This window comes from Cervus elaphus, chromosome X (genome assembly GCF_910594005.1).
Source record: "Cervus elaphus chromosome X, mCerEla1.1, whole genome shotgun sequence".
In the NCBI taxonomy this organism is placed as follows: domain Eukaryota; kingdom Metazoa; phylum Chordata; class Mammalia; order Artiodactyla; family Cervidae; genus Cervus; species Cervus elaphus.
In genome coordinates, this window is record NC_057848.1 from 83,150,649 (window position 1) to 83,439,006 (window position 288,358).

The following is a 288,358-nucleotide window of genomic DNA, read 5'->3' on the forward strand; positions in this document are numbered from 1 at the left end:
ACATTAAAAATTCTCTTTATGAGCTTAGAATGACAAACATCAGGCTTGCCTTTCCTCAGAGTTACAAACTGGGCTGCAGGCTGGTCGCCTCTTTTTCCCCTTCAAATCTCTGATGTGAGCTGAAGCCAAGGGCAAGGATCCTTGGCCCACCAGCCGTCTTGCATCTGGTCTATCCATGGGGCTCTTCCAGAAATGTCTCTACAAAAGTTATAACCACAGCACAGCAGCAGCAGCTTGCTTGCCTCAGCAGGTTGCCTGCATGGCAAATGTGATTGAAAGGAACTGTTTAAATAATTGCTAGAACTTTGCTTGGGAAACTGATTTCATTGGGAGTGCATCCTTTGTGGAGTTTTAAATTTTCTTTATGTTTATTCTGCTTCCACCTCTCTTTGCTTCACCGGCTCTAGTGGTTTTAATTGAGCAGCAGTCCCCTCCCTTGAGACCGTGGTTTTCTCTCTGGCTGTCTCCCTGTCCTCCTTGGCCACCTTCCCAGCGGCCAGGCACCTGGACAGAGACCAGTGTGCAGAGAGTATGCTTCTTCATGTCCTGCCTTTATCCATCCTGGCTTATCCAGAGCTCCTGCTGCTTCTGCTGCTCTCTTCAGTCTCATTTCATACATCTTTGGGATCCTGGAAGCATCACTAAAGTCACATGATATATGTGAAAGCCACTTTAGCTTAAAGAAAGAACAGGGTTCACAGTGTCAGGTTTCTGAAAAAATTGGACTGATGAACCTGAAATAGGCTGGCAGGAAAACAGCCTTGGAATGTTTTTCTCTACCTGGAATGTCATTCCTCTGCCAGAATGTCAACTTTCTAAACCTAACGGACCACTGTTTCTGCTATTCCTTCAAAGCTCAGCTCAGATATCTTTCCTTCTTCTGGGAAGCTATCAATGGACCCTTCTCTACTGGTCTTGTCTCTACTCTTAAGCACCTCTAACAACAGCTAATATTTTATTGCATACTTCTTATGTGTCAGGCATTTTACGTGTATTAACTCATTGCATCCTCACAATCATTCTGTAATATTGACACTCTATCCATTATAATTCCCATTTTACAGATAAAGAAACAGAAGCATTGGTTAAGGCATAGCTTAAGCAACTTGCCAAAAATTACAAAGTTAGGAAGTGCCAAAGCTGGAATTCAAAACCCAGGAACTCAGACACTCTACTGCCTCCCCTAGGATAGCTAATGTAGTGTTTATAGCCACTAGTGTAATTATCCAGTTGCTTATCTGTATCCACAACTAGAGTGAAAACTCTGCAGAGCAGAGGTTGTGTTTCATTCATTTCTCTATCCCCAGGGCCTGGAACAGAGGTGCAAAATAGATGTTCAGTAACTGTTTAATGAATGAATGAATTTTGCTGAAACAGAAAGTGTAAGACTTTTAGAATCAGAAGACTTGGAGTTGTAGGCTGACTCTGCCTAGCTGTGTTATCCTGGTAAATTATACAATTTTTTGAACCAGTTTCTTCCTTTGTGCAGTGAAAAATATTTTTCAGGGTCTTATTCTGAGAATTACATAAGCTGTTGTTCATGAAGCACCTAGAACAGTAAAGGTATTCAGTACATATTTGCATTCATTCATCAGTCTATCCATTCATTCATTCAACAAATAGTTCCTGAGCATCTGATTGTGCCAGGCATTACAATATTTGTGGGGTAATTACAGTGGACAAACAGAGTTCCCATCTTGTGGAGTTACATTCTGGTAGAGGAGGGGAACGAAATGAATGAGTAAGCAAGTTAAAAATAAATATAAAACATTTATAAAGTAAATAAATAGAGAATAACTAGAGGGCTACTTAATGGCAACTCACTCCAGTATTCTTGCCTGGAGAATCCTGTGGACAGAGGAGCCTGGTGCGCTGCTGTCCATGGGGGTCGCACAGAGTCGGACATGACTGAAGTGACTTAGCATGCATGCATGCATTGGAGAAGGAAATGGCAATCCACTCCAGTATTCTTGCCTGCAGAATGCCAGGGACAGAGGAGCCTGGTGGGCTGCCGTCTATGGGGTCACACAGAGTTGGACACGACTGAAGAGACTTCACAGCAGCAGCAGCAGAGGGCTATTTTATTTAGAAAGGATGGTTAGGAAAGGTCCCTTAGGAGTGACGTTGACATTGAGGCTTGGAGGATGAGGAGGCTAGCTACATGAAGAGCCTGGGAATGACCATTTCATGAAGAAGGAATAGTCAATACAAGAACCTTGAATTTTGAAAGAGATAAAAGTGTTCAGAGAAGAGAAGGAGGCCAAGATTGTTGGCACCTAGTAAGTGAGGAGCAGAGAGTTAGGAAATGAGTTTGGAGAGACAGGCAGAGACCAGATCATTAGGGCTCCTGCAGTCCCTGTTATGGATTTTTGGTTAATATAAATGCAATAAAAAGCTATAAGTGAAGGAGTGGCATAATGTGATTTATATTAATATTTTTTAACAGCTCACTTTGGCTGTTGTGTGATGTGTGGATTTTAAGGGATGGGGGCAAGAAGAATGAAAACCCATTAATAGCATATTGAAATAGTTATATTCAATAACTAAATTCAATTGAAAATTGTGCAGGTGAGAAGTTCCAACAGCTGGAACTAGAGTGGAAACAATGAAAATGGAGATTAATGGTCATATTTGAAATATCTTTTAGAGGTAGGACAATTATAACTGAAGAATGGATTAGATATTGGGGATGACAAGAATGGAGGAATTAAGGATAATTCCTAGCTTTGGGTTTGAACAACTAAGTGGATAGTGGTAGGTTTATTGAAATAAACATATCCCCAGGGATGTCTGGGGAAAGAGCAGGCTTGGGAGGAAAAGCAGAAGTTACATTTGAGACATGTTATTATGGACTGAATGTTTGTATCTACCCCACCCCCACCTATCATATTTATATCTTAAAACCCTAACATCTAGTGTGGTAGTCTTTGAAGGTGGGGCCTTTGGGATGTGGTTAATTTAGCTGAGGTCATGAGAATGGGGCCTAAGAAAGAGAGTACAGAGCTCTCCTTCTCTGCCACCCTCTCTCTCTCTCTGTGTCATATGAGAACACAGTGAGAAGGCAGCCATCTACAAGCTAGGAAGACGGTGCTTGTCAACAGCTGAATCTGGTGGAAACTGGAGGTTGGATTTCCCAGCCTGTGGATTTCTCTGGAACTGTGAGAAATAAATGTCTGCTGTTTAAGACACCCAGTCTATGGTATTTTGCTATAGCAGCCTGACCTGAATAAGATATTAAATTTGAAATGCCAATTAGATGTCAGAGAATATGTCAAACAAACAATTAGGTTTATGATTTTGGATGTCATAGGAGAGGTCATAATTGGGTGATATAAATGAGTCATTTGACTATGGATGGTATTTAATTTTTATGAAAGTGGATAAGACTACTGAAGAAGTATATAGCTAGAAAAGGAAATAATAATGATAATAGTAATGGCAATAATAATAGTAATGATAATAACAGTAAATGTGTATGTAGTGTTTATTATATGCTGGGTACTGTTCAAAGTGCTTTATATATATTAAATCATTTTTAATAATGATATATATATAAATATATATATTTAATATATAATATATTTATATTATAAATATATATACATATATAATAAATCTATTCTTTATATATATTAAATCATTTAATCTCTACAATCTCTACAACAAAACTGTATGGTAGGTGCTATTATTATCCCTATTTTACAGATGAAGAATCTAAGGCACCTATAGACTAAGCAAATTGCCCAATTTCACACTGAGTTAGTTAGTAGTAGATAAGATTCAAAAATGGAAAGTTTGGCTTCTGAGTCCATTCTCTTACCTGCTATGCTCTTATTTCTTCTTAAGAGAACAGAGTCAGAATTCAGCCCTCAGGGCTCTTTCACATTCAGCTGGTAGGAAGAGGAAGATCCAGAAAAGGAGACTGATGAAGAGTAAGTAGAAGAGTGTGGTGTCATGGAAGCAAGGGGAGTAAGGATCATCAATAAGAAGGAAACATTTAGCCATATTGAATATTTTTGAGCAGTTAAGAAGAGGATAGAGACTTTTCCATTGGATTCATCAATATGGAGGTCAGTGGCAAGAGCAGTTGCTTCCTTAATAGTATTTATATTTACCATTTCCTGAAAGAGTCCACTTTTCACTCACTACCTTCTTTTCTCAACCTTGACGATACCCTTTCAGTTCACTTCAGTCACTCAGTCATGTCCGACTGTGACCCCATCGACTGCAGTACTGCAGGCTTCCCTGTCCATCACCAACTCCCAGAGCCTACTCACACTCATGTCCATTGAGTCGGTGATGCCATCCAACCATCTCATCTCCTGTCATCCCCTTCTCCTCCTGCCTTCAATCTTTCCCAGTATCAGGGTATTTTCCAATGAGTCAGTTCTTCACATCAGGTGGCCAAAAAGTGGAGTTTCAGCTTCAGCATCAGTCCTTCTAGTGAACATTCAGAATGATTTCCTTTAGGATTGACTGATTTGATCTCCTTGCAGTCCAAGGGCCTCTCAAGAGTCTTCTCCAACACCACAGTTCAAAAGCATCAATTCTTTGGCACTCAGCCTTCTTTATGGTCCAACTCTCACATCCATACATGACCACTGGGAAAACGGTAGCTTTGACTAGATGGACCTTCATTGGCAAAGTAATGTCTCTGCTTTTTAGTATGCTGTCTAGGTTGGTCATAGCTTTCTTTCCAAGGAGTAAGCGTCTTTTAATTTCATGGCTGCAGTCGTCATCTGCAGTGAAAATAAACTCTGTCACTCTTTCCATTGTTTCCACAATTATTTGCTATGAAGTGATGGGACTGGATGCCATGATTCATACTACTTCAGTATTATTGCCTTGAGAACCCCGTGAAGAGTATGAAAAGGCAAAAAGATGGTACACTTTAATACCATCAATTGCTGCTTTGGCCATGAATTTCATCTGCCAGTAGGTATGTGCAGCTTTATTTCCTGTGGGATGTATCCTGAGTAGCACTTTATATTTGGACTTTTATCCTGCTGTCTTATTTTTGGGTGCCACAGTCTAGTTTCCTTGATTTTTGTTTTCGGTTTTATTTCTTCTGGAGATATTTTCCTATGTCATCAAAGAAGTATATAAGATGCTCTTTCTTTAGTCCTACTGTTCCCACTTGCTCAGCTGGTGGCTCAGAGTGCAAAGGGGACAAGATTACGGACTGTTTTGAATGCAAACTCAAGAGCTACATCAGGAGGCAATTCTAATGTACAGAACTCCCTTCCTGCACTTGAGTAATCCAGGGACAGTATCTGAAGGCTGAATGTCCCTCCAGCAAGGATAGTGATTCCTGCTAGATGGTTTAGAGTAAGAACAGGTCGCATGACTAGTGCCTCTAATTAGCCTCTTGGCAAGCTTCAGTCTAGATTCCTTATTTAGGGCACAGCAGTCCTTAGATAGGCTGTGATTCATTTCTACCAGTGTGCGAACACATTTAAGTACATCAAAAGGAAACTGAGTTCCAGATGGCGTCTTCTTGAACAGTGCTGCCTGGGGTGGGTGAGCAATGCCACACCTCAGCCTCCATAGGACTAGACATGTAGAGAGGGAGCTTCCCATTGCTCTCTGATGAGGAAAAGCAACGCCCTGGATAAGATGTCATAAGCCTGTGATTTTTCCCTTAAGCTCCGGAGAGCAGATGGCAGGAGCACAGCAGGGGATTGACAAATGCTTATCACTACTTCATATTAACTTTCTCAAGAGATCTCAAAAAATGCATTGCTTTAAAGGAGAGCATACACGGAGCTGAGTCCTTGGCTTCCATCTGCCATTCCACATGGATTTGGAGCTCTTACGGGTCAAGAAATCAAGGTCCTTGGCTTCTCCTCACAAAAGTGTCTTCTTCCTATAGAATTGGTTCAGGCTAAATAGCTACCCCAACACATTGGGGTATTTCATTTGCTTTGTATTTTGACTATTTGAATTTCCTTGTACTTCTTCAATCCTTCAGGATTGTGAGAGCCACAGAGCATAGATAGAGGAAGGTAAACACTGGTGTTAAAGAAACTAGAGAAAAAGAATGAGTTATAAGAGAGAATGTGATCCTTGAATAGTATAACTGATCCACAGACTAGTGGGAGGCTAAAGAAGCTGAGGAGGGAGAGATCTCAAAGGCAATCAGAGAACGGGAAATTAAAATCATAAGAAAAGATGTGGGGCACAATACCCACTAAGAAAAGACTTGAGGCAAGATATAGCCCCTGAGATGATGAAGAGTTATATGAGTAAGAGCACAAGAATATGTAAGATAACCACTCTCCACTCCTATCCTTCGTATGGATCTACTTTTATTCCACCCCAAGGTAAAAGCAGAGGAGTGCATTAAGGGAACAGAAAGTAAGGCAGAGGGGCCTTGCCATTAGATCAGAAACAGAAACATCTGAAACTTTCCACTTGAAAAACTTGGCAAGATCAGACCCTCATGGGACCCAAGAGGAATCTCAATTTAACTCTTATTGGCCTGCATAGTGCAAGGGTGTGGTGTGGTTGGAAGAGGTTGCAGTCCCGGGAGAGAAACGTGACCATGAAAAGTTTCTTTAATATGTGGGAGTTGAGGATGGAATAATCCTTTTTTTTTTTTTTTTTTTTGTAAGCTACTTCAGACTTGCTGGAAATTTGTGATCACAGTGAAACCTGTCTCCAGGTCTGCTCTTCACCTCTACCAAGTCCCACCCTTCCAATGATGACTTTACCTTCTTTTGAGTTTCCAAGGAGAGTATCTTTTTAATGCCAAGCAATCAATTTTTATGGGTCTCTGCCTGGAATTTAAGTTTAGAGTTAGATTCTTTACAATAAGGACAGTTTATTGGCCAAAGTTAGACCCAACTCATAACCAACAGATTAGTAACAGTTTCAGACTGATGAACACGAGGGGTAATCAACCATAATTTTCCAGAACTTCATCAGCGAGTTGAGCCTCACCCAAAAGGAAGTAGAAGATGAAATACTGCTGGAACAATTCATCTGGGCCCCAGGGGTTTTATGCCTGAAGAATTAGCTTGAACCTCAAAATTAGCTGTAGACAGAAGAGTAGAAGCCCGAGGGGTAGGATTTCAGGGGTCGTATTCCTAAAAATATATCACTTCTCCCACCTACTGGCAGATGGCTTAAATTATTTTAAAAAGTGCCAGAGCCTTGCATTTAATAATCCTTCTTTGACTCTTTCAATCTTCCTAACAGGGGCCTTGACCACAGTTACACAGAGGTGTTAGATCCTTTTTTGAGAGTGGAATTTCTTAGTGGAAATGAAGGATAGAGCACAAGAGTATTGCCTGCTTGAAACTAGGACTGGTGGGCACTGGGAAGGTAAGAAAAGAAAGACTGGAAAAGTGAAGGCCAAATTACTGACTTTACAGTTTTGTGAAGGATGACTAGCCTTTTTTAAAGTAGGAACTTTAGGAAAACTCACCCCAAGGATATGATAAGATTCTTCTTCAGTCAGTGAATAGTCTCCGTTATTTGCCGTGTCAACACTGTGCCTTTGGAAAGGACTAGAAGTGCTGCAGATATTTTGCCTGAAAGTAAGAGTGTTTCTGACTTAGCAGTTCTTTTGACCTTCCCTGCAAGCTTGATGAACCCGAGAATATTTTTCTTCTTTTGAAAATGTCAATTTCTCATCAGTCTGCTTTGATCAGATATTCCTTTTTCCCCCCAGTTATTGGGTCTCTTCAAATAATCCATAGATTATTCTAAGAAAACAATCTTGTGTGGGGGGTAAATTCTCTTGTGCAGAGTGGAGGCAGTCCTAGGGATGTACACACAAAAACAGTTTCCAATTAAGCAGACACCTTTGCTTTTTCTTTGAGGGGGAAAGGATTGCAACAAAGGACAAGTGATCTTAAGCTCCAGGCTGGAACTCTTTGGGTGCCATTCATCTGAGCTCTTCTACCTCAGTAGAGAGGATTTATTGTGCCAGCTGGGTAGTGTCCTTGCTCTGCAGCAGAACAGAAGTCACACAATGAAGATGCAGGCAAGAAAGATGTCTGAAGTTTCTCCTTGTTCTAGTAGACACCACAGACACCTTCATTATTATCTTTCCAGCTTGTTTCACATAAAAAAGGTTTTGTCGATTTTCATTTCAGCTTAGCTGGGATGGACCAGAAACCAGAGGCAAAGGGGCAGCAGATGGCTGGTCAGAGTTCAATTGGGTACTGGAGAAATCAGTATGTGTTTGCAGCATTTTTACACTATATCTAGTGCTTGTGTGGAAGAGCAAGAAAAGAAAGAGTGAGACTCCTTTCCAAGCAAAACAGTCTCAGTCTACGGGGCATCCCACTAATAGGCTGTAAGCCACCAGGATCGCAGGAAGGTATGGCAAAGTCAAAAGCCCATCACTAGCCCCCAGAGGACATCTAACAATTCAGTGTCATCTCTTTTATTAACTTGCAAACAGCCCTGGAACGTTAGCTATACTCTAGTAGAAATGAGAAAAAGACATGGAGGCAAATAGCCAGGAGAATATTAGGTTAAATACACACACATCACCAGCGATGCCTCTTCCTGTCCTTTGAGTAACTCTTCCTTTAATCTGGTGGAATGATTGGTTCAAGGATAAATTGAGTTGAGGAATGAACTTTAAAAATTCTAGATTGAAGCCCATGAGGTAGCTGATCCAGAAAAACCTCACACACAGCTGAGGCTCAAATCACAGCAATTAGTTTAATATACACTAGGGAGTGTAAATATTTGGGGCTAAATAAGTAGGTTTAAAACTATGTCATGTTTTTATTGGAATGAAATGATGTTATGATAATATTGAAGGAAAAGCTTTAAACAAATCATCTAACACAACAGCTAGTTTCACTTTTGCATTTTCCTTTATAGTCTGCATCCAAATGCATAGGCATCTTAACTTTGTTTTTTAATTTTATTTTTAAGAAAAATTATATATATTGAAGGTGCACAACATGATGATTTACTGTACATGTACATGGTGAAATGATTACTACAGTCAGACTTAATATATCATCTCCTCACATAGTTACCACTTTTTTTGTGATGAGAACAACTGAACTGTACACTTCCATCTAATTTCCAATATTCAATACAGTATTATTAACCATAGTCATCATGCTGCATTTTAGATCTCAATAGACTTATTCATCCTCTGTAACTGCAACTTGCAAACACATTTTTTAACATGGTTGCAAATGAAATGAACATAGATTCTCTGTTCTGCTCTTTTCTCATAGCATCATGTCTTAAACATTTTCAATGTTCTCCACCTAATCTTTACAGTCTTAATCAAATTTTCATTTTATTTTTTGTGATTATAAGAATGATGCATGATGACTGCAGAAAATTTGGAGAGTACGACAAAGAGTGAACCAGGAAAAGAGCACCCACAATTTCACTATCAAAAGGCAATTGGTAAAAACATATTGGCCTATTTCCTTCTAGTTTTTTTTTTTTACAATCAATGTACTTTGCATAACTTAAATTATACTGTGTATGTATATGTATATTGCTTTGTTTTATTAATGTTATGTAATAAGCTTTTCCCTAGGTCTTATGAGGTCTTATAAACAAACTTTGTGAGGACTGCATCATTTTCCATTGTTTGGAAGTTTCCTCATATTACATTATTTTGATAGTTTTAAATATCAGTGTTGCTACAATGAGCATTGCATTAATTAGGATAATGCCAACTGCTGTAATGAATAGACTGCCTAACATGAAATGGCTCAAATCAGAGAAGTTCATTTCAAGTAATGGAATGAATTTTGAGTCAGGTCATGGTACTACTTAATGCTATCATTCAGAAATGAAGATTTCTTCTCTCTTTTTCATTAACTGTCACTTGAACATCATCTTCAGAGTGACAGAGGAAATAGAGCAGAGAAGAGGTATGCCTACTTCTTAAAAATGTTGGCATACACATTTGCTTGTGTTTGTTGGTCATACAACCACACACAATCAAGTGAAGCTTGAATGAAGCATAGCTGAGCAGTCATATGCCTGGCACTTCTATAACTATGGAGGAAAAAGAAAGATTTAGAGATTCAGAGAGATAGCAGTCTGCCACAAACATATTTGTGTAGAGATATTTATTTGCATTTCAGAATTTTTTCATTAAGATACATTCTTAGAAAGAGAGACTAAATACTATTCCTTTTAAACCCTACTTCACTCTTGCTCTCTTATTTTAATGCATCTCCTGGACAACCTGAATGTCCTAGTTTCTTTCAAGAAGGATCCATGAATGATGTATTTCCTGACTCCCTGCATATCTGAGAATTTTTTTTGCTTTTACATATGAGAGGTAACTTCTCTAAGCATAGAATTCTTGGGTTATATAAAATTCCCCTTAATACTTCATAGCTATATTTCCATTGTTTTCAGCATTCATTCATTCAAAATATTTTTTAAAAATTTTCCAGTTTTATTGATATATAATTGACATGCAACATTGTATAAGTTTAGAATGTACAACATAATGATTTGATATATGTATATACTGTGAAATGATCAGCACAAGTTTAACACCTAGAGCCTTATATAACTACAAAGTCCCCCACTCCACACTGTGGTGAGAACTTTTAAGATCTACTCTTAGCAACTTTCAAATATACAATCCAATATTGTTAAATATAACCACCATGCTGTAAATTGCATCCCAGAACTTATTTATCTTATAGCTGGAAGATTGTATCTTTTGATCACTTTCACCTATTCCCCACCCTCAACCCTTACCTCGGGCAACCACAAATCTGATCTCTGTTTCTAGGAAATTTTTTTAATCCCATATGTAAATGAGATTATACAGTATTTGTCTTTCTCTTCCTGACTTATTTCACTTAGCATAATTCCCTCAAGATCCACCCACATTATCCCAAATGGCAGAATTTCCTTCTTTTTTTGTTTTTGGCTGAATAGCATTCCATTGTATAATTCAAAAATCTTCTTTGAGCATCTGCATATGCCAAAGATTGCTGCAGATATCGAGAATATAGCTGTGGACAAAACAGACTAATTCCTTGCTCTTATAAAGGGACAAGTGGGTTGTACTAGGTTTTACCTATTTGCTCCCAACCCTGAGCCATTATCATCCTGCTCTGGGCCTTGAAGGACTGACCCCCTTGTGGACTGCTTTCCCCAGGCTCCTTTGTTGGCTAGTTTCCATTTTTTATTCAATGGGAGGCACTGGGAGGGGAATAGAGGGCAGGAGGATAGAGGAGCTGGGGCATTTCTTATTTGTTCTCTTTCTGCTTCTGTATTTCATCTCTGAAAATAGCTGCATCCTTTTAGAAATATAGCTCCTTCCAAGATGCCTGTCTTCCACAGTTCCACTTTTCTCATTAAAATAATCTGAAGCCATTTCTGTTCTTTTCCCTGATCTTGCCATGAGTGTAATGATCAGGGGGTACAGCAGGAAAGAGATGGAATACTCAAGAGGTTTAACTAAGGATAGTTTAATGATGAGACTATTTACAGAGTTATGGACAGGGTTAAGGAACTCACGAAGGATAGTGAGATGACCAAGTGTAGCAACAGCAGGCAGCTGTTACTAATGATAGGCCTGAATGCATGAGAGTTACTAGGAGCAGGTAAGACAGAAAACTATGAAAGAGGGACTGCCAAATAGGTGCTGTCATCATAGATAGAAAAGCACAAATATTACCAAAGTGATAGACTGGCTGGGGAGAGGGGAGACTTATGGGGGAGTAAGTGCCCTTATTTCACTCTCCTGCTACTTTTAGATGTCCTGCCATTTCTTCCCATTTTCCAAACTCAGCTAGAAACTAGAAACCATGGAAGCTCTGTAATACAGTCTGTATAGGTCATCTTCCCAGGGCAGTGAAGGAAAGGCAGGAGATGGATCTGGAGACTTACAAGCAAATCGGTTTATGCTGCTGCTGCTGCTTAGTCACTTCAGTCATGTCTGACTTTGTGCGACTCTGTGGACTGTAGCCCACCAGGATCCTCTGTACATGGGATTCTCCAGGCAAGAATACTGGAGGGAGTTGCCATGCCCTTCTCCAGGGGATCTTCTCAACCCAGGAATCCAACTTTTTTCTCTTATGTCTCCTGCATTGGCAGGCAAGTTCTCTACAGCTGAGCCACCAGTGAAGCCCAAAATGGGTTTATACTAGCATTTAATTTTTTTTTCCTGCTTTGATACTTATGCGATTTCATTTTTCTTGAAATTGAAAAAAAAAAAAACTTTGCCAAGGCTTTGGTAAAATTTGAAGTGAGTTTCCTTCAAATGCAGCAAACATTTTTAAAAATGATTTTTCCATTTTTTTCTTGTTTTTAGTTCAGCTTGTTGGACAGTTAGATAGGTGTATTCAGATGTGGAGAGTTTTAAGGAATACTTTTAAGGATTAGAGCATGAACTGGAGGCAGTGGCCAGAGATCAGGAAGCTGGATAGTCTGTGGTAGCAGAATGGCCCTTTGATGTCTGGTATAATGATATTATTGTGAACATTTTTGAACACTTAAGAGCCAAGGGTTTTGGTAACTTCCTTATATGTATTGGCTTATGCAAAGATCACAAAATCCGAATGAATTAGGCACTACTATTTTTTTTAATTTCTTATTGAGAAATTGGTTTTCCAGGGAATTTAAATAATTCACTCAAGGTCCCACAGCTGGAAAGTGATCATTGAGTTGCTGATCTTCTCAATGTAGTACTTCTTCCACTGAAAGCTGGGTTCAATCTATAGCAGTTCCCATTCCCTGGCAAGATAGTTGAATTTGACTGGATCCAGCTTTGAGAAGAAGCTGCACCAATGGAGGTAAACTCTGTCGTGGATCTTTCTAGGTCAGGATGGCTCTAATGCTGTTGGAAGAAGGTATACTGGTTAACAGCAGAAGTTTTTTAATCATACTGATAGAAATTAAAAATCTGACTTTGCTACTTACTAGCTCTATAATCATTTTTTAACTTTCTATTTTATATTAGAGTATAGCTGATTAACAATGTTGTGATAGTTTCAAGTGGACAGCAAAGGGACTCAGTCATACATATACATGTATCCATTCTCCCCCAAACTCCCCTCTCATCCTGGCTGTCACATAACATTGAGCAGAGTTCACTATGCTACACAGTAGGTCCTTGTTGGTTAACCATTTTAAATATAGCAGCGTGTACATGTTGGTTAACCATTTTAAATATAGCAGCATGTACATGTCGATCCCAAACTTCTTAACTATCCCTCGCCCTGATCTTTCTGCCCTGGAAACCATAAGTTCATTCTCTAAGTCTGTGAACCTGTTTCTGTTCTGTAAATGATATTTGCTTGTACCATTTCTTTATAGATTCCCCATATAAGGGATGCCATGTGATATTTCTTCTTGGTCTGACTTACTTCACTCAATATGACAATCTCTAAGTCCATCCACATTGTTGTAAATGGCACTTTTCATTCTTTTTAATGACTGAGTAATGTTACATTGTATGTATATACCACAACTTCTTTATCTATTCCTCTGTCTATGGACATTTAGGTTGCTTCCATGACTTGGCTTTGTTCTATAATCTTGGGAAAGTTATTCAATCTCTTTGCTTCTAAGTTTTCTTATCTGTAAAATTGGGGTTTGCTTTGAGGAATAAAGGAGTACCTGACATATTAAGCATTCAAAATTGCTGTTATTAATGCTGAATGACTGAGATGGGTCAAGATAACCCGTGTGGGAGTGGAATTGAAGTCTTTAACATTTGGAATGTTGCTGCAACAGTAGGTAACCAGATATATCTTTTTTCCCCCTAAGGATATTGACTACTATAATTGCCTGGAAGGAAAAACTGGGCATAATTTACAGAGATCCTTCTGTGGTGGTGGTTTCGTTGCTAAGTCATGTCCGACTCTTGCGACTGCATGGACTGTAGCCTGCCAGGCTCCTCTGTTCATGGGATTCTCCAGACAAGAATACTGGAGCGGGTTGCCATTTCCTTCTCCACGGAATCTTCCCGACCCAAGAATCAAACCCAGGTCTCCTGCATTGTACGCAGATTCTTTACTGACTGAGCTATGAGGGAAGCCCGAGATCCTTCTAGTTCAGAACAACTGTTCCCTTCTCTAATGTCACAGGGATCACTTGGATGGACAAAATATAACTTGGGTATTTCATCTCTGGGCTCAGAAAACACAGTGCTCAAGGCTGGTCCAAAGAACTACTTGGACCAGGGACTTATTCAAAGAAAGAATTTGATATGAAGAAGTTATTCATGTAAAGAGTGATGTCATAGGTCCATTTTACCATACATGCAAATATACTTTTTCTTGCATGGAGCTTTAAGTATTTGGGGAAAATGTTAATAGCCTTAGTTGGACACTATTGCCTTATTCCTTAGTGTCTTACACCTGGTGACCGTTACACAATCACATTACCTTCCTAGACCTTGTTACTGTTTGAGTTTGAGACTGGAAAAATATTTACAACATATACAAACACAAATTATAACATCCATAACATACCAACTGCTCTACAAACCATTGAGAAAGTGACAAACAACCCATTAGCAATACGAGCAAAGCATGTGGCAGCCTGGTTGGGAGGGGAGTTTGGGGGAGAATGGATACGTATATGTGTATGGCTGAATCCCTTTGCTGTCTGCCTGAAACTATCAAAACATTGTTAATTGGCTTATACTCCAATATAAATAAAATAAAAAGTTTTTAAAAAAGAAATATGAGCAAAGGTATGAATAGGCAATTCATTGAGTAAATACTAATGATCAATAAGCATATGAAAAGATGCTCTTTCACACTACTAATCAGGAGAATTAAAAAATGAAACAATAGTTAGATTTTTTTGACCATTTTGTTGGCAAAAAATTATAAAGGATTGATAATATGTTATGTTGACTAGGATGAGGGAAACGTATTCTCACACACTACTGGTGGGAATGTAAATTGATATGGCTATTCTGTTGGGTAATTTGGCACTATTATACTAAATTTAAAATGCAAATATACTTTGATGCAGCATATTTGCTTATAAAAATGTTTGCACATCTGCACAAGGAGACTTATACAAGGATGTTTATAGTTCTAAAAGATTGTAAACAACCTAATGGTCCATCTGTATTGGAAAGACTAAATAAATTATTGTACCTCCTTGCTATGAAATACTATTCTGCAACTGTAAATAAAATGAAATAGATTTATCCATACTGACATAGAGAGATCTCCAAGACATATTTTTAGATGAAAATAGTAGGTAGCATAAAATCATATGAAGTATGATCCAATTTTGTGCAGGAAAAAAACAAATTCTGTGATTATGTTTGCACATGCATAGGAAAAATCTGTACACAAAATTTTCAGCATTGAGGTTATCTCTGGAGTGTGGTATAGTATGGAGAATGATGAGGAGAGGCTTTCATGTTTACTTTATATATTATGCATCTGTACGTTGACATTCTGAACTTTTTAACTATGGTATACTCTCATACTTTCTGATGAGAATGCATTCGTGTATTACTTGAGTAATTTTTTTTTTTTAAATAAAAAGAGTAAAGGTAAGAATGGATTTGAAAGCTTTTCCTGTTCCTTCCCATTGGGAGATGAGAAAGTGCGGATGGATGAGACAGGAAATAGAGGAAGTGAGAGTAAGGCAAAGTGAGATATTTCTAAGTACTCTGGCACCATATATATTTTTAAAAGTCAATGATACCTCAAGTCAGAAGATTATTTAAGATCCTGTACCAGTCTATGGTAAGAATTAGACTTCTTACAACTGTAAGAGGAACATATTGCAGGAAGGAAATTAAAGTATGAAAAGGAGAATTCAAAAATCACCAGAAAGTTCACTAATAGCTCTGGAGCAGATGCACGTGTTGAAAGTTGTGGGGAAATCTGAAAGGTAGGCATGTCAGGCTACCAGAGCTGGGTTGTGAACGGGAATGATGTAGATGACTGTAGAAGATTGCTGGCTTTGTATGGTTATAATATTGCCTCTGTGAGGTCGCAGTGGTGATCCTGGTGTAGGAAAGAAAAGCTGGAGATGGAGCAGAAAAATGTGAGGACAAACTGGAACCTACCGATACCTCTGTCTTTTACTTGTCAACTGAAAAAAGAATGCACAATATGAAAGCTATGAGTTTTAAGTTTATTTGGGGACTTACTGAGGACTACAGCCTAGGAAATAGCCTATCAGAGAGCTCTGGGTAACTGTTTCAAAGAGGTAAGGGGGAAGATCAGTATATAAGTGGTTTTGGAGAAGGAATACATACAACCAAGCACACATCTTGGTAGAAGGTTACTGTTATTCACAAGGAATAGGTATCTTAGCTAATGATTCTGGTGCTTTTCTAAGTATGGGAAGATGTAAGAATCTGGATTCATAAAGATTTCTCCTGAAAATATCTATCTGAGGGCCATTTCTGCCAGTTTTCCCAGAGCACAGGATGCCTCAATCTTGGTTTCCACCCTGAATTCATTTTAGGTCAGTGTCTGCAGTGGCTGATGACTCAATTCTTGTAGATGTAGGTGGCAAGTGACATTCCTTTTTTGCACGCTGCATCTAACCAAATTTGACATTTTTGGTGTAATGGCTACTGGTTCAGACTTTTGCCATTGAAATCTCATACAGACTCACTTTTGGCCAACTCTGAGCAAACATCATTCAGAGAATAGGATTTGGGGAAATGTAGTTCACAGTGTACCCAAGTTGACACGAGAACAAACTAGCACAGATCCTATTCAATAATCACCAAAAACATAATAGGGACATTTTATAAACTGACAGATATGATTGTGTATTCATACTGAGGTTGGATTGGAAAGAATTCTATCTTCATTTTGTAGCCCTTTTTGAATTGGACTCAGTTGTAAGCCCTTTTGGTTTTACTTTGTGACTAAATAGTCACAATAGGGCTACAGAGTTGTTTTCAGAGGTCAGGGATTAGCAGGAAGTGATCCGTGCTGGTAATCCATTCATGTCATTCACTCAGTGAATATTTATCAGAGTCCCTACTTTGTGATTACTGCTGTGCTAGTGATGTGGATATAGAGTGAGGAAAACTAGACATGGTCTCTGCCCTTGTATAGTTTCCATTCATGTGGTTGCATCACAAATGTATGGGTATTCAATTATAAGCAGATATAAAAAATTATAAATTTAATAAATACTATGAGTGAATATGTTTTGATAGGTTGGGGGGAGATTTGAGAGGCCACAGAAGATTTGAGCTATGACTGAAAGACAAGTAGGTCTTAACTAGGTGATAGACAATCCTGATGATCATAGTGGGAAATAAAGTACAGAGTATATGTAATTTTTCATACAAGAGTAAAAACATGAATTTTCACTGAACAGAGGCTGAGAATGAGAAGAAACTGGGAGTTTGTGATGGCTCTTAACTGCATCTCAGTGAGAGTTTATATTCAGTCAGTCTCTAGGCTGCCCCTTAGTTGGGAAACTAGTTTTGGTTGGGTTGGTGATTGGACTTGCTGGACCAGCTGAAAACGAAAGCCTTTTACCTACAGTTCCCAAAATTCAGAATATCATTTTCTACTATGATTGGGAATTGAGATGTAGGTCAATGCCCAACCAACTCTACTATTTAAAGGAAACCAAGTATTTATTGGGGATATGGCTTGTAGCTGTTTCCCAGGTGGAGCAGATCCCCAGTTGTATATTTAACTTCACACACAAATCTGTGAGTTCGTGACTCTGTGTGGTTGACTGGGGGTCATAGAAACTATGGGCTCTAAGTAAGATACTCTCATCTCTGATGGAAAGTCTGATGAAGTATAGATTGGGATCCATGGAACCAGGGCAAGAGTGGAGTTACCAAAGCAAAAATGAGAGCAGAGCTAACAATTGTACAGGAAAGCCAAGTTTCCAAAGTTAGGAGGGGAGTAATCTGGAGGGTCACACAATGCTGGGAGTCAGATATGGAGATCTGTGCACAGATATAGGAACTTGGGACCTGTGTGATGATAATATGTATCAGAAAAAGTGGTTAAGTATAGTAGTAGCAGTGGTGGTGATGAGCATGTCTGTCATACTTGTCTAGAAACAGGCTGTCTGCTAGCTGATTCTTCTTCCTTGGTGGCAGGTCAAGCATTTATGGAAAACATCCAGTTAGAAATGTCTTTCCTACTCCATGTATGTTTGCAAACTCTTAGTTGCTGGTGTGTGACAAGTTAAAGAAATTGAAAGAAAGAAAGAAAGATAGTGCTAAGTCATGTCTGACTCTTGTGATCCCATGAACTCTAGTCTGCCAGAATTCTCTGTCCATGGGATTCTCCAGGCAAGAATACTGGAGTAGGTTGCCATTTCCTTCTCCAGGGGATCTTCCCGACCCTAGAATTGAACCCAGGTCTTTCACATTGCAGGCAGATGCTTTACCGACTGAGCTACTAGACTGTAAATCAATTATTTCACTGTGCCTACTGTTTAGTTCAGCTGATTTTTTAATAAAAAGACCTTCTCAAGGAAGGAAGTGATGGTATGTTGATATGCATCATTCTGGCCAAACTCTTTATCTCATAGCTGGTCAACACGTTGAATAGCTCTAGAGACAGCTAAGCCCTGTTAAACTCTTTTTGACCCCATGGACTGTAGCCCTCCAGGCTCCTCAGTTCATGGGATTGTCCAAGCAAGAACACTGGAGTGTGTTGCCATTTCCTTCTCCAGGGGATCTTTCCAACCCAGGGATCAACCCGTGCCTCCTGCATTGGCAGGCAGATTTTTTTTTCCCACTGAGCCACAAGGGAAGCCCAGAGTGAAATTTGGGAGTCATCAATATATTTGCAGTATTCGAAACTATGAAGCAGATAAAAATTTCTCAGGGAGCACATAAAGAATGAGAAAAGAAGACAGCCAAGAATAAGAAGGACATCAGCCTTTTTTGGTAGTTCATTAACTGAGCCTTTACTGTGCTAAGCACTCTACATGCATTATCTCATTCAGTCTTCACAATAACCTCAGGAGGTAGTAAGTATAATTATTCCCATTTTACAAAAGAGCAAACCAAGGTTTATGGTTACTAATATTTTGAACCCAATTTAACGTGTGTGGGTTTTTCCACACCACTAATCAATTACACGAACCTCCGTCCATAGTTCATCAGGCTCTCTGTCTATCAGATCTAGTCCCTTATATCTGTTTCTCACTTCCACTGTATAATCGTTAGGGATTTGATTTAGGTCATACTTGAATGGTCTAGTGGTTATCCCTACTCTCTTCAGTTTAAGTCTGAATTTGCCAATAAGGAGTTCATGATCTGAGCTACAGTCAGCTCCTGGTCTTGTTTTTGCTGACTGTATAGAGCTTCTCCATCTTTGGCTGCAAAGAATATAATTAATCTGATTTCAGTGTTGGCCATCTGGTGATGTCCATGTGTAGAGTCTTCTCTTGTGTTGTTGGAAGAGGGTGTTTGCTATGACCAGTGCATTCTCTTGGCAAAATTCTATTAGCCTTTGCCCTGCTTCATTCCATACTCCAAGGCCAAATTTGCCTGTTACTCCAGGTGTTTCTTGACTTCCTACTTTTGCATTCCAGTCCCCTATAATGAAAAGAATTCATGGGGTTGCAAAGAGTCGGACATGACTGAGCGACTGAACTGAACTGAACTGAAGTGAATCAATTACACCACTAATCAATTCTGCAACACAAGCTGTGTGTCCTACAATTCAACTAAATTCTGACACCTACCTGGAGAGAGAGCTAGATCCCACAGGTTAAGTACTCAGTCCCACAGTATTGTCCTTCTCCCACTCAGACTCCTGTCATAAGTGAGGTTTTCACCTGTGTTTCTGACTTACTGGCTGTAGATTAGAGATTCCAACGGCCCCTTCAATTAATTTGCTAAAGCAGATCACAGAACTAAAAGAAACATTTTCCATACTAGATTATTACTAGTTTGTTATAAAAGGATATAACTCAGGAGCAGCTAGATGGAAGACAGATGCATAGGGCAAGGTATGAATGTTGCAGGAAAGAAAGTGGAGCATTAGAGGATGGTCACATCCCAGGTCTCAGACAAGTCCTTGGGAGAGCTGCCAAATGTGGGTCCTTGGCCTCACACAGGAAAGAACTCAAAAGTTAGCCATAGTAAGGTGAAAGAAGGTTTATTCTGGGAGATACACACACCGTAGAGTCTGGATCATCTCAGAAGGTGAGAAGTACCAGGGTATGGAGTTGTCAGTTTTTATAAGAATGGGTAATTTCATAGGCTAATAAGTGGGAGAATTATTCCAACTATTTGGGGGAAGGAACAGGGATTTCCAGGAAGTAGGTCACTGCCCACTTTTTGGCCTTTTATGGTCAGCCTCAGAACTGTCTTGGCACCTGTGGAAGTATCATTTAGCTTGCTGATGTATTACAGTGAGTTTATACTGAGGCTCAAGATCTAGGGAAGTCAACTCTTCTGCCATTTAGGACCTAGTTAGTTCTAACCAGTTTATATTGTATCCTCAACAGCTATGTCATTCTTTTGAAGGCTGTCTTATGAGGAAAGGGCACATAGCTTCCATGACCTCTCCAAGCATACCACTGTCCCCTAATTACCACATATTCAACAACCCAGAAGCACTGTGAATCTTGTTCTTTTTTTTTTTTTTTCTTGGAGCCTTCATTACAGAGGCAGGATTGATTAAATCATCAGCCACTGGTGATTGATTAAATTTCCAGGCCATCCCCTCCACAGAGGTCAGGTGATTGGAACTGAATGTTCCAACTTTTTAATCACTTGGTTGGTTCTCCTGGCAAAGAGCCCCCATCTTTAGGTATGGTCCAAAAGTCACCTTATTAACATAACAAAAGACACATTTATCACACTTATCACTTAGGAAATTCCAAGAGTTTTAGGAGTTCTGTGCCAAAAACAGGATGAACACCAAATTTATACTTTTTATTACAAATCATAATATCACAATTACAAAGCCAGTAAGTGGCAGAGCTGGGAATCTAACCCAAGTTCTCTGACTCCAGAACTTACACTCTTAATTGCTAAGACCTACCCAGTTGCTGGCTAGAAGCGGGGACCCTAGGGTCTCTTGCCAGCAGCTCCTTCTGAGAAAGAAGGTCCTTAGGGGCAGAATCAGATACGGGTTGAAAATGGCCACTTGAATCAAGGAGTTCTGACAACAACAACAAAAAAGGGATTTGGAATGGGCTTACAGCAGGCTGCGTCTATTCACACACCAGAGATAGTTGCTAATACCCAATGTGGGCTTTTTTGCTTGTTTGATAGAGTGGGTTTGTTGCATGAATTATCTTGATTTGCTTTTATGGGTATGGGCCATTTTTAATGGCAGAGCAATCTTTAAAGGTACAGAGTAGGCTTCCCAGGTGGTGCTTATGGTAAAGAACGCACCTGTCAAAACAGGGTTTTGATCCTCGAGTCGAGAAGATCCCCTGGAGGAGAGCATGGCAATCCACTCCAGTATTCTTGCCTGGAGAATCCCATAAACAGAAGAGACTGGCAGGCTACAGTCCTCCATAGGGTCTCAAAGAGTCAGATACAACTGGAGCGACTTAGCACGCAACCACGGCTTCTCTTAAAATGTTGAATGTAGAACGGATGGTTCCTGGATGTTGGAACTATTTTGATCATGTCAAACTGGCTTGGTTCCAACATTGTGAGATCATCAGGACCCAGAAAAGAGCTTCTTGGGATGTGGGAAGAGCTGAGAACTTGAGCTGGGAGAGACCTGAGCATTCTCAGCCTCAGGAAATATTGTAATCTTTGCTCTGCAAATACACAGAGAAGGATTTGGCGCCTATGAAACAGGAACAAGGTGGGCAGGCCCCTTGGGGCCTTGGGCCTCTGAAAGAGAACAAGCTGCAGCTTTCTGCTATTTCAGCAAGCAAGAGGGCATGAGATGAGGAAGAAACTGACATAGAAGCCACATGCCTTCCCATGAGCTCAGAACAACTGGCAGCAAACCTGACTTTCTCCAAGAGGAGAAATTGTCTTAATTAGCAGCTAGTTCATAGAGATGAACTATGTTCAGACAGAGTGAATAAGACTCATATTTATGTTATTTTCTTCAAATATATACAACTACATGCTTTAGCTTTCTTTGTTGTCTCTCACCATTTCTTACCTCCTGTATCCTACTAGACACTTAATGGTGGCAGGGACTTGATCTCATTCATTGCTATAGGACTATGCCTAGAACAGTGCCTGGAACATTGTAGGTCTTCAATAAGTATTTGTTGAATGATTAAAGAAAAAGAGATATGGGTCTTGGAGGAGGAAGGACAGGAGCCTGTAACCATAGAGACACTTGAAATAAAAGAATAGTTGTTAAGAACACAGACTCTGGCATTAGGCTGTCTGGCTTCAAAACCTGTCTCTGCCACTTACTAACTGGGCAGTTAATGACTTTGGGCAAATTGTTTAACTTGTGCATCAACTTCCTCATCTGGAAATGGGAACAATAGTATCTGTTTTATAGGGTTGTTTACAAGATTGAAGAAACCAATAGTTGTAAAACACTTAGAATGGCACCTGGCATGTAGTAAAAGCAATAGAAGTGTTTACTAAAATAGATAGTATTATTTTGGAAAGTTTAGTGCAGGAAAGCATAAAGCATGTGGAAGGAGATAGGTTTTCATTCTCTGAGCAGTTGCTATCTATCTTCCAGGTGCTCTGCTCCGTGGGTTACTTGCACTACTTCATTGAATCTTCATGACAACTTTGTGAATTAGGTGACATTATTATCTCATGTTACAGATGAGGACACTGCATCCAAGCCATGCAGAGCTGAAACTGAAACCCAGTGCTTCATCTGAGCAGTACTGACTTTAACCTGCAGATCATAAGGAAGGGCTGTCTGTTTTTTAATTGATACTTATGTCGACTTAAAGTCACTCAGTAATGCGGGAGACCTGAGTTCGATCCCTAGATTGGGAAGATCCCCCAGAGAAGGGAATGGCTACCCACTCCAGTATTCTGGCCTGGAGAATTCCATGGACTATATAGTTCATAGGGTCACAAAGAGTCAGACATGACTGAGCGACTTTCACACAATATGTCGACTTAAAGGGCTTCCCAGGTGGAGCTAGTAGTAAAGAACCTGCCTGCCAGTGAAGGAGACATAAGAGATGTGGGTTCGATCCATGGGTCAGGAAGATTCCCTGGAGGAGGGTATAGCAACCCACTCCAGTATTCTTGCCTGGAGAATGCCATGGACAGAGGAGCCTGGTGGGTTACAGTCCATGCGGTCACAGAGTTGGACATGACTGAAGTGACATAGCACGGATGCATGTTGACTTAAACATACATACACACACAATCTGAGAGCTTTGAGTTTCAGTTTTATTCAGGGACTCATTGAGGACTATAGCCCAGGAAAAAAGCCTCTCAGATGGCCCTGAGGAACTACTCCCAAGTGGTAAGGAGGAAGATCAGTATGTATGTGATTTTGGCAAAGGGGGTACAATGCAACCAAGCACACATTTTGGCAGAAGGTTGCTAGCAACTAGCCATGAGGAACAGCATCTTAGCTAATGGTTTTAATGTTTTTCTAAGTATGAGAAGATGCAAGAATGCACATTCATCAAAAATTTTTCCTGAGAATATCTCACTGTATTAAAGCCCTGTTCTGCCAGTTTCTCCAGATGACAGAGTCTCTTATTTCTTATCTTTGCCCTGAATTCCTTTCAGGGTGTATTATAGGTAGAACTGACTGATGGGACAACATTTTTTGTTTTACACTGAAATTTTTATTTTCAGTCTTTAGCAGAGAGTGGGCACTCAAGAAGAACTGATGAATTTGAATGAATTATGAATAAATAAATGCTTTTAAGAGCTGCAGAAAGAGAAATTCCAACCAAAGATTAGAGAAGAAACTAAGAAGACTGTGGAGACAGCCAATCTGAAGTAGGACTGGAGCAAGCCATCTGAGCCTGCTCTCACTGCAATGAGGATGGCCCTGGGTTGCTCCAGTACCCATAGGAAGCCACTTGGAGGTCCTGGTATGTGGCTGGAGGTTACAATTATATTTTCTAATTAAAAGGAAAAATATGAGTATATGGGATACATTCTCATTTTAAAAATGCACACAACAAAGACAAAGCAAAAATTCTCTTTGGCCTACCCTGACCATCAGTTTGATGTGCATCCTTAGAAATTTTTCTATGAATTTAACTATATATGTATAAATAGAAATATATTGTTTTTTTTTTCACATGAATATGTTGCTATATGCATTGTTCTATAGCTTGCTTTTTTGCATTCAATAACAGGTGTTACAACTCTGTTTCTGTGTTAGTATAGACAGATCTATTTCCTTTTAAATGGTTGCCCAGTGTGGAATATGATACTGACTGTATAAACTATAGCTGATGTAAATACTCTCTTTATTTCCTCCTTCTCTCTGCGTGTGTCTCTTTCTCCCTCTCCTCTCTCTCTTTCTCCTCTCTCTCTCCTTCTCTCCTCTCCTTCCTCCCTTTCTCCCCCCACTTTTTTTCTTTCTTCATTTCAAACAGTACTGAGCATCCTTGCAAATGCCTGTTTCTGCTCAGCTACAAGAATTTCTCTGGATAGAGAATTGGAGGTGGAAGTGTTTGGCTGGAGAATAAGCTCATTTAAAATTTAGTGGGAAACTGCCAAGGAATGTAATTAGAGTTTATAAAAGGAGAGACAAGAAATTAGTGATCTCTGAACTCATTGGTCTCTCTGGTCCTGAATTGTTTCTTTTCCTATTTCTACATTGTTTTTCTTTAGCTTCTCTGTGATGCCAGTCTTCAAAAAATTTTACTCTATCTCAACATAGCTAAGCAATAAAAATTTTCTGATTATACTAATCTCTAGGAAATCGTGCGGGAGGGAAGGGGTTGAGGGGAGGGGTGGGGGAGGGGCAGAGAGTGCCCTAGTGGCCACATGGCAGCAATGCAGTCCTGACAGCCTGGGCTCAGCTGGGGAAAGGGATCCAGAGACCTAAAAATGGAATTTGTTGGGGAGAGGGTCAGGACGGCTGCAGTGTTTGTCCTTTATATCTTAGAATGTATCTTCATACACTTTTCTTTTCTGTGGGGTCTTGGAGAACCCTTCACTCTGGGTAATCCTTTATCCTTCCCTTGACCCCAAATCAAGAAAAAAGGAAGCCATACATTTTACTGAGAATGAGACATTCAGAAGAACTAGGGCCATCTACAGTCTTAAAAGTTGCCCACATATTTTCTTTGGAATTTCCCCACAGATCTCTATTTACTCCTTTTGCCTCAAATTATGGCTGTGTTTGCTAAAACTTTGGCAGTCAAAATAATAGTAATAATAAATGAGTAACAGATGATTTATAACTCAGTGATAGTGTTTTCTATTAGAGTTTTTAAACCACTTCTGCAGTGGTTTTGATTTTTAGTAATTTTCTTTGAATGTTTGACTATATTATCATACCCACCAGTTATATAGTGTTTAGTCCCTTAGTGTTTGCAAGCACTTTGAAGTCCAACATTTCATCTACCAGTTGTAGCAACCACTGCTGTCCTTGTCCTTGATTTTATAGAAAACAAGACTCAAGAAAGGTAAGTTGCTTGTCTAAGATCACACAGCCTATGACAGAGTCATGTTTAAATGCAGATCTGCTCGTGTGTATTTTCCTTGGGCATTCTGTTACAATCTATGGTCTTTTGGCTTTATGATTAAATTTGATTTTTTTTCAGTCTGAAAATATAAACATGATTTTGGTTATCTCCTTTTGATCCACTGAAGATGAGGAAACTAAGATTTGCATTTTGAGTTTCCCAAGCTTGAAAAACAAACTTCTTGTGAATAAGAGAAACAAACTGGAGGTGAAGACTGTATGATAGCTTTGTACTTGGATATTGAAGGGAAGACTACTCAGGGGTGACTGAGAAGACTGAATTACTGAGCAAGAGAAGGCTTTATCTGGAATGGTGATGCCCTTGCTGGAGCTAGTGCCTGTGTATTTTTCTTGCCCTTCATAATTATTTTAACCTGAGGCTAAACTCTAGAGTGTCCCTAAAGTCTTCTTCTCTAGCTTTATAATATGTATAAGCTAAATTCATTGAGCACTTGCTAGGTCCTAGGTACTGCTGTAAGCTTTTTACAAATATTAACTCATGTGATCTTCACAACAACCCTAGAAAGTAGAGATTATGATTATCAAATCAGTTACCGATGAAGAAATTGACACTCAGCAATGTTAACTAACACTGAAATTCACCATGCTAGGGTGTGGCAGAATTTAGACATGATTCTAAGTCTGTCTGATTTTAAAGCTTGTGCTCCCACTCATTGTAAACTTCTCAAAAAGTTTCCCCCATTTAAATAACTCCTAAAAGAACACCCAAAATATAATGTGAAAGCTTAAATGGAATAGTGACAATACTTTTTGGCATGAATGCTATCTTTCTGGCCATGGAAAAATTGCTTCCAAACATGGATTGAAATATAAACTTTAGTGTCTCCAAATTTGGGTCAAATCTCAGTTCTGTCTCTTCTTTATCAGTTCCCTTATGTGTCAAACGAAGATAATAATAGCAGTGACCTTGATAATGTGGTTCCGAAATATAAATGAGATAATACATATTAAGCATTTTGAACTGTCCCTAGTCTATAGATAGAATTATGTGACAAAGCTCTGTTATGAAGATATAAAAGAGATCTAGAAACCTTGGGATATGACCAAAAAAGAAAATTACAGGCCAATATTTTTTGATGATTATAGATGCAAAAATCCTCAATAAAGTATTAGCAAATCCAGCAACACTTAAAAAGGCCCACATACTACAATCAAGTTGGATTCATCTCAGGGTCACAAGGACAGTTCAACATACTCAAATCAATCAATGTGATACACCACAGGAATGAAAGACAAAAGCCACATGATCACTCATAGATGTAAATACTTTATTGTTTCCTTAGGTGAAAATGAGTCATATCTAGATCAAAGGAAGCACTAGAAATGGCAAAATCATTGTGTACTAGAAAAGAACTGTCATTCACTTGCACCTGTTGGAGCAATGGTATTTGCAGCTGTCCTTTGTCAATTATGGCCTTGTGCAGATTCATGGACCACTCTTGTTTGCCTCCTTAGGCACTCTGCACATCATACTATCTTCCTCCCCATAATGCCTCATTCATACTTGTGCCTTGCTGTTGTTCAATCACTAAGTCATGTCTGTCTCTTTGTGACCCCATAGACTGCAGCACTCCAGGTTCATCTGACCTTCACTGTCTCCTGGAGCTTGCTCAAACTCATGTCCATTGACTTGGTGATACCATCCAACCATCTCATCCTCTGTCACCCCCTTCTCTCCTGCTTTCAATCTTTCCCAGCATCAGAGTCTTTTCAAATGAGTTGGCTCTTCCCATCAGGTGGCAAAGTATTGGAGCTTCAGCTTCATCATCAGTCCTTCCAATGAATATTCAGGACTAATTTTCTTTAGGATTGACTGGTTTGATCTCCTTGCTGTCCAGGTGACTCTCAAGAGTCTTCTCCAGCACCAGTTTGAAAGCATTGGTTCTTTGGTCCTCAGCCTTCTTTACTTGAGCCTTGGAGGGAGCCAGATAGCTCTCTTTCACTGAGGTGTCTCTGCCTAGTAAAACTGTTGAAGTCAGCACTAGATGTTTAGTCTAAACTCATGGTGGTATTTCAGACATTAATTTGTGGGCACAAAATGATTATTTGACCCTCAGGGCCTTCAAATGATAACAAATTATCAGAAAGTCAAGTCCTTCCCTACCCCAGCCTGTATATGGTTCAGACAGAGTGTATTCTATGAGGCTCCCAAGGGCCCTTTTTTCTTGGATAGTAAGAAGGAGAGATTTTCCCTCTTGCTCATAGATGTAGTTCAGGAGTCAGATTTTGGAAATACAGCCCAATCCACATTATCAGTCTGTCAAGAGAATGGGATCTCAATTGACTTAGTAATTGTTTCTTTTTATTAACCTTTCAGTAAAAATTTTCCCTTCTTTGTAATTAGACCTAGTGATTAGAATCTCTAGACTTTGCTCTTTAAGTACTAGCAAGTGTTACAATGCCTGGGACTGTGAGGAAAGCTGCAGTTTGAGTTGCTGAGGTAAAGAGAAGGTTGGGCAGGCCCTCAGTCTCCAGGGATGTTGATTTAGAACAGGCATTAGGTGCCCAGAGAGACTTGGGAGAAAGGGTGCTTATAGGGGCCATTAATGAATCTGTAAGGAAGATTGAATTATTTCTCTAATGACGTGGTCCATTTCTTTTTAGATCATTTGTGAGTTTCTTATATCTTCTAGGTTGTGGGAGAAAGAAAGGAAAAGAGATATTTCTCTCCTTTTTCATCTTTGGATTTTGGAAAACTGCCCTGATGAAGACATAAAGACTCTAAAGAATTAAAATAGTACTGTAGGCATGGAAATGCCCTTTAATGGGTAAGTGTATATGATGGATAAATACTTGATGTTATTAATATATAAGGCACTCTTATAGGTTAATAAGAAAAATGCAAACATCACAATAGACAAAAAGACAAATGAGATGAATAGACCGTTCGCACACCCATGCATACACACAAAAATAGAAAAGAAATAAAAATGGGCAATAGGCATTATATAAAGGACAATGATCTCACATGCCCTATTAATATCTAACACATTGATAACAAGCAAAAAATTAAAAGTCATATTGTCTCAGCCAGTGTTAGACACCTTAACGGAGAAACAGTGCTAGTGGAGGTATAAACTAGTCTGACCTTTCTGAAGGGCAGTTTGAGAATACGTGACCAAAACTTTAATATGTGCATATCTTTTGACTTAGCATTTTCACTGTTAGATATTTATCATAAAGGAATAGTTGAAAATGTTTAAAAAAAAGGTTTAGCTACAAAAACTGTAGCAGCAAAAATCAGAAACAATGAAATATTTAAAAATTGGAAACTAGTTAAAAGGTTATGGTATAGGCATAGAATAGAAAGTTATTCAGCCATTAAAAATCATGATTTTGAAATGATAAAATGCTCATGATATCATAATATTAAAATAAGAAAATTAGATACGAAGTTGTGTATGCAGTGTGTGATGCCAATTTCATAAGCAAAAGTATATTAAAAGACTAGAAAAATACACTTAAGTGCTAACAATAATTATCTCTGGGTGTTGAGATGACAGATACTCTTTACTTTCTTTTTTTTAGGCTTTTTTATGACTTTTCCAAATTTCATACAGTGAATATGTGCTACTTTTATAATTAGAAAAAGACAACAGCACAGAAATGGTATTTAAAAAGACATTTAAACTGGTCTCTGAAAGCTAATCTTTGATTTAATTTTTTCTCTTGTAATTTAAACACAGTCATTTCCTTTGGGAAATGAGAAACATTAAAATGTCTGGTGGGAGAAATAGTTGAAAATTAAAAAAAAAATAGATTATGGTATAGGCATAGAATTGAAAGTTATACAGCCATTAAAATCATGATTTTGAAATGAGAAAATGTTCATGATATCATAATATTAAAATAAGAAAATTATATATGAAGCTATTAGATATTAAAATTAGATATTAAACTGTTTGGTGAGAGAAAATATATAAAGGCAGTTTTTTTTTTTTTTCTGGGGTATGAAGGACATATCCCAAGATAAAGGTATTTCATTGGAGAATATATATTCCAGACTGACCTTTCTTTGAAAGGCTTTATGTTACTTTTAAAACTGCCTTATCAAGATATAATTAATATACCATAAAGTTCAACTATTTAAAGTGTACAATTCAATGTTTTTTAGTATATTGACAAGATTTTGTAGCCATCACTATCTAACTCCAAAACATTTTTATCACTCTAAAAAGAAAATTCATACTTTAGTAGTCATTCCCCATCCTTCCTTCTCCCCACCATCTGGTAACCAGTAATCTACTTTCTATCTATATGGATTTGCCTATTTTGGAAATTTTGTAAAAGTGAAATCACACAAGATATGAACTTTTGTGAGCTCTCACTTAGTATCATATTAATATTTCCAAGGTCCAGCTAGGTTTTAGCATGAATTAGTACTTTATTCTTGTTATGACTGAATAACATAATTGTATGGGTATACCACATTTTGTTAATTCAGTCATCAGTTGATAGACATTTGAGTTGTTTCCAGTTTTTTGCTATTATCAATAATGCTACTGTGAACACTTGAGTACAAAGTTTTACATAAAAATATGTTTCCATTTCTCCTTAGTATGTAACTGGGAGTAAAGTTGCTAAGGACATGACTGAGCGACTGAACTGAACTGAACTGAACTGAACTGAACTGATGGTGACACCGTGATTAATATTTTGAGGAATGACCAAACTATTTTCCAAAGAAATTTCACCATTTTATATTCCCATATGTTACCTTTCATCCAACAACTCTTACATGTGCCTGCCCTAAGAAATATGTACAAAGATGATCATCAGTTCAGTTCAGTCACTCAGTCGTGTCCGACTCTTTGCGACCCCATGGACTGCAGCATGCCAGGCTTCCCTGTCCATCACCAACTCCCAGAGCATACTCAAACTCATGTCCATTGTGTCAGTGATGGCATCCAACCATCTCATCCTCTGTCATCCCCTTCTCCTCCCACATTCAATCTTTCCCAGCATCAGGGTCTTTTCCAATGAGTTGGTTCTTTGCATCAGGTGGCCCATATGGGTTTCAACTTCAGCATCAGTCCTTCCAATGAATATTCAGGACTGATTTCTTTTAGGATGGACTGGTTGGATCTCCTTGCAGTCCAAGGGACTCTCAAGAGTCTTCTCCAACACTACAGTTCAAAAGCATCAATTCTTTGACGCTCAGCTTTCTTTATAGTCCAACTCTCACATCCATACATGACTATTGGAAAAACCATAGCTTTGACTAGACAGACCTTTGTTGGTAAAGTAATGTCTATGCTTTTAATATGCTGTCTAGGTTGGTCATAGCTTTTCTTCCAAAGGAGCAAGCATCTTTTACTTTCATGGCTGTAGTCACCATCAGGTGGTCTGGTATTCCCATCTCTTTAAGAATTGTCCATAGTTTGTTGTGATCCACACAGTCAAAGGATTTGGTGTGGTCAATAAAGCAAAAGTAGGTGTTTTTCTGGAAATCTCTTGCTTTTTCAATGATCCAATGGATGTTGGCAATTTGATCTCTGGTTCCTCTGCCTTTTCTAAAACCAGCTTGAACATCTGGAAATTCTTGGTTCATGTACTGTTGAAGCCTGGCTTGGAGAATTTTGAGCATTAATTTTCTAGCGTGTGAGATGAGTGCAATGGTGCAGTAGTTTGAGCATTCTTTGGCATTGCCTTTCTTTGGGATTGGAATGGACACTGACCTTTTCCAGTTCTGTGGCCACTGCTGAGTTTCCAGATTTGCTGGCATATTGAGTGCAGCACTTTCACAGCATCATCTTTTAGGATCTGAAATTGCTCAGGTGGAATTCCATCACTTCCACTAGCTTTGTTCATAGTGATGCTTCCTAAAGCCCACTTGACTTTACATTCCAGGATGTCTGTCTCTGGGTGAGTGATCACACCATCATGGTTATCTGGGTCATGATCTTTTTTATATAGTTCTTCTGTGTATTCTTGCCACTTCTTCTTAACATCTTCTGCTTCTGTTAGGTCCATACCATTTCTGTCCTTTATTGTGCTCATCTTTGCATGAAATGTTCCCTTATTATCTCTAATTTTCTTGAAGAGATCTCTAGTCTTTCCCATTCTATTGTTTTCCTCTATTTTGTTGCATTGTTCACTTAGGAAGGCTTTGTTATATCTCCTTGCTATTCTTTGGAACTCTGCATTCAAATGGGTAATAGTAAATGGGTAATAGTAAAAACTAGAAACAACCAGATATCCATAAAATAACCAGATATCCATAAATGTGGTATATTTTAGCTATGAAATATTATGTCACTGCTAAAATAGATGTGATACTCTATTTGTTCTTGCTGGGGGAGATACCCAAGACATATAAAGTTTAAAAGCAAGTTCTAAGTCAATGTGTATGGTATTATTTGCATAAAAATCAGTTATTACACATATGCTTGTATATGCATAGAAAATTTCTGGAAGTATGCCTGGGAAAATGTTAATCATGGTTAACATTGTTAAACATATTGATAGTAATCTTAAATGCGGTGGGGGGAGGGAACTGACTTTTTAATTTAAAGCCTAGTGTACATTAAATTTTTAAGTAATGTACATTATTTTGTAATAATAAAACCTTTAAGGAAGCCCGTATTAGTAAAGCTTAGCTTTTTCATTGGTTTAGACAGCTTGACTTTCATTATTCATGCAAGTTTGGCAGAAATGAAGTGCATTTTTGGTGGTCTCAATAGTACCCAGTTTTACATAGACCCTCCTCTACATTAGAATTCTTTACTCTCATAAGGTTCTGGGCCACCTTTTAGGAACTAACTCCTTTTGTTTCTTTTTTTTTTCCCTATTGCATCCAGATGGACAAATTTATGTTATCGTGAAACATGTTTCAAAGTAAAATTTATGGCCTATGAACATTTCAGTAAATGCAGAAGCTTCAGGATTTAAGTAAGAAAAGATTAGAGAGACAACACTGTTGGTATTTGTTGGTAACCAATTCATGATAAATTGCATTTTCTTAAAAAAAAAGAGTTTGGCAGAACAGTTTGTTGTATGACAGAAATTTCTAAAGCAATTTCTGGGTTAGAAAAAATTTCTTGAACAGTATCAAACCATGTGACTACACACAGAATTTGATCATTTAAAATGAGTCAGTTGTTGATGGAAAACAGATTTCTGCTTTCTAAAAAATCTTGCATTAAGAGCTCTTTGATATATGTATATATATGGCTGATTCATGTTGATGTATGCCAAAAACCAACACAATAATATATATAAAGTAATTATCCTTCAATTAAAAAAAATAGCCCTTTAATATCAGTCCCTGTGATAAAGAAAGGATAGGCTTAGAGTAGTTGCTCTTTCCATTAATGCAAAAAAATGGGAAGTCTTAGTTCTCAAGTTAGGAGAGCCATGTGAGATCAATAATTTGGTGCCCTAGGTATAGTCAGGATGCAACTTGCTTAGCTAAATACCTTTACAATGGATTGTCTCCACTAGTTCCTTTCACCTTGATTTACATCCCCTTTTTAATTCAATTTTAAGAAACTCAAGTCCCTACTATGTGCCAGGCGCTATGTTAATCTCTATGGTAGATACAGTTATGAATCAGAATAGGTTCCTGTTCCAAGGAAACTCATTTGGGGGCTCCTTGCAATTAATTTATTAAAGTTTGCCTTTTTAATTTTAATGCATATCTCATATGTACAATGCTGATTATGTTGTTGTTAGGCTTTTAAAGCCTTAAGATGTAACTGGAACACTAGTTAAGTGGTCTAATTCATCTCAGAGAAATTGTGGAAGTCACTTGGGGGATGGTCCCATGTGGAGTTGAGCATGTTCTGTGACGCTGTAGGCAAGAAAATTCCAGGCTGTGTTCCTCTGCCTCTAGTTTTCCTTTCATATGACCTGGAATTCTCCACATCTTAGTAGAGCTTTGTTTCAGCAAGATTTTCTTAAAGTTTTATGAAAGAAATCCTATGTTCCATTGATCTCTTAGAGCAAAAAAGTGAAATACATGCATTTGACAGAAAAAAAGGGCCCTCGTTCCTAAAATAGTAAGAGTAAAGTAAACCTATGCCAAGAACTACTACTCCTCCCAAACCATGTTAATGCTTCTTCTAGCCATACCTAAAATCAATTTCATTTTATAAACAACCACAACAAACCCACGGGTAGAGGTAATTCACAACCAAGGACAACTTTTGTGCTCTTCTAGCCTCCTTTGCTTCACACACTGCTCTTACTGTAGGACTGTGCTGTGCTTAGTCTCTCAGTCGTGTCCGATTCTTTGTGACCCCATGGATTGACTGTAGCCCTCCAGGCTCCTCTGTCCATGGGGATTCTCCAGGCAAGAATACTTGAGTGGGTTGCCATGCCCTCTTCCAGGGGATCTTTTCAATCCAGGGATCGAATCCAGGCTTCCCACATTGCAGGCGGATTATTTACAGTCTGAGCCACTAAGGAAGCCCAAGAATACCGGAGTGGGTAGCCTATCCCTTCTCCAGGGGAACTTTCCAACCCAGGAATTGAATCGGGATCTTCTGCATTGCAGGTGGAGTCTTTACCAGCTGAGGTACCAGAGAAGCCCTGCTGTAGGACTATCAATCCCTAAAAACTTTAACACATATGCTGTTTGTCACCAGCCTTGAACATCCTCAGCATTTCTAAATATGTATCCAAGATGTTTCTTATTATTTCTGGCACCTTTCACATCACTTGCGTTTATAGGCCTCTCTCCAGACATTTTCTGGTGACACCTGTAGTTAATTATGTTGAGAGAAACAAACAGTGTCCACTGGGAGCGACTGCAATGTCTCTTCCTCATTTGGCAGTGGTAGTTCAGCTGCAGCTTCTGCTGGTAGAGACGTCCACATCCTGCAGCTGGTAATGTTAATTAGCTGTCTTATGAGGAGCTGCACATGCAGTACCTCCAGGTCAGGGTCTGTTAAATAGCATAGTTCAAGGAACTTAAAGATGGATTTCATCATTGCACTAGGAACTTGGTTTGCTGGGAGATGTATTCAGCCTGGGGCTTCCCAGGTGGTGCTAGTGGTAAAGAACCTGCCTGCCAATGCAGGAGACTCAGGAGACGGGGGTTCTACCCTTGAGTTGGGAAGATCGCCTGGAGGAGGGCATGGCAACCCACTCCAGTATTCTTGCCTGGAGAATCCCCATGGATAGAGGAGCCTGGCAGGCTACAATCCATAGCGCTGCAAAATGTCAGACACAACTGAAGTGAAGCAGGCACACACACACATGTAGTCAGCCTAAATCAAAATGGGAAAACTACATAAGATGAATGTGTTTGACTGGTAACTCTGAGAGAGGAACAGTGGTAACAATTCTCTGGCTCTTGTGAATCTTACAGAGGTAACTTTGAGTTAGAAGTCTTGACCAATGGCAACATGGGTTTTGGTAATCAAATGCATGAAGATAGGCTATGGTTGGGAATGGTAAATGGGGAACAGTTTCCCTGCCAAGAATTGCTTTCTCTAGACATGGCTTTTCCTAAGTGTGTAATGAGATTAATTTAGCTATCCTCCCCAAGCCTCAGTTTCCTCTGTTGTGCAGTGCAATTGATAAACGTCCTTATCTTGTAAGGTCATTTTTGAGGAAAGCACATGAAGGAGTCTGTTATACAGTAAAGCAACTGGAGACAGAGTTGTTTATTAGGGATCAACAAGAAAGGATCCCTAATGTGAATCCTTAATGTGAAAGGGAGGGAGAGGGAACAGAATTAGGCAGGGCAGAAATTATAGCAACTGGAAATATCAAATTACAGCAGGGCAGACAAAGCTTTGGTCAACTCTTCAGGGAAATAAGGAAAGACCATTGCCCACATGAGGGCCCCAGAGACCCCTGTTGGTTCAAAATGGTTGGGTCTTGTTACCCTGCTTTGACCAAATGCCCTGTAGCTGGTCAGCAAGGCCTTGGAGCAGGATTCAGTCGGCAAACCTCTGTGTCCACCACAGAAAAGTAGCTGTCATTATAAATGCTCATCTATGCAAGTGTTATGATTTATAGTAGTCCTTTCACTGATACCTGGCCAGCCTTATCTGTGAATTCTTCCTCTTAAACACTTCATAATGGACACCATATACTAACCAAGAAAAGAAGACTTGAGGCTTTAATGTTTGTTCTTCATTGTGCTCTTTTCATACAGCCTCCCATGCCTGTGACAATAACCAGGAAGAAAATAAAACCAGAATGTGTTTCCCTTCTAATCCCCATTTCACTTTCTTTATTATTATTAATATCATTATCATTTTCACTGCTTTTCCAAGGAAAAGTCTCCTTAAATGCCAAGCTTCTTAACCTGCCACTGAGGATCTCTATGACCTGCCCACAACTTACCTATGTACATTTCTAATTTCTGTACTCCACCAAACTTCAGAAGACAGACTTCACCACTACTCCTGGAGTGTATGCTGTCATTTCAGTTGTGTCCAACTCTGCAACCCTATGGACTGTGGCCTGCCAGACTCCTCTGTCCATGGGATATCCAGGCAAGAATACTGAAGTGGGTTGCCATTTCCTCCTCCAGGGGTTCTTCCCAACCCAGAGATCAAACCCACCAAGCCTCTTACATCTCTAGCAGTGGCAGGCAGGTTCTTTACCACTAGTGCCACCTTGGAAGCCTGGGACAAGGTATGTGAAAGTGAAGTTTCTCAGTCGTGTCCGACTCTTTGCGACCCCATGGACTATAGACCACCAGGCTCCTCTGTCCATGGGATTGTCTAAGCAAGAATACTGAAGTAGGTTGCCATTTCCTCCTCCAAGGAAGCCTTGGAAGCCTGGGACAAGGTATATTCAGTCCTATATTCACCCTTTCCTGATGCCATCCATCCTGCCCTCCTGGCTGTCCTTCGTGCATTCAAATGCTCCCCATTCCTCAAGGAGCAACTCAAGTGCATGTCCATTTGATCTTGTACTGGTCCATTCCAGCTCAAAGTAATTGCTCCTTCTTTTGAATTTCTAGTTCATACGATCATACCTACATGTTTATAAAGCCTTCTCATGCTTCTTTTTTTCATTGCCATTTATTGTTGTTCCATTTATGATGCAATATTTATTGAGCATCTTCTATGTTCCTCTTTAAGGAACTGAGGATGTAGGAGTGAACATAGACAGGCAAGCTGCTGCTTTCAAGGGGAATGTATTTCAGTAGGTGGAGAGTGACAGATAATAAACAAAGCAATAAGTGAGATAATTTCAGGTAGTGATAAGTACCATGAAAAATAGAACACTGAATGAAGGGGTTTCTTTGGTTATTATTACAAGCATGGAAGGCTCTAGGGAAAGGACATTTCAGGCAGAGGAAAAGCAAATGTCAAGGTCCCAAGTCTCCTGTTTTCTCTTAGAGTATTGGGTCTTACTACTGAAGGGTTTATAAAGAAAAACATGAAGAGTAGGCCACCAAGGCAGCTGGCTGTTGGAATAGCTGAACCTTACAGTGATTACTATACACATTCCTTCTTTTGTTTTACTTTATAAATCTCAGGTGGCACTAGTGGTAAAGAATCTGCCTGCCAATGCAGGAGACACCAGAGATGCAGGTTCGATCCCTGGGTCAGGAAGATCCCCTGCAGTAGGAAATGTCAACCTACTCCAGTATTCTTGCCTGGGAAATCCCATGAACAGAGAAACCTGGCAGGCTACAGTCCATGGAGTCACAAAGAGTCATACATGACTAAGCATGCACACAAACACACACACCTAAATTGCAAAATGTTATACAAACAGATTTCCAAAACATTTCACTTCATTATCACAATCACCCTTCAAGTTTGGTAAGCTGAGTATTATTATCCCCATCTTTTATGAGGAAACTGAGTGGTCAGATGACTTGACCACAATCCTACATTTAACTGTTTATTGGGTGTGTCTCATTTTTTCCCCCACACACTGGGAACTATTCAGGGACCTTGAAGTGAAGATAGTGGAAAGAAGTTGGGAGGCAGCTAGATGAGAGTACCAATCCTGACTCTGCCTCTTATTGTGGAGTCCTGGGCAAATTATTTTCCCCCTTGTGCCTCAGTTCCTTCTTTGTAAAATAGGGATAATAATACCTCATGAGCTGGTTGTGCTCAATGAAAGCGATAATGCATGGAAACACACTGGTAGAGTATTTGGCACATTAATAAATGGTTCCACCTGTTGCTATCATTACAATGAATATAAGAACACAATTATAACAAACAATGGTAAAATAATAATGTTTCTTAAGATAATACTTCTCAAGGACTGTTTATTCACTTATGCTACATATATGGCACTATTAGCTATTGAATGGTATTTTTCCTTGTACCTAAAATGATCTCTGTGTATGACAGAAATCAACACATTGTAATCTTCTTCCAATTAAAAAATTAAAAAATAAAACAACTTCTATACATTATTACACAGCAGATCATTTGAATTGCAGCGATTTTGTGAGAAGAAACCCGTAAATTGATCATGGGGTCTGGTAGCTCTTTAATTAGGGTTTGCTGTTATTATATAAGCCATTATTTCTACATTCTTTGGTTGCCTAGCATTATGCTGAGTGCACAGGTGTTCAAATAATGTCAAGTGAGTGAATGAATAAATGAATTTAAAACACAAAGTGGCCTTGTTCAGTTGCAGCTGAAACAGAGCCAAATGAGTTAATACTGGACTTTGTTTCTTATTGTTTTCTTGCATCCGCACTGTTATTTGAATCAACCTGAGAGGAGAAAACATGCTTTCCTTTTCCTTTGTGTCCCACTCCCACCACATTCCCATTGGTCACTGTGCTTAGTTCAATTCTTTGTGCAAAGTCAACAGTCAATAAATTTATGTTGAATAAATTACCAGTTCACATTATCTAGAGGCTCATTTCTGATAGATCAAATTCCATGATACCTCAGTGACTCATACCTGCATTACTGTAATTGTTCCAGGGAGAAACTGAGTCTGAGGGTTCTGGAAATTTAAAGATGGGACTGAATGATGCTGGTTTAAATTTGATATCTGGCATATAGCAGGACCTCAAAACAGGATTGTTGGAAAAATGAATACTGAGTTAATGCATCCTTCACTCTTGCCACTAGATGCTTCTCTTTGTTATTGTATGTCTTAGCAGAGAAGTCCACAATATTCATTTCTTTGTTTTTCAAATGCTCAGGGCAAAGGCATAGCTTGGAGGCTCCCTTGGGCAAAGACATCCTAGTTGAATGCCATTAGGCAAGTTCCTCAACAGAAACTATTTGGCCTGTGGATCCTCTGATGTTTCATTTTCCCATGACTTCTCTGCCCAAGGCAGCAAGAAACACAATCTTCTCAGTCTTGGCTAAGTGGGTTTTTGTGCCTGTGGGTGCAGCCCCCTAGAGATTCAGGAGGGTGGGGCTCCACTTCCACTTCCAGGGACAGTAGGCCCTGAAAGTGAGCTGTGATTGAAATTAAGATCTTCCTTGAGCTAACAGTGGAACCTAATTAGCCCCATTAGACCTGCGACTTGAGAACTATAAATAGAATTTGGGTCCCTCCAAGTAAAAAAAAAAAAAAAGAAAGAAAGCCATTTGTTGGCAGGATAACTATGTGTTAGTGGCCTGGGTGAGGAGGAGGCAATTCTGTTTAAGGATGTTAGGCATGATTTAAAGGGTTTTCTATTGCTTATAATAGGTTTTCATTTTTTGCTGATTGAATTTATTTACATCTGTGGCTGGTGTGCAAGCTCCTGGTTGGGAGGGGATATATGTGTATGACCTTTTTAACTTTGTAGCACTTTAATGCAAATGAAATTTCAGGGGTGGAGGAGCAAGCAAAACCAACCTAACAACAATGAAATCATCTTCTAAATATGTTTACAATCAAATATCTCTCTCAATAATTTGATTTGTAGGAAATGGCAGAGTGCAGCATTTTATACAGAAGCTTTTCAATAATTCATCCTCATCTCATTGATGTATAAGCAAGCCTTTGGCTAGGTTGGTGAGTACAATAGGTGCTCTGGCATGAGGGAAACATTCATTTGAGCCCTGAAATCAATGTACCCACTGTCTGACCCACCCATCTAATGCTGCTTGTCCCAGTAACCAGAGCCTTTTCAACCTTAGTAGGCCCCTGGTGCATGCGTGCGTGCGAGCTCTAGGTAAGTTTCCCTTTCACTGGGGGCATATGGAGATTGTGCTCTTTCCTCATTTAATTTTTTGGGCGATTTATATTTTTACAGTCCCTATTAAGCTAGTCAAACGATTATACTCCTCTGCAGAAATATCTGGAAAATTGACACTCCCCAAAGCTAGCTTTTGGAGCTATGAAGAAGTGGAAAAGGACAGGAAGTGGCAATTCAGGGAGGGTCTTCTGCTAATTGAAAAGATAAGCCTCTCACAGGTTCTCATGGTCAAATGAACTCGAATGTACAGGGGGTAAATTGACCAGGAGGCATTTGAAACCCTCCAAGATAGAGAAAGCTTCAAAAGTAGTCTTTTTTTTTTTTTTTCTAGGAACTTACACTCTTGTAGTGGCTCCTCGTGTCTGCATGCATGCTAAGTTGCTTTAGTCATGGGTAAGAAGAAAATGGCATGGTGTGCCCAGTCATCTCAATTAGAGTCTCAGAGTCTTTGCTTTGGCACTGAGAGAAGCCAGACAGTGATCACCTCCTCTGTAATAATAGACAGGAGACATGAAGTTTGCTATTCTGCTGCTGCTGCTTGAAACTTTGTGAAGCCATTGATCTGACTTCAATGAACCGTAATACTATTGATTTGATGTCAGATCGCTGGTAGGCACTTGAGTGACAGCCTGAGTGGATGTGATGTTACATTTAAATTGTCCTTTTGTTTGCTTTCTAGTTGTTAAAATCTTTTGATAGAATGAGTAATGCCAAGTGCCCCTACAGTCCTTATTAGAGTTCAAGTGCCAAGAGCGTGTGCTGCATCATTAAACAAAATGGCTGGCTCTTGGCCAAATTCTGCATCATTAAACAAAATGGCTGGCTCTTGGCCAAATTCTATTGGTCAAAAATGTATATTGGGTTAGCCTGATTGTCTCTGCCTAGTTCTGAGGGGCACAGGGCTGTGCCCTCTTAGCTGGAAAGCGTAGAGGCAAGTCAGCCTTCACGCCTCCCACCCCATTCCTGCCATCTCAGCCACATTCTTGGCTATGCTAGGAATGAGAAAAGGTTTTACTAGGCATAAAAACCCAACAGGTTGAAAAGTACCTTGGGCCATCATAAGGAAAGTGGGGGAAGAATCAATGAAATTAGTCTGATGCATTGTCCCAGGTTATAACTCCAAACCAGGCCTCATGTGGGCACGATATGTGAAGTGGTGCCCTAGTGAGGATGTGAAGTGAGAAAAAAAAATTGAGATGTGTGAATTGGTGGAGAACATTCCTTAGTGGATTTCAATCATTCTTTATTGTTATTCAGTGATTATATATTGAACACCTGCTAGATGCCAGACATGTTGCTTAGTACTAGAGATATTTTAGCAAACCAGAATGACATGATGCTAAAACATAGTTTGGTAGGGAGAGGAGAACTGAATGAGTCTTATGAAAAAACCTAGATGTAAGGAATAAAAAATGGACACAGTGTTGTGCAGTGGGAAAGACATAGACTTTGGAGTCTGACAGATCTTCAATTGAACTTAAATAAGCTGTTGTTTATTCTTGAATAAGTTACCTTTCTCTGAGCCTTAGTTTCCCCCTCCGTAAAATGGTGACAGTAATAATGTATATGGAAAAGGCTTGTTGTCAGAATGAAATGGGAATATGCATATAGAGGTCTGACTCAGTTCATGACACTAGTGGGTATTTGGTGGCAGTGGGAAACAGGAGTGGAATAGTGGTAGAGGAAAGCACGGTGACCAGTACATAGAAGACTGTGAACAAAGGTGAGCTTTTATGGCCAGTTAGGAGACTGTGGCAGTAATACAAGTGAGAAATAATGACGTCCAAGACTACAGTGATGGCAATGGGGATGGAGAGGAAGGGACATATGCTTATGTTACAGAGGTAGAATGGATGGATGTGGTAGTGAGGGAGATGCTAACCTTCATGGTTTTGACTATGATAATTGGATGGATAATGGTTCTTTATGAATTAGGGAATAAGGGAAGGGGGGACTTAGAGTAAATTAAATATGAAATGTCAGTTAGATATCCAAGTGTGTATGAGATGTTCAGTAAGTATGTGATTGGGTACGTAAGTGCAGAGCTCAGTGGAGAGGTCAGTCTCACAGATCCTGATTTGGAAATCATCAGCACATAGATTGATATTTTAGCTATGACATATTTCATGACGAGAGAATGGAGTGAGAAAAGAAGAGAGTCAAAGACAGATTTATGGGCCACAATTTGGCAGCCTCATCCCCCAGTGTTCAATACACTTTCTACTTTTCCAGAGAGGGATTTATGGAGTTCTTTCAGCCTTTTGTAAAATTTTTCTTTTGTGCAACTGAATTATGAGTTTTCCATGAAATGTACAGGTGACTAGCATTTCTATTATGTCTGTAATTTTTTTTTAGCAGATGGGAAGACAAAGGTGTAGGGAACTATCATGAAATTGTGAAGGTCATCCAACAAGCACCAAACTCAGGCCTCCTCCTAGCCCACTGCTCATGGCTATTCCTTCTTATGGTCCTTTTTGAAATGGAGCTGTCTAGTCCTTTGAGTCTGGATATGGCATTGTGAATCACTCATGCCCTGATCTCCTCGTCTATGATGACATGGGTTGTTATTTAGGGTTGCTTATATTGGGAGGGGAGGACAAAAGTTGGGAGTGGGAGAGCTCTATTTTTGAGCATGAATTGTCACTGTAGACAGAGAAAACAAAAATAATTCTGTGGAAGCTGATGACACTGTACAGTTGGGAAGCAAAGAAAGAGGAGTTGAAGAGAGTAGAGCTGAAAGAAGGAAATGTGTTGTTGGAGTAAAAAGACACTAAGGAAAATACTGTTGAAAGAACCCATCGTAAGGTGAGGATCCCAGGAGGCAAGAAATGAAAGTAGAAGAGGTTGTGAGTACATGTGTGCATGGCAAGAGGCTTGTTTATTTCCCCTTCAGTTTATTCAGACTTTGTTAATGAAGGCCCAGCAGCAGGAGATATGCAGTCCATTTAGGAATGACAAGGACTGCTTGTCTAGGATTTACCCATGCTTCCCAGAGGTGAGAGTCCCCACTACTAAATTATTTCAAGTGAATGCACTGGTTCAAGCAGAGATCTAGTTGTCTGGTTGGGCCAAGTCTCTGAGTTAATACTTCAGTCCGTGACAGTGGAAGTAAAATCCTGAACTGGATTTCCATACTTGTCTAATATAGACTCGGGCAAGAGCCCAGGATGAAGACTGAAATCTCTCTTTGTTTAAAAAGGCATGTGGTATTTCAAGGAGCTTCATTTCCATGACTGAGCAGCTGAAATGTGACCCTTAATCACACTGTGAGGCTGAGTGTGCTCTGTACTGGTTGGTTTCCAAGGGGGAACTTTAACCTCTTTGGCACTAGCCTATATAAAACTCATGCCTTACTGCTCCAGTACTTTTGTCCATTATCCCCAGTGAATCAAGAAATCTCAACTCCCAGCAACAGGAGGTTAAATACTGTTTGATGGGACTGTTTGTTTGCTTGATTTCTGTCCAATCTCAATGCTGGGAGCAGGTGCCTGCTTGGCAGCTCTGGAGCTCTGGACCATCTCAGAACAACTACAGCCATGAGTCTCCAACCCCAGTCTCTCCACAGGGTCTTTCTGCTTGGCAGGCCTGCTATGGCCTGGTAAACAGGGCTCACTAGCTAGCATCTGCTATCTGGAAACTAGTCTGAAAGTCTCCCTTCAGGCCCCCCAGTAACCTGCTGCAGACAAACAGGAGGCTTCTCCTAGGAACTATGTATGGGTAAGGGCCTTTGTTTGTAGAAAAAATCATTCAACTGCAGACCCCCAGATTCTGGAGCTCATATCCTATTCCTCAAATATCTTTTAACAATGCTTCTGTTGTTCACATGCTAAGCAATTTCTTTACCATGGCTTAGATGCTGATCAGATTAACACTTAGTGGCTCTAAGAGCTAAAAATCTTATGATTCTCCCCATATGTAATTCAAAAGTGAAAATAGATTATATTTTGTAAACTCTACATTTATGTAAAATAAATGTAGAAAGTCCAAAAATCTTTTGATTTTAACATAATGATCACCTTGCTTTCTGAATAGCAAATATAATATTATTCAAAATTTTTGTGGTAAATTTGAATAATCTGGCCTTGGCCCCAGGATGACTCTAAGAGACTCAGAGGAGAGGCGCTGCTCCTGCAGAGACCACTTGAATGCTACATGCAGACAATTCATATTTCAAACCTCACAACCTCCTTCCCCAGCTCATTTTAGAGGGTGTTTCAAACAAATATCTCCTTGCAAGGTGCTGCAGACAGATCCTGGCGAGCCTATGGTGGTAGTCGTGGTTTAGTCGCTCAGTTGTGTCCGACTCTTGTGAGCCCATGGACTGCAGCCTGCCAGGCTCCTCTGTCCATGGAATTCTCCAGACAAGAATACTGGAGTGGATTGTCATGCTCTCCTCCAGGGGCTCTTTCTGACCTAGGGATTGAACACACTCATGCACACTCATGCATTTCAGGCGGATTCCTGCATTGCATGTGAGTCTATGCTCTCACTCAAATTGGCTGTGTTTCTCTTCTGAAAGTACCAAGGAAATCTCTTTTGCATAGACCAGTCTGAGTCATCTGAGCTACCTGGTTCTCTCTGAATGCTTGATTAGAAAAATCAATCTGGTTAATCAAAGAAGAGGAGAATTCTGGCATTCTTAAATCTTCAAATTTACACTTTTCTTTGAAGGTGTGGCTTGACACCTAGCTGTTGTTTGGGGGAACTTCTACTAGAATTTTTACTTGGGTGCTTAATTTTCATGTAAAACAATTCTCTATTTCCTTTGTGTAAAGCTATTACTGAAGTGTAGGTGGTTTGGGCTGAAAGAAAGGATGGATTTTCTCAGTCCTATAGTGTGGCAGAACAATCCATCATTAAATACAAAGATGGCCCAAGGGAGCCTACTAAAGGATTAGCCCAAGGGGTATTCCTTGATTTGTTTTCTGTGTTGCTTTTTTTTTTTTAATTTTAGTGGAGGTAGAAAGTATTGTTAATGGGAGGTACACCTTTTCCCACAGGAGCACATGGAATACCAACAGCTGACTTCACTGAACCGAGTAGAGAGATATAAAAGCCTCCAGCAGAAGGAAGCTATAACTAAGAGCATTCTATTTATTGAACTTAACCTTAAAGCTTATTGTTGATTAGCTGTAAATAATGATAAACTTATTGGTATGCTTTCATCTCTGTAGGATTCAGAGAAACTGAACAGGGCTCACTGTACTGTGTATTCAGTTTCTAAATTCTTTTAAATACCTAGGGAGCTACTTGAAGTAGCCAGAGACTGATCTCATTACCCTGGCCTTGGGTTTATGTTTATGCAATGGGAACCTAGGGGGAATGTTTGGATGAATTCTTATTCTGGAAAAATACTTCAAACTATTTCACTGATTATGGCTCAGTAGGGTTATTTCTATTTAAAGGACAGACATTTTATTTTTCAAAAGTGATCATCTCTGAAATATCTACTATTTATATTAAATAATGCAATGTATATGTTGGATTGGTTTATAGAAACCCAAACTGTAGTTTTGTAGCATGCAACTGTATGCTTATTGTCATTCTTGCAGCAAGCATCCATAGACATTATTAGTGAATTTGATTTGTATTTTGGAAGGGGAAACAAATTACTTCTCCATCTTCCAAACTGGTTCTGGAATCACAAATGTGGATGCATACTTCCACGAGTGCACACTATTTCCCTAAAAAAAAAATATCTTGTCATTGTGTGATAGACATGATGGGAGAAATGATCACTAACTTACTGATAGGGCATGGGAAGATTAAGTGAAAGTCCCAGGTGTAACCCCCCCTTTCCAACTAATTTCCACCTGGAAACCATGAATGTGACCTTATGGGAAATAGGTTATTTTCAGATATAATCAAGTTAAGACAAAGTGATACAGGAATAAGCTGGTTCCTAAATCCATTAGCTGACATCCTTATAAGGAGAGGGAGGTTTGGAGACATAGAGACCAAAGGGAAGAAGACCATGATCTGGTAGAGGCAGAGATTGGAGTGATGCAACTATAAGACAACTGGAAGGATGGCCGCCAACCACCAGAATGTAGAAAAGAATCATGCGATAGATTCTTTCGTAGACGTTCAGAGGGAGTGTGATTCAACAGACACCTTGATCTGAAACTTCTAGCCTCCTGAACTGTGAGAGAATAAATTTCTTGTGTTTTAAGGCCCAGCCTGTGGTAATCTGTAACAGCATCACTGTTGTCATTGTTTAGTCAATAAAGTGAAAGTGAAGATCGCTCAGTCGTATCTGACTCTTTGCGACCCCATGGGCTATACAGTCCATGGAATTCTCCAGGCCAGAATACTGGAGTGGGTAGCCTTTCCCTTCTCCAGGAGATCTTCCCAACCCAGGGATCAAACCCAGGTCTCCCGCATTGCAGGCGGATTATTTACCAGCTGAGCTACCAGGGAAGCCCAAGAATATCCCTTCTCCAGTGGATCTTCCCTACCCAGGAATTGAACTGGGGTCTCTTGCATTACAGGCAGATTCTTTACCAACTGAGCTATGAGGGAAGCCCCTAAGTCGTGTCCAACTCTTTTAAGACCCCATGAACTATAACCCGCCAGGCTTCTCTGTTCTTGGGATTTCCCAGGCAAGAATACTGGAGTGGGTTGCCATTCTCTCCTCCAGGGGGATCTTCCCAATCCTGCATTGGCAGGTGGGTTTTTTACCCACTGGGTCATCAGGGAAGCCCGCATCCCTAGGAAGCTTAACAATCCAGGGTTACATAGATAGTGAACAGTAGGTACTTGGATGCAGTTAGGCTTTTCTGAACTCTAGACACCTCAGTGCCTCCCTATGAGTGCCTCTTCTCCCAGTTACTCTCACTATCTTCAGTAAAAATAAGTTATGGAAATCATTACCTTTGGGATTTATGGCATTTTATGTTTTGCATGCTAAGTCGCTTCAGTCATGTCCGACTCTGTACGACCCTATGGACTGTAGCCTGCCAGGCTCCTCTGTCCATGGGATTCTCCAGGCAAGAATACTGAAGTGGGTTGCTGTGCCCTCTTCCAGGGGATTGTCCCTCATTTTGTTTTAGGGTGTTGTAATTGTGGGAGGTAGGTAACAGACTAGAATTTTAAGAGGACTGCAGTATAAAAATTCCACAGATGTTGTCCAGAGGCAAAACTTGCTCTATTGGGTAATCCACATCGTGTAGAGAACATGTTCCTCCTCTCTAGTTTCCCCAACTGAGACTATCTCAAAACAGAGCTGTAATGAGCACTTTCTAATCTCTGCTGGTAGCCTATGATACGATTATGATAATGATGATGATAAACACTTATTAAGCACTCACAGAGTGAGGTTTTACTTGTTCAAAACTCATAAAAGACCAGGTCCCCACTGTCATAGTGTTTATCATAGTATCGGCACAGTGTGGGAGTTGGCACTTTATGGTCAGTTAATGCTTTGTGCTGATCTGCTTGGACAATGGACCACAATCCTTCACACTTCCAAATTTCTTTCGTGCATTCTTCTGCTGTCTCAGTGCCTGCCTCCACCACCTGCCCCCCACTGCCAAAATAAGCTCAGTGTGCTTGGAGACCATAAAACAAGATAGATTCTGTGTCCTCTGCCTTCTTCAGCAGACAGGTGACAGGCTGTCTGGGGAAGCACCTCTCGTGGTTGGACTGGGCGCTGCAGCACAGCAGACCAGGATGAGAGCAGCCTGGCCTGGACAGAGGGTGCTGCTCACTGAAGCAGCGGGAAAGTGCCTTGCATCCATCAACAGGCTCACAGATCAGAGACTCGGGGCCCAAAGAGCTTCAGAGCTTATAAAAAGTGCACGTTGCTTTTAAAAAATGTTTTTGTATAAAATCAAGAAACCCAGATGTTATGGACTGCATGTTTGTTTCCCCCCCGACCACAAAAAAAAAAAAAAAATCCATCATGTTGAAATATTAAAAAAAAAAAGATTCTGGAAAATTTGGAATCACCATAATCATCAAAATACTTCAAGCCCACTTTTGTCACCAACTTACTGATCACCAATTTATTGATGAGAAAACTGAGGAGTGGGCATATTAAGTGACATTCCCAGGAGCAGTGGGCTGAATTGTGCCCCTTCCTTCAAATTCATGTCTACCTGGAACCTGTGAATGTGACCTTATTTGGAAATAGAGTGTTTACAGATGTAATAAAGTCTAGATAAAGTCATACTGGATTAGGTGTGTTGCTTTGGTTGTTCTGAATTATTGGGGTTTTATAGGCTTCATTGTTTCTAGATTTCCTTGTTATGGTTCATTTAAGCTAGAAGCTAAATTAGTCCTGTTATGAGGACCAGCTGGTGATAGCCTCAGAACCACATAACTTAGAGTTGGAAAGGACCACAAGAGCATGGTGAGCCATTTGCTTTAGGGTCTCTAAGCTATCATTGTTTCCATTTTACAGATGAAATAATTGAAGACAGTTTCAGTGATCTAATAAAGTTAATATATTTAATTAGTAGCAGATAATATCCAACATTTTTGAGTATTTTGTATGTGTCAGGCTTTGTGCTAATTATTTTATGTGCACAACCTCATTTAATTTACACAATAATCTTCTGAAGTATCTAATTTTAAAGAAGAGAAAACCAAGACACAGAAAGATTAAGTATTTTGACCAGGGCAGTACTGCTAGTAAGTATCGGAATCAAGTATCTGCATATACATGGTGTGGGTACTGCTGTGACTCCAGAAAGTCTGATACCAGACCCTATGCATTTAATCATCAAGTTATATTCTTTAAAGGTCAGAGTGAGAATCAGGTCCTCTTGCCTTGGTGGTTTAGAGAAGTGGTTCCCAACAATTATATAGGATCTATGACTCTGTATATGTGTCAAGTATTATCTGTAGACTTAAAAATGTGATCATCTAATATTTTAAGTTAATATTGGTTTTGCTTGGATATACTGTACGGTCATTTAAAAGCATTATTGAATTAAGAGTGGCTTCTTGTCATGATTCATTTTATTAAATCAGTGACTACTAAAAAAGAACAATCCTCTTTTGGTGGAGTCTGAAATATTTTGATCTGAGAAGGCATCCTTATATTCATAAAGAAGATTGTGAACCATGGTAGAATAAAAAGAAAGCTCAATTTGGAGTCAGGTGGACCTGGGTTTGAGTCTTGCTTCTGTTTACTTCCTGATTGAGTGACCTTGGGCAAGTCCCTTAACTATTAACTTCAGTTTCCTCATCTGTAAAATGATATTCTATAATTTATCTCAGGATGTTGTTGGGAGCCTCAGGTGCAACAGTGTACGTGAAAGTCTTTTATAAAAAACTAGAGTTCTATAGGTATCTAAGGCAGCCATTATTATTCCTCTGTGACACTCAAGGGATCAAATTTGGTCCTGGATACTTCCTTACATTCACTTTTCCTGTGGTCTTTTGGTATACTTTTTAATTATATATATATATAAAAAGCTTCTGTCAATATTGCAATGCTAAGGAACAGGTCAATTTCCAAGAAAATAACATCTACTCCTGCTATGAGCTTACTCCACTTTCTAGTCATGCCTGGAATAGCATCCTTTGTGAGATGAAAATTTTAGGTGGCAGAGAGGAAAAGAAGATGGCATTCCAGCTCTACTGTGGGGTTGACTTCATCCTTCCTCTTTGAGTAGGTCAAAGTTATTACATCATTTTTTTTTTCTAGGCTGGGAACTAGGGTTGGAAGGGTGGAGTTCAGCTAAAGAGAAGGGGAATGATTTCTGTCTCTTCCGCCCATGTCTCTCCTTTCCTAGCTTTCTAATCTATTGGGGGGGGGGCAGTATTTATTCAAGCATAATTCCAAAAGAACGGACCAGATGCATATCTGGCCTTTCTGAGTGACATGAAAACTTTTCTCAGGTCTACTCAGTACAGATATCATTGTGAAGTGGCTAGCCAAGGGACATTGGTGAATCCAAGGGCCCTGGTGAAGTTATGTCTGGATGAGAGCAGAGACCTCAGTTACCGCCATGAATCTGTTTTAGTGTGACTTTGTCACTGCTGTGACTTTCCATTTCCCCTTTGAGCCTAGTCATTTGTAACAGCTGAGATGCTCCAAGGCGTAGCATGAAAGTTTGCCTCAGCTTCTGGAGCTAGAACTGTGCTGCCACCACCTGGAGTTGAAGGGGATTTCAACAGCAATTCTTAGCTCACTCCCAGGAGCCAGTCAACTACAGACAGAATGTTCAATCTGCTCTCATGTCTGAGAAAAAAAAAATCCTTTTCTCTGGAAGCTTCTTGATTCTTTAGGAGTTGCTTGATTGTGGAATGGGGTTTGGTTTCTAAACTACAGAATGCAATTTACAAGGTTGGAAGTAATGAATCTTTAAACAGGCTTCTTATACTCTTCACCAGCCACAGCTATCCATTATGATTCATGAAACAGTACATTAGTAACCTAGGTCTGACCAGTGCTAGGGCATAATTAATTTTGTGGCCCAATTGCACTTCCACTCTTTTTGCTAACCTCTTCTCTGAGGACATACAGGTATCAAGGGAGCCTGAGCACCTCCTTATTAATTACACGAGGAACCCACAGTCAGTGCTTTACAAGACCTGGGAAGTATGGAAAGTTGATTGGCTATCTTATCATCAACCTTTATTGAGAACCTTGTCACTTATCTCCTTGGTTCCATCTATACCGCAATTTGGGTGCCACCATAGTCCATCCTCGTGACAGGCTTCAGTTGTGAGTTTTGGTAGAAGATGAACTTACGTACTTGATCTGCTACATTCTTTGTTGTCAAGGAGAGAGGAGTGGTTACCTCATTACTGATAAGTGAAACCCAGTGCAAGATGGGGAGGTCTTATAGAAAGGTCTTATAGAACTCCTTTGGAGTTCAGAGGACTTCTTTCAGTCCTTTGAACTTTGCAGTTGGTCCACATGTCAGGCCTAAAGCAATTGTGTAGGTAGTAGCAAGAGAGCTATCATTTGCTGGATCCACTCTCAAAGTCAGACTTGCTTTATGTTCACATGAAAGAGGTTGTATTGGTCATCTGGCTGCTTTTAGACACATTTGATTTTCATTATGTCAAGGAAGGGCTTAAAGAAAAATGTCATAGGCTTAGAACACATCATACTTTTGGTGCAGTCATGAGATCTGAAAGTGGTGGAAATTATGGGAGTACACAGGAGAGTTCCAGGATCTTCTGTCCCCAAGAGTGTGCAAAACATAGCAATATGTGGTTTTACAGATATACTGTCAGGATTCCCAGAATTAATCATTTTCATTTTTACCAGTAGGTCTTATATTAGCCTCTGGCTCCTGGTCTTTTCCTTAGACTGTGTAACCTTTTGACAAAGTTCTTAACTGCTTTTGCTGAAACTTTCCTGGTCTAATCGCTAGCAAATATCTTGAAGAAAATCAAGTTTGCTCAACAGGCCATCTCTTGGCATTTAGTGAATTCTTATCAATGTAGACTGCCTTAGTTGGTTTTTAGATCTCATATTAAATGTTACTTTTACAGAGAGGCCTTTCCTGACCTTCTGTTTTAAAATTAGTTTCTCCAACCTCCCATTTGGTACAGTAAGAAAACATTCTCTAGAGTCAGGCATCCATTCCTTGGCTCCGTGGCTCTGTCCACCACTAGCTATGTTACCTAAGACAAGTTACTTGGCTTCTCTGCATCTCAGTTTCCTAGTAAAATAGGCATAATAATAGTACATACTTCATAGGGTTGTTGTGAAGATTAGTTATAAAGCATAAAGCAGGTAGAACAGTGCCTGGCTATCATCATCATCATCCTCACTATAATTTCAGACCACGTTTGTGTCTTTCATATCACTTATTATAACTTAAAGTTGTTGTAGGTGTTAGTCCTTTTTTTAGTCTCTCTGTTCCACTATTCTGAAAGTTATATGAGGGCAGAAACCACATTTGCACTTGCTTTTTCATTCTCCTTTTCTCAGTGCCCAGCACAAAGTAGGAGCTCAATAAATACTGGACTAGTAAATTAATGATAATTTAAGGAATATTTTAAAATAATTCAAGTATCCCTTTCCTCCAAGCTCTTATTATCATAAAATCTTTCTGTAATAAGAAGATTCCCAGATCTCAATCAATGGAACACTCCATCTCAAGGAACATTTGCTACAAACAAACATGTCAGGGCAACACGTTCCAGTCTTCTTTGTCAATCTCTTTCTTTTTATTATTGCCTTTGCCTTTCCAGATATTTACAACTAGATCTACTATTGAGACCCATTTCTAGGTCTAGACCCAGAGCCTATGTCAATCATCCGAACTATAACTAAGGCTAAGTGGTTGAAGGTATGGGGATTTTGAAGGTACACACAATGAAATAATTTAAATGTACTGTGAAAATTGTAAAGACTCCTTTACCCTAGCATGATGTGTATTAGCAATGTACCCTAGATGACTATGTAGCCTCCAAGTCATAGATCCTACTCACCATACCCTCTGTCACAGTCAGATCTCTTGGAACCAACTAAAGACTCCACCTGTGCTTTTCACCTGGAATCATCTGCTGATGGATGTATCCTGTCCTTTTCTTCCCTGAAATATTTTGGGCCTTCATGAATTCCTTGGAAACAATGCCTTGGACATCCATCTACCATTGCTGATACTAGCCTCCTCTGACTTGCAATACCTCTGGTCTCAGTGTTGCCACCCATTCTCAGCCTGGATCCTGAACTCACTGTAGTTATACTGCCTTGGCATGTGTTGTATTGGAATTTGGCTTGTGTAAGAACCATGGAGTGCATGTGTGCTGAGTCGGTTCAGTCATGTCAAGACTCTTTGTGACCCTATGGACTGTAGCCCACCAGGCTCCTCTGTCCACGGGATTCTCCAGGCAGGAATACCGGATTGAGTTGCCATGCCCTCCTCAGGGGATCTTCCTGACCCATGGATCAAACCCATGTCTCTTGTGTCTCCTGCATTGGCAGACTGATTATCACTAGCACCACCTGGGAAGCCCAAATGTGGGTAAACTAGAGGAAGGAAGACAAAGCCAACCTGATTTATTTTCAAGTGAATCATGTAAATGATACTTAGTTGCTACCTCTTTCAAAAGCCTTTGATGACTCCACTGGCCTCCATTATAAGGTTTCTAATTCTTCATGCTAGTAATTAAAGCCCTGCACAGTAGCCTCTACCTAACTTTCTAACCTCAACTCCCATTACTCCACTATATAAAATTTCAAGATCCTTGAGGGCAGAGGCTTTCTCTTCTTTACTAGTAGCCTGGCACTCTATATCTGGCACACTGTGGTGCTCAGTAGGTATAACAGCTAAGAATTATTGAGTTATTTACTCTGGGCTATGCATGTAAAACATGAACTATTTTACAGCTGTCACCTCACTTTACAAGCATCATCTCATGTGATCCTGCCAACTAATGAAATAGATACTATACTAATTTGACAAATGTCACCCAGCTAGGGAAATGGTACAACAAGGATTTGATTCCAGATCTGTTTATCCCCAGAGCTTGTGACATTAATAACTACACCTTTTTGCTTCAATGGTGTCTGTATAATAAATATTTGAGCCAAACTATACTCTTGTTTGGGCTTCCCTGGTGGCTCAGAGGTTAAAGCGTCTGCCTGGAACGTGGGAGACCCCGGTTCGATCCCTGAGTTGGGAAGATCCCCTGGAGAAGGAAATGGCAACCCACTCCAGTACTCTTGCCTGGAGAATCCCATGGAGGGAGGAGCCTGGTAGGCTACAGTCCATGGGGTCGCAAAGAGTCGGACACGACTGAACGACTTCACTTTCTTTTTTTCTTTTCATACTCTTGTTTGGGTTTCCCTGGTGGCTCAGACATTAAAGAATCTGCCTGCTAATGCAGAAGACCCAGGTTTGAGCCCTGGGTTGGGAAGATCCCCTGGAAAAGGGAATGGCAACCCACTTCAGTATTCTTGCCTGGAGAATTCCATGGACAGAGGAGCCTGGAAGGCACATAGTGTCTCAAAGAGTTGGATATGGCTCAGCAACTAACACTTTCATTACTTTTCATACTCTTGTTTGCCAAACACGACAAACTAACTGCAGCTTATGTGCCTTTACAAGCAACTTTTCCCTCAACTGAAAGACTTCCCCCACAGTTTCTAGGTCTTTAGCCACTCCTTGGGACTTAGGTTATTTCAATGCTAAGTACTTATGTTTGGATACCTGATAAATGCTTCCTTGTATATGTAGTTCTACTTTATGATACTCATAGCTAGACCCTAAGCCCTTGGAGGGGAGGATTCACATCTTACACTGTTAAGTATTCTCAGCCTTAAGCATCAAGTATAGGAACTTAGATCAACTAAGTAATATTTCCTATTGGTGACTGCTTAAATGGGGATGAAAAAACAAATTGAAGTAAGGTTAATTATAATTGATTAATTATAGTTGGCAAGAGATCTATATTACATAAGGATGTATCAAAACATTAAAGTCCTTTCATGTGCAAATATTAGTTACTGGGATGAGAAAGTGAAGGGACAGGGAAGAAACAGTTAGTCATCATCATAACCATCGTCCTTACAAGTAAATCTGTTTCACAGGTTGAATTATCCTGTTATGACTTTCTTAGACCAATTTATATCTATTTTAGACCAATCTATGGCAACTTCCAGAAATCAGAAATTAGTTGCTTAGGTTGGACATAATTATTTTTGCATTTGTGGAGTAATTTACATTTAGAAAACTGTTTTAAAATAATTGTAATGTTCACAGCAGATCAAACAAGCCTGAACAGGAAACCTGGGAGGGCCTTCAAAGACTTCCTGATGACCAGGGACTGCCTATGGTAGGAAATCTTTGGTTAAACTCTATGTAGATTTCTTTTTCTCAAGAGAGGATCAGATTTCATTGATCTCCATGTTCCAAAGCTGTTCATGAACCCTGCTGTTCTGGATGTGTGACAGCTATTTATTTCTCAGGGAAAAGGGAGCTAAATTAAGCATCTTTATTTTACTCTCCTTGGCTAGAAAAATGTAATACTATATTGGAACAGGTTAATGGTTCATTAAGTAATATTCAGAACCATGAGTTATAAAAGAAGAGAGGCCCGTGTATGAATCTTCTCTGATGTATAAGAAAATACGTGAAATTCAAAGTTGGGAATTTTCTTCTGATTTTGGTAGGTCAGAGGTTAAAACCTCTGCTGGGGTTTTAACCTGTTGATTTCACAAACTGAGATCAAGTATGTCACTCCATTAAAAAATACATACATATATATATGCATACATATACATATTTTAAATATATATATAAATACATGTAAAGTCATGTCATTATATATAATTCTCTTTACATTCTATTCTCTTTACATTAGGAGAAAAGGTCCATGGAAGATGTCTACATATACATTAACACCAAAGAGAGAGACTATCTAAAATTTTCTTCCCCCAGATAGCCCTGATCTCTGCTATGGAGCATGGAATTTGATTACCTTGCTAGTGTTCACTTACATTGCATGACTAACAAAATTATTAATAGCTATAAAAGTATTCAAGTCTTTAAAGATGCAGTTGCTAGGCTTCTCTCAATGGTCTCTCGCAGCAGCAAATTCTAAGCTGATAAGTTGCATGCAGATATTAATTTTAAATGTATTTTCCATTAATTTAATTGAATCCATTCTTGCTTTTCTGCAATGGCACCAAGAATCAGAAGGGCATTCCTGTCTCTCCCACCACACCTCCATGGATGGAAGAAATCAGACCTGGATTTTCTCACTTGTCATCGTCAGGCTGAGCCTGTCTTTTTCACTTTAAGGTTTCTTTTTGAATGACCCTGCTCTTGACCCAGGGCATGCAATCTGAGAGCTGTATGGGGGTGGAGTGTGGGGAGGATGTTCTGGAGCTCAGCAGAGATGGATCCCAGGGGTACAATGACTTCCAGCCCCCTTGTGATTGTTGCCAAAATGCCTTCCTGTTTTCAAAAGTGTTTTGCCCCCTGCTCTTTTGTTTTGCTGTGCTAGGAGACTGCAGTTCTGGTTTTGCTAGGGACCAAAATCTACTGTTTAAAGGAAGTGCATCTGTTTGCTTTGGTGGGTGACTTGAAAGAGGGAATGTTTCCACCCTCCCTCCTTAACCTCCTTGTTACCCCACCCCAACTTGAACTCCAATGGCTGGCTCATCATCTTACAAAGCATTGATTTTAGAAACTCACTATTTGCTTTTGATTGTTTGGCTGGGGTTGCAACGAAGTCATTGATAGATCTCATTTTGAGCTATCATCCTGTCCACTCTTTCTGGTCAGCCTTCCAGAACTGATTGCCTCTTTCCCCAAATGAAACTGCACAGCCAGACGGCGAGGCTTTCTCAAGTTCCACTGTTTGCTAGGACAGAGAACACGCAGAGCTGCCTGGGCCTCAAGCTAGGCCAGCTCCCCTCCAAGACTGTTAGTTCTCTTATCAGCCTGTCATTAGGTGCAAGACTTAACTTGATCACTGCTGCTTAGGCAGCTATTCCTGAGTGGATAATTCCTGGTACTGATGTCACTGCATTTTGTGATCTTTGCTGAAAGGGACCAGCCCAGCTCAGTCCAGCTGATGTCTTCTGTGATACAGGACATCATCTTTCTCTACCCTTCCCAGCTTTTGGAAGAAAGGTCATTGGTTCTCTCTCACCATCCTGGACCCAGCTGCAGGCAATAGACACAAATTAACACGCGTTCCCTCCTCAAGTCCAGCGCACCAATATGCAAACTCTTGGACCCCATATGGGAATGCTTTCCAGGCTGGTAAGCCATTGTTTTCTTCTCATTCAAAAAAGGTGAATAATTTCTCTGTTGCTAAAATGATTTTTCTGTCACTTCTGCTCTATCTGTCCCCTTTGTATTGCTGTCTCTGCTTCCTACTTGGATCTCCATCTTTCAGTTTACTCTCCACTGCCCCAGGGCTTGTCAACCTGAACAGATATTGTGCATTGTGTTGTTAGTGGAATACATGACATGCCTTTGGTACTTACATTGCTAGCCCAGGTAATGTAACTGCAGTTGTCAAACCAGTAGTTCTTCATGTTTATTAGTTGTCTTTCTTTCCTTCTTAAGTTGACATTAAACCAACTAATAAGTTTCCTAGTTCAGTGACAAATTAGTCAGTGGAGCAGCTAGAACTCTCAGGGAGCTACACAAGGCTTCTTCTGATTTCTGGGAGAAGTTTTGGAGGAACCAAGAACAACCCCAGGCTCAGCCTGGTGATCTAGGACTAAAGAATGTAGAAGAGGTCAGGGGTCTTCGTTGAAATAATCTTTTGCCCAAGATAACTAGAGAAACCCAGGAAGCTGGCTCATCAGATTTTTTGTACTCCTATTTTTACCAGCTCTTTGCCTATTACTGTTTATTTGAACTTAAGGCAAAAGGGTTTTCCTAGCATGGAGTTCACACATCTATCCCAGCTCCATCACCATCTATATCCAAGTCTTGAAAGATGTGATTTGCTTTTTTCCAGTCCTGTGGACATCTCCAAAAAGAACCCAGCTTTCTATAAAACCAGGCAACCAGATAGATTATTGTTTTTTTTTTTTTTTTGGTTTTTTTTAATTTTGTTTTTTTTAGTTTGGAAAGCTTGTCTTTAAAACCTATCCTGTAAGGCTGATAGTTTTGTCAGGGGTCCTTCAGCACTCATCAACCATTCTTTTCAATTATATTTCTGCTTCTTTTCATGATCTACTTGACACACTCGAGAAATAGTAGAAGAGCTTTTGAGAGACGTCTAGGCTGTGAGTCAAAAGCCAAGCCTGCATCTGGAGCTTTAATCTAGGGAGTTACACATGGTATAGGGGTTCCTAGGATCTATCTACTGGGTTGCAGAACTAAAATGTGGGAGTAGCAGTGAAAAAAAATGGTTTGGCCTAACAGAAAGCATCCCCAGTTTGTACATTCTCAATTATCTCCTTTGTTTTTAGCATTTAGTTCATATTTCAGTTGGTTTTTGAGGTCTCTTACTTAGTGATTTTTCCCCCCAAGTTGTCAAGAAAGCACTTTCTCTGGTGGTAGTAGGGGTGTGGAATATTACTCTCACCCTCCTCCTTGGGATGAGAGAATCAGTGGTGGGAAGGCTGGGCATGATCTGACCAGAATGCCTTTGAAGGGAGACCTCTCTGTTTTCAAAAATGCTAGTGGTGGGGAACAATAACAGTTGGTATGAGTTTGCACCTAGGAAAATAGTGTTTGGGACCCACTTGGAGAGAATTCATATGAAAAGGTTCAGGCAATAATGCTGTGAGCACAAATGGTGCTGTCAAAACATTACAGGTAGTCACTGCAGAATAGTACAGAAGGTGTTAGAGAGTAGTGTCATTTATTGAAATGTATCTGCTGATCTAGCTTTTGCTAATTAAATGGTCCCCACAATGTGTGCTTATGTAGGGACCAGTTGTGAGTTTTCTAGCAGCAGGAGTTTGACCCTGTAGGAAGTGCCATTCCTAATGAGAGGGGATAAGCATGGAAGGGACTTGGGCATAATCTGTTCAGTTATGCTGGCCTCATCAAAATGGGAAGACTTGGAGTGATTAATAGATTTCTGTCTCTTTTTCAATACTGTCCCCTACCTCTCTTGTGTTTCTTGGAAAAGGCAAGCATCAGGGTCATGATGAACAATTTTAGCACTTAAAGAACACTTTCTCTCTCTGCTGTTTGTTTTTCCTGCTACAACTCCCTGGCTGTCACTATTATCCTTTGTCACAAAAAAAGTGGGGATTGGGAGGAAGAGAGAGGAAAAAGTACAGGGGATTCAAAGACTTTTCTTGGCCCCCTTCTCTTGTCTTCCTGGTATTTCAGAAGGGTCATAAACAGCATCCTGGATGGTGGAAATGCACCCCATCCATGCCCAGTAGGCATACATCCCTTGCTGCTCCTCTTAAGGCCTTTCCTTATGACGCCTGGGAGTGTGTGTGTCTGTTTACGTGTGTGTGTGTGTGTGTGTGTGTGTGTGTGTGTGTGTTGGGTGGTGGTTCACTAGAAGTTGGCAATCACTTTGGGCAGAAGGGACAGAATTTCAGGAAGCTGTAGCTAGCTGTATGTAATTCTATAGCTCATAGAATTACACACTGCTCTTAAATTAATCAACTGCAGTTAAAACATCACAAGGGCAAGACCATCTTAAGAAAAAAAAGTTCTCAGTCCCTAACACAATGCTGGGCACACAGCCAACACTAGTTGATTTCACAAGGGAAGTGGTTGAGTTTTGTGTAATGAGGTCATCTTAGAAAATCGTTGAACTGCTCTGCAAGTCTACTTCCACATCTGCAAAGTCATTTTACCTCCCAGGGCTATTGTAAAGATGAAATAAGACAATGACTTTATCAAGGACACTTTGCAGTTTTGTGCTGTTATTTCCATTTTCATTCTTTCATTCTCTCTATTCTAGGCATTGTAACCTGAGTAAGAAGATTATATGTGTAGGCTGGAAAAGTTTGACTTTGGCAATTTTTTTTTAAATCAAGTTTTTCTTTCTAAGAGAACCTCATCAGGTCAAATTGGTTGAGTAGAATGGGATGCCCATGAGATGCAACAAAAGCCAAGCTAGAAGATGATCCAGTTTTCTGCAGCAGGGGCATTGGGGGCTAGAGGGAAGAGAGTGAGAATGAAGTTATTTGAAGGCTGATCTCTTTGGAGCTTGAAGCAAACATTTAAAAAACCACATCTCAGAAAGATCCTTCAAACTTGTCAGTGCTACAGTCCTCATATGCTAGTATTTTTGTTTGCACCATCAACTTTAACCTTTTTGAATAAAACCTTTTTACCTTATCCTTGTCAATGTTGGAACACCAATTGCCCTCATCTATCAGATTAATTTAAATATAAGGCTTTCCCCACTTTATTATTCCATTGCCATTCAGCATTATTTCAGTAGCATGACTGAAATCTTAAAGATTAATAAAAAGTTCCTTACCACTTTCATTCTTGCCTCAGTGACTCAAAGAGCTACCATGGCCCAGAGAGCTGGCTTCCTCCACATAGCAATGGCCCAGAGAGCTTGCCCTGGGCTGCACAGCAATGTAGTTGATACCCAGGGGCTGCTGCTGCTGCTGCTGCTAAGTCACATCAGTCGTGTCCAACTCTGTGTGACCCCATAAACGGCAGCCCACCAGGCTCCCGTCCCTGGGATTCTACAGGCAAGAACACTGGAGTGAGCTGCCATTTCCTTCTCCAGTGCATGAAAGTGAAAAGTGAAAGTGAAGTCGCTCAGTCGTGTCCGACTCTTCGCGACCCCATGGACTACCATGGAGCCTACCAGGCTCCTCTGTCCATGGGATTTTCCAGGCAAGAGTACTGGAGTGGGGTGCCATTGCCTTCTCTGATACCCAGGGGAGCCTAGTGTTTTTCAGCAAAGGTTGGATCAAAAATACTGAGGACGGTCGCTAGATGTCCCTCTTGTGTCTCTAAAGAGGCTGAAGAGGCGGGGCTCACTTCAGGATTGAAGTAAAGGGAACCTAAGACAGAGAACTTTCTTTTTGTTTTCATTATCTACACCCAGAACTGTTTTTATTCAATTAATAAATTCCTGATCGTGAAGTTTTTGGCTACTCACTTAGTAGCATTGTTGGAGTACGATGATCAAGTGTGTTTATTAGCAAAAATTGTTGGAGTGTAATGATAACGTGCGTCTATTAGCAAAAAATACATTCTGAGAGCAAACGGCGGCGGCGGCATTACGGTTATCTGTAGAAGTAGACTAGGGGGATGGAAGAACTATTTTTTGGAGGGGAGGTGTCACTATCACTTTGAGCTTGCGGGTGATGAGAAGGAAGGAAAGCAGAGGTACACGCCCCAGCCTCCCTTGGCACCTGGTTTTCATAAAAGCGGTTTAGTATAGCTGGGAGTACTTCGGTTGCTCGACTTGGAAAGGCGGGGAGCATTGAGTGTGAACAGCGAGCAAGACCCAGGGAACCCCGTGCGATCTCCGTAGCAAAGCGAGCGCATTTGTCTTTGCAAATGCAGAACATGTCTTTATAATGTGGTTTCAATTACAAAGGTAATGACATTGTACATGGATTGAATTCTCTTATTTATCTTTTAAAGACAACAGACTATAAACATTCTATTAGCATTCCCCAAGGTAAGAGGTCCTCAGCCCTCTTATCTTGTTGTGTGCATCTTTCAGATGCCACGGCAATGATAATCATTTTACCTGAGTAATTCTTCCATTTCTTGTTACCTGGGGGATTGTTAATGGCCGAGACCACTTCTCAGACTCTTTGCTCCCGCTCAGTCAAGCCGGGGAGGCGCCAGTTTACTTTTATTGATCAGTGGGTTCCTGACAGCCTTCACCACAAGGAAGCAGCATCATCCTTTTTTAACTTAAAGGAGAACAGATCGCTTTAAAGTTTACAGCTAAAGCTTCTAAGCATAGCATGCAAACATTTTAGCATGCTGCTAATTGTTCTGTTTAAATAGTCCAAGCAATATTTTAGAATGCTACCAAACGCCGAACTCATATCCCGTGATCAAATAGCAACCCATTTCAAATGCCTTTTTAGGCCGTTTTAATTAGACCAAGATGCACTTCATTCCCACTCGCTGACATCAAAGGTAAATAACTGTGATAAATCAAATGGAGCCCTTCTTTGCGGAGCCTGTGAGGTGCGTCCGCGTTGCCTGCCATGTTGTCGCTCTCCTCCGGCAGGGTCTGCGGAAAAGCAGGCGGGCCACGCGGCTCCCTCGAGTCACAACTCTGTTGTTCACCTGCACCTCTAAATGACCAAATTAAATGATACTCATTGCAGATGCTTCGATTTTCTCCTAGATGTTTTGGGCTGAATTGCATCCTGAGAGAGTGAAACGACCCCCACGCGGAAAGCAGATCAAGCTCTCTGAGCCCTCCCCTTGGTCTCAGATGTACATTGGGGCGGGGGGGGGGGGGTCTCAACCTCAATCCCAGAATAATTCTTTTCTGAGGAAGAAAGCTGTCTTCTTCTTCCTCCTGCCAAAGTAAAGGCCGCTAAACTAGCTCCTCTTGGAAAGAGAAATATTTTTTAAAAGCAGCTAGGCTGTTCTCTGCAAAAACATGGCAGTTTTGAAAAAAACCTATGATGTGTTCAAATGCCTTTTCCCCTTGTTTAATGTTTTTAAAAGGACAAAAGTGAGTCTCATTTTAAGAACACAGGCTCGGGCCAGTGTCTCTGGGTTAATTATGAATTTGCTCACCCAAGACTCCCAAATATCCAAGACGATTCACTCAGAAGGGAGATGCACTCTTTCAAGAATTGTGAATTCAGAAGCCAGTCCCCCTCCACCCCCAATCTATGATGAAAAAAACAAAACATCCCAACTTGTTCAGAGAAGTACTTTTGATTCTTCCAGCCCGTGACCTTAATTAAGAGATTCAGGACGGGGCAGGGAGGAGTCCCCCTCTGTCCCCAGGGCGCCTTCAGTCCAGAAGGGAAGCCGAGTTTGATATCAATCCCGGCCACGCCGGCCTCCCGCTTCTAGCACCGCCGCACGCCAGCCACCGTCGCCACCACCGCCAGAGAGAGGCTGGCAGCCCCCTGGGACTGAGGCCTTGCAGGAAAGCTGGGGCGCCCCGCACATCGGCGCCGGCTCCAGCTGCCGGCGACCAACGTAGACTGCGCATCAGCTCCGCAGCTCCCGCTGGGCTCGCGGCTCTCCTAGCTTAGCTCGGTGCGGCGGCTTCCGCCCACCTGCTCTTCTCAAACATACAGTTTATTTATAGGGAGCTAAATTCTCCGATGGGGTTGGGTGAGGGGCAGCGAAATGTGTCCAGCCCTCTGGGTGGCTCAGTCCCTCCGCCACAGATCCCATTTGATTAACAGACAACAGACAAGAGCGAACCGAACCCGGTCAGGGACCCTGCTTGGGCCGGAGGTGGGGGCTCGCAGGTCTGCTCGGGATGGAGGGATGGGGGTGACGGTCCGGGAGGATGGCTGCCGCGGCTGTTAGCTGAAGAGTCACTGGCCAAGAGCCGGATGAATGACCACGTCTGGGGCGCTTTCTCCTTCCCTTTCTTCCTTCCACTACCCGAGAAGAAGAAAGAGAAACTGACAGACAAACCTAGGGCGAAGAGACAAAGAGGGCGGGAGGAGGGGAGAGAAAGAATATGAATATGAATATTATATTCAAAATATGAAGATCTGTGAGGGAGATAAACAAGAGAATCAAATCCTCATCTCTCCTGCAATCTCTACAAACACGAAAGGCGTGCAGTTCCTGGGGAGGCTCAGCTGCAGCTCCAGCACATCCCTCGACTTGCTCCACCCTGCCTTCTAGCCCCTGCTGGGCCTGCCTGGCCTCCCAGACTGCTGCCTCGGCTCGGCGGGCCGGGGTACCACTTGGTCCCGCCAATGTGTAAGTTTCCGGCTGGCCCCGCCCCCTCCCGCGCATTGGCCCCGCCCCAAGGCCGGGCCCGCTTGGCTGAGCGCTGATTGGCCAGTGCCTGGCGTAGCCTGTCTCAGCAGCTCCGGCTCTCTCCTGCTCTCTCCAGACTCCACGGCCAGTAGTTTGCGGCATCGGCAGGAGCAGCAGCAGCAGTAGCGGCGGCAGCGGCAGGCTCAGAGGGGAGACTGACAAGCGGGCACAGACGGCAGCACGGCTCCCACGCACCATCCCTTGCTTGCCTGGGGGTCACTGGCACCTGCGTCCCTAGCCCGGCGCGGGCCCTTGGAGCGTTGCGCTCCGTGGCATTCAGGCTGAGCGGATTCATCGGAGATCCGAAACCTCCCATCCCTGCTCTCTCACACTCCCCACTCACACTCCTCGCACCATACACTCACTCTTCCTTTCTCTCACACATTCACCCACAGCCAAAGACAGAAAGAGAAAGCGTGATAGACCTCCCATGTCCGCGAGCGCCGGGGAAGGTGTGAGCCCAACGCAGCGCGGCCAGCGCCTCTCAGGGAGGATGGAATCAAGAAGCTCCCGCAAGTAAACTTTGGCGGCGACATAACCGTCGACCGTGGCAGCTGCTGAGGCGGACCCCAGCGACATGCGATTGAGCTAGGAGGGCTTCCTCCCCTGGCAGCGGCGGCACTCGGAGCGACACCCCAGTCCAGACCGAGGGAGGAGGAGAAGCCCCTGGTACCAGCGGCGGCGGCCCCGCCTCTCCTGGCCGGTACTGTTGTTGCTTTCCCTACCCTCCTCCCCACTCCCCCACCCCGCCCCCCCGGCCATTGGAAAGACCGGACTTTTATTTTCTTGGACAAATTTCCATCGGCCCGTTTTCACAAACTTGACGTGGAGCCTCGGGCTGCATTGGTAACTTTAATTTCCGAGACGCAGAAGTCCGCAGTCCAGCTGCTCAGTGGGGGTGACTCCGCGTCCACCTCCGATCCTGGACTCACGCTCCCCTCAAGCCTTCTGAAGCCAACCACAGTGCACGGGAGCAAGCTCTCGTCTTGGCAGCCTCTATCCCCTCCCCCGTCTTCTGCGGGCTGGAGGACTGCCATCCCGCTCAGCCGGATACTCTGACGGCTGCGGCGCTTGACAGCAACTCAAACTCCCTCCTGCAACCCCCCCTCTTTCTCCCCAACAGGCCTCGAAAAGGCCAGCGTGGCCCCCCAGGATCCCAGAGGGCGCGTTCCAGGAGGATCCTGTCTCTGCAGTGAGCCGGGATCACTGGGGGTAGATCCTTGCGCATGCCAGGTGCACAGACAGCGTGCTCACCAGCCCCAGTGCCGGTGCGCCGCGGCGGGTCGGGCACTGCCTGAGAGGCTGTACCCGCACTGCACTCCCCGCCTTCGCCTCCAGTGCGGTCCGGACTCAGCAGCGCGTCGATCCGGCTTCTCAGACGCGGTTCCACCCGCAACCCTGCGCCGCTTCGGCCAGTCGCGCCGGGCTAACTTTGAAGGGGGAAAACTGAATAGCCGGGCTGGAGGGAGGGGGCTCGGGGCCGCACGGCTCTCCCTCGGCCCCTCGGAGCCCCCGGGCCCCGCGAGAGCCCCCGCCGGGTCCGCCGCAACTTCAGCATTGGAGCCGGCGCGGGTTTCCCCCGCGCGCCGCCGAGCCGCCCTGGGCGGGACTCCTCCCGCGGCCACTGGGGCCCCGGGGTGCGCGCAACAGGCGGCCCGAGTCGGCGGGAAGCTGGAGCGCCGGCGGCGTCGGTCTCGGAGGGGTGTGGAGAGGCGAGGCCAGGCAGAGCCCCGCGCAGCCATGGAGTCACTCCTGCTGCCGGTGCTACTGCTGTTGGCTGTGTTATGGACACAGGCGGCCGCCCTCATTAACCTTAAGTACTCGGTAGAAGAGGAGCAGCGCGCCGGGACGGTGATCGCCAACGTGGCCAAGGACGCGCGCGAGGCGGGCTTCGCCCTGGACCCACGGCAGGCCTCTGCCTTCCGTGTGGTGTCCAACTCGGCTCCACACCTGGTGGACATCAACCCCAGCTCGGGCTTGTTGGTCACCAAGCAGAAGATCGACCGTGACCTGCTGTGCCGCCAGAGCCCCAAGTGCATCATCTCACTCGAGGTCATGTCCAGCTCAATGGAGATTTGCGTGATTAAGGTGGAGATCAAGGACCTTAATGACAACGCTCCCAGCTTCCCGGCGGCACAGATTGAGTTGGAGATCTCGGAGGCGGCCAGCCCTGGCACGCGCATCCCGCTGGACAGCGCTTATGATCCGGACTCGGGCAGTTTCGGCGTGCAGACCTATGAGCTGACTCCGAATGAGCTATTTGGCCTGGAGATCAAGACTCGCGGTGACGGCTCACGCTTCGCCGAACTCGTGGTGGAGAAGAGTCTGGATCGCGAGACGCAGTCGCACTACAGCTTTCGCATCACTGCGCTCGACGGCGGCGACCCGCCGCACCTGGGCACTGTTGGCCTCAGCATCAAAGTGACCGACTCCAATGACAACAACCCGGTGTTTGGCGAGTCCACCTATTCAGTGAGCGTGCCAGAGAACTCACCTCCCAACACTCCCGTCATCCGTCTCAACGCTACCGACCCAGACGAAGGCACCAATGGCCAGGTGGTCTACTCATTTTACGGCTACGTCAATGACCGCACTAGAGAGCTCTTCCAGATCGACCCGCACAGCGGCCTGGTCACCGTCACCGGTGCCCTAGACTATGAAGAAGGCCACGTTTATGAACTGGACGTGCAGGCCAAGGACCTGGGGCCCAACTCCATCCCGGCACACTGCAAGGTCACCGTCAGCGTTCTGGACACCAACGACAACCCGCCGGTCATCAACCTGCTGTCGGTTAACAGCGAGTTGGTGGAGGTGAGCGAGAGCGCCCCCCCGGGCTACGTGATTGCACTAGTGCGGGTGTCTGATCGAGACTCTGGCCTCAATGGGCGCGTGCAGTGCCGTTTGCTGGGCAACGTGCCTTTTCGGCTGCAGGAGTACGAGAGCTTCTCCACTATCCTGGTGGACGGACGCCTGGACCGCGAGCAGCATGACCAGTACAACCTTACCATCCAGGCGCGCGACGGCGGCGTGCCCATGCTGCAGAGTGCCAAGTCCTTTACCGTGCGCATCACGGACGAGAACGACAACCACCCGCATTTCTCCAAGCCCTACTACCAGGTCATTGTGCAGGAAAACAACACACCCGGTGCCTATCTGCTTTCGGTGTCGGCCCGAGACCCCGACCTGGGTCTCAATGGCAGCGTTTCCTATCAGATCGTGCCGTCACAGGTGCGAGACATGCCTGTCTTCACCTATGTCTCCATCAACCCCAACTCGGGTGATATCTATGCGCTGCGATCCTTCAACCATGAGCAGACCAAGGCATTTGAATTCAAGGTGCTGGCCAAGGACGGCGGCCTGCCCTCGCTGCAGAGCAATGCCACTGTTCGGGTTATCATCCTCGACGTCAATGACAATACCCCAGTCATCACCGCCCCACCGCTGATCAACGGCACTGCGGAAGTCTACATCCCCCGCAACTCGGGCATAGGCTACCTGGTGACAGTTGTCAAAGCAGATGACTACGACGAGGGCGAGAACGGCCGGGTCACCTATGACATGACAGAGGGCGACCGCGGTTTCTTTGAAATAGACCAGATCAATGGTGAGGTCAGAACCACTCGCACCTTCAGCGAGAGCTCCAAGGCTTCCTACGAGCTTATTGTGGTGGCCCACGACCACGGCAAGACGTCTCTTTCCGCCTCTGCGCTCGTCCTAATCTACTTGTCCCCTGCTCTCGACGCCCAAGAGTCGATGGGCTCGGTGAACTTGTCCCTGATTTTCATTATCGCCCTGGGCTCCATTGCTGGCATCCTCTTTGTCACTATGATCTTCGTGGCGATCAAGTGCAAGAGAGACAACAAAGAGATCCGGACCTACAACTGCAGGTAGAGCCAACTTTTTCTTTTCCCTCTTTGTCTTGGGTGAATAAGGTGTATCTGTGTCTCTGTGCGAAAATCCCAATGCTTTTGTTTCCTATTTAAATGCATGCATCCTACTTACAGCAGCTTCTTTTGGGAGGTAGGGGGAGTTTGTGTTAGCCGGAGATGATCAATTCTTTTGATCTGACAATTTGCTGGAAGACAACCATTTACTGTTTGAATGGATTCTGTCACATAATGATGATGAGCAGAAAAGCAATTATCATTTTAAAATTTGCACAGCTGTCTCCATGAAGTTATGGCAGGAAAAAAATTAATGAGAAAGAGAGATTTTGAGAGAGAGAGACTTGAGAGAAAGAGCGGTTGATTTTTGGCAAAACCTTGAAGTACCACAACTTGATTTGGGGGCTGTAGAGTTTTGGAGACCAGTACTGAAAGGAAAGGGAGTGCTGGCAGCTGCCCTGTCCTGTGTAGAGAGAAACTCTGAAGAGAGCCTGTGAGTGGTTTCTTAGAAAGCCTTAGAGTGGGGGGGAGAGAGAACAGGAGTATGTGGGGAAGCAGGTGATTAGAGTTTTTTTTTTTTTTTTTTTAGTGTGTTCTTGGCTTGTTTTGTATCCAGTCCTCAAACATCTTGCTATGTGAAGTGAAATTCTACCAGTCATCTATATGTTTTCAAATATCTGGTTGTTGGGTAGACACCAAACATCCCATTGAGGGACAGGACTTTTGCATCCAGATGTTTCACTAAAAATAGCAATCTTCTGGAGTTGATGGTTCTTTCCTCTAATATGGAACTCTGTTGTGGTACTAAGAGCTGGTCCCTACCAGTGGATGTCACTATGGGCTATTTTGTTAGTTTCCCTTGCAATGTGTGCAGGGTATGTGTGTGGTATGAGTGAGAGAGAGAGTGGTGGGGGAAGGAGGATGAGGGGAGGGGAAGGTGGAGAGAGAGAGGGAGAAGAAATTTGGAAACCGGAATAACACATAGTAATTAAAAAAAAAAAAAAGATTTCCTGATCAACACTTTGGAGGGTCTTGCTGACCCTCCTTATAATATCCAATTTAGGGTAGTACATGGACTTTTTTTCCAGCAGTGTCTCATCGAAACAGTTGAAAAAAAAGTTGTTTCTTTAGTTTGCTGATAATGAATGATGCTGCTATTTCCAATGAAGGTGTGTGTGTGTGTGTGTGCTTTCAACACACCTACACATCCAGTGTGTCTTTTGTGCCATCTGTGCTTGCATGTTAATCAGTCAAAATATGTTCCTGTGGGTCTGATTTGTATTTGACACCAACTGAAATTCACACTTCTGTGAATCAGAGCTCCCTGAATATGTAACAGTCATGCAATTATTGTTTCCCTTTTACTATTCTCTGCGTTACACAAGTTAGTAGACAAATGCTAACCACACATGAATATCAATCAGGTACCATAAAAGAGCAGCTGCAATGCCTCATAAATGCTTTAATCCTGTTACTAGTGAAATAGCCATGACTTTTCTTTCCTTCAGCTCCGAGTCATTTCAGATGAGAGAAATGGAAATTAATATTGCTCTTACCTTTGCAACCTGTGACTGCCAGTGGCAATTTTTATAGGAGAAAAATGTGGGGGTCTATAAAATTTTATTTATATGGAGATAATGATAGAGGGGACTCTTTTAAAGCCATTTCCTCAGCATAAAGTAAACGCATAAGACCCTTACTTGATGAAAAAGAAATCAGCTTGAAATAAAGATATTGAAGGCTATGCCACCTCTTGGTGATGTATGACTTGAAGTGAGAGCTCTTTCTGAGAGCTTGCCAGGGAGATCATTAAACAGGGAGGAGAGCGTTTGAATTGGTGGGGGGGGGGCAAGCAAATCTCAGTGCTCTCCAACTTCACTCATATGTGTATTTTATAAAGAGCTCTGTTTCCTGCACTGGTTTGGGATTAATGAAGTAGTTTAATTAAATAATTGATCAATACAGAAAGGGGTCGCAATGAATGCTTCAGCTGAATAATTGGACCGGGCATTGCCAAACTTACCCATCTTGGGTAAATGAAATGATTAGAACTATCCATTGATTTTAAACAGATTAGAAAAGAAAATCAACCCCACTCCTGGGTCTTTGGGATTCTATCTGCTCCCAAGCCCTGGTAGCATCAGCTTGCCCTCACTGCAAGTCTGCCTGAGCACAGAGTGTAAGCGTGAGGGTGACACAACTGCCCAGGTGTAGGAAGATCCTGGGGACAGAGCAAGAAGGGGCCTCTGGAGATATGCAATCTTCCCATCTGCTCAGACTTTTTAGAAACGTAAAGTTCAAGAGCTTCTCTTTCTAAGTATTAAGCAGAGGTTTCTTGTTCTCAGCCTCTGCAGAGCCTCTTCCTGAAATGAATTCATTTATGAGACTTGCGAGATGATCTGCACTTGCTGCTTGAATTGGGCTCCCTTTTTGTACTCAGACAATTAGCTTTGTCGAGAGAGAATACAGGCACAGTCTTTTCCCTTGTAAAGATAAACCTGTATTATTTATTAACCCAATTGTTTTGCTGATTATTGCTCAGAAATGGAATTTACAGATAATAAGCTGAATCATTATATGCAAAGTAATAAATGATTTTGAGAATCTGGCTACATTTAAATGTATTTTTTGGGACAACTCTCTTAATGCTTGGTGTCTTTGGTGCACATTGCTGGGTCTCTGTCAGTGTTAATTAAATTGAGCCCTTTATGTTCCAGTTGCAGCACAGCTGCTTATAGGTACACCTGAATCGAGAAGGATGCTGAATGCACTAACCTTTAAATTCCTTTGCAGTAATTGTTTAACCATCACTTGTCTCCTCGGCTGTTTTATAAAAGGACAAAACAGCAAGTGTCTGCATTGCATCTCGGTTTCTCCCATTAGCGAGGAGCAAGACAAAAAGGCTGAGGAGAAAGTGAGCCTAAGGGGAAAGAGGTAAAAAGGCTTTTCCCCCTCATTCAAACGGGTTTGGCTCTCAGATTTCCTGAGGAGACGCGGGGAGTGGGGTGGGGAGTTGAAGGGAGCAGGGCTACGGCAGGGGGAAGGAGGGTATGGAGGAAAGGAGCTGAGGATTTGTCAAAGGAAAGTGTCTGACGTGCTCCAGTCGACAACTGATCAGGTCAGTTATCAAGGAACCTGACTTGAGGTTGTTTGTCACATGGCAGTTGCCTGGAGGACTGGAAAGGGGATTAGGTTTTGTTTCCTTCCTGTCATCTTCTGATAAACTAGGACTTGCTGCTAATTTCACCCAGGAGTTCCTTTGGGTTCCAGGAAAGCTCCAGACTTGAGCACTTTCATGCTTTCTCTCCCATAGGCTCAACTTCCCCTGTCCCCACACCCTTTTTAAATGGCCACTCACAAGGAGAAATTCCAAATCCAAAGTATAGAAACTTTTGGGGAGGAAGGGGTAGCGAGAGGTTACTATGCTTAAATAAAAACTTTATGGCCCTCAGCTTGTTTTCGCATGTAAAAAGCACAGGGAGAAACCCGATGATGCGATGCGCCAGAAAAAGAAGCTGGAGCAGAGATGGGGTGCAACCCTCTGGGGTACTTGATGTTTATTAACTGATGCATGGTTTGGGAGGGCGTTAGCGATACATGCTGCCTTTTCTATCACATAGAATCGCTGAGTACTCCTATGGTCATCAAAAGAAATCAAGCAAGAAGAAAAAAATCAGTAAGAATGACATCCGCCTGGTACCCCGGGATGTGGAGGAGACAGACAAGATGAATGTTGTCAGTTGCTCCTCCCTGACTTCCTCCCTCAACTATTTCGACTACCACCAGCAGACCCTTCCTCTGGGCTGCCGCCGCTCTGAGAGCACTTTCCTGAACGTGGAGAACCAGAATACCCGCAATACCAGCGCCAACCACATCTACCATCACTCTTTCAACAGCCAGGGCCCCCAGCAACCAGACCTGATCATCAATGGCATGCCTCTGCCTGAGGTGAGTGTAGCTAAGCGGCTCTGTGAGGTCCTCCCAGGCCTCTATCCCCTGCTGCTCGCCTGATTCCATTATCCTCTATGGTGACACATTCCCTGGCAGGGGTGGGGAGAACTTCTCTGCCTATGCCCATTTCTGAAGTCAAGGTTTGCTACCTGTGCTTCTCGGGGCAAAGTGTAACCCAATATATATTATTATTATTATTAATTTATTTATTTTAATTGGAGGCTAATTACTTTACAATACTGTAGTTTTTTTCTTTTTTGCCATGTACATGTGTCCCCCATCCTGAACCCCCCTCCCACCTCCCTCCCCATCCCATCCCTCAGGGTCATCCCAGTGCACCAGCCCTGAGCACCTTGTCTGATGCATCAAACCTGGACTGGTGATCTATTTCACATATGATAATATACATGTTTCAATGCTATTCTCTCAAATCATCCCACCCTCGCCTTCTCCCACAGAGTCCAAAAGTCTGTTCTTTACATCTGTGTCTCTTTTGCTGTCTCGAATATAGGGTCATTGTTACCATCTTTCTAAATTCCATATATATACATTAATATACTGTATTGGTGTTTTTCTTTCTGACTTATTTCACTCTGTATAATAGGCTGCAGTTTCATCCACCTCATTAGAACTGATTCAAATGTATTCTTTTTAATGTCTGAGTAAGATTCCATGTGTATATGTACCACAGCTTTCTTATCCATTCGTCTGCTGATGGACATCCAGGTTGTTTCCATGTCCTGGCTATTGTAAACAGTGCTGTGATGAACATTGGGGTACACATGTTTCTTTCAATTCTCCTTTCCTCAGTGTGTATGCCCAGTAGTGGGATTGCTGGGTCATATGGCAGTTCTATTTCCAGTTTTTTAAGGAATCTCCACACTGTTCTCCATAGTGGCTGTACTACTTTGCATTCCCACCAACACTGTAAGAGGGTTCCCTTTTCTCCACACCCTCTCCAGCATTTATTGTTTGTAGACTTTTTGATAGCAGCCATTCTGACCGGTGTGAGGTGGTACCTCATTGTGGTTTTGATTTGCATTTCTCTGATAATGAGTGATGTTGAGCATCTTTTCATGTGTTTGTTAGCCATCTGTATGTCTTCTTTGGAGAAATGTCTGTTTAGTTCTTTTGCCCATTTTTTTTGATTGGGCCTTTGTAGGGATGGATGTTGGAAGTGGGAGCTTAAGGTCTGAGCCTTTGGAATACCTGTGTGGCAGTCTAGCAAGATATGAATTCCACCACCTGTTGCAAATACAGCATGCTTGCCAGCCTGTGGTACCTGAATGCCAGTTAAAGTGGCTGAGTAATAATCAGCAAGTAGTCTTAAAGGTAGATGAACCCTAGAATGCTTGAGGGTCAGTTTCCCACTGTGAGAGTGATTCAGCCTCCTAAATCCCCCTTTTGCTTTTTGTTTGGTCATATACATCCTTAGCTGTGGATATGGATGGGCTGGTTAAAGGGAGGCAAACAAAAAGAAAGTAAAAAAGCCACTTTGCTATTGCTTAATAGTTCTTAATGGTGACATTTGACAAATGAGGATGTTGAAATTTTCACTAATAATTAAAATTTCAGGAATTAACTAAGCATTTGTGTTAGCTCTGTTTCTCTTTATCAGGAATGAATGTTTTCAAATGGAAGTATTTTTTTACATAGGATGTGGTCTGATGTTTGCTGGCTCTTGAAATATTTCAGGGTAGTAGGGTAGTAATGTGGATGATGGTGAGTTGGTGCCTGGGTGGAAGGCTATAAATAACAGTTTTTAAGTTAATTTCATTTTTCCTTGAATTGCTTAAGTCCCTCTTTGGTTGGAAACTTGATGCACTTGGAGGCATATGCCCTCTTCCAGGCCACAAATGAAAGGAATACTATATACTCGGAGAGCACTTCACAACCATTGTCTTCTGTGATTCTTACAATCAGGTATTTTGATTGTCCTTCAGTAGATGATGAAATGGAGCTCCAGAGATGATAAGGGACTTATTCAGACTCATAGAGCAGAGATACTGATAGAGAGAGAAAGAGAGAGAGAGAGAGACACCACCAGATTTCAGAACTCTATAACTCTGGTGAGTGCAATGCTATTTCGGTGACACCTTCCATACTTTCCTGCCTCAGAAATAATTTAGCCTGACATACCTGGGCTGGGATGCATATAAAATGGCCTCACAGTATTTATATCAATTTCATAGGGCAAAGGGATTTAGGACCACTTTCATCGACTGTTCTTCCTACTTCCTGAAAAATATTTCTTATCAATAATGAGGCCAAAAAGCAGTGCTTTTAATGAAAAACTGATCTTCTAGCAATAGAAACTCCAATATTGTCAGTCCATACATCTGTAAATAAGGATTTACTGAAAATCCAGTATTATGCTAGGTAGGCTTGGTTATAATTATGAATGTCAGTGAATACTTACTGGAGACTAGACCACAGAGTTTGTAGAAAACTACTTGTGGACCACCAAGAGTTCAGCAATAGAGAGGGAGAGGTAGTGCTATGTAGTGGAATCAGATAGACCATGATTTTGAATCTGAGAGACATGTCCTGCTATGGAATACCTCTGAGTATCTGTTTCCTCATCTACAAATTGGATACATCTGTCATGCAAGGTTGATCCTAGGAATAATATGACATTATATAATGTAAGGGGTCTGAGACAGAGGTGCCCCCTGAATCATAGATCTGTTCACCAGATGATAATTGAAGAGTGACTACTGTAATGGCTTATATACCTGAGTGTGACTCCATAGACACTTACAACCAAAGAGGAATCTAGGCTGATGTCTGTGTAAAGAAGGCCTACAATGTGGTGTGGTTAGAGTATTCATATTGGACTTTTAAACAATGGAGGTGAAAGATGCCAAGATTATGGGTTCAGGTGCTGACTGATGTTGCTTGTGGAGATGGACAGAAGAATTGAATCCTGAGGGCTTTGTGATTATGCAGTCAATTCAAGGTACTAGAGAAGTGTAAGCCTGGGTAACGTAAGCCTGGGATGCTTCGAGGGGGCAGGAGATATTTGACTATGTCTGAATGGTTGACCTAAGATCTTGGTGTTCTTTCTGAGGTTCTCCTGTGGGTAAAATGAAACCAAATATTGCTTCAGTTGTTTAGAAAAGCCATTGAAAATTTGAATTCTAATCCCATCTCTTACTCACAAAACCAGATGTTTTCCTAGTTAACAAAATCATACAGATCTAGTATCTAGGGCTAGTCAGGGCCAACACAGCATATATTAGGCGCAGTGAGGTTAAGTGTGTGTTTCTAATATGTAGTCCCGGAAAGTTCATTCGACAAACCCATTCAGAAAGGGGAGAGACCCACTCACAGCATAGCATGAATCAGGCCATTTAACCTTTGTCTATCACAAAGTCCTACATGGGGAAATTGCCACTTCTTCTTTTCTCCCCATACCAGAGACTGTTGAACATGGACTCAGTAGAATACTTAGATACAATGAAATCTATAGACGACAAGGATGACTGATTCATACAGTCAACTAATATTTGTTGTCTAGTCTTTGTAAGGTTCTGCTATAGGCATCCACTGTTAGGGAAATGAAAAAGATGTTCTCTGATCTCAAAGAATGCACACTGTAATGGAAAAGATGAGAAAATAGGTGACTTGTGGTATGGAGTGATAAATGCTACTATCAGATACAATAGGATATTACTAGGACAATAATATCCTAATGTATTTCCTACATTATATTTTCCTAGTTAATTAATTATTAATTAATCCACCCAAGAAACCAACAGTTATTAAGTTATTATAGAACAGAATGATGAGTGCTATGATGTGGTATTTAAAAGATTCATTAGAAATTTCTGTACTAAATCTTATTATTTCATATCCATTTTTCTGTATATTATTTCATTAAATCATTTTTTATTTGTTCATTAACAACCCAGAAGCATTTATTGCACACTTAGAACATGTCAGACCCTGTACAGCTTGCCAAGGATACAAAAATAAAAACACTCGATCCTTGACCCCAGGGAGTTTACAGGGAGACAGGCAAGTAAACAGCTGGTTTCAATTCAGGAGAACATCTCTTTCCTGAGCATATGTTATATTCTTACTTGCCAGACTGGAACCAAAGGTCACTACACATTAGCTTCCTCTGCTGAGCAACTTTGTAAACTCACTCACTTCATTAGCCTCAGAGTCAGTTACAAACCTTACTGGCAATGGCATTATAGAGGAGTGAGAACAGCTTTTCTCACAGCTCTCCATCATACTTTGAAGTTTATCATCATGGAATAGACCAAATCAGTAAGCATAGTTTGAGTGTCCACCGTGTGCTCAGCTGTGTGGTAGGTATGCTGCTGCTGCTGCTGCTGTCGCGTCAGTCGTGTCTGACTCTGTGCAACCCCATAGACGGCAGCCCACCAGGCTCCCCCATCCCTGGGATTCTCCAGGCAAGAACACTGGAGTGGGTTGCCATTTCCTTCTCCAGTGCATGAAAGTGAAAAGTGAAAGTGAAGTTGCTCAGTCCTGTTGGACTCTTAGCGACCCCATGGACTGCAGACTACCAGGCTCCTCCGTCCATGGGTTTTCCCAGGCAAGAGTACTGGAGTGGGGTGCCATTGCCTTCTCCGGTGTGGTAGGTATAGGGATCCTAAATAAATATAAGATGTAGCATCTGCCCTCAGAGGTCATAGTCTAATTGGGGAGCTATTTAAGATCACCTACATGAGTTCCTTATAAGCAAAAGAAAAGGGTTTGTAACCTGCAGAAACTTTGCCAGCCTCCTTAGTACTCTCCTGCTCCTCCTCCCCTGGCAGCCCTGCCATCATTTAGATTTAGATTTACTGTTGAATTCTTAAGGTTTGGTGCTGATGTGAGGGTAACTTTGGCATCAGTGTGCAGACCTAGCCACATCTGAACATTGTTGACTCTAGAAACTGAAGGGAATGTGACTTTAAATGAAGTTAGGTAGGTAAAAGCAAAGGGAATGGAGCATCAAAACATTCAATATTAAAAAGTCAAATTTAAAAAATGCCTCACCAAAAAGAATGGATGTTTGACTGTTTCACCCCTCCGGAAGGCAGGAAAAAGTCCACCCAAGTCTGGGTTACCAGCAGAAGGAATGAGTTGCATTGGAACTCAGCCTTTAGAATTACAGAGACCATCTCGCCTATCGTCATTTCCCTGTCCTCTGATGTTGGTCAGGAAATCACTTGTGTGGACTTTGTGGTTATGTATGCAAATTTGAGGAGGGAACGTGGAAGATGCTTTTGCTGTTTACAGAAGACTTTTGTAGAATTAGTGATGTCAAGTATCTCTTGAATATTTTAAATTGAAGGTGAGATTTGCATTATTTGGCATTTTGGTTTATTTAGTCCATACTTAGTGTATATATAAGAGAGTTTGTGTGTGTGTGTGTGTGGGGGGGGTGGTGTTTGGAGTTTGGGGAGAGTAAAGAGAGGGGGAAGGAGGTTGAAAACATAGAGAATCGAGAAGAGAGAAGGTAGTTTTGTCAGATTGCTATGCTTTTTCTAAAATTATTCCAATTTTTTGGCACTTTGGTATGGCAAATAACTTTTCTTCCACTCTTATGGAATGGGGGCATGCCTCCCGGATACCTCTGTATGCTACAAAGTATTACTCCTTTGTACATCTGCATTCCTGCATTACTTTTCATCACCCAGCCCATGGTCACTTTTGGAGGAAGAAAATGAAACTCATTTCTTCTGCTGGTTTGACATCTCCCTGCCTTCAGGAGGGGTGAAGTAGCCAAACATCCAGTCTCTTTGGTGAGACATTTTTTAACTTGATTTTTTTTTCAATATTGAATGTTTCAGAGCTTAAAATTCTAAGCCAGTGATAGTGGGCAAGAGCTTCCAGAATTCTACTCATAGAGTACATAGGGATATAGATTTTGGTTTCAAACTCAATCTTGAGCCCTCTTTTCATTTTTCCTCTTTTAACTAGCCTACTGTAGCATCTTTGATATGAGACATTCTCAGGGTGTGTGTGTGGTCTGCTGTGGTCACTCACAGAGAATTTTCATAAGTAGCAGTGTAGTATTAAGAGCAGTGGACGAGTTTGCAGGACAAGGATGTATGTAACAGACCAAATTGAATGCTTCTAATTATCCTACTGAAAGCCTCAGCGCATGGTAACTTAGCTCAAATAATGAAACTAAAACATCCGTTAGGCTTTGGAGAAAAATAAGAAGGAAATAGCTCAGCATGCTTTGGTTCCTCAAAAGAGTTTTAAAGTTAGGGATCTGCAGTGCTTTGAGTGGAACTCTGAGCTAAGGTGTTAGAAAAGCAGCCCCAAACTTATCAGATGTCAGATTCAGAAGTCTTTAGAAAATTAATAGGTATGATGAGACTGGTTTGGATCGCAAGGTAATGACACAAATCACCACCTCCAATTAAAACAAACCAAAAAACCCTTCAGTGAGCAATTTTATTGTATTTTCTTCATTTTGAACCATCTGAGTCTTATCCCTAAGAGTTGAAAGTACCCCCTCAGGCTGCAGAAGGAAGCAATGGAAAACAGTGCAGCCCACATCTTCTCAAGGCTCACTCCAGTTTTCTTAAAAAAAATCAAAGGCTCCACTCTGAACTGAGAGACACTCTAGGGCCACCCATTGCCTACATTGCATCTCATTGGTCTGTTTCACATCTAGCCCAGGCAGTGCATTTCCCAGAGGGGATCCGCTTGCAAGATGTGTTCCAGAATAAACTGTTCCTCTGTTGTCTCCATGCAACTGCCACAGAACTGAGTTAGTTTACACTAGTATTTGCTAATTTATTATTATCATTCCTTATTGGCAATTAACTGGTTACCTTAGAGATCACCTCTCTCCCCATACACCTTCACTAAAGTTGAGCTCAGCCAGAGCACTTGCTAATGATCCTGAGATTTCTCTCCCTAGGAGACTGGAGGCAGGACATTTTCCATAGTGGTCTCTGAGACTTTGGAATTCCTCTTATCAGAGGACCACTTGTTTTGGGTCCCAGTAGACCCACCTGGGTTTTTCTCTCAGTCAGATTTCTAAGGCGAGAGGAGCTGCAGACCTCTCCCTCCTTAACTTTGCCCTAGTCTTTGTGGTGGCTTTAGTATATCATGCTCTGAGGCTGAAGCTATGGGGTGGGGGGATTGCTTATTAGGAATTGGAAGACTGCGAGAGGATGAAGTCACCTGCTGGCAAAGCTGGAGTCTTTCAATTATCATCCTGCAGTGGATCTAAGGCATCTGCTTAAAGTTTGAGATGTTTACCCCTCTGTATGTGTATCTCAGCTTCCAGGGCTTAGGGGAGGTCAAGCTTGGCTGGATCAAATGTCTCAGATGTGAGTAAATGAAGCCGTTTGTACAAGAGGCATGTGTATGAGAGGCAGGAGGTTGATTCTGGAGAGGCCATTTTCCCCCACTGAGAGGAGGCTTGATTTCTTGATGTGTGACTGGCTGGCCTTTAATGTGAGCCTCATTTACTTTGAACAATTGGGAAACTTGAAGTGAAAGTCCCAGAGGATCAGTTGTTTGTAGAGGAAAATGCTCTTCAAGTTACATTTCCTGTTTGGCTGTTGTGTAGTTATGAGTAGTCTTTGGGTGGGCTGCATGGTGAGGGTCAGTCTGCTTCCAGTGGGTATACACTGGTGGCCAGTGCCTCCCTGTGTTTCCCCCCCCACCCCCTCGCCACCAGGGAACCAAGAGGAAAGTACTGCATCCTGAAGCTGGAGAACAGCTCTGCCAGTTCTAGGAACTTAGGCTTCCATGAGGAAATCTCATTTGCTATTATTCAGCATCATTCAGGATTTTGCTTCAGGATATTGGTTAGGACACACAGCTCCACATCACTCCTGGAAGAAGTATCAGAAGGGATCAGTGTTTCTACACTATAATCATGAAAATGGAGTTCCAGAGAAGGCAAATGACTTACCCGGACACACGTCATTTAGGGCCAAACTGGACTCCATTTTGCTTGATAGCAGTTCCTCTGTTGCAGTTTCCAAGTACTTTCTGTCACAAAACAGAAAACTTGATTGGACTCCACAGCAAGACCTGTGGCTACACCTTTGGCTGGTAGTTGTATTCCTGAAAAGTTGTGCAGCAGCAAAGTATTTGTTTTGTAAATTAGACCCCATGTTAACCATAGTGGTGGCATTCCTATCAAAACCCTGTGGTGAAGTCTTTCATAAAGGAAAGAGCCCTTGCATAATGTGAATAATCAACTTCTTACTGATTTCCTTTGTAAGTCTGGATTTTTCACATCTTGTTTGCTTAATGTGCAATTCCTCACACTGGCAAGATTTACAAAGCCTTTGAAAAATGTAATTATGTAATATCTAAAATATATGGTGTCCAGAGGAAACAGATAATATCGCTCAGACTTAACAAATGTTAACATTTATATTTGCTCCAGATTTTTAAAAAAATTAAATAAAGTTTAGAGCTGTCCTCTTCCCATCGTATTCCTCTCCCTCCATTCATTCTTTGTAACTCTGTAGATGGAAGAAGAGAAACCCACCAGGAATATTTTTGGTGCTCTTTTGCCTTGGCCTCCTGAGCTCGCTTCTGAAAGGGAGGGCTCTCATTTTTTTTTGCTCCAGGTCCTGAAAGCTTCCAAAGTCAATATTGGTTTCCTGATTGAGTAGAGCCTGGGAATTACTTTGGAAAATGAAAAGGTGATCTTAAACTTTCTTTAAATTCAGCTTTGGGGAGGGAGAAAATTACTTTTTGAAAAGAAAAAAAAATGAGAGTAAGATTGACAGACAGATGTCACAAGCAGATATCTTGAGTTTTGAGCAGACCACTTGGTATTGAAGCAGGCAAGAAGTTTGGTGTGAAGTCTGCATTCTCCTTGAGCTCAGTGTTCATGGACTAGCACCGGGGCTTCTTCATGTCAGATGCTTAAGCACTGCGGTGATGTGCATGGTCTTTGGATGCTCCATTAAGTCTCTAAGTGCCAGGGTGGCCAGATTTTAGCTTCTCCCACTGGGGCCCATCTGGTCACTGTTCTGTGGCAAGCTGCTTTCCCTCACTGCCACCAGCCCTGGTCTTGGCATTCTCTGCTTTCTGGATTATTTTTGCTCCTAAATTTGATTTTCAGAGCATGAAGGGCACTTCGTCTCAGATTGTGTAGTTTGCTCTTCTGAACAAAATGGATTCCCTGTGTAAGCTGGTGGGAAGATATGTTCGTTCAATCAAAAGGTCAGACTCTTCCTTTAGGGGAGTGTGTGTGTGTGTGTGTGTGTGTGTGTGTGTGAGAGAGAGAGAGAGAGAGAGAGAGAGAGAGAGAGAGAAATTGAGAAAGAGAGAGAGAGAGGGAACATATCTGCTGTCTCACCCACTTATTCTTCCTCTGAGGTGATAGAGCCTTTGTGAGCTGGCCTGATTGTACACGTCTATGATCTTAGGTTCTCAGAGGCCCCCTCCCCAATCTTTGATACTCTACTGGTTATCTCCCTGAGGAAATGCTTATAAGCCTCATCACAGTGGGGTGTGATTCCCTCAAATGTGAGATCAGAGCACCCAAATTCGATATAGCCCAGGGACAGATCTCCTGGACACTATTTTTAATTGAGAGCTCTGAGTAGGAAGCAGCCAAATAATCATTGCTGTGCATACAGTGAAGTTTAAGAAAACCTTATAGGGAATCTCAATTCTTTGGAAATTATTTTCTGAGGCTCAGTTTCTTTTTGTCTTTTTGGGCATAATTCTGTTTAAAGTCTTTCTCTTTAATTCACTTGGTTCAGGAAAATCTGAGCTGGCTATGTGTACAGGTACTTTGCTGCAAAACTGTATCTTTTCTAAGTGAGACATATGAGTAGGGAGAGTAGATCAGACTGCATTCCTAGTGGTTGACTTAACCTTTAAGCAACTTTAAAAAAAAATTGGTGGCAGTGAAAAAGATAATCTTCCTGCAGTGTAGGAGACTTGGGTTTGAACCCTGGGTAAGGATGATCCCCTGGAGAAGGAAATGGCAACCCACTCCAGTATTCTTGTCTGGGAAATCCCATGAACAGAGGAGCTTGGCTATAGTTCATGGGGTCGCAGAGTCGGACACAACTGAGCTACTAACACACACACGCACATGCACACATGCACACACACAAAGATGCCTGTAATCTAGCATCCATGTTTGAAACTTGACATGCTTTAGGGTTGCAGGGCTCTGGAAACGCAGGGACAAACAGAAGCATCTGGCTATAGGTAATGTTGAATGACTTGCTGGAAGACTGATTCCCTTCTTTGTGCTGCCAGGCACAGAGGCCATAGTGAGGACACAGGTTCGCCGTACTCAGAACACTGGCATTGACTCTGATCTCACCATCCTGGTCATTTCTTTAATTAGTGCATTTCCATTTTCTCAAGTATAGACTTTTGAGTGGTAGAGTATGCTAATTGTAACATTTGTTCCTAAGAGCTTAGGGGAGAGAACATGATGGCCTTAGTATTAAATAATGGCTTTTTATAGGAAGATTTTGCCTAATTTTTTAATTGCAAAACAATTGATGATAGTTATGGCTCCTTAGAAACAAATCTCAAATACTACATAAGAAACACCAATTTTCTTGTGGTTTGTGAGCCTGCTAATGGAATGTGTGTTCTTACACCTCTAGGTCACTCTTTCTAATTTTGTCTTTACTAGTAATTCTTTAGAAATGGAAAAAAAGGTGTGTGTTTTGTTGCAGCAAGACATACAATAAGGAAATGCCTCAAATGGAAAGATAATTAAACTGCTTTTGTACAAACTCTATGTTGTGTAATGGCATGATAGAGCAAAATCTTATAAAACTGATACACATCTGATTATCTAGCTTCCTCAAGAAGCGACCTTGGAAGGTGGAGAAAAAATCCGGAACTGCAAAGGTTTGTCGCTGTGCATGGTGTCATATTTAGAGACATGGCATCAAAAAATATGTGTGACACATGCAATACCTTGCTTTCCTCACCTTCTGAGCCTAGCAAACTCTATTGGGACAGTTATCCTTAATGTGCATGTCATTCCCTAGTCACTGTTTTCCCAAAGATAATCTAGAAATCCGCAATTCTGTAATAGGAGAGGAGGTCACTAGCAAAATAGATGAAACAATTAAAAACCTCATAAAAGAGGAGCTTTAGTTTATTGACAATCTATTATTACTAAAGAAATCAGACTCCAAGACCCTGAAAATTCTGAAAAATCCAAACAGATACCAAATGACACCAACCCTGAAATAAATATCCGAGGGGACTGTGTCAGGAGAGCTCCAAGTTCTCTTGTAGCTCTGAGTATGATTTTGAATTTTGCAGCATTAGTTTGCAGGGCTTCATTAAGGGTTTGAGTCTTTGTGATGACCGTGGCTGCTCTGTAGGTGGTATTGAGACTGAGGGACTTAACTATGACAGGTGACACAATACATATGGCCCTTTAGCTTTTACATGAGGGCAAGATATTCTGTGTCTGATGTGAGTCATATGTATATCAAAACTTCATAGCCTCCCTATTCAGATGGATCTCCTTGTTCAATGTGAGTTCTGTCATAAAGGAAGCAGTGAGTACACTAACTTTGCTTCAGTTGGTCTGTATTTGTTCTAAGGATGAGTAGAAGATACATTTCTCCTGCCTGGCAAGCTAGACCTTTGAGAAGAACACAAATTCACTTAAGTATAAATTACGTTGCTTATCACACTACCAAAAAATTCACAGAGCTGTAAGTCACCAAGACCTCCTTTTTAAGTTTGGTATTCTTGAGAACTGTTTTGTATATCATGATAAATTAGCTAACCTTTCATACTGTCAAAGGCCAATGTTATGGAAATAAGCAGCTTTTTATTCCATTCTAAGGTTAGTCTAACTGAATTATGCAACTTCTAATGCAATTGCTTGAAGCTTCTACTTTGAAAGTTTTCTCATTTTAATACCTTGCAAGAGACATAAATATTTTTTAGCTACTGTTTATGCTTAACAATATATTTTCCTGATCGTCATTCTTTTTGTGGGATTTGTTGGCACAAGAGGCAGTTCACCATGGCTTTGCTCACTTTGCTGTTTGATATAGATAATCAGCAAAGAGCTGAAATTCAATAAAAGCATGTATTTTTGCTGTTGTTGTTATTTTTAATTTCAGGCCATAGCCGGATAACTGAGCCCTATAGAATCAATACACATGGGGGCACTTGAGGTTTTGCTTGAGAGCCAAAAATGAGGTAGATTTTCTTTTAAAGCAGATTTGATTTCAGAATTATTAAACTCAATGCATGTTGGAGGCTGGTGGATTGCATTCAGTAGGATTTGGGGCACTATCTGTAACAAAGCAATCTATTTCTTTCAGGATGTAAACTGCTATTTCAGGGGAAGGAGAGGTCAGTAGGGAAGCTATTGGAAAGCTCTGTTTTACTTTTAAGCTCCCTGAAGAATATTTTTCAGGGGCTTCTTGAAGGCAGGGCCAGTTCCATGCAATTCCTTCTGTACAGTGTCAAGTGTTATTATATTTTGTTACTCATGAGTTTATACAGTTTCTATGGTGGTTATTGTGCCCTGATCTTAAAGGGTATTCATTCTAGGTAAAGCTTGGCCCTCTGTGTGGATTGCTTCCAGACTTTAGTGAATGGACTTACTGTTTAGTTAGTTAGACTTTTTTCAAGAGAATATGTTGGCTTAAAAATATTCACCCATTCATCCATCCACCAAATATTTGTGTATCATCCTTTATTGACCAGCGTGTACTCAGCTTTGTTGGATAGAGGAAGTATAAGCAGTACTTACCCTCATAGCTTATACTGTCATTGAGGAGACAAAATGCGAAGTTAAACACATTTAAAAAATTAATGGGGAAAGTAAGGATTATTCACTAAGTGGTGCCATGTAATTGATTAATAATTTAAAAAGCTTTTATTTCTCACTATATGACAAATTCCACATGGGTTAGAGAGTCAAAACTTAAAGATGAAAATTCAAATAAAATTGTTAGAAGAAAACATAAATATTCACCTAGTCTTGAAATTGTGAAGAACTTCAGAAGCATAAAAAAGTAGTGGAAATGAACACAAAGAAAAATACCAGCAGCTCTGACTACATAAAATTTTAAAATATCTGTATGCCCCCAAATGTCAAAAGGTAAACAAAAAATAAAACATAAACCATAAAAATATTTTCAATTTACATTCCAAAGAACCTATATTTATTACTCCTACAAAAACTTATAAAGTTCTTACTGTGTTCTTGTCACTATTCAAAGTTCTGGAGATACAACAGTGAACAAAACAAAGTCCCTTTCCCCACTAAGTTTATATTTTTATGGGTACAGACAAACAATAAACAAATAAATATATAATCTGTTAGGCTGTGATATGGAAAAAAATAAGGAAGGGTAAAGTGCACATGTTCTACCAGGAATGAGTGTTCTCTAGGAAGGTCAGGGAAGACATTTTGGATAAGAGGACATTTAAACAATGCCCTTAAAATATAAAGAGCTCTTACAAATCAATAAGATAAATACTATAATGTAAAAATTATAAAAAGAATACAAATAGGTTATTCATAAAGAAGTTGTACAAATTTCCAGTAGATATGAAGATATTTCAATCTTAATAACCAAATAATTGCAATGGAATGCCATTATCAACTTTTAATTATAAACACTATATATACTTATTAAAAAGTCAAGCAATACAAGAGTGTATGAAATAGAATTGAAGTTTTCACAACTCTCTTCTCACCAGTCCATTACCTCAGGGAAACCATAGACAACAATTTGATGTACAAGGTGTCATTTTTTACTTATCAAATTAGGAAAGATATTAAAAAATTATATTCAGCATTGGCAAGTTTGTGGTTATCATACATGGAGTATAATTGATAGAATTAAAATTAATATAATCTTTCTTGGAGAAGGAAATGGCAACCCACCTCAGTGTTCTTACCTGGGAAATCCCGCGGGCAGAGGAGCCTGGCAGGCCACAGTTCATGAAGTCACAAGAGTCAGATATGACTTAGCGAGTAAACCACCACCAAATATGTACTGTTTCTTCTTCTGGAAGTTATCCTAAGGAAGTAATTTTAGATTTACTTAGAAATTTATGTTCATGGGTATTAATTTCAACATAGTTTGCAGAAATAAAATATAGGAAATATCCCAAATATCATCAACGTGTGAATGACTAAATATATCATGGTACATATATTGCTAGAATAATATGAAGCCTTTAAAATAATATTCTGAGGAATATTTAGTGACACAGGAAAATGCTTATTTTATACATTAATTGAAAAAGATCAGTAAGCAAAACAGCATGTATAGATTGATTCCAATCATTTAAAGAGATGTTTGCAGAGAAAAAAATCCCTGGAAGGTAAATTACCAAAGTGTTAATAGCTACCTAAGATAGAGAAAATCAGTAATTAGCCTCCAACTAATAAAAATAAATGGAAAAAAATACTTTTCTAATTTTCCAGTTTTTGTACATTGAATGTGTATTATCTTTGACATTAGAGAAGAATTACTTTAATAAGTTAATTACTATACTACACTGGAGAAGCAAATGGCAACCCACTCCAGTATTCTTGCCTGGAGAATCCCATGGACAGAGGAGCCTGGCAGGCTATAGTCCATGGGGTCACAAGAGTTAGACATGACTTAGCGAGCAAACCACCACCACCACTATACTACCCAGTAAATATTAAAGAATAAAGAGGTGGCGTAAACAGAACTGTAAGTTATTATGAGGAGGGGCAGATCAATTATGCTCTTCATTTTCATTTTTCAGTCAGATTATACCTTCTAAATATTTCTTCTTTTTCCTTTTTTTGAGATCTCTCTAAGATGATAGCAGGTATAAAGGTTTACATTTAAAAATAACCCTTTTCTTTACAGTTTACCTTTTAAATGTGAGAAATTATATTATGAAAAATATTTTTTCCTCCTTCATTCTTCTTGCTCATATGTATACACTTACAAAAGTAAATTTATTTCACCAGTGTTAGACATCTGGTTCACAAATTTTATTTTTAGAATGAGAGGTTTTGAAGTAGTAACATTTAACTTTAATCTGTACAGATTTTTAATACTATAAAAATTATATAGGCCTTTTCTAAGGGCCAGTTTTGGCAAAATATATTTTTCCAGTGCCCTTTCCAGGACCAAATAGCCAATTTGAGGGAGAACATTTTTATACTCCTCAGTATTTGGTTTCATGTTTGGGCTTCTTGGCTCTGAGGCATAAGATAGCCTTTACAATTTGGAACAATAAAAAGGAGGGAGTTAATGAGTTGGCGGTCATGCAGATACTCAAAGTTTAAAATTCAATCTTGACTAAATGTGCTGTTTTTTTTTTTTTCCCAAATGGAATAAGTTCAATCCTTTTAAAAATAGGCACATTTATTTGATTGCCTCTTCATCTAGTAGCCTAACTTTAAACAGCATATATACAACAAAACCCAGTATCCACTTTTTAAATGATGACTTGTAAACTTCTCACATACTGAGTACTGTCTTAGATGTAAAATGACTATTCAGTGGCCCTGGGTAGATATCCGAACTAGATATTGCAAAAGAAATTCTCATTACAAACAAACAAACAAACAGATGTTTCACATCCACCACCCCCGCTCCCATCCCAGACCATAGCTAATAGATGAGAATGTCATCTGTACAATGTCATCCTGATTGTAGATGAAGTGTTTGCCTTTTACGGGAAAACATCTGTGACCTAATTCTATAGTTTGTCCCTTGGATAAATGGAGACTATGGACTTCAGTAGGACTGCATTTCTTATATGTGCAGTCATTTGACTAGATGAGTTTTGATTCAAATTACATGTTATAATTTTATGTTATAATATGGAGTATTTGATAGAAATAAATAACTTTCTTTTTTTTTTTTAGTGTGGTCACAGGAAGAAGGGACTAAATATTAAGAGCAATTAAAGGAAACACCATTACCTTCCTTCTGACCCTTCTCTTTTCTTAGATCTTTAATGAAAATGTCCTCATTTAAAGGAATACTGAGAAGGCTTGAAACTTGATTATGAAAAGATCCACATTTTCCTTCATATGGCTTAAAGATGAGATTGTTTGGATCAGAAAAGTCTTCCCACGAAATTAAAATATTTAATTAATTTTAAGCCAGGATTTGAAAGAAGTTAATGTGATAAAGCAGAGTGTTCTAGATGAAAAAATTAAATGTAATATTATGTAAATTCATATCACCACTAAAGTGAGTACAAATCTCCAGAAGGTGTTAAGAAGATTGAAAGCAAGAAATTTTGTTTACTGAATTCTGATCCTATAGGCACTTGCCAATCAGTGGGGGTTTGGTACTATATGTAAAGAAGCTAAACACATGCTGCTGTCAAGTGTGTGTGTGCGTAAGGTCTGATTCTGATCTTACCTACAGGCCATGGATAGCTCTAAAGACCTTGAAGTCCTCCCTGCCCTCCACTTTCCATAGTTGTTTTTTGCCCAGGACTCAAGAACATAATTGATTAGACTTTGTGGCTGAAAAGTTCTTGTTTACCAGTGCTATTATGAGAGAGACTGAGCCATCTAGGGAGTTATAGACACACAAAAGCCCCCTTCAATAAATGGTAATCTCTAATGTGTTAGTATCTTTAAAGACACATCTGCAATTGTTCTGAGTGAATGTAGTATACTGACTTTCACTTACCAATTATTAAGAAACCTACTCCTCTCAGGTGAAAAGTAGGCTGAGTTCTAATGTTTTTTTTTTTTTTGTCTGCACCATAGGACTTGCAGGATCTTAGTTCTCCAATCAGGGATCCAACCCATGTCCCTTGCAGTGCAAGTTCAGAGTCCTAACCACTGGACTACCAGGGAATTCCCCTTAGTGTCTTCTTTATTGTTGTTCTTATTGGTTACTCATTATAAAATCCATTTTCATTGTGAAGACTATGGAGAAGAACAGAAATATTTGAGGAAGTTGGAATATCATCCATAATTCCACTACTCAGGAGCAACCACCACTAACTTTCTGTTCAGTGTCCAATACAAAATAAATGCTTAATAAAAATTAGTGAATTAATGAAAAAACTTCCACATTTTTACTATTTGGAGATTAGAATCACTTTAGTTGAGATCATTCTATTTCTTTTCACATCTTTACATTATATCATAAGAGTTTTTTCTATGTCATTAGAAAACATAAGCAAGATATTTTTTGGTTGTTGAATTGTATTCTGTTCTGTAGATAGGATTAGTTAACAACCTTCAATGTAGTCTTTTAAGTTATTTAAATTTTTGTTGTATTATAAAGAACACTGTGATAGATATCCTTAAATATAAATCTCATTGTAATCTCTGATTATTTCCTTAGAATAAATTCCCTAAAGTGAAGTTGTTTTATCTGAAGGCCTATATTTTTTAAGACTTTTGGTATATATTTCTCCTAGAAAAGTGCCAATGTACGGTCCCACCAACAGTGTATAAGAACCCATTTCACTGTACTCACAAAGCATCATTATAAAATATCATCACCAATTTGATGAAGCCATGGGGAAACAGGAAGTCTCACATTGTTGTTAGGTGTATAAATTGTTACCAGTCCTTGGAGGACAATTTGACAACATTCTTCAAAATTGCAAAGGATATATTTTGACCTAGCAATTATGTTTTTATGATATTCATTCCATAGATACACTTGACAATGTTCAAACTTATGTAAATACAAGATTATTCATTAATATCTCGTTTGATATAGCAAAAATTAAAACAATACATGTCGAGCAATATAACCTTTTCAAAAATGAGTGTTTTATATAGTGTTATTAAAAGACATATAACATATATTGTTAATTAAATGAAAGGAAGATTCAGGAAGATGTATAAGCACACTATCATTTGTAAAAAAGGAGAAAGAAAGAAAATATACATTTTATTGTTTTATATATGCACAAATTGTATGAAATGAAAAACAAAGTTAATTAGAATGGGTGCTTGTTGGGAAAATGGCAAATGAGAAGATAGGGCACAAGAATGGGAGGGAAAATGACTAATTCTGTAGATGAAAATTTGTATCTATTTTTAGTTTAAATTTGTATTTCTTCGGTTTTTTTGAAAAGACTTTCATATCATTTATTGCAAAGGTTTTTTTTTTTCAGTGCATTGTATGACTTTTAATTCTGTTTATGCTTCTTTTTTATTTACAGTGTTTTGGAATCATTATATATAAAAAATACATCAGTCTTTTATTCTGTGATATCATTTGTTACTTTAAGCTATGAAACTTTCTCCCAACCCCAATATTATATATATATATGTGTGTGTGTGTGTGTGTGTGTGTGTGTGTGTATTAATATATACAATCATCTCTTGGTATCTGTGGAGATTGTTTCTGTGGATGCTCAAGTCTCTTATATAAAATGTCATAGTATTTGCATATAACCTACACATCTACACATATACTTTAAATAACCTCTGGATTACTTAAAATACCTAATACAAGTAAATGCTATGTAGATAGTTGCCAACATGTGACAAATTCAAGGTTTGCTTTTTGGAACTTTCTGGAATTTTTTTGAATATTTTTTATTTGTGGTTGGTCGAGTTTGCATGCATATATGCATGTATATATCACATTTTCCCAGTAGTCTTCTGAATTCACTTTTCTTTACATTTTAAATTCATTAGAAATTTATTGTGGCATATGGTTGGAGGTGACTGTAAACATTTTTCTAAATGGTTGGTTGGTTGACTTTATATCATTTATTGTTTATTTCTCCTCCTTCCCCACTGCTTTCTCGTACTTCTCAAAAACATTATATATTAAGTTTTTATATATACTAGGTACTTTCCTGAGTTGTTAATTTTTTCCTATTGATCTTTGTCTACTTTTCTACTAATATCACACTGATTTAATCACTGATACTTTATAGTGATTTTAATAAATAATAGCATTTGTTTCTCCTTATTTATCTTTTTAAATAAAAATTTTGTTTTTCTGTATTTTTTCAGATACACTTTGGAATCTTGTTAAGTGTAAAAATAGTTATGTTGAGATTTTTATTGGAAAATGCCAATTGATAAATCCATTTAGGAAGAATTGACATGTGTATGTTGTTTAGTATCTTTTTAATGAACAGAATATCTTTCCATTTAGTCATGCTTCTTTCATTCTGTTATCATCATTAAATGTATATAATTCTCCTTGTTAACCTTATTTTCAACTGTTTTATCATTTTTGTTTTGTTATTTTGAGTGGGCTCTTTACCCCATTACATTTTTTTCTGGTAGAGTGTGTAAGAGAGGTCTTGACATTTGCAGCTATATTTTGTATGTAGCTTTTTTTTTTCTTAGACATTGTTTTCATTTGGGTGGTTGGGAAACAAAAAGGCAGGATTTGGACTTATACATCTAGGCATAGAATAGTCAGGATAGTGGTAAGTGCTTGATTCTGGATGCAGACTACTAGAATTCTAATGAGGCTAGTCTTTAGCAGGTGACTTTAAGTGAAGTTATTAATAATCTCTGAGCCTCAACTTTCTTATTTGAAAATGAAAATAATACAACCCACTCCATAGATTCTTGTGAACATTTAATGTGAGTATTCAAGTACCTGGCACATAGTAAGCCTTCCACAAATACTAAGTAGCTGTTATTATCATCTCTTTATGCCTAAGAAGACATCTAATTTGTACTTCTACATCTGAGAAGAGGCAATGATTCTCATGTCCCCTAACCATGTACTGTAGAGGGCAACACAATCCAATTTTGAAATGAAGGAAAATTTCCCTCTGCCTTTATTTAATTATTACAAATGAATTCCACCCTATCATATGCTTTTGCTTTTAGTTACATGAAGTCCCTTTTACATGACAATATTTGGTTTTTTCATTAGCGGCTCCTTCAAGGTTTCTCATTGCTCTTTACTATGATACTCATATCTAGTTCAACTGCAAAGTTGGAGGAGGTCCTAACATGAATCAGAGTTAGCTAGATGTGCTGGCAGGAGAGCAAAAAGCCCCTCTCTGAAGTTATCTCCTTGTATTTTCTTTCCAGAGTCAGTAGATATCAATTTAGGCCTTACTTGGCGTTTTTCAACCTTTCTCCTGTGTGACTCTGTGCTGGGCATCTCCATTAGCTAGGAAGCTCCAGTTCCATGGACCACTGGCTTGGGGTTGTGACCTGCACTTCAATAAATACTGCCTCAAGCCTTTCTTCTCCTGTGACCTGCTGCTTTTGCAGACCTGGGCTCTGTTTCGGGGCCACTGCTTTTTCTTCTCTCTTTCATACAGTGACTTACAAATGAATTTTAAATAGTCAGTTCATAGTGAGGAACTTTTGAGCTCATGTTCTCAGGGCTGTGCTCTGTGTCAGACATGCCTGCCTTCCACCCAGGAAACCAGTTCCTGCGTCTCTTATTGAGGGGTATTTTATACTCTTTTCTCAATTTTAAGGAAGGACTATAAGGGCCAGGACAGGGGCTTCAGTTCCACTTTGGCCACTCGGGGACCATTTTACACTTTTGGGAGCTTTAGAGAAATGCCAGGGGTGGGAAGGGAGAACAAAACTTGATTCTCTATTTTAATAGTTAATGTGAATGAAAAGTGTGAACCCTGGCAAGTGCAACTTTACTCCGAGTGAATATATTTAACCTGAATAGAAAGTGTGAACCCTGGCAAACATGGTCTCACTTACCCTTTGGCACCAACAAAACAGTAGATAGCTGGGTGCCATGATTTCCTAATCAGGTTGTGCGTAGCCCTGATACACTAATTTGCTTTTTTAAATGACTAGATATTGTCCCTATAGAGTCAGCAGTTGAATACCAAACACTTTCTGTTTATTAAAGGATAGGCTGACAGGATTTTCTTTTTTAAAAATTTCCTATCTAGCTTATAAAGTTGTAATCCATGTGTGTACAATTAAAATGATATCCACATACAGCTCAGAGTTTCCTTTGAATTCTTACTGGCTTTGGTGCATAAGGAAGGTTGTTGCTTTGCTGTAAACCACAGACCCAGAGTAAACCTCAGCTGTGCTGTAGCTATTTTGGACGACAAGTTTCTAGTTGCTTGTGTGTAATTGCCCATATTACATCATCCTAACTATTGTGAAATGTGCAAAATACAAAGCTTATCTAACGATTCATTTCAGGTGGACAGTTCTTTTTAATGTCATTTTAGAAGTAGTTCCCTGAACAAAACAGATTCCCCCCCTTTGCTCTTGCTTTCTTGTTCAGTCCAGCGGTAATTTAGTGATTGATAACAATGCAGCAGAGCAAAGAGTATCATATACATTGTGCACCATAACCTTGACAGCCTATTTAAAACATTGTATGAGATGTAGTTTCTCTTGGTGCAAATAAAGAACCAAGGGGAGAAAAATCCCCTCCACATCAAATCAAGTAAGAATTAACCCCAAATGAAATTTAATTTCCCTATTGCTGAGCGGCAGAGGAAAAAAAAAAATCTACTTTCAATGATCACAAGAAGCTTGGATACAAATCACTCACTGGTTTCAGTGTTTCAGTTTGTCAGATTATGCTGTCTTTTGTGATAGTAAATATATGCCAATACAGAAAACTTTAAAATGTCTCTGTTGGTGGGTTGCATTAACCCATTTTTATGTCAAGTAGGTGACATTGCACTAAGCTAAGACCTTCTGGTATTTTCTTACCAATGCTAAACATATGCAGGTTAGGTAATAGTTTATGTTTATTCATCTATTAGTGGGGGGGGGTTAAAATAATAACATTTATTTTTGGTCATGAACTTTGTGTACCACGTAGACAGCATAGTTTAGTAAAAAGCCTTATAGATAATATTTCAAAATGGGGAAAAAAAAGATTTCTTAGAACCTAAAGGTCAGAAATCAAATAATTCTAGGCCTGTTTATTGCTGAATAATGGACTTTGTAAATACCATATGTGACTATTAGATCAAATGAGAGTACATAGAGTTCAATATTAATTGGGTGAGCATCAGCTGATGGCCTGTTTGCAGGATACAATGAAATTATGTTTATCAATATAATGTTTTATTGATTCCTTGGTTTGAAAATTAAATAAACATAGCATAAGCACTTGGAGTGGTAAGTTGTAGCAGAGAACAAGACTTTCATTTGAAATTCGAAAACAGAAGTGAAGGTGATTGAAGCAGAAAGCAGTCTGTGGCATGAGATATCTGCCAGCGTTTCTCGATGTAACTAAGTATATCTGGGTGTTTGGGAGGAATAAGAACCAAAGAACAGAGATGTTCCAAAATGTTTTTCAAGCCTTATGTCAATATTAGAAAAGCCTTTTCTTGAATAGTTTAGCTTGTTTTACTATGGATATATTCATTTTATACTTATTTTATACTTTTATAAAATATAAATATATATATAAACATATACATAAAATATGTATATACATAAACTTTTCCTCCAGTGTTTTCTTAGTATTGTAGATACTGGTTAATGTGTGGTTAGCAAAACTGACATGGTCCCTGCCTTTGTGAAGTGAGGAGACAAAAACTCCATGGTAAAATTATAGTGCTATGAAAGAAAGATCATGTTATCATGAAGGGAAATGGGAGAACCTGAGCTAGTCTGGGGGATTAGGAAAGTCATCTTTGAGTTGACACTTAAAAGGTGAACAAGACTTGGTGATGCAAAAAGGTATGGAGATGGTGTGATGGTTGAAAGCAGAGAAAAGGAGTAGTATGTGTGAAGACCCAGGTGGGAAAGAGCTTGGTGGAGCTGGAGTGAGAGGACCAGGAGAATCTAAATAGGTGGGTGAGTGGGAAAACATCACAGGCTGTGGCTGGTGAGGTGTGGATCTGGAATGAAACCCTCTGCTTAATTTCAGGGGACTGTTCTTCCCACCCCAGGTGGCTTGAATTTGTTGATGTCTTGAATCCCACACACAGCCTTTGGTTCAAAAAGTGGAAACAGGCTAAGGCAGGAGAGTAGTACACAGAGACTACTGTGAATTCTGCAGAAAACAAATTCATCTCAGAAAAGCAGCCATGGAAAGGATCAATTTTAAAGTAAAGAAAGAAGCAGCCTGCAGGCAGCTTCAGATGGATGGTTTGTGGTTCAAGCCCATTCTGCTCGATAGCCTTTTGTATTCCTGCTGCATCCAAACATATTAGTGAGTAGTGTACCGGTGGACTCTGTGAGATGGTGTTTGTGGCACACACCAGGCTTAGCTAGTTACATTTATGATGTGGAATCGGAACTGTTAAGGCATTATTAATAGAGAAGAAGGCAAGGAATTTCTCCTTTTTATCTCCCCTCTGGATAAATAGACAGCAGACCCCAGAGAAGAAAGAACTCTTTCTTTCCCTATGTCTTGGCTTCTTTCTCACTCCTTTCGTCTCCAACTTTTATTTTTTTCTATGAAGTTCTGCTTGATAGTCAGCAGAGGGCGCACAAATGCACTAAAATGCAGCCTTTATTCCTCTGGCCACAGTAATTGCATTGTCTTTATCTCTTCATCTTTATATTCCTTAGAGACAGGGATGCGTCTTGGCCTTTTCTTTTTGTAATATTTCCATCAAGGGCAATCACTCCCCACAGATTTTGGAAAGGTGGGAAAAAATTACTGTCTAGATAAAAAGAGAAAGAGAGAGAACAGGATTGTATTCCTGATGTGTGTGGGTTAGTAGCTCTGTCGTATCCGACTCTTTGAGACCCCATGGACTGCAGCCCACCAGGCTCCTCGGTCCATGAGATTTTTCAGGCAAGGATACTGGAGTGGGTTGCCATTTCCTTCTCCAGGGAGTCTTCCCAACCCAGGGATCGAACCCAGGTCTCCTGCACTGCAGGCAGATCGTTTACCGACCGAGCTACAAGGGAAGCCCCTGAGATATGGGAACAAATTGTGTGTGTGTGTGGTGTGTGTGTGTGTGAGACAGATCTCAAAGTTGCTGGTACCCTGTATGACTCATTTCGAAAGGACTCATTTTGCCAATAGCAAGGCAGAAAGTCTGGGCTCTTCTTTGCTTTCCCTGGACTGTTGTCCTCATAGCAGCTGCCCTGCTTGCTGACATGTCCTAATAATGAGGATGATGTGGCCAGGGGGAGATTCATCTTCTTCCCCAATATGACTTCTTCATTGAATTTGTTCCTTGCTGAAGTCCAAAGTGGATTGTCTCCTCTTAACTATGTGCTCTGTTCACTCTGCCTAAGGTCAGAGAATCCAGCTGGAGCCTGTCTGCCTCCAACATCACTGGCTGTAGAAAGCGATCCACATAAGTCTGTGACAGTTCTGTGCATGATGTGTGAGAGGCAGATGAGAGCTAGTTTAAGTTCTTCCAAAGATGTCTTGGTGTGGCATTGCTGACGAAGGTGGAGAGTTGTTTGTGTCAATGACATAATAGGAGAAGACATTCAGAGTCCAGCTGCAGGGAGTGAGGTGTGTGGCTTAATACAGGTTTCTGACAAAAGCCCACGCACTTCACATTCTTCTGCCCCTAGTGCCAATCTCCTTCTGATGTCTTAACCTGACTTTTGTTCTGCTTTGCTCAAAGGTTTCTGGTGCCACAAAGAATTGCTTGGCTGGGTAGTAGTGATAGTGGCTAACACACTGATACTAGTGCAGGGCACTTTATAACTAACTAGTCTTGTAATAACTCCGCATGAGAAATGAATAAGGCTTAGTTTAGCATATTCTCCTTATTGTTAAAGTATCAGGCACAGTTATAGCTTTCTCATATATAATAGTGATAGCACTGAAAGGCCATTTTTCATGTAAATTTCCTGACAGTGAGTTTGGAAAAGAACTGTTGAAGAACAGGTTATTTAAAAAGCAGAATGATTTCCCAATAAAATGCCTTTCAGCTTTTCCCTTTGGGGCTCTGGGCTGCCCTCCTTGTCTCCAAGATCCACGTGGGCAGGTTTCATGTTAGCTTGTGAGCCCAGTAGAAGTATTCTTTCTTTCTACGCCAGCAAAACACTAATACTCTAAACACAAAGGACATTTAACACAGTAACTGTTTCTGATGGAGTGAGTGGTGCTGCCAGCTTACTGTCTCTTATCCAAGAACGGCTTCTGTTTGATGGGAGCAAGGTTGGGAGTCAGGCCCAGGCTACTCCTTGGTTTGTGCGGTATACATAACCAACTTAAAAAAAAAAAGTTTGTATAGTCAGCGTCATTCCTGCCCTTTCTCAATAGACTTGCAATCCTAGGCTGAATATTTATCGGGCTTGGTTTTGTGTCTTTGGAACAAAGGAAACTTCCAGTGACCAGTTTGGTTAATCACTGATGCTTATTCCCTCTTCCCTACTATTCCTTATTGGGTTTCCTTCTACTCCAGTAAATTGGATTTCCAATCACATCAAACCCTATTAGGCTGCCTTCCATTGATAGCAGATTAGATTCCCTTACACCTCACTGCCTAGCAGGATTTTCTTCTCCACAATGTGGAGAGTATTAGATTCCCTTACATGGGTTGCTGCTTGTTAAATTGTGTTTGGTGCTGCATAGTATTGAATTCTCTTTCCCATCAGCAGTCTCTGGGTTGTTAATTACACACTTGCAGATTCACTTCTCTTGCATATTCTCTAATGCATAGCTCTCCATGAGCTCTGACCGTACACTTCAGTGCCTCAGGCAGCTCTGTCTGCTCACAGGTTTTGATCAGTTCAGCTATGTGGTTATTGAACATCTGTGTGTCAAGAGCCTGCAGGATTTATAAACATGAGTGGGGAATGATCTTTGCCTTCAAGGAGTTTACAGTCTAGTGGTCAGGGAGAGGACAGGGCAGTGCGTAAGATGTGTGTGCATGAAGGGCAAGCATTGATTTTACCACTTTGCTAGTAACAGTTTCTTGGCATAATTAAAGAACCTTAGAAGGCAACTTATTCCTTATAATGGCATGTTTGCCAGCACTCTGTTCTATAATGAAAAAAGAAAACATTTGGAAGCATAATTGAGTGAAAGCGGACATTTTATTGGGTTCTACTGCAGGTATTGGCAGAATTGCAAAAAAGAACTCTGGGGTCTCTTAACACACTCAATCGTGCTTTTGTCATATTAGAACTCATATGCTTCTAAGAGGTACCCATCAGGCATGGAGTAATAAAAATTCATATATAGTCTACTCTCTAATAGACCTTGACATTACATACAGACTAGGGTCTATGTCTTTTTCTTTTGACACCAAAATATGTACAGTTTTATTCATCCTTGGAAGGGAGGAGACCAATGGTAATGGGAAATGGAGTCAGTCATGGTTTCCTACAAGGAACAGCAAGGAGACAGGTGTTACCAATTGTTTTCTTAATGCTCAAGAGTCTCAACCTGGTGGCAAAATCATCGTCTATGTCCCACATTAGTGTATTATCTAATTCCTTCTTTGTATATCTCCTCATTCCTTGAACACTCACCACATGTCAGGCACAGTTCCAGGTGCTTCATTGTAGCATCTTAGTAATTGCTTACCAAACAAATGAACCTTCTCCATATTTGCTGTCAATAAAAAATCCAAGTTTACTGGCAACAAAAGGATATGTTTTATATCTCTCTCTTCCAACTCAACCAGAGTGCTTCATTAATGCCAAATTTCTAATTTGATGTGAACAGTACTTATAGCACAGTCTGAAGCTTGAAATGACAAATTATGATCTCAAAAGTGTAGTTTAGAAAAAGACTTAGCTAATAAATACAATTATTTGATGTAGGAATGAAATAAAACCCAAAACTTTGGTCTAATTTTTTTCCCTTGACACCAAAATATTGTGCCATTTAAAAGAATCCCTGGAAGAGAGGGAACCAAAAGTAAGGCAAAGTAGAAAAGAGGTGGCAGGACCAATGTTTTTGCAATTGACTCAGTCTTTTCTAACAAGTCAAATTTAAAGTGCATCTAAAACCCAGAGTATGATATCTGTATTTCCTATTCTAATTGTGTAGTGTAAAGATGTTTTACTAGTATGGAAAGGTGATAGTGACATTCAAAACTCGTTTTTCAAAGATGTATTACTCTTCAAACATGTGTTTCAAACACTGTTTCATTAGAATAATAAAATATTGATCTTTCAACTGAAATGCCCTACTCCCTTACTTGATCAAGGTCATCACCACTTGTTAGGAGACATTTTCTTTTCTGAGGTTTGTCTTTACTGCATAGAGCTTAGCATGCACATCTGAACGCAGACTTTGTTATCCTGAACTCTGTTCTTGAGCCTTTACTGAGCTTCTGCTATGTGTAATGCAGCATTTTCCTACCTTTTCAAACACTCCTACTGGAGTATGTACTTCTATAGCTCAACTATTTTGTATTTCATCCCCTTTTGAATCCAAGACTGTGACCGTCACTTATGGATTATGGCTTCAGAGAAACAGTCGGTTCCAATATACCCTGCTATTCCTTGGACAGGCCTTAATTGATAGTACAGTTACCACTTTCCCCCTGTTGCTCCTTTTTAGCCATAAAGACTATAGTCAGTCACTGTCTCAAAATTTGGCCACCCCCTTCCACATTAATAGCATAATAGTGCACATTCTGTGCATTGCCTGTGACTCATAATCACCATGCAAAATGCATCATTCATAAACTGTTTAGTGTGACCTTTTGCACAGTGGCACTAATTATTATTATCACAGAAGCCCAGTAAACTAGACTGGTAATTATCAGGGATTTATTTGAATAGACAGCTAAGCTATTCTTGGCAAGTTAGTCAAAGCAGTTGTCATGACAGTCTTACAAATATGTCTTATGAATTGGGTTAATTAGGGTAATTAATAACTGCTATTTGGCCCCCTTTTCCCAAGGTATTGCCTATGCATTATCAAAAGGGGAGAGGTAAAGTTAAATAAAAAATGAGAGTTTGTTCCCCTCTTCCAAAAAAGCTACTTTTAAAGTCAGTGAAAACCACCCAGCCTCCAAAGGTGGCTAGAGAAACCCTTATTTTATGGAATCTTCTCCTACTTTTGAAGATTTCAGAGCCAGCAAGCACAAGCCACCCTGAAGAAAATGTAGTTGAAAAGAGGAGCTAAGTTTTCAGTTCCCTGAAGTTGCTGCTTTCCTTTTAGTCACCCGTGAGAGCCCCCAAGGGACAGTCCCTCTTGCTTCCACTTTTGGCAGAGCCTTGCTTTGTTTTTTCTCTCATCTAGAACTTGCTTGCCTTGCTCTCCAGCCTGTTCATTGTATTGGTTTTCTTATTTTTTCCTCACAAGGAAGTTGTGAGTTTCCTTACCCAGGTTTCTGCCCCTTAGAGGTTTTCCAACTTTTAATTTTGTTGGAGACCTTTTTTTTTTAATTGAATACCTTGGGGACTATCTAACATTGCCTGGTGGTGGTTTTGCTCTTTTTTCAAAGAAAGGAAAAGGGACTAGCTCTGAAGAGCTTTTTCTTTCTCGCCCCTGAGAAAGTAGAGAGGAAAAGTCCAATTTTCTTTGTGCATCTCAGCGTATTGAGTTGTTTTCCTTATTACAGTGTAAAGAAAAGACAAAGGGAGAGGTTAAAAATGAAACCGGTTTTCCCCAATGAGATTATCCTTTCAGAGGATACCATTGTTCACAAAATGAATTCAAGACTTTTTGTAGTGCTTTTGAATAGTAAATTGATTTCTCCCCATTTCTTCCATAAAGCAAGGAAAAGGAATCCAAGGAGGGAAGGGGACTGAAGACATTAGTTGGATACCAAATCTGCATCATTTCCTGGGCTTGATCCTTTCTTAAATTAAGTAACACTTGTCACAACAGCCCCATGAAATGGGAAACAGTATTATTTTATTTCTACAGATGAAGAAAGTAAAGTATTTAAAGGTTAACTAATTTTCCTGAGGTCACACATAATCAAGTGTGACCAAGTCTCTCTGATCCAGAGTCCTTTCCACACCAGGTAGTGGAGTTTTCCAGAAAAGCAAGAGGCTTTTAGTAGTTCTAGTACAAATTCCAGATGTGTTATTCAAACTCCCTTTGACTCCCATACTTTCTTGCTTCTCTGCCTCCTTGGCAATTGAGATTTCTAGGTCAGAGGCCAGCATTCTGGCTGACCCATAAAATTTGAGTTTGGGGACAATTCTAGGAAAAACTTTTAGTAGAGGGGATTAGGCTAATACTTTAGAAATGACCACAGCTCTTGCTTCCCATGTCACACTGGAATCTCATGATCAGGAAAAGGCAGTTTCCTTCTCTGTTTTACATATAGTTGCCCTGATATGGGAGAAAGGCATTGTGTTGCCTGAAGTGACTTGATGATACTTGGAGACCACGCAGGACACATGGGAAATGGAGGTGGGTGTGGTCCCGTAGTAAAACAGGACCATATTCTGGCATCTTAGGAAGCTGAAAACTGACAAAGTGGAGCTAATGTAGGCCCATTTCTCTGGTGTTCCCTTACAAAATTTAGAATGAGTATCACATGTTTAGTAATAAGAATTCTTTTATGTATAGCCATTTGCCTAGCCCCTAAAGAACATTAATTCGTTCAACAAATAGCTACAGAATACATACTTCACACCTGACAGTGTTTTCAGGATTCTAGGAAGAACGGTGAACAAAACAGACAAAAATTACTAACATTATGGAGTTAACATTCTAGTAGGGGGAAAGAGATAATAAAACAAGTAAGCTAAATATATGGTAGTTTAGAAAATAGGTGCCATGGAGAACAATGGATTGTGAATATTGGATAAATTATGCAAATTTAAATAGGGCAGTTAGGTAAAGCTTCAGTGAAACTTGTTTTTTTTTTTTCCTTCGCACTTCACACACACACTTCTCCAGCCAGGCTGATGGTTCATTCATTCATTAGTACCTACCCTACCAACTGCCTTTGTATCTTACATGGGATATGCATTTAAGAACAAAACATATTTCTTCCAGCCTTATGGAGCCCAGACTGTAGCACAGGAGACAGACAGTAAAAAATGGTTACACAGATAATGACTTGCAATCATAAGTGTGGTGGAAAGCAGTAGAGGGTACTAACATGCACCACACATGGAGGCCAGGACATAGGTACCAACTCTATGAGGCTAAAGACCACAGATAGACCACTGAACATTTGGTAATTGGATTATAGTAGGGAGGACCATGATGACGTGATTACAAAACAGAAAGTCTCATTTGGTTTTGGTTGTGTCTAGGGACCCATGAATTTGTGATTTCAAATGTCTGATTGCCATAATTGCATATAGATACCTTCAGCCTCCAATTCAGCTATTTATTGGTATTTGATTTTAAATACTCATGTACGTATATATGGCTATATTTTTCTGGAAAACAAATTAATGACTGTTTGATGTGGTGAATTTGTGGGGCTGCTAGAAAACTGACTTAAACAGAGGGAAAGCTTTAATGAAATGATGGCTCATTTTCAGAGTGCCTATTTGATTTTCTTCTCCATTCATTGTTCCTGCAAAGATTCAAAATCCCCTAAAATGAAAGATTGTAGGATAAAATGCATCCTTTTTATTTTTAAACTGTGGAGAGCAAAGTATTTTAATGAGGAAATATATTATTTTTTCTCCTACAGACCAAGGGCTAATAGCCTGGAACTAGTACTTTGGCTCCCTAAAAAGTCCTGCAAGACAAGCCAATGATGGATTCTGAAATATTTTTTAGTTCCTTGTAATAGCGATTCATTCTCTGCTATGGTACACTAACTGGGAAACAAGTTGAAATGAAAGTTTGGGCACTTTTAGGATAATAGACTATATTTACCAAATCTTTAATAGTGCAGAGAGGCTAGTGGGTGGAGAATAGAAGAGCAAGAGGAAAGGTGAGATGAACGTGTGTCCAGGAGAGCATGACTTTTTATAAAGTTATGACTTTTGAATTGACATCTGTGGAATACACTTTAGCTAACTTTTTTCGTTCCATTTAGTCTTCAAGTAGACAGCAGTTAGGTTATTTATGCTGTATCTGCCTTTATGCTCTATGGTGTTACTTTTTTTTTATGTTCCCTGCATTGTTGGTATAATTCATTTTTAAAAAATTGAAGCATTGTTGATTTACAGTGTTGTGTTAGTTTCACATGTAGAGCAAAATGATTCATTTTTATATATGTATGTGTGTGTGTATGAGAAGGCAATGGCAACCCACTCCAGTACTCTTGCCTGGAAAATCTCATGGATGGAGGAGCCTTGTAGGCTCCATGGAGTCGCTAAGAGTCGGACACGACTGAGCAACTTCACTTTCACTTTTCACTTTCATGCATTGGAGAAGGAAATGGCAATCTACTCCAGCGTTCTTGCCTGGAGAATCCCAGGGGCGGGGGAGTGTGGTGGGCTGCCGTCTATGGGGTCTCACAGAGTCGGAGACGACTGAGCGACTTAGCAGCAGCAGCAGCAGCAGCAGTGTGTGTATATATGTGTGTGTGTGTGTATATATATATATATATATATATATATATATATATATATATGTATATACTTTTTCAGGTCCTTTTCCCTTATAAGTTATTACAAAATAGTGAGTGTAGTTCCCTGTGCTATACAGTAGGTCCTTGTTATCTATTTTATATATAGTAGTATGTATATATTCTGAATATTCATTGGAAGGACTGATGGTGAAGCTGAAACTCCAATACTTTGGCCACCTGATGTGAAGAGCTGACTCATTGGAAAAGACCCTGATGCTGGGAAAGAATGAAGGCGAGAGGAGAAGGGGATGTCAGAGGATGAGATGGTTGGATGGCATCACTGACTTGATGGACATGAGTTTGAGTAAGTTCCAGGAGTTGGTGATGGACAGGGAAGCCTGGGGTGCTGCAGTCCATGGAGTTGCAAAGAGTCGAACACGACTGAGTGACTGAACTGAACTGAACTGATGTATATGTTAATCTCAACCATCTCATTTATCCCTCCCCTCCCCCTTTTGTAACCATAAGTTTGTTTTCTATGTCTGTGAGTCTGTTTCTGCTTTGTAACTAAGTTGATTTGCACCACATTTTAGATTCTGCATATAATGGATATCAAATGGTATTTGTCTTTCTCTTTCTGGCTTACTTCACTTAGTATGATAATCTCTAGGTTGATGTCGTGTTACTTTGGTGAACAGGAGAAATTAGCTGTTTACAAGTGAAGAGTACAACAGGCACGGCTATGATATCCTTCTCCATGCAGTCTTCATCTCTGGCAGTCTCCAACTGTCCTTTTTATCTGGGCACTTTGGTAACACTATTAGCTGGCCTGTTCTCTTTTCTCTTGAGGAGAATTTCTTTTGTTTGGATGTTCTGTTACTTTCCCTTTTGGTCTATTCTTCTTTCAGTGGTTCTACTTGCCTATCTGGTGGTCTTTTCGAAAGTTCCAACCCAATGTCAATCTGGAGTGGGACTGGTAATGTCAAAATGGAAGGAGTCTTCAGGAATGATAGAAATGTTATGGGGGAAGCAAGTTGAGGGTAAGTGGATTTCTAAAACAAACAGGATCTTAGGCCTCATTAATGAAGAATAATTTCCTGATTATGCAAAGAATTAGCCCTCTGAATTCTTTGCTGCTCAGATTACATCTGGAGTATTATGTTCAACTTGGCATACTTTATTTTAAGTAGGACACTGACAGGCCACAGTAAGTTTCAAGAAAAGGTTAAGAAATTGATAAAAGGCCTGGAGACCACATCATTTATGGAACAAAGTTTCTATTGCTTTATTATAATAGAGGCAAAAACTCAGTTGCATGAAGTCAACATTATCATTGGTCTGCATTGGGAAAATGTACTGAAATGAAGGTACTGAAACCAAAGTGTCATAAAAGCGTAAAACATTCTTCTTCCTAATATTTGGACTTTGAATTAGTTGCTTTGAAAAATGTATACTGTTTGAACCCAGCACTAGCTAATTGTTTGATCAGAATAATAGCTTTTACATATTCAGCCTGAAGACTGGTTCTCAGGTATAAGGCCAAAATCTGATGGATAATTGGGGGATCATGAGGATTTCCCTCCCCCTTTTAGAGTGCTTTATTTATTTACTCTTCTCATCATTGAGGAATACCACTGCCAGAGGCAAAGTCTTAGAAAGTTTGGACTGATGGCTAGAATGCTATCTTTACATCGTCTTGACATCCTTTATGGCTTTGTAGTAGAGTGCTTTTAGTGGAGTTAGGAAAGAGTTAATATCTTGGCATAACCTTAGATGTAGCTTGTTTTTCTCTTAGGAATATTAAGAAGGTGAGCCTGTAGTGGGAAATTTTGAGATTTTCTGGTTTACAGACTTTCTAAAAGGCATTTCTAATCATCATCATCATCACTATCCCAAATGACAGAAGAAATATTAGCTTGTGAAAATAAATGTTCAAAAGGCAAATTTTATGAAATGGTTGGCCTCCGTTGGATCCCCATTATTTTTAGAGCATGTAGGGAGGGGTCACTCATACCTTTATTTACTAATTGTCTATCTTCTCATGCCTTATTCATTTATTTTTTAAAGCACAGGGGAAAAAACTTGTGAGGGAAGAGATCAGAGTAATCTTTGCACAAAAACACAATGTGTGCATTGTTGGCTTAAGGCCTGTAATAGACAGAAAGAGTCTGGCTTGAGAGCCATCCTGGCCCTGATTTCCAGGAAGGGAAGACACAGAAACATCATTCTCAGAGCAGAGAGAGAGTGTTTGTGAACAAGCCAAAATTTCCCTTGTTTCTTCCTGTGATCTTCCCTCATTTTGAAGTATTGGATGGGATCAGGCCTCCAGGGATGGCACTTCGTTAGGTGGTAATTGGGAGGGACTATGAACAAAGCTAGTGGAGGTGATGGAATTCCAGTTGAGCTATTTCAAATCCTGAAAGACGATGCTGTGAAAGCGATGCACTCAATATGCCAGCAAATTTGGAAAACGCAGCAGTGGCCATAGGACTGGAAAAAGTCAGTTTTCATTCCAATCCCCAAAAAAGGCAATCCCGAAGAATGCTCAAACTACCACACAATTGCACTCATCTCACACGCTAGTAAAGTAATGCTCAAAATTCCCCAAGCCAGGTGTCAGCAATACGTGAACCGTGAACTTCCAGTTGTTCAAGCTGGTTTTAGAAAGGGCAGAGGAACCAGAGATCAAATTGCCAACATCTGCTGGATCATCGAAAAAGCCAGACAGGTCCAGAAAAACATCTATTTCTGCTTTATTGACTATGCCAAATCCTTTGACTGTGTGGATCACAATAAACTGTGGAAATTTCTGAAAGAGATGGGCATACCAGACCACCTGACCTGCCTCTTGAGAAACCTGTATGCAGGTCAGGAAGCAACAGTTAGAACTGGACATGAAACAACAGACTGGTTCCAAATAAGAAAAGGTGTACGTCAAGGCTATATATTTTCACCCTGCTTATTTAACTTGTATGCAGAGTACATCATAAGAAACGCTGGGCTGGAAGAAGCACAAGCTGGAATCCAGATTGCCGGGAGAAAAATCAATAACCTCAGATATGCAGATGACTCCACCCTTATGGTAGAAAGTGAAGAGGAACTAAAAAGCCTCTTGATGAAAATGAAAGAGGAGAGTGAAAAAGTTGGCTTAAAGCTCAACATTCAGAAAACTAAGATCATAGCATCTGGTCCCACCACTTCATGGGAAATAGATAGGGAAACAGTGGAAACAGTGTCAGACTTTATTTTTTGGGACTCCAAAATCACTGCAGATGGTGATTGCAGCCATGAAATTAAAAGACACTTACTCCTTGGAAGGAAAGTTATGACCAACCTAGATAGCATATTAAAAAGCAGAGACATTACTTTGCCAACAAAGGTCCGTCTAGTCAAGACTGTGGTTTTTCCAGTGGTCATGTGTGGATGTGAGAGTTGGATTGTGAAGAAAGCTGAGTGCCGAAGAATTGATGCTTTTGAACTGTGGTGTTTTTTTTTTCTTTTTTTTTTCTCCTTTATTTATTTTTTTTTCAGTGGGTTTTGTCATACATTGATATGAATCAGTCATAGATTTACACGTATTCCCCATCCCGATCCCCCTTCCCACCTCCCTCTCCACCCGATTCCTCTGGGTCTTCCCAGTGTACCAGGCCCGAGCACTTGGCTCATGCATCCCACCTGGGCTGGTGATCTGTTTCACCATAGATAATATACATGCTGTTCTTTCAAAACATCCCACCCTCACCTTCTCCCACAGAGTTCAAAAGTCTGTTCTGTACTTCTGTGTCTCTTTTTCTGTTTTGCATATAGAGTTGTCGTTACCATCTTTCTAAATTCCATATATATGCGTTAGTATGCTGTAATGTTCTTTATCTTTCTGGCTTACTTCACTCTGTATAATGGGCTCCAGTTTCATCCATCTCATTAGAACTGGTTCAAATGAATTCTTTTTAATGGCTGAGTAATATTCCATGGTGTATATGTACCACAGCTTCCTTATCCATTCATCTGCTGATGGGCATCTAGGTTCCTTCCATGTCCTGGCTATTATAAACAGTGCTGCGATGAACATTGGGGTGCACGTGTCTCTTTCAGATCTGGTTTCCTCAGTGTGTATGCCCAGAAGTGGGATTGTTGGGTCATATGGCAGTTCTATTTCCAGGTTTTAAGAAATCTCCACACTGTTTTCCATAGCGGCTGTACTAGTTTGCATTCCCACCAACAGTGTAAGAGGGTTCCCTTTTCTCCACACCCTCTCCAGCATTTATTGCTTGTAGACTTTTGGATATCAGCCATCCTGACTGGCGTGTAATGGTACCTCATTGTGGTTTTGATTTGCATTTCTCTGATAATGAGTGATGTTGAGCATCTTTTCATGTGTTTGTTAGCCATCTGTATGTCTTCTTTGGAGAAATGTCTGTTTAGTTCTTTGGCCCATTTTTTGAACTGTGGTGTTGGAGAAGACTCTTGAGAGTACCTTGGACTGCAAGGAGATCCAACCAGTCCATCCTAAAGGAGATCAGTCCTGGGTGTTCATTGGAAGGACTGATGCTGAAGCTGAAATTCCACCTCATGCCACCTCATGCGAAGAGTTGACTCACTGGAAAAGACCCTGATGCTGGGAGGGGTTGGGGGCAGGAGGAGAAGGGGACGACAGAGGATGAGATGGGTGGATGGCATCACCGACTCGATTGACATGAGTTTGAGTAAACTCCAGGAGTTGGTGATGGACAGGGAGGCCTGGCGTGTTGCAATTCATGGGGTCGCAAAGAGTCGGACACGACTGAGCAACTGAACTGAACTGAACTGAACTGAGGGATCTAGCAGTACCTGGAAGGCAAGAGGGTGACCCAAACACTTTCAGGTTCTTCTCCGAAAAAGGCACAGCATCAGGCCATCATAAGAGGAAGGGAGCAAGCATAATATTCACATCCTTAGACTCCATAAAAGAAGAAAGGAGAGTGCTCACTCTGTTTCCCATGAAATGTGCAATTTTATGGCACTCTCTTCTTCTACTGTGTATGTTTAGTGTTGTGTGTATTAAGTCCCGTCAGGGTTCTTTACCAGTAGTGCCACCTGGGAAGCCCCTCTTGTAGAGCTGAGAGCAGGTGGGTTGGCCATGTGAAGAAAGTGAAGGTGTCCACCTACAGGCTACTGTAGGAAATACCTCCATCTTCTTTCCTACTTCTGAAAAGTAGACTAGGGTAATTTTTAAGAGAGTATCCAAACTATGGTCAGCTTGTCTCAGGACTCATCTTTATGCAAAGGCTACATGAACAATTTTAAAGTCATGAGCAACTGACCACTGGAGAAAACTTTTCCTAGCTCAAAAATGTCTCTGTGATTTAATTAGCTACCCTTTTGGACACTAATTTTTTGAGCACTGTACTGAATGTGGCTTGTCTTCCAAACTTTACAGAAGAGCCAACCCAAATTCAGTTTTGGATTTGTGGCTATAGGGAAGTTGTTTGAATTTATTCAGCATGCCTTATGATCTTTCTCACACCTGACACTCATACATAGCTTGCAAAATCAAGAATTAGAGCTAGAGAGAAGCAAACTCTTTCCCCCGAACAAATAATTTCTCTAGTTCCATCCCCTGCCTCAGGTCACATGTATCTGAAGGTAGTTCTGATTGCAAATGCCACTTAGGAGAACCTTCTATGTTGCTCTCTTTTCTATATACCCTTGTTATAGCACTAACAACATGTCATTATAATTCTCTCTTCACTTATCTGTCCCCAATACTAGAAATATGGACTCCTCGAGGGCAGGAGTAGAATCTATCTCAACTTCATACTCTTAGCATTTTCTATGGAGCCTGACACATAGTTTTAATAATATTTGTTAAATTAAATTATTTTGGGCCTAAGTTATGTATTACTTCCATTTGTTCCAAACTGGCAGTCAAGGACAGCTCTGAATGATCTCTTTTTGCTTTTCCTTCTATCCCCTCCCCCATTACTCTTATGTACCATTTTTTTAAGTGTTTGTTTCTTAGTTCGTGCAAAGAAGGGTCTTAAAAGTAGTATAGGATTTTCTGTGACTTATGTTTTTCAACCTGGGGCTGATGGCTTTGTCATTTTACTCAGCCTTTATATAGTACAGTCAAATTTGATTAATTGAGACTAACTTGGGGGAAGGCCAGTTGGAATTATAGAGAGAAAAGAAATGCAATTTTATTACTTTCAAGTTCATAGAGTAATAAGAAGTAAGCTAACAAAGCTCTTGCCAGGAAGTTTTGCCAAGTAGACGTCCTTGGATCTGCTTTAATGACTAAATAAGAATGATGTGCAATTAACATATTTATTGTTTGTAAATTGCTTCTAAAGTGCTTAAAAACAATTTATTCTCTTAAGTAGTTTAAACACTTCCCTTGTAATCTTGTTTACACCATAATTTGCTCTGCAAACCTTTTTAAAAATAGATACAGCAGCCTATCTCTATCAGAATGATCACCAAATATGAATTAGTGACGTCTGAACTACAAAGGTATTAGTACAACGTGGAGAAGAAACTAAGCCTGAGAATGATGCTTTGAGGAAGTGAGCAGAGCAAATCCCTCTTTTCCTGCTTAGTTTTTAGTCACAGAGGCAGGGCCTCAGTCTTATTTAGAGAGGAGAAAAGCTCCCTCACCAGGAAGCAACACTTGCCATCAGTCTAGCCCCCCTCAGTAGTCTAATTCCAGTTTCCACTGAGGCAGTAAAAATGAGCAAATTTACCTTTTCGATAATTTCACTATGATCAAACAATCCCCAGCGGGCACTAATAGAAGATACTGTATTTTGATTGCAGTTTATCTCTAGCAATTATAGATGAGCAATTTAAGTGGCAACAAAGCAAGTCATTTGCTAGAATGAGACTGTATTTCACTGAGCTTTATCATTTCACCTTTTTTTTTCAGATTACTCAGCTAAAGACAATCTGTTTCCTTGGGTGGATCATACATCCTCTTTTTGCAGTATCCTGAGGAACAATTACTTTTCTTAATGATAGGATATTGACAAATGATTTACAAACATCATTTGTACTAAATTTTACTTTTCCCTCCCTTGAGGAATTTTGTTGACAGAATTTATAGCATTAGGTTTTACTCTTTGAGGACTTCTTAGGAGAAATAACAGGAAGAAGTTGGGCAGGTGGAGAGGGATGAGTCCTGGCCTGGTGGCCAAAGAGCTGAGTTCTAAACTTATGTCTGGGTTTCTAAAACCCAACTGTGATACTTTGAGGGTGGTAGTGAGCTTCCCTGGGCCCATTTCCTTGTCTTCAAAATATTGAAAGTGTGTGTGTGAGAGAGAGAGAGGGACACAAAGAGAGATTAGATACTCTCTAAGATCTTTTTGAGCTTTAATACTCTCTGGGTAATTGATTCTGTGATGGTCATGAGGCCAAAAGGCAATTTTTCAAAGCCTAGGGCGTAGTATGGTCAGACCGCACTAATGACTTCAAGAACCTTTGCAAATGACCACATTTGGCAGAAAAGCAATTGAAGACTCTGTCACGATATAAGAAATAATTAATATTGCATAAAAGGATGGATTTTTTAATTTATGAAAGATAGAACTTAGCGGAGACCATAGACTGAAAATAAAAGCAGTGTCAGCTGACTGGGTTTCCATTTCCTACTGTCTAGAAAGTTAGACCGAGTGGAAGGCCCCCTAGTCTGTGAAACAGGGGCTTTAGGCTTTTGCTCTGACTCTGCCAATAATTGGCTATTGATCTTGAATTAAAAAAAACTCGCTGGGACTCAGTTTTTCCATCTGTTAAAAAGGGAAAATAATACCTTGCCTATGTACTTCTTAAGACTGCTATGGTTATTGGAAAAGATCATAGGGCAAGGCTATATGAAAAAACAGTTGCCATACTGAAACAAGGTGCCATTTAAGAAAATAATTTTTAAAATTGGACCATCGAGAGACACAGCCCAACAAATGTTTCTCACTGTATTAGATTGTAAAAACCGTCTTTAAAGGTGCAGATGATATCATGTTCTATATGATGTACATGTATACTGACATATTAGTAAACATGGCACTCAAATTTTTTAGGTTCTCAAATGATTCTTTGGATGAATGAAAGAGATGGGTTTACAGGGATGGGGAAACAGAAGGCTAGTTTTTACTTAAGCCAGTTCTCCCTACAATCTAAATTCCTGAGAAATGTTAAAACAAATACAAGTTGAGGAAGCACAATAGCCTTTCTTAAAAGAGCTTTGCAAGAATCCTTTCATTTCATCTATGAAAGAGGCAAATGAGTTCTTCCTATCTGATGGATGGGTCTACCATCAGCTAACATTAGCTAATGCTAACTAACAAGTAGTGGGTGAGTACCTGCTCTGTGCCAAAAATGGTAACAGCCACTGAAGCCCTTAAGTTTCCAGTCTCGTGTGGCTGACACATAGGTAATACAATGTGTTAAATGATGTGATAGAGGTAAATCTACTCTTTGTATTTCCTTAGGTCACCAAGAGCATCACATTTCAGGACTGGAGAGTCCTGAGTCACAGGTCAACAGTCTTCCTAAGGCAACCCTGTCCAAAAGAATTTTATGGGTTGATGGGAATATTCGATATCTGTGCTGTCTAATATACTAGCCACTAGCAACATTTGCCTCCTGAGCACTTGAAAGATGGCTACTGTCATTGAGGAACTAAAAATTTAACTCATTTTTTGCTAAATTTAAATAACTACCTACCTATGTCTGTGTTATTGGTTATAATATCTATGCCATTGGGCAGCACAGCTCTAAGGAATGGTAAAATGAGCCCACAGTCAGGCTCAGGGTGGTTATGAGTTGAACTCTCTCATTGCTTTGGATCTTAGAAGGCCCTGGTCAAGCTGCTGTAGCCCTTTAACCATGTTTTTCTATCCACACACTACACTAGTCTTTGAATGGCTCATTTCCAGATGAAGGTTCTGAATTATGCATGCTAATATGCTTTACTTAACCCTGGGATGAGGTTTTCTTTCTTTCTTTTCTTAAAAAGAGATACCGTGACAGTTCAATCATAATAGAGAAAGCAAATGGGGTGAAGAAAAACTAGTTTATAAAGGCTTTTAAAGTGTCTCAAATCTTGCTTTTCACATAATTTCAGATGGTGTGAGGTCATTTCAACTCTCTTTAATCTGAATATTCTCTCTCTCTGTCTACACACACACACACACACATACACAGAGGTACACATGCACTCCAGTTAAGGTGTTGAATCAGCAATTAGAGAAGTTGGGTCTATATATACATGGCTTCCCAGTAGTACTAGTGATAAAGAATCTGCCAGCGAATGCAGGAGATGTAAGAGACATGGGTGTTCGATCCCTAGGTCAGGAAGATCCTCTGGAGGAGGGCATGGCAACTTACTCCAGTATTCTTGTCTGGAGAATTTCATGGACAGAGGAGCCTGGCAGTCTACAGTCCATAGGGTTGCAAAGGGTCAGACAGGACTGTAGTGACTGAGCATGCACAAAGCAAGACTGTTCACTGCATTATTTCTTTTTCTGATAGTACAGATAGGGGGAGAATGAGATAAAATATCCTGTAAGAAACCTCAGAAAAAAAAACCAGAACTTTACATTGGAAATTTTGTTGGAAATAGAAATGAGTATTCAAGAGAAATCAAGTTTATAACCTGATAATCAGATGACTTGTTTGTCTGGCAGTTCACTTTTAGAAAGCATCTGTACAGTTATTATTTTATTTCATCTTAATAGCAACTCTATAAGATAGTCAGGACAGGTGCTATTTCCATTTTATAGATTAGGAAATTGCTGGTCAGAGAGGTTCAGTGATTTCTACAAGATCACACAGCCAGTAGGAACTTTATATTTACATTGAAGGCTGTATTTGGAAGGTTTCTTTGAATAGTCTGTGATCCTTTCTAAGCTTAAAACAACCTGAAGAAACAATCATCAGGCTGACTTATGGTCCTAGCTGAATCTGTGTCTACCAGGAACAAGCATTTTTTAATATGGAGATGCAAAAACACAAACACTTTTCCCTCATAAAAATTCTATGTAATATGTGTGTATCTCTGTGTATGTTATGAATGGAGATATGACTGCCCACACCTGTTTGTACTGGTTGAATCTCAAACAAAATCTCTCGTTATCAAGTAGACACAAGTATTGGGTAGATTAGGATGAAGCGTGAGGGTGCTAGTTTGTTTGAGAGAAGGGTGTGTGTATACAGAAAAGTGAATGGAGAAAGAACTAAGAAGAAAGCTGGGGAGGGAGAATGCTAAAAACTGTATGGGGAAAGGAATGTAGAAGTTACTTGTACAGGTTGAGGGGTAGGACTGCCAGGCACAGTGCAGTGTTATGTTTCTGACTTTCTTATTTTTTTTTTTTTTTTGATAGTTAAGTTTGGAATTATTCCTGGTTTTTGCTGCTGGGAGTCTGATGGGAGAGGGGGGGTGAGGTGTTTCCCCTAATTATTTCTTAATCTTCCTGCAAGAGGAAATTGCTCTAGTTGTGTTCACCACCCTTGAACCTGTCATGTTTAAGCAAGCTAGGGTATTTATTTTTTCTCCCAAATAGTACACCCAGTCATCCGGTCCTAATTACTTCTATTTCATTGCCTTTCCTAGAATCTTAATGAGGTGTGGCCTGTGAGTGCAGGACTTGCAATGAGAAATCTTGAAGTCTGGTTTTGGATGTGACACTGCTCCTCTCTAGCAGAGGGCAAGTCTTTTAACCTGTTTTGTCCTGCTGTTAATGCGGTTAATAATATTTATTTAGCTTATGATAGTAGCAGTGAGATTAAGTAGTTAATGTTGGTTAAGAGGGGAAAAAAAGAAAAATGGGGCAAAGTTTTCTGTATTGTGTCCATTTCCAAAAGCTAATTGTTTCAGGATGATATTGACAGGAGGCACCTGCTCCATTGCACTCATCAAGCACCTCCTGGAAGTCTCGCTGACTGGATGCATGAGACAAGTGATCAGGGCTGGTGCGCTGGGATGACCCAGAGGGATGGGATGGGGAGGGAGGTGGGAGGGGGGTTCAGGATGGGGAACACATGTAAATCCATGGCTGATTCATGTCAATGTATGGCAAAAACCACTACAATATTGTAATTAGCCTCCAACTAATAAAAATAAATGAAATAAATAAATAAAATAAATTAATTAATTAAAAAAAAGAAAAGCAAAATTCTTCAGTTCTGTACCATAAGCTTTGTAGAAAAATGTAACCACCTTCAGGCCCAGTTTCCACCTTGGCTGTCTTTTTTGCCGTCTAAGAATATTCCTCTGTCTTATGGTTGCTCTAAGGTTGAGTACATTTTCGCTGTCTCCTGAAACCTTTTTAAACATTCTGAAATTCTTTTTGATGAAAAATTCATATAAATGAAAAGCGTATTAGTAATTGTTGTTCTGTTGTTACACTGCATAAGTGCATTACAGATTTCTAATACTCTGACAATTTCAAGTTGCTGATAATATTAGCCACTTTTCCAAGTGTAGTTATGGCTTTACTGTGCATGGTTGCTGGAACTCTTATGTCGGATCTGTTTACAAAATCAGGTCAAATTCTAGCCTGCCCTCACCACCCCCTTCCCAGCATAAAATGAGAAAGTCTATTAGGATCTGGGTGGATAGGTAGGGGTTTTGAAAGAATGAGTATACATTTCCATTACTTCCTTGAATCAATCCTCTTTCGCTGCTGCTGCTGCTAAGTCGCTTCAGTCGTGTCCGACCCTCCGTGTCCTCATAGACGGCAGCCCACCAGGCTCCTCTGTCCCTGGGATTCTCCAGGCAAGAACACTGGAGTGGATTGCCATTTCCTTCTCCAATGCATGCATGCATTCTAAGTCGCTTCAGTAGTGTCCAACTCTGTGCGACTGTATGGACAGCAGCCCACCAGGCTCCTCTGTCTGCAGGATTTTCCAGGCAAGAATACTGGAGTGGGTTGCCATTTCCTTCTCCAAATCCTCTTTCTATTGCTCCTCATTTGTGTGTCATGAAGTGATGCTGAAGTGTAAGTTCTGTCTTGCTTCCAACACAGATTTTCTGCAGTGCTTGTGTAAGTCACTAGAAACTGGAGGCTACCACGGATTTCCTTCAGTGCCTAATAATTTCAACAGAACCGAATGCCCTTTATTTAAATTCTGGTCATAATTAGAGGGTTGCCAATGGTAAGCAACCATGGAGTCTGATTTTGAGAAATGTTTATTGTACCTCGTTAAATTTGAAATTAGTACTTAAAAGATCAGAAATAAATAATCTGTTTTCATTTTGGTGACAGTAAATATAAATGGATGCCATGTGTGCACATTATTGCCTATATGTCTCCCAGTAAACTGTGTTTGCCATGGTCATCAGAATAACTACACCAAAAGAGAACTATGGAAGATTTCATTGACTACAAACAAGAAAATGATCTATTGTGTTGCATCTAATTAGAAAATATAAATATCAGAAGCTAACACATTCACTATTTTTAAGATGGTGTAGACTTGGTTGTTTTTTGTCAGCATGATCACATATTACAGGCTTGAGCAACAAGCCGGTACAAGGGAAATGAATTTAGAATGATATGCCAAAGGCTGTTTCTGCTTCACTCTTAAATAAGCTTGTGGAGGCCACTGGGCTTTAAGTGATGTATAATATAAATAATGAGATTGGGTCTGGAACTGGATTTGGGGGTGTTGTTTGGGCCCACAGGCACAGGGTCACCCGCAGCTTTCCCTCCAAATATTTTGAAAGTTTTTCAGCTGACAAGGCTTGCTCAATAGAAATTTCACTCTGCAGGCAGTCAGGACTCTGTAGCTGCTAAGTAGTAGAGAATTGAGGCCAATAAAATAGAATTTAGCAGTGCTCACTTCGGCAGCACATATACTAAAATTGGAAAGAATTCAGCAGAAATGGACCAGAGTGCTGAACCTTCTCTAAGCTGTGTTGCTCAGTCATGTCTGACTCTTTGCAACTGCATGGACTGTAGCCTGCCAGGCTTTACTGTCCATGGGATTATCCTGGCAAGAATACTGGAGTGGGTTGCCAGAAGGACTCAAAGATAGGCTGGATTCAGGAGAGCTCATACTGTGGATCCCTGGGACATTGCTGTGGGAGGTCTTATACTGGTTTCTTATTGTCAGTTGGATCAATTTTATCAAATCATAGCTTCTGAAAATGAAGCTACCCCATAAGTCATCACTAGTCATCTTATGTCACCTTGTAAAAATGGTTGTCATTATCTCTAAAGGACAATTGAAATGGTCACCAAGGTTGCAGGGAAGAAAGTAGCTCATTCCTGGAGCCATCTCCGTCTGGAGAACTATCTGCAGTAGTATGTGCCAAGTTTTTCTTTTGTCTCTCTGCTATGCTATACTCTCTTGACCCATTCACAAAAAGTAGCCAAGAAAGTCATTCAGAGAAAAATAGGTATAAAGCAGGCTAAGTACTTCTCTGATGTTACCATCTTGTGTTTGCTTTCCATCTCAGTAGTAGGTCATGCCAAGAACAGTGTTCCTGGGGTTTTTTCTTGTTGTTCTTGTTTTTGTGACTTGTTCTAGCTGAGTCCAGAGAAGGCAATGGCAACCCACTCCAGTACTCTTGACTGGAAAATCCCATGGACAGAGGAGCCTGGTAGGCTGCAGACCATGGGATCACGAAGAGTCGGACACGACTGAGCGACTTCACTTTCACTTTTCACTTTCATGCATTGGAGAAGGAAATGGCAACCCACTCCAGTGTTCTTGCCTGGAGAATCCCAGGGACGGCGGAGCCTGGTGGGCTGCCGTCTATGGGGTCACACAGAGTCAGACACGACTGAAGCAACTTAGCAGCAGTAGCAGCAGCTAGCTGAGTCAGTATTTAATGTGGCTGTAGCACTTAACCTGTGTGTTTGTTTTCTTGGCTGTTTAAGTGGGGAAGTAACAGTTGGCACCTGCTTGTAAAGTACTTTAATATTTGGGGATGAAAGGCACTCAGCCTGCAAAATAGCTTTAATGTGTGGTAGTTACATATTTGGGGATGATGATTACCCTCCAGATTTTGTTCCACTGGCGAATGTGGTTGATAGCTATTTACTTCTCAGGTTGAATTTTGTTTATGTGGGATGAGATGGTTTGACTCATGTGATTGGGTTAGTCATTTTATTTACTCTAAAACTACTTGTATCCACACCAAAGTCTTGTTGTTTTTGCATTCCTGTATAGAATAAGCATTAACTGGTTCTTCAGAGCTTTTTATGAGCAGATATTATTTTCAAGTGCACTGTACCCCACAAAGGACTTAGAAAAGGGTCCCAGAGAAGAACAGAAAACTGTTCTTATCTATATAATGGGATGGTGTTTAGTCTGGTCATTCAGTAGGCTCTTTGTCTCTGAATTGCATGGATTCCTACAGAAAGTTCCTAGGTTTCTCGAGGAGGCCTTTGTAGTAAAATATGTACTGGGTTGCTCTTCCAAAGTCATAACTTTGACCCAATAAAAGATGAGGGTAGAAAAAAGTGCTTTCTCTAAGCTGCGTTTGTCACCTCTAGGTAGTCTTTTTTGATGGTGCCAGTGAAATTTTAACAGTGATGATAAAAGGCCACCAAGAGGGGAACTCTTTCAACTTGACTTGGATATTAACTAAATGGCCTATGTTTCCTACTGATAGCCCTGTCTGCAAGCCACTGGAATCCTAGAGTGTTCTTTCACATGAAGAAAAGTAGCTGCCACACTGTCAGTCTATGGCTCAGAGTTCTACAGATAAGACAAAGCTTTATCTTTTCACAGAAATTTTATCTACCCTGTTTTGGAAACACTATCATGTGTCATTACTGCCATTCCCAGAGATATGGCAGGACTGATGGATGATGGGCAGGAATCACCTAACCATGGCATCTTATCCTTGGCAGTTATATCTAGACTACTGTGTATTTATAAGGTCATTGTTGGGAGTAAGGACAGAGAACAAACTGTAACTACAGAAAACAGTGGGCAGAAGGGATGCTTTCTGAAGAAACAAACCACCTTGGCCTTACAGATTTGGTCATCTGCTTTAACAGTAATAAGAAGCTTTATTCTTAACCTCTTCCACCCCTTCTCTGGTCTTTCATTGATGGATTCATTACATGAGTACTTGCTAAGTGTCCAGGGTTGTGGCACTGAGACTTCAAAAGAAAACTTCCAGTCTAGTTGGAGGATATATTGACATACTACACATGAAATAATCATAGAACCTGTGGAAAAGAATAAGTACATCACGTAGTCTGTACACTAAGTGCTGAGAACATGTTAAGCTGTGTGGGATGGTCAGGGATGTAGGCATATTAGAAATGAGGGTTGAGATATGAGGGAAGTAGAGGACTTGGTATTGGATGACTGCTCAGCTAAAGATTCAATTTCAAGTTAACTTAGTTGGTAAAGAATCTGCCTGCAATGCAGAAGACCTGGGTTTGATTTCTAGGTCGGGAATATCCCCTGGAGAAGGAAATGGCAATCCACTCCAGTATTCTTGCCTGGAAAATCCCACGGACAGAGGAACCTGGCAGGCCACAGTCCATGGGGTCGCAAGAGTTGGACACGACTTAGCGACTAAACCACTAATGCTAAATGTAACAGGGAACCATTGAAAGGTTTCTTTGAAGCCTTGAAAAGAGAAATGTTGTGATGAAAATAGTGGGCAAGAAAGGTTATTCACATAGCATTTTGCAGAATGGGCAAAAGGCAGATAGAGATGAAGAAGTACTGGCACAAGGTGATGAAGGCTGTGGAAGTGGAGCCAAAGGGGCATGCTATTTGTAAGAATTTTATAAGCTTTATAACTCATTTGGTAGGAGAGGGAGGTTCCCTGTATTTGTGATGTGGGTTTGTATGTGTAGCAAATATAAAGGCCAAATTCTCCTATGTGTGTCACCTACTATCATCAAGCCATTAGGGTGCTAATTAATTCCATAGTGGAGAAGGAAATGGCAACCCAATCCAGTATTCTTGCCTGGGAAATCCTATGGACCTTGTGGGCTGTAGTCCATGGGGTTGCAAAAGAGTCGGACACCACTTAGTGACAGACTTTAGTTACATTGAGTTGTGGTACAGTTCTCAAAGGTGCACTCCATAGCATGTGCACAAGTATAACCCTCCCTAGCACAGGGTCTACCAGTTTGTTACCTCCTTGCTGGTTTAGTCTATATCTTTTTCTTTTTCTTTTTTTTCATTCTCAGGGTTTGGTGCATGTTTATTGAATGTAGGAATGAATACAAAAAAAAAAAAAAAACAACGAATGACTGAACAAGAGTCATTTTGTTTTAGAATCCTAGAATTTGGGGGGCTTGAAGGGAACACTGGCATCACTTGGGTTGTTCTCTTTATTTCCTAGATAGATAAATTAACACTTCGAGAGGGATCAAGTGCTTTATTCAAGGCCACTAATGAGTCAGTGACAGACATGAGGAGAGAATTCAGTTCACCCCCTCCCCTACATCACATTGCTTACTGTAGTCAGACTGTGTGTGTATGTGTATATGAGAATTAGTGCTAATGTGTACATAGGCATGGCTAGTGGAAGTTTACTTAGCTTGTTTTCCAGTTCAGGGTAATTCTAGTGATGGCAGCTCTGGGGATGGTGCCTTTTATTCTGTCTTCACTAATTTCTCATTCAGCTTCTGCTGTCTGGATGAATGAGTCTTTGAATATACATTCTAGCTGCAGGCATGTTAGCTTTATTTTTATATAGAATTTACATTTTCATTTTTATGTGCCAAAGATAGTAAGGAGGGAAAGGCCATTTGTCAATTCATTTCCTAAAAAAATTGCCTTTGTGAGAAGATGCTATTTGAACATCTAAAGCAGCAGTAACTTTCAGAAAAAGGTTATGAGTCTTATCATATGATCAATAGGTACAATTATCATTATTAGACATCAGCAGTTAAAAAAAGAACCAGCATTTAAAAATCGTTTTGCTGTGCATCTGATTTGGGATTCTAGTTTTCCTGTTTGTATTGATAAAATGACTGAGTGAAAAATTAAAAAGAAATTAGTTAGCAGATTGCAGCTATAATGTTTTTCAGTTTGATGGGACTTTTAAAGTATAATTTAAAATGGCTGTTCAGTTTCAAATGAAAACCTTAGGGTTTTCGTCTCAGCATCTGTAACCCTTTTTAACTTTATAGTGTGACCTGGGGATTTGCGCCTCTGGGCAAAGATTCTAGTCCTGGATATCTGCATTTACTGGGCTTCTTTCTCCTTAAGGTTGAAGTCTATCCTGGTGATAAAGACTGGTGACTGAGAGTCACAGTCACTCTTACAGAGACTAGGGCACAACTCAGTGAACTGTGAAAGTAATGCAAAATGACAATTAAAGTAGGGCATTCTGGTACCTTGGGGGCCTGACAAAGTGGAAGTATTTGACCTGTGATGTGCCAGACTCATTAACATAATAACATTCCACCTACCCCAAAGTCTATCTAGAAACCTCACACATCCAGAAAGAAGATGAGAATTGAAAGTAGTTAGCAAAGAAGGCTCCTTGCAGGTAAAACAAAAACAAAAACAAAAACAAAACAAAACAAAAACAACTAAACAACAACAAAACCCAAAACATTATAGAAAAGTCCTTGCAGTAAAGATCATGCCATTCCCCTCTTAGAAAAACATCTCATTTGTCTATCCAGAACTTAAGTCGCATTTTCTAGACTATTCTAACAAACATATAGTTTCCAAGAACACAGCAGAAAAGTATCAAAGTTGAAATGCAAGAGGAGCTGCTTTTGGTGTACTCATAGCACTGAGAAGTAACAATATTGAGTGTTTTATGGCAAGTTGCTGGGAGACATATGTTAAAAATTAAAGTTAAGAACTCAAAAAACACAGTGTTTTGGAGTCAGTGAGTATACAGGCAAAACCTGCATGGTACAGTGATTTATGTTTAGAAAGGTGCTTCAGAGGAACCATTAAGAAACCGCAATAACTTTCAAAAACAAGGCAGTTTGTTGCAACATTTTTTAAATAGCTAGAACATGGAAGCAGCCTAGGTGTCCATTGACAGATGAATTGATACAGAAATTGTGGTATATATATATGATGGAATATTACTCAGCTATTAAAAAGAACACATTTGAGTCAGTCCTAATGAGGTGGATGAACCTAGAGCCTATTGCACAGAGTGAAGTAAGTCAGAAAGAGAAAGACAAATATTGTATATTAATGCATGTGTATGGAATCTAGAAAGATGGTACTGATGAACCTATTTGCAGGGCAGCAATGGAGATGCAGACATAGAGAACAGACTCGTGGACACAGTGGGGGAAGGAGAGGGTGGGATGAATTGAGAGAGTAGTGAGGAAACATATACATTACCATATGTAAAACAGATAGACACTGGGAATTTGCTGTGTGACACAGGGAGCTTAATCTAGCGCTCTGTGACAACCTAGGGGGGTGGGATGTGGTGGGAGATGGGAGGGAGGTTCAAGAGACAGGGGACATATGTATACCTGTGGCTGATTCATGTTGATGTATGCCAGAAACCAGCACAATATTATAAAGCAATTACCCTCCAATTAAAAAAAAAAGGCATAATGGGTAGGATTTTAAACCAAAGTTTTAGTCCTTAGAGAAGAAAGTTCTAAGCTATCCAAAAAACTCTGCTATCCACAAATATTTATTCTTTATGTTTTCAGAAAATTCAGATTTGATTAAACCTAAACAAAGTGAGAAGTCTGTTCTTAGTGAATCCTAGGATAAAGAATTCTAATTAGAGAAAGGGTTTGGGAGGAATATGTTAAATGATAGGAAAGTGACACTGTTGAGACTGGGAATATAATTATTATTATAAAAATACTATATAATAAAAGTTTGCTCTAGACCCATTTTTTTAATGTCAAAATTTAGATTTTTTTCAGAAACAAATGTTCTTGTCTCTTTGCTGTGTTCTTGTGTTAACTTGGCTGTCTCATTGGAGATGGGGACATTTCCTAGTGAAATTAATGTGACATTTACAGAAAATTTCCCCTCTCAAATGTTTCATGTTATTTCCCATTTAGAATACTTAGAGAGGGGACTGGAATAATGTCAACCAAATTTTGGTTAAATAAGGCTAACTGGGAGCCAATACATTCATGCAAAAAAGAAAAGCTCTTTTATTATTTCCTAAAATGTGTATTTCTTTTGTCATTTTTTAAGCCTTTGTTGAGATGACCTTGGTAGATAATCTGGCAAAAGAGATGCCATCTTCTGGGCTTGCCTTAGAAAACACAGCACATCGGGTCAAAGCCAGTGTCTGGTCTTTTGCCCAAGACAGTTCTCCACTCTGGATGTCTGTTAGGATTACCTAGGAAGCTTTTAAAAAGTACTAATGCCTGGGCCCCACTCCAGACCAGTTGCCTCAGAATCTCTTGGAGTGGGATCTTCTCAACAGTATTAAAAAAAAAAAATTCCCTAGTTGACTCTAATGTGCAGTTAGGGCTGAGAACCACTGGCTTAAGACTTGCAAACTATTCATTAAGAAAAATTATTTCCTTCTTCGGGGTGGTCTGAGTCTCACTCTTTGGTCTACCTGAAGTGTGAAAAAAAATATACTTTTTCAGTGCATTTGGATTTGAGCACACACTTTGAATCAGTACAAGCAAGAATACTTGATATTAGTTTACCCTGACTCATCATAGGCCATCTATGGCCAGTTGGCTCAGTTGTTTGGATTGTAGTCCTAATGAGGCCAGAATAGTATATCTTCTCCAATTATTAATAGAATAATTCTGTTGCATAGGTTGTTTCCATAGTTCTCACCAAGCTGCCTCACAAAGAGACCTGAGACTGATTACAGAGGCAAAAGGCAATGGATGACTCAGCATAGCTCCATCTACTATGGGGAAATCGGTTCTAGGAACCTGCCTCATGACTAGTGCTTCTAATTGCATGAGGATGTAGCATGGGCCATCTGTCTATTATGGTTTGTGCTGGTTTGGGGGATAGAATATTTACATTTGAAGGTCAGGACAGATGAAAATGGGTGGTGGGGGTCGGGGGTTTACCCTTTTAGAGTAAAAAGAGAAAGATAGCAAGGTGATAAGCTTCAATGATGCTTTCCTACCTACAGTGGCAGATCATGCCTGGCATATCTGTCCAGGTTAACCCATCTGTATACCACAGCAAGGGAAAGAGAATTGCTAAGTTCCTATAAGTAAGTCTTCTAGACCTGTGCCCTCCAATAACTCAGTGCCTGTGAGTGGGAATCCTCAAAGGTGAGATATAGTATTCCATTAGGACCAAGAAGTAGTACAGTCACGAGGGATAAATGTGTATGGTTTAGCTTATTTGCCCAGAGTTCTGTCATGTCTCCACAGGGCTCTGTATTTGATGCACAGTGCACACAGATTGGACATCCATATATGCAAGGTGGTATGAAATATTTTACCTGAAAACTGATTTAATGTGGCAATATCTTGGAATGTTGCTCATCCTTTCTGTGCAAAGCTAGTATCCTCCTTTCTTTTACATCTGTGTCTCTGTTAACTTCCTTGAAAAAATGATTTAGGAAGTTTGGAGGCTGCGATGAAATGTGTGCTACATGGTACTCTTTTATTGCCCAAATGGGGCAAATCCCAGATCCTATTTGGGAATCCATGTTCTGAAGGAAGCAGAGGATAAGGATTTCTACCATTCCTACCATGAGTTATGACAAATGCACTTGAAATTCCCCTTAGGATTTATTTTCTGTTATGTCTATTTTAGGGCTTCCCAGGTGGCGCTAGTGGTAAAGAACCCGCCGGTCGATGCAGGAGACATAAGACATGGGTTCGATCCCTGGATCGGGAATATCCCCTGGGGGAGGGCATGGCAACCCACTCCAGTATTCTTGTCTGGAGAATCCCCTGGACAGAGGAGCCTGGCAGGCTACAGTCCATAGGGTCGCACAGCTGGACATGACTGAAGCAAATTAGCACACATGAATGCATGCCTATTTTATAGAGGAGGAAAGTGAGACACATAGAAATTAAGTAATTTGCCCAAGGTTGCATAAACTAATAATTAAACTCAGTGCTTAATCAGTTCCCTGTTTTATTTGGGCAGAATCCTTGTGTGTGTGGGGTGGGGGCAGTTATCATGTTTCGTGTACTAAGTCACTTTAGTTGAGTCTGACTCTTTGCAACCCTATGGACTGTAGCCCACCAGGCTCCTCTGTCCATGGGATTCTCCAGGCAAGAATACTAGAGTGGGTTGCCATGCCTGCCTTCAGGGGATCTTCCCAACCCAGGAATCAAACCTGCATCTCTTACGTCTACCTGCATTGGCAGTCGGATTCTTTACCACCAGCACTACCTGGGAAGCACTTAGCAGATTTCTGCTTATTAAATTATATATTGTACTGAATATCATAGAAGAACACATTTACCCAACACTATTTTTGCCTTTTATATGGTGTAAAAATTAATTCAAGAAGTGCTTGTTGGTTGACTCACTGATGGATAACCTCTTCCAGCACTGTATTCCCAATGCAGCTTCAAGTTTGCTTCCTCCTCTTGTATTTATGTTTGCAACAATTTCAGCCTCCATTTTCTTATGAACCAATTAGAAATGAACTAACCCTTTTGATTTTAACTCTCCCCACCCATTCCTTCCAACAACACCAAAACTTACTTGTGATTTTCATTAAAGGGGATTTTATCCTTTAGAAAAAGCCAGTGTGCTTGCATATGTGCATGCTCAGTCGCTTCAGTCATGTCTGACTCTTTTCTGACCCCATGGACTGTAACTGGCCAGGGTCCTCTGTCCATGGGATTCTCCAGGTAAGAATACTGTAGGGGGTTGCCATGCCCTCCTCTGGGGAATCTTCCCAACCCAGGGATTGAGCCTGTGTCTCTTCTGTTTCCTACACTGGCAGGCAAGTTCTTTACCACTAGTGCCACCTGGGAAGCCCAGATATAATTACACAGCTCATCTTCAAATAAGGGGCATGGGGAGAACATGGGCATGCACTTGTAAGTACAGGAGAGTGATGGGGATTTAGTTTTCTTCTCCTTACATTCTCTTTCTCTCACCTACTTGCCACCCCCATCCACACCTACTCTAGATACTTAGAGTCCCTATCCAGACTGTTGGCCATTTGGTACTCATGTGGTAGAAATACTATCACCTGTCCTGTTTTCTTGTTTTCAAGGAGTCTGAGCTCCCTGAAACCTAAAGCTGCATCTAAGAGCCTAGCATAGTTCATGTGTGCCATGTAGTCATCTGAAAGGAATCTGCTGTTTGTTAGCTCGACAGCTATTGTGTTTCCTTTCACAGGCACTTTTCAGTTGAAGTGATTTCAGAAGGCCCTAAGGAATGGTGAGAATGGTGAGAATTTCTGGTAGATTGGCAGGAGGGCAGAGGAGATGGGCATTTTTTCAGTTTATACAGTGATTAACGAGAGTAGTACTTTAGTTTTGGACATAAGATCAAAGTTTTTAGGACCTCCAGTTACTTCAGTGTTGACTTTTCGCTGTGTTTCCCCCTCCTAAGGCTGACCCGCCTTCAATCCGCCCCCAACCTCTGGATGCTTAGCAGCTATTTTCCCAACTTTTATCTGGCAGGTATTCTGCATTTGCTTTTGTAAAGCTGTTGTTCAGGCAGTCTACTGTAACCACATTAGACAGTGTGTTTTAATGATAGGAGCTGAGACAGGGCTTTACTTTCAAACTTCATGTTTCACATGAAAGGCTTTGGCACCCCCTGTGGACTGCTTTTCACCCCGTTTTAGGTGTAATACTTGTTTGCCTTTATATCTGTGATAAAATGAAGGCCTCCCTATATAACCAGTGCTGAGCAAAATGTCTTAAAACAAAGGGAAGTGCAGAGTTTAAATCCACAGTGGGGGATTACCTTGCCTGCATTTCCATATCTGTGGAATAAATATTTTAACATGTTAATTATCTACTACTAATAAAAATACCTTTGAACTTCCAGTCAATTTGATGGGCACAGAATTGTGTTCACTGGGGAATGGGAAGCAATTAGTTTCTGTAAAGAGTTTTGGTCATGCTGTATCTTCCCTAAGTGGTTGCGTGGTCAGTAGTCAGGGGTATTCTAGGAGATGTTTGTGTCAAGTTCATCTTCCTCTGGCCAGGGGACTGCCTCCACAGAGCCCCCAGGACCCCAAGGAGATGGCAGGTATTCGTCAGGGTGTTGCCCCACTATGGCCTTAGTTTCTGATTCATTCATTGCCTCTTGCCCAGTAGAAAAATTCCTCCTAAGTAGGACAGTTTGACTCTTTTCATGAATTACCTCCATAACATTTTTAATCTTTTCTTTCCCCATTGCAGACTGAAAATTATTCCTTTGACTCCAACTACGTGAACAGCCGAGCCCATTTAATCAAAAGGTATGTTGGTTTGCTTGCCTATTTCTACAATTAAGCTCAATTTAATACAAAAAGCAAGAAGATATTTTTTAATGATGCCTTTTCAGATTTTAAAGTGAAAATGCTTATCTGCTTATTGTAGGAAATTAGGAAAATTCAGAAAAGCATTAAAAAAAACTAAATAAAAGTCACTGGTAATTCCACCACCCAAAATCACTGTTGGCATTTTATCATGTTTCTTTATGTAACTGTATACAGAAATAATTAAATTAAAATTAGGGTCATATTAAAATAAAATGTGATGTGATGATTTAAAAATCTAATATTAAAATTTTCTCCTGTGTATCTTCTATTGAATTTTAAGATGGTTGATGGCTGTTATTTTGACAACTTTGAAATCATTTTAAGGCTATTTTAATGACAGATAAACTAACTTCTTATCTTTAAAAAACTTTATAGATGAGAGAGGGAAAGATAATATACTTGCTAATACAATAAATCTTAAAATAGGTATTTCAAACAAAGCATTCAAAGTTGAGATTTGTGTGAATGGTTGCTCATAACTCAGCTATTCATGGAGCCACAATGTATGTGGATACAGAGCTAATACTGCCTGGAAGATTCCAGGGCAGGAAGATTCCAGGAAGGAAGAGTCCATCTGGTGCGGTAGTCACCAAGGTGCCCAAGGCAGGCAAGATGAGGGATTTAGGGAGTTCTCTAAGCAGAGAATTTGTGCAAAAAAACTGGTACTGACCATTCAGATGATGCCTTTATTACTGTTTGATCCAATTGTCCTCTTAAATGGTCCAGTGGTTATTCTGTAGCTAAAATTGAACTCTGTGTGTGATTGTTAATAGAAACAAAATAGAGGAGCAAGCAGGGTGTGTTAGAGCTGCAGTAGACAAGATCTGAAAATTCTATTATTTTGCTGGCTCTAATCCCATAAATTTATATCACCAGAAGGGTAGGATTTGAGGAATAAACTAGTTTGTTGTAGAAACAACTTTAATTCAGATCTAATTTAATTCACGATGCTGCAGTAATGCCTACTAACATGCTAGGCTTATCTTTATCGGTCTGGAATCACTTGTGACCTTAAGTGATAATTGTTAATTATGTGAAAATGGATAGCCCAGTATTAACAGTCATAGCATTGTTTGGAATTTTTTGAGGGATTGGGAGGGATCCATTTTGAATATTTCTTGGCCCACAGAATAAATCAAAAGATGAGGAAATCAAAATTATTCAACTGATTTATTAGGAAGGATGAAAGCCCTCTTTTTGTACACTGATCAGAGTAACTGCAGCAGAAATTTGCTTTCTTTTTTGCTTCAGAACTGTTATTTCAAAGCTCCTTTTTTCAGACTTCTGATAAAAACAGTGAGTTACCTATCCTCACAGGCCCCTTGGGCTAGCTCTGGGTACCTGGGAATTCTAAGACCAGGTTAAACTCATAGCATGAACCTGATTTTCATAGCATGGCAGAAGGCTAAGACTCTTGGGAACCCTCACCATCTTAGGTCAGACCTGAATATCCAATTCACAAGGCAAACTGATGAGATGAAAACTTATGTTCAAACATTTAGCTTTTGAGACACATGTATTTCTTTAGCAGCTTTGGGACTCACTAGAGGTTCTGATTTTGATTAATTATATGTTTTTGTTTACACACATGGACACACAAAAGGTACAACGTGGACTTAATAGGCTCTCAGTGGAAAAATCGCCTGATGTTCCCTGAGATCAAAGATAGTGCTTTTTTTTTTTCCTTCAATCAGGGATCACTTTGGTTAAGAGGAAAGCTCAGGAACACAAGCATTTTTACCAGGTTCTGTTTTTGGAACCCTGAGAGCTTTGGAAAACTACAAAGGTCTTGGAATTTATGGGATCACTTGAATTGAGACAAAGCACAATACCTGGAAAGACACAGGGAATCTTGTGTGCTATGCTTTTTGAGGGGGACTAACTATTTTAAATGTAAAATGTGTGAAAGTGTTAAGAGAGTAGTAACTAACATCAGGTGATAAAACCACACAAACTGTGTTCACATAGCTCACAGTGATGTTTGAAAGGTGTTTCACTGTATGTGGTTTCTTGAGGATCCATTTACGTTCATGGGAAATCTCCTGGCCAGAAAATTCTGAATCTGATTATCAGTCTTAATTTTATTATCAAGTTCTTGTTTCTTCAAATGCCAATCCCATTTCAGGCCAACTTTGAGAACTTTTTTTCCTATCCATTTTTTTCTTCTTCTGTTTGCTTTCTACCCACCCAAGGATTCTTCTTAGACCCTTCTTTTTGGCATTCTCCAGGGCTTATTAACTGTCTTACATGCAGGCTTCCTTTTCTCTCTCTCATCTGTCTACCTGAGGTAAACCAACAGAAAGCCAGAAGGCAAGAGAGTTTCTCCTAGCACAAATTAAGGTTCAGAAGTGTGAGGAGTAGATCAGGAAGTATATATAGCAGAAGATATATAGCACATTGCCCCATAATCTTCAGCACTGAGTAATCTAGCCATTTATTTCTGTAGTAAATAAATACTACAAGTAAATAAATACTACAGGTTCAGGCCATCTGTAACCTCTAAGTATACCCAAGGTTTATGTCAGAGTCCCAGATTAACAAGCCAAGACAGTTTAGAATTTTTTTCTGGACTAATTTCCTTTCTGCTACGTTTGTTGCCTTGCTATCATCTCAGAGCAAGGAAAGCCAGCAGTGGGACATTGCCCCTGCTGCAACACTGTCTTTCCTCATGCCATTTTTCTGTACTGCTGTCTGATACCCACTCCTGCAGTGCTTTTGAGCAATATCAAGCAGGGCATGAGGCTATAGCTCAAAGAAAATAAAGCAGGAAATGAATATGGCTCTGAAGCAGTGTGGGAAAGAAAATGAGCATTGACTCCTAAACCATACAGAGTGCTTTCCTTTTCCACCTGAATTGTCCTGGGGTTTTGCAGCACCTGATATGGTGCCTTGTCTATAACAAATGCTGGTACATGTCTATTGAAGGAATGGATGAAAAAAAGTTTAAAAAAACTCAGCATTTTTCCATTGAAAACTAGCATTAAACGTTCCTTTATACTGGCAATTTCTGGCCTCTTATGTGCATTAGAATCACCTGGGAGGCTTGTTAAATGCACGCTCTACCACCATCCCTAGAGAATCTCCAGTTTTCACAGGTTCCCAAGGTGATTGTGATACAGGTGATCCAAGAACCACTCTAGGATCTTATGTTTCTTAATATACTTTTGACTTTTAGTCCATTTTAGTCTACTCTTTTGACTTTTAGTCCATTCTTATTCTCAGAAGCTATTTCCTGGGTATGTGGTGTTACCTACTAGAAAGATACGCTCTCCTTTCAGATTTTTCTGTCCTTTGGAAAGATTTCTAATATTTTTAAGTGTAAATATGGGTCAGAATGTTAGTAATGTTCATTCATCAAGTATTGTCTGAGTCTTATGTACAGAATCTTATTCCAAATTTTTTCAAACTTGTTCCTCTGTTAGTCACTGGAACAAGTAATAGAAATATCTGTATTTACATTACCATTGCAAAAAGAACCCTAATTTATTGTCCCAAAAGTTGGTTTACAAGTCTTTCATCTCCCAAGAGGTACACAGGTAATAAAGTAAGTGAAATCAGCATTTTTTTATGTCTGTCATAAATTGTTACTTGTTTTGGGTGAGTGGCCATTCACCAGGCTGTTTTACAATTTGCAGCATCTTGCTTACTGAGTCTTAAACTGCCTTACAGAAATCTATTCATTAAGCCACTAAATGTCCTTACAGGATGAGAGTAAGTGGCACTTAGTTTGTCAGATGGGCAAACTGATCTTTATACAAGTTAACTATTTTAAGGTTTGGCGGAGAGGGTTAATACACTTTGCTTTTTCTTTAGAGCACATATGACTTCTCATTCTCAAATTACCAGTCCCTTAAGTCCAAGTAGCCAATTCTTCACTATTTTGTTATTTATCTTCTTTCTATAAAAAGCCAAAAGCTCCAATGTGGTTAAAATTTTGATCATCATTTTTATATGTATCTAAGTAGGTACATATAAAAATGATGATCAAAATTTTAAAAGACAGAGCCAAAACCAATTAGGAAAAGCAAAATAGAGATCCCTGGCATCTAACTCACTGCAATTAAACATTATATTTTCCTTGAAGCTTTTGAGAAGCCAAGACAGAGTAAGTATACCAGAGCATGTCATTCTCATTTTTCAATAAAGGAAGGATACTCATTGGATAGGATAATTTTTTTCCTGTCCCTTAATTTTAGAAGAAATTAATGTAGTGGACAATGTCTGACTATAGTTTACAGAAGATATAGAAGCATTATTTATATGTACATTTCCTATATCAATCCTATAAAAAGACTATGTACATTTCTCCAAAGAAGACATACAGATGGCTAACAAACAAATGAAAAGATGCTCAACATCACTCATTATCAGAGAAATGCAAATCAAAACCACAATGAGGTACCATCTCATGTTGGTCAGAATGGCTGCTATCCAAAAGTCTACAAACAGCGAATGCTGGAGAGGGTGTGGAGAAAAGGGAACCCTCTTATACTGTTGGTGGGAATGCAAACTAGTACAGCCGCTATGGAGAACAGTGTGGAGATTCCTAAAAAAACTGGAAATAGAACTGCCATATGACACAGCAATCCTACTGCTGAGCATAAACACCGAGGAAAGGAGAATTGAAAGAGACACATGTACCCCAATGTTCATCACAGCACTGTTTATAATAGCCAGGACATGGAAGCAACCTAGATGTCCATTGGCAGATGAATGGATAAGAAAGCTGTGGTACCTATACACAATGGGATATTACTCAGCCATTAAAAAGAATACATTTGAATCAGTTCTAATGAGGTGGATGAAACTGGAGCCTATTATACAGAGTGAAGTAAGTCAGAAAGAAAAGCACCAATATAGCATACTAACACATATATCTGGGATTTAGAAAGACGGTAGCGATAAGCCCATATGCAAGACAGCAAAAGAGACACAGATGTATAGAACAGACTTTTGGACTCCATGGGACAAGGCGAGGGTGGGATGATCTGAGAGAATAGCATTGAAACATGTATACTATTATATGTGAAACAGATTGCCAGTCCAGGTTTGATGCATGAGACAGGGTGCTCAGGGCTGGTGCACTGGGATGACCCAGAATGATGGGATGGGGAGGGAGGTGGGTGGGGGGTTCAGGATGGGGAACACATGTAAATCCATGGCTGATTCATGTCAATGTATGGCAAACTACAATATTTTAAAGTAATTAGCCTCCAATTAAAAAAAAAGACTACATAATATTTAGTGGTAAGTCAATGAAATCATTACCATATATGGGGGTAATGATCATATTAGGCAATAACCATTTATTGAGCATTTGTGTATAACTGGTACTTCATGTGAAGTATTTCATGAAGTCCTCAAAATGGCTTTGTAAAGGAGGTTTTAGCAAATGCATTTTTCTAGGGTTTAATTTTTCATTATTTTTTTGTTGAAAATTGGAGTATAGTTGATTAATAATCATGTGGTTAGTTCTCCGACAAGGGATTGAACCCAGGCCCTTGGCAGTGAAAGCATGGAATCCTAACCACTGAACCACCAGGGAATTCCCAGCAGATGTATTTTACAGACAAGGAAATCAAGGCACAAAGACATTAGCTATCAGACCCAGGTTCCCATAGATGAAGTGGCAGACTAAGGATTATCACTTGTTCTGATGACTCCAAGTTCAATGCTCTTTGCACTACAATCAGGAAATATAACATGTTACAGGAATAGAGTTTAAAGAACCTAGAGCAGTGGTTCTCAACTGGGAGTGATTTGGCAATGTCTGGAGACATTTCTGGTTGTACCTTCTGGGAGAGGCATGACTGGCATCTAGCGCATTGTGGCCAGAGATGCTGCTAAACATCTTATAATAGAACACCTGCCTCCCCCCACCAACAGACATACAGTGTCAGTAGTGCCAAGGTTGGGAACCTTGCTCTAAAAGAATGGTTAATTACATTGTCCTTATTTTATACCCCTCACCATCATCTATCTCAAGCAAGTTTTAGCAACTGCTGAAATGCAGTCAAGTCAGGATTGAATTCTGTGGTTTAAGGTAACAATCATGCATTGTGAACTAAAGAAATTGGAAAAGGGAACCCTCTTACACTGTTGGTGGGAATGCAAACTAGTACAGCCACTATGGAGAACAGTGTGGAGATTCCTTAAAAAAACTGGAAATAGAACTGCCATATGACCCAGCAATCCCACTCCTGGGCATACACACCAAGGAAACTAGATCTGAAAGAGACACGTGCACCCCAGTGTTCATCGCAGCACTGTTTATAATTGTCAGGACATGGAAGCAACCTAGATGCTCATCAGCAGATGAATGGATAAGAAAGCTGTGGTACATATACACTATGGAATATTACTCAGCCATCAAAAAGAATTCATTTGAATCAGTTCTAATGAGATGGATGAAACTGGAGCCCATTATACAGAGTGAAGTAAGCCAGAAAGATAAAGACTGATACAGTATACTAACACATATATATGGAATTTAAAAAGATGGTAACAATAACCCTGTATGCAAAACAGAAAAAGAGACACAGATGTACAGAACAGACTTTGGGACTCTGTGGGAGAAGGTGGGGGGGGGGGGGAATGTTCTGAGAGAATAGCATTGAAACAAGTATACTATCAAGGGTGAAACAGATCACCAGCCCAGGTTGGGTGCATGAGACAAGTGGTCAGGGCTAGTGCACTGGGAAGACCCAGAAGGATCGGATGGGGAGGGAGGCAGGAGGGGGGATCCGAATGGGGAACACATGTAAATCCATGGCTGACTCATATCAATGTATGGCAAAAACCACTACAATATTGTAAAGTAATTAGCCTCCAACAATAAAAATGAATGAAAAATTTAAAAAAAAAGAAATTTTCACATGCTTCAGATAGCAGGAATGAATGTAGGTCAAAAATTATTTGTTATAAAAATGTAATAAGATAGTAATAAGTATCAATAAGAATGCAATAAGTAATAACGGAGCCAGTAAGACCATCCAGGCAGGCCATTTCCTTTCTCCTGAGGTGAGGGGTGCGTGTGGACAGGACCAGTTTTTTTTTTTTTTTTTTAAAGCAAACTTTGAATCTGTTCATTCTGTGGAATTAGTACTTACAGGAGTCCTCTAAATCTGTGCCACAAAGCTAGAGATGGTGACACACTTTAAAGCATGTGTTTCCAATTGGTCTTAATGACCATAAAAAACTCATAGGATGATTGGTTTTTGAATAGAACTGCATCCTGGTGGGTCCACAGGGCTGAGTAGCTACATGACATAATTTGAAGGAGCTGAGTGAGTTGGCCTATTGAGTGATTTTAGTTTTAATACAGTTGATGCTCAGTTATTCTTTCTGAAAATAATTAGCAAATAGGTCAGTGCTTCACCCCCTTTTGCCCTTCATTTTCTGATAATTATGGCTTTCCAGTTACTGCCCTTTTGATCTTTTCCTTTTCATATTCAGGGCAGCAGACATTCTACATCTAGGTTGGTCATATGTTAAAAATCTGCTGTCATTCCTTTTGACCAGTGTGGAGAATGACAATGTAGCCATTGTGTCCATGGCATAGCTCTTCATCATATGTACTTAGTGTTCTTATCAAAGCCTCAGAGAGCCAGGCCTGTGGATGTTCAAGGTTGAGCAGATCAAGTGAGTTTGCAGTGTCATCTCCACAGGGCTCCCTTTTCAGAAGTACAGTAGGTCTGTTGGGACTTGTCCTAATTCACAAGCATGCTGCTCTCCCTTGTTGAGACAACAACACATTTTCTTGAGTATGCCTTTGCTGCTTCCTTATTGACTGGGGAATGGATTCACCATTCACTAGGTATTTCAGATGCATAATTTATAGTCCATGGTGCATCACAGCTGCACATTCTGTCAGGACATACAAAGTATTAGAAAGAGCAGATGAGGCCTCTATGGATGTACCTGATATATTATTCTCTATTTTTTGAGAAATGGTGTGGGGTTCTTGGGTAGTATGGTTAGTGCACGGAATGGTGGATTGATTTACTAAGTGCAAGAAAAATTTACCCACAAAGTCTTGAGCTGCAGGTTGCCATGTTCTTAGCATAACTGCACTCACTGTTTCCTCTGGTTCTCACTTTCTTCTTACTTTCCATGCACCAAGACTCTCTTCTCAGCTCCTACCTCTCCTTTTTTTCTTTGACTCTGTCCCTCAGCCTCTCTCAGTTAAATCTGACCCAAGTTCTCTGATCCTGATAACCCTTTCTATTTGAATTGCATTACGTCAATTTCTGCCACTTTCATTTTCACAGTTGCTTAGTAGACATCTTTGGAGAGGCAGTATAAATAGGGGTTAAGGGGCCAGGCTCTGGAGTCAGACCACCTGTGTTTGGTCTTAAATCTGCTACATTTTAACCAGCTGTGTGAACTTGGACAAGTTATTCAACTTATGTGTGCCTTTTTCTCATGAAATGTGAATATTAATAGCACCTTTCTTTTATAGAGTTGTGATTATTTTAAAAAGTGAACTCATATCAAGCACTTAGAACAGTGCCTCATGCACAGTAATCCCTCAGTAAACTTTAGCTGTTATTATTTTACTTTGATTGCATAAGAGGAAAAAACCTTCTGAAATGATGATGATTTTTTGCAGGTGGTTGTTTCAGAATTGTAGTTCCTTCTGCCTCGCCTGTAGTGATGCCCTGAAGATAAGTGAATGAAAGTGATTAGCTTCATCAGCATCCAATAGTGGGAACCTCTCTACAGTGTTATGTTCCATGATTTTTAAACAGAAATTTTTCTTCCTCCTGCCCTGTTGGACCATATAGTCGCTGTTGGCCTCATCACAGAGCTGACATCATCCTGGCTCTGAAATATTTTTAAAAATCAGATCTGTCACAGTTATAAATTATCATTCTTTCTTCAACCCAGCAGCTCCACCTTCAAGGACTTAGAGGGCAACAGCCTAAAGGATAGCGGCCATGAGGAGAGTGACCAGACCGACAGTGAACATGATGTCCAGCGAAGCCTGTATTGTGACACTGCTGTCAATGATGTGCTGAACACCAGTGTGACCTCCATGGGATCTCAGATGCCTGACCATGGTAAGGGCTGATTGGCTATAAGTTGCAACCATAGATTCCAAAGAACTCAGGATGTTTAGAGGCTCACTGTACTCCTGTACTTTTCTTTACTGTAATGAGTGTATATTGAAGGTATGTATTATTCTAATGCCTCAGCAGCCCCTAAAGGGTTTTGAGATGTCCTGACACCTGTCCAGACTCTTCTTTGCCCTCTCTGAGTGGATTCACTATGATCATATAAACATTACGTTTAAGCACTTAAAAAGCTGACTACCTATGCATATTGCATACACACTTGTCAATCATAACTGCATCACACACATAGGAAATGAGCAGATGCCTTCTCACCAGGAATAAATGCTTCTTTTTGCTTTAGTACATAAATTCAACCGATCAGTTGAGCTGCAGAGAACACAGCACTTATGACATCAAAGGGGTGAGTTTTATTTCCACATCAGGCTAGTTAGTTTTACCCAGAAGGAGACTCTGACCACATATTGTATACTCTTTACTGAGGAGACAGAGTAAAAGACTTCCCATTTTGTCTATGAGGTGGTGATGCCACCAAATCCCTCTAGCTACCAGGCAAATGCAAGCCACTGGTCACAGGAGACACGAGAGTAAGAAAACATGGCTGACTTAATGTAACATTCTGTGCATGTCAAAAATGCCTCAAAGCACGTGTCAGGAACGACATCCTCATATATGAAGAAGAGTCTATTTTTGGGAATCTAGCACACATGCTTTAGCAAGAGGAGCTATTTAAAACTGTTCCAAGCATAAACCAGGGTATAAAAACATTAGCAGAGTTCAGCTAAGGCAGAATGTTCAGATGGACTTGGGCACAGATGTCATTTTCAATGTTTTACTGATGCAAACATGCTAGGCAAACAACCTGTCTTTTTCAATTAAGAACTATGAATTCAGCTTGGTGTTTAGGCTCAGTGAAGCTTCAGAATGCTTGGCTATGTCTTGAGAGTAGCTAGACACAAGCTCAGCTGGAAGCCCCGCTGCTAAAAGGCTTAAAGATGAGAAAACAAAATATGGTGATTATGTGCTGGTCTTCAACTATTTCATTTCACTGTATGCATCATTAAATGGCTTTGTTTTGGTTTTGTAAATGAATCCAAAGGAAAAAAAAAATGCATGATCCACAAAACAAAATGTTTTCTGTGGTGAAAAAGTTTGTCACTGTAGATTCTATTAGATTGTTTAATCCATCCCTTTCCCAGCAGATCCAAGTATCAAAGTCTATAATATATGTAAGTCACTACCAATTGTGAGCTGCTGCCTTCCCTAATTGGTGAGTGGTGACATCTGCAGAGATAATATACTTTCCAAGCAACCTAAGACTAAAGATGAAAAAATTAAACATTTATATAACTGAAACAGAGGCTATTTAATTCTCAGAGGATTAGCAGCATGTCACAGAATACAGACTGATGTGTATCATTTACTAGTCTTGTGTCTCAAAGAAATGCTTTTTCATTTATATCAGAAAGGGTTTTAGTTAGATGCTCTCTAAAATGAAATAACTCCAGGAAAAGAAATAGTCATAATTGATTCTCACTTTGTGCCTGGATAGAACAACATCTGTTTTTTTTTTTTTTTTTTTGGCCCGTGTCTCTAGGAAAACAGTACCAGTGGACTGGAGCTAGTTTTGCTGAGGGGGTGTTTCTTACAAAAGGGATGTATTGTATGTATATCCTGTATATTGTGTAATAATGAGATTCTAAAGCAAATGTATGGCATCATCCCAAGACTCTCCTACATTTAAGGTGGGGATCACACACACACATTTTTGCTGTTCTGTTTTGGCACACTTTTACATTTTGTTTCTCAGTATTCAGTTCTCATACATGTATCTTCATTTTTTTTTCCCATTGTTCTAGCAGTGGCTAAACCTTGAACCATCCTTCGTGTTTGTTCTTTACAATTTGGTTGAGTCATTAAAGTTTAGGTACGAAGGGAATTCAGTCTTGCTTACATCTCTGGCTCTACCTTATGATATCCCAGCACTACTGAGCTTCCTATAATGGTACTTAAGTGAAAGTGTTAGCCTCTCAGACGTGTCCAACTGTTTGCAACCCCATGGACTATAGCCTACCAGGCTCTTCTGTCCTTGGAATTTTCCAGGCAAGAATTCTGGAGTGTGTAGACATTCCCTTCTCCAGGAGATCTTCCCAACCCAGAGACAGAACCCAGGTCTCCTGCATTGTAGGCAGATTCTTTACCATCTGAGTCACCAGGGAAGCCCCTAATGGTACTTAATTGTATCCTAAATCAACTCTAGGCTAGCCTCCTAAATGATGTCACCAGTTCACTTGGGCTGAGTATTGCTACCTCACACAATAGCAATGATTGAAAAATTTATTTTTTTTAGAATTTTCTCAAACTTGGATTCATATAATAAATGTTTTTCATTTTATCCTAAGGCACAGTAGTTGAAAGACAAATATGAACAAATTTATCATGTATGCCTGCCTGATCTGGTAACCATTCTAATTACATAACTAGTAATCATAATTAGTGTGGTTCTAGTTAGATTCATTCCAGGGCAACATGGTATTTTTGCTCCTGAGGACTACTGATTTAGAAAGGTGAGGAGGGAAAATGGAATCTCCTCTGGACACAGACTGTGCTGAAAGTCTCAAAGATATTTTGAGGAAAAAAGGTCCCAGTTCTCTTTGGTTCACTGATACTGTGTTAGGCATCTCAAATCAAAGTACCCCGAAATCCAAAAGGTGCCAGAGCTGAACTATTTTTAAGATTTGAATGGATGTCTCTGGAGAAGAACAAGGGTTAAAATGATGCTGTCAGACTAACTCTGATCCTGATAATTATTTTTTCTGGTCCTATCAGAATTACTCCAAAGTTGGACCAAATATACCCAATACAGTTCACCTTACGCCTTTGTTTGGGGGAATTTAGCTCACCTTGGATTTCATGTCTGTAGATCTCTCTGTGATGTTTCCAATCTGGATATTAGTGCAGAATTTTTCTTTGCATATATATGGACATATGGATGATGAAGAACCTCAGGATTTTCCAAATAAAGATACTTTTATGCAACTGTTAATTTTTCCCTTGAACAGGAACAAGTTGTTCAATGAGCTCATATTGTGTTGCCAGTGTTTGAGGAAAATGTACAAACAGTATTTGCTTCTCATTTTCTTAGACACCAGGGCCCTGTGCTTCTTCACACTGCCAAAACTTTCTTTGGAGTTTATTCTTTTAACTATACTGTAGCTAAAGAATGCTCAGTGTGAATGTCAAGGGTGCTTTGAGATTCTCAGATCCCTTAATTTTCAGTTACTTTTCTCTGAGAACATTCCTAGACAAGGGAACCCAGGATCACTATATTTAACCAAAGGAGAATGGCTGGAAGAATTTTGTACTCAAAGGGCAAGAGTCTGGATTTAGACCCTTGACTTCAGATTGTGGGTTTTTTTTGTTTGTTTGGTTGTTTGTTTGTTTTACTTTTAATTTTAATGGAAACATACTGGTTATAGTCAATATGTTCTACATTTTACTAATTTGGGTAGATAAAGAATTCATTCAAATAATATTGAGTTGCCCAAGAGACGCAGAGCCAGAAACAGTGCTCCAAATGATAACATAGAACTATCACACTAATTACATAACTAGTAATCATAATTAGTGTGGTGAGATCACCGCTGCTGTTGCTGTATACAGAATCCCCAGCTTACACTATTGACTCCATGGATGCTGGGCTCTGGGTGTCCCTGCTACTGCCACCTGGATACCTTGGGTTACCCATCACCCAGATGGAATTTCCACAGCCCCCATTCCTTTGTCGAGGAAAGCAATAGCAACCCATTCCAGTACTCTTGCCTGGAAAATCGAATGGATGGAGGAGCCTGGTAGGCTGCAGTCCATGGGGTCACTAGGAGCCGGACATGACTGAGCGACTTCACTTTCACTTTTCACTGTCATTCATTGGAGAAGGAAATGGCAACCCACTCCAGTATTCTTGCCTGGAGAATCCCAGGGATGGGGGAGCCTGGTAGGCTGCAGTCCATGGGGTCGCTAGGAGTCGGACATGACTGAGTGACTTCACTTTCACTTTTCACTGTCATGCATTGGAGAAGGAAATGGCAACCCACTCCAGTATTCTTGCCTGGAGAATCCCAGGGATGGGGGAGCCTGGTGGGCTGCTGTCTATGGGGTTGCACAGAGTTGGACACGACTGAAGCGACTTAGCAGCAGCATTTCTTTATACCATCAGCTTGCTCGTTTTTTTTTATCTTTAAAAAAATTTAACTGGAAGGCAATTACAACATTTTTTATTTTAACTTTATTTATTTTTAATTGAAGGATAATTACTTTACAGAATTGTGTTGGTTTTGGTTTTTTCTGATTGCCCCAACCAACACATCTGTGAGCTGGGTCAGGGTGGAGATAAGATGGAATGGTAAGAATCTCTGCTTTCTGAATTATTATCAATCCTAGTATCACTCGCAACATGCCTAAAACCTGATCAGTGGGTTGATGAACTGACTGAGCCAAATTTCCTAGTTGCCAGGTGTCTGAATTACATTTATCATCTATAGTGCTTTTGAATTAATATGTCTCAGCTCGCCCCCAGTACTGTAGCTCTTGTCATGGCTTCCCAGAAAAGCAGCTGATGGAGCGTTCTTTATCCTATACTTTCTACTGGCATATGGCACTTTTTGCAATGCTATGTCTCTGTAGCTCTCAGAGTACCTTGAAAACAAGTCAGTGTTGTCACTCAGCATATTTTACCACCTGATTTGGTGCTGAGTTGGGGAGTCACACTCAAATCTTTTAACCAATGTTTTCCCTCCCTGAATTTGAGTTATTTGGTAAAATTACACCTTCTGGCAAGGACAAAAATTTTGCCCTATGCAATTTCTGCAGACAATCTCTAAGAAGAGTAACCAAAAAGTAGAGTGCTCAGAGATGCCAGAGGCTCGTGGGTTTGTTGCACATTTGGGAGTTTCACAGGACTGCAACCCCTTCCTGTTGAGGTTATTTCTGGGTTGAATAGTGCTGGGTTTAATAGGCTTTTGTCTCCTTGCTTCTTTGCATTCTCATTTGTGATGACTTGTATATCCCATTATGAATACTCAAATGTGTAATTCTGATGAAATTAGAGTTTATGGGTTCATGTCTTAGAACTGTACATACTCATCCCAAGCCCAGCTAATTTGTTTCAAATCACACTCGATCTCTCTTACCTTATGCTTTAATTATTGATTATAAATTCATCAGCTGAAAAGATGAATTTAATTGCTATAATATGCACCTAATTTGGAGCTCACTACAACACTGAATTGGTTTTCCTCCCATGCTCATTGATACCAAATGGAAGCAATGTACAGAAATTTGTGAGAACATCTATCTGATTTTCACATTCAAAAGCACCCAAATGCAATATAATGATTGCTTTATTTCTGAAAGTGTAGGTTCTTTGCATTTTCCTAAACTTATTCATTTGCTGTTTTCATCACCTGTATATCATTTAACATGTTTGTTGTGTAAAACATGGATTTAAAGAACTTGAGCTGTGCCTAAGGCAACTGCTGTTGTAAATTAGCCATGAAACTATTCTGGAGGCTGCACACTATGCATATTCTAGTTCCAAGCACAGGTGTATTAGGACATTTACACTTTCAACACTTTATCAATAATATGTAATTTCGTTTCCTATAGCCTTTTAATGAAATTATGATTCCATGACTGAACATCCCTTCCTTATCCTCTTACCTATCCCCTGACTCACCTCTCACCTCACTAAATTGCCAAATATTCATTTCAATTAGTCTCTTAGCAAAATAGGGAGTTCTCAATGGAGAATATTTTGTGACATTGCAAGACAGGGTGCTGCTGGGCTCCAGAAATGGTAGCATGAACCAGATGTTCATAGAGTAATTGAAAATTCCATTTTATCAGATAGCATTTGCTGTCAAAAAGGTTTATCTTTACTTCAGCAAAGAGGTTGATTAGCTCCCCCTGGACTCAAATTAGCATCTTTGAGGCTTGATATACTGTTTTGTAATTCATGTGGTTATTTCTCCCCTGGTTTTGCACATATAGAATTGTTTAAAGATGTCTTTAGCCTCTTGAAAACATACCAGGTAAAATGTTTAATTACTTGAACACAGTAATGTATATGTATACAGAGTTTCTATATATATGGCTTTCAGGTTTTCTTATCTTGCCTCAGGTATACAGCATTCTAATACCAGGTAGGAATAATCCATGTGTAAATATTGTTATTCATTCATTCAGCAATATGTCCAGCTCTGGGAAAGTGTCAGCTACTTCTGTTATTGACTGTGAAAATTACCACCTTTTTTTTTGTTTGTTTGTTTGTTTTTAATTATTTTCATTAGTTGGAGGCTAACCACTTTACAACATTGCAGTGGGTCTTGTCATACACTGACATGAATCAGCCATGGAATTACATGTATTCCCCATCCTGATCCCCCCTCCTTTTTAGATTTGCTTATCTGGGTCTTACTGGGGTGACCAAGTTCAGCTCAATGATGAAATGAAGAACTCTTTCTTATTTTAGAAATATTTCTAAGAATAGAGCCTGGGACTAATATGGACCTTATTAATATTGTGCCAATAAAGCAGAAGAAACTATAAAAGAAGATGGTTACAGTCAAGATCATATTTTTAATAAGAGTATCATGAAAGAGTCTTCCTTGATGTTCTAATTTGAACAGTCACAATGTTAAGAATTTTCTTTTTAAATTCGTCTGCTCTGAGATTGAACTTCCTGCTTAATTTTAGTTAATGTCATTGTAAAATGGTAAGTTTAATCTCTGACATGTCTATTTACCTTTCTGGTTAGGAAGTACTCAGTGATATTCAATACCCAGTCTCTCTTTCCTTTTGAGGTCCAGGACCTTTATCCATTCTCAGTTTTAGCAATGGCTGGGTAGGTGGGAAGAGAGGTGACAGGTGGATGCTTTTGTTTATTTCAACTACATTGTTGCACTAGATAAATGGACTCCTACCATTTTATTGGTAAGGTGGCCACTAAAATAAAATGTTGTCCTTAACTAATGGAAGGTCTCCCCAAGTAGCTCAGCTGGTAAATCATCTACCTGCAATGCAGGAGAGCCCAGTTTAATTCCTGGGTTGGGAAGATTCCCAAGAGAAGGGATGGGCTACCCACTCCAGTAATCTTGGCCTTCCCTGGTGGCTCAGATGGTAAAGAATCCGCCTGCAATGTGGGAGACCTGGGTTCAATCCCTGGGTTGGGAAGATCCTGTGGAGGAGGGCATGGCAACCCACTCCAGTATTCTTGCCTGGAGAACCCTTGTGGACAGAGGAGCCTGGTGGGCTATAGTTTATGGGGTTACAAAGGGGGTACATGACTGAACTACTGTTTCCAGCCGAACTACTGGAAACATCCATGCTCTTAGTGGTTGTTTGCTAGCATTATTTTGGCTTAGGCTTTTTGGTCAGAATTCTCTTAGGACAGTGCAAGTTTATCTGCTTTGAAATAAAAGCATTCTTCCTCTTTTTTATATAATAATGTTTTCTTGATCCACTTGGAACTTTTAGTTGTCTCAAAGTCATTGTCTATTTTAAATTTTATTATTATTAATAATTACTTATAGTAAAGGATTCATTATTCATCAAGAGAATAAATACCAAGGGCTTTCCTGACTGGTTGACACTGAGAATTTCCATATTTCTGAGCACTTGGAAAGAATTGGAGGATGGAGGCTATATAAAGGGAGCACACTGAGCAGTTAAGAATTTCATTCTCTAGGAGTTTATGGCCCAGTAGCACAAATGGTCTAGTATGGAATAGATTGCATGGGATCAGTGAAGGAATTAATTAAGACAACTTCAGCTGGAAAGCAAAATCCTTTTCAAAAGACACTTTGGTGTAATGGGATTCCTTTGGAGGAATACTGGAAGCCAGGCCCCGAGATAGCATGTGAGATAAAATTAAGCTCTATTTGGGTGATTTGCTAGGTGAATTTTTTCCAATTGCTTCATGATAAAGCAAGTTCTGTAGGCCATGGTAAGCAGGGATGCTGGCAATAGGACAACAGATGAGAAGCAAATCAAATTGTTTTATAGGGATAAATCATATGATTGATTCACATACTGAAACAGTCCATTGAAATATCAAGATCATTATCTTCTTTGGGTTTTTCAATCTATTTAACATTATTTCTGTCCCATCATTAAGATGGTTAAGCACCATAAATAAACTCCATCAGGATGGGAAAACAAACTGAACTTTCCATTTAAATATTTATGAAATATTTTTTTTTCTGTTCATCTTCCCTTTAAATCTTTTCTCATGAAATAAATATGAAGAATTGAGTCCTGATTTAAAAAGCAATTTCAAGAATACCAAAATCATGTATTACTTCCTTATTGTATAGACAAAATATCTGTGAGATGGCTTTCCTCTCTTACTGTAGGTGCTTTTTTATCATCCAGGATCAGGTCTTTGCCCCAGGTATTTTTGATATTTGTCCTTACCAGGTGGCTCATTATCTGTTTATTTTGGGCCAATGAAAGCTAATTTGACACATCCACTTTGGAAATGTGGCTTGACAAGGAAGTCTTTTCAATTTCTCTTCCTATAAGGCTTACCCCCAATAAAACTTTAGCCATGGAAAAATCACCAAGGACCAAATTGGAAAAGGTTTGAACTGACCTTTGGAGCCATCAGAAGAGTTGTTGTTTAGAGACTTATGCACAGCCTAAGGTGGGTAGACAAAACAGATGCTTTTGCAATTAGGAAGGATGGAGCCCTTAAACCAGTTATTTTGCCATGCAGAGAGACTGCAAGGCAGTTACCCATGGTGGCCTAAAGAGATTATCAGTGGACTGTCGGTATCTAGAGTCATTTTAGAGCAAATCCTTCAGTACTAAGCATTTGTGTGCAGGTGAAAAATCAGAAGAATATTGTGGGATTTTAGGTATCATGATAAAATACTGGATGTGGTAAATACCGGTTATTGCCCCAAAATGTGCACCCCAAAGATCTACTGTTGTAGTTGGAGGAATAGGTGAGATAGGTAGGTACCAGAGGTGATTTGAAAGGTACTAAATTCAGAAGGGGCCAAAGGAGGTTATCAGAAAATGAATTCTGGGTGAATTCATTTAAAGTTCTGTTTCATTGAAGTGGCCTCATGAGAGAGAGACATTTTATCTTTTGAAGGTTTCTGGCTATTAGAAATAATAACTCTATTCCATTATTCTTCACAACAGCATAGGCAACAAACTTGTAAGCTATTAAATATGAAACAATAGGCAACATCATATCTTTAGTTCTTTCAAATCTTGACTTTCATGGCAAATGAGACTCTTTAGGTTCCTGTCTTATTTGAACAGGAAGATTTTTGGCAGAAGTTAAAACCTTGAAAACACATTCATCTCCCCCTACTCCAGTTGGCTAAGTCTTCAGTTCAGTTCAGTCATGCAGTCATGTCCGACTCTTTGTGACTCCATGGACTGCAGCATGCCAGGCTTCCCTGTCCATCACCAACTCCTGGAGCTTGCTCGAACTCATGTTCATTGAGTCTGTGATGCTATCCAATCATCTCATCCTCTGCCATCCCCTTCTCCTCCCACCTTCAATCTTTCCCAGCATCAGGGTCTTTTCCAATGAGTTAGTTCTTTGCATCAGGGGGCCAAAGTATTGGAGTTTCAGCTTCAACATCAGTCCTTCCAATGAATATTCAGGACTAATTTCCTTTAGGATTGACTGGTTGGATCTCCTTGCAGTCCAAGGGACTCTCAAGAGTCTTCTCCAACACCACAGTTCAAAAGTATCAATTCTTAGGTGCTCAACTTTCTTTATAGTCCAACTCTCACATCCATGCATGACTACTGGAAAACCCTTGGCTTTGACTAGATGGACCTTTGTTGGCAAAGTAATGTCTCTGCTTTTTAATGTGCTGTCTAGGTTGGTCATAGCTTTTCTTCCAAGGAGCAAGCGTCTTTTAATTTCATGGCTGAAGTCACCATCTGCAGTGATTATTGAACCCCCCAAAAATAAAGTCTCTCACTGTTTCCATTGTTTCCCCATCTGTTTGCCATGAAGTGATGGGACTGGATGCCATGATCTTTGTTTTTTGAATGTTGAGCTTTAAGCCAACTTTTTCACTCTCCTCTTTCACTTTCATCAAGAGGATCGTTAGTTTTTTGCTTTCTGCCATAAGGTTGGCGTCATACCTAATCCTCACTGGTAAACCTGAGAATTCTAATTGTCATTAGAATCATCTAGACACTGTCCCATCAATTCAGGTTCCAACTAATATAAGCAAGTCCCATTGAGTCACTAAAACAGCTTCTACCCTATTCCTTTTCTTTAAGATCAACATCACTAGTGTGTCTATAAATCTGAAGACAAGCACAGCATCATAGTGACTAAGAATACAGATTTTGGAATAAGACAAAGTGCTATGCTTATCTTTGCTTCTTAATAGCTATTAACCTTACTCAAATAACTTATTTTTTGAGCCCTAAATATTATCATCTACAAAATATGAGTAAACACAGAAATTACTTATCAGGGTTGTTGTGAGATAATCCAGGTAAAGCACTTAGTGTTATTTCCTGACACATAGTGAGTGCTCAAAAATAGAAAGTGCTATTATTACTATGGAGATTTCAGTTTTCAAAATATCTGCTTTGCATGATTTCAGAGCCTCTCATCTGCTTGCTGCTATCTATAACACCTTTAACAGAGGGTCAGGCACTTCATTTTACAATTATAGTTCAAATTTCAGGTAGCCTTTGGGAAGAGGGAATGCATTTATTCTGTTTCACACTAAGTTGTAAATGAGTGCTATTAGATTGTTTCTAACTTTGGGATTTGGTGTGTATGTGGGGGAGAGATGGTTTCTAGAATATTGAAGAATATAAGAGTCTCAGCAGGTGGGGGAAAGCACTGAAAAGGGGTGTCAAAGAAGACAACCTCATGGGTTTGCCCAGAGCTATCAATGTCCAAATGAATGCTGAATAATTATTTGATTTACTCACTGTGAAATATCTGAATGCTGAAAAGCTGCCTTCACTATCAAATCATGTTTCTGAATTAGCCCAGTCTTTGGTTTGAGATATTAAAGAGTGTCCACTAAAGGTTATTACTGATGCTGGAAATATGGCCTCTGTGCACCAGTGACCAATAGAAATTTGGAGACAGAGTTTTGGGTGAAGTAGAAAGAAGAGCTTTATTGCTTTGCCAGGCAAAGGGGATACAGCAGGCTAATGCCTCAAAATCTGTCCCAAGTCAGGAGGATTTGGTGAGTTTTATAGCAAGGGTTCAACAGTGGTAATACTAAGGATCAGAGTGTGTGTAGGGCCTTCACTTCTTTAATCTGGCTTCAGATAGTCTCCTGATGAACTTCTCTGGTTCCTTTAAACTGGCCTCAGGTAGTCTCCTGATGAGTTTCTCTCTTGATGTTATTAAACTGTGATCTTTTCTGGAATTAAGGATGCTAACATCTTCCATTTGTTGGGGGAGTTCCAAAGAAGAGCAAGGAGAGATAAAAAGCCTTCCTCAGTGATCAATGCAAATAAATAGAGGAAAACAACAGAATGGGAAAGACTAGAGATCTCTTCAAGAAAATTAGAGATCCCAAGGGAACATTTCATGCAAAGATGGGCACAATAAAGGACAGAAATGGTAGGGACCTAACAGAAGCAGAAGATATTAAGAAGAGGTAGCAAGAATACACAGAAGAACTGTACAAAAAAGATCTTCATGACCCAGAAAATCATGATGGTGTGATCACTCACCTAGAGCCAGACATCCTGGAATGTGAAGTCAAGTGGGCCTTAGGAAACATCGCTATGAACAAAGCTATTGGAGGTGATGGAATTCCAGTTGAGCTATTTCAAATCCAGAAAGATGATGCTGTGAAAGTGCTACAGTCAATATGCCAGCAAATTTGGAAAACTCAGCAGTGGCCACAGGACTGTAAAAGGTCAGTTTTCATTCCAATCCCACAGAAAGGCAATCCCAAAGAATGCTCAAACTACCATACAGTTGCACTCATCTCACACACTAGTAAAGTAATGCTTAAAATTCTCCAAGCCAGGCCTCCAAGCCAGCAATATGTGAACTGTGAACTTCCAGATGTTCAAGCTGGTTTTAGAAAAGGCAGAGGAGCTAGAGATCAAATTGCCAATATCCATTGGATCATTGAAAAAGTAAGAGAGTTTCAGAAAAGCCTCTGCTTCTGCTTTATTGACTGTGTCAAAGACTTTGACTGTGTTGATCAAAACAAACTGTGGAAAATTCTGAAAGAGAGGGGAATACCAGACCCCCTGACCTGCCTCCTGAGAAATTTGTATGCATGTCAGGAAGCAACAGTTAGAACTGGACATGAAACAACAGACTGGTTCCCAAAAGGACAAGGAATATGTCAAGGCTGTATATTGTCACCCTATTATATGCAGAGTACATCATGAGAAACACTGGGCTGGAAGAAGCACAAGTTGGAATCAAGGTTGCCGGGAGAAATATCAATAACTTCAGATATGCAGATGACACCACCCTTATGGCAGAAAGTGAAGAGGAACTAAAAAGCCTCTTGATGAAAGTGAAAGAGTAGAGTGAAAATGTTGGCTTAAAGCTCAACATTCAGAAAACTAAGATCATGGCATCTGGTCCCATCACTTGGCAAATAGGTGGGGAAACAGTGGAAACAGTGACAGACTTTATTTTTCTGGGCTCCAAGATCATTGCAGATGGTGACTGCAGCCATGGAATTAAAAGACGCTTACTCCTTGGAAGGAAAGTTAGAACCAACCTAGATAGCATATTAAAAAGCAGAGACATTACTTTGCCAACAAAGGTCCATCTAGTCAAGGCTATGGTTTTTCCAGTAGTCCTGTATGGATGTGAGAGTTGGACTATAAAGAAAGCTGAGCACCGAAGAATTGAAGCTTTTGAACTGTGGTGTTGGAGAAGACTCTTGAGAGTCCCTTGGACTTTGAGGAGATCCAACCAGTCCATTGCAAAGGAGGTCTGTCCTGGGTGTTCATTGGAAGGACTGATGTTGAAGCTGAAACTCCGGTACTTTGGCCACCTGATGCCAAGAACTGAGTCACTGGAAAAGATCCTGATGCTGGGAAAGATTGAGGGCAGGAGGAGAAGGGGACGACAGAGGATTAGATGGTTGGATGGCATCATCGACTCAATGGACATGGTTTGGATGGACTCTGGGAGTTGGTGATGGACAGGGAGGCCTGGCATGCTGAGGTTCATGGGGTTGCAAAGAGTTGCACAAGACTGAGAAGAGTTCAAAGATATTGTTGTGTGTATCCCTTAAGGCAAAATCAGAGTCCTGCCCCAAGGCTACACTATTGTTTCTTGACTGCTCTCCTTCCCTGTCTCTGCTTCCCCTCCCTTCCCTAATTAGCAACTGTTTAAATCTGTCCTTTAGAACTCAGAGAAGGTCACAGAGGCTGGAGTCTATTTCCTACAAATAAGAAATCGGGAACATGGAAAGATTTCTGTGCCCAGGAGCCCCACAGGATCCTCCTTGGTTTCATTGTGGAACTGCAAAGAGAGGTCCGTGTTAATTTACATTACAAAATGCACATATTCTTGAGCACCTGTGGTAAGGCAAGCAAAGTTCTAGTTCTTTTCTGTTGGCATTGACTCTGCTTTGCTTTCCCTCTGCAAAAATGTGCATATCCCAACTCCCAGGGGCTCTATCCTTCCCTGCTCTCCTTCTTGCCTCACTGCTCTTAAATGGCTAATGGGACATCATTTTGATTCCCTTTTTTGTTGTTATTTCTACCTCATGCCCAGACTTTCATTAAAAAATAAATGAGGAGATACATTTTTCATTTATAGTTTTTCTCTAAAAAAAGTCACACTGCAAAGAACCCTTTCTATTCTTCTTTTCTGCCAGTGGATTGAAAAATACCTAGCTAGTACCTGAAAGGTCATATCTCCTTGTCATATGAATGAGCTCACAGCAGGTCCATTGGGACAGTGTCATCTGAGCAATGGTGGGAATTTATGTGTCTTTGGATTTCTGCCTCTTTTGTAGTGAAAAAATGAATTTGTTCATGATAGAAAAAAAAAAATTCAAGCAAAGCCCCTTAATAAAATTCTCTCTATATAAATGCCAAGGGAGAGCCACTTAAGTACTCAGTTGATAAATGAATTTTCTTTCTTTCTTTTAACTCTTGCTTGTTTAGAGCTGTTTATCATATATTAATGTAAGTCAGGTGACTCATCTTCACTGGTTATAGTGCAATGAATTTAGTTGGCAGGCTGTGGTTTTGTGTCATAAAATGCTTTGGCTTATAATGGACCTTATGGCATGTTTGTGTTTGCCAACAGATTGAGTTGGAGAGAGAGAAGGACAGAGAATGAGAGAGGGAGTGAGGACACACACACAGACTAGCATGGAATTGTTGTTGTTTAATCACTAAGTCATGTCTGACTCTTTTGCGACCCATGGACTGTAGCCCACCAAGTTCCTCTGTCCATGGGGTTTCCCAGGCAAGAATACTGGAGTGCATTGCCATTTCCTTCTCCAGGAGATCTTTCCAACTCAGGGATAGAATCCACATCTCCTGGATTGGCAGGCAGATTCTTTACCACTAAGCCATCAGGGAAGCCCAGAGTGGAATTCAGTTCAGTTCAGTTCAGTTCAGTTCAGGCACTCAGTAATGTCCGACTCTTTGTGACCCCATGAATTGCAGCATGCCAGGCCTCCCTGTCCATCACCAACTCCCGGAGTTTACTCAAACTTATGCCCATTGAGTCGGTGACGCCATCCAGCCATCTCATCCTCTCATTCCCTTCTCCTCCTGCCCCCAATCCCTTCCAGCATCAGGGTCTTTTCCAATGAGTCAACTCTTCGCATGAGGTGGCCAAAGTATTGGAGTTTCAGCTTCAGCATCAGTCCTTCCAATGAACACCCAGGACTGATCTCCTTTAGGATGGACTGGTTGGATCTCCTTGCAGTCCAAGGGACTCTCAAGAGTCTTCTCCAACACCATAGTTCAAAAGCATCAATTTTTCAGTGCTCAGCTTTCTTCACAGTCCAACTCTCACATCCATACATAACTACTGGAAAAACCATAGCCTTGACTAGATGGACCTTTGTTGGCAAAGTAATGTCTCTGCTTTTTAATATGCTATCTAGGTTGGTCATAATTTTCCTTCCGAGGAGTAAGTGTCTTTTAATTTCATGGCTGCAATCACCATCTCCAATGGTTTTGGAGCCCCCAAAAATAAAGTCTGACACTGTTTCCACTGTCTCCCCATCTATTTCCCATGAAGTGATGGGACCAGATGCCATGATCTTAGTTTTCTGAATGTTAAGCTTTAAGCCAACTTTTTCACTCTCCTCTTTCACTTTCTTCAAGAGGCTTTCTAGTTTCTCTTCACTTTCTGCCATAAGGGTGGTGTCATCTGCATATCTGAGGTTATTGATATTTCTCCCGGCAATCTGGATTCCAACTTGTGCTTCTTCCAGCCCAGTGTTTCTCATGATGTACTCTGCATATAAGGGAGATGGAAAAAGGACTTATAACACAGGAACACACAGTGTTTTTTGAAAAAGGGCAGATTCTGAAAATCAAAAACAAACTTTCCTAGCTTGAACATAACATCTGATGATCAATGTAAATGGAAGGGCATAGTTTTTGCCTTCCTAAAACTTGCAATCCACATAATCAACTCAGAATCCAGTAATCTGTGTCACAGTCAATATGCAAAATGCTAAAAAGATCATTATAGTCCTAAAATGATTTAAATGCCATTTCCCAGGGGAAAGAGAAGTGTAGTTTTCACTCTGTTATTTATTTATCACAGAGCCCTGGATAAGTCACTAACCTCTCAAAATTTTAATTCATATATTTATAGAGGGGCTGATGAGCAATATTGCAATAATTTTGCTAGGATCAATAACCAAAGTGCTTTTTATATGTGTATAATACCTTTTCTTGGTACAATATTGTGAGTCAGATATCTGTTTTTTTCTCTGCCCTTCTTCTCCTTGCCTTTGGACCTGAGCACTTTACTATCAGCACAATCTAGTTTAGCAGATAATCACTGACCTGAGAGTCAGGGGCTTTTGGTTCTCATTATGTTGCACAAATTCATAGCTGTACGGCTGTATGCAAGTTACTTGTCCTGTCCAGGCTTTGGGTTTCTCATCTGTAGAACAGAGGTTATTGGTAGTACCTGCCTAGTAAGGTGATTGTAAGGATTAAATGAGATAATGTATGTAAAACACTTGTATGTATGTAAATGTATGTAAAAGTACCTGTTTTACAGTAGAAATTCAAAGAATGATGCTGGTAAGATGATGCTGATGAAGTCATTCTCCTTGTTGGCTTATTTTCCCTCTTCAATTATCTATATCTCTTTCTTACTTTAAAATCTTGGGGAAAGTTTAAGTCCTATAAACAGCCTTGCTTGACTGATATCTCCTTTACTTGGCACCTCTGCAACAACTATATACACAGTTTATATCACATTAATTTGCATTTTGCCTTTTTTTAATATAAAATGAAGGGGTTGATGGTTATTAGGACCTTTCAACTTCCAAGCTCTTTTTATTATACAGTTTGGGTTCTGGGCACAATCTTTTTAGGTTCCTGAGCACAGAGCCATTTGCCAATGAATCTGTAATGAGTACAACACTCAGGTTAACAGATGATATGGTGTGTTTGCTTTGAGGGGTAGTTGTTCTTTTCTTAATGTCCTCCCTTTGGTGTTCCTTTCTTGGAAACTGCTCAATGGCAATGTCATGAAGCATGGGGTGAAAATACAACTGAAGTAGCAGGTCACTTGTCTATTTCAGAAAAAAATTATGGTTAAAAACTAGGGATCAGTGAAGTTCTACCAAGAAGGGACTTTTTACCCTATTGTTAGAGGCCAAACAAGGGAACAGTGAACTTAGATTGTCAGTTCATTCTTCTTTCCCTAAGCAAGTTGACCATACCTGGTTAGTACCTGTCTCCATTTTCCTTAAACATCATTTAGGACTCCTCCTTGGCTACCATGTCACCCCTCTCACAGTCAACCTCTTCTTAAATCTAACACGCTAAGCCAGATCTGTTGTCATTTCTTCTATGGGGTCAGTTGTTAGCTGCTAACTTTACTATAGACTCTCCCCTCCCCCCTCCCCCACACTTTTCCCCTTGATGTTTTTTTTTAGTTCTTTCTCCAAATCTCCCTCTTTTAAGCTCAGCTTAATTCTGTCCTCTTTTCTTCTAGGGACAACTTCTTAATCATCATTATATTTTTATGAAAAATAGAGATATTTTTAATGACATTAAGTAAGAATTTCTTGGGTTACAGTGTTCCCTTATGGAAGATTTTTATGACTTCTTTTCATTTGGTAGAGTTGACTTCTTTATTACTTTTCCCCTCCTTCCACACAGCTCATAACACACTCCTATGAATAGAGAAGACCCTTAGTGGACAAATGTTGATCAGTTCATTGCTTTGAACACTACCAAACAGCAGATGCCAACCACCAATGTTTGATCTCCAGGGCAGTTCTCATCTACCTCATTCTATAGATGCCAGAGGTAAAATGATTAAGACAGAGCGAGAATCAGAAGAGAGTTTACATTTCCTGGATTTGTTATGTGACTCCAGAGCATTGTTCTTTTTCCATTTGAAACCTCAAAGGATACTGGACTGGCAGAAAGTTTTCATTCCTGTTACGAAAGGACTATGTCCTCCAATTTAGAAGAGATGTTGCTTAGGGGAACTGCAGCAGAATATAACAGTAGAGCCAGAAAGATCAGGGAGGCAGAAGTATTACTATGAGATGGAAGGAAAGGAATGGCATGCCTAATTTGGTTCTTCTCTCTTTGCTTCTTAATGAGTCTTGCTAATGGTTTGTCAATTTTGTTTATTTTTTCAAAAAACAAGCTTTTAGCTTTGTTGATTTTTGCTATGGTCTCTTTAGTTTCTTTTGCATTTATTTCTGCCCTAATTTTTAAGATTTCTTTCCTTCTGCTAACTCTGGGGTTCTTCATTTCTTCCTTCTCTAATTGCTTTAGGTGTAGAGTTAGGTTATTTATTTGGTTTTTTTTCTTGTTTCTTGATATAAGCCTGTAATGCTATGAACCTTCCCCTAAGCACTGCTTTTACAGTGTCCCATGAAATGAAAATGGAGAGATCACAACAGACAACACTGAAATCCAAAGGATCATAAGAGACTACTACCAGCAGCTCTATGCCAATAAAATGGACAACTTGGATGAAATGGACAAATTCTTAGAAAAGTATAACCTTCCAAAACTGAACCAGGAAGAAATAGAAGATCTTAACAGACCCATCACAAGCAAGGAAATCGAAACTGTAATCAAAAATCTTCCAGCAAACAAAAGCCCAGGACCAGATGGCTTCACAGCTGAATTCTACCAAAAATTTAGAGAAGAGCTAACATCTATCTTACTCAAACTCTTCCAGAAAATTGCAGATGAAGGTAAGCTTCCAAACTCATTATATGAGGCCACCATCACCCTTATTCCAAAACCAGACAAAGATGCCACAAAAAAAGAAAACTACAGACCAATATCACTGATGAACATAGATGCAAAAATCCTTAACAAAATTCTAGCAAACAGAATCCAACAACATGTTAAAAAAATCATACACCACGACCAAGTGGGCTTTATCCCAGGAATGCAAGGATTCTTTAATATCCGCAAATCAATCAATGTAATACACCACATTAACAAATTGAAAGATAAAAACCATATGATTATCTCAATAGATGCAGAGAAAGCCTTTGACAAAATTCAACACTCATTTATGATTAAAACTCTCCAAAAAGCAGGAATAGAAGGAACATACCTCAACATAATAAAAGCTATATATGACAAACCCACAGCAAGCATCACCCTCAATGGTGAAAAATTGAAAGCATTTCCCCTGAAATCAGGAACAAGACAAGGGTGCCCACTCTCACCACTACTATTCAACATAGTGTTGGAAGTTTTGGCCACAGCAATCAGAGCAGAAAAAGAAGTAAAAGGAATCCAGATAGGAAAAGAAGAAGTGAAACTCTCACTGTTTGCAGATGACATGATCCTCTACATGGAATGGCATGCCTAACTAGCCCAGGAGGCATGTTTGATAGTACGTGGGTGTGTCTACAGTGCTGGGATCTGTATAGACTTTTTATTTTGTTTCTTAACATTTTACTCTTTGAGTTGACCTGCTGTGTAATCTGTGTCACTGGCAATTTCCTTGACCACAACACTTTAGTTGAATCACAACTTGAGTCTTCTTGAAGTTTCCTTCCCTCTAACCTTGATAATTTCTTGCTCATGTTGGGGCTTAAAACTTTTTCTTTCAAAAATGCCTGATGAAATTAAAATCTTTACCTTCTGTTCCCCTCATCATTTCCTCTGATCTGGACTATTTTGGGTCAAATATTTTCATTAAGATAAATGTCTTATTTTATCAGATGGCTTCATTCTTTTTCACTTTAGGGACTGCAAGTTTGCTGAGCCCCAATCATTCTAGATTGGTTTGTTCTTTGTGGTACTGTATGGGGATTTTGGTGATAGTCATTTCTCAAAGATGATCTAAAAAAGTATTTTTCACATGGTTAAACACCCTGTGCTTACTCTTCACTTCCTAATATTTATTAGGGTGTTTCCTATTGTTTTTTCTTTTTATTGGGATTTTTGTTGTTTGGGGGGAAAAGTCCTGATTCAGGCATCTGGGTTCAAGTCCTGGATCTGTTACTGACTTCATTTGTGATCTTAAATGACTTACTTCCTTATCATATTGGGCCCCAGTTCCCTCGTCTATAGACGAAGACTTCAGGCTGGAATGATTTATAGGGACTTATTATTGCTGATTCTTTATGAATGTTCAATTTTCATTAGTATGAAAATATGAAGTAGACATAGAAAGGGAAGTAGAAGGCATGCTAGTTAGATTTTCCTTTGTATTTCTAAAGACCAAGGCAGAATAGGAAATGTGACTCATCCATGCAGCTTTGGGTTGTAAAAATCCTTCTGTTGTGGCAAATGAAATTAGGGTGAAACATTGGTGAAGATAGCGTGAATTAAACATTCTGAGTTTCTTCCTCCTCTTTGATTTGTTTACATGTGTTTAGGTTAACTCTGCTTTCAAGTGTGTGTATTTTTGTGGAAATGGTCCTCCTTTCCTTTTACAACTGATTCATGTTCTCATCTTCCTTTTCCCTTACTGAATCATCAATTTCTGAATAGTTTGCAATTTTCAACTTAATTAGGTCTTTCCCCTAAGTGAAGAACACAGATGTTGCCCCTCTGTTGCTTTGGCTGCTGCCTCTGCCTTTCCCCAAATGGAATGGTTAACTCTTTCTTTCAATTTCTTAGGTATTCATTTGTTCAGGACTCCTAGCCCATCTCCTGGTGATGCAAGTCCCAAATCCGATGACCAAAGTTGTTCCTTTTGGTGCCTTTCAATCTTTGGGAGAAATTAATTCACATAAAATGGAGGATTTAGGAATCTTTCAGAGCTCAATTTGCCTCATTATCTCCATTTGCCTCATTATAGGAGACATTTTTAATAATGTGGAAAATATTTGTTAGATAATTTTTTAATAATCTCCAGTGATTCTGTTATTCAGCCTTTTGAGATGCTAATAGTCTGTGAGAAGAACCTAAGCCAATGTCCCTGATGTGGTTTGGATGGAGAAATAGAGGATAAGAAAGATCCTAAACAAGAGAGTCTGAAATGCAATACTTGGATGCAATCTCAAAAATGACAGATTGATCTCTGTTTCCAAGGCAAACCATTCAATATCATGGTAACCCAAGCCTATGCCCCAACCAGCAACGCTGAAGAAGCTGAAGTTGAATGGTTCTATGAAGATCTACAAGACCTTTTAGAACTAACACCCAATAAAGATGTCCTTTTCATTATAGGGGACTGGAATGCAAAAGTAGGAAGTCAAGAAACACCTGGAGTAACAGGCAAATTTGGCCTTGGAGTATGAAATGAAGCAGGGCAAAGGCTAATAGAGTTTTGCCAAGAGAATGCACTGGTCGTAGCAAACACCCTCTTCCAACAACACAAGAGAAGACTCTACACATGGACATCACTAGATGGTCAACACTGAAATCAGATTGATTATATTCTTTGCAGGCAAAGATGGAGAAGCTCTATACAGTCAACAAAAACAAGACTGGGAGCTCACTGTGGCTCAGATCGTGAGCTCCTTATTGCCAAATTCAGACTTAAATTTAAGAAAGTAGGGAAAATCACTAGACCATTCAGGTATGACCTAAATCAAATCCCTTATGACTATACAGTGGAAGTGAGAAATAGATTTAAGGGACTAGATCTGATAGACAGAGTGCCTGATGAACTACGGACAGAGGTTCGTGACATGTACAGGAGACAGGGATCAAGACCATCCCTATGGAAAAGAAATGCAAAAAAGCAAAATGGCTGTCTGAGGAGGCCTTACAAATAGCTGTGAAAATAAGGGAATTGAAAAGCAAAGGAGAAAAGGAAAGATATTCCCATTTGAATGCAGAGTTCCAAAGAATAGCAAGGAGAGATAAAAAGCCTTCCTCAGTGATCAGTGCAAAGAAATAGAGGAAAATGACAGAATGGGAAAGACTAGAGATCTCTTCAAGAAAATTAGAGATCCCAAGGGAACATTTCATGCAAAGATGGGCTCTTTGCAAAAAAAGGACGGAAATGGTAGGGACCTAACAGAAGCAGAAGATATTAAGAAGAGGTAGAAAGATTACACAGAACTGTACAAAAAAGATCTTCATGACCCAGAAAATCACGATGGTGTGATCACTCACCTAGAGCCAGACATCCTGGAATGTGAAGTCAAGTGGGCCTTAGAAAGCATCACTACGAACAAAGCTAGTGGATGTGATGGAATTCCAGTTGAGCTATTTCAAATCCAGAAAGACGATGCTGTGAAAGTGCTACAGTCAATATGCCAGCAAATTTGGAAAACTCAGCAGTGGCCACAGGACTGTAAAAGGTCAGTTTTCATTCCACTCCCACAGAAAGGCAATCCCAAAGAATGCTCAAACTACCACACAATTACACTCATTTCACATGCTAGTAAAGTAATGCTCAAAATTCTCCAAGCCAGGCTTCAGCAATACATGAACTGTGAACTTCCAGATGTTCAAGCTGGTTTTAGAAAAGGCAGAGGAGCTAGAGATCAAATTGCCAATATCCATTGGATCATTGAAAAAGTAAGAGAGTTTCAGAAAAGCCTCTGCTTCTGCTTTATTGACTGTGTCAAAGCCTTTGACTGTGTGGATCACAATAACCTGTGGAAAATTCTGAAAGAGATGGGAATACCAGACCACCTGACCTGCCTCTTGAGAAATCTATATGCAGGTCAGGAAGCAACAGTTAGAACTGGACATGGAACAACAGACTGGTTCCCAATAGGACAAGGAGTATGTCAAGGCTGTATATTGTCACCATGCTTATTTAACTTCTATTCAGAGTACATCATGATACACGCTTGGCTGGAAGAAGCACAAGCTGGAATCAAGATTGCCAGGAGAAATGTCAATAACCTCAGACATGCAGATGACACCACGCTTATGGCAGAAAGTGAAGAGGAACTAAAAAGCCTCTTGATGAAAGTGAAGGAGGAGAGTGAAAAAGTTGGCTTAACTGTTTATAATTGCCAGGACATAGAAGCAACCTAGATGCCCATCAGCAGATGAATGGATAAGGAAGCTATGGTACATATACACAATGGAATATTACTCAGCCACTAAAAAGAATTCATTTGAATCAGTTCTAATGAGATGGATGAAACTGGAGCCCATCATACAGAGTGAAGTAAGCCAGAAAGATAAAGACTGATACAGTATACTAATGCATATATATGGAATTTAAAAAGATGGTAATGATAACCCTATATGCAAAACAGAAAAAGAGACACAGATGTACAGAACAGACTTTTGGACTCTGTGGGAGAAGGTGAGGGTGGGATGTTCTGAGAGAATAGCATTGAAACAAGTATACTATCAAGGGTGAAACAGATCACCAGCCCAGGTTGGATGCATGAGACAAGTGCTCAGGGCTGGTGCCCTGGGAAGACCCAGAGGGATCGGATGGGGAAGGAGGCAGGAGGGGGGATCCGAATGGGGAACACATGTAAATCCATGGCTGATTCATGTCAATATGGCAAAAACCACTAAAATATTGTAAAGTAATTAGCCTCCAACTAATAAAAATAAATGAAAAAAAAAAAGAAAAACAAGTTGGCTTAAAGCTCAACATTCAGAAAACTAAGATCATGGTATCTGGTCCCATCACTTCATGGGAAATAGATGGGGAGACAGTTGAAACAGTGTCAGACTTTATTTTTGGGGGGGCTCCAAGATCACTGTAGATGGTGACTGCAGCCATGAAATTAAAAGACACTTACTCCTTGGAAGGAAAGTTATGACCAACCTAGATAGCATATTAAAAAGCAGAGACATTACTTTGCCAACAAAGGTCTGTCTAGTCAAGACTGTGGTTTTTCCAGTGGTCATGTATGGATGTGAGAGTTGGACTGTAAAGAAGGCTGAGCGCTGAAGAATTGATGCTTTTGAACTGTGGTGTTGGAGAAGACTCTTGAGAGTCCCTTGGACTGCAAGGAGATCCAACCAGTCCATCCTAAAGGAGATCAGTCCTGGGTGTTCATTGGAAGGACTGATGCTGAAGCTGAAACTCCAATACTTTGGCCACCTCATGTGAAGAGTTGACTCATTGGAAAAGACCCTGATGCTGGTAGGGATTGGGGGCAGGAGGAGAAGGGAATGACAGATGATGAGATGGCTGGATGACATCACCGACTCGATGGACATGAATTTGGGTAAACTCTGGGTGATGGACAGGGAGGCCTGGCATGCTGTGATTCATGGGATCGCAAAGAGTTGGACAGAACTGAGTGACTGAACTGAACTGAAATATACTTTGTCCCTGAGTTATCTGGTCGCTCAGGTGGTAAAGAATCTGCCTGCAATGAGGAGATTCGGGTTTAATCCTTGAGTTGGGAAGATCCTGTGGAGAAGGAAATAGGAACCCACTCCAGTATTCTTGCTTGGAGAATTCCATGAACAGAGGAGCCTGTTGAGCTGCAGCCCATGGGATTGCAAAGATTTGGCACAACTGAGCGATTAACACTTTCACTTTCACTGAATTAAGTGGCTCTCCTTTGTCTGTTTCACAGATTCTCCACTTCAGTTCCTAAGAAATCTTCTTGCCCATTGATCTTTTTGTTTTACTTTATGTACCTGTATTTTAGAAACCAATTGCTGTTTTTTCTTTGGGTGCTTTGATGTCATCTGCACCCCCCCCGGCCTCTAATTTTAAAACAGATGACTGACTTCCATTGTTAATTCGTGTGCTTTGCGCTTATTATAGCTTGCCCTTACATATAAGATATCAAGTCAGCTTCTCCTCTCCACTCCATCTTCCCGCTCACATTATGCTCCCTGTTAAGCAACCAAAAGCATTTTGTATGATCAGTTTATTACTGTCATTCCAAATGTGTGTGGTGCAGCCTGTTTTTGCTTCCCCGCCCCAAGTGCCTCTTTCAATTTAATTCCTCATACTTAGCTCAATAAAGGACAGAAATGGTGTGGACCTAACAGAAGCAGAAGACATTAAGAAGAGGTAGCAAGAATACACAGAAGAACTGTACAAAAAAGATCTTCATGACTCAGATAATCACGATGGTGTGATCACTCACCTAGAGCCAGACATCCTGGAATGCAAAGTCAAGTGAGCCTTAGGAAGCATCACTATGAACAAAGCTGGTGGAGGTGATGGAATTCCAGTTGAGCTATTTCAAATCCAGAAAGATGATGCTGTGAAAGTGCTGCAGTCAATATGCCAGCAAATTTGGAAAACTCAGCAGTGGCCACAGGACTGTAAAAGGTCAGTTTTCATTCCAATTCCAAAGAAAGGCAATGCCAAAGAATGATCAAACTACCACAATGTACCCATCTCACACGCTAGTAAAGTAATGCTCAAAATTCTCCAAGTCAGGCTTCAGCAATATGTGAACCATAAACTTACAGATGTTCAAGCTGATTTTAGAAAAGGCAGACGAACCAGAGATCAAATTGCCAACATCTGCTGGATCATCGAAAAAGCAAGAGAGTTCCAGAAAAACATCTATTTTTGCTTTATTGGCTATGCCAAAATCTTTTACTCTGTGGATCACAATAAACTGGAAAATTCTGAAAGAGATGGGAATACCAGACCACCTGACCTGCCTCCTGAGAAATCTGTGTGCAGGTCAGGAAACAACAGTTAGAACTGGACATAGAACAACAGACTGGTTCCAAATCGGGAAAAGAGTACGTCAAGGCTGTATATTGTCACCCTGCTTATTTAACTTATATGCAGGGTACATCATGAGAAATGCTGGTCTGCATGAAGCACAGGCTGGAATCAAGATTGCAGGGAGAAATATTAATAACCTCAGATATGCAGATGACACGACACTCATGACAGAAAGTGAAGGAAGAACTAAAGAGCCTCTTGATGAAAATGCAAAAGGAGAGTGAAAAAGTTGGCTTAAAGCTCAACATTTAGAAAGCTAAGATTGTGGCATCTGGTCCCATCACTTCATGGCATAGATGGAGAGACATTGGAAACAGTGACAGACTTTTTTTTGGGGGGGCTCCAAAATCACTGCATAGAGTGCCTGCAGCCATGAAATTAAAAGACGCTTACTTCTTGGAAAAAAAGTTATGACAAATAGAGACAGCATGTTAAAAAGCAGAGACATTACTTTGCCAACAGAGGTCCGTCTAGTCAAGGCTATGATTTTTTCCAGTAGTCATGTATGGATGTTGAGAGTTGATCTATAAAGAAAGCTGAGTGCTGAAGAATTGATTCTTTCAAGCTGTGGTGTTGGTGAAGACTCTTGAGAGTCCCTTGAATTGCAAAGGGAGATCCAACCAGTCAATCCTAAAGGAAGGACTGATGTTGAAGCTGAAACTCCAATACTTTGGCCACCTGTTGTGAAGTGCTGACTCATTTGAAAAGACCCTGATGCTGGGAAAGATTGAAGGCAGGAGGAGAAAGGGATGACAGAGGATGAGATGGTTGGATGGCATCACCGACTCAATGGGCTTGAGTTTGAGTAAACTCCAGGAATCGGTGATGGACAGGGAGGCTTGGCGTGCTGCAGTCCATAACGACTGAGTGACTGAACTGAACTAAATTGACTTAGCATATTAAGCATCTTGTCAATATTTTGTTTCTGAGATCTATTTTTAAAATTTGAATGCGTTCTCCATGTGTTCCCCCCCACACACACTTAAGTTATGAGATATACTGCAGCAGAGAGTCAGAATTAGATCTGTGCCTAGAAGCAAAATAAAAAAAAGAACGAAAGAAAGAAAGAAAGAAAGAGAAAAGCATAGACGGAAAAAGCATTGCTCACATTCTGAGAAGGAGTATGTAAGGGTGAGCCTTTGGCAAAATTGTGTCTATTGGGTGACTATATCTATCTGTCTGCCCCTTCCCCTCTATTTGGGAGCACTGGCATCTAATACTCCCCTTGGGTTTTGTTAGTTTCTGTCACTGTTAGCCCTTCTACTCAGGGTCCTGCATTCTCGGGGTTTCTTTGTTTCCTACTTCCCACATATAAACTTATCTGTTCCATGTTCCATTTCCCCAAGGTCCTTATTATTCCAAAATACCTGCTAAACTAATTGATCTCTCTTTCCAAGCACTTGATTTCTTGATGGGCTGATAATATAAGGGAATAATTAATGGCGGCATTTGGGCCACTCAGGTAGCCTAATGAGGGTGATGTCTTTAGCATGGGATCTTTCCCAGCATCCCTTCCTTTATATCACAAAGAGTTAGAGCATCCTGACTTAAATATGTATTGAGTTTTTCCTTTGTCCCAGGTACTCTTTAGCTTGGTTTACATGCATTTATACTTTTAAACCCACCTGCCAACTTGGGTTCCCCTGGGTTGGGAAGATTCCCTGGAGGAGGAATAATTAATGGCGGCATTTGGGCCACTCAGGTAGCCTGATGAGGGTGATGTCTTTAGCATGGGATCTTTCCCAGCATCCCTTCCTTTATATCACAAAGAGTTAGAGCATCCTGACTTAAATATGTATTGAGTTTTTCCTTTGTCCCAGGTACTCTTTAGCTTGGTTTACATGCATTTATACTTTTAAACCCACCTGCCAACTTGGGTTCCCCTGGGTTGGGAAGATTCCCTGGAGGAGGGCACAGCAACCCACTCTAGTGTTCTTGCCTGGAGAATCCCATGGACAGAGGAGCCTGGCAGGCTACAGTCCATGGGGTTGCTAAGAGTCAGACATGACTGAAGTGACCTAGCATGCACATACATAATTTTAACTATCCCAACAACCCCAGGAGGCTGGTGGTATTATTCCTATCTTATAGATGGAAGGAAAAAACCAAGACACAGAGAATAATTTTAAGTAATTTCCCAATAGGGCTGTTAAGTAGTGGAGCTGAGACTTGAACCAGGCAGTCTTGCTCCAGAGCCTACAGTCCACACCCTATACTACACTGCCTCTGGGGGAGAGGGATGGTACCTTTTTCAAACACACAGTTCACTGAGAGAAGCTGGTTTCAGATGCACTGCAGGGTGGTAAGCTTCCCTTTGGCAAGGAGCAGATTACTCCAGTAGGTCTGATTTACATAAACCTCATTCTTTTTTTTTTTTAACTTTTTATTTTGTACTGGAGTATACCCAATTAACAATGTTGTGATAGTTTCAGGTGAACAGCAAAGGGACTCCATCATACATATGCATGTATCCTTCTACCCCAAACCCCCCTCCCATCCAGGCTGGCATATAACATTGAGCAGAGTTCCATGTGCTATACAGTATGTCCTTGTTGGTTATCCATTTTAAATATAGCAGTGTACATACACCTCATTCTGTCTGGAGAGAAGCTTGCCTTTGGACATAGTGCTGCATCAGAACAATATACTTTTGCTTTCCTGCATCCCCAAAATTAGCCATGCTAAAAATTTTCTTCACCAGTCCCTATGGCTTTAGGTCCTCAGGAGGAATGGTTGTCAAGTGGCTAGGACCAAACATACACTCTATCAGTTCTCTACTTTTGGAGCTGATGGAGCTGTATGGAGGGTTTTCCTCGGTGTTAGCCAGCAGGAACATGACAAACTCACGGCAGGGGCTCTGTGAAGGTGAGAGCAGGCTCACCCATATGCTCAAGGGCTGATGGCTAGAAACTCTGCCTCGATAAGGCAGTGCCAGTTTCTTCACTAGAGGTAGTTTTTCAACGCAGTCACACAATAAATTATCTTCTGACGTGAATGGTTGTGTTTCCTGTATTACTGTTTTTCCTTCTGGACTAAACTTGTATTGGCTGTTGCTTACTTACAAGCAGACATAAAGCCTCACACCTGTGGGCTGCTGCTGGAAAGGGGAGCTATCTTTCCTGGTAGCCTTTACCCCAGTGCTAGGAATTTAATACATTCTTCCTTAGATAAACAGGATTAAATCCAGAATGAAGCAAGGAAGAGTCTTCAGCGGTCTGTGCTTTGCATGATTGTCAGGGTCTGCACAGTTCCAGCTGTGCAAACATGATGGAAGAACTTAGGTATTGTCTAATGGAGGAGGACTGCAATCTGGGAAAGGCCCACCATGGCTGGGCTGGAGTTTGACATTCTTCCACCCACTTTAGTCCACACACCATGAGGTTGGCTTTCTTAGCTCCTAGAGTCAGACGTTAACTGGACATGGAACAAGACTGATTCCAAATAGGAAAAGGAGTATATCAAGGCTGTATATTGTCACCCTGCTTATTTAACTTATATGCAGAGTACATCATGAGACATGCTGGGCTGGAAGAAGCACAAGCTAGAATCAAGATTGCCAGGAAAAATATCAATAACCTTAGATAGGCAGATGACACCACCCTTATGGCAGAGAGTGAAGAGGAACTAAAAAGCCTCTTGATGAAAGTGAAAGAGGAGAGTGAAAAAGTTGGCTTAAAGCTTAACATTCAGAAAACTAAGATCATGGCATCTGGTCCCATCACCTCATGGGAAATGGATGGGGAGATAGTGGAAACAGTGTCAGACTTTATTTTTTTGGGCTCCAAAATCACTGAAGATGGTGACTGCAGCCATGAAATTAAAAGACACTTACTCCTTGGAAGGAAAGTTATGACCAACCTAGATAGCATGTTAAAAAGCAGAGACATTACTTTGCCAACAAAGGTCCGTCTAGTCAAGGCTATGGTTTTTCCAGTGGTCATGTATGGATGTGAAAGTTGGACTGTGAAGAAAGCTGAGCACTGAAAAATTGATGCTTTTGAACTGTGGTGTTGGAGAAGACTGTTGAAAGTCCCTTGGACTGCAAGGAGACCCAACCAGTCCATCCTAAAAGAGATCAGTCCTGGGTGTTCATTGGAAGGACTGATGCTGAAGCTGAAACTCCAATACTTTGGCCACCTCATGCGAAGAGTTGACTCATTGGAAAAGACCCTGATGCTGGGAGGGATTGGGGGCAGGAGGAGAAGGGGACGACAGAGGATGAGATGGCTGGATGACATCACTGACTAGATGGACATGAATTTGGGTAAACTCCGGGAGTTGGTGATGGACAGGGAGGCCTGGCGTGCTGCAATTCATGGGGTTGCAGAGTCGGACAAGATTGAGCAACTGAACTGAACTGATCTGAGAGTCAGAAGTGAAGATGGGACAGCTGGTGTTAATTATACTGTCATACCTTTTTATCAGTAGGGAATGGAAACTAGGCAAAGGTTGGGAAAATCTAAAGCCACATCCTCAAATATGCTCCAGTTATGATGCTAGAAAACAAAGGAATGGAAAACAGGGGACAAAATAAGGACCCCCCAAAGATTAAACATGAGAGTGAAAAGAAAATACCTGATGAAATGGTAGCTACATTTATATTCAGTTTGATTCTCTCCATGTTCACTGGCAACAAGAGCAGAGCAATATTGCCTTTGGAAGGGACTGATTTGTTCTAATATCTGGGCTCAGTTTTATTCCTGAGATTTGTTTAAATAATGACTAGGTCAATAATGCTAAAGACTTTTAATATATGATCAGTGAAAGGAACTGATACAAATATTATGGATTATCCAATTTTTGCATCTCCACCCTCCACCCACAGTTATGTTCAAAGTTGACTCTGTTCAGTTCAGTAGAGTCTGGGATCTAGTAATTATTCTGTCCCTTTAAAGAGGCACATGGGCATGCATATTCCTGAACCCCAAGGTATGGGCTTTCTGAAGACACAGCAGGTTTCCACGCCTTGGATTCTCCTGATTATTCTTGGGGGAGGGCCAGTGATAGCACAAAGGCAGTTGGCTTTCCTCTGGATGTAAGTATCAGGATATGGTCCTGATCAAGAAAGAAAATAAAGTACTGCCTTTTAAAGGCACTGGGATGCTGTTGCATTCAGAGATAACTCAGTCAGATTCACTCCTGACACAACTGGCTATTGAAAAATGATTTTCCTGAGCAGCTCACTTCAAAATAATATCTCTCAAGTGAAATATTTGTTTATAGGATGGGAGCCTTTGGTTTGAGAAGAAAAGCTATTTTGATAGAGCAGTGAGTTTGAATCATATGGGAAGTGTTCAAGAATAGAAAGGGGAGGAAAATTCAATAAATTACCATTTGATGCAATATTGGGGTGTCAGGAAATCTAGACTCACTGGAGAGTTATAGGCTATAATGTATACACATGCATTTCTTTGTTCACTAGCTGTGGGAATCTGAAGAGGGAGAAACAGGCCTCCAGACTAGCAGCAGGGCATATGAGAACCCTTACATCTTCCATCATATTTAACTGGAGAGGAGGGCAATCCTGTCAATACTGTGCATGTGGTGCCCTTGGAACTCGAGCCTAGGGTCCCTATTAGTGCTATGCTGAATGCTGTAACTGTAGCATGTGCAGAGCATCCCATAACACTTAGCTCCTGGATGCTTGTCTGAATCATTAGGTATGAGCATTATGGGTGCCATAATAGCACTGGAATTCCTGCAACTAAAAAGGAAACACATTTGGCTTGTACTTCATCTACAATCACTTACACTTAAGCTATTGATAGTTGATTGGGATCTGTAGACTGCTAGGCTTGTGCCATGGGACTTCTAAGCATATCTGATAGGTGGAACAGACAGTGAGGCTGTAGATTTTGGCAAGCAGTGGTTCCCATTAGTCAGGCTGACTGTATCTGACACAGAGATTCCAATTCACCAAGATGAAGCTTACTACTTCTCTAGGCCTTGGCTGATGGCCCAGCGATATTAACATGAAGGACAGGAGAGTGCCAGTGTTAAATTAGACCGAGTTTCCAGTGAGCAAATAGTTGTGTGTTTTACTGAATACCCTTTTGATATTTTTTGGCAGACATAAAATTCATGGCAACTTTTTTAGAATTTGAAAAATCGTAAGTCTTAAAATTTTATTTTGCAATAAATGTTAACTATTCACTCTCCTAATAGGAAAATGTGCCTCTATTATAGGGTATGCAGACTATGTAGTTGTACAAGTAATATTCCTGTCCTTGAGTGTTTCTTGTAAGGGGTGCTGGTGAACATACTGGGCTAAGGAAATTCCAGACACAGCTGTTTCTAATATTCACAGGGGCTCCCACAGAACCATCAGGCTTACTCTGAAGGTTCTTTGGTGGGAAGTGAGAAATGTCCCAGGGAACAGGCCTTTTATCATATTGGTGGATTTTCTGTCAGAGACTTGGCCACTGCTATTGTTTTTGATTGCCTCCCTGTAGCTTCCCTGGAGGTGTGGGTTTCTAGGCAGAAAGATTTGATGCAATGAGTAAAGGCTACAAAGCTAAACAAAGAGAAATGAGGTCTGAGCAGAATGGTAAGACAAAAGGATGTTTTGGGCAGGGCAGAAATGAGTTGAATACTATGGAATGGAGACAAGGGAAATGAGATGAGAAAAGAGAAATGAGAATTAATTCATGAGAGCACTTATTATTTACAGGTGCAAATAAAAGGTCCATTGAACTCCAGGGGAACCTTCCAGTATGCAATGCCTGTGAATATGTTGAAATTTTGTGAAGACAATTCCATCTTAAATACACTGTGGGAGCTGAAAACCTGCAGTTCATGGAATATTCTATCTGGTACATAATCAGTCTACTGTTCCCCTGCCTTGGATATTTTTTTGGGTGTGGTCAGAAGAAAGCAAATAGAACAGATGAAAAATTTCCTCTCAGGAGAGTTCAAGCACTTCCTTAACAAAGGCGAGATGTCAACGTCCCCTTGTACTCTCCACAAACAACCTTTCTGAGAGCTATCTTGACAATTCTCTGGCTTCCTCACACTTCCTAAGTAATTTCTGAAACACTTAGCTACCCTGATTAGTTTTACTTTTGAAAATGGAAGTTAGTTTGTGTTTAAAAAATCATCTGGACAGTCTGTGTCTAGTTGGGTGGTGCAGAAGAAAGGCGAGCTCTTGTATGAATCTTTATTCCCTCTGTAAACACAGATGACCAGAAGGGAAGGCTGTTATTAATGGTAATGCAGACCAGAAAAAAAGCCATTATTTTCAGTCTGTTGAACAGTACAAAAATGCTTCTTAAGCACTGTGTTCAGATGTTTCTTTTTATTAGCCGTCACACAAGGAATTAAACTCATTTCAAACAGTTTGTTTTCCTACTCTTGTCACCATAAAAACTCTTGTCTCCATAAAATCATTACTCATGAGTGGTTTCTTTGTTGAAATACCGCTGACCTCCCATATTGGAATGGATAACAGCGTGTTAAACATATAAACTTTTCAGTTTGCATAAACTCTGGAAGAAGTGGGAGGGGAGATTCCCCAGGAGAATAAAACCATGGGTCAACGTCTTTGTTTGTTACTGTCCTATAAGTATCTCATCCAGGAAGCTATGTCAGCATTACAGTTCTGTGTTGCATGTGTATATGTGTGTGATTAAGAACAGCTGTGAATGCAAGCAGGAGGTTTGAAAATATAATTTTGCATCTGCCCCATTCTTTTTTCCTTTCTAACCCTTTTCTACTCCCTGCCCCCAATCCAGGACCATTAGGATAGTTAAAGGAGTTGTGTCATGTCTTAATATGTGAGCAGATGATGATCCTTAGCTCTTCAGCTAGTTGCCATTTGCATTTTGCAAAAACTGACTATTTTATCTGAAGTTTTAATAACAAGATAGATTATTTGCTATTCACTAACTGATAGAAGTAAAGGAAAAAAGATTGTAAAGTGGAATTAACGGGATAAGAAAGCTCTGGGGCCAAAGAAGGCTTTTTTCTTTAATTAATAATTTCCATTTACTCTTAGAATATTTTTATGCTAGAGTCCAACATCTTATATTAAACAAGTCTGCCCCCTCCCTCTCTGTAACTGTCAAATTGGCATCTTAGAGAATATAAATCATGCAGGTTTGAATGAAGCATCAAATTCTCTGCTCCCAGTGCTCTCTTGTTTTCTGAACATAGAACTAGACTCCTCAGGGCTTCTTTAGCCAGAGCATGGCATTCCTTCATTAGCCTCATGTTTCACAGACCCAGTCATGAAAGATTGGCATTTTAACCAATAAGGGGCAAATGCAGTAAAATTGGAGTTCAGAAGATGCAATGTTTTGGAAAAATAGATTATTCCAAGGGTGTAAAGATACATGATCTGTACTAAATGGACAGAGCATTTAAATTTACCAGACTGGTTTTTAGTAATCTTTTGATTTGTTCTATTTAATTTTTTTCCAGCTTTACTAAGATACGATTGATGTGTAATGCTCCATTGTTTTAACTTGTGAATGGAGATGAGTATTCAGGATGATGAGGACTAATAGTGGTGCTGGTGAATGTGTGTGTGTGTACACACATGTGTATCTGTGATAGTTTTTGTGGCTATAATTCAGGATTACTATGCATCAACTCTTACATAGATTTTTTTCTAGAGCCATGTCAGAATGTCTTAACTCAGGTCATCTCAACCAATAAACCTTCTGCTATTTCTGTATTCAGAGTTCAAGCCAACTCAGAAAAAGCCCTCACATCTGTGGTCCAGCTAGAATCCAAGGCTTTCTTGATGCTTCAGATGGAGTAGCCATTCTTTCTTTCTAAGTATAGTTGGACAAGCTGAAGGTTAAGAGGTTATACAGGAACCACTATGTGCTAAAGGTGTAAAGGATTTTTTCTTCCTAAAATGAGCAGCAAGACTAATGTCTGGTGCCTTCAAATTATCAAGTTTCCTTAAAGACTTTATTACTTGGCCTTGCTTCTGAATTTGTCTAATCACTTTTGAGGCAACACCCTGAAAATTATAGCTTGCCTTCTCCTACTAGTATGAGTAAGTTCAGTTCAGTTCAGTTCAGTTCATTTGCTTAGTCATGTCTGACTCTTTGCGACCCCATGAACCACAGCACGCCATGCCTCCCTGTCCATCACCAACTCCTGGAGTTTACCCAAACTCATGTCCATTGAGTCGGTGATGCCATCCAACCATCTCATCCTCTCTTGTCCCCTTCTCCTCCTGCCCCCAATCCCTCCCAGCATCAAGGTCTTTTCCAATGAGTCAACTCTTCTCATGAGGTAGCCAAAGTATTGGAGTTTCAGCTTCAGCATCAGTCCTTCCAATGAACACCCAGGACTGATCTTTAGGATGGACTGGTTGGATCTCCTTGCAGTCCAAGGGGCTCTCAAGAGTCTTCTCCAACACACCACATTTCAAAAGCATCAATTCTTCGGCACTCAGCTTTCTTTATGATTAAGTGGACAACTGGAAAAAGAATAATTCTAACTAATTCTAAGGAAAAGAATATATGAATAAAATTGAGCATTGTCTGTGAAAGATGGATAATGACAGGTAAACACAGAAAGTGGCATTTGATCCCTTCAATTTTGGTATTCATTATTCATAGTTATTATTCATAAATTCCAGCACAAATGTTAGGCCTGCACCCCAGTAACATATTTGCATTTATTTTAAGTTGACTTCTACCTGGTTTTGCAAACAAGGATTTAGTGGTTTTGGCTATCTCTCACTCTCCCTCGCTGCTATATATATATATATATATATATTTTTTTTTTTTTTTTTTCATGCACTGGCTTCTGTCCCTTTCACACTCACTATCTCCATCATCCATATCACTCCCCCATATAAGATTCATTCATTCTCTCTCTCTCTCTAATGTTTTAAGAAAAAAGATTTCTAACGTGGAAAAGTGATATTTGAATCGATTCCCCTAAGCAATCAATTTACTTTTAATTTGTCTGGAACAAAGCTTTTCTTTGTTGCAATGAGGAAAGGTTGAATGTGTTGTAAAATTTATTAGCTTCCAGGAAGATATTTGAAATGAATTTTTTTAATGATTGTGCTGTTTGCTGTACCCAGAAGCAGTGTTATTGCAATTACAGTATTCCAGATGGTTGCTGAAGTTATGCTGAAATATCAAGATAATGATAGACTTTTCCTCTTGTTGGTAATGAATAATCCAGCCTAGGTAGTTAATAGATATTAATCCCTCTGACACTCTTATTTGCTTCCAGTAACTATTTCTAGTGATTCTTACCTAGCTGATGATATGACACACACTATCTTTTTGAATCATTGCAAGAAACAGCGATTGGTTTATTGAGCACTTTATCTTTCAAACCGGAAGGAAGTGATTGGAGAACTACTGATGTTGTTTCTTAGCTTCTCCACCCAGTAACAGGGACATTTTTGCAGTTGAGAATCTTTAAAGAATTTAGAAGTTACAGTTGCAAAATTTTTCATTGATTCATGTATAGCATTGCCTGTTCCACAAAACTAAATGTCCTGGGACTTGATTGAAAGATTGTTGAGAACCCTTGATTGTTAAGAACTCTGGCAGCTGGCTCCATTTTCTCCCACCAACATTAAATTTTCACTCAAAAAGGGAAGACTTTTCTTTCGCCTAACATGCCCTGTCCCTCTTGCTTTCTGTACCGGCCTTATTTCTGCCATCTTCACAACCTATTGCGACCTATACCTAGAAACTTCAGAATAAAAGTGGCTTTTTTCTCATGCTAATGATGTATCAGTGACTTCCTTATTTTGGATGAAAGAGTGAATCCAAGTTGGCAGTAACATTAGATTTAGGGCTACTAAGTATCATCTAAAAGTTCTGTCTTCACAGTGACATAACCACTGTTTTTTATCTACACAAAGTCAAACAATTGGTTTGAACTCTTGCAGAAGTCATGAGGTGTGATAGCTGTCCCATGGATATAAGCTAAGAGACTTAATTCTGTGGACATGGTAGAATGAAACTCTCAAAAATGGTCCCTCTTTGCTCAGAGTTGCAATATCTCAGTGTTCCTACTTTGGGGGAATAGTTCAGTGGTCTTCTCTGACACTTCGTATTTTACTTGTATAGCTTTTTCAAATGGTTGCTAAGCACCTCGATGAAGTCCAGCACTTTGTCAAATAATTTGCTCCACCATAGAAGCCAAAATACAAACATTCCAGTCTAGTCAATCTCTGCTTATCTCAGTCACTGTCAGCACCTCTTATTTCTCTGTCTCAATTTTCTAGGCAGCCTTCTGCTTCATTTCCTTGTTCCCCATGCATCAGCACAAATGATTTATACTTATACACATCTTGAAATCTCTTCTTTATGGATTGAATTGAATTGAGCCCCAGTACAAAGATGAAAACTCCAGGAAATATTGTGATTGCCAAAATTGCAACTTAGATTGTATGACTGTATATGCCACACTCTCATCTATCATAAATATTAAATTCTCAACCACTTATACTTCAATATGTTTTAACTTTGTCTCTCTGACCAGCTCAGCACTGAAGATTCCACTGAAGATAATTCAATTGCTTTGCATTCTGGAAGGGGCATTTTTAAAATCTATTTTAATGTTGCACTGGTAAGTGAATTACAGGTGCATAGACCGTGAATGAGAGTAGAGGCCCACATGCTATTTGGCATCACAGAGACCAAATATTGGGTGGCACTTGCTAACTGATGCTGATCTGTCAAATGGTCTAGGACAAGGCTGGAGTTCATCAGTCTTTTCAACCATCCTCTTTTATTGCAAGCTAAAATTAAAGTTCACAGAATTCCTGCTGTCTAACTTGTTAGCCGTCCTGAAAATGCCAACCTATGCTGATCAGGGCTCACTTTTCTCCCTGTCTGTCTCAGGAACTTTGTTCCCACACCCTATCCCCACCTTGCCTTTCTTGAGGTATCTCTGCCTCCAGACATTTCTAGTCCTTCTTACCCTATCAAACTCTCCTTTCCTGGTACTGTTTACCCAGGGCTTTGCTATATGACCAAAGACAATCTGATGATCTCAATTTGATAGTGAATCCTCTTATTTTAACAAGGACCTTTAATGCCTGTATGCAGTGAATGAAAAATGTGGGAATTCCTTTTCATGGTCTAAGTGCTGTTTTTTTGTATACTTCTTTGGCATCTGTCAAATAATACCACATAGGTGTTTTGAATGCCAATCACAGTTCTGGCATCCTACCCCTTCTGCCTGTTGTCTGTGAGGCCATAATGCTGTAGGTAGGGCTGCTGACTAGCAGGAGGCTAGGGAACAGGAGAACAGAGAGAAAGCACTAGGGAGGCACCAAAATGGTAAAAGATGCTGAGAGAAAGAGATGAGGAGAGTGAGAAAGAGACAAGGAGCTGTGTGTAGTGCATGTAATATGTGATTTACTTCTTGTCACACTGGAATGGCTGCAGGATAGCTTGGTGTCATTGGTTCATGAGTCTCTAGAAAAGTCTCAGCCATCACTGGTGTAGCCTTGAATAGTTTACAGATGGAGCCCCATCTTTTCTTGCAGAAACTTTGAGTCCATTAGGAAATGAGCATAAACTCCCAGAATTACAGCTGGGGGAGGGTAGGGTTTTGGGAAGTTGTGATTTTTCAAAGTAAGCCCTTATTGAATTTTCACTAGATGCTCAAATGGTATCTAAATAACCCAAAGAAGCTCAGTCCTTAAGATGTCAGTCAGATAAAACTAAGGTGGGATATCTGAAGCCTGGATAGTATTTTCTGCTCTCTTTTCTTTCCCTCTCCCTTCCCTCCTTTCCTTTTCCACTGAGACCCTTGCTACTCTGTTCACCTTGTTAAGGTACAGATAAAGGATGGATGTTTTTCTCCTGACTCTTTGCAGGCCATAAAATATTTTAAGAATGATTTACAGGATAATTCTTTCCTTTGGTAATTCCCAAGCATATTTGACTTAAGCATTAATTCTTCATTGGGCATTTAAATTAGTTTTGCCAGGAAGAGCCAGCATCTGTGGTGGGTATTTGAACAATGGATTAATTTCATAAAATAGATGTTTCTGCTTATTATGTTGTTAACTTATCAGAGTACAGGCCCAATTAACTATTGTTAGAATTAAAAACTCCAAGGTACATGGCAAATATTATTTTCAACTGGACATCAAAATATAACAGATCTCTTTAAGATCTGCATGTAGTGTGCAGGAAACCACTAAGAGGCCAAGATGACACTTGACTTTTATGTTTCTCAAGTGTTCATTTACTTTATTGCCTTCAGCAAAGCTACATAATTTTCTTTGTAGGTTTTCATAGCATTTCTACTAAATAGAATATACTAGTTATGTCCACTTTTAGGCGTTGTGTTAGCGGTACAGTATCTGGTGTGTTGAACAAGATTCTCGTTTTGTTGCTATCACTTTTTCATTACCTTTTTCATTCAGTTAAAGTGTTATGTGAGTACCTGCTTTGTGCTGTGCCACTGGAAGGCTATGTGGGCCTGAGAGGGAACAAAACATATATAATCTTTGCTCATTTAGAGTTTACAAGCTGGCATTATATGTATATTAGACAAGCAATTACAAGTATGATGAGTACTATAAAAGGAGATGGTATGAGACCTACCTTTCTCCCGGCTTGGAGAAATATCAACAACCTCACATATTCAAATGACATCACCCTTATGGCAGAAAGCAAACAAGAACTAAAGAGCCTCTTGATGAAAGTGAAAGAGGGGAGTGAAAAAGCTGGCTTAAAACTTAACATTCAGAAAACTAAGATCATGGCGTCTGGTCCCATCACTTCATGGCAAATAGATGGGCAAACAGTGGAAACCGTGGCTGACTTTATTTTCTTGGGCTCTAAAATCACTGCAGATGGTGACTGCAGCCATGGAATTAAGAGATGCTTGCTCCTTGGAAGAAAAGCTATGACCAACCTAGATAGCATATTAAAAAGCAAGACATTACTTTGCCAACAAAGGTCTGTTTAGTCAAAACTATGGGTTTTCCAGTAGTCATGTATGGATGTGAGAGTTGGATTATCAAGAAAGCTGATTGCCGAAGAACTGATGCTTTTGAAATGTGATGTTGGAGAATACTCTTGAGAGTCCCTTAGACTGCAAGGAGATCCAACCAGTCAATCCTAAAGGAAATCAGTTCTGAATATTCATTGGAAGGACTGATGTTGAAGCTGAAACTCCAATACTTTGGCCACCTGATGTGAAGAACTGACTCATTGGAAAAGACCCTAATACTGGGAAAGATTGAAGGTGGGAGGAGAAGGGGATTACAGAGGATGAGATGGTTGGATGGCATCACCGACTCAATGGACAGGAGTTTGAGCAAGCTCCTGGAGTTGGTGATGGACAGGGAAGTCTTGCGTGCTTCAGTCCAAGGGGTCACAAAGAGTCAGACATGACTGAGTGACTGAACCGAACTGATGGGGCCTACCTTAATCTAAGGAATTTGTGAAAGATTCCCTGAGGAAGTAACATTTAAGTTGAGACTTTAGGGATAATGTATGAGATATGAATAGTGTTTGATTGCTTGTAATAAAGATCTTTTTTCTCAACTAAGGAAAATAAATTATGAATTAAATAAGCATGCATGCTCAGTTGCTAAGTTGTGTCTGACTCTTTTGTGACCCCATGGACTGTAGCCCACCAGGCTCCTCTGTCCAGCAGATTCTCTAGGCAAAAAACTGGAGTGGGTTGCCATTTCCTTCTTCAGGGAACCTTCCCAACCCTGGGATTGAACCCACATCTCCTGCACTGTAGGCAGATTCCTTATCTCTATTCCTTATCACCATGGAAGCCCCTGAATTAAATAAGAGAAAGGTTTTTTTCTCTTATTTAAAAGAATTTCAGGTCTAGTGAGGTGGGTCTAGAGTATCTCCAATATCCCATAGTCCTTATATCTTTTTACTCTGCTATTCATAGGCATGTGACTTCCAACCTCAGAGTTGCCCCATGGTAGTAAGATGGATACTATAGCTCTACCTATTATGTCTCCATTTCAGATAGGACAAAGCAGGGAGGAATAAGGACAAAGGTCCCCCAGCTAAGTCAGTTCCCCTCTTTTAAGGAGATTTTTTTTTTATATCCTACCTCCATAACATTGACTCACTCTTAGTTACATGGCCACCCCTATCTACAAAGGATACTGGGAAATATAGATTTTTAGCTGGCACATTGCCAATCTTAACAGGAGAGGGGTTCTGTTTCTCAGTATGGTGGTGGTTTACTTGCTAAGTCGTGTCTGACTCTTTGTGACCCCATGGACTGTAGCCTGCCAGGTTCCTCTGCCCAGGGGATTCTCCAGGCAAGAATACTGGAGTAGGTTGCCATTCCCTTCTCCCAGGGATCTTCTCAACCCAGGAATTGAACCAGGGTCACCTGCATTGCAGGCAGATTCTTTACTGACTGAGCTATGAGAGAAGCCCCATTTCTAAGTATAAAAAAATAGATTTGAATGTTTGGTAGGTGGTATGTCTGCTTCAGATGAGTGGGAATTAGGTAGGCCAAGAGGGGACACTTCTCAATAGCTATGTTTTCTTGATTAGGTTCATGTGATCAATTTTAATAGCATTTAACCACTTCATAATCATTGCCACAATCCCTTCCATTGTTTTTCACAAAAATGGCCCACTTTGGTCATAGATTATTTTGCTTATGGGGTTATGCAGGGTAAGCTAAGTGAATATATATGAGTACAATGCAGGAAGCTTTTCTGATTTATACATCATCTGTTTCTAGGTTATGTTATTGCTGTTACTTAGAAATAGCTAACTACTTGAGCTCTCAGGAACTGGAACTCACTTTAACTTTCCCTTTCTGCCTCATTGATTGCAGATCACTTTTGAGGAGGTAACACATTGCTCTTGTAACTCTTACCTTGAACTATTTTAGTGCTGGAGTTTTGTCTCTGATCATCAGGATCTTTGAGTTAATACAGCAAACTCTGAATCACAATACAGAGTACCAGCATTATTGAACACATCCATTGTGACTGGACACCTATACAAACCCAACAGAGCCTCTCAGCTGTTTTATTCCACCAAGACTTTGAAAGTTTTAGCAAAGCCTGAGGTGATGTTTTCATCATTTTCTTTTTTACTTTGGTTGGGACCTTTGGTAGGCTCTTTCTCCAGTGTCGAAGCATATTGTTTGCCCACATCTGAAGAGACAGCAGTTTCATGTCCTGAGGAGGAGAGTAATTGCTGCAAAAAGTTTTGCTATTATCTACACAAAATAACATATTCTATTCTTTTTCTATTTGAATTACTTCCTTATCCATCATGACTTAGACATTGCTGCCTCTTAGGCCTCCCGTGTTCTCATAAAACTCATGTTTTAAGATTTAATTTTTTTTTGGCCAGAAGTTTTGGGAGCCTCTCACCAAAGTCCCTAATGAAAGTTGTGACCAAAAATATACTTATTACTACCTAGATTCAAGAAGCTTTATATTTTCTCTATATTAAAAAAAATTATCTAGAATAATTGGATCTGTTTTGAACTAAGGAGTTCTGTGGCCTCAAGATTTGTGTTCTCTTCCAAACTTATGCATTCTCTTCATTTATTTGTAGATCCTAGGGACACATTCAGAAGCAGGGAAGACCAATGTGCAAATTCATGGTTCACCCCTAATCATGTGTTTATTTGAAATAAAGACAGCTGCTTTCATTCATCTGTACATGGTCATATGTTTAAATTTCTACAACTGTGTATGGGTTCTAGAGTCTTATATTTTGCTTTGCCTAGGCTTAGGTGAATACTTTTGGGCTTCCCCTGTTGGTTCAGTGGTAAGGAATATGCCAGCAATGCAGGAGCCAGAGAAGATTCGGGCTTGATCCCTGGGTTGGGAAGATCCCATGGAGAAGGGAATGGAAACCCACTCCAGTATTCTTGCCTGGAGAACTCTAAGAACAGAGGAGCCTGGTGGGCTACATTCCATAGTGTCACAAAGAGTTGGGTATGACTGAAGTGACTTAGCATGCGCACAGGTTAATACTTTCAGAGAAAGATGTAGCAAGGTAAGTAAGTTCAGTCGTTCAGTCATGTCTGACCCTTTGGAACCCCATGGACTGCAGCATGCCAGGTCTCCCTGTCCATCACCAACTCCTGGAGTTTACTCAAACTCATGCCCACTGAGTCGGTGATGCCATCCAACCATCTCATCCTCTGTCGTCCTTTTCTCCTCCTGCCTGCAATCTTTCCCAGCATTAGGGTCTTTTCTAGTGAGTCAGCTCTTCACATCAGGTGGCCGAAGTATTGGAGTTTCAGCTTCATCATCAGTCCTTCCAATGAATATTCAGGACTGATTTCCTTTAAGGTTGACTGGTTGGATCTCCTTGCAGTCCAAGGGACTCTCAAAAGTATTCTCCAACACCACAGTTCAAAAGCATCAATTCTTTGGCACTCAGCTTTCTTTATAGTCCAACTCTCACATCCATACATGACTACTGGAAAAACCATAGCTTTGACTAGATGGACCTTTGTTGGCAAAGTAGTGTCTCTGCTTTTTAATATGCTGTCTAGGTTGGTCATAACTTTTCTTCCAGGGAGTAAGCGTCTTTTAATTTCATGGCTGCAGTCACCATCTGCAGTGATTTTGGAGCCCCCAAAAATAAAGTCTGCCCCTGTTTCCACTGTTTCTCCATCTATTTGCCATGAAGTGATGGGATCAGATGCCATGATCTTTGTTTTTTGAATGTTGAGCTTTAAGCCAACATTTTCACTCTCCTCTTTCACTTTCATCAAGAGGCTCTTTAGTTCTTCTTCACTTTCTGCCATGAGGGTGGTGTCATCTGCATATCTGAGGTAATTGATATTTCTCCTGGCAATCTGTAGCAAGGTATAGAGTCACAAATAGGCTCATATGAGAAATCTTAGCCAGGAACTGGTGAATTGTTAGCTTACCTCTATTTCACCTGGAGCCAGCATCTTGACAATTAATTTGTGGTGATGCAAAATGGTTTCTCTCTAGTCCCATAGCTCCATCCCTAGCCACAGTGTTACATGATGGCAGGCATATGATCTGTATCAGGCCTAGGCAATTCCAGAAGTAGTCTCTTTGCTTTTATCATCTGGTTTGTCATCACTGCTATTCTTAAAGGGACTTTGTGTTGTGACTTTCTCACTTTTAATGCACACTTAATTTCTTTACTAAACTGAAGTCTTGATTTTCAAAAGGTAATTCATCTGCATTAGGGGCTTCCTTGGTGGCTCAGTGGTAAGGAATCCACCTGACAATGCAGGAGATCTGGGTTTGATCCCTGGGTTTGGAGGATCCCCTGGAGAAGGAAATGGCAACCCACTCCAGCATTCTTACCTGGAGAATTACATGGACAGAGGAGCCTAGGAGGCTACAGTCCATAGGGTCACAAATCAGTCAGACATGACTCAGCAACTAAACAAACAACAAGTCATCTGCATTACATTTATGAATGTAGGTTGCCTTGGGCTGAGAAGACATTTTCTTTCTGTCCACTTATATTCTCCATGTTTTCTTTCATGTTTCATATGTGCATTAAATGTCACTGAGTGTTGTTTGATACTAAAATGATAAACATCAAGTCTTGTCTCTGCCCTTGGTAAGGATTTAAGGAAATAGAGATTAGATCTAATCCAAGAATGAGACATTGTGAGTAAATAAGTCTTTTAGATTCAAGTCTTCACTTGCATGAGGTAAGAGCAGTGTACCTAATACGTACATGTAATTAATCCAAGAAAATTGCATATTATTTTCACTCTATAGGGCTGAAGTGGGCTTAGTGAAATTGGTATGTAGGCTTAGACTAACTGCGTTCCTAGGGGCACTGAGTAAGTTTGCCTTTTCCTCTTCCCTAAGAGTGATCTATTCACTTAGGCAGTGGGTCAGCTGAAAGCAAGTACTGTCTTTGCAGAGAAACTTCTGACATGACTAAGTTCCCTGCTCTGGTCTTCCTCAATTCATAAGATCTCACAGGTGTCTGACTCTAGAGTCTTTGCACTCTGTGTATTCTGGGGATCCAGGTCTCCTCACGTTCATTTGAAGTAGCCTACCATAGGGAATGGAGAAGGAAATGGCAACCCATTCCAATATTCTTGTATGAAAAATTCCAGAGGACAGGACAGAGGAGCCTGTCAGGCTATAGTCCATGGGGTCACAAAGAGTCAGACATGACTGAGAGACTATCACTCACTCAGCATAGGGAAGGAGAACTGTACATAGATTGGGGGTGACGCATGGATGGCATTCTCTTACTGAATTGTGTTGAAGAAAGAGCTACATCTTCAAATTTTAAGACAACAACTTGAAACTCAAACCTTGAGACTTAAAAAAGCTTTATTTTGAACCTATTGGGAATATTCTACTAGATTGTAGTTCATCACTGCTCTGCCCTGGGAGTATGAGCAATATCAGTCTGAAGTTCACCTGGGATTTCCTCTTCATAGCTGGTCATATGGCTGCGGTTTCAGGGCTCAAAGGCTAAGGGCTGTATGCCTCCATGCCTTAATTGTGGACAAAATGGCCAGGGATCCCATAACCTTCTGAACATTTTTTTTTTCTTCCTTTCTTTTTTTTTCTCTCTCTCTCTCCCTTCCTCCCTACCCGCCTCTCCAGACTACTCGGGAACTCTTACTCAGGTTTGTAGATGGGGAAGTTAGTTATTGGACTGGTCCCCCAGTTGTACCTCTTTATTCTCCACCTCCAACCAAACAATCACACTAATTCTGTACAGCTATTACTTTGAGAGTTACAAGATAGGCCTCAGAGGAAATGTTGAAGAAGAAACATGTTTGGGAAAACTCTGAGGTATGAATTCTGTCTTACTGTAAGGATCCTGGGGTCTTCTGGAGAAAGCACTAGATTTGAATGAAAAACTGTGGGTGGATCAGCTATAGACTTTTTCACTCATAATGTTTGGGTCTACACTGAGTGTTTCCCATGTATATCCCAACATGTTTCCTATACTTTCAGCCTCCCAGGAACATAGGTGTTTTGAATGATGATGAGTAATCAGTTCAGGTCAGTTCAGTTCAGTCACTCAGTTGGGTCTGACTCTTTGCAACCCCTTGGACTGCAGCATGCCAGGCCTCCTATCACCAACTCCCAGAGTTTACTCAGATTCATGCCCACTGAGTTGGTGATGCCATCCAACCATCTCATCCTCTGTCATCCCTTTCTCCTTCTACCTTCAATCTTTCCCAGCATTAGGGACTTTTCCAATGAGTCAGTTCTTCACATCAGGTGGCCAAAGTACTGGAGTATCAGCTTCAACATCAGTCCTTCCAGTGAATATTCAGGGTTGATTTCCTTTAGGATTGACTGGTTTGATCTCCTTGCAGTCCAAGGGATTCTCAAGAGTATTTTTCAACACCACATTTCAAAAGCATCAGTTCTTCGGCAATCAGCTTTCTTGATAATCCAACTCTCACATCCATACATGACTACTAGAAAAAACATAGCTTTCACTAGATGGACCTTTGTTGGCAAAGTAATGTCTCTGCTTTTTAATATGCTATCTAGGTTGGTCATAACTTTCCTTCCAGGGAGTAAGCGTCTTTTAATTTCATGGCAGCAATCACCATCTGCAGTGATTTTGGAGCCCCAAAAAATAAAGTCAGCCACTGTTTCCACTGTTTGCCCATCTATTTGCCATGAAGTGATGGGACCAGACACCATGATCTTAGTTTTCTGAATGTTGAGCTTTAAGCCAACTTTTTCACTCTCCTCTTTCACTTTTGTCAAGAGGTTCTTTAGTTCTTCTTCGCTTTTTGCCATAAGGTTGGTGTCATGTGCATATCTGAGGTTATTGATATTTCCAGCTTGAGCTTCATCCAGCCCAGTGTTTATCATGGTGTACTCTGCATATAAGTTAAATAAGCAGGGTGGCAGTATATATCTTTGATGCACTCCTTTTCCTATTTGGAACCAGTCTGTTGTTCCATGTCCAGTTCTAACTGTTGCTTCCTGACCTGCATACAGATTTCTCAAGAGGCAGATCAGGTGGTCTAGTATTCCCATCTCTTTCAGAATTTTCCACAGTTTATTGTGATCCACACAGTCAAAGGCTTTGGCATAGTCAATAAAGCAGAAATAGATGTTTTTTTCTGGAACTCTCTTGCTTTTTCGATGATCTACCGGATATTGACAATTTGATCTCTGGTTCCACTGCCTTTTCTAAATCCAGCTTGAGCATCTGGAAGTTCATGGTTCATGTAGTGTTGAAGCCTGGCTTGGAGAATTTTGAGCATTACTTTACTAGCATATGAGATGAGTGCAACTGTGTTGTAGTTTGAGCATTCTTTGGGATTGCCTTTCTGTGGGATTGGAATGAAAACTGACCTTTTCCAGTCCTGTGGCCACTGCTGAGTTTTCCAAATTTGCTGGCATATTGAGTGCAGCACTTTCACAGCATCATCTTTCAGGATTTGAAATAGCTCAACTGGAATTCTATCACCTCCACTAGCTTTGTTCATAGTGATACTTCCTAAGGCCCCCTTGACTTCACATTCCAGGATGTCTGGCTCTAGGTGAGTGATCACAACATTGTGATTATCTGGAGGGTGATAATCTTTTTTGTATAGTTCTTCCGTATATTCTTGCCACCTCTTAATATCTTCTGCTTCTGTTAGGTCTGTACCATTTCTGTCCTTTATTGTGCCCATCTTTGCAGGAAATGTTCCCTTGGTATCTCTAATTTTCTTGAAAAGATCTCTAGTTTTTCCCACTCTTTTGTTTTCCTCTATTTCTTTGCATTGATCACTGAGGAAGGCTTTCTTATCTCTCCTTGCTGTTCTTTGGAACCCTGCATTCAAATGGGTGTATCTTTCCTTTTCTTCTTTGCCTTTCACTTCTCTTCTATTCACAGCTATTTGTAAGGCCTCATCAGACAACCACTTTGCCTTTTTCATTTCTTTTCCTTGGGAATGATCTTGATCCCTGCCTCCTGTACAATGTCCATCCATAGTTCTTCAGGCACTCTATCAGATCTAATCCCTTGAATCTATTTGTCACTTCTACTGTATAAGCATAAAGGATTTGATTTTGGACATACCTGAATGTTCTAGTGGGTTTCCCTACTTTCTTCAATGTAAGTATGAATTTAGCAATAAGGAGTTCATGGTCTGTGCCACAGTCAGCTCCTGGGCTTGTTTTGGCTGACTGTATAAAATTTCTCCATCTTTGGCTGCAGAGAATATAATCAATCTGATTTTGGTATTGACCATCTGGTGATGTCCATGTGTAGAGTCTTCTCTTGTGTTATTGGAAGAGGGTGTTTGCTATGATCAGTGCGTTCTCTTGGCAAAACTGTTAACCTTTGCCCTGCTTCATTCTGTACTCCAAGGCCAAATTTGCCTGTTACTCCAGGTGTTTCTTGACTTCCTACTTTTGCATTCCAGTCCCCTATAATGAAAAGGACATATTTTTGTGGTGTTCTTTCTAGAAGGTCTTATAGGTCTTCATAGAACTGTTCAATTTCAGCTTCTTCAGCATTACTGATCAGGGCGTAGACTTGGATGAGCATGATATTGAATGGTTTGCCTTGGAAACGGACAGAGTTCATTCTGTCATTTTTGAGATTGCATCCAAGTACTGCATTTTGGACTCTTGTTGACTCTTATGGCTACTCCATTTCATCTAAGGAATTCTTTCCCACGGTGGGTAGATATAATTGTCATCTGTGTTAAATTCACCCTTTCCAGTCCATTTCAGTTCGCTGATACCTAAAATGTCAATGTTCACTCTTGCCATCTCCTGTTTGACACCTCCAATTTGCCTTGATTCATGGACCTAACATTCCAGGTTCCTATGCAGTATTGCTCTTTACAGCATCAGACTTTACTTCCATCACCAGTTACGTTCACAACTGGGTGTTTTTGCTTTGGCTGTGTCTCTTCATTCTTTCTGGAGTTATTTCCCCACTGATCTCCAGTAGCATACTGGGCCCCTACCAACCTGGGGAGTTCATCTTGCAGTGTCCTATCTTTTTGCCTTTTCATACTGTTCATGGGGTTCTCAAGGCAAGAATACTGAAGTGGTTTGTCATTCCCTTCTCCAGTGTACCACATTTTGTCAGAACTCTCCACTATGACCCATCCATCTTGGGTGGCCCTACATTGCATGGCTCATAGTTTCATTGAGTTAGACAAGGCTGTGGTCTGTGTGATCAGATTGGTTAGTTTTCTGTGATTGTTTTTTCAGTCTGTCTGCCTTCTGGTGGAGAGTTCTGGCTGCTAGGTGGTGGGGTTAATGGCGACATCCTCCAAGAGGGCTTATGCCATACCCAGGTCTGCTGCACCCAGAGTCCCTGCCCCTGCAGCAGTCCACTGCTGACCCATACCTCCACAGGAGACATTCACACACAGTTCTGTCTCAGTCTCTGTAGGGTCTCTGGGTCCTGGTGCACACAAGTCATCAGGTGGCAGCAATGAAAGTTTACATGGAAGAGGCAGAGAAAGGGCTTTGACAAACCCTCATTTTTCAGAGGTGGCCAGGCATTCCTAACATGGAAGTGTGCTGGAGTTTGTGGGAGCTTTGTCCTATGTATGAAGAAGGCACTTATCTTCTTGGTGATAATGCTCATTTGTTATTTGGTTCCAACTCTGCAAAATTCTGAAAGTTTCATTCTCCAGCATTGAAAGGGGGCTTAAACTGGCCATCTTAAAGATAAGTCAGCAAACTGTGTCCAGGTATACCGGAAGTCTTATCTTTGGCTGGTTTTTCTGTAATTTAGGTCAAAAGCCATTTCCAGAGTCATGTTGAAATCTGAACTCAGCCTGGATTAAGCCTTGACCTTTAGCTGATTCTAACACTTTTTCTCCAAATGATGAAATATATACTCATTTCAACCATTGTTTCTTGAGCCTCCTCCCAAGTACCCCTTTACCAAAATAACTTTTGGTAAATGAAGCAGAGAATTATCTCTTTGCTGTATCATTTACTCTAAAAACTCAAGAAAAATACTAAAAAATAGAAGTACAATTGTATTAGGAAGGTGTGTTATATATAGATTAATATCAGGCAAGTCCCTGAATTATAGACTTCTTCCTGCAAGAAAAGCACTCATAGCACATATTTCCAACTTTTTTTGACATTTTTTTGTCCTTGCAATCTCTTCTTGTCTCCCTACCTCCTCCAATCCTACCCCAAGGATTTCTATAAATGTTAAGCTGCTCATATTTTGATGCATTGTGCGATGTGATATGAAAAAATTTCACTAGGTCATCCTCATGCAAGAATGTAACATAAATATAAATTGATCTGGAAAACTAGAGCTCTAAACCAGACATTAACAGTTTTCCAATGGACAGGTAGAAGTTAACCCTGAGTCCAAACTTTAGTGAAGCCCATATAGAAAGCTTTTCTGAGAGCCAAATTAAAACCTCAACTCTAAATGAACCTGGGATAAAACAAGAAAAACTTTTCTTGCCAGTAATTATGAATTCTATCTGCTGAGATCATCTATGATAGGGTTAACATAATCCATGAAGAAATTATGTTAAGAAATATGACCCAAATGAAATTGCAGATAAGAAAGATAAGAAGGAATGGCTGAGTATAATTAAATGATATTCAACCCATGAGGGATGTGTGCATAAGGCCGGGTGTAGCTTCTGGATCAGATGGAAGGAAGAGATCTCAGTATATTCCTTCTCATGGGAAATCTAAGTCATGTAAAGGGTTTAGTGAGGAGATTGGCTGGTGGGACTGGTGGCCAAAAAGAAGTGATGTGATTGGGTTTTCAGAGTATGTTACTAATCTAAAATTAAGCATTGAATATCATTGACAAGTAGGGTAGGAATGTGGTTGACAGTGCTATTACTCAGAAACATGGCCAAGACTTCTAAGTATATCTGCTAGAACCTGTTTCAAACACAGTTGATTTTAAGTAGGAATTGTTGATAAAATGCTGAGTCTCAGCACCTTTACCATCAGATAAGCTTTTTTAAAAATAAATTTTTTCATCATAGTGTGTTTCCCTTTAGGTTTTTAGTTTTGTCAGCAGTGGAAGCAGAAATAAAAATAATCATAAAAAAGGAGGGTAGAGTGTTGAGGGGGGAGATCTACAGCTTTTTAAAAATCCAATTCTTCACATTTGTCCCAAAAGGCAATAAAGGTCTATCTAAAAGTGTCATTTCCCCAGAGGACCTCTGGGTACCTAAGAAACCTGAGCACTGGGAAGTAACGATGATTCCTGGGAAAAGCTGATGAAATTGACATTTTTTATTTTCTTCAAACAGATCAGAATGAAGGATTTCATTGCAGGGAAGAATGCCGGATTCTTGGCCACTCTGACAGGTGCTGGATGCCCCGGAACCCCATGCCCACCTGCTCCAAGTCCCCTGAGCATGTGAGGAACATCATCACGCTGTCCATTGAAGCTACTGCTGCTGATGTTGAAGCTTATGACGACTGCGGCCCCACCAAGCGGACTTTCGCAACCTTTGGAAAGGATGTCAGTGACCACCCAGCTGAGGAGAGGCCCACCCTGAAAGGGAGAAGGACTGTTGATGTGACCATCTGCAGCCCCAAGGTCAACAGCGCTATCCGGGAGGCAGGCAATGGCTGTGAGGCTATTAGCCCTGTCACTTCCCCTCTGCATCTCAAGAGCCCTCTGCCTACCAAGCCTTCTGTGTCTTACACTGTTGCCCTGGCACCCCCGGCCCGTGATCTGGAGCAGTATGTCAACAATGGTCCTTCTCGTCCCTCTGAAGCTGAACCCCATGGAGCTGATGGCGAGAAAGTCGTGCATGAGGTCAACCCCATTCTGAAGGAAGGTCGAGACAAAGAGTCTCCTGGTGTGAAGCGTCTGAAGGATATTATTCTCTAAATCAGTCTTGGGGAAGAAAAAAGAGAGAAACCATGCTGGCTAGCAAAGAAGCAGTAGCTGATCATTGTAATTGTTCACCAATGGTTGGTTCTTGAGTGGCTATATTTCAGAGCTTTCCCTAAATGTATTGTTTATAAATGACTGTCAGTCTGTGACAATCCCTCTCGTTTCAACAGGCAGCAGGGGTGTTCCGTTGGAGCAAATTAGCTTTGGCTTGAGTCATTCATGGGGCCTTGATGTTGGGGAAACAGAGACAAATTCAGTTGTGAAAAGTATTATGTATTAAGTGTTTGAATTTATATATTTTTCTATGTCAAAATTATAATAAAAATTACCATTGTTTGTGGAGGATTACATTTTAAAAAAGCAAAAAAAAAAAAAAAAAAGGCTCTGGACACCTTTAATAAGTTTGCCACTGTTTTGTAGTGTAGACAAGTTAATGGTCATTTATTGTGTACTATTCATTGATTCAGTGATGTGAAATTGAGTCCCCAAATGGTTGTTTCTGAAGCTCGAGTACTTTCCAATGCCGCTACTTTGCTGTGGACACCCCTGCTTTAAAGAACCTTTTTGCTAGCTGTGCTATTGTCATATTTGATATTGCAAGTTGCTACGTGTGTGGTGGTGGCAAAAGGCTTATAGAAATTGGTGTTTTTTTCTTAAAAAAAATAAAACTACAGACAAAAACAAAGTGCGAACAACTGAGATGGCAAGTGAATGAGTAATGCCACATATATAGGCTGAGTACTTGGAGGGTACTCATTCACATAGGATACGCACAGAATGGTTGCTCACCATGTTGCAGAGTATTTTTCCTGACTTTCAGGTTTCTGCCCAGATCTATGATAGATCATTACAGAAAGTCATTTTTGGATATTCTGCTATCTAATTTGCAGTTGTCAGAAATATTGTGCTGAAAATTTTATGAGATCAATTTTTCTGATTTTCAGGCCCTGAACAGGAAAGTTGCTCCTGAAGTTATCAATTTCCAGGCTTAGAAATTCCCTATCTCCAATCATCTAAAACTTGAAAAGCCTGAATCTATTTTGAATTCTAAATTAGCATCTTTTCAGACACATACTTCCTGATTCAGTGTTTCCCAAACACGATTAGAATTAGACTGCAAAGCACGTCATGGACTGGAATTGAGAACTCCATGTAGCTCTGTATCATAAGAATATAAATAGGGACAGAGTAAGCAGTACAAAATGTATGTTTAGGAAAAGACAGGTAACAGGTAACAGCATCCCTAATCCAATTATTGTGCCTTCAGAATGGAGACACTTGGACACTTGAACTCATATTTATGACTGATATATTTTTTAAATTAAAAAATGTGAACAGGAAACTATTAAAATAAAAATCCTTTAGATTTAGCCAACTCTTTGCTCTAGGCTAGGAATACACCTTTTTTATTAACAAGTTTGTTACACACATTCTTTTTCTGTTTGTTTAACATTCCTCAAACTCCCCTGTTTATTAACTGTCTATTAATATTCACTAGCCAACATAGTATTCTTGCAGTCTGAGTTCATAATTTAAAAACAAGTATGTCACCTTTGCTCTGCCTTGGTCTTAAAAGAGTTGTTTCTAGAGAAACAAGTTTTGTGGTTATGTTCTCATCTGTTTCATTTTTTGAAATTCAAGAATACCCAGAGAAAAAGGCTTAGAGCATTAAGAATGCAAAAGATGATTTATTTTCTTAAGTTAGGTAGATAAGTCCACTCTTTTAAATGTTTTAGTTATTTTTGCCTGAGTTCCTGCTTTATACATTAACTGGCAACATTTTCTTTTGTGGGAAGGAGGGTTTGAGGGAGGGGGCTGGGTAAGGCAGTGGGAATGGAGTTAGTAGGGGAGAATATTTCTGAAAAAGAAGTTATAAATGAAGTTACAAATTCATCCTTATTTCTTATTCAGTGCTGAATACTACCTCATGCAGACTATTGGTGTGACTGCAAATTTCCCCCTGAAACTGACACAATTAAAAATCAATTATCATAGCATCTTCATTTTGTCTCATTTAATTCTCTCGCTTTTTCCCCTTTAATTCATTTCATTTTAGTAGTAGATTTTCATTTTAGTAGTAGATTTTGAATTAAGTATTTATTTGTTTGCAAGTGAATAGTTTATTTAGCATGTTAAAAATTAACTTTTTTTTTCATTTAATTTATGATGGCTGCCCATAGAATTTAGACTGTTCCTCCGCTGATCCATCCAGATATTAGCTATACTGTTAGCTACCACCTCACTTTCAAGTCAGATTTGACAGCTTTTGTACAGGTGTATTTCTTATGTGCTCAGTGGGGGTGAGGGAGCTGAAAAGATTGTGGCAAGTTGGAACATTCAATGTTATGTGGCCACTGGTTGCCATGTCTCTTACCAGCCAAATTTAAAATGGTTAATGTAGCAGTGACATTGATTCTGCTTCTCTCTTGTATTCACACCCCCCCCCCATTTTTTTTTCTCCAGAATTCAGTTTCAAGCAATGGACCAATCCTTTTTCCTTCTCAAAATACTTTGTTCGCAATGGGCAGTCAGATATTCTTTGGCTTCCAAATCCTTTACTGAGCATGTTCAGAGAATTTCCCTCATTAAGAAAATATCTTTTTTTCCCCCTCTACAGTTGTCTGATGTATACATCCTCCCAGAAGCACAAGTGCATCCTAGGAGGGCTTTGTATGCTGGTTTTATAGTCAGGCTGTGCCTGCAAAAAGAAATTTTGTGCAAGGATCCTAACTTTCCCTTTTGGTTCATGTTTTTCTCTCCTTCTTTCCAACATGTCTGATGAAAAGCCACAAAGGCCAGAGGGCCAAATATTCTCCCTTTTTTCCTCTCTAAATATGTTACACACTTAAATATGAGGGATCAATTTCAGTTCCTAAATCTTAGGGAGTTCTATTCCACATATTCTGATGTCCCTTTTGGGGAGGAATTGACATTTTAGGTGTGTTTAGGTGTGACATGTTGAGGTGTGACATGCTTTACTACTAACTGCTTTGGGCACATCCCTGAGCAGGTGAATGGTTTCATGCAATATAAACAGGTTAGTCTGCATTGATTGATTGCTTCTCCCCAAATATGGGAACATGCTATATACATACTAGGAATAGGAAGAAGGGAGCTGTGCTGTGTGGAGTCTCTTTTTTCTTTTCTCTATACTGACTAATCTATGAACCTGTTCAGAAGGAAACTTACCATCTTTTGGATTCTCTTAAAGCCAGTAGAGTAAATTATGGCCCACTTTATTGCCCAAATAGGTAATGGGCCAAGGGACCCCGCACTTCCTGAAAGGCTGTGGTTTCAAGGTGTAGACCTTGGACCAGCAGTATTAACGTCACTTGGGAACTTGTTAGAAATGGTAATTCTCTGTCCTCACCACTAACTGAAGCAGAACCTCTGGGGGTGAGACCTAGCAATTCATATGGATCAAATGCCCACTAAAGGTTGAGGACTTGATAAAGCACAGGTTGATGGGTCCTGCACTTAGAGTTTCTGGCTCAGTAGGTCTGGAGTGAGGCCTGAGTCTTTGGTGATTTAAAAATTCCCAAGTGATGCTGATGCATCTGGTCCAGGGATCACATTTTGAGTATCACTGCTCCAGTGTAAACCTGCCTAGTAGAGCTAATTGCACCTAAGGTGTCCATTTAGACTGATAAGTTGGTGACCCATTGATCACTAATCAAAAATATTAGAGGAATACAACTTAGAACTCTGAAAACTGGAGCCATCCAGTGTCATCCCAATAGTGTTACTTCAACATACACCTGATTGAAGGGAATTCAGTTGAATTTTTCATATTGCTCTATTATATTAATAAGCAAAATAAAAGCAGTCCACTTGAAGCCTCAAGGACAAAGGGCAGTTTTGGGAGACACAAGTGTGTAAGGATAGCTTGACTGGGCATCCGGTGTGGGAAAAGGATCATTACTGTACATAATAGAAGTTCTGGCTGGAATTCCAATTCACTCTATGGGGATCATTTTGATGTTGAATGGTCCCCAGAGCATCCTGACAAGTCTGGTCCACTTGGCTCTTTATCCAGGGTAATAAGACCCTAACTGACTTTGAAAAACTGGCATAAATGAGCTTAAAAAGTCCATTGTATACAGTCCTAGTGTTTGCCTTCTCAGTAAAATTACATTTAAGGATGTCATTTCATGAGTCAAATTGTATCTGCTGACACTAAAGTGTATTGAGATGTTGTTCTTTAGTTTAAGTATGTAACAAAGTAATATTCAAAGGGGATGTGTGGGGGTGGGGCTGGGACTGGGTGGCTTTATATTGATAATGAAATATTCCAGAGCAAAACACATTGTCCTAATGAAGTTGTTGCAGCTCTCTTTATTTTCTTGTGAAGCTGGAATTGGCCTGTGGGTCACATGTTGTGTAAAAAGTGAATTAATTTCCAATAGAACTCATATTGCTTTTTGTAAAAACAAAGAAAATCAACCACCTTGTCTGAAATATATATTGTAAGGTTCTCTTGGTAAAGAACAACCCACGAAAACCTGATCTTGATTGGAAAGCATTGTAGGTCATTAGGGAAAACTGATGATGCTGATTGTTGCTCCAGCTGTATTGGCAATTAAAAATGACCTTGTAACTAACTGAAAGTTGCTGTCAACCTTAGCAAACAAACCGGCTAACACCATTACAGCACTGGTTAAGTAGATTTTTACTGGCACTGGCTGGCGTTCAGCTGAGGAAGGCTAGAATGCAGACTTTAATGACCAAGAGCCAGACTAGCTTGAGCTAGAAATTCAGCAACAAATACCTTCTTGTGCTATTTGAATGCTAAGGTATTAGTTGCAAAAGGCTTACGCCTTCGCTCCTCTAGTGAGGGGAATGAGCCTGATGACACTATTACTGTTTACCTGTCAAACCAGGGTGGAAATTTAGAGGGATGCAAGTACAGTATGTCTCATTAAGCAGTCTTTGTTGCTGACTATATGAAGGTGAAATTGTTGTATATGCTGATCTGTATGTTATGTACATTTTCACAGTGATTGAATCATTGTAAAAAGAAAAAAAGACAAAAAAGAATCACCACTCTATTTTATGAAGATGATAAAGCAGCTTTATTAAATTATTACAGTTATGTTTTAAATGGTGTTATCTGCCACATTGTTTCCTTTTATCTGGTGGTTCTCTGGTTTCCCCTTAAATGTGTTTTCTCTGCTTCAAAAATTTAATGCATTTTAGTATTAAAGGCTATTATGGAAAAATGACTGCTTGGTGAATTGTGTCTCGGAGGGTATTGGTTGGCTGGGGGTCGGGGATGGTGTTGGGAGTGACTGTGAGGTCCATGAGGACCCAAAGGATTTCTCTTGCTTTTTTCATTTCACACAATCACCAGCTCTCCAACTAAGAGGGGATTCTTCCTTCAGCCAGGCTCCAGTCATTTCCTCAGTACCTTCTGTCCTTCCCATCCCAGTCAATACCTTTTTCTGAGGAGGGAGACCCATTCACATCCAGAGAGGTACTTTCCTGGGTGGTACCTTATACAAGAGCACTAAAACCATTCTTTAGAATAAACCATTTCAGGCCAACTTTACAGTGGGACTTCTCTGAAGAATTAATTTTAAAAAAGGTGAGAAATAGTAGAGGCTGACAGCAGGGGAAAAGAGAGTTTAAAACAAAGATGATCTAGCTGCCCCTTTGATGCCTTCAGGTTTGAAAGCAAAGCAACAGGAGAGACTCTGACTTCACACATAACAAGGCTGCAGTGAAAGCCCTGACAAGCTTTCTTTATCCAAACTATTATTCTCTGAGAATTAGCACTTGGGCTGTAAGTATTCATTCCGGCTGCAACTGGCAGGAAAAAAAAATCAAGAGCAAGAGGGAAGAAAAGGAGCATGGCAGACCATTTCCAAGTAGTGCCTTCAGTGGTTAAAGGCTAAATTGCTTTAGCATGACCTACCATCTAGACAATTAAAATAATTGACCTCCAGTAAATCCACTGATTCCCTGAATCTCCATCTTTCTGTTATCTCTACTAACCTGTATTAAATGGAGATTGCATCTTATTCCCCAGCACATTAGCCCTAAAGCTGCAGCAATAGCCAGCTATTTGGTGCTGTAGTTTAGCAGATGTTACCTCAGAATGCAAACACAGACGTGCGGGGACACACAAGTCACATGGACTGATTGATATATGTGCAGATGTTCACACAGACTCACAGATGCTCACAAAAGTGTATTGGAGGGAGGCTGGTCTGTCACTTGCTCGGAGGCCATTAAGTCTTAGTAGGGCTTCCCTAGTAGCTCAGTTGATAAAGAATCCGCCTGCAATGCAGGAGACCCCGGTTCAATTCCTGGGTCAGGAAGATCTGCTGGAGAAGGGATAGGCTACCCACTCCAGTATTCTTGGGCTTCCCTGGTGGCTCAGCTGATAAAGAATCTGCCTGCAATGTGGGAAACCTGGATTCGATCCCTGGGTTGGGAAGATCCCCTGGAAATGGGAAAGGCTACCCACTCCAGTATTCTGGCCTGGAGAATTCCATGGACTGTATAGTCCTGGGGTAGCAAAGAGTCGGACACAACTGAGTGACTTTCACTTTCTTTCACTTTCAGGCCATTATGAGTGTTTCCCAGGTGGTGCTAGTGGTAAAGAACCCATCTGCAAATGCAGGAGATGCCAGAGATGTGAGCTTGATCCCTGGGTCTGGAAGATCCCCTGGAGGAGGGCATGACAACCTACTGCAGTATAAGCAAGGTCCTTAACCTTCCTTCATGTTGACAAATGACCTAGTTGCACATGTCTGACACTGCATCTCTTTTTTGTGTGGAGAAGGAGGATAGGCAGGACTTGACACAAGATTCCCTCCATTACATGCAATTCCTGGATCACCCCACCCTACTCTCTCAAGAATCAGTGCACTGCAGGAAGTCCACTGGGCCCTGTTAGGAAACCCTACTGTTTCTGCCTGGAAGTGAGGAGGGAGCTGGGCTAATGGTCCCAACACTTCCCTACTCTCCTTTTCCTTGTGATTTTGTGTCTTGACTTTGCACAGATTCCCAGAGCCTTAATTTCTTTTAGCTGTCTAGGCTTTCCAGTATGTCCCCTCTTCCCAGCCAGAACTCTTTTCTCTCTTGTAAGGGCCTTCCTACTTCCTGTTCCACTTCATCTCTAAAACTTAGCTGAATCTCATCTCTTCTAGGGTTTTCCTCTGCTAGGGTTTAAGGGAGTCACACTTTTATTGAAACCTACCATGTGCCAGGCATTTTTGCAAACGTTATCTTATTTTATCCTCACACTAACTTTATGTGGTAGATGATGCTATCTCCATTTTATACATAAGTAAATTGAGGCTTAGAGGGTTAGGAGACTTGCCCTAGGTCATATTAAGTAGCAGAGCTGCGATTCAAAACCACATCTACCTACTTAGACATTATTACTCTTCTCAACTACTCTTAAGGAACATGGAATTAACCTGGCAAGTTCTTCCTTACTAGAGTATTAACAATTGATGCTAATATCTTCAGGCATTTATCCATCTAAAAAACATATATTTTAACTGAGATCTTTGTGAACTCAGTGTCATGGTTCAAAGAAGTGATAGCAGCAGTGGGGGCTTTCTATTAGCCTCACAGGCAACCCCTTACTCCTTCTATACCCAGGGCCTGCCTTTCAAGTTGCATGAGTCATGCACAACAGAACTATGGCTCCTTTTAGAGTCTGTGCACTCTAGCTAGTCAACAGTTCTTGAAATAAAAGTCTGTTTTGCATATAGGGTTATCGTTACCATCTTTCTAAATTCCATATATATGTGTTAGTATACTGTATTGGTCTTTATCTTTCTGGCTTACTTCACTCTGTATAATGGGCTCCAGTTTCATCATTAGAACTGATTCAAAGGAATTCTTTTTAATGGCTGAGTAATATTCCATGGTGTATATGTACCACAGCTTCCTTATCCATTCATCTGCTGATGGGCATCTAGGTTGCTTCCATGTCCTGGCTATTATAAACAGTGCTGTGATGAACTTTGGGGTGGCTTATTCATGTCAATGTATGACAAAAACCACTACAATATTGTAAAGTAATTAGCCTCCAACTAATAAAAATAAATGGAAAAAAAAAGTCTGGTAACCTTATATTCATCTGTCCCTCTAGGTTTCAAGCAATCTGTCAAGGATGTGTTCATGTGTGTTACAGGTCAGCACAGCTGGAATTGATACCAAAATATGTCCACAACAGGACTTGGTGACTTTTTTAGATCCAAAAAGTTGGTTGAGGGTGAGGGGTTGAAGGCTAAAGCAGGGTGGTTGTGGGGGTGTGGAGGGGAGACATACTTGAAAGAGAAATTGAAACCCAGACTGTTGCAAGGAAAGATATCAAGGAGTCAAAAACAAACAAACAAACAAAAAAAAAAACAAAAAAACTAGCTGAGAAAAGTGGCTGAATCAGTTGTGAGGACTTGGCCACCAGAGGCCTATGAATTGGTTACCATGCTTACTTCATCGTTCAAGTGGGGTCACAAAGAGGTGTTGATAGGCCCTCAAAGGCCCCTTATCTGGCCCTTCAAAGTCAGTAAAGGCCCTAACACAGAGCTAAACTAGGAAGTGTGGTCAAAGAAAAATGGTAAAGGTGGAGAGGAATGATCCCAATTACATGCATGAAGTTTTTGGTGATGAATATACCAGGTTCCCCTAAAGGAAGCCTTGATGTAAAGAATTTACAGACCAATCCATTTTAAAATTCCTATTATTGAAATGATATTGTCCAGTTTGCCTCAGTGGTCCAGAACTTTCTCAGTCTGGGATACAATGCTTTAGGGTTTTGTTACTCAGAATTGAGTTACAGGCAATGTTAAGCACTGAGGTGTTTTGCCAACTCTATTCTAGCATTTTTTTCTTTTAGCAGAAAAATATGGCATGTCATAGACCAAGACAGAGGCATTTTATATTCCCAAATTAATAGAGAGAGGCTTTCCCCCAAATATCCAATAAGCTTTACTCTGCCACCACTGTGATCCAGGCCACAGCATCCCTCATTTGGATGACTGAAATAGTCTCCTAATTTTCCTCCTCTCATCTACCCTGCCTCTATTTTTCACATTCTTCACATTGTAGCCAGAAAGATCTTGTTAAAACACAATGCTGGTTAAATCACAACTCTGCTTAAAATCTGTCAATGGTTTCTCTTAAGGTGAAGTTCAAACTCCTTACCATGGACTACAAGAGTACTTTTCAATTTTGGGGGATTGCTCCCCATAGTAAGAAATGCATTTTGTCTGATAACTCAGTATCACATACACACACACACACACACACACACACACACATAACTGAAACAAACATTTCACAAACACTTAATATTTGTTACCTGCAATGTACTCTGAGATTTTCCATTCAACTCTCCATGTCTATGATCAGCAAACTTTTTCTGTATAGGAACACATAGTATGTATTTTAGGCTTTGTAGGTTGGATGATGGGATTCCCAGGTGGCACGAATGGTAAAGAACCTACCTTCCAATGTAGGAGATGTAAGAGATGTGGGTTCGATCCCTGTTTCAGGAAGATTACCTGGAGAAGGGCATAGCAACCCATTCCCATATTCTTGCCTAGAGAATCCCATGGACAGAGGAACCTGGGTGGGCTACAGTCCATGGGGTTGCACAGAGTCGGGCATGACTGAAGTGGACTCAGCATGCATGCATAGGCTGGATGATCTCTGTTGCCACTACTAAAATTTACTGTTGTAGTGTGTATACAAATACTTTTGTTTACAATTCCCAGGACTTTGTACATTCCTCACACAAAGATTCTCCCAGTTTTCACATGCAAAGCAACTCACCCCCAATTCTGAGTAGTAAGCACTGTAACTAGAGACATCATAGTGTCTTACTCATAGGTACATATCTTGAGAAGCTCCACATCAGTGTCCCCTTTATATGCCATACTCCTTATTTTCTATATTTCTTCCCCTTGAAGTGTTAATACAAATGAAATATTTATCTAACCTCGATTAATATGCAATGAGCTAGAAAAATACTTTTCAAAATCACCAGAGAGAGAAAAAAAGTCACAGAACAAATTCTTTCTCTCTTTGCCTTTATCAATGTGTATGTCACATGCATGTATACAAATAAGTACATACGTGTATGTGACAAGTAAAGCACAATTTTACATAAATTCAATCTCCAACCCAACTTTACAAAATGAATCTGTTCAAAGAACACAACTCAGAGGAAGAAAGAGATACCCTTGTTACATAGCACTTTAGCTTGAATTGTTAGATGATGTCACCTACACACCTTGCAAATTTTGAGAATGCTGAAGCTTGAATCTTAGAGTTAGCTGTACAGTTCTTTTTTTCCCCTACATTCTCTTTCTCAATTCTTCTCATTTTTGTGCTTACTATTGTGTCTGAGAAATTGAGCTAGTTATTTTCTTCTTCAGCCTATCTCTGTCTTTCTTCCTTCTTCAAGGATTAGTCCATCTCTGAACATCACAAGAAATCTAGCTGTGTCTACTCTCCTTCTTTCTGAGCCTCATATACCATATTTCTACCTTTACGACCCTGGCCCATTGTGCATAGCCTAAGCTTTGAGCAGTTTCAGGAAGTATCACTTCTGAGTGTTTGCTAAGTACCCAACTCCTCTGAAGAATGGATTGAGAGTGCCAGGAACATTGAGGAAAATAAGTGGAAGACTTGCTATAAATTAGGTATGAGGTTTCAGGACTTGAATTACGACAGTGGCAGTGATACTAAAAAGAAAACTTAACAAATTTTATTATTTGATTGAGGGTTAAAGGGCAAAAATGAGAGAAAAGAATTGGTAAATGGGAGAATTTATAATGGTTTGATTAGAGGAATATGATCATATAATACTATTTCCTATCTTATCCTTCAACCAACAGCCCTACCACCACCAACACACAGCCACAAAGACATACACATGTAGCTATTGTGGTTTCTGATTCATTCGTTTATCCAACAAATACTAACTGAGCACTTACTACATGATAGGTAGTCTGTTTGGTGCTTGTTGCTGTTGTTCAGTCACCCAGTCATGTCAGACTCTTTGAGACCACATGGACTGAAGCATGCCAGTCTTCCCTGTCCCTCACCATCTCCTGGTTAGGTGCTAGGAATACACTAATGAACAACATACACAAAAATCTTTGCCCTCATGAAGTTTACATTCTGTGAAGAATACAGACAATAAATAAGATAAATAGTACAATATGTTATATCAGATTGTGATAAATGCCAAAGAGAGCAAAATAATCATTCAGGGGAATAAGATAGCCTTAGGTGTTTCAGAAACTTTGGTTAGGACAACCAGAGAAGATCTCACGGAGAAGGTAATATTTGAATAAAGACCCAAGAAAACTGAATTAGTAGCCACATTTGTATCTGGTCCAGAGATATTAGACATCTTCAGATTTGAGCAGAGCAGTAATCTGGCTCAGAATTTAATAGTATCTATCACTCTGACTGATGGCCTACAGAGGGTCAAAGGCAGAGGCAGAGGGATCAATTAGGAGGCTATTACAATAATTCAGGCCAGAAAAAATGGTAGCCTGAATCAGGGTGATGGCCATGGAGAAGGTGAGAAGTGATCCAATCTGGATACATTCTCCATTGTCTCTTTGTAGCCAAAAATGATATCAATATCAATAAATAATAAAGACTGGAGACAGGCAAGAATAATTGTAAAACTCTGGGGAGGTATGAGGTTCTGTTAGGTGCGACAGAATAGGTAATGGGGAGGAGAGGAAAGATAATTGTGAGAAATAAAAGATAGGGCCATGTGGGAGAAAAAAAAGCAGGCAACTAGAATGAGTTTGAAATCATTTTTTTAATATCAGGTGTTTCTGATTATATACACTGCACAGTAACCATCCCTTTTGCAGTGTCTATCACCATGCAAAGTAATGTGATTTGCAGCATTTTGAAATGTGTGTGTGTGTGTGTGTGTGTGTGTGTGTGTGTGTGTGTGTATGGGCTTCCCTAGTGGCTCAGATGGTAAAGAATCCACCTGCAATGTGGGACGGACACCTGAGTTCCATCCCTGGGTTGGGAATTTCCCCTGGAAGAGGATATGGCAACCCACTCCAGTATTCTTGTGGAGAATCCCATGGACAGAGGAGCCTGGAAGACTACAGTCCATGGGGTCGCTAAGAGTCAGACATGACTGAGCAACTAAGCACACGCACATACGCACGTGTGCGCGCACACACACACACACACACACACACACACACACATGTATATATATATTAGCGGGATACTTGTTCTTCTCTAAGCTAAATGAGTAAAAGTGAAGTGAAAGTCGTTCAGTCGTGTCCAACTCTTTGCGACCCCATGGACTGGAGCCTGCCAGGCTCCTCTGTCCATGGAATTCTTCAGGCCAGAATACTGGAGTAGGTAGCCATTTCCTCCAGCAGAGGATCTTTCCAAAGCAGGGATCAAATCCAGGTTTCCAACATTGCAGGGAGATTCTTCACCGTCTGAGCCACCAGGGAAGCCCTATGAGTAAAAGGAAACCCTAATTGGCCCTGGGAAAAGTAATTAATGGATCAGAACAACACGATCCTTTTTTTTTTTTTTTTTTACTTGAGTAGTATTCCCTGTATGAATAGGCTACAGGCAAAATCCCCTCTGGTCTGCTCTACAATCATCAAATGTATGACGCCACTCCTGAGGTTCAGGACCATCTAGACAACTTAGAATTACTTCCTGTTGGTAGAAGGCTGGAAGCAGAGTAACAGTACCTGGAAATTATTTGGACCTTGAATTTTTGAATTTTATTATGAAAAATTTCCAATATATCAATACATGGTAGTTGAGGGGATAATATTTAATAATTTAATAATTGTTAATACACTTGGGCTTTATATTTCCTAGAGAATAAAGGGGAATGGAACTGTGGGTAGACTCTGTCTTTTGAAATTGTGACATTCTATTTCCTTGCAGTCAGAAGACTCAGTATAGTCTGGTCCAGAAATAGAAGACATCTTCAGGTTTTGCGTACTGAAGAACATCCAGAGGTAGAGAGAAGGGAAATGGTAACTTCTAGAATTGAGAAAAATCTACTAAGCAAAAGTAGAAAGCCCTGAGCTGCTGGTGGAGTGCAACTGTATAGAGGTTATGAGGTTGGCATCTGATGGCTAACTTTTTTCTCCTCAAAGTTTGCAGTTACTGAACTCATTATACTTAGGGTGTTTCCTTTTTTTCTTTCAATGAAACATTACCTCACTGTTATATTTTTCAGCATAAAAACTCCATGGGAAAAGTAATTTACTTTGCCAATAGTTATTTTTCATTCACCAGTTTTTGTTTTTTGTTTTTTTTTTCTTTTCGCAGTACATCGACTTTTTAAAGTTCAGGCTCTTTGTTTCTTGAAAAATATGAGGTCTTAACAGTTTACTGTAGCGTTTTCTCATAGAATGAATGTCAAGCTTAACTTTCTGCACCATCTTCACTTTTCTTATCCCTGAAACTTGATTGTACTGAGATAAAAAGGTGTAGGTATGTCTATTTGTGTGTGTGTATGTGTATGGAGAAGGGTGCTTAGAAGGTTCTGGGATGGGGTAAGTGAGAAGGGAGAGTGCCTACAAATATTTATATTCTTTTGATCAGTAATTATTGCCAATAAGGGAGCCAACTGATAATTGTTGGATTCACTGTTATAATTTTGCTTAAAAAATAGCTAGTTTGACACAAAGAACTCACTAGTGAGTTTCTATCAGAGAAGGTCATGCTTACTGGTCACAGACTGGTCCTGGGGGAACGATGCAGACTGGGCTGAGCTCCAGAAACAGCACCTGGGTGCTGCTTGAGTTAAGCATATGATAGTTTTTCACTTACTTATTTTCAGATAACAGGTCAAATATTTGGCCTGGATCAATCCCTTCTGAGGTCTCCAAAGGCAGTTGAAGATGTTTTAAATCCCTCCCAGCACTTTGTCAGGGAGCTGCATCTGGCTGTGATAAACCAAAGAATACTGTGATTAGAACAGCAGGCTCAGTCAGAAAGCGGTGAGTACAAGAGGACCTTCTTTCCCAGGACACCTTAAGAAAGAGAATCCCACATTGGGAAACCTCAAGGGAGCAAACACACATACCGGGGTTCTGAGTGGTGGTGGTACTTCTCATTGAGGCCTTTCCTGGCTGCCCTAACTAAAGTTTTAGCAACATCCTAGACATTTACTATCCGTTTTTTCTTGCCTGATTTTTCTTATGATTTATCACAATCTGACACTATCCAGATGTTGCTTAGCAAAATGGCATAGGTAATAAAGTATTGCAGGAGCTGAGGGCTTTCACTTTTTTATCTGACAATCAAAAGGAAGTGAAATCCAAAGACATATCAGAAAAATAGTTCTGAGATGCAAATTGGCCCTATTGACCTCTGTAAATACAGCTGGCCTTAGAGGAAACATTTTCCCACATGGGGCCTCAGGGATTGCACATTATAGATTGACAGAGGTTGAAAAATATTCATCACTATTTGTTGAACATTTAGTATGTGTCAGGCACCATCAAAATGAAATGTATATATTCTTGTTTAATCCAACTAACATCACAGCAACATAGTTCCTATTATCAAGTTCATTCCTGTTTTGCAGATGAGGAAACTGAGGCTTAGAGAGCCTTTCCTTGATTCAGGTTCAAACAGCTAGTCAAGTATTGGATATGAGATTCAAATACAAGTAGCTTTATCTGAAAACCTGGGATTTTAACCAACATGTTACATTTTATTTCCAAGCTGAAAGTACCTTAATGATCATTCAACTTCCTAATTTTTCAGAGGAAAATTAACCACAGAGGAGGAAAATGATGAGGCTATAAGATCTATAACTCTATGAGGGCAGGGATCATAAATATTTTGCTTACCATTGTAGGCCCAGCTTCTAATCACAGGATCAAGCCTATAGTAGGTGCTCAATAAAATAATTTTTACTGAATACAGAATAAATCAGCAGATGGAAGGATTGAACTATTCAATCCTTGAACTATTCAATCAATGAACTTTTACATATCTGACATTCTATTTCATTTGTTCCTCAGTAATCTTTCTTTTTTTTCTTAGCTACTAAAGCGAGTTACACATGTTCGTATGTGATGTAGGTGATGGAGGCCATGGTATGAAAGGTGAAACTTCAATAATTTCACAGTTTCTCATGAATGTGGGCTGGCCCTGTCTAGAGGAACAACATTCATTCATTTACTCTGTTAATATTTCTTGAGGGCTTAACCTGTGCAGAGCACTGTACTAAGTTCCAATGGTAGAGATGTAAATAAGAGCTAACCTTCATATACCTGTACAGGATCTGTTCAAGGTGATTTTTGTCTAATCTTTTAGCATATTTGTGTGGAGCACTTGTTGTGTACCTGTTACGTTCTGGGCACTGGGATTACATGACTGAACAAAACAAACAAAAATTAATGTCCTCATGGAACTTATGCTCTAATCCTTCTGACACATTTAGGAAGTTAATTCTATCTTTAAGCCCATTTTATAGATGAAGAAGTCTAGACATAGAGTGATTAATAACCTGTTCAAAATTTCATTGGCAAGAAGTGGCAGAGACAGGATTATATCCAGGTAGTATGGTTCCCAGGACTGCTTTCAACCATTGCATCCTATTGTCTTTCTTTTTTCTGTTTGTTTTTCTTCTTTTTTTAAAAAAAAGTTATTTATTTTAGTTGGAGGCTAATTACTTTATAATATTGTGGTGGTTTTTTGCCATACATTGACATGAATCAGCCATGGGTATACATGTGTCCCTCATTGTCTTTCAAAGAGAAATAAGTCTTTGCAGTCAAGTGACTCATGGACAATTTGGGAAGACAGGCAAGAAAATCATCAACTGTAAAACAACAAAAACAGCAGAACGTGACACTTACTGAGTACTTACTTTGTTCATTTTTGTGGTAAGAGTTTGACATATTTTCTTTCATTTAATCTTTCTAACAGCCCTAAAGAATTATATTATGAACCCCATTTTACAAATGAAACAACTATCAGGTTCTGCATCCCATATCCTTAACTACAAGTAATGTAGTGCTCTCCAAATAAGTATTTAAGATACAGCACCCCAGCACACAAACAGTCTGTCTTACAGAATAACAAAATTGTAATCCTCCCACCCCCAGGCTTTGTTTTTGCTTATTTTTTGATCTTTGGTAGCTTGTTCATACTGCAGGCCCTATGCACTTCTCTGTGATGATCTCTGAAAGGTCACTTAAGTTAGCTGCTCAATTTCTTAGATATTGCTGGCCTAATGTCTCTAGAAGGTCTGCTAAGTTTGTGCCGGTGCTGCAGGCTGCTTTCATAATAGCATTTTGTAGGGCCTTTCAAAACTGGTGCTTTGTCCTGGCAGAAGAAGCAAATGGTATAATGACTAAACTTATCTTTAGACTCTTTCAGCCTAGAGTTCAAATCCAGTCTACTATCTCTTTCAGACTTGGCAAATTACTTAATATTTCTGTACCTTAGCTTCCTAGTGGGCTTCCCTTGTGACTCAGCTGGTAAAGAATCCACCTGCAATATGGGAGACCTGGCTTCAATCCCTGGGTTGGGAAGATCCCCTGGAGAAGGGAAAGGCTACCCACTCCAGTATTCTGGCCTGGAGAATTCCATGGACTGTATAGTCCATGGGGTTGCAAAGAGTCGGACACAACTGAGCAACTTTCACTTTAGCTTCCTAGCACTAAAAGCAAATTCTTCAAGAGGCTGGGAAAAGCCTCTTTGAAGAAGGATGAGGAGAAGTACTTATTTTTTCAGTGACCTGTGTGTGTATGCGCCTGTAAATATCAAAGTATAGTCTCCCTGTCCCCAACTTCTCCATCCCAATTAACTACAATATAATAAAGTATGTCTGCCATTCATTTAGTCATCTTTTATGATTTTCCCTTTAGAAAGTGCTATATAATAGAATCACTCAAAACTGTATTTCATGCCTATTCTACTAATAATAGTTCATTATTTTTTATTTTAATTAATTTATTTTTTATTGAAGGATAATTGTTTTTCAGAATTTTGCTGTTTTCTGTCAAACCTCGACATGAATCAGCCATAGGCAAACATATATCCCCTCCCTTTTGAACCTCCCTCCCATCTCCCACCCTATCCCACCCCTCTAGGTTGATACAGAGCCCCCGTTTGAGTTTCCTGAGCCATACACCAAATTCCCATTGGCTATCTATTTTGCATATGGTAATGTAAGTTTCCATGTTACTCTTCCCATACTTGATCACACTTGTTAAAGTGAATATCAGGTAATGATTTGCCACTTACTGTCAAGGGTTAGCCAACTTTATATCCACCTCTCATTATCATGTAACAGTTGAGCATTAATATTTATTGCTAGATGTTAGCAATTTTGCAGAACTTTGCTTAAAATGCTTAGTGCCTCACAATCTGTTGGCAGAAAAAGTGTAACAAAGGAAATGACAGGAGAGTAGATTATAATGGAGTCTGATGGTTCAACTTTAAAAGGGAAACCTATTTGCAGAGAGAACATCTGCTCTTAATACGGAGTATGGGGGCCATACTGGGGCTGCTACATTTTTAGCAGATGGAAGTGGCGTGGACTGGAAATTCACAGAGCACTGGAGACTGAAGTTTGTCATCTCACCAGATTGCTTCCCGAATAGTTCCTTGTCTAGTGGCTTTGAACCTGCAGATGCCAAATGAGTACACATTGTCTTTCCAGTAAAAAGACTTTCCCATGTGTCAATTTCAACATTACTCTTTTGATGAGAGACCCAAGGCTCAGATAGTTACATGTTTCCTTGTAATGTATACATGGAAAAATCATAGTCCATTTGTCAGTGGATGCATTCTTGTGAATTGAATCATAGAGTCATGGCTATTCCATATGGAAAGAACCTATCAGTTCAATTAACTCACTTCCTCCTAACCATGGCAGCATTGTTCCCTCAATAATCAGTTTGGCCTTTGTTCAATTTCACTTTAAAGGAAAAGCATTTGCAAAATTCCCTTTCATATAAGGCCATTAACCTTCTGATTGTAAAATGCTTTTGTTTTTTTCTCTCTCCACCTTTTATTTTTGGTCAATAGTTTTCTTAAGATAATGAAATCCATTCTGTATTAAATTGCTTAAAGATCTAAAAGTAAAACATTATAATATGGCAGGGCTGTGCTGAAAGAATATTGTGTGTTAGTAACTTTCCACTATTTTAACTTCCTATTACGTCCAGGAGTGGAAAAAGCATAGCCATTTAGCAATACAACTAGTTTCTTTAACAGATTCACTTGAAGATAGGTAGTTACATTCTGAGGGTTAAATTTAACACAATATACTGATATTTGGAAAATGACAGTCAAAACGTGATTCATTGTTGTTTAGTCACTAAGTCATGTCTGACTCTTTTCCGACCCTATGGACTGTAGCCAGCAGGTTCCTCTGTCCATGGGGTTTCCCAGGCAAGGATATTAGAGTGGGTTGCCACTTCCTTCTCCAGGGGACCATCCTGATGCAGGGATCGAACCCACATCTCTTATGTCTCCTGCATTTGCAGTCAGGTTCTTTACCACCGAGTCACCAGGGAAGTCCATTCCTTTATTTATACTACTTTTATGTTGGGCCATAAGAATGAAATCTTGCCATTTGAAACAATGTGGAATGACCTAGGAGATATTATCCCTTTTGTGGATCACAGCCTTGTTATGTTGAAAGGGTTTGCATAACTGAATGAAGTTATGAGCCATGCTGTGCAGAGCTGCCCAAGACAGACGGGTCATAGTGAAGAGTTCTGACAAAACAAAGTCCACTGGAGGAGGAAATAGTAACCCATTCCAGTATTCTTGCCTGGAGCATCCCGTAAACAGTATGAAAAGGCAAAATGTTTTGACACCAGGTGATGAGCACCACCCCAGGTCAGAATGTATACAACATGCTACTAGGGAAGAGTGGAGGGCAATTATTAACAGCTCCAGAAAGAAAGAAGTGGCTCACCCAAAGTGTAAATGATGCTCAGTAGGGATGTGTCTGGTTGTGAAATTAAGGACTGAAGTTGTAAAAAACAATATTGCTTAGGAACCTGGAATGTTAAGTTCACGAATCCAGGTAAGTTGGATGTTGTCAAATAGGACATGGCAAGATTGAACATTGGCATTTTAGGAATCAATGAACTAAAATGGATGGGAATGGGAGAATTTAATTCAGTTGACCATTGCATCTACTACTGTGAGCAAGAATCCCTTAGAATAAATGGAGTAGCCCTCATACTCAACAAAAGAGTCTTAAGCACTTGGGTGCAATCTCAGAAATGACAGAATGATCTTGGTTCATTCCTAAGGCAAATCATTCAACATCACAGTAATCCAAGTCTATGCCCCAACCACTGATGCTGAAGAAGCTGAAGTTGACCAGTTTTACAAAGACCTATGGGACCTAGAACTAACACCAAAAAAATATGTCTTTTTCATCATAAGGGATTGGAATGCAAAAGTAGGAAGTCAAGAGATATCCAGAATAATAGGCAAATTTGGCCTTGTAGTACAAAATGAAGCAAGGCAAAGACTAACAGAGTCTTGACAAGAAAACACGCTGGTCACAGCAAACATCATTTTCCAGCAACCCAAGAGATGACTCTACACATGGAAATCACCGGATAGTCAGACCAAAATCAGATTGATTATGTTCTTCACAGTCAAAGATAGAGAAGCTCTATACAGTCAGCAGAAACAATACCTGGAGCTGACTGTGGCTCAGAACATGAGCTCCATATAGAAAAATTCAGGCTTGAATTTAAGAAAGTAGGGGAAACCACTAGGACATTCAGTATGACCTAAATCAAATCCCTTATGATTATACTGTGGAGCTGACAAATAGATTCAAGGGATTAGATATGGTAGACGAGTGCCTAAAGAACTATAGACAAAAGTTCATAACATTGTACAAAAGGCACTGACCAAAACATCCCAAAGAAAAGGAAATGCAAGAGGGCAAAGTGATTGTCTGAGGAGGTCTTACAAATAGCTGTGAAAAGAATAGAAGTGAAAGGCAAAGAAGAAAGGGAAAGATACACCCAAATGAATGCAGAGTTCTGGAGAATAGCAAGGAGAGATATGAAAGCCTTCTTAAATGAACAAGGCAAAGAAATAGAGGGAAACAATAGAATGAAGACTACTACAGATCTCTTCAAGAAAATTAGAGCTATCAAGGGAACATTTCATGCAAAGATGGGCATGATAAAGGACAGAAATGGTAAGGACCTAACAGAAGCAGAAGATATTAAGAAGAGCTGGCAAGAATACAGAGAAGAACTATACAAAAAAGATCTTCATGACCCAGATAACCACGATGGTGTGATCACTCACCTAGAGACAGACATCCTAGAATGGGAAGTCAAGTGGGCCTTAGGAAGCATTACTATGAACAAAGCTAGTAGAGATAAAGGAATTCCAACTGAACTGTTTAAAATCCTAAAAGATGTTGCAGTTAAAATATGCACTCAATAATGTTAGCAAATTTGGAAAACTCAGCAGTGGCCATAGGATTTAAAAAGGTCAGTTTTCATTCTAATCCCAAAGAAAGCTAATGCCAAAGAATGTTTAAACTACCAAACAATTGTACACATTTCTCATGCCAGCAAGGTTATGCTTAAAACCCTTTAAGTTAGGCTTCAGCAGTACATGAACTGAGAACTTCCAGATGTACAAGCTGGGCTTTGAAGAGGCAGTGGAGCCAGAGATTGAATTGCCAACATTTGTTGGATCATGGAGAAAGCAAGGAGTTCCACAAAAAACAGCTGCTTCATTAACAAAGGCTAGAGCCTTTGATTGTGTGGATTACAACAAACTGAAACATTCTTAAAGAAATAAGAATACTAGACCTCCTTGCCTATCACCTGAGAAACCTGTTTGTGTGTCAGTAAGCAACAGTTAGAACCGGACATGGAACAAAAAAATGGTTCAAAGTTGGGAAAGAAGTATGTCAAGGCTGTATATTGTCACCCTGCTTATTTAACTTATATGCAGAGTACATCATGCGGAATGCTAGGCTGGATGAGTCTCAAGCTGGAATCAAGATGGCTGGGAGAAATATCAACAACCTGAGATATGCAGAGGATACCACTCTAATGTCAGAAAGTGAAGAGGAATTAAACAGCCTCTTGATAAGGGTGAAAGAGGAGAGTGAAAAAGCTGGCTTAAAACTCAGCATTCAAAAAACTAAAATCATGGCATCTGATCTCATCACTTTATGGCAAATAGATGAAGAAAAAGTGGCAGTGGCAGATTTTATTTTCTTGGGCTCCAAAATCACTGCAGATGGTGATTGCAGCCATGAAATTAAAAGACACTTGTTCCTTGGAAGAAAAAGCTATGACAAACCTAGACTGCATATTAAAAAGTAGAGACATCACTTTGCTGACAAAGGTCTGTATAATCAAAGCTATGGTTTTTCCTGTAGGCATGTATGGATGTGAAAGTTGGACTGTAAAGAAGCCTTAGCACTGAAGAATCAATGCTTTCAAACTGTGGTGCTAGAGAAGACTCTTGAGAGTCTCTTGGACAGCAAGGAGATCAAACCTGTCCTGAATATTCACTGGAAGGACTGATACTAAAGCTGAAGCTCCAATACTTTGGCGACCTGATGCTAACAGCTGACTTACTGGAAAAGACCCTTATGCTGGGAAAGATTAAAGGTAAAAGGAGAAGGCTGTGGCAGAGGATAAGATGCTAAGATAGCACCGCTGAGTCACTGGACATGAATTTGAGCAATCCCTAAGAGATAATGAAGGACAGAGGACCCTAATGAGCTGTAGTACATGGGGTCACAAAGAGTTGGATATGATTTAGTGACTGAACAACAACAAAGAAACTATACTAATTGAAGTAAGTCAGACAAATCCCGTAAGATATCCCTTATACATGGACTCTAAAATACAACACAAATGAGCTTATCTATAAAACAGAAACAGACACACAAACATAGAGAACAGACTTGTGGTTGCCAAACGGGGTGGTGGTGGAGGAAAAGATTGAAAATTTGGGATTATCAGATGAAAATTATTATATATAGGGTAGATAAACAAGAATTTCCTAATGTATAGCACAGGGAACTATATTCAATACCCTATGATAAACTTGAATTGATGCTTTTGAACTGTGGTGTTGGAGAAGACTCTTGAGAGTCCCTAGGACTGCGAGGAGATCCAACCAGTCAATCCTAAAGGAGATCAGTCCTGAGCGTTCATTGGAAGGACTGATGTTGAAGCTGAAACTCCAATACTTTGGCCACCTGATGCGAAGAGCTGACTCATTGGAAAAGACCCTAATGCTGGGAAAGATTGAATGCAGGAGGAGAAAGGGATGACAGAGGATGAGATGGTTGGAAGGCATTACCGACTCAATGGACATGAGTTTGGGTAAACTCTGGGAGTTGGTGATGGACATGGAGGCCTGGCATGCTGCAGTTCATGGGGTTGCAAAGAGTCGGACGGGACTGAGTGACTGAACTGAACTGATGATAAACTATAATGGAAAAGAATATGAAAAAGAATATATATGTATATATATAAAACTACATTTGTTGTTGTTCAGTTGCTAAGTCATATCTGATTCTTTGTGATCCCATGAACTGCAACAGGCCAGGCTATCCTCTCCTTCACTATGTCCTGGAGTTTGCTCAATTAAACTCATATCCATTGTGTCGATGATGCCATCCAACCATCTCAATATACATATGTGTGTGTGTCTGTGTATGTTAATATAACTGAATCCCTTTGCTATACAGCAGAAGTTAAAGACAACATTGAAAATCAAAATTTTAAAGTGAGAATTGTGGTATTCATCAGTAAAGGTCATAGCCAACATTATCAGGTACTTCCTGTGAATCAGGATTTGTTTTAATCACTTTACATGAATAACTTTGTGATTTAGATAATATTGATAATATATTAGTATTATGTTATATAATTATAAAATATTATATAATTATATATATAAATAATTCTGTGATTTAGGTAATATTAATAATATTACCTCCATTTTGCAATTGAGGCAACTGAGGCCTAGAAAGACTAAATAATTTGCCTACCAGCTCCCAGTCTTTAGTGGCAAAGCTAGGTATTATAGTCAAGCAATCTAGCTTTAGAGCCCAAGAGAGTAACCACTTCACTAAACTGTCCCACCATGGTGATAGACCTAAGAGTGATGTGGCTTGGTCATTAGTATTTAAAAATTCACCCCTGAGGATTCTGATGAACCTCTAGTGTTTAGAAACTCTAAGAATAAGTTGACCTCACTTCGTTGAAAAAGAGCCAGTGCCCATATCTGAGGGGAAAAGGGAGGCAGACAGCAGAGCAGCTCATAAGCCATCAGATGATAAATACACACCATATGGTCAAAATGATTCCCACTGCCTCCCAGTGAGAGAAGGAGACACTTCGTTTATGAAATGCACTGTTTATTTTCTTGTGGGGTGGTTTCAGTTCAAATTAAATGTTTCACATCAGACAAGGAACTAATAACAAATGATCTCCTCCCTCAGTGGTGCAGTAACAAATATATAGTAATTTGAAAGCTGGAAAGAAAATTATTACTGCTAAAGATGCAATAAATATATGATATGTTTAGAGAGTCCTTTGATGAAATGAACACTGAGGGTGCTGCTAGCAGTACTTCTGCTTAAGAAAAAAAAATCTTAGTAAGAAAAAAAAGAAGAAGCACTTAAAAATTCTGTCTGATCTGTCAACATTTTGTTAACATGTAATACCTTAAGGACACAACTTAGAAGTAGAATCTTCAGTGAAGCAAAAACTCATTCCTTCTTCACATCACAGGAGAGGAAACTAGCAAGCAGAACAACCAGGCATAAAATTTTGCAGTTTAAAAACAGCTTAATAAGATAGGCTCCTTCTGCTCCCTTTCTAATTTTGATTGGTCTCTAAAAAGGGCAATGACCAAATGCTGAAAATGGTCGTAGGTTGATGCCTCCATTACAAGCCTCACACTCTTGATTTCAGTGAGCAGCTAGTCCTGGCCTTGAGAGAAAAAGTAGAAGGTCTCCTAGAATACTGTGAGAGAGAGGGCAGAATGGAAATGTATCTTGGGGGCTGGCATCAGAGTGCCTCCTGAAGAGAGTCCTGGCCTTGGACTTCTTTCTGCTAATGTTTTAGATAAGGGCCAAGGACTCCAAGGAAATCAGTCTCAATCCCCTATATTCAATTGCATCTGGCCCTGACCTAAGACATTAGCAGAAAGAAGTCCAAGCCCAGGACTAGCTGCTGCTGTTAGTGTCCAACCTGTAGGGAGAGGCCAGGGTCAGGTCTCTGCAAAGTGAGTTGTCTGCTTAATGCTTTCTGTAGCCAGCTTTACACTTCTTGGCACCTAGAAGGCAGGATATCATAGTGGACGGCAGCAACATCCCATATTGAAACTGGGATGTTTCATCTTACATTAAAAATTTTGAAATATAAATAGATTCTCAAGAAGCTTCAAAAATATAGAGGGAGGGCCCATGCACTATTCACCCCTCCTTCCCCAATGTGATCATCTTGCATAACTATAGGCTGATATCAAAACCATGAAATTGACATTGGTACAATCCACAGAGCTCTTTCAGATTTCATCAGTTATAGATGTACTTGCTTACTCTTTCTTGTGTGTGCTAGTGTATGTGTGTGTAGTTTTATGCAATTTCATCACATATGTAGCTATCTTGATTTTTGTAGCTATGTAGTAGACCTTAAGAGTGATTTCTCCTTCACTTTTTCAAAGAAAAAGAATCCTCCATTTATTTTTCTATCCTTCTTTTATGCCATTCTCATTGCATTCAAAAGTACACTCATCAGCATCTTTTCCTACTCCTAAATTGACTAGTCTGAATGGAGCTAGTACCTTCTGCGAGTGGACAGATGAGCCAGTTTACACTGGGGGATGGCCAGGTGCACAACTTAGATTTTCCTTGGGGAAGAGAATAAGGTAACTAAAATATATATTTGGTTTGCTTTACTACTAACTCTTTAAAAATGTGCTCCCAAACATCTTAGCCCACTGGCATCACCAAGAAGAGTTGTCTGATTACTGCCTCTGTGTTTTTTTGTTTGCTTTTTCTTTTACGGGGAAAGTGAAGACCACAGGGGTTAAACCACTGGCCTAATTAATAAAACAAATCAAAGCAAAACAAAATAAAAACAAACCCTTTAACTTTCTAATTGGGTCAAGTGATAGTTTGAGGAAAAATTACTTCCTGGTGATGTGATATGATTTGAGTGTACCAAGGTGTCCCCAGCCTCCAGTGTTTCTCCCCAAGAGAGAATGATACACCACTTTATCCCTTTAGCATGAGCTTTTAAATCTCTATAACTTGTAGGCATCTTCAGGAGGGCTGATGTTGTCAACACATTTTGATGCTTTACATCTTAGTATGAGTCTGTGCATTTCATTCTTTTTCAAGAATGGATTTTTATGGGGGAAAGTCTATGAATGTGCTGGGCGCTAGAAATTTGAGAGAGCCAGAAGAAGGCCCAGAATGGAGAGGTCAAGTTTTCTGAGGGCAAACATTGTTGTGATTATAGCACTTTCTAAAGCTGACTTCTCCTTAGACTCTCGAATGACTGAATGACTGACCTGAACTGAACTAAAGGAGGAGGATAATTGTGTAGTTGGCTCAGAAAGCTGAGAGTCTAAGGAGAAGTCAGCTTTAGAAACTACTGTAATCAGAACAAAGTTTGTCCTCAGAACTTGACCTTTCCATTCTGGGCCTTCCTCTAGTTAGATGACTACTATTATCAAAGCAAGTCAAAATACACAAATTTCCAGTTATGGGATAAATAAATATTAGGAAGGTAATGTACAGCATGATAAACATAATTTACACTGGTGTATATTTTATATAGTTGTTAAGAGAATAAATCTCAAGAGTTCTTATCACAAGGAAAAATATTTTTTCTATTTCTTTAATTTTGTATGTATAGATATATAAGATGATGGATATTCATTAAACATATTGTGCTACACATTTCATGATATATACAAGTCAAATCATGCTGTACATCTTAAACACATACAGTGCTGTATGTCAATTACGCCTCCATAAAACTGGAAGAAAATAAGTAAGTGAGTCAGTCATGGTATTACAAAAACAAAAACAAAAAACAACAAACCCACAAAAACAAAAGCAAAACAAGGACTCAGTTCTTTGTTTTTTCTATGCTGTATATTTTAGTGATCATTTGGTTATTCTCAGGTTGTTTGAGGAAGTTTGAAATAGGACACTTGAGAGGCTGCCATATATGTGAAAGGAAAGACCCCAGACCCCATTTAATATACCCAAATAAATTGAATTCTATTTTATGCAGTTTGACTGTGTGTGGTTCAGTTCAATTCAATTTGACATTTATTGCATGTTAAGCAAATGCCAGGCACTGAGCTCTGGTGCTGAATGTGTGGGTTCAGCCAATACAGAATCACTTCTATGACATGGTACTGATACTCAAGCCAGCCACTCAACTCTCACCAGGACAGAAAGTCATCTCTTAAAAAATAAAGACAAAAGGCAGCTAGATTATAAACTGAGGATGAAAAAGGGATTTCCGGATGGAACTTATATCTCTTTGAGTCAAACTGCAACATGCTCCCTGGAGGATGAGTCCATAATTTCCTGGCTTTGCTTTGTCTGACATGTCAGCAGTGGATCAGACAGCTGCTGAGAGGAGTGGGCTGGGACATGATAATCAGCCCAAGTTAGTATGATAATGTTACCTTCAGCCCCAGAGCAAGCATATTATTGGGATTTATTCCTGAAAATGGTCGTAGGTTGATGCCTCTATTACAAGCCTCACACTCTTGATTTCAGTGAGCTGCATCACAGAATGCCCATTATGTTTGGGGAATACGTGTAAATCTATGGCTGATTCATATCAATGTATGACAAAACCCACTGAAATGTTGTGAAGTAATTAGCCTCCAACTAATAAAAAAATAAAAAAAAAAATAAATAAAAAAAAAAAAATAAAAGAGATGCAAGCTTGCGCCGACTTTATGTCAGGCTGGGTAAGTGCAAATGGGTTTGAATCTTAAAACACCTTCAGTGACTCCTCCTGTCATGTTGATCTATTGTGTTGCCTGGCTAACACAGCAGTGGCCTTGCTTCAGAAAATGACGTGAGCTAGTTCTTGGATCCAATTAATCTTTGGAAGCTGAGAAAGGAATCTGGATCAAGCAGAAGTGAATTTCTACATCATATACTGAACAGCTTTAATTTTTTTCTCAGGCTGATTCTCTGAAGTTAAACACCCTCAAGTGAAGAGACTTTTGAGGCAAGGTCAGCTCCTTCAGGCAGAAAAGCCGTGTAGCTGGGCCCAGATGGATCACTACAGTGTCAGTCCTGGATAGTAGGCATCTAAAACTTGGTAGGGAACTGCGAAGTATTTTCCGCCGTGTGGATATTCAGGCAGAACTAATGGAGGGGCCTTGCAGGACTCTTTCCTGATCCTCGGAATGCAGTTGCTCACTTGGGAGAAGCACTAATGATGAAGGCACACATCTTTCCCTCCCGGCAAACTCTTCTGACAGAGTGGTCAGCCAGTGAGGTCAGCGTACATAACACTTTGGGACATGCCACTGACAACTGTGTGGATGTGAGGGAGGAGGGGTAAGAGGCAGGTATGAGAAAGATGTCAGATCTTGATGCACAAAGGCTTGCAGCATTACCATACTGCTTGTAAATTGAGAGGCCTCTTGGTGTTAAGTAAAGTTAAAAGCAGGCATGATGACTGATTAACTGCCTATTAAGCAAGACTTCTAAGTTGAGATTTCCAAAGCAGGCACTTCTTGCTTGTTCTTTAATAAGCCACTTACAGGTTATGTTTATGAAACCCAGAGGCAGTGGGAAAGGACCTCACTTCTTAACCACTTCAAATGAAGCTCAGTCAGTGACTGGAATGATTGTGAGGACAGACCCAGAGGCAGGAAATAACGTGGGAAGGAGAACTTCTATTCAACTATTGGTACAATCAAATCAGATTATTTAGGAGCCATGTTGGACTTTTGAGGCTTTTAGGTTATCATTTGTTTCGCCTCCTCCTGTCTTCTGGTGATTACTTCCATGGTAGGAATAGGGCAAATGTGAATCAGTAAAATCTGTAATATGTCAGCATCACTGATCAGACAGTTTAGTGGGAATACAGGGAAAAAAGAATGTTTGGCTTCATTGATAATCAAAGAAATGCAACTTAGAACATTAAAGCTTTTACCCCATCAAAATAATAAAGGGGGAAAATGAAAATACTAGGGCCAAGGAAGGTATGATGAAATAGCCACACTCAAATGGTGCTGGTGGGAATAGAAATGTGCACAACTCTTTTGGAAAACAGTTTAACACAGTTTATATTTTTGATGAAGCTATTAAGAAAAGGTTGCAAGAATACACAGAAGAACTATACTAAAAAGATCTTCACGACCCAGATAATCACGATGGTGTGATCACCAACCTAGAGCCAGACATCCTGGAATGTGAAGTTAAATGGGCCTTAGGAAGCATCACTATGAACAGTGGAGGTGATGGAATTTCAGTTGAGCTGTTTCAAATCCCAAAAGATGATGCTGTGAAAGTCCTGCATTCAATATACCAGCAAATTTGGAAAACTCAGCAGTGGTCACAGGACTGGAAAAGGTCAATGTTCATTCCAATCCCAAAGAAAGGGAATGCCAAAGGATGCTCAAACTGCCACACAATTGCACTCATCTCACACACTAGTAAAGTAAAGCTCAAAATTCTCCAAGCCAGGCTTCAACAGTACATGAACTATGAACTTCCAGATGTTCAAGATGGATTTAGAAAAGGCAGAGGAACCAGAGATCAAATTCCCAACATCTGTTGGATCATCGAAAAAGCAAAAGGGTTCCAGAAAAATACTTACTTCTGTTTTACTGACTATGCCAAAGACTTTAACTGTGTGAACCACAACAAATTCTGGAAAATTATTAAAGCAATGAGAATACCAGACCACCTGACCTGCTTGTTGAGAAATCTGTATTCAGGTCTGGAAGTAACAGTTAGAACTGGACAAGGAACAACAGGCTGGTTCCAAATAGGAAAAGGAGTATGTCAAGGCTGTATATTGTCACCCTGCTTATTTAACTTATATGCAGAGTACATCATGAGAAACGCTGGGCTGGATGAAGCACAAGCTGGAATCAATATTGTCAGGAGAAATATCAATAACCTCAGATATGCAGATGACACCACCCTCATGGCAGAAAGTGAAGAAGAACTAAAGAGCCTCTTGATGAAAGTGAAAGAGAGAGTGAAAAATTTGGCTTAAAGCTCAACATTCAGAAAACTAAGATCATGGCATCCGGTCCCATCACTTCATGGCAAATAGATAGGGAAACAGTTGAAACAGTGTCAGACTTTATTTTGGGGGGCTCCAAAATCACTGCAGATGGTGACTACAGCCATGAAATTAAAAGACCTTGCTCTTTGGAAGTAAAGTTATGACCAACCCCTAGACAGCAAATAAAAAAGCAGAGACATTACTTTGCCAAAAAAGGTCTATCTAGTCAAAGCTTTGGTTTTTCCAGTAGTCATGTATGGATGTGAGAGTTGGACTATAAAGAAAACTGAGCGCCGAAGAATTGATGCCTTTGAACTGTGGTATTAGAGAAGACTCTTGAGAGTCCCTTGGACTGCAAGGAGATCAAACCAGTCCATCCTAAAGGAGATCAGTCCTGAATATTCATTGGAAGGACTGATGCTGAAGCTGAAACTCCAGTATTTTGGCCACCTGAAGTGAAGAACTGACTCATTTGAAAAGACCCCGATGCTGGGAAAGATTGAAGGTGGGAGGAGAAGGGGACGACAGAGGATGAGATGGCTAGATGTCATCACCAACTCAATGGACATGAGTTTGGGTAAACTCTGGGAGTTGGTGATGGACAGGGAGGCCTGGAGTGCTGCAGTCCAAGGGGTTGTAAAGAGTCGAACCCGATTGAGTGACTGAACTGAACTGAAATGATATTTTTGATGAAACCATTTGACTTCTAGGAATCTATATAACCTAAGTAAATGGTATTAAGTAGGTAAAATTTTAAGCATGGATATACTCATTGTGACTTATTTATTTTAGCCAATATATGATACAACCAAAATGTGTGAGAATGTGGGAATATGTTTAAGTACATTATGGCATGTTTACATGATGTGCTATTAGGCTGCCATTAAAATATGTGCCTATAAGGAGTTTTTAATAATATGGGAAAATACTTATGTTGTCATTAACTGCAGAAAAAACACAAGCACTTATTTAGAGTGAGCACAACTATATTTTAAAATATGCATATAAATGCACAGTAAAAAATATGGAAGGAAATACAACTGAATGGTAACAATTGTTGAATTTGGGTGGTGGTGCTATAATTGATTTTCTTCCTGATTTTTGCTTTTATTTTTTTGCATTTGTTTCCCCAGTTTTGTGCACTGAACATGCTCTACTATTATATTGGGAAAATCTTATTGAAAAAATTGTCAATGTGGGTTGGGGTAGGAATTGAAAATACTGACAAAAATTAATTTGAGAGATTATCCAAAGGTACTATTCAGCTGTATTCTTCCTATTCCTTTTTAGCTCATAGAGAGTTGAGAAGTAGTTATATTTAAATCTCAAGCTATGTTACCTTGAACAATTCATTTTACACATTCATCTGACTCTGTAAATGGCTTTACCATAGGCCTTATATGGGAGGAAAAAATACTGATGGCTATCCTTTATTGGATGCTTATTATATACTGGACATTAGGCTAAGTTCTTGACATTTATAATTTTGTTTAATCTTCACAATACTCTCTGAGGTGGGTTACATTATTCTATTCATTTTAAAACATGAAAACTAAGGCTTAGAGTGTTTAGGTAACAATCTAAAACATACAGCTAGTCAACAGAAGACTAAGAATTCAAACCTGTGTCTATCTTAATTATTATATTTGACACAGTTCTTACTTTCAGAAAGTGGGTGAATGGTAAGAACTATGAAAAAATGTTTCAGGTTGGACACTTTTGCCTGAAGATATAGAAATCTCTTCTGACTGTGGTTTAAGCTCTAAGGTCACTCTACGGAAGGGGGTGATTTCAGGCATATTTTTGAACAAGATAATTCATGGGCACTGGGTAGCCATCCCTGGCATTCTTTTGGCCTCTTTGGAATTCTTTTGGCCTCTTCTTAGAATTTCAAGATGGCTGCAGAAGTGTTGCATGTCCTCATATGCAAGTGCTCTATGCAGGAAGAAATGGAAGGAGTTCTAATTTCTTGCAGAGTTTTCTTTTTATTATGGAGAAAAATATTTTGCAAAACATCTACATCAAATTTCTACTTATGAAGACTTAACTGGTGGTCTGGTGGTTACGAATCTGCCTGCTAATGCAGGGAACATAGGTTCTATTCCTGGTTTGGGAAGATTCCACTTGCTGTGGGGCTAACTAGATCTGTGAGCCCTACTGAGCCCACAAGCCCTAAAGCCTGTGTTCTGCAACAAGAGAAGCCACCACAATGAGAAGCCCATGCACTGCAACTAGAGAGTAGTCCTCCCTTAGCACAACTAGAGAAAACTCGGGTGCAATAAGAAAGACCTAGTGCAGCCATGAATTTAAAATTTTTCTTTCTGCTTATATCTCTGTTGGAAGATGATTCTCCAGTTGTCATTTGCATTTCAATGTGTCTTATGAGCAGAGACACTGACTACATTTGTTCTGGACTATTTTCAAGGATGTTTGTGTAGTAAATCACCTTGGAAGATAGAGATAATGTTCTTTTCAGGGCAAAGGGCAGGCCTGCTTACTCCCCTTTATAAATGATTTGTGCTTCAGAGTTCTTCAGTAACCTAAACCACTGAGTCTACAGTTGTTGTGCAGCTCTCTTTTATCATCATGTGGAAATTGGTGATTGGAGAATGAGTTAGAAAGAATAGCTATACTCTGATCATTAATGGCTTCCCTGGTGGCTCAGACAGTAAAGTGTCTGCATCCCTGGGTCAGGAAGATCCCCTGGAGAAGGAAATGGCAACCCATTCCAGCACTCTTGCCTGGAAAATTCCATGGACAGAGGAGCCTTGTAAGCTACAGTCCACGGGGTCGCAAAGAGTTGGATTGAGTGACTTCATTTCACTTCACTTCTGATCATTACTACTATTGTGAGTGATATAGTCCTTGTCTCTGGCTCAGGAGCTGTGTGTCTTCTGCCGGAATTTGTAATACTGTGGCAGGTTAACTTGTTTGTTTGTAAGTAGGGTAAAATCTCAGATCTTTCCCTGTTCTTGACAGTCTAATTGGTCAGAATTTTTTTCATATGGGCATGGCTATCTGTGAGAGAAGCAAAGTTAGAAGATTATATGGCAAAGGATGGTGGAATAATCATATTTGTCTTAGCTAAATTATAATTTATTCCATGGTGCTAGGCACATTGCTCCTCCAATACAGGTTTCTTTTGGCAAGAAAGTAGAGGAAATAGTTATTGAGTAGGCATCAGTGTTTGCCATTAAAAAAATAACCATCATTAAGAGAGAGAGCAACATTTATTTGGGGGCAGAATAAACTGAAGGCTCTGTAGCCTCAAAGAAAAGAAGATATTTTGCTTGAGAGCTTGGGTTTAAAGAAGGCTGCATAAAGGAGGTAATACTTTGTATGTAACAGGAAAGATAGAATTTTGACAAACTGTGATGAAGATGACTAGGCTGGTAAGATGTTCCAGGCAAAGGAGTAGCACGAGGCAAGGTATACTGTGAAGAAAACATATGGCATATTAAGGGAGCGGTAGAGATGAGTTCATTTTTATTCTAAAGTCCAATTTTCCAAGTAGTCCAGGGAGTAAAGGTGGAATACTGAGGTTTATAATCAGCTCTGTGAATTTGAAAAAGTCCTTTAGTCATTGTCCCTCAGTGATGACATATACAAGATGAGATTGGATGTTTAATTTACAGAATCATAACATATAATAATATGAATAGTGCTTCTGGAGTTACATGGAGGTAAAATGGCCAAAAAGATATTACTATTGTTTATACAATTAAAAGGACAAATCAGTTGAGAACTGTCATTAAGTAGCCTACCCTACAGTAATCCCTATCCTATAGTGAGCAGACAGATACATACTAGGGATCAGAAGCCCACTTTGAGACCTAATTTACTCCCTCTCTTGATTTGCTTTCCTGATTTATAAAACAAGGACTTTGAATTAGAGCTTCTCAGGTCTGATATTTTATATATTTCTAGATCAGGCTAGTTAACCCCCATCATATACAAAGAGTCTACTCCTGATCACATACACTTTCCCTACTTAGCACACATACATATCACATGCTGACAGAATGATGCACAGACGTGCTAAGACATGGACTTTGATCCCACTAAATATTTTCATTTCTAATTCATCGTGAAGCTCTGCCTCCCTTGTGCAGTTAATTTATATTTTACCCCTTGTATAAGTCAAATCATTCTGCAGTGAATGAGGTCAAGATGGCACCAGAAACTGAAAGACCCTCAGTTTTAGAACCGGCACTTCCATTAACATCTGCTAGGTTAGTTCCTTCTATGAATTCCATTAGGGTGAAAGCTTATTTCTAGAATTTTTCCTATCTGCTATTTCGAATGTCCTATCAAATGCATTATCAGTTTGTGTTACCCATAATGGCTCATAACTCAGCTCACAGAGAAATTAGGGTGAGACCGACCTCATGCAGAGAAATCTCTATGTCATCAGCTTTCCTTTGGGGGCTTCTCTTTGTCATCTCCTTCAAAAACCTGTTACTGTGGAGTGTTCCTTCAGTGCAAAAGGGTGGGAAGAAACGTCGTTTATTGGGAGCCTGGCATTCTTTAGGCACTCCTTTGTGATAGTTGGTGATGGACAGGGAGGCCTGGCGTGCTTCAATCCATGGGGTCGCGAAGAGTCGGACATGACTGAGTGACTGAACTGAACTTGTGATAGACAGAAAAAGGCAGTAGGCAAGGAATCTTGTTCTGAGAGCATAGGATAGAAAGGCAGGGAGGAATGCATCCAGTACTGAAGTCAGAGCTGCAGCAGAGATTCTTGTGTCTCAGAGGTTACTGCATTCTGGTTCTCATGGGAGATTGACAACCTCAACAATTAGCAATGCCAGTACTGGCCCTGTCGGAGCCCACCACTCCTCTAGGCACAGTGGATGACAGAACACATGATTACAAGGAGCTTGCTATCCAGCTAAGGAAAGGAGGAATTTTTTTGTAGCAAATGACTTATATTTGCAAATTATCATACGAATGAGTGCAAATTCAAATGATAAACTAGAATAGGAATGGGCTGTGGAAGTCCAGAATGAAGAGGTGATCACAGTGAAGGAGGCTTAAAAAGAAAAAGCTTGCTAGCAAACAAACTCACCATTACCGTAGGGGATAGTGGTGGGATGGGGGATGGGGAGGAGAGATAAATTAGGAGTTTGGGATTAACAGATATACATGAGTGAGTGCTCAGTTGCGTCAGTCGTGTCTGACTCTTTGTGACCCTATGGACTATAGCCTGTCAGGCTCCTCTGTCCATGCGGATTCTTCAGGCAAGAATACTGGAGAGGATTGCCATGCCATCCTCCAGGGGATCTTCCCCACCCAGGGATTGAACCCACGTCTCTTACATCTCCTGAATTGTAGGCAGATTCTTTACCCATTAAGACATCTGGGAAGCTGTAACAGATACAAAGATAAATATAAAATAGGTAAACAACAAGGACCTACTCTATAGCACAGGGGAATATATTCAATATCTTGTAATGACCTATAAAGGAAAGGAATCTGAAAAAGAAAATATACTTTTATATATATAACTGAATCACTTTGCTGTACACTTAAAATTAACACAACATTGTAAATAAACTACACTTCAACTTAAGAAAAAAATAGAGAAAGAAAAGGCTTCCCTGAGGAGGAGAATTTTAAGCTGAGTTTTGAATGAAGGAAGCCCATACCACACACACACAGAGCTCCTGGCACCATTCCTTTATGCAGTGAGTATTTATTTGGCATCTGTTGTAGCATGGCACTCTGTAGGGTGCTTTGGGGGATACATGGAGGTAAAAAGCTCCAGATCTGCCTTCCCCCAGGAGCTTAAAATCTGTTAAGGAGGTTCACTTCTTCCCCAGTCCTGATGTTTCCTTCCATATGGAGTGACATCTCATTAGCAGAACATTCTGGCCTCTCTCTGCCCCCTCATCCCCTCCTCTCCTGCGGAGAAGACGTGACTGCTCTGATTGGTGAGTTTCAAAGAAGGTGCTGGGCAGGTGTAGCTCAGCTGAGCCCTCCTGCTTTGTTTGAGATCCCTGTGACTTGTGTCTTTGAGGTACATTCTGCTGCTCCTGCATGCCTGAAGTTGCATAGCTGCAGGTCCTTAGATGAGAAGGACTTCTGACTTCCAGTGTCACTTGGGATGGGGATAACTCTGGGATTCAGATATTAGGAAGCACACCCAAGTTATGTCCTTGACTCTAGGCTTTAGCAGTAAGAAAGGTGACATTTTGATTTTCATCAGTCTGAATTCATTGTCTAGCAGGTGATTGACTCACAATCCAAAGGAATGCTACTTATTTGGCCCCCTCTTTTCACTCCCATCAGGGACTAATAGGAGTTATGAGACAAGTCCATATATAATTATAAGAAAAGGTGAATATGATCAGTACCATAAGTGTGACTTGGGCCATTTAAGAGTCTTCTCTTCACTCTGCAAAGCCTGCCACCAATATAGAGAAGGAATATCGTTTGAGATGCTCAACATGTACAGAAATGGTGATAGGCTGGCCACTTTTCACTTGCTTTCAACTGTCTCTTGACTTCTTGGTTGTTGAGTTTCAACACTTCCTCTCATTTCTAGTGTTGGCCTCTTTTCTGAGTCCCTGACTTGTATATCCAATTGCTTACTTGACATCTCCATCTGGATGTTGCACAGGTCACTCTATAGGAACTGAAATTGAACTCTTGAGTCCCTAGCACTTCACCCTGACCTATACCTCTCTCAGTTTTCTTCATCTCAGTAAATGGCACCACCATTTATCTAGTTGCTCAAGCAAAAGATCTTGTTTGATCTATGTTTGTGTGGTGAATTGATAAATATCTGACTCTCTTAAGTATCATCTCTCTCGTTTATTTCTGTAATATAAGTACTGGTCTCTCGGGGTACCAGACACATAGTGAGTACTCAGTAGGCATTTATTTAATAAGTAAATTTTAGTAACCCAATTGTAGCCTTTTCAACTTGCTGCAGCAGTTTGCCTGGCTTTTGCACCTTTGATTTTTCCCCCTTGAATTCTAGCATCATCTTGCCCCTCTGTCACTAAGACTAAAACATGCTTTTTTTTAGGTAAATTGAGAATTCAGAGAAGGGGGCTAGGATGGGAGAATTATAGGAGGTTCATGGAAAAAGAATAGTTTGTAATGGGCCTTGAAAAAACAGAATTTTGATACGTGAAGGAATGGAGGCAAGGGAATGATACATTTCTGGCAGAGGAAGTCACTAAGAGAGAAATGTAAAGAAACACTGAGTTTTATTGAAACATGGCCAATAAACTGACCTGTAAAAGATGGAATGGAGGTTACCATTGGAAATGTAGGCAACAGCTAGTCTGTGGAGAGAAAGTGCCTAAAATTATCTAGGAAACAAGAATCTGCTCAGCAAAAGTGTGCGGTATGAACTCTTCACTAAAACTGTTAAACTATAAATGAAAGCTGTGTAGACAGAGTGTGAAATTAAAATCTGTTCCGTTAGGTTATGACCAATTTCCTTGTGAGATGAGTGTGGTTGAATTTTAGAGAATTTCACAGAAATTCTACCACTTTTGACAATGCTCATGTTTCTTGTAAAATTCTTCACATCCTCAAAATTCTTTTGAATTTGTTGTGAAATTCTTCAAGTGCAATCATTTCCCTTGTCATTTTATGAAAACACATGTGTCAGGCTCATCCATTCTGTGGGCACTCCAGTTTTCCCCTAGATTCCAAGGACAAATAAACCCTGATCTAAGACAGTAGAAATGAGGGGGAGAGAGGGAGGGGCTTATTCTCTTTGGGACTTCAGTTAAGGAGCCTCCACTGACCTTGCACCAGGGAATAATTAGTGTGTAATGCAGAACAGTGTGAGAAATTGTTCAATTTCAGGAAGAACAATTGCTGAAGAGAAAATGGATCCATTTTTTCCAGTTTCTCACTTGAACACATTTGTGCTGGCTGCTTGCTTTGGTGGATTTGAGGCCACACAGCAAGTTGCTATTTTTAGCAGTGATTATATCACCAGGCTCATTTACATTTCTATTTTTTTTTCCAGAAATGCTTCCACCTTTGGGTGGGCTCCAGTGGCACTGGGGATGTTCCTGAGACCACTGGCCCTGGGCACTTGTATGTGAGTGCAAGGAAGGAATGTATTCCTCACTTCAGCCTGACTTAGGAGGACTGAAGAGTTGCCTTCTAAAATGTGAAGAGTTGTCATGTGGGAAAGTGGGTAGATACTCTCTGAAGCTTCAGAGGACAATCTAGGACTAACGGGCAGAAGTTATTAAGAGGCAGACTTTGATTTAATATAGGTACTTGGTCAAAATCAGGGGTGCTTAGAAAGGATGGGCTGACTAGCTAGGTAATAACCTTCATTTCCATGAGAGTGTTGAAATAGGGGTCAGAAGGTAAACTGTTAGGGATATGGTAGAGAGAATTCCTATATTGGAGGTGGGAGGTTAAATAATATTAAAAATAACTTTCCAAGTTCTGTTCATCTGAATTTTACTGCCTGAATATGGAACATGATTTGTGTTTTTAGATCAAGGCCTATTCTCATTTTCTGCACTAGGTCTTACATAGCACTCATGTCTTTTCCACACTTGACACTAACTGTTTATGGACTTATGTTGTTAGTCCAAGTGTTAAAACAGTTATATAGAACACACACATATACAAACTTTGTATTTGTTATAGATAATATGTACAACAGCTTTCTCTTTTGGCCCATTCCTGAATTTTACCCTAACCTTAATCCACACCCCCTTCCATTTGATCGTCAAGAGTAGAGTGAGATCCAGAGAATGGACAAGGATATCTATTTTACACATTATTATTTCACACTTACCTTGTTCTGGATACTGACTTAGGTATCAGTGAACAAAATACATTAGTTATAAAAATAGAAAAAGTTCCCTGTTCTTGTGGAGTTTATGCTGTGCTGTGCTTAGTCTCTTAGCTTTGTCTGACTCTTTGCGACTCCATGGACTGTAACCGGCTAGGCTCTTCTGTCCATGGGACACTCCAGGCAAAAATACTGGAGTGGGTTGCCATGCCCTCCTCCAGAGGATCTTCCCAACCGAGGGACTGAACCCAGCTCTCCCACGTTGCAGGGAGATTCTTTATCATCTGAGCCACCAGGGAAGCCTGTGGAGTTTACATGTATGTAAACTACCAACACACAGGGAATACTAAATCTATATTAACTTCTTTTCTTTTCAAATCTCCTCAGCCAGTGTGGCATTAAAGAAGTCACACTTACTGAACATCTAATATGTTCTGTGTGCTTAGGCATGGGATATTATTCAATCCTTGAAACATCTTTAAGAAGCAAATATTTTCATCTTATCAGAAAAAGAGGGTCACAAGATTAAGTATTTTGTTCAAGACTGAACTATAAGTAGCACAAGTATAATTTGAACATACCTCTGTCTGATTTTAGGGCTTCCCAGATGGCTCAGTGGGTAAAGAATCTGCCTGCAAAGGAGGAGACTTGGATTTGAGTCTTGGGTCAGGAAGATCCCCTGGAGGAGGGCACAGCCACCCACTCCAGTATTCTTGCTTGGAGAATCCCATGGACAGAGGAACCTAGTGGGCTACAGTTCATAGGGTTGCAAAGAATTGGATTTGACTGAAGTGACTGAGCAAGCACACATGCTGCCTAATTTTATACTAGTGTGCTTTCATTATACTGTTTCCAAGAAGCATGTTTCTTGGTTATTCTATGGCAGGTAACTCTCAACACAGCTAAAGATCATCTTTTGTAAAATAAAATAATGGTCTCTAAAGACATGACCCTCAGTGTCTCTAAAGACATGTCTCTAAAGACATGACCCACTGTTGGTGGGAATGCAAACTAGTACAGCCACTATGGAGAACAGTGTGGAGATTCCTTAAAAAAGCTGAAAATAGAACTGCCATATGACCCAGCAATCCCACTGCTGGGCATACACACCAAGTAAGCCAGAATTGAAAGAGACACATGTACACCAATGTTCATTGCAGCACTGTTTACAATAGCTAGGACATGGAAGAAACCTAGATGTTCATTGGCAGAAGAATAGAAGAGAAAGCTGTGGTACATATACACAATGGAATATTACTCAGCTATTAAAAATAATACATTTGAGTCAGTTCTAATGAGGTTAATGAAATTGGAGGCCTATTATACAGAGTGAAGTAAGTCAGAAAGAAAACACCAATATAGTATATTAACACATATATATGGAATTTAGAAAGATGGTAATTATGACACTATATGCGAGACAGCAAAAGAGACACAGACTTTTGGACTCTGTGGGAGAATGAAAGAATGGGATTATTTGAGAGAATAGCACTGAAACATGTATATGACCATATGTGAAACAGATGACCAGTCCAAGTTCAATGCATGAAAAAGGGCACTCAAAGCTGGTGCACTGGGGCAACCCAGAGGGATGGGATGGGGAGGGAAGTGGAAGGGGGTTTTGGGATGGGGGACACACGTATACCTGTGGCTGATTCATGTCAATGTATGGCAAAAATCACCACAATATTGTAGTTAGCTTACAATTAAAATAAATAAATAAATTTAAAAAATGACTCTCATACTTTGTGTGCATGTGTGCTAAGTCACTTCAGCTATGTCTGACTCTTTGTGACCCCATGGACCATAACCTTACAGGCTCCTCTGTCCATGGGATTCTCCAAGAATGAATACTGAGTGGGTTGCTGTGCCCTCCTTCAGGGGATCTTCCAGACCCAGGGATAGAAGCTACTTCTCATGTCTCCTGCATTGGCAGGTGGGTTCTTTACCATTAGCACCACTTGGGAAGCCCCCTTATACTTTAGGCTGCATAAAAATTGCATAGGAACATTGATAAATATGAAAATGTCACAAATCAAATGAGCCCAGGATCCTGCATTTTAACAAATACATGAAAAGTGTTAGTTGTTTAGTTGTGTCCAACTCTTTGTGACCCCATGGCCTGTAGCCCATCAGGCTCCTCTGTCCATGGAATTCTCCAGGCAAGAATACTGGAGTGGTAGTCATTCCCTTATCCAGGGGATCTTCCCAACCCAAGGATCGAACCTGGGTCTCCCACATTGCAGGCAGATTCTTTACATATCCACAAGTAATTTTGATGCTCACAGGCCATGTACCAGGCTTTGAAGGACTTAATGCCCTTTAGAGCTCTAATATTTTATAATTCATATGAGTTTTTGACTAGTCCCAATTTTGTTATTTATAGTGCATAAGAGCACTTCTGAGATTCATTAGCAGTCAGTGTTGTTACTATCATCAACTCCCACCCACCTCTGGCACCATCAGATACAGTTGTCTTTGATTTGTAAACCACTTGATTGATATATTGTTCTTTCTGGGAAACACCTGTGGAAAGGGTGGTCTGTCCTCTGCTGATAGTTCCTGGCTGACTGGCTGATTGGCCAGTTCATACAAAATCAATGTAATCAAAGAGTTCTAGGTTGGGCTATATAAAGCTGTTAAGGTTCAATTAGTGATTTATGTTACCTTGAGAATAATCAGTGTTGTGGATTTGGACTATTCAACCCCACTGAAGTCTGGTTTTCCCCACTCACTGAATTTCCTTTTATTTCCATGACCATGAAATACCTCCCACTACATTTTGGAAATGTTGATTTAGTTGGACCCAGTATTGACAAGAGAAGTTTTGTTCTTTGGGGCTTAACTGCTGAACCTTTACACTTTGAGTGTAAGGCTGTTTTGGGGTACTAGCAGTGAGCAATATAAGGTTTCAACAGCTTCATCTTGGAATTTACATGCCCTATCACTCAGCAATATTATAAGATGTTAGACTATCCCTCACATCATCTTAGTATGGTTCCAGGACCTCAATATACAGTTGATTAATTATTCACAATAATCATAGCTAATATTTATGGATTATTTTCCATGTTTCAGCTACTTCACTTAGTGGTTTACATGCTTATCACCTCGTTTAATTCTCCCAACAACACCTGTAGGTACTTTTATGGTCTCTGTTTTATAAATGAGGAAATTGGCTGGGACTCAGAGAGCTTAAGAAACTTGCTCAAGTTCACACAGCTAGGAAGTGACAGAGTTAGGATTCAGATCCAGTCTAATGACAGAACTTTCCCCTTCTGTGTACTATATGCTTTATCAAAATGGAAGGGCAATATCTGAGGGGAGCTTGAACATTTGGATCTTAGACTGAAGGTCTACAAGTTAAGCTGGAAGAGAAAGAGATTCAAGCACTTTTGAATTTCTCAAAGTATAATTATTGCTAGCATATGTCTATTTTCTTCTTTTTTATATTAATACATTTTTATATATGTCTCTGTACTTGGTAAATAGCTAATGATAATGGCTGCCACTTGTATTCCTCAAAAAAGAATTGAAAGTTAGAATGCAATTACAATTAATGTGCATGAAAATGAAAACTGTCAAATTAACACAGAGTATTACAGTGCAGAATGTAATGTGGCAACATTCTCAGCATAGAAATAAGCCTCACTTGTCCCCATTGAAGAACTTACAGTCACCTTGTCCCTCATCTATATGGGCTTGTGTCTCTCGAAGTAACCAGAAGACATAATAGCTCAGTGCTTGCTTGGGTCCTAGTTTTCCCTCCTCCTCTCCTATTTGCTTCCCTGTGTTTATGGCCATGGAGCCCTATTCATTCTGGCATTTATTATTGTTCCTATTACTCTTACTATCTAGTATTTTTTTTTCCTTTTGCTGTTGAAAAAGTGATTTCTGTTCATGTAAAAATTCAAGCTGTAAAGAAAGAACAAAAGTTGAAAAATAAAATCCTCTTCTTTCCCCACCTCTACTTATTCTGTAGCAGTCAATAGTCACTTAAGTTTTTTATATATCTTTCCAGAAACTTTATATGCAGATATATTTATCATATATATAGACCATTGTGTAGCTTTAAAAAATTTTTGATATTATCATCACCTTTGTTTATACAATGTGTAAATAATATTTTACTGTTTTGTTTTTAATTTATTCAATTATAAGTGAGGTTAAATATGTATCTGTTTATTGATGATTTTCATTTTTCATTTTGTGAACTTTTCATTTTCTATTTATGTCTTTTTCTTATTGAATTTTAATAGTTCTTTGAGAGAAATTAGGCTTTTCCTGTTAAATACATAGCTAATACTTATTCTGTTTTTTAAGTAATTTTTTTGTCATGCAGAAGTTTTTTATGTAGCCAAATTTATCAAATATTTCCTTTACAAATTCCAGGTTTTATATCTTCATTAGAAACATTTTTGCATTTCATTATTATTTAAAAATTTCCTTTGTGCTCCCATGTACCCCTTTTTCTAAAAAATAAATTTTGAAAATGTTATTTTAAAAGTACTTTAATAATACTGAGAGACTTAATGTGAACTAGATATCATGAGAACCCTCCAGGAGGGTTCTGAAATATTAGATAAATTATAACAAGCATTCTATTAAGTACATAAGTAAGCTATCAATAAAGTAAAGAATATTGATAGGATTCAGAAACAAAGAGGGAAAATCAACGAGGTAAGAATATATTTGATGATACGGATACCCTAGAGGTAGTGGGTGGAGTATCACACTCAGTAGTCTAAAGGCTTGGGTTATAGGGCTAGAGTTATGGTTAGGGGACAAAAGGTAAAACCTTGGGTCAGTGCAAAGTGCCTCTCACAAGAAAAAAACAAAACAAAACAGGAACATGAAGGTTACAGCATCAATGAAAATGTGCAGTAGAAAAAATTATATGCAATAATACAGAAAAATAACAAGGAAGCCTATCATTATTTGGAATCTGGGTAATGAAAAAAATCTCTCCTGAAAATTTGTAACAATGGATAATGTCCTTCATATTTTATTTACCTGCATGGTTTAGGAGTCAGCAAGTCAAGAATTTAGCAGAAAAATTGGTTTCAGATAAAATTGATTTTAGTGATAAAACCAGGCTGCAAAAGATTTTCACATACAAAGTCCTGTTGCGGAAGAGCTCACAACTCAAAATTAATTGAAAAAGAAATATCACCATGAATAAAAAGTGAAAATACAACAAAAAGCAGGATTAGAATCCCAAGCACATCACAAAATAGCACAATATGATAGTCAATAAAATTAGTATTTAAAATCATTACAGAAGTAGGAGAAAGAGCTAAAAATATTAAAGAATAATAAGAAACTATGCAAGTAGGTAGATCATAAATAATAATTAGCATCTCCAAAGAGAAAATAGATGTGGGGAGAAGCAAAATTCAAGAAAATGGTACCTATGAATTTTTCAACATTGATGAAAGACTTGAATCCACATTCTGGAAGTACAGTGTATCCTTAGCAGGAAAAACAGAAATAAATCTATATTTAGTTTCATCACAATGAAGGTATAGAACACCAAGGACAAAGAGAAGATTTTAAAAGGCAGCAGAAAGAAAGGACAATTTATCTGTAAAGAATGACAATCAGCCTGACAGCAGAATTCTCAATAGCAACAATAGAAGTTAGAAGAAAGTAGAATAAAGGCTTCAATGTGTATGTGTGTGTTAGTCACTCAGTCATGTCTGACTCTTTGTGACCGCATGAACTGTAGCCCACCAGGCTTCTCTGTCCATGGGATTCTCCAGGAAAGAATACTGGAGTGGATAGCCATTCCCTTCTCCAGGGGATCATCCCAAACCAGGGATCCAACCCAGGTCTTCTGCATTACAAGCAGATTTTTTTTTTTTTTTTTTTTTTACCATCTGAGCCACCAGGGAAGCCCCAAAGCTCTGTAGGTATGTGAAATTCAAGGTCTCCATGGAAAGTCATTTGAAAATTACTGATCCTTTTTATCCCTATATTTTTAAAGAGCAAGAGAAAGGCCCAGAAAAATTAAATGATTTGCCCAAGATGCTCCAGTGGTATGACTGAGACTGTAATTCAAGGATATGGAATTAAGTGTGTTTGATGCAGGGTGGTCTTGATATCCACACAAATAAAATTTGTGAATACATTCAGCCTTCCTCTAGATGAAATTTCTTCTGACCAAAGTTAATGTAGACTGTTAATACTGGAAGTGCAATTATAGGTCATCTAGTATAAATTTCCACTGCATAAAAGAAAAAATATAAGGACAAAATTAATTTTGTCTAGATAAACCAGAGAGTTGCTGAAAAAGCTAGAATTTTGACTTCCATTTTAGTGACACTTGCTTTAAACCAGGCTGTCTTTTACCTCACTATAGGCATGCTTATCTTTGAAGGTAAGTTGCAGGCTTAAATTCTCTTTCAAAATACGAATAAGCAGGGAAGTAGCATGTTAGCATTTCATTTGATAGATATCAACAAGTTTTTATCATCTTTGGTATAACATCAGGTGACTTGGTAAGAGATGGGCTAGAAGGAGACAGCTACAAAGCTGCTTAGTTAATCAGAAGCTTGCCTTACATGTAAAGTTATGAATTAAGAATGTTTAACTCCAGTTCAGTTGCTCAGTCCTGTCTGAGTCTTTGCAACCTCATGGACTGCAGCATGCCAGCCCTCCATGTTCATACCAACTCCCAGAGATTACTCAAACTCATGTCCATTGAGTCGGTGATGCCATCCAACGATCTCATCCTCTGTTGTCCCTTTCTCCTCCTGCATTCAATCTTTCCCAGCATTAGGGTCTTTTCAAATGAGTCAGTTCTTCACATCAGGTGGCCAAAGTATTGGAGTTTCAGCTTCAACATCAGTCCTTCCAATGAATATTCAGGACTGATTTCCTTTAGGATTGACTGGTTGGATCTCCTTGCAGTCCAAGGGACTCTCAAGAGTCTTCTCCAACACCACAGTTCAAAGGCATCAATTCTTCGGCGCTCAGCTTTCTTTATAGTCCAACTCTCACACCCATACATGACTACTGGAAAAATCATAGCCTTGACTAGACGGACCTTTGTTGGCAAAGTAGTGTCTCTGATTTTTAATATGCTGTCTAGGTTGGTCATAGCTTTTCTTCCAAGGAGTAAGCATCTTTTAATTTCATGGCTGCAGTCACCATCTGCAGTGATTTTGGAGCCCCCCAAAATAAACTCTGTCACTGTTTCCCCACCTATTTGCCATGAAGTGATGGGACCGGATGCCATGATCTTAGTTTTCTGAATGTTGAGCTTTAAACCAACTTTTTCACTCTCCTCTTTCACTGTCATTAAGAGGCTGTTTAGTTCTTCACTTTCTGCCATAAGGGTGGTGTCATCTGCATATTCGAGGTTATTGATATTTCTCTCAGAAATCTTGATTCCAGCTTGTGCTTCATTCAGCCCAGTGTTTCTCATGATATACTCTGCATATAAGTTAAATAAGTAGGGTGACAATATATAGCCTTGACGTACTCCTTTCCCAATTCGAAACCAGTCTGTTGTTCCATGTCCAGTTCTAACTGTAGCTTCCTGACCTACATACAGATTTCTTAAGAGGCAGGTCAAGTGGTCTGGTATTCCCATCTCTTTCAGAATTTTCCACAGTTTGTTGTGATCCACACAGTCAAAGGCTTTGGCATAGGCAATAATGTAGAAATAGATATATTTCTGGAACTGTTCTGTTTTTTTGATGATCCAGCGGATGCTGTCAATTTGATCTCTGGTTCCCCTCCCTTTTCTATGACCAGCTTGAACATCTGGAAATTCACTGTTCATGTATTGCTGAAGACTGGATTGGAGAATTTTGAGCATTATTTTAATAGCATGTGAGATGAGTGTAATTGTGTGGTAGTTTGAACATTCTGTGGCATTGCATTTCTTTGGGATTGGAATGAAAACTGACCTTTTCCAGTCCCATGGTCACTGCTGAGTTTTCCAAATTTGCTGACATATTGAGTGCAGCACTTTCAGAGCATCATCTTTAGGATTTGAAATAGTTCAACTGGAATTCCTTTATCTCCACTAGCTTTGTTCATAGTGATGCTTCCTAAGGCCCACTTGACTTTGCATTCCTGGATGTCTGGCTATAGTTGAGTGATCATACCATCGTGAATATCTGGGTGCTGAAGATCTTTTTATGTATAATTCTTCTGTGTATTCTTGCCACCTCTTCTTAATATCTTCTGCTTCTGTTAAATCCATGCAATTTCATCCTTTATTGAGCCCATCTTTGCATGAAGTGTTCCCTTGACATCTCTAATTTTCTTGAAGAGATCTTTAGACTTTCTCATTCTATTGTTTTCCTCTATTTCTTTGCATTGATCACTGAGGAAGGCTTTCTTATCTCTCCTTGTTTTTCTTTGGAACTCTGCATTCAAATGGGTATATCTTTCCTTTTCTCCTTTGCCTTTCACTTCTCTTATTTTCAAAACTACTTATAAGGCCTCCTCAGACAACCGTTTTGCCATTTTGCATTTCTTTTTCTTGGGGATGGTCTTGATCCCTGCCTCCTGTACAATATCATGAACCTCTGTCCATAGTTCTTCAGGTACTCTGTCTATCAGATCTAATCCCTTGAATCTATTTGCAACTTCCACTGTATAATCATAAGGGATTTGATTTAGGTCTTACCCAAATGGTCTAGTGGGTTTCCCTAGTTTCTTCAATTTAAATCTGAATTTGGCAATAAGGAGTTCATGATCTGAACCAGTCTTGGTTCAGAATTTGGCAATAAGTAGTTCATGATCTGAACCAGTCATGATCTGAACCAGATCATGAACCAGCTCCCAGTCTTGTTTTTGCTGACTGTATAGAGCTTCTCCATCTTTGGCTGCAAAAAATATAATCAATCTGATTTCAGTATTGACCATCTGGTGATGTTCATATGTAGCGTCTTCTCTTGTGTTGTTGCAAGAGGGTATTTACTATGACCAGTGTGTTCTCTTGGTAAAAAAGGCTTGGTTAGCCTTTGCCCTACTTCACTCTGTCCTCCAAGGCCAAATTTGCTTGATACTCCAGGTATTTCTTGACTTCCTACTTTTGCATTCCAGTCCCCTATAATGAAAAAGACATCTTTTTTGAGTGTTAGTTCTAGAAGGTCTTGTAGGTCTTCATAGAACCATTCAACTTAAACTTCTTCAAGCATTACTGGTTGGGACATAGACTTGGAGTACTGAAATACTGAATGGTTTGCTTTGGAAACAAACAGAGATCATTCTGTCCTTTTTGAGCTTGCATCCAAGTACTGCATTTCAGACTCTTTTGTTGACTATTATGGATACTCCATTTCTTCTAAGGGATTCTTGCATACAATAGTAGATATAATGGTCATTTGAGTTAAATTCACCCATTCCAGTCCATTTTAGTTTGCTGATTCCTAAAATGTTGATGTTCACTCTTGCCATCTCCTGTTTGACCACTTCTAATTTGCCTTGATTCATGGACCTAACATTCCAGGCTCCTATGCAATATTGCTATTAACAGCATCCTACTTTACTTCTATCACCAGTCACATCCACAACTGGGTATTGCTTTTGCTTTGGCTCCATCTCTTCATTTTTTTCAGGAGTTATTTCTCCACTGATCTCCAGTAGCATACTGGGCACCTACCAACCTGGGGAGTTCATTTTTCAATGTCCTATCCTGTTGCCTTTTCATATTGTTCATACGGTTCTCAAGGCAAAGATACTGAAGTGGTTTGCCATTCCCTTCTCCAGTGGACCACATTTTGTCAGAACTCTCCACAATGACCTGCCTGTCTTGGGTGTATGGTCACCCAAGAATGTTTAAGCCAGTTCTTAATTACTCAGGAATAACCATCTAGGGCTTCCCTGGTGGCTCAGCTGGTAAAAAATCTGCCTGCAATGTGGGAGACCTGAGATCAGTCCCTGGATTTGGAAGATCCCCTGGAGAACAGAAAGGCGACCCCCTCCAGTGTTCTGGCCTGGAGAATTGAAGGGTCTCAAAGTGTCAAATGCGACTTTCACTACACTCTTCCTTAGGAGACTTCCCTGGTGGTTCAGATGGTAAAAGTGTCTTCCTACAATGCAGGAGACCTGGGTTCGATCCCTGGGTTGGGAAGATCCCCTGGAGAAGGAAATGGCAACCCACTCCAGTATTCTTGCCTGGAAAATTCCATGGACAAGGAGCCTGTTAGGCTACAGTCCATTGGGTTGCAAAGAGTCGGACACGACTGAGAGACTTCACTTCACTTAACCATCTAGGGGCTTCCCAGGCGGTGCTAGTGGTAAAGAACCTGCCTGCGGATTCAGGAGACGTGAAACGTGGGTTAGATCCCTGGATTGGGAAGATTCCCTGGAGAAGGGAATGGGTACTAACTCCAGTACTCTTGCTTGGAGAATTCCATGGACAGAGGAGCCTGGCGAGCTACAGTCCATAGGGTCACAAAGGGTCGGACAGGACTGAAGCGACTTAGCATGTGTGCACGTAACCATCTAGACTACTGACAAACCAGACTGTACCTCCTTTCTGCTGCTTAACTTCAGGGTATTTTTCTGATATTTTGATAGCTGCTTGATGCATGGTAAAAGCATTGGTGGGAGAGATTGTACATGTCTTGTTGCCACCTATGAATGTATCTTTTCTTCATTAATTTGACCATTGAAGAAAGGGCCATTTGGTGCTTTGCCAAGGAGAGGCATGCCGTAGATAACTTAGATATTGTCTTTGCCAATAATCCTCTTTGCAGCCCAGAACTGAGGAGGTTTACTGATCCCACAAATCTAGGTGCATTTTTGTATACCCTCAGAATTATGTTTACTTTCAGCAACATGGTTTCTTAATGCTAATACACAGGGTTAATTTCTTTTTCCTAAAAGATTTAAATGACTGACTCCAATTTTGTCAGAACTGTTGGGATTCCCTGATTAAGAATTCAGGAATTGTATTGCTTCCAGCTATTCTGGAGCCAGCCTTGAATTGTTGCTAAGTGGCTGCTGGTTGGTCATGTGGCCTTTACTGGTATAGTCAGTGCTTTAGCCAACCTGGCAAGTTTCATTTACAAAGATGCTGAAAAGATTACCAGCACAATGCCTACTGCATGCTGGAATGTATGATATCTCTTAATTCAGAAAGATTTCTATTTGATAAATGTTGAGAGAGGGTCAGATGTAATGGAGGCTGCATTGTGGATCCATAGAACTTTTCAGTTTCTCATAAGAAGGGTTGGATGGCCTGTCCTCCAACTCTAGCAATCATGTTGGGACTGGAAACTTGAGTCATGGACATTTAGTAAAAGCCATTTTCACCTTAGTGTAAGTTAACTTATTGGCAGTGGAGTGAGCTGTCTGGGAAACTTCCTGGGGGAGAACCAGTTTTCTTGTTCTCTTGAGATCGCTGGATCTTCAACGGAAAGTTTTTGCCTGTTATATACTCTTGGTAATATGATAATACAGTCCAATTGTTTACATACATTTTATTCTGTGCTGTGACAGTTGTCTTTCTTAATTAATAGTTTTACATAATTAAAATCATCATAAACCTAAAATTAGAGATAAGTTCAGACAGATTTGTGTTCTCTTTGGAGAATATCTGGTTATCTTTGAACAATTACCTGACTTCTCCTGAGTAGCCCAACTTAACTCTCCTCTGTCTGCAATCAGACTTCATAGCCTCTATTTATTTAGCTATGTCTCTGGGACTAAATTCACCACGTGAATTATGTTCTTCATGACTAGGATGATCAGACATGCTGGTTTGTCTGGGGACAGTTATAGTTTATACCTGCCATCCTGAAAGTGAAAGTCACTCAGTTATGTCCAACACTTTGTGACCCCATGGACTATACAGTCTATGGAATTCTCCAGGCCAGAATACTGGAGTGGGTAGCCTTTCCCTTCTCCAGGGGATCTTCCCAACTCAGGGATCAAACCCAGATCTCCTGCATTACAGGCAGATTCTTTACCAGCTAAGCTACAAGGGAAGCCCAAGAATACTGTGGGAAGCCTATTCCTTCTTGAGTGGATCTTCCTGACCCAGAAATTCAACTGGGGTCTCCTGCATTGCAGGTGGATTATTCACCAACTGAGCTATCAGGGAAGCCCAAGTGTAATTATTAATAGCCTCCAGGCTTTTCCTAAAAATGTCTCAGTTTGAATGATAAAAAGTATTTGATTATCCTCTGACCATGACCAAGTTACCAAATTTTGAATGTCCCCCAGTTGGGAAGATTCCTGGTGAAGGAAATGGCCACACACTCCAATATTCTTGCCTGGAAACCCCATGGGCAGAGGAGCCTGGCAGGCTACAGTCCACAGGGTCACAAAAGAGTCTGACACTATTAGTGTCTAAAAAACAACAACACATGTCAAGTTCTCTGCTAGCTGAAGTTCTATGGGGCTACCTTATGACAAAATACTCTGTTGATTCTAGTCACCCTTTCCTTCATTGCATGGCAGAAGGGAGCAAAGAATGACAAGTTACAGAGTCACTGGCAAGAAACTTCACTACTCACTAGTTTTTTTTAGATGATCTTTACTGTCTTGGAACAGGGTAGTTCATGGAAACACCCCATTTTCTCTAATATTGCTTCCATCCTTAAGTGCAACTTTGGTTTCAAAGTTTCTGCATTGAGAAGGAGATTTCAAGCATCTTTGAAATAGGACATCAAAACCCCTTTCCTGCCTATTTCACTTCTAGTACTTCCTCATTCCAGGTATCTGATGTTCTTTTTTCATTTTGAAAACTCCTTGGCTAAGCCATGAGACTAATGTCCTACAACTTTTTAGAAATTCTCTTTAAGAGAAGGGTTCTCAAAAACAACAAAGTTAGGTTTGATATATCACCAATACAACCAGATAAATCTTCACTTGCAGCTGTGTGTGTGTGTTTTTTTTTTTAATGCTATATCACACACACATTTCCCCACAAACAAGCAAACAAACACTTATTTCTCTTTTGAGCTTCTAAGAGTAACCTGGAACAATTTTACAAAGACTACTTTAAATCAGGAAAATAGAGACACTTCTTGCGTTAATGGTAACTATTTTTTATTGTTGTTTTTATGCAATAAATTTCATGCCAATGACCTATGAGAGACTTTATTTTCTTGGGCTCCAAAGTCACTGCAGATGGTGACTGCAACCAATAAATTAAAATACACTTGCTCCTTGGAAGAAAAGTTATGACCAACCTAGACAGCATATTAAAAAGCAGAGACATTACTTTGCCAACAAAGGTCCATCTAGTCAAAGCTTTTGTTTTTCCAGTAGTCATGTGTGGATGTGAGAGTTGGACTATCAAGAAAGCTAAGCACTGAAGAATTGATGCTTTTGAACTGTGGTGTTGGAGAAGACGCTCGACAGTTCCTTGGACTGCAAGGAGATCCAACCAGTCAATCCTAAAGGAAATCAGTCCTGAATATTCATTGGAAGGACTGATGTTGGAGCTGAAACTCCAATACTTTGGCCACCTGATGTTAAGAACTGACTCGTTTGAAAAGACCCTAATGCTGGGAAAGATTGAATGCAGGAGGAGAAGGGGATGGCAGAAGATGAGATGGTTGGATGGCATCACCGACTCGATGGACATGAGTTTGAGTAAGCTCCAGGAGTTGGCGATGGACAGGGCGGCCTGGCGTGCTCTGTAGTCCACGGGATCACAAACAGTTGGACATGGCTGAGTGACTAAACTGAACTGACCTGTCTTCCTCAGGTGGTAAACCCAGCTCATGTAGGGTAACTCCAACAAGATAAAGTACAGAAAAATTCTGAGAAGCATAAACTTTTGCACCTCTGTGAGGTAGTGGTATCACTGTAGATTATCACCAGGTGGTATCACCAGGATCTGTGGCTGCCACAGTAAGGACAAGCTGGGTAAACTCTTTTGTGTGTTACTGAGAAAGCAAGACTTCATGTTGAGGGCAGTGATGTTTAAGGCAGACTATCCTAGGATCCCAAAATCCTTTGGGAAGAAAGAAAATGAAATTCTGGTCCTCTCTCTCTCTCTCTCTCTCAGTGTGTGAGTATTTAAAATATCATCTATAGTTGGATCCTCCAATTTTGAAGATGGCCAACATTTGGACATTGAAGCTTATTGGGGTTTGGATTGAGAAAGTAGAGAAATCCCCAAGTTTTAACAGATTCCTTCAACATCTCTTGGAGATGCCTCTGAAGTGACTGCTCAATACCTTGTTTCTTAAGACAAAACTTTTGAGTGTAGTTCTAATGATATATGGCAAAGCCTGAACAAGAAATGGTTATAGGATGCATAATCCTGGGAATTTTAGAGCAAGAAGGGATCTTAGAAACTATGTAATTGACTTTTGATTGTAATTTATCATTAATTTTAAGGAAATCAAAACATGAAAACTGTTATAGGCTTGCTAACTAAATTTTGCCAAGTAGAGATGTTGTTAAAAATATTACCATTTCTATTATTGCCATATAATAAAAAAATGGCCTTTTTTGTCCAATACCAATAAGTCCATAGGTTCAGAATTTATAAAAAAAAAAATTACCCTAGTGAAAAACCTGCTACATTTTCACTATCTCATTTTTGCTCAGGACTGGTAAATATTGTCACTGAGTGGTACTTGACTATTGGCTACCATTTGTGAGCAAGCAATTTAGTAAAACTACATTCATTTTACAGGTGGATAAAGTGAGACCCAGGGAGGGAAGGTGATTTACTTATGGACCTACAGCTGGTTATTGACAGAGTGAGGCTAGAATATGGATCTTATAATTTGGTCAATTATTTTCTATAATCATGGCATAGAACATGAGTTAAAGAGATTTATTTTTCATATGAGACACCACCTATTATGACAAAATTAGAAAAAAAAACCGATTTTTTTCCCCTATAGCAGATGCTACTGCAAGGTCTTCCTTAATAAATTTGTCTCAAGCAACTTACAAAAGTTTTGGGCTGTGCTTGTCTATATAAAGAGACGAATGTGATTTGAGATACACAGCTGGTTGCACTGATTTAATTTATTCTTTATTATCCAGTTGATTTTACAAGAGTAAACGGAAGGAGAAGTTAAATACACAGAATGATTTTGTAAGTTAAAAGGTTGGGAAAATTGTTTAAATTGTATTAGTGTCTAAATATGAAGCCTTGCCAGGAACTTTAGCACAATTTTTTCTTTTAATCTACAATTGTTGGCGAGGTGGCCTCTTCACATTGCTTTAAATATTTGTGTTGCTTTAGAGCATTCAGTGAATCAATTGTTTTGTAGAGCCTCAAATATACATTTACACTGCATAACGAGTGACTCTATATGTACCACTTTTATCTCAGAAAATTACAAAGAGGAGAATTTGAAGGGGCATATTCCCTCACTTTATTATCAATACTCACACCACAACATACAGATTGCTGGGGTTTCAGCTCTCCAAATTTTTCTGACCCAAGGCTAGATTATGTGGCCAACCACATACACCTAGACACAGACTAGAAGGTGACTGGGCTCGGAGGGTAAAGGTGGACCTCAGAGTAGTCTGTTACCTGGGTAATAGTATGTGAAGGATTCTGGATAGGAATCCGTGCTTTCAAATTGTGGTAATCCTGTCCCCTAGTGGCTCATTCCTTTGGGATAGTTTTGTATTTGTTCTCTATCAATAGACAGTTCTCCTGGAAAGGAAGAAAAAAGACATGGTGTCAGCTTTTAACTTTTAGTCTGGAAGGTTTTTGTCTTAACTTTTCCAAGGCAGATAGGCAAAACAAGTAAGTTACTAAAGTAAAGAGGAAGGAGAGGGAAGTCCAAGGGGGGTTGCTGGAAAGGAAAAGACTATAGGATGCTGTAATAGCTCTCTTCATCAACATAGGGATAGGAAGAAGAAATTGGGAGCCTGGCTAGGGTTTATAAGGGTAAAAGAGAGAGTTCTAAAAAGACAGGCTACAAAGGGTATATGGTGACCATATATGCAAATGGTTTCTATTATCTTAACACACCAGATGTTCCACATACTCACAAACAGGGAAAGGAATAAGGCTTAATAACAAGGACCAAATAGCTAGAGCCATAGGAAGGATTACACTCTTGGAGTGAGAGTAAAGGTAAGTGGTGTGGAGAGTAATACTGATATAAATAACAATAGAAATCTGCCAAAGAGGTAGTCAACTACTTATTCATAGGCCAGTGGTTGGATGATGCCTGATGCTTCATAGTTAATGAAATACTTTTACACTTTAGAGTTTCTGTTCAATTCAGTTCAGTTCAGTTGCTCAGTCGTGTCCGACTCTTTGCGACCCCATGGATAACAGCACGCCAGGCCTCCCTGTCCATCACCAACTCCCAGAGTTTACCCAAACTCATGTCCATTGAGTTGGTGATGCCATCTAACCATCTCATCCTCAATTGACCCCTTCTCCTCCTGTATTCAATCTTTCCCAGCATCAGGGTCTTTTCCAATGAGTTAGTTCTTCGCATCATGTGGCCAAAGTACTGAAGTTTCAGCTTCAGCATCAGTCCTTCAAATGAACACTCAGGACTGATTTCCTTTAGGATGGACTGGCTGGACTCCTTGCAGTCCAAGGGACTTTCAAAAGTCTTCTCCAACACCACAGTTCAAAAGCATCAATTCTTCGGTGCTCTGTTTTCTTTATAGTCCAATTCTCACATCCATACATGACTACTGAAAAAACCATAGCCTTGACTAGAAGGACCTTTGTTGACAAAGTAATGTCTCTGCTTTTTAATATGCTGTCTAGGTTGGTCATAACTTTTCTTCCAAGGAGTAAGTGTCTTTTAATTTCTTGCCTGCAGTCACCATCTACAGTGATTTTGTGGCCCCCCCAAAATAAAGTCTGCCACTGTTTCCCCACCTATTTGCCATGAAGTGGTTGGATGGGATGCCATGATCTTAGTTTTCTGAATGTTGAGCTTTAAACCAACTGTTTCACTCTCCTCTTTCATTTCCAACAAGAGGCTCTTTAGTTTTTCTTCACTTTCTGCCATAAGGATGGTGTCATCTGTGTATCTGAGGTTATTGATATTTATCCTGGCAATCTTGATTCCAGCTTGTGCTTCATCCAGTCCAGCATTTCTCATGATGTACTCTGCATATAAGTTAAATAAGCAGGGTGACAATATACAGCCTTGACATATTCCTTTCCTGATTTGGAACCAGTCTGTTGTTTCATGTCCAGTTCTAACTGTTGCTTCCTGACCTGCATACAGATTTTTCAGGAGGCAGGTCTGGTATTCCCATCTCTTTCAGAATTTTCCATAGTTTGTTTTGATCGACACAGTCAAAGTCTTTGACATAGTCAAAAAAGCAGAAGTAGATTTTTTTCTGAAACTCTCTTGTTTTTTCAATGATCCAATGGATGTTGGCAATTTGATCTCTAGTTCCTCTGTCTTTTCTAAAGCCAGCTTGAACATCTGGAAGTTCATTGTTCACGTATTGTTGAAGCTTGGCTTAGAGAATTTTGAGCATTACTTTACTAGTGTGTGAGATGAGTGCAATTGTGTGGTAGTTTGAACATTCTTTGGCATTGCCTTTCTTTGGGATTAGAATGAAAACTGACCTTTTCCAGTCCTGTGGCCACTGCTGAATTTTCCAAATTTGTTGGCATATTGAGTGCAGCACTTTTACCAGCATCATCTTTTAGGACTTGAAATAGTTCAACTGGAATACCATCAAGTCCACTAGCTTTGTTCGTAGTGATGCTTCCTAAGGCCCACTTGACTTTACCTTCCAGGATGTCTGGCTCTAGGTGAGTGATCACACCATCGTGTTCATCTGTGTCGTGAAGAAGTTTTTTTGTACAGTTCTTCTGTGTATTCTTGCCACCTCTTCTTAATATCTTCTGCTTCCATTAGGTCCATACCATTTCTGTCCTTTATTGTGTCTATCTTTTCAGGAAATGTTCCCTTGGTATATCTAATTTTCATGAAGAGATCTCTAGTCTTTCCCATTCTACTGTTATCTTCTATTTCTTTGTGCCGATCATTGAGGGAGGCTTTCTTATCTCTCCTTGCTATTCTTTGGAACTCTGCATTCAAATGGGTATATCTTTCTTTTTCTCCTTTTTTTTCACTTTTCTTCTTTTCATACCTATTTGTAAGGTCTACTCTGAGAGCCATTCTGCTTTTTCGCATTTATTTTTCTTGGGGATGGTCTTGATCCCTGTTTCCTGTACAATGTCATGAACCTCCATCCACAGTTCATCAGGCACTCAGTCTATGAGATCTAGTCCCTTAAATCTATTTCACACTGCCAATTTATAATCATAAGGGTTTTGATTTAGGTCATACCTGAATGGTCTAGTGGGTTTCCCCACTTCCTTCAATTTATGTCTGAATTTGGCAATAAGGAATCTATGATCTGAACCACAGTCAGCTCCTGGTCTTGTCTTTGCTGACTGTATAGAGCTTCTCCATCTTTGGATGCAAAAAATATAATCAATTTGATTTCAGTGTTGACCATCTGGTGATGTCCATGTACAGAGTTGTCTCTTATTTTGTTGGAAGAGGGTGTTTGCTATGATCGCTGCATTCTCTTGGCAAAACTCTGTGAACCTTTGCCCTGCTTCAAATTTGCCTGTTACTCCAGGTATTTCTTGACTTCCTACTTTTGCATTCCAGTCCCCTATAATGAAAATGATATCTTTTTTGGGTTTTAGTTCTAAAAGATCTTGTAGGTCTTCATAGAACCGTTCAATATAAGCTTCTTCAACGTTACTGGTTGGGACATAGACTTGGATTATCATTATATTGAATGGTTTGCCAGAAACAGAGATCATTCTGTCTTTTTTGAGATTGCATCCAAGTACTGCATTTCGGACTCTTTTGTTGACTATGATGGTTTCTCCATTTCTTCTAAGGGATTCTTGTCCACAATAGTAGATATAATGGTCATCTGAGTTAAATTCACCCATTCCAGTCCATTTTAGTTCGCTGATTCCTAGGGTGTCATCATTCACTCTTGCCATCTCTTTTTTAACCACTTCCAATTTGCCTTGATTCATGGACCTAACATTCCATGCTCCTATGCAATATTGCTCTTTACAGCATCGGACCTTGCTTTTATCACCAGTCACATCCACAACTGGGTGTTGTTTTTGCTTTGGCTCCATCTCTTCATTTTTTCTGGAATTATTTCTCCTTTGATCTCTAGTAGCATACTGGGCACCTACCAACCTGGGGAGTTCCTCTTTCAGTGTCCTATCCTCTTGCCTTTTCATACTATTCATGGGGTTCTCAAGGCAAGATTACTGAAGTGGTTTGCCATTCCCTTCTCCAGTGGACCACATTTTGTCAGAACTCTCCACCATAATCCATCTGTCTAGGATGGCCCTACATGGCATGGCTCATAGTTTCATTGAGTTAGACAAGGCTGTGGTCCATCTGATTAGATTGTTTAGTGTTCTGTGTTCATGGTTTCTGTTTGTTTGCCCTCTGATGCCCTCTCTTGGCACCTACCATCTTACTGGGATTTCTCTGATCTTGGACGTGGGGTATCTCCTCTCTGCTGCCTGCTGCTCCAGTGCCGTGCAGCCACTGCCCACCACTCCAGAGGTATCATAAACTCCAGTGTAGTTTATGATACACTATCTCATTTAATTATCACTTTATGTAATAGCCAAGGCAGGCATTATTATTTTTATCTTACAGATTAGAAATCTGAGGTTAATTAACTTCAAATGACTTAACTAAGGTAAAAAACAAATTGGATAGAGAATCCTGGTATTCTAAATCTAAACTCAGTGTTTTTCTAGTAAATGTTGCAGACATTTGGTTTTCTGAACCCTCTTAATTTTTTTTTTTTTTACAATTCAAGGATTCATGTATTCACTAAATATTTGACAGTTTACTCTGCATAAAATTCTGTGCATAGAATCCAACCTCAGTTTTGTCTTAAATATAAATACTGTCTGAAAAAAAAAAGAATGGTAATTGTGAGAGAAACAGGGTAAGCTAGATGGTATAGGAATTTAGAGAACAGGAAGAGTATAGAATCATAGCGTCTTTACAACATGGTGACATTATTCAAGCCATCTTCTGCAACAACTGACTCTAAAGGTAATTTTGTCTTTAGCAGTCCTGACAGCGAGAGTCCAGTTTCTTTTTAATTTTCCAGGAACACAGTTGGCTTCAATGGTGGTTCAGATGGTAAAGAATCAGCCTACAATGCAGGAGACCCAGGTTTGATCCCTGAGTTTGGAAGATCCCCTGGAGAAGGAAATGGCAACCAACTCCAGTATTCTTGCCTTGGAAATCCCATGGACAGAGGAACCTGGTGGACTACAGTCCACAGGGTTGCAGAGAGTCGGACATAACTGAGCAACTAACACACACTAACACAGGGGAGATGGTGGTGCTATTTGCCTCATAAGGCAGTCTGTTGCATTGTTTGACTGCCTCAACTATAGTAACATTATAATATTATTTCTAGGATTGCCTTCCTGTATTATTCAGCTGAGTAGTTTATGTTTTCAAGAATAGGGGTTCTCAACCATTATGGGGGTGGATATGGTGGATAGTGTGTATATTAGATTCACTGGTGGGATGTCTTCAAATTATATATGACCATCATCACTCCTTATTTCTTGTTCCTTTCCACTTACTCAAAGATTCTGTTACATTCTCTGACCTCAGATTTTCTGTTCTCAATACAAATGTCCCCAGGTCCTTCAGCTCTCTAGTTTATCTGTTGTGAACTTTATCTACTTTGTAAATGATTCTCTCAAAATTTTGGAAACAGTAGCACAGATGTTTTTGGACTGGAACAGGGTACTGTGGGACCATTGCATTTAGTGAACTGGACAAACTACTTCTAGTATAGTTTTTAGATTGCACTCACATCTTTAGCATTGACATCTCATTGCTGGTTCATATTGATCTTGAGGCCAACTAAAATTCCCAGATCTATTTCACACACACTGCTGTCAAGACCAGTCTCATCCTATCCTGTACCTGTGACATTGATATTTTGAACCTGAATGCTGAACTTCACACATATTTCAGTTAAATTGAATCTTCTGGGTGTAGGCATTTTATTCTGGTTTACTGAGATCATTTTGAATCCTGATTTGGTAATCCATCCTATTGACTCTTCTTTCTAAGCTTTATGTAATGCTCACATTTTATAGGTTTGCCTTTTCTCTTCGTTTAAGATAGTATAAAGCTTTCTGTTTAGGGAGATTAGTAGGGATTAGAGAATGCTTCATGGAGGAGGTAGATTTTGTGTTAAGGTCCTGGTGGGGACTCCCTTATTCTCCAAGGACATTAACTTTTCCTGATTGAGAGAAAGTCTGATATGAGAACTGTTTGTTCATTCATTAATTGAACATTTATTGAGCTCCCATCATATCCTCAGCACTGTTCAATGTGCTGAGGATATAGTAATGAACATGAAAGACATGATAATTGCACTTACAGTTTGGTTAGATGAATCTAAAATCTAGCTCATAACTATTGCACTATATTGCCAGAGAAGGTAAAATTTCCAAAATTACTCCTTTGGTAGCTTTCATATCTATGGAAGTTCAAATACTGTAGTATTCAATTTGATTCAACTCAAATATTTGTTTACTAGGCAGTGTTCTAGGTACTAAGATATAATGGTGTAAAAGAAACACACTGTCTCTGCTTTATTGAGCTTACATTTTAACACAGATGATTAGGTTAGCAAATAAATAATTATAATACACTGTGATATGTTTTCTGACAGGAATAGTTTATAGTATTCTGATTACATGTGGCAGTATCAGCTAACTCAGACTTATGGAGAGGGGGTGGTCAAGGAAAGCTTTTTGACAAAATGACATTTTTAGATTAGACCAGAAAGAGAAGTAAAACAAGTGAAGTATCAGGGTAAGAATAAATTAGGCATAGAGAATAGCTGAGGTGAAAGCTTGGAGGAATGAAAGAGAACAGGACACTGGGACAACTGGAAGATGTCCCTCAGGCTGGAGCAGAGAGTGAGGGGCTAGGGATTGCCTATTATATCAATTTGGCCTTTTACTGAATTAGGGGTGCTAACTTGTCATTTAACAGCCCCTCTGACTTTTTTTTTTTTTTTTTTTACTTCCCTGATGGCTCATTGGTAAAGAATCTGCCTGCCATTGCAGGAGTCATGGGTTGGATCTCTGGGTCAGGAAGATCCCCTGGAGTAGGGCATGGCAACCTACTTCAGTATTCTTGCCTGGAGAATCCCATAGACAGAGGAACCTAGTGGGCTACAGTCCATGGGGTTGCAAAGAGTTAGACACGACTGAAGTGACTTAGCACACACACACATGCTTTATTTCCAGGGAGCTGCTATAGAAGATAGATTGCTACTTATACACTGTGCTAGAGCTTTGAGGGGTGTCATTAAAATGACTTCCATTTTCCTAAAGACTTATTGTCTGTGGTTGCAGCTAGAATAAAATTTTGGAACTTCCTCACATTTCCAAGTACTAAGTACTTTATCAGTTCACTTTAGTTCAGTCGCTCAGTTGTGTCTGACTCTTTGCGACCCCATAGACTGCAGCACCCCAGGTCTCCCTGTCCATCACCAACTCCCGGAGTTTACTCAAACTCATGTCCATTGAGTCAGTGATGCCATCCAACCATCCCATCCTCTGTTGTCCCCTTCTCCTCCTGCCTTCAATCTTTCCCAGCATTAGGGTCTTTTCAAGTGAGTCAAAACTCTTTGCATCAGGTGGCCAAAGTATTGGGGTACTTTGTACTTTATACTTTACTTCAAATGTTTCCTTTAACACATATAATATTTTCTTAAACATAGTTTTATGAATTGGCCATTTGACTCAATCTTGCTAAGCTGTTTGACCCTGGGGAAGAAGCTCATTCTTTTTAAGTACTGCTTCTGCTTACCTTGTTGAAATACAAACTTTGCAATTACTTTATACAATAATAAGTCTATTGCAATTAAAAATAAATGATAGGTATGACTTTCAGTACATTCACACCAAATATTTTAGTGAAGAGGCTAGGAACTTAGGTTTTCATGTAGTGTGAGGTAAATTAACATAACAACTTGATTATTTGCAAAGTATTTGAAAAGGAACAAATATTTCCCTTTTAAAGGCTACTATGAAGGAAAGAAAAATTCTGAGATGTAACTCAGTGAAGTGGTTCTCAGGAAGCGTGGCTCAGTGTGTATGTCCAGCAATGGGATTGCTGGGTCATATGGCAGTTCTATTTCCAGTTTTTTAAGGAATCTCCACACTGCTCTCCATAGTGGCTGTACTAGTTTGCATTACCACCAACAGTGTAAGAGGGTTCCTTTTTCTCCCCACTGTCTCCAGCATTTATTGTTTGCAGACATTTTGATAGCAGCCATTCTGACTGGTGTGACATGGTACCTCCTTGTTGTTTTGATTTGCATTTCTCTGATAATGAGTGATGTTGAGCATCTTTTCATGTGTTTGTTAGCCATCTGTATGTCTTCTTTGGAGAAAAGTTTGTTTTATTCTTAGGCCATTTATACTTTATACTTTAAAGTCTTGGGTCATTTATTTTTCTGGAATGGAGCTGCAGGAGCTGCTTGTATATTTTTGAGATTAACCCTTTGCTTAATTTGCTTAAGTTGCTTAATTTGCTATTTTTTCCCTCCCATTCTGAAGGCTGTCTTTTCACTTTGCTTATAGTTTCCTTCATTGTGCAAAAACTTTTAGGTTTAATTAGGTCCCACTTGCTTGTATTTGCTTTTATTTCCATTACTCTGGGAGGTGGGTCATAGAGGATCCTGCTGTGATTTATGTCACAGAGTGTTTTGCCTATGTTTTCCTCTAGGAGTTTTATAGTTTCTGGTCTTACATTTAGATCTTTAATCCATTTTGAGTTTACTTTTGTGTGTGGTGTTAGAAAGTGTTGTAGTTTCATTCTTTTACAAGTGGCTGACCAGTTTTCCCAGCACCACTTGTTAAAGAGATTGTCTTTTTCCATTGTATATTCTTGCCTCCTTTGTCAAAGATAAGGTGTCCATCAGTTCAGTTCAGTTCAGTTGTTCAGTGATGTCCTACTCCTTGCAACCCCATGAATCGCAGCACACCAGGCCTCCCTGTCCATTGCCAACTCGTGGAGTCTACCCAAACCCATGTCCATCGAGTCGGTGATGCCATTCAGCCATCTAATCCTCTGTTGTCCCCTTCTCCTCCTGCCCCTAATCCTTCCCAGCATTAAGATCTTTTCAGTGAGTCAACTCTTCGCATGAGGTGGCCAAAGTATTGGAGTTTCAGCTTCAGCATCAGTCCTTCCAATGAACATTCAGGACTGATCTCCTTTAGGATGGACTGGTTGGATCTCCTTGCAGTCCAAGGGACCGTCAAGAGTCTTCTCCAACACCACAGTTCAAAAGTATCAATTCATCGGCGCTCAGCATTCTTCACCTTCCACCTCTCACATCCATACATGACTACTGGCAAAACCATAGCCTTGACTAGACGGACCTTTGTTGGCAAAGTAATGTCTCTGCTTTTTAATATGCTGTCTAGGTTGGTCATAACTTTCCTTCCAAGGAGTAAGCATCTTTTAATTTCATGGTTGCAATCAACATTTGCAGTGATTTTGGACACACAAAAATAAAATCTGACACTGTTTCCTCTGTTTCCCTATCTATTTCCCATGAAGTGATGGGATCAGATGCCATGATCTTAGTTTTCTGAATGTTGAGCTTTAAGCCAACATTTTCACTCTCCTCCTTCACTTTCATCAAGAGGCTTTTTAGTTCCTCTTCACTTTCTGCCATAAGGGTGGTGTCATCTGCATATCTGAAGTTATTGATATTTCTCCTGGCAATCTTGATTCCAGCTTGTGCTTCCTCCAGCCCAGCGTTTCTCATGATGTACTCTGCATATAAGTTAAATAAGCTGGGTGACAATATACAGCCTTGACGTACTCCTTTTCCTATTTGGAACCAGTCTGTTGCTTCATGTCCAGTTCTAACTGTTGCTTCCTGACCTGCATACAGGTTTCTCAAGAGAAAGATCAGATAGTCTTGTGTCCATAGGTGTGTGGATTTATCTCTAGACTTTCTATTTTGTTCCATTGATCCATATTTCTGTCTTTGTGCACTATTGTCTTGATGACTGTAGTTTTGTAGTATAGTCTGAAGTTGATTCCTTCAGTTCCATTCTTTCTCAAGATTGCTTTGACTATTCAAGATTTTTTGTATTTCCATACAAATGGTGAAATTATTTGTTTTAATTCTCTGAAAAGTACCATTGGTCGCTTATAGGGATTGCACTGAATCTATAGATCACAGTTATACTCATTTTCAGTATATTGATACTTCCAATTCATGACATGGTGTGGTTCTCCATCTATTTGTGTCCTCTTTGATTTCTTTCATCCGTGTTTTATAGTTTTCTATATATAGGTCTTTTGTTTCTTTAGATAGCTTTATTCCTAAGTATGCAGAAGCTTGGTGGCTATGATGGACGGTGGAGAAGCATGGCGGGAGGAGCTACTCCATGCCCAAGGTCAGGGGCGCCAGTCTGCAATGGCACAGGAGTGGCCGAGAGGAGCTATCCCACATCCGATGTCAGGGGTGGCAGCTAAGAGGAGCTACCCCAAGTCCGAGGTCAAGGGCAGTGGCCAAGAGGAGCTACCCCATGTCTGAAGTCAGGGGCGGTGGCCGAGAAGAGCTATCCCATGTCTGAGGTCAGGGGCAGCAGCCGAGAGGAGCTACCCACCTCCAAGGAGCAGCGGCTGTGCGGGTGCAGGAGGGCTGAGAGGAGCTACTCTACGTTAAAGGTCAGGAGGGGCGACCTCATCCAAGATAAGGAGCAGTGGCTACACTTTGCTAGAGCAGCCATGAAGAGATCCCCCAAGTCTAAGGTAAGAGAAACACAAGTAAGATGGTAGGCATTGCGAGAGGGCATCAGAAGGCAGACACACTGAAACGACAATCACAGAAAACTAGCCAAACTGATCACACAGGCCACAGACATGTCTAACTCAATGAAACTAAGCCATGCCGTGTGGGGCCACCCAAGATGGATGGGTCATGGTGGAGAGGTCTGACAGAATGTGGTCCACTGGAGAAGGGAATGGCAAACCACTTCAGTATTCTTACCTAGAGAACCCCATGAACAGGTTAAAAAGGCAAAATGATAGGACACTGAAAGAGGAACTCCCCAGGTTGGTAGGTGTCCAATATGCTATTGGAGATCAGTAGAGAAATAACTCCAGAAGAATGAAGGGATGGAGCCAAAGCAAAAACAATACCCAGTTGTGGATGTGACTGGTGATAAAAGAAAGGTCCGATGCTGTAAAGAGCAATATTGCATAGGAACCTGGAATGTTAGGTCCATGAATCAAGGCAAATTGGAAGTGGTCAAACAGGAGATGGCAAGAGTGAATGGCGACACCCTAGGAATCAGCGAAATAAAATGGACTGGAATGGGTGAATTTAACTTAGATGACCATTATATCTACTACTGTGGGCAGGAATTCCTTAGAAGAAATGGAGTAGCCATCATGGTCAACAAAAGAGTCCGAAATGCAGTACTTGGAAGCAATCTCATAAACGACAGAATGATCTCTGTTCATTTCCAAGGCAAATATTCCATTCAATATCACGGTAATCCAAGCCTATGCCCCAACCAGTAACACTGAAGAAGCTGAAGTTGAACGGTTCTATGAAGACCTACAAGACCTTTTAGAACTAACACACAATAAAGATGTCCTTTTCATTATAGGGGACTGGAATGCAAAAGTAGGAAGTCAAGAAACACCTGGAGTAACAGGCAAATTTGGCCTTGGTGTATGGAATGAAGCAGGGCAAAGGCTAATAGAGTTTTGCCAAGAGAACGCACAGGTCACAGCAAACACCCTCTTCCAACAACACAAGAGAAGACTCAACACATGGACATCAAGAGATGGTCAATACCAAAATCAGATTGATTATATTCTTTGCAGCCAAAGGTGGGGAACCTCTCTATACAGTCAGCAAAAACAAGACCAGGAGCTGACTGTGGCTCAGATCATGAACTCCTTATTGCCAATTCACACTAACATTGAAGAAAGTAGGGAAAACTACTAGACCATTCAGGTATGACCTAAATCAAATCCCTTGTGATTATACAGTGGAAGTGAGAAATAGATTTAAGGGACTAGATCTGATAGACAGAGTGCCTGCTGAACTATAGACAGAGGTTCATAACATTGTACAGGAGACAGGGATCAAGACCATCTCCATGGAAAATAAATGCAAAAAAGCAAAATGGCTCTCTGAGGAGGGCTTGCAAATAGCTGTGAAAAGGAGAGAAGCGAAATGCAAAAGAGAAAGGGAAAGATATTCCCATTTGAATGCAGAGTTGCAAAGAATAGCAAGGAGAGATAAGAAAGCCTTCCTCAAGAACAATGCAAAGAAATAGAGGAAAATAAGAATGGGAAAGACTATAGATCTTTTTAAAAAATTAGAAATACCAAGGGAACATATCATGCAAAGATAGGTTCGATAAAGGACAGAAATGGTATGGACCTAACAGAAGAAGAAGATATTAAGAAGAGGTGGCAAGAATACAAAGAAGGACTGTATACAAAAGATCTTCACTGCACAATTGCACTCATCTCACATGCTAGTAAAGTAATGAATCAGCAATATGTGCACTGTGAACTTCCAGTTGTTCAAGCTGGTTTTAGAAAAGGCAGAGGAACCAGACATCAAATTGCAAACATCTGCTGGATCATTGAAAAAGCAAGAGAGTTCCAGAAAAGCATCTATTTCTGCTTTATTGACTATGCCAAAGCCTTTGTGTGGATAACAATAAATTGTGGAAAATTCTGAAAGAGATGGGAATACCAGACCACCTGACCTGCCTCTTGAGAAACCTTCCTGCAGGTCAGGAAGCAACAGTTAGAACTGGTGATGGAACAACAGACTGGTTCCAGATAAGAAAAGGAGTACGTTAAAGCTCTATATTGTCACCCTGTTTATTTAATTTATATGCAGAGTGCATCATGAGAAATGCTCGTGGGTACCCTTGTCTTGTTCCTGAATTTAGGGGAAATGCTTTCAATTTTTCACCATTGAGGATAAGGTTTGCTGTGGTTTTGTCATATATAGCTTTTATTATGTTGAGGTATGTTCATTCTATTTCTGCTTTCTGGAGGGTTTTTTATCATAAATGGATGTTGAATTTTGTCAAAGGCTTTCTCTACCTCTATTTAGATAATCATACAGTTTTCATCTTTTAATTTGTTAATGTGGTTTACCACATTGATTGATTTGTGAATATTGAAGAATCCTTGCATCCCTGGGATAAAGCCCACTTGGTCATGATGTATGATCTTTTTAATATATTGTTGGATTCTGTTTGCTAATTTTGTTAAGGATTTTTACATCTATGTTCGTCAGTGATATTGCCTTGTAGTTTTCTTTTTTGTGTGGCATCTTTGTCTGGTTTTGGTATTAGGGTGATGGTGGCCTCATAGAATGAGTTTGGAAGTATACCTTCCTTTGGAATTTTCTGGAAGTGTTTGAGTAGGATAGTTGTTAGCTCTCTTCTCTCAATTTTTGGCAAATTCAGCTGTGAAGCTGCCTGGTCTTGGGCTTTTGTTTGCTGGAAGATTTCTGATTACAGTTTCGATTTCTGTGCTTGTGATGGGTCTGTTAAGATTTTCTATTTCTTCCTGGTTCAGTTTTGGAAAGTTATACTTTTCTAAGAATTTGTCCATTTCTTCCAAGTTGTCCATTTTAGTGGTACATAGTTGCTGATAGCAGTCTCTTATGATCCTTTGTATTTCTGTGTTATCTGTTGTGATTTCTCCATTTTCATTTCTAAGTTTGTTGATTTGCTTCTTCTCTCTTTGTTTCTTGATGGGTCTGGCTAATGCTTTGCCTATTTTATTTATCTTCTCAAAGGACTAGCTTTTAGCTTTGCTGATTTTGGCTATGCTCTCCTTTCTTTATTTTGCATTTATTTCTGTCTAATTTGTATGATTTCTTTCTTCTAGTAACCATGGGGTGCTTTATTTCTTCCTTTTCTAGTTGCTTTTGGTGTAGAGTTAGGTTATTTGTTTGACTTTTCTCTTGTTTCTTGAGGTAAGCTTGTATTGCTATGAACCTTCTGCTTGACACTGCTTTTACCAAGTTCCGTGGGTTTTGGGTTGCTGTGTTTTCATTTTCATTGTTTCCATGCATATTTTGATTTCTTTTTTGATTTCTTCTGTGATTTGCTGGTTATTCAGAAGCGTGTTGTTTTACCCTCTGTATGTTTGTGTTTTTAATAGCTTTTTTTCCTGTAGTTGATATCTAATCTTACTGCATTTTGATCAGAAAATATGCTTGGAATGATTTCAATTTTTTTGAATTCACCAAGGCTAGATTTATGGCCCAGGATGTGATCTATCCTGGAGAAGGTTCCGTGTGCACTTGAGAAAAAAGTGAAATTTATTGCTTAAGGTTGAAATGTCCTATAAATTAGGTCAAACTGGTCCATTGCATCATTTAAATTTTGTGTTTCCTTGCTAATTTTTTGTTTAGTTGATCCTTAGGCGTGAGTGGGGTATTAAAGTCTCCCACTATTATTTTGTTACTGTTAATTTCCCCTTTCATACTGGTTAGCATTCGCCTTACAAATTGTGGTGGGCCTATGTTGGGTGCATATCTATTTATAAGTGTTATATCTTCTTCTTGGATTGACCCTTTGATCATTATGTAGTGTACTCCTTTCTCTCTTTTTACAGACTTTATTTTGAAGTCTATTTTATCTGATATGAGTATTGCTACTCCTGCTTTCTTTTGGTCCCCATTTGCATGAAATATTTTTTTCCAGCCCTTCACTTTCAGTCTGTATGTGTCCCTAGGTTTGAAGTGGGTCTCATAGACAGCATATACAGGGGTCTTGTTTTTGTATCTATTCAGCCAGTCTTTGTCTTTTGGTTGGGGCATTCAACCCATTTACACTTAAGGTAATGGTGTGATCACTCACCTAGAGCCAGACATCCTGGAATGTGAAGTCAGGTAGGCCTTAGAAAGCACCACTACAAACAAAAATAGTGGACGTGATGGAATTCCAGTTGAGCTATTTCAAATCCTAAAAGATGATGCTGTGAAAGTGCTGCACTCAATATGCCAGCAAATTTGGAAAACTCAGCAGTGGCCACAGGGCTGGAAAAGGTCACTTTTCATTCCAGTCCCAAAGAAAGGCAATGCCAAAGACTGCTCAAACTACCACACAAATGCACTCATCTCACACGCTAGTAAAGTAATGATCAAAATTCTCCAAGACAGGCTTCAGGAATACGTGAACCAAGAACTTCCAGATGTTCAAGCTTGTTTTAGAAAAGGCAGAGGAACTAGAGAGCAAATTGCCAATATCCTCTGGATCATCGAAAAAGCTAGAGAGTTCAAGAAAAACATCTATTTCTGCTTTATTGACTACCCCAAAGCCTTCGATTGTGTGGATCACAACAAACTGTGGAAAATTTTGAAAGAGATAGGAATACCAGACCACCTGACCTGCCTCCTGAGAAACCTGTATGCAGGTCAGGAAGCAACAGTTAGAACTGGACATGGAACAACAGACTGGTTCCAAATAGGACAAGGAGTATGTCAAGGCTGTATATTGTCACCCTGCTTATTTAACTTATATGCAGAGTACATCATGATACACGCTTGGTTGGAAGAAGCACAAGCTGGAATCAAGATTGCCGGGAGAAATATCAATAACCTCAGATATGCAAATGACATCACCCTTATGGCAGAAAGTGAAGAGGAACTAAAAAGCCTCTTGATGAAAGTGAAAGAGGAGAGTGAAAAAGCTGGCTTAAAGCTCAACATTCAGAAAACTAAGATCATGGCATCTGGTCCCATACTTCATGGGAAATAGATGGGGAGACAGTGGAAGCAGTGGCTGACTTTATTTTTTTGGCCTCCAAAATCACTGCAGATGGTGATTGCAGCCATGAAATTAAAAGATGCTTACTCCTTGGAAGGAAAGTTATGACCAACCTAGATAGCATATTAAAAAGCAGAGACATTATTTTGCCAACAAAGGTCCGTCTAGTCAAGGCTATGGTTTTTCCAGTGGTCATGTATGGATGTGAGAGTTGGACTGTGAAGAAAGCTGAGAGCCGGAAAATTCATGCTTTTGAACTATGCTGTTGGAGAAAACTCTTGAGAGTCCCTTGGACTGCAAGGAGATCCAACCAGTCCATCCTAAAGGAGATCAGTCCTGAATGTTCATTGGAAGGACTGATGTTGAAGCTGAAACTCCAATACTTTGGCCACCTGTTGCGAAGAACTGACTCATTGGAAAAGACCCTGATGCTGGGAGGTATTGGGGGTAGGAGGAGAAGGGGACGACAGAGGATGAGACGGCTGGACGGCATCACCGACTCAATTGGCATGAGTTCGAGTGAACTCCTGGAGTTTATGACGGACAGGGAGGCCTGGTGTGTTGCGGTTTCATGGGGTTGCAAAGAGTTGGACACGACTGAGTGACTGAACTAACTAACTATTGATAAATATGGTCCCATTGCCATTTACTTTGTTGTTTTGGATTCGATTTTATTCACCTTTTCTTTGTTTCCTGTCTAGAGACGATCCTTTAGCACTGTTGAAGAGCTGGTTTGGTGGTGCTGAATTCTCTCAGCTTTTGCTTGTCTGTAAAGCTTTTGAATTCTCCTTCATATTTGAATGAGATCCTTGCTGGGTACAGTAATCTAGGATGTAGGTTTTTCTTTTTCATCACTTTCAGTATGTCCTGCCATTCCCTTCTGGCTTGAAGAGTTTCTATTGAAAGATCAGCTGTTATCCTTATGGGAATCACTTTGTGTGTTATTTGTTGTTTTTCCCTTTCTGCTTTTAATATTTGTTATTTGTGTTTGATCTTCATTAATTTGATTAATATGTGTCTTGGGGTGTTTTGCCTTGGGTTTATCCTGTTTTGGACTCTGGGTTTTTTGGGCGTGGGTGAATATTTCCTCCCCCATTTTAGGGAAGTTTTCAGCTATTAATTCCTCAAGTATTTTCTCATGGCTTTTTTGTCTTCTTCTTCTGGGACTCCTGTGATTCTAATGTTGGGGCATTTCACATTGTCCCAGAGGTCTCTGAGGTTGTCCTCATTTTTTTAAAATTCTTTTTTCTTTTTTCCTCTCTGCTTCATTTATTTCCACCATTCTATCTTCTACCTCGCTTATCCTATCTTCTGCCTCAGTTATTCTACTGCTGGTTCCCTCCAGAGTGTTTTTGATCTCAGTTATTGCATTATTCATTATTTTCTGATTCTTTTTTTATTTCTTCTGGGTCCTTGTTAAACATTTCTTGCATCTTCTCAATCCTTGTCTCCAGGCTATTTATCTGTAACTCCATTTTGTTTTCAAGATTTTGGATCATTTTTACTAACATTATTCTGAGTTCTTTTTCAGGTAGACTCCCTATCTCCTCCTCTTTTGTTTGATTTGGTGAGCAATTATCATGTTCCTTACCTTCTGTGTATTTCTGTGCCTTTTCATGTTGTTTAGATTGCTGTGTTTCGGGTGGCCTTTCTGTATTCTGGCAGTCTGTGGTTCCTCTTTATTGTGGAGGTTCCTCTTGTGGGTGGGGTTGGACGAGTGGCTTGTCAAGGTTTCCTGGTTAGGGAAGCTTGCATCGGTGTTCTGGTGGGTGGAGCTGGATTTCTTCTCTCTGGAGTGCAATGATATGTCCAGTAGCAAGTTTTGAGGTGTCTGTGGGTTTGGTGTGACTTTGGGCAGCCTGTACTTTAAAGCTCAGGGCTATGTCCCTTCATTGCTGGAGAAGTTGTGTGGTATGTCTTGCTCTGGAACTTGTTGGCTCTTGGATGGAGCTTGGTTTTAGTGTAGGTATGGTGGTTTTCATATAACCTTTTATCGATTAATGTTCCCTGGAGTCAGGAGTTTCCTGGTATTCTCAGGTTTTGGATTTGAGCTTCCTGCTTCTGATTTTCAATCTTTTTCTTACAGTAGCCTCAAGACTTCTCCATCCATACAGCACCAGTGATAAAACATCTACGTTGATGGAGAAAAGTTCCTCCACATTTGGGTGGAGAACCCAGAAAGGTTCGCTGAGTTATATGGAGAAGAGAAGAAGCAGGAGGAAGACAGAGGTTATCAGGAGGAGAAGAGAGGGAATAAAAAGGGAAGAGAGCAATCTAGCCAGTAATAAAATCCCTATGTGCTCTCCACAGCCTGGAACACCCAGAGAGGTTCACGGAGTTACATAGAGAAGAGAAGAGGGAGGAAGGAGATAGAGGTGACCAGGAGAAGAGGAGGAGTCAAAAGGAGAGAGACAGATCTAGCCAGTGATCAGTTCCCTGTGTTCTCCACAACCTGGAATACCCAAAGAGATTCACAGAGTTGTGTAGAGAAGAGAAGGGGGCTAAAGAAGGTAGAGGTGACCTAGGGGAAAAAAATGAGAGTCAAAAGGGGTAGAGGGCAATCAAGCCAGTAATCACACTCCTAAGTAAAAATGGGTACTAAAGATTGGACTCTTAAAGGTACAAAATTGATAACAAATACCAAAAATCAAAGATTAAAAATCTGAAGTAGAGGTTAGAATCTCAAAAATACAATATCAAAAAAACAAAACAAAATCACAAAAATTATTAAAAATATGTATGAAATTTGCTTTAAAAATAGGATATTTTTTGCAAGGTAATAGTAGGTTATAAAAATGAAAATTAAAGGGTTAATAAAGGACGTAAAAATAAAAAATAAAAATTTTAAAAATGATAATAATAAAAATATATCTAAGAATTTCTCTGGAGCAGTGTGCGGTCAGTTCAGTTTCAGATAGTTCCTTGTTCCAGCTTATACTTCTCAAGGCCTATAGGCCCCTTCCAATGTAGTTGGTGCTAACTACAGGGTTTTAATCTGTTGCACCTGTCACTTCCAAAGCAGTTCCGTCTGTTATTTATTTATTTTTTTTTTTTTGGCTTCTTCTGTTTGCAAGTCTCTTCAGGTCTAATTTCTGCCCTGAATCAAGGGGATGAAGGTGGTCACTTATTTAGTCTCACTTGTTCAGTCGTGCTGCGGGGAGGGAGGAACACTGCAAACAAGTATCGCTGTGGCGTGTGTGGGGAGTGCTCGTAGTGTCTCGGCCACACTGGGTTTGACCCCGCTCACAGCATGTGTACTTTCCTGGTCTACACTGCTCAGGCTCCAGGTTGCTCTGTAGGGGAAGTGTCTAAAGCGGGCCCTGGGTTGCATGCACTTCCCAGGTCTAAGGCACTCAGGTTCAGGCTCTTGGGAACTCCACAAAGGCACAGACTCGGTTGGGCCTGTGTTTTGTGCCCTTTCCAGGTCCGAGCAGCTCAGGTGACCAGGTGCTTGGCGAACGTACTCTCTCCAGGTGGGGCAGTGCCTCTTATCACCTCCCCTGCCCCAGCTGCTCAGTTTCTTGGGTGTGCAGCAGGAGCACCATCTCAGGTGGGCCGTATGTCTCCTCTGTGGAGCTGATCTCTGGCTGTGACCTTCTGGGTGGACGTCAACTATCCAGGATCCCAGGAAGACTTGGTTAGCAACTGGGAGCCTGCTCCCAGTTTGGTAGAGGATGCCATCTTTGGGGCCGAGTTTGCCCCTTGCCTTCTGGTTCTGGCTGTTGACCACCTGCCTCTCTGCCTCCAGTGGGTCATGGGCTGGTCTGCTACTGGCTAGCTCTCCTCTGGTATTTGCTCAATCTTTTGTTCTGTGAGTGGGCCCAGCAGTGCCTTAGGTTAGAGCTTTCCATGGGAAAGTTCTCTGTCTCTCTCTCTCTCTCTCTCTTTTTTTTTCTCTTTCTCTGGCTATCCTACAGTTTGGGTTGCTATCTCATGTTAGGTCCCTCAGATTGTCCTCAGGGCATTCAGGCCCAGTCCTTACCCTAAGCAATGTAGCCTGTGTATCCCTGTTAAGCACCCCTCCCACCCCGCCTGTTGGTGGTGGATGCAAGTGTCTAGGCTACTTCTCTGCTGGGAGTTGCTGTTAGGCACTTTATCTGTGGGTTTTATTTATTTATTTATCCTCCTGGTTATGTTGCCCTCTGAGATTCCAGAACTCTCCACAGGCCCGCCAGTGAGAAGGTTTCCTGGTGTTTGGAAACTTTTCCTCTTTCACGACTCCCTCCCAGTGATGGGTCTCCGTCCTTAACTCTTTTGCATCTCTTTTTATGTTTTATATTTTGTCCTACCTCCTTCCAAAGACAATAGGCTGCCTTTATGGGTGCCTGGTGTCCTGTGCCAGAGTTCAGAAGTTGTTTTGTGGAATTTGCTCAGCATTCAAATAATCTTTTGATGAATCTGTGGGGGAGAAAGTGGTCTCTCCGTCCTCTTCCTCTGCCATCTTAGGACCCTCCTCGAGTATCCTTAATTTATATCCCATGTACAACACACAACCATTTGTTCAGTGAAAACCACTGCTACATTTACACTGTAAATTATTTACTGGAAACTTGAACTTCAGAAAGAAGCTGAGTTCAGTTGCTTTGAATTCAATAGCAGCAAACCCAGTTATTTTCAGTCTTTTTTCTGGGAAAGTAAATCCTTTAGTACAGTGCATTTCCCACACAGTCAGGTTTTGTTAGTTATTTATGTTTATATGTTGGATATTCATACCTCTGCTTTTCATCAGAAGCAATTATAAAGCCACGATCATGAAAATAATGAGAACAGAATCATGGTTCAACATGTCTGCATTATGACTCTTTGGCCTATTGAAATAAAGCTCCAGGGTTAATTTCTTTACACTCAGTTTTCTATTTTTCTTCATTGTTCCCAAATAAGCTAAGAATCAGTATTGTTACACAGCCCTTTCTTCTGTGTTCTCTGAAGTTTGAAAAAGATTAATAAAACAAAAGAATGAGAAAAGTAGCTGAGGGTAAATGTCCCAGGAAAAAGAATCTCAAGGTCATTCACGTAGCTGAGCCCTAGAGGAAGAACCTGACTCACGCCTGCGTGAACACTATCAGTTGTTTGGAAAATGTCACCAAGTGGAGGGTATTTAGAAAGGAAGATGATGGAAGGTTCATTTCTATCAGCCAACAAAAGGACTTGAGAGATTCTGAAATTATCCTCACACTTTGAAATTAGTCCCAAAGAAAAGGACATGTCGAGTTTCTCAGTGGAGATTTTATTCCAGGAAACATAAAATCTATCAAAAAACAGAAAATTTTATAATTTATGAGATTTTAAATTGGTAATGCGTTTGAGCACCTAACATGGTGCTTGGCTAAGCACGTGTGCAACGAAGTTAAGAATCCAATTAATGAGGATTTTGTGTGGGCACAGCATTATGCTAAAAGGTTATAAAGAGGCTTGGGATATTGTCTTAGTCCTCAAAGCTTATAAACTGAGTAAGACAGGACTCACAAATGAAGAGAGAAGCAGCAATATGAGGCAGTGTAGGTAAGTATCAAATGATGGATGCAAACAATTAGGAAGTAAGTTAGAATTTGCTGAGTATCTACTATATGCCATTGATGGCTCACAATAATCACAAGAGATTGGTGCTATGATTATTTCCATTTTACAGATGAGTAAACAAATTTAGAGCACTAGAGTGATTTTGTCTTGGTCACACAGGTAATAAACAACACATCTGAGATTTTGATTCCTGCTGTTAGTTCTTTACAGATCTTCTTCCACTGACCACGAGGTTTTGTCCCAATAAACTTACTGTAAGTTGAAAATACTGTAAACCAGAAGTGCATTTAATAGTACACCTAACCTAGTGAACATAATGGCTTAGTCTAGCCTGCCTTACACATGCTCAGAACACTTACATTAGCCTATAGTTGGGTGACATCATCTAACACAAAGCCTGTCTTATAGTAAAGCATCGAATTTGTCAAGTAATTTATTGAATATTATACAGAAGGTGAAAAACAGAATGGTTACATGGACACAGAATCTAAGTGTATTTGTTGTTTAGCTGTGATCACATAGCTGAGTGGGGGCTGTGGCTTGCTGCTGCCACCCTGCATCTTGAGAGAGTATCATACAGCATATTGCTAGCCTAGGGAAAGATCAAAATTCAAAGTATGATTTATACTGAATGCATATCTAGCTTTTGTGCCATTATAAAATTTAAAAATTGTGAGTGGAACCATCTTAAGTTGAGGACCACCTGTATTCATTTTATAGTATGTACTATACTCTTTCCTGTGGACAAAAAAGGTCCCATCATCCCTCTTGATCAGGGATATTTGCTATAACCCTGTTAAAATAATTTGCATATAGCCTATCACTGTGGTATAGAGGTTAAGGTCATGGACTGCCTAGATTCAATTCCTTTCTTCACCCACAAGTTGTGTGACCTTGGGCAAGTTACTTAGCATCTCTGTGCCTCAAAAGTAAATGAATAATATATGCAACATAGTTTAAAAAGAGTTTGCCCCATTTTAAGTCAAATAGATGTTGTGGTTGTTATTATTTTTTTTTATTTAATCCTTATAAATCTCTATGAAGTAGAGACTATGATGATATTCACTTTACAGTTGAGGGAGTTGAACCTTAGAGAGATGAAGTAACTTTTTCAGAGTTACCTTGGTAGTAGATTCTGGAGCTGGCATTCATATCCAAGCTTGTACAACTCCAAGACTTTGTTTTATTTATTTTTTTCTCTCTGTGTTACAATACTTCCCTAAGTTTCATAACTGCTCAGGAGAAGGGGAAGTGTATGTGAGCTGAAGCCTTCATTGAGGATGTGGGACTTGAGGTTAGAAAAGATAATAAAAAAAGAGAACCTGTGTAGGAAGCTTGGATTAGGAAGGGAGGATAGGGGAAGAGGAGAGAGGACCAAACATCCCTTTTCAGAAGAGAGAGCACAAGGAAATTCAGTCCTGCCATTAGTGACATAAAAGCAAATGCAGGCCCACTCAAAGGAGTACATCCTTCAGCCAAGTCACAAGGAAGGCCTTGAGGGCAGGAGGTAACCCTCACCTCCCAAGAAGAATCAATCAGAGAAAAGCTGTAAATGCCTCTGAAAGTAATCACCTAGAAGAGCATGCTTGGAATCCTAAACTTGAGCTCTGTCTGCCTCCAGGTGTCTCCTAAGATCACAGCCCCTGTAGGCAATCATAGGGCAGAGGAATTTCCAGAGGAGAAACTAGCACTGGAAGCACCAAGTTAGGGAGAAAAAAAATCCAATTGCTTAATTGAAAATTTATAAAAATATGTACAGTTATAAGTCCATTACATAGGGAGGCACAAACCTCCACTAGAGAATGATTTAACTGTTTCTTGCTTCCTGCTCTGCATAGCTGAATCTCCTAGGGGCCATTGCTTTAGCAGTTTGGCTATCTCAGGTGCTACTGTGCCTCCTCATTTTCTTCCATTCCCAAGTCTCAAGTGGTGTGACATGGAAAGCCAACCATGTCTTTTGTAAAGCTTGCCAATTCACCTATGTAGCTGGTAAACACTGGTGATTTATGTCTGGGAGTCTGTTTAACTGGGGTTCCTGCCTGCCTGAAGCTACCAGTGGTAATAGCCCTCCTAATTAACTCTGTTATTCTTTATTCCTCACCCTCTGGGGTGAGTTCCTTTGAAACTCTCCCAACTTTGGATGACTCAGAGTTTTAGACGAGCATTTTTCTGTGTAGGAATTTCACTTATACTCCATCCAGTTCTTCAAGTCTCACCTCAGCACCTGTGCCTGAGTGCACTTTGCACTGAACTCCAGTGTTTCAGTAAAGAATTGTCTCTATGTATCACAATTACAAAGACTTGAGCTCAACAAATCTGTGGCAACCTACTGGGGAAATTGATTGGCTCAAGAGCTTATAAATGGACTTAATTTACCCTGCCTAAAGATAGTGTACCTGTGCCCATTGACTCTTTTTTTAAAATTTAATTAATTAATTTATTTTAATTGGAGGTTAATTACTTCACAATATTGTAGTAGCTTTTGCCATACATTGACATGAATCAGTCATGTATGTACATGTGTTCCCCATCCTGAAACACCCCCCCACCTCCCTCCCCATCCCATCCATCAGGGTCATCCCAGTGAACCAGGCCTGAGCATCCTGTCTCATGCATCGAACCTGGACTGGCGATCTATTTAACATGTGATAATGTACATGTTTCAATGCTATTCTCTCAAATCATCCCACCCTCGCCTTCTCCCACCGAGTTGAAAAGTCTGTTCTTTACATCTGTGTCTCTTTCGCTGTCTCACATATAGGGTGATTGTTACCTTCTTTCCAAATTCCATATATATGCATTAATATACTGTATTGGTGTTTTTCTTTCTGACTTCACTCTGTATAACAGGCTCCAGGTTCATCCACCTCATTAGAACCGACTCAAATGCATTTTTTTAATAGATGAGTAATATTCCATTGTGTATATGTACCACTGCTTTCTTATCCATTCTTCTGCCATTGGACATCTAGGTTGCTTCCATGTCCTGGCTATTGTAAACAGTGCTGTGATGACTATTGGGGGTACACGTGTCTCTTTCAATTCTGGGTTCCTCAGTGTGTATGCCCAGCAGTGGGATTGCTGGGTCATATGGCAGTTCTAATTCCAGTTTTTTAAGGAATCTCCACACTGCTCTCCATAGTGGCTGTACTAGTTTGCATTCCCACAAACAGTGTAAGAGGGTTCGCTTTTCTCCCCACCGTCTCCAGCATTTATTGTTCATAGACTTTTTGACAGCAGCCATTCTGACTGGTGTGATGTGGTACCTCATTGTGGTTTTGATTTACATTTCTCTGATAATGAGTGATGTTGAGCATCTTTTCATGTGTTTGTTAGCCATCTGTATGTCTTCTTTGGAGAAATGTCTGTTTCATTCTTTGGCCCATTTTTTGATTGGGTCACTTATTTTTCTGGAATGGAGCTGCTTGTATATTTTTGAGATTAACTCTTTGTCAGTTGCTTAATATGCTATTATTTTCTCCCATTCTGAAGGCTGTCTTTTCACTTTGCTTATAGTTACCTTCGTTGTGCAATAGCTTTTAAGTTTAATTAGGTCCCATTTGCTTATTTTTGCTTTTATTTCCATTACTCTGGGAGGTGGGTCATAGAGGATCCTGCTATGATTTACATCAGAGAGTATTTTGCCTATATTTTCCTCTAGGAGTTTTATAGTCTCTGGTCTTACATTTAGATCTTTAATCCATTTTGAGTTTATTTTTGTGTATGGTGTTAGAAAATGTTCTAGTTTCATTCTTTTACAAGTAGCTGACCAGTTTTTTTCCAGCACTACTTGTTAAAGAGATTGTCTTTCTCCATTGTATATTCTTGCCTCCTTTGTCAAAGATAAGGTGTCCATAGGTGCATGAATTTATCTCTTGGCTTTCTATTTTGTTCCATTGATCTATATTTCTGTCTTCATGACAGTAACCTACTGTCTTGATGACTGTGGCTTTGTAGTATAGCCTGAAGTCAGGCAGGTTGATTCCTTCAATTCCATTCTTCTTTCTCAAGATTGCTTTGGCTATTCGAGGTTTTTTGTCTTTGTGTGTGTGTGTGTGTGTGTGTGTGTGTGTGTTTCCATACAAATTGAGAAGTTATTTCTTCTAATTCTCTGAAAAATACCATTGGTAGCTTGATAGGGATTGAATTGAATCTATAGATTGCTTTGGGTAGTATACTCATTTTCACTATATCAATTCTTCCCACCCATGAACATGGTATATTTCTCTATCTATTTGTGTCACCTTTGATTTCTTTCATCAGTGTTTTACAGTTTTCTATATATAGGTGTTTTGCTTCTTTAGGTAGATTTATTCATAAATACTGTATTCTTCTCATAGCAATGGTTAATGGAATTATTTCCTTAATCTCTCTTTCTGTTTTCTCATTGTTAGTGTAGAGGAATGCAAGGGATTTCTGTGTGCTAATTTTATATCCTGCCACTTTACTATATTCATTAATTAGCTCTAGTAATTTTCTGGTGGAGTCTTTAGGGTTTTCTATGTAGCTCATGTCATCTGCAAACAGTGAGAGTTTTACTGCTTCTTTTCCAATCTGGTTCCCTTTTACTTCTTTTTCTTCTCTAATTGCTGTGGCTAAAACTTCCAAAGCTTTCTTGAATATTAGTGGTGAGATTGGGCACCCTTGTCTTGTTCCTGATTTTATGATAAATGCTTTCAGTTTTTCACCATTGAGGATAATGTTTGCTGTGGGTTTGTCATATATAGCTTTTATTATGTTGAGGTATGTTCCTTCTATTCCTGTTTTCTGGAGGGTTTTTTATCATAAATGGATGTTGAATTTTGTCAAAAAAGACTTTCTCTGTGTCTATTGGAATAATATGGTTTTTATCTTTCAATTTGTTAATGTGGTGTATTACAATGATTGATTTGCAAATGTTGAAGAATCCTTGCATCCTTGAGATAAAGCTCACTTGGTCATGATGTATGATCTTTTTAATATATTGTTGGATTCTGTTTGCTAGAATTTTGTTAAGGATTTTTGCATCTATGTCCATCAGTGATATTGCCCTGTAGTTTTCTTTTTTTGTGGCATCTTTGTCTGGTTTTGGTATTAGGGTGATGGTGGCCTCATAGAATGAGTTTGGAAGTTTACCTACCTCTGCAATTTTCTGGAAGAGTTTGAGTAAGATAGGTGTTAGCTCTTCTCTCAATTTTTGGTAGAATTCAGCTGTGAAACCGTCTGGTCCAGGGCTTTTGTTTGTTGGAAGATTTCTGATTACGGTTTTGATTTCCATGCTTGTGATGGGTCTGTTAAGATTTTCTATTTCTTCCTTGTTTAGTTTTGGAAAGTTATACTTTTCTAAGGATTTGTCCACTTCTTCCAAGTTCTCTATTTTATTGGCATATAGTTGCTGATAGCAGTCTCTTATGATTCTTTGTATTTCTGTGTTGTTGTCTGTTGTTATTTCTCAATTTTCCTTTCTAAGTTTGTTGATTTACTTCTTCTCCCTTTGTTTCTTGATGAGTCTTGCTATTGGTTTGTCTATTTTATTTATATTCTCAAAGGACCAGCTTTTAGGTTTATGGATTTTGGCTATGGTCTCCTTTGTTTCTTTTGCATTTATTTCTGCCCTAATTTTTATGATTTCTTTCTACTATACCTGGGTTACATCATTTCTTCTTTTTCTAGTTGCTTTAAGTGTAGAGATAGGTTATTTATTTGATTTCTCTCCTGTTTCTTGAGATAAGTTTGTATTGCTATGAACCTTCCCCTTAGCACTGTTTTTATTGAATCCCATTGGTTTTGGATTGCTGTATTTTAATTTTCCTTTGTTTCTATCCATGTTTTGATTTATTTTTTGATTTCTTCTGTGATTTGTTGGTTATTCAGAAGTGTTTTGTTTAGCCTCCATATGTTTGTATTTTTAATAGCTTTTTTCCTGTAGTTGACATCTAATCTTACAGCATTGTGATCAGAAAAGATGCTTGAGATGACTTCAGTTCTCTTGAATTTACCAAGGCTAGATTTATCGCCCAGGATGTGATCTCTCCTGGAGAAGGTTCCGTGTGCACTTGAGAAAAGAGTGAAATTCATTGTTTTAGGGTGAAATGTCCTATAAATTAGGTCTAACTGGTCAATCACATCATTTAAATTTTGTGTTTCCTTGCTAATTTTCTGTTAGTTGATCTATCCATAGGTGTGAGTGGGGTATTAAAGTCTCCCACTATTATTTTGTTACTGTTAATTTTCCCTTTCATACTTGTTAGCATTTGCCTTACATACTGCAGTGCTCTTTCTTGGATTGACCCTTTGATCATTATGTAGTGTACTTATTTCTCTCTTCACGGCCTTTATTTCAAAGTCTGTTTTATCTGATATGAGTATTGCTACTCCTGCTTTCTTTTGGTCTCCATTTGCATGAAATATTTTTTTTTCCAGCCCTTCACTTTCAGCCTGTCCCTAGGTTTGAGGTGGGTCTTGTAGACAGCATTTGTAGGGGTCTTGTTTTTGTATCCATTCAGCCAGTCTTTGTCTTTTGGTGGGGCATTCAACCCATTTACATTTAAGGTAATTATTGATAAGTATGGTCCCATTGCCATTTACTTTGTTGTTTTGGATTAGATTTTATACACCCTTTTCTGTGTTTCCTGTCTAGAGAAGTTCCTTTAGCATTTGTAGAAGAGCTGGGTTGGTGGTCCTGAATTCGCTCAGTTTTTGCTTCTCTATAAAGCTTTTGATTTCTTCTTCATGTTTGAATGAGATCCTTGCTGGGTACAGTAATCTGGCTTGTAGGTTTTTCTCTTTCATCACTTTAAGTATGTCCTGCCATTCCCTTCTGGCCTGAAGAGCTTCTACTGAAAGATCAGTTGTTATCCTTATAGGAATCCCTTTGTGTGTTATTTGTTGTTTTTTCTTTGTTGCTTTTAATATTTGTTTTTTGTGTTTTATCTTCCATAATTTGATTAGTAAGTGTCTTGGGGTGTTTTGCCTTGGGTATATCCTATTTGGGACTCTCTGGGTTTCTTGGACTTGGGTGGTTATTTCCTTCTTCATTTTAGGGAAGTTTTCAACTATTATCTCCTCAAGTATTTTCTCTTGGCCTTTCTTGTTGTCCTCTTCTTATGGGACTCCTATGATTCAAATGTTGCAGTGTTCAACATTGTCCCAGAGGCCTCTGATATAATTAAAAGACATTTCTTTTAATTCTTTTTTCTTTTTTCCTCTCTGCTTCTTTTATTTCCACCATTCTACCTTCCACCTCACTTATCCTATCTTCTGCCTCAGTTATTCTACTGTTGGTTCCCTCCAGAGTGTTTTTGATCTCATTTATTGCATTATTCATTATTGATTGACTCTTTTTTATTTCTTCCAGGTCCTTGTTAAACATTTCTTGCATCTTCTCAATCCTTGTCTCCAGACTATTCTTCTGTAACTCCATTTGGTTTTCAAGATTTCGGATCATTTTGATTATCATCATTCTGCATTATTTTTCAGGTAGACTCCCTATCTCCACCTCTTTTTTTGGTTTGGTGGGCTTTTATCGTGTTCCTTTATCTGCTGAGTATTTTTCTGCCTTTTCATGTTGTTTAGATTGCTGTGTTTGGGGTGGCCTTTCTGTATGCTGGAAATTTGTGGTTCCTCTTTATTGTGGTGGTTCCTCTCTGTGGGTGTGGTTGGATGAGTGGCTTGTCAAGGTTTCCTGGTTAGGAAAGCTTTCATCAGCATTCTGGTGGGTGAAGCTGGATCTCTTCTCTGGAGTACAATGAGTTGTCTAGTAGTGTGTTTTGAGGTGTCTATGGGTTTTTTGTGACTTTTGGCTGCCTGTATTTTTGTGCTCAAGGTTATGTTCCTGTGTTGTTGGAGAATTAGCTTGGTAGGTCTTGCTCTGCCAAGAAGGCAATGGCAACCCACTCCAGTACTCTTGCCTGGAAAATCCCATGGGTGGAGGAGCCTGGTAGGCTGAAGTCCATGGTGTCACACAGAGTCGGACACGACTGGGTTACTTCACTTTCACTTTCACTTTCATGCATTGGAGAAGGAAATGGAAACCCATTGCAGTATTCTTGCCTGGAGAATCCCAGGGACGGGAGAGCCTATTGGGCTGCCGTCTATGGGGTCACACAGAGTTGGACGTGACTGAAGCGACTTAGCACCAGCAGCAGCAGTCTTGCTCTGAAACTTGTTGGCTCTTGGTTGGAGAGTGGTATCAGTGTAGGTTTGGAGGCTTGTGGATGAGCTGTTGTCAATTAATGGTCCGTGGAGTCACAAGTTTTCTGGTGTTCACAAGTTTTCGATTTTAGCTACTGTCCCTGGCTTTCAGTCTTATTCTTACAGTAGCCTCAAGATTTCTCCATCTATACAGCACCAATGATAAGACATCTAGGTTAATGGTGGAAACATTCTCCTCACTGAGGGATACCCAGAGATATTCACAGAGTTAAGTGGAGAAGAGAAGAGAGAGGAGGGAGATAGAGGTGACCAGGAGAAGAGGGGGAATCAAAAGGGGAGAGAGCAATCTAGCCAGTAATCACGTCCCTATGTGCTATCCACAGTCTGGGACTCTCAGAGAGGTTCACAGATTTACATAGAGAAGAGAAGAGGGAGGATGGAGATAGAGGTGACCAGGAGGAGAAGAGGGGATGTCAAAAGGAGAGAGACAGATCTAGCCCGTAATCAGTTCCCTAAGTGTTCTCCACAGCCCGGAACACCCAAAGAGATTCACAGAGTTAGGTAGAGAAGAGAATGGGGAGGGCGGAGATAGAGGTGACCTGGGGGAGAAAAAGGAGAGTCAAAAGTGGAGAGAGCAGTCAAGCCAGTAATCACACTGCTACATAAAAATGGGTACTGAAGATTGGATTCTTAAAGGTACAAAATTGATAACAAATACCAAAAAGCAAAGATTAAAAATCTAGAGTAGAGATTAGACTCTCAAAAATACAATGCAAAAAACAAAGCAAAATCACAAATATTATATATATATATGAAATTTGCTTTAAAATATATATTCTTTTTTTGCAAGGTAATAGTAGGTTATAAAAATGAAAATTAAAGGAGTAATAAAGAACTTAAAATTTTAAAAAATGGTAATAGTCAAATATATCTAGGAATTTTTCTGGAGCTGTTAAGGGCAGTGTAGTGTCACTTCAGTTTCAGATTGTTCCTTGTTCGAGCTTATACTTCTTCTCAAGGTCTATAGGTCACTTCCAATGTAGTCAGTGCTAACTATAGGCTTTTAATCTGTTGCACCTGTCTCTTTCAAAGTGGTTCCCCCTTCTTTGTTTATTTTGGCTTTCTCTGTTTGCGAATCTCTTCAGTATCTGACTTCCACCCTGACACAAGGGGGCGAATGTGGTCACTTTTTTATGCTCACTTGTTCAGTCGTGCTGTGGGGAGGGAGGAACTCTGCAAACAAATACCACTGGTTTGTGTGGGGAGTGCTCGCAGTGTCTTGGCCACACTGGGTTTGCCGCTGCTCACAGCGTGTGTGCTTTCCTGGTCTACACTGCTCAGGCTCCAGGTTGCTCTGTAGGGGAAGTGTCTAAAGCAGGCCCTGGGTTGCGTGCACTCCCCAGATCCAAGCCACTCAGGTTTAGGTTCTCAGGAACTCCACAAAGGCGCAGACTCAGTTGGACCTGTGTTTTGTGCCCTTCCAGGTCCAAGCAAATTAGGAGACCAGATGCTTGGCGAATGCACTCTTCCCAGGTGGGGTGGTGTCTCTTATCACTTCCCCGGTCCTGGCTCTTGGTTTCCCAGGTGTGCAGTGGGAATACCATCTCAGGTGTGCTGTGTGTCTTCTCTGGGGAGCTGATCTCTGGCTGCGACCCTCAGGCGGATGTCAACCATCCAGGATCCCAGGAAGACTTGGTTAGCAACTGGGAGCCTGCTTGCAGTTTGGTAGAGGATGGATGCTGTCTCTGGGGCTGAGTTTGCCCCTTGCCTTCTGGCTCTGGCTGTCACCCACCTGCCTTTCTGCCCCCAGCGGGAGATGGGCCAGTCCACTGCCGGCTAACTCTCCTCTGGTATTAGCTCAGTCCTTTGTTTGCTTTTTGTGGGAGAGTTCTCTCTCTCTCTCTTTCCTCTTTTTCTTTTTCTCTCTCTCTGGCCGTCCCACAGTTTGTGTTGCTATCTCAAGTTAGCTTCCTCAGATTGCCCTCAGGACATTCAGGCCAGGTTCTTACCCCAAGCAATGCAGCCCGCACCTCCCTGTTCAACCCCTGCTTGCTGGTGGCGGTCGTAAGCATCTGGGCTACTTCTCTGCTGGGTTAGGTGTGTTTATCTGTGGGTTTTATTTATTTATTTTTTTCCCTCCTGGTTATGTTGCCCTGAGATTCCAAAACTCCCCATAGACCCACCGGTGAGAGGGTTTCCTGGTGTTTGGAAAGTTCTCTTTTACAACTCCCTCCCCAGGAGGGTCTGTGTCCCTCACTCTTTCGTCTCTCTTTTTATCTTTTATATTTTGTCCTACCTCCTTTCGAAGACAATGGGCTGCCTTTCTGGGTGCCTGGTGTTCTCCGCCAGCATTCAGAATTTGTTTTGTGGTAACTTTCTCAGCGTTCAAATTGTCTTTCAATGAATTTGTGGGGGAAAAAGTTGTCTCCCCACCCTATTCCTCTGCCATCTTAGGACAGCCGCCTCTAGCCGTTGACTCTTAAGTGGATGGTATGCTGAGTTGAAACAATGAAACACTGAATGACAGATTCCCCAAGAGCAAAAGAGGAAAGTTCTGAGCTAGTTTTACAAAGTGCCTCCCTGTACCACTGAGATGCAGCTAGTAGCTCGTTTGGCATAGATTTGGAAAGAAAGCTTATGTCATATCATTCCCAGGCATGATTTCCTGACTATGAGGGTTGTTATCAATTACATATTGAATAAGTGCTTGCTGGTATAACTTTAGAGTGCTGAAGGCTGACACAGCAGAAGGCAAGTGGACTTTGATGCAAAGGACATTTTCTCTATTTTTAAGACATTTCTCATTTTTAAGACATTTTCTCTATTCTTGATTGGTGATGGGATGGAGTGAGATAATTCTCTTGTAACACAATAATGAAGGAAAGCCTGGAGGTCATGTTCCTTTACTTGGATCTTGGTAACATGAGTGAGTAAAGTAAAATTGATTTCCAAGTAGATAAGACCCATGTAACTCTGATTCATTAAGGCTCAGTACCCATGCCATGATTGTATTGTTTTAGGTCCCACTAGGTTTTCAAAGCAAAAACTAAGAAGCGTAACTCCCTTTTCAGTGTTTTTGTTCTCCTCACTTTACCAACTTGAATGTGTTATTCTGAATCCTTGATATGTCTACTGAAGCTCATGGAAGGTTCACATATCCTGTTAAAGTCACCTTTCTTCTCTTGTTCTGCATACACTGCTCAGTAAAATGGCAGTAATGCCCAATGATATTACTGTTATACTCTGAGGGACAAAGCAACCTTGGTTCTTGGCTTTAAGTATGATGAGTCAAATAGACAATAGCTGGTTCTGGAGACAAAGTCAAATTGTTACAGGATGAAGGGTTAAATAAAAGAGGAAAAGTACAGTAGAACTGTAGACCAGAGACATTTGGAAGGATTGTCAAGTACCTGTGAGGGGGTGGTTATTTGCTAGGGCCTAACTTAGTTTGGAGACTGATTTTTCAGAGTATCAAGAACATTTGCTTGATTTTTAAAAATTTGGTTATGGTCAGTGGTCCAAATGTAGGAATGTTGTAGGGAAGAGTCAATTCTGACCCCATGTTGGAATTATTTCTTTGACTTGCTTTTCATTGCTTTTGTTATAATAATCATACTTAATGGCTTGCCTCAGAGGACCCTGCCCCTCTGCCTGACTGTTAAACTAAAGTGCTTTTGTTCAGGACCATGTCTACCCGTGGAAAACAGGAAAGAAAAAATTAACACATCACCTGCCTAAGCCTTGCCATTCTAGGAGATATTTACAAGATTAATGGCATTTTCACATTAAAGGCATTTCCTCACCCTTCCTGCATCTCTGTTCTGTAAAGAACTTGACATCCAGACCCAGATAAGATGATTATTTTGAGACATTAGTCTGCCAGCTTCTTGGTCAACCAACTTTTTGATTCATATTCCAAGCCTCACCACCCTGCCTCTTGGTTAATTTGCCAGCAAGCAGAGTGAGCTTGGACCCAGTGAACAGGAATAGAAGAAGGTAGGTGATTAAAAGATAAAGATTTGCAAGACAATTTTGGTAGTATTGCCAAAGGAGGCAATGGATTTAAAGGTATTGGCAAAATAGTGTTTAATGACTGAATCACACACTTGAGGCTGGGACAGGAAAAAAGTGATCCAGAAATGGATCAATAAGCTGATGAAAATAAGAAATCTCCCCAGAGAACTGGGGAAACTCAGTGAATAAGAAGAACAGAAGTGAGAGTAATGGAGTGAGTTTATCAAATAAGAAGTAGTACTCAAGGAAAGAGCTATTGGCATTTAAGGATTCTGAAGTGGAGCAATTTTGGTGGGAGATGAAGTCCACCATGTGGCCCTGGGAGTAAGTTTCTAAAATGGGATGCAGGAGAAAGTCCTTGCAGTAAAAGATGTCAGAGAACAGTTAGCAGCAGTGTTGGGCTTGCAGCATGATTAAGACACACAGGTTAATGAATGGAGTTGAGGTAGAGAGACCCACTGAGAGTGCGGTACCAAAGAATGTGGGTGAGTCGTATTGGGGTCAAGAGAAGACAGCAATGAAGAAAGGGAGAGAAATATATATCCTGATCCCTGAGTGAGGAAAGTCTTCTGTAAGAGAGTGGAAGGCAGCACTGTGAGGTCAGGGTAATTAATTGTTAAAATATTTTAGCCATTCTAATGCCCAGAGCAGAAACTTCTCAATTAAGCGAGAGTGAGGTAGGGAAATGATTTGGTGGTTTGTGAGAGCCTCTTTGGAAAAAACACTAGGTTCAATGTTCATGCTATAAACCAACACAATCATTATCCTTGCAACTATTGATGTAGAATGTAAGAGGAGAGTGATTTGCAATAGTTCCCCATGCTGGTCCTGTGGAATAACGGAGTTCAATCATTCCCATTTGCAAAGGACAGAGTAGACAAGGGTTCTGTGGTCAGATTTAAAGCAAAGTTATTGATTGAACTCCCTTTAATTGGCTATCACTTTCTAATTGGCTGATGATGTGCAGGCCCCTTGAAATTCCCAAGAGAATTTCCAGGAATCCAGGCTGCACAGTAGTGATAAATGATAACTTAAATAATCTTATTTCTTTGCTAAAGGAAGACACTGGTCAACTCAATAGGACTGTTATCTGGGTCTATTTCCATTACTTCTCTCTCTCTTTTTTTTTTTTTTTTCATTTATTTTTATTAGTTGGAGGCTAATTACTTTACAATATTGAAGTGGGGTTTGTCATACATTGACATGAGTCAGCCATGGAGTTACATGTATTCCCGATCCCGATCCCCCCTCCCACCTCCCTCTCCACCCAATTCCTCTGGGTCTTCCCAGTGCACCAGGCCCGAGCACTTGTCTCATGCATCCAACCTGGGCTGGTGATCTGTTTCATTATAGATAATATACATGTTTCGATGCTGTTCTTTCGAAACATCCCACCCTCGCCTTCTCCCAGAGTCCAAAAGTCTGTTCTGTACATCTGTGTCTCTTTTTCTGTTTTGCATGATTAAGCACTTTGAGATGTTTGCACCATCAGTGATTTTGATCATTAGAACACACTTGACTTACTATTTGTATTTATTTTTTTAACTTATTTATAGCCAAGGATACTGCAAATTTAGGTGTTTGTATGGTAAGCATTTATATTTGATGGACATAAAATAGTGTCATCCTTCCTGTAACTTTATCACCTTCAAAAGTATCATGTTCTTTCTTTTGTTGAATCTGTCAATATTTCCCTATGCTGTCAAGGAAAAATTTTCCATTTTTAGAGCTCACTATGGATTTTACATCCAGCCTTGGATTTAGGCACTGGCAGGATCAAGTTATTTTTGAAAAATAATGTCCTGGGCAATTAACAAAGCTGTATATATATTTTTAGACTGTATAGTTTTGATGCTGAGATATGTGTAGAAAATGCTAGAATGGATTGTCTACTCTAGAGGTTTCTCTGTAGCTAACTATACTTAAAGGTCATTTTCTTCTTTTCTAAGAAGGGACATTGATTTGGTCTGTTTCTCAGGATTTCTTTTTTTTTTTTTAGTGTCTTCTGTCTATTGTCATTTAGGTCAGACAAATGAAGTATCTATAATATATAATCATCTCATTTGTAGGCAAATGACTCTGTCTCAAAGTTATTGTGAGTGGATATATATTTTTTAAAAGACTCTAAGCTATCTGTGAGTTGGGGGATTTTGTTTTCTGTACAGATCACCCATAGAACAAATGCTGTCTTGTGGGGTTGCTTGGCTGATTTACTTCATGGCTGCTCCTCACTGTAATGTTTCCTATTGATAGAAATTGCTAGAATTCAGGCTTTGCCTGCATTCAAGCACTATGTAGTTCTATTTGGCAGATGCATCTGAAGCCCTTAATATTTTGGAGAACTTTGGAATAGAAGTGGGACAATGAATACCATTAATCCACCTCTTGGTTTCTCTTTCTATTCTCTCCCAACCAATGCCCTGGGTGTTTGTGGGATTGTTCCTGAGTTGATGCTTTATTTTTCTCTCTATTAAGCAGCAGGATTCCTTAAGGTGTCCTCTGAGGATTTTACTCCCTAGTTTCCTCAGTGTATTCTCAGATGAGATTGTGACAGTTGTCCACAGGAGTCCTCAGATCGAGGGAGACAAGGTCTCTCTTCACACCTTTAATAGCATGTTTCCCTAAATTTTCCTTGTTGGAAGTTACTTGCAAGTTGTTGCCTCTTTTCTTCTCAGGTAGACTGAGTGAACAGTAGGGGAAATCTTTCAGATACTGGTACCTCTGAAATTTGATCTCAGAAATGCACTCAGGTATAATAACACACTTCCCATTATATTGGCCTTTGAAGAAGGTGGTAAATGTGCCAGATGGAGAACAGCACTGGAGGACCTTGTGATGTTTTTACTCAGAGGTGTCGGCTGGGTTACCTTGGTTCATACCTGATGAGCTGGAGCCCTTGTTACAAAGTTCCCTTTAAGCAGAGTCATTGTGAAATGTTCAGATGTGGTGGGAACCTCAGAGGCTGATGGACTGATTCAGCGTGCTTGCTTCTGACATTTGGTCCTGCTATCATCATGAGTCTTAGGTAGATTTCAATTTGGATTGACAGCCTTGACCCTTTATCATCATCAAAACAAAAGTAGACAATATTGAGTGCTGTCTGCTGAATTTGGCCCTTAAATGCCAGTTTGAATAAACCTGTACTTCTAGGTCAAATTTCCATAGTAATGCTTTCTGTGTCTTTTGACCCTTCAGAGAGAGCTACTATTTTGTTTTCTCTGTCTTTACTCAGTTCTAATCTCCATCCCAATTCCCACAAATGTTTCCATTTCATCAGGTCTCTGGGGAGTTTCACTCTCTTCTGCAGCACCTTTAAACACTCTTCTCTTCAATTTAATCTTTTTGATTTTAAAAAAATACAAAATACCTTACATATAATAATTGAAAAGAAAATATTTACTTTGATAAATTAATGTTCTATTCAATCAAACATAGCTAGGCTTGTTTTTTTTTTGACAACTCTATTACAAGCTAAAAAATTGAATGTGTTCTCTTTTATCTCCATCTTTTCTTATTTTCAATTCCTCTTTCCCCCTTTGCTCTCTTCCTTTCCCCTCTCACCACCTTCACTCTCCCTTTCTTATAATCTTTAGCTAGCTCTTTTCTATACTTTTTCTGGTTCTTTCTGTTGCAAACAGAGTAAACGTGCTTGACTATATTCTGAGTGAGCAAAGTTGTGAAGCAAAAGGTAAAGCATCTTTTTTTTTTAAACCTGCATTTTCTTGCTAATGTCCCTTTATGTAGAAGTCGTTAAAACACTTTCTAAATGTCTGTTTTTACACTGGTAGTTTCCTTCATGTCAACCTATCTTGACCCCTTCTCCATGATGGGATTTTGATTGCACTACTGCTCTCTCCTCAGACTCCTTGTTCCTCTCTGTATTTCTTTCTTTTTTCTTATAGCTTAACATAAGACTAGAATAAGACACCAAACCTAAGACTCATGCTGTCTTCATGTCTTCAATATTTTCCCTGTATTACTATGAAAATTTTGATTTTTTTTCAACTGAACACAAGGCCAGATTTCAACTGACATCATCCTTAAGGGAATCATAAGTCTTCAACAGGAAGCACTGAATAATTTCCTACATTTTATAAGATTAGCTTTAATATAAATAATGCTTTGGATATAATAATATCCAAAGGTGAGGGTGCACTGAAGAAACATCATATCCTTTCGACATTAAAAAGTAAACTTAATGAGCAGAAAAGAAAATCCTCCAGTTCTAACTTAGATGGTAGTCCAATAATTTTTAATCCTGTTTTGACTTCTGATGGACTACTGTTCTGAATATGTCTGGTGTGATAGGAAGGAATAGCATATATTATAATGATAGAAAAGAGCCTTGGGGGTCAGAGTGTGGGTTCTAGAGTCACCATAGGTCTCTGTTCAAATCCCAGTTCTGCAACTTTCTAGTTGCATGGTCTTGTGCAAGTGATTTATCTATCTTCCCTTAGTCACAGTTTCCTCATCTGTAAAGGGGAATTAATTATAGTTCCTTGAGGGGAGGAGCTAAGGTGGCAGAGGAGTAGGATGGGGAGATCACTTTCTCCCCTACAAATTCATCAAAAGAACATTTGAAAGCTGAGCAAACTCCACAAAACAACTTCTGATCACTAGCAGAGGACATCAGGCGCCCAGAAAAGCAGCCCATTGTCTTCGAAAGGAGGTAGGACAAATATATAAAAGATAAAAAGAAAGACAAAAGAGCTAGGGACAGAGACCCGCCCCGGGAAGGGAGTCATAATAGAGGAAGTTTCCAAACACCAGGAAACCCATTCACTGGCAGGTCTGAGGGAAGTTTTCAAATCTTGGAGGGCAACCTAACTGGGAGGAAAAATAGGTAAAACCCACAGATTACTTGCCTAAAAGCAACTCCCAGCAGAACAGTACCCCAGACGCTCGCATCTGCAACCAGCAAGTGGGGGCTGAATGGAGAGGAGCGGGCGGCATTGCTTAGGAACAAAGGAAGGACTGAGCAATTCCAGAGAAGAGATAGCCAGCTGCGGGCTGGCTCATCTCCCTCCGGAGGCAGGAAGCAGGGGGGAGGGGAAAGGGGCAAACTCAACGTCAGAGAGGGCATCCCCTACCAAACTGCAAACAGGTTTCCAGCTTCTAACCAAAGACTTCCTGAGATTCTGGATGGTTGACACCTGCCGGGAGGGTCGTGGCTGGAGACCAGCTCCCCAGAATAGACACAAGGCGCACCGGCCTGGTGCGTGTGGAAACTGAAGCTGGGACTCTGGAGGGGATAAGGCACACCGCACCCAGGGAGAGTGCACTCGTCAAGCTCCTGGCTGCCTGAGCTGCTTGGGCTGGGGAAGGCACAAAATGCAGGCCCAACCGAGTCTGCGCTTTTGTGGAGTACCCGAAAACTGGAACCACACGCAACTCAGGGCCCGCTCCCCATAGAGCAGCCTGGAGCCTGAGCGGTGTAGACAGGGAAAGCACACACGCCACAAACGGGGGCAAACCCAGTGTGGCCAGAACACTGCGAGTGCTCCCCACACAGGCCAGTGATATTTGTCTGCAGATCCCCTTCCTCCCCACAGCATGACTGAACAAGCGAACCTAAAAGATAGACTACCTCCGCCCACTTTTGTCAGGGTGGAAATTAGACACTGAAGAGACCAGCAAACAGAAGCCAAATAAACAAAGGGAACCACTTCAGAAGTAACAGGGGCAACAAATTAAAATACTGGTAGTTGACACCGACTACACTGGAAGGGGCCTATAGATATTGAGAAGTGTAAGCTGGAACAAGGAGCTATCTGGTACTGAACTGAACACACACTGCCCACAACAGATCTAGAGAAATTCCTAGATATATTTTTACTATTTTTTTTAATTTAAAAAAATTATTTTTTTCTTTTTTAAAATTTTTTTCCTTTATTTTCTTTTAAAGTCCTCTATTACTCATCTATTACTCCTTAACTTTCATTTTCATATATTTTTACTTTTTTTAATCAAATTTTTTTCTTTATTATTTATTTTATTTTGTTTTATTTTAAAGCCCTCTATTACCCCTCTATCACTCCTTAACTTTCATTTTCATTTTCATATATTTTTACAATTTTTCTTTTTAATTTAAAAATTTTTTTAAAATAATTTATTTATTTATTTATTTTTCTTTTACTTTATTTTAAACTCCTCTATTACTCCTCTGAACCCCTTAATCTTCATTTTTATTTCACTATAACCTTGCCAAAAAAAGACCTTATTTTTAAAGCAAACTTCATATATATTTCTTAATTTTTTTGTGTTTTTGTTTCTGTTTTTAATATTGTAATTTTAAGAGTCAAACCTCTACTCTAGATTTTTAATCTTTGTTTTTCAGTATTTGATATCAATTTTGGACACTTAAGAATCCAATATTCAGTACCCATTTTTACTCAGGAGTGTGATGATTACTCTTTCCCCCTTTAGACTCTCATTTTCCTCCCCCAGATCACCTCTATTTCCTCCCTCCCCATTCTCTTCTCAATGCAATTCTGTGAATCTCTGTGGGTGTTCTGGGCTACGGAGAACACTTAGGGAACAGAGTACTGCATAGATCTGTCTCCCTCCTTTTGAGTCCCCCTTTTTCTCCTCCTGCTCATCTCTATCTCTTTCCTCGCTCTCCTCTTCTTCATGTAACTCTGTGAACCTCTCTGGGTGTCCCTCACTGTGGAGAATCTTTTCACCATTAACCTAGAAGTTTTATTATCAGTGCTGTATAGTTGGAGAAGCCTTGAGGCTACTGGAAGAATAAGACTGAAATCCAGAGGCAGGAGACTTAAGCCCAAAACCTGAGAACACCAGAGAACTCCTGACTACAGGGAACATTAAGTAATAAGAGATCACCCAAAAGCCTCCATACCTACACTGAAACAAACCACCACCCAAGAGCCAATAAGTTCCAGAGCAAGACATTCCACACAAATTCTCCAGCAACGCAGGAACATAGCCCAGAGCATCAACATACAGGCTGCCCAAAGTCACACCAAACACATAGACCCATCTCAAAACTCTCTACTGGACACCCCATTGCACTCCAGAGAGAAGAAATCCATTTCCACACACCAAAACCTTGACAAGCCAACCGTCCAACCCCACTCACTGGGAGAAACCTCCACAATAAAAAGGAACCACAGACCACCAGAATACAGAAAGGCCACTCCAAACACAGCAATCTAAACAAGATGAAAAGGCAGAGAAATACCCAGCAGGTAAAGGAACATGAAAAATGCCCATTAAGCCAAACAAAAGAGGAGGAGATAGGGAATCTACCTGAAAAAGAATTTAGAATAATGATAATAAAAATGATCCAATATCTTGAAAACAAAATGGAGTTACAGATAAATAGCCTGGAGACGAGGATTGAGAAGATGCAAGAAATGCTTAACAAGGACCTAGAAGAAATAAAAAAGAGTCAATTAAAAATGAATAATGCAATAAATGAGACCAAAAACACTCTGGAGGGAACCAAGAGTAGAATAACGGAGGCAGAAGATAGGATAAGTGAGGTAGAAGATAAAATGGTCAAAATAAAAGAAGCAGAGAGGAAAAAAGAAAAAAAGAACCAAAAGAAATGAGGGCAACTTCAGGGACCACTGGGACAATGTGAAACACCCCAACATTCGAATCATAGGAGTCCCAGAAGAAGAAGAAAAAAGAAAGGCCATGAGAAAATACTCGAGGAGATAATAGCTGAAAACTTCCCTAAAATGGGGAAGGAAATAGTCACACAGGTCCAAGAAGCCCAGAGAATCCTAAGCAGGATAAACCCAAAGCAAAACACCCCAAGACACATATTAATCAAATTAACAAAGATCAAACACAAAGAACAAATATTAAAAGCAGCAAGGGAGAAAAAAAAAATAACACACAAATGGATTCCCATAAGGATAACAGCTGACTATCAATAGAAACTCTTCAGGCTGGAAGGGAATGGCAGGACATACTTAAAGTAACGAAAAAGAATAACCTACAACCCAGATTACTGCACCCAGCAAGGATCTCATTCAGATATGAAGGAAAATTCAAAAGTTTTATAGACAAGCAAAAGCTGAGAGAATTCAGCACCACCAAACCAGCTCTTCAACAAATGCTAAAGGATCTTCTCTAGACAGGAAACACAGAAAGGTTGTATAAACACAAACCCAAAACAACAAAGTAAATGGCAATGGGACCATACCTATCAATAATTACCTTAAATGTAAATGGGTTGAATGCCCCAACCAAAGACAAAGACTGGCTGAATGGATAGAAAAACAAGACCCCTATGCATGCTGTCTACAAGAGACCCACCTCAAAACAAGGGACACATACTGACTGAAAGTGAAGGGCTGGAAAGAATATTTCACACAAACGGAGACCAAAAGAAAGCAGGAGTCACAATACTCATATCAGATAAAATAGACTTTAAAATAAAGGCTGTGAAAAGAGGCAAAGAAGGACACTGCATAAAGATCAAAGGATCAATCCAAGAAGAAGATATAACAATTATAAATATATATGCACCCAACATAGGAGCACCACAATATGTAAGGCAAATGTTAACAAGTATGAAAGGGGAAATTAACAATAACACAATAATAGTGGGAGACTTTAATACCCCACTCACACCTATGGATAGATCAACTAAACATAAAATTAACAAGGAAACACAAACTTTAAATGACACAATGAACCAGCTAGACCTAATTGATATCTATAGGACATTTCACCCCAAAACAATCAACTTCACCTTTTTCTCAAGTGCACACGAAACCTTCTCCAGAATAGATCACATCCTGGGCCATAAATCTAGCCTTGGAAAATTAAAAAAAAATTGAAATCATTCCAGTCATCTTTTCTGACCACAATGCAGTAAGATTAGATCTGAATTACAGGAAAAAAAAAAACTATTAGAAATTCAAACATATGGAGGCTAAATAACACACTTCTGAATAGCCAACAAATCATAGAAGAAATCAAAAAAGAAATCAAAATACACATAGAAACGAATGAAAATGAAAGCACAACAACCCAAAACATATGGGACACTGTAAAAGCAGTGCTAAGGGGAAGGTTCATAGCATTACAGGCTTACCTCAAGAAACAAGAAAAAAGTCAAATAAATAACCTAACCCTCTGCCTAAAGCACCTAGAGAAGGAAGAAATGAAAAACCCCAGGGTGAGTAGAAGGAAAGAAATCTTAAATATTAGGGCAGAAATAAAAGCAAAATAAGCAAAAGAGACAATAGCAAAAATCAACAAAGCTAAAAGCTTGTTTTTTGAAAAGATAAACAAAATTGACAAACCGTTAGCCAGACTCATTAAGAAACAAAGGGAGAAGAACCAATTTAACAAAATCAGAAATGAAAATGGAAAGATCACAACAGACAACACTGAAATACAAAGGATCATAAGAGACTACTACCAGCAGCTCTATGCCAATAAAATGGACAACTTGGAAGACATGGACAAATTCGTAGAAAAGTATAACTTTCCAAAAGTGAACCAGGAAGAAACAGAAGATCTTTAGAGACCCATCACAAGCATGGAAATCAAAACTGTAATCAGAAATCTTCCACAAACAAAATCCCAGGACCAGATGGCCTCACGGCTGAATTCTACCAAAAATTTAGAGAAGAGCTAACACCTATTTTATTCAAACTCTTCCAGAAAATTGCAGAAGAAGGGAAACTTCCAAACTCATTCTATGAGGCCACCATCACTCTAATTCCAAAACCAGACAAAGATTCTACAAAAAAAGAAAACTACAGGGCTATATCACTGATGAACATAGATGCAAAAATCCTTAACAAAATTCTAGCAAACAGAATCCAACAACATGTTAAAAAGATCACACATCATGACCAAGTGGGCTTCATCCCAGGTGCAAGGATTCTTTAATATCCGCAAATCAATCAATGTAATACACCACATTAACAAATTGAAAGATAAAACCCATATGATTATCTCAATAGATGCAGAGAAAGCCTTTGACAAAATTCAACATACATTTATGATGAAAACTCTCCAGAAAGCAGGAATAGAAGGAACATAGCTCAACATAATAAAAGCTATATATGACAAACCCACAGCAAACATTATCCTCAATGGTGAAAAGTTGAAAGCATTTCCCTTAAAATCAGGAACAAGACAAGGGTGTCCACACTCACCACTACTATTCAACATAGTTTTGGAAGTTTTGGCCACAGCAATCAGAGCCAAAAAATAAATAAAAGGAATCCAGATAGGAAAAGAAGAAGTGAAACTCTCGCTGTTTGCAGATGACATGATCCTCTACATAGAAAATCCTAAAGACTCTACCAGAAAATTACTAGAGCTAGTCAATGAATATAGTAAATTTGCAGGATATAAAACTAACACAGAGAACTCCATTGCATTCCTATATACTAACAATGAGAAAACAGAAAGAGAGGTTAAGGAAACTATACCATTCACCACTGCAACAAAAAGAATTAAATACTTAGGAGTTTATCTACCTAAAAAAACAAAAGACCTATACATAGAAACCTATAAAACACTGATGAAAGAAATCAAAGAGGACAGAAACAGATGGAGAAATATACCGTGTTCATGGATTGGAAGAATCAATATTGTCAAAATGACTATACTACCCAAAGCAATCTATAGATTCAATGCAATCCCTATCAAGCTACCAATAGTATTCTTCACAGAACTAGAACAAATAATTTCACAATTTGTATGGAAATACAAAAAACCTCGAATAGCCAAAGTAATCCTGAGAAAGAAGAATGGAACTGGAGGAATCAACCTGCCTGACTTCAGGCTCTACTACAAAGTCACAGTCATCAAGACAGTATGGTACTGGCACAAAGACAGAAGTATAGATCAATGGAACAAAATAGAAAGCACAGAGATAAATCCACGTACCTATGGACACCTTATCTTCGACAAAGGAGACAAGAATATACAATGGAAAAAAGACAACCTCTTTAACAAGTGGTGCTGGGAAAACTGGTCAACCACTTGTAAAAGAATGAAACTAGAACACTCTCTAACACCATACACAAAAATAAACTCAAAATGGATTAAAGATCTAAATGTAAGACCAGAAACTATAAAACTCCTAGAGGAGAACATAGGCAAAACACTCTCTGACATAAATCACAGCAAGATCCTCTATGACCCACCTCCCAGAATACTGTAAATAAAAGCAAAAATAAACAAATGGGACCTAATGAAACTTAAAAGCTTTTTCACAACAAAGGAAACTATAAGCAAGGTGAAAAGACAGCCTTCAGAATGGGAGAAAATAATGGCAAATGAAGAAACAGACAAAGGATTAATCTCAAAAATATACAAGCAACTCCTGCAGCTCAATTCCAGAAAAATAAATGACCCAATCAAAAAATGGGCCAAAGATCTAAACAGACACTTCTCCAAAGAAGACATACAGATGGCTAACAAACACATGAAAAAATGCTCAACATCACTCATTATCAGTGAAATGCAAATCAAAACCTCAATGAGGTACCATTACACGCCAGTCTGGATGGCTGCTATCGAAATTCTACAAGCAATAAATGCTGGAGAAGGTGTGGAGAAAAGGGAACCCTCTTACAGTGTTGGTGGAAATGCAAGCTAGTACAGCCACCATGGAGAACAGTGTGGAGATTCCTTAAAAAACTGGAAATAGAACTTCCATATGACCCAGCAATCCCACTACTGGGCATACACACCGAGGAAACCAGATCTGAAAGAGACATGTGCACCCCAATGTTCATCGCAGCACTGTTTATAATAGCCAGGACATGGAAGCAACCTAGATGCCCATCAGCAGACGAATGGATAAGGAAGCCATGATACATATACACCATGGAATATTACTCAGCCATTAAAAAAATTCATTTGAATCAGTTCTAATGAGATGGATGAAACTGGAGCCCATTATACAGAGGGAAGTAAGCCGTACAGATAAAGACCAATACAGTATACTAAGGCATATATATGGAATTTAGAAAGATGGTAATGATAACCCTATATGCAAAACAGAAAAAGAGACACAGATGTACAGAACAGACTTCGGGACTCTGTGGGAGAAGACGAGGGTGGGATGTTCTGAGTGAACAGCATTGAAACAAGTTTACCATCAAGGGTGAAACAGATCACCCTCCCAGGTTGGATGCAGGAGACAAGTGCTGGGGGCTGGTGCACTGGGAAGACCCAGAGGGATGGGATGGAGAAGGAGGTGGGAGGGGGGTTCAGGATGGGGACCACATGTAAATCCATGGCTGATTCATGTCAATATATGGCAAATACCACTACAATATTGTAAAGTAATTAGCCTCCAACTAATAAAAATAAATGGAAAGAAAAAAAAAAGGCTTTGGCATAATCAATAAAGCAGAAATAGATGTTTTTCTGGAAAAAATTATAGTTTCTTATCTTATAGGGTTGAGAATTATATAGGTGAAAATATATAAGTATATATCTGCAGCACATATATACTTGATATATGTTAGATTTCATGTTCACAAGGATTTTATGGATTCCTCATAGAGGTAACAGTACATTATAATACAATTTAAATGTGTGGAAATTTGTAATTGAAGTTGCAATTCAGATTTTAGTAGGGTGTCTTTCTTATCAACATAATAAAATTCTCAAATGCATGACTGGCTACCTGGGTAACAGATTTTAGTCAATTGCAGCTTCTTACTTTGTGACCTTGGCCTTGTTAACTCAGTATGCATTCCAGGTATGAATTTCCAGCCCTCAATCTCTCTTGTGCATGTGTGACTGTTAAGTCACTTCCGACCCTTTGCGACCCTATAGACTCTAGCCTGCAGGCTCCTCTGTCCACGGGATTCTCCAGGCAAGAATACTGGATTGGCTTGTCATGCCCTTTTCCAAGGGATCTTCTCGACCTAGGGATCTAACTTGGGTCTCATGTCTCCTGCACTGGCAGGCAGGTTCTTTACCACTAGTGCCACCTGGGAAACCCAGAATCAAGGATATTAAGCTGAAACAAACAAGAGTCATCTGGAATTCTAACAAAGGAATTCACACTCAGTTATCTACTAACATGCTTTGTCAGAACCAACAAATCTAAAGTTTCAAAGACAAATATCAACAAGACAAGAAAGGGCTCTCCCAACCCAGATACTTGTAAGACAAGATTCCTGTGGCCTTAATACCTGAGGGGTGTAAGGTCATGACATAAAGGCTGACTTGATCTTTAGCAACTTGAAAATCTCCAAGCAGAAAACCAGTCAAGACCATTATAGTAAGTGCTTCTCAATATACTACTGTTTCCACAGTGATAGTTATTCTGATACAAATTTGATCCATTTTCTCATTAAAGATACTAGAAAATGTATCCTAATGAGAAAATGTTGACTGGACTATAAAATCAAAAGCAATGATGGACATTGTTAAGCTTTTTAAATCCCTAAAACAATCGCTCAGAGGCCCATGCTGCAGGCCATCCAGAAGTAATTGTCAGTGCTAGGACTTCCACATACATACAAGGAAGTGAGAGGTAGGAGAGAAGGCACTATTCTGCCATAGACATTTTAACACAGTCTATGATAGACTGGGCTTCCCCAGTGGTGCTAGTGGTAGAGAACCAGCTTGCACTGAATGAACCATAGGAGGTGATTCGATCCCTGGGTCAGGAAGATCCCCTGGAGGAGGGCATGGCAACCCACTCCAATATTCTTGCCTGGAGAATCCCATGGACAGAGGAATCTGGGAGGTTAGAGTCCATAGGGTCGCAAAGGGTTGGAAGTGACTTAACAGGCACACATGCACAAGAGAGACTGAGGGCTGGAAATTCATACCTGGAATGCATACTGAGTTAATAAAACCAAGGTCACAAAGTAAGAAGCTCCAATTGGATAAAACCTGTTACCCAGGTAGTCAGTCACGCATCTGAAAGTTTTATTATCATGTTGACAAGAAAGACACCCTACTGAAATCTGAATTACAACTTCAATTACAGATTTCCACACACTTTAATTGTATTATAATGCACTGTTACCTCTATGAGGAATCCATAAAATCCTTATGAACATGAAATCTAACATGTATCAAGTATATATGTGCTGCACATATATACTTATATATTTTCACCTATATAATTCTCAACCCTATAAGATAAGGAACTATAATTAATTCCCATGGTCCATGGAGTCGCACAGAATCAGACATGACTGAAGTGACTTAGCACGCACACATCCTTGATTGTATTTTGAGAGGTTTCCATCTATCTACTCTTCTCTCTCTCTCATCTGTTATACCAGAACTCTTCTCAAATTTTAATATACATAGATCTTAGGTAGAGCCTGAAATTCTGCATTTCTAAGAAGATCCCTAGGTGTTTTGATATTGCTGTTCAATGGACAACACCCTGGTTAATAAATAAGAATGAAACAGATGATGGTAGTACATTACCCATGTTTCTTTTTTAAAATTTTATTTATTTTTAATTAAAGAATAATTGCTTTATGATACTGCATTGGTTTCTGCGATATATCAACTTGAATTAGCCATAGGTATACATATGTCCCCTCGGTACCTATGCTTCTTGACACTCAGTTCTACATCATAGAAGTTGCTTACTGCTAACGCTTTTGACTCTCTGCTTGAAGGGTTTTATTTTGTTTGTTTTTAAATTTTATTTCTGCTTTTTGCTTGTGGGAGTGTTTGCTCTGTATACAGGACAAGCCTCAAATGCCAGAGAATTAATGGCCCTAGAAGCAGTCCTTAACCAATGTCTGATGGGAATATCATGGATAAATATTCCAGCTTCCTTGTCTCTCAGGAGGGAAAATTTTCTCCAGAGTTCTACACTAAGACTGACCATCTGTTGCCACACTTTACTGGTTTCTTTTCCTTCCCTGCCTCAGTTTCACATTCTTTTGAGTGTTTCCTGGAATCAGCTCCCCCGAAACTTATTGTATTTGAATTTTATCTCAGAATCTGCTCCTGAGTGAACTCAAGCCAGAAAATATGCTATATATATATATATATATATATATATATATATATATATATATGTTACTTGAGTGATATACCCTTTACCTTAAGCACTGCTGTCTTTGGCTTGGTAAGTCAAATTATGTTAGCTGATGGTTCATAGGTTTGGTCTTCAAATGTCTGGTGATAAGACTCCATATTTAGGAACATAAGGATTCTCTGAGTTGGAGTTCACTAGTTCTAGCAATTCCATAGAAACATGGTACTACTGGCTTTCAGCACTTGGTACAACTCCAGCCAGCTTCAAGACATCAGTTCGGGGAGAACTATTTGGGAAAAAAAATATTTAAATTCAAGAATGATTAATTTTACGTCAACAAGGATACTCATGAGTTGAATGTATTGCACTCATTGGAAAAATAAAATCCTAAATGAGTCTTTAAGGGTGACTCTTGCCCTACTAGACTGCCACTCACAAAAGTAACTTATACTAAAAATCCCATTTGAGTCCCAGTTTAGCATTCAATTAGGATGTCCCTGTAGCTCAAATGGTAAAGAATCAGCCTGCTATGCAGGAGATCAGGGTTCAATTCCTGGGTCAGGAAGATCCTCTGGAGAAGGGAATGGCAATCCACTCTAGTTTTCTTGCTTGGAGAATTCCATGCAGAGAAGCCTGGAGGGCTATAGTTCGTGGGGTCACAAAGACTCAGACACGACTGAGTGACTAACACACATTAACATTCAATTGTCACTAAAACAATTGTCACTAAACTAATTCAAATATCACTAAAACTAACAGTATAACTGCATAGCATCTTCCCAGAACAGTTTCTTTAGTCAAATGGAAGTTTGATAATCAAACATTAATGTTCTGCAGAGATGGTCTCCCACTTTGCCCATATTTGGAGCTAATTGATCTTTTACACTGCAGTAGGGTTTGGGATAGTAGATTACCAAGTTTTGGATGCACCGCCAGCTTCATTTCACCAAGGGTTGCCTTGAGAAGAAAATGTTCAAATATCGGTTTTGACCATCAGTGCTAACATCCAGTGAAATTGTGTGGATCCCTTAAAATATTGTTTACAGAAAAGCTATAGCTAAAGTTGTAAAGATAAACCTTTAGCTTTGTATTTGTTGTTCAGTCACTCAGTCATGTCCAACTATTTGTGACCCCATGGACTGTAGCATGTCAGCCTTCCCTGTCCTTCACTATCTCCTGGAGTTTGCTCAAACTCATGTCCATTGAATTGGTGATGCCATCCAACCACCTCATCCTCTGTCACCCTCTTCTCCTTCTGCCTTCAAACTTTCTCAGCATCAGGGGCTTTTCCAATGAGTCAGTTCTTTGCATCAGGTGGCCAAAATATTGGAGCTTCAGCATCAGTCCTTCCAGCAAACATTCAGGGTTGATTTCCATTAGGATTTACTGGTTTAATTTTATGTTACATATCATTTTTTAAAATTTCCAAATCTTCCAAAGATATTTTTGTTCCAGTAATATGAGATTTTCTTATTATTCTAATTTTATTTGAAGT

The 288,358-nt window shown here is 40.0% G+C and overlaps 1 protein-coding gene across 4 annotated transcripts; it reads left to right on the forward strand.

The window, feature by feature from the left end:
• Positions 1-63,018: 63,018 nt before the first annotated feature.
• Positions 63,019-190,608, forward strand: PCDH19 (protocadherin 19). 4 transcript variants are annotated; one of them, XM_043897124.1, is made up of 6 exons: positions 63,019-66,817; positions 69,608-69,748; positions 70,435-70,762; positions 125,170-125,228; positions 134,181-134,353; positions 184,794-190,608. In XM_043897124.1, the coding sequence occupies exons 1-6, from the start codon at positions 64,671-64,673 to the stop codon at positions 185,381-185,383; spliced, it is 3,438 nt and encodes a 1,145-aa protein (XP_043753059.1). In that variant the 5' UTR covers positions 63,019-64,670; the 3' UTR covers positions 185,384-190,608. The 4 variants fall into 4 exon arrangements, with proteins under 4 accessions (XP_043753059.1, XP_043753058.1, XP_043753060.1 ...); XM_043897123.1 differs by having other exon boundaries at positions 64,010-66,817; positions 134,184-134,353; XM_043897125.1 differs by lacking the exon at positions 69,608-69,748 and having other exon boundaries at positions 64,010-66,817.
• The last annotated feature ends 97,750 nt before the right edge of the window (positions 190,609-288,358 follow it).

What these genes read in the sequence shown, in the direction of transcription:
- PCDH19 (XM_043897124.1), top strand. Translation starts at nt 64,671, where the DNA reads ATGGAGTCACTCCTGCTGCCGGTGCTACTGCTGTTGGCTGTGTTATGG. An exon ending in GTGAGCCTAAGGGGAAAGAG is followed by an intron (nt 69,749 to 70,434) that starts GTAAAAAGGCTT and finishes TCTATCACATAG; the next exon opens with AATCGCTGAGTACTCCTATG. An exon ending in ATCTCAGATGCCTGACCATG is followed by an intron (nt 134,354 to 184,793) that starts GTAAGGGCTGAT and finishes TTCTTCAAACAG; the next exon opens with ATCAGAATGAAGGATTTCAT.